This window comes from Schistocerca americana, chromosome X (genome assembly GCF_021461395.2).
Source record: "Schistocerca americana isolate TAMUIC-IGC-003095 chromosome X, iqSchAmer2.1, whole genome shotgun sequence".
Taxonomy (NCBI): domain Eukaryota; kingdom Metazoa; phylum Arthropoda; class Insecta; order Orthoptera; family Acrididae; genus Schistocerca; species Schistocerca americana.
In genome coordinates this window covers 911,472,070-911,760,427 of record NC_060130.1, presented here as the reverse complement: position 1 = coordinate 911,760,427, position 288,358 = coordinate 911,472,070, and the positions used below count along the sequence as shown (strand labels likewise).

The window sequence follows — 288,358 nt, the reverse complement described above, 5'->3', positions numbered from 1 at the left end:
TTCGCGGGCAAGGTAGGAGACGAGGTACTGGCAGAATTGAAGCTGTGAGGACGGGTCGTGAGTCGTGCTTGGGTTGCTCAGTTGGTAGGTCACTTGCCCGCGAAAGGCATAGGTCCCGAGTTCTAGTCTCGGTCCAGCACACAGTTTTAATTTGTCAGAAAGTTTCAAGTGTTGGAAAGTTGTTGGTGCATTTTTCAAACAGAAAGGCATCTGATGATACTGATAAAGGCCAAATGAAACTGAAAACGCTGTTTTAGGTCAACCTTCCAGCGCAACTTACGATCTGTGATATCCACGTCATTAATCAGTGGTGGTAAGATGAGAGCATGGCCCCATAATGGCTCTGAGCACTATGGGACTTAACATCTGTGGTCATCAGTCCCCTAGAACTTAGAACTACTTAAACCTAACTAACCTAAGGACATCACACACATCCATGCCCGATGCTTGGATTCGAACCTGCGACCGTAGCAGTCGCGCTGTTCCGGACTAAGCGCCTAGAACCGCTAGACCACCGCGGCCGGCTTGAGGTCAGGAGAGCGTGGAGGCCGTGGAATTGGTCCGCCTCTACCAATCCATCGGTCACCGAATCTGTTGTTGTGAAGCGTACGAACACTTCGACTGAAATGTGCAGGATCTCCATCGTGCATGAACCACATGTTGTGTCGTACTTGTAAAGGCACATGTTCTAGCAGCACAGGTAGAGTGTCCCGTATGAAATCATGATAACGTGCTCCATTGAGCGTAGGTGGAAGAACATGGGGCCCAATCAAGACATCACCAACAATGCCTGCCCAAACTTTCACAGAAAATCTGTGTTGATGACGTGATTACACAATTGCGTGCGGATTCTCGTCAGCCCACACATGTTGATTGTGAAAATTTACAATTTGATCACGTTGGAATGAAGCCTCATCCATAAAGAGAACATTTGCACTGAAATAAGGATTGACACATTGTTGGATGAACCATTCGCAGAAGTGTACCCGTGGAGGCCAATCAGCTGCTTATAGTGCCTGCACACGCTGTACATGGTACGGAAACAACTGGTTCTCCCGTAGCACTCTCCATACAGTGACGTGGTCAACGTTACCTTGTACAGCAGCAACTTCTCTGACGCTGACATTTGGGTTATCGTCAACTGCACGAAGAATTGCCTCGTCCATTGCAGGTGTCCTCGTCGTTCTAGGTCTTCCCCACTCGCGAGTCATAGGCTGGAATGTTCCGTGCTCCCTAAGACGCCGATCTATTGCTTCGAACGTCTTCCTGTCGGGACACCTTCGTTCTGGAAATCAGTCTCTATACAAACGTACCGCAGCACGGCTATTGCCCCGTGCTAATCCATACATCAAATGGGCATCTGCCAACTCCGCGTTTGTAAACATTGCACTGACTGCAAAACCACGTTCGTGATGAACACTAACCTGTTGATGCTACGTACTGATGTGCTTGATGCTAGTACTGTAGAGCAATGAGTCGCATGTCAACACACGCACCGAAGTCAACATTACCTTCCTTCAATTGGGCCAACTGGCGGTGAATCGAGGAAGTACAGTACATACTGACGAAACTAAAATGAGCCCTAACATGGAAATTAAGCGTTTCCGGACACATGTCCACATAACATCTTTTCTTTATTTGTGTGTGAGGAATGTTACCTGAAAGTTTGGCCGTACCTTTTTGTAACACCCTGTAGAATCAAGTACGAAAAAGATAGGTTAACGCTAGCGAAGTAAAGATAATTAGTAATTATCAGGAACGAGTGAAGACAAGCATCAGAATTCCGCAGTGTGAGCCAACGCGCAGGATAATTATCCTATAATCTGACAGAACACTGACGTGAGCAGCAGCCATCAGTGTAAAAATATGGATCGCGCGCTGGGAGCGGAACGCACCAGCAGCACCCAGCAGAAGACACGACAGAGGATCATAGACGTCTGGCACAAACCGGGCGTCCAGCAATTCTTCCACCGAAGATGAGGGGCAGCCGAGCAGCTAGCAGTCGGAAATCACGGCGCCCGTAAAGCCGGGCAAGCTACGCGTGCCATTTACGCCGATCAACACGCCGTTTCAGCGCATTGCTGTGAGAACTCAATAAAAGAGTGATCGAGCATCGTTTTGTCTTCTGAGAAGTGTTTTAGTAATGAGTAGAACATGGCTGGACAAGCAGACAAGGATAGTTTTCCTCCTCTTGATGAGTCAGGTGAACCCTCCAATAATTTTAGTAATGTTGGGATTAAGGAAGAGAGATGCTTCATAGTAGTGTAGACGACACAGCAAACAATGAAATGGAGAATGTGTATGTAGTTGACTCCGCATACAGTTTAGGAAGGAAGAAACTGAGTTATGGACAATAGATGATTCAGGCCATTATCGCGCCGTAAGTACTAGAATTCTAGAAGAGCCTGAAGAATCTAGTTATCGCAACAAGTTGTTACTGGGGTAGGAAATAACCAGATTATGTCATTTCTAGCCGGGCGTGGTGGCCGAGCGGTTCTAGGCGCTACAGTCTGCAACCGCGCGAATGCTACGGTCGCAGGTTCGAATCCTGCCTCGGGCATGGGTGTGTGTAATGTCCTTAGGTTGGTTAGGTTTAAGTAGTTCTAAGTTCTAGGGGACTGATGACCTCAGAAGTTAAGTCCCATAATGCTCAGAGCCATTTGAAGCATTTTTTGGTCATTTCTAAGTGCGTTAAAGGCTCAAATAAGTACCATAATTCAAATGTAGAGTCAAAAATAGAATTTGTAAATTCGAATGTAGAGTAAAAAAACTGTAAATTTAAAGATAGGAAATGTAGGGTCAAAAGTGGAATCAAATGTCAAATGGCTCTGAGCACTATTCGACTTAACTTCAGAGGTCATCAGTCGCCTATAACTTAGAACTAATTAAACCTAACTAACCTAAGGACATCACACACATCCATGCCCGAGGCAGGATTTGAACCTGCGACCGTAGCGGTCGCTCGGCTCCAGACTGTAGCGCCTAGAACCGCACGGCCACTCCGGCTGGCAAAAGTGGAATCTGTGAAGACAGAGTAGAAAGGGCAGAAAGCACACTATCCGGCGAAATGGTTACTTTAAAAAATGAATTAGATGAACGTCTCGTGGAACAATCTAAACAAGTGGAAAAAATTGGAGTAAAAATTTTCAAATATAGCTGACGAATTACGGGGATAGATAAAAGTGGTTCACGATGAATGCAAACAACTGGTTATGAATTTGTGGAATCTGCAGTGCTGAAAGACTTCGAGTCTCCTAAGAAGGGATGTGATGAATTTCAGCAATTAATTGTTTCTGAACAAGTTGGCTATCAGTAGGCTGTTCAGGATAAAGTAGTAACTTTGCATACTGAAGTGTCAAAAGAAAATACAGAAATGCTTAAAGGAGCGGTGTCGGAAATGAATCGCTTGCTTGGCGTGGAGAGTCAAACCCGGGGATCATTTCAGACCATACAGGCTGCTCATAACGTAATGGTAGATCAGCAAATCTCGGATCTTTCTGGAGGAACTAGTAGACTAGTTATATATAATTCAACTTCCGGATCCGCAGACGTGAAATTAATTAGATGTAGACTATTTGATTCGTTTTTTCCTAAGGGAAGTGTGCATCCAAAAGTATTCATTCAAAGTTTTCATAATTTTTTACCAAAATTTTGGGAAGTAAATGAGCATATAAGTTCATTATCGAGTCATTGAACAGGCTAGAAATGATGGAAATATACACTTCGTCTTAGACGCAAGGAAGTTCAGTGATATGGTAGAAGGACAAAGTGATCGCCCAAAACAAGTAGATCAATTGTTTCAAAAGTTTCATGGTGTTAAATTTCTATCCTCGTGATAGTCACCTGTGGATACTGGAATCCGAGACTGGCTCCTGAGTGTAGGAAATGCACCACTTTTTTGCATGATGGCATATGTTACCAGCTTCGTGTAGGACGATTAGGGCTTGACATTGTTATATGTGCATTTCGTAGGGCCATGAGACGTGTTTGGGCCCTGATCTAATGAAACAGTTGGCTGTCTATGTGGACGATATTCTCCTACCTGCTCCCACTTGGGAAGAGCATTGCCAATTATTAAGGGAAGAACTGACTGCTATGTTGAAAGAGGGAATGAAATTAAAAATGAGCAAGACCGAGTTTATCAAACCTAAAAAAAATTATTAGGGCACATCATCAGTGAACAGGGTATTAGGCCAGAGGAAACTAAATTAGAAGCCATGCAACAGTTTCCCAGCCCCACACATAAGAAGCATTTAAGAGTCATGTTTGGATTATTCGGGTTTTATTACAAATTTGTTTCGAATCAAGCGTTTAATGTCCTATGCTTAAAACATTTACGTAAGAAAGATGTTGTATGAGTATGGGCAGAAGGGCGTAAAAACCCTTCCGGCACCTGAAAACGGAATTAGCCAGTAGTAAATACTGTACCACCCGGATATTAGCATGCAATTTTTAATGTCAAGTGATGCAAGTGGATATTGAAACGGTGTTGAGATTTTTCAGGAGGGAGAAGGGGAAGCTGCAAGTGGTCACCATAACGTGGCTTTTCCCAGAAGAACCCTTAAAGCAGTAGAACATAATTATTTTGTAGCCAAACAGAAGGCCTTGGCAATCGTATTCAGGTTCCAAAAGTTTGAAGGAAACTGTTGGGGAACAAAACTGTAATATTAACTGACCACAAGGCCTTTAGTTTCCCCAAACGATATCTTTTGAAGCAGCCAAGGTTATCCTTTGAGCAATGCAGCTTCACAGGTACGTTAAGAGTGAAGAAATTTCATTGTGGATGCTTTGTCCAGAATGCCTAAATCAGAGCAAAGAGAGGGGCAGGTAACCACGTCAGATGAATTCATGATTTCATGTATGAGGGGAACCAAGAATAAGGCTGCCACGAGGAAAATATGTAGGGAATTGGCTCTGAGCACTATGGGACTTAACATCTGAGGTCATCAGTCCCCTAGAACTTAGAACTACTTAAACCTAACTAACCTAAGGACATCACACATATCCATGTCTGAGGCACGATTCGAACCTGCGACCGTACCAGTCGCGCGGTTCCGGACTGAAGCGCCTAGAACCGCTCGGCCACCGCGGCCGGGTGTAGGGAATTTTGCAGGGAACAAAATAAGCCAAAGTTATGTGAAGCAAACCTTGAAAATTCTAATGAACGTTCCAAATGAAAGGTGCTCTACAAGCTTCATAGTGGTGTGCTGTTTAGGAGGAGAAAGGCCAATGTAGAAGAATGGAAGTTATGCTTCCCAGACCAACACGTGAATAAATTAATAGAGTTGGTACATAATAGCTGTAGGAATTACGGTATATGTAAATGCATCAAAAAGCTGTAGGAAACAGTTGTTTTTGATAACATGTTGAGGCAGGTGAAAAAGTTAGTAGGAGAATGTGATCAATGTCAGAATGAACGAGCTGCTACAGGTCGAATTCAGGGTCTGTGACATAGTATCTGGCAGAAGCCTTTAGAATTTTTGGCTGTAGGTTTATTCAGGCCCTTACCCAAGTTAAGTGGTGGGGTCATGTTTATTTTTGTAGCACTGGACGTGTTCAGAAAATCTATAAACTTTTTCCCCATCAAAAAGGCAACAGGTCGAGTTTTAGTAAAGAAGCTACAACTTTTCTTCGCAAGTTTTCTTTTTGTTGAAGTATGTTAGAACATAAAATTTTCAGATCTTTATTGTGTGTACATGGAGTGATCTTACTATATATTTGAAATTTGGTATAGGAGAAAACGCTTCCAATACACACAAGTAAAATTCAACTAGCAAGCACAGCTTTTTTATTCACTGGTCAATTCCTGGAAGCCAAAGATATTTAAAGGAAACTGCGTTAGTATATTATAGAGGTAACTATTAAATTCAAAGTAAGTGAACAAGGGAAGTAGACGTCAATGAAGGTCTTTATCACCCAGTAACATCAATAACTCAAGAAAAAGCTTGAATGACTATTATGGCCAGCGTATATAAGTGTGATGTTCTTATAAGTAACATTGAAGACACATGTTCCTAAAATATCAAGTTTAGCACCATCATAAGTTGTCACACATCTGTTTGTAGGGAGCAATGGCGGACTATCAAGCAATTTGTGAGTATTTTGATTCAGTAACGTAAGAGATCCCCCTGTGTCCGTTTAAAATTTAACATCGTGCTGACCAGTCTTCAGAGAAATGAAAACTTTATTTGAACTTCTAGTAACTTTTTATTGGCTGTGGACAGGTTTTCCTTTATTAACAACAGCAGAGTCGGGTGTAGATTTACTACGTCTGCGCCGACTTGACATTTTGCTCGGATTAATAACATTTATACTCCTACGTCCTACTTGCTGAGGACGAGCTGAAGGCTATTGCGAATGTTAACTTTTGAGAGAAGACATGCTGTACATGAACAGGATTGTTACAAAAAAAAAAACAAAAAAAAAATATATAGATTATTTATGAGGACAAAGTTTGCGTTCATGGCGGGCAAAGCATGGTGGGCTCGATTTTAATTTATTTCCGGCAGATGCACATAATGACTGTTTGTGCCATGATTCGAGAATTTTCACGACATCTGACCGCGCTGGATTCCGATGCTACAATATTTTACAACGAATTCTTTCATCAGGAACGTTCTGAGTAACTGCGTCACGGAGCATTTCATCAACAAATGACTTTCCTCTGAGTTCAATTTCTAGTAAGAGCACGTAGCTCAGTAAGTCAGTAAGCCATTCCTTGTAGGTTTGCTGTTGGCGTTCGGCACATCGAAAGCATTTGAATCGAGTGACAGCAGCATGAATTTTGCTGTGATACAGTGGTGGCTCGTGAGTATACATTCTCGGTGTTCACAAATTTTTAGACTCTGATAAATCTGAGAGTGTGAAATTAATAGCATCTGCTGTATAATAGTTACGCTGTTTTGTATATAATTAAGTACAGTTTAGGGCAATAACGAAACAATGTGTAAGCTTTCGCAACTCTTCATTTCACATTTTTGTGTAAATGGGAGTTTTCGGGCTTTTCCATCTTTTCGGACAAATGTGCAAGATCGTTAACAGATGCATCAGTTCACGAATTTCCTTCCGAGCTGAAAATGACATATTCTTACACTGCACCTACGCAGTAACTTGTGTTAACTGTACAGTTACTTGTTAAATGTTCGCTCGTAGTCAAGCTTATTTGATTTCGTCATTCTCTCAATTAAAGGATCTGTTCTTGGAGGCCCTAATTCCTTTGCGGCTAACTTTTCCTGGTAATTTACTTTTCTGTCTCCAGAACGAGATTTTTACTGTGCAACGGGGTGTGCGCTGATATGAAACTTCCCGGCAGATTAAAGCTATGTGCCGGACGGAGACTGGAACTCGGGACCTTTGCCTTTCGTGGGCAAGTGCTCTACCGACTGAACTACCCAAGCACAACTCACGTGCCGTCCTCATAGCTTTGCTTTTCTGTTAGCATTTAAACTAGATTCAACATATTTTATGATTACACTGCACACGAGAGCAAATTCCCGCACAGTAAACTACCATTTCAAACACGAAGTGCCATTTGTGGAAATGATTGAACTCAAGTAGTAATGTCTACCAGCATGGTCATTTGACCAGAATACAAATGAGGCGCTGAGATCGATAAGGGCCTAAAGCACACCGCTGTCGATCTCACATTTGAGTGAACATCAAAGAAACCAGTCGTGCAGCTTTTCGTGAATTTTCATATATACCGTGTGGGCCTACAGCAGAAATAAACCTGACTCACTATAAGAGCAACAGATTTCAGAATCATGAATAAATGCTTCAGTCTTACAATCGACAGTGATGGTCTTTAGGCGCTTATTATTCTCAGCACCCCCTCAAATGGATTACCGTATGATAACATTCATAACTCATTCAGAAACTCAAAAAATAGGTTTATTGTCAGTACAACTTAGTCATGCATGTTTTTTTTATCAGATTCTAATGTATATGGCCCATAAGGCAATTACGTCACGCGAGTTGCGCATGCGCAAAAGCTCGTTAAAACGTGCACAACTGAAGGTGTGCTCGCGACACTGATCCCAAGCTTCACGGAGTCTAGAGAGCAGTAGCGCATTAGCTTCAAGTGCCGTACCATCAGGTTGCAGCATCTATGTTACGTTTAACAGCGTTCAAAGAAAAATAACCAATAAATCCACAAGATGTCGAATGTTAAGGGGTTCACGTGTTCTTGTGCTCTTACATAGCAGACGCCACTGCTGTCACATTAATCCATCACAGATGTAATAATCTGCTCATAAGTGCACTTGTCCGAATCAGACTCAGGACAAAGTTTGATAAGGAGACAGAAGGTCTCGTTGACAACCCAGCTTAGAAAAAAATGATCGACGTTCCTCACATTGGATACTGTATGCGGTAAAGTGCTGCTGCAGTTGCTGTAGGTAGATTTTCCAGTCTTCTACCTTCTCATCATAACTACAAAAAGGTGACACAGCGATTTTGTTGTTTTGTGCCTCTTGTATAAGCAGTAATATTTGAAGAGTAGCCACGAGCTGCGTCACCTATTGTGACCGAGACAAAAATAATTCATGTAAGCCACGTTCTCGTTAGGCATCATGGTGAATAATGAATCACACAAATATGTATGATAAATAAGAGACACTGGGGAAGCAAAAGCTGTTGCACTATCGATTCAGAAGAGGACGCACACTTGACGACATGTAAAGATTAGTGGAGATTGGTGCGCCTGTGATAAGATCTATGCGGGAAGCGCACAACAGCTACCACCGTCGTACCTTAGCTAAAGTTCAGGCTGAGAACTCAAAAAAGATCGGGTCCTATGCAAAATCATTAAGCGGATCTAAGGTTTCCGTCCAGTCACTCGCTGACCAGTTTGGTTTGGCAGTAGAGGATAGCAAAAGGAAGGCCAATGTTTTAAATTTCACGTTTAAGAAATCGTTAACGCAGCACAATCGTACAAAGCATCCCTGACGTAGAGAAACAACTGAAAGAGTTGAAAACAAATAAGTCGTCAGGTCCGGTTGGAATCCCACTTCGGTTTTACAAGGTGTACTCTGCGTCATTGGGCCCTTACTCAGTTTGCATTTATCGCGAGCCTCTAGAAAAAAGCGCAGGTGACTCCTGTATATAGGAAGAGTAAAGAACGGCGCCGCAAAATTATAGACCAGTATCCTTAACACTGGTTTGCTACAGGATTCTAGAGCATATTCTGTGTTCTAATGTAATAAATTTCCTTGAGACCGAAAAGCTCATGCCCACATATCAGTCAGCCAGCCAGTGAGGCAGCAGCAGCCGGCAGAGACACACACAGCAATAGGGAAGCAACCGATTTTGTGACTTTTACGAGTTCCTAACCAGGAGCGAATTTTATAATATCATCTGTGTGCTTTAATAGTTTAGTTTCTTGTGTTTCTGTGTGTTGATTTAATATCTAATATCCACAGTTCTCGCGTTTTTGTTTGCGTCAGAAAGTAAACCGATTTTGTGATATATTAAAAGTTCCTAATCAGGGGCGAGTTATTTAGTTTCACGTGAGTTTTTAAATCTCTGTGTGTTAATCTAATTTATTGGACACAGTTGTGCAGCACCTACTGATAGTCCGTTTTCCGCATAGTTTAGTTTTCCACGGTCTTTAGTATGGACAAGGACTGCGACTGTTGTGTGAGGATGCGAGCCGAGTAGGTGACACTTCACTCTCAGCTCCAGACTGTGATGGCTTTGACTACACAGCTTAAGGCTGCAGTGGATGGGCCCCACTGTTGTGGGCCGGCCGTGGGATCCAACGGACGTCCAGCACGTCCGAGTCCTCCGATTGGTCCTCACTGGTGGCCAGCCCAGTTACTGCTCACACTGAGGTTGACCTCCCACCTGTGGTTGAGTGGGAGGTCACCCCGGTGCATAGCAGGCAGCGAAAGACTTCCCAGCGGCCACATGTAAGGCCTCCCGGTTTGTATGACAAACCGGTTCCAGGTGCTGTCTGTGGCTGACACTGTCGCTGAGCCAGATGCCGTCACCTGGCCTATTTCAGAGGAAACCTCTCAGCCTGCAAAACCTGGACAATCACAGAGGGTGCGATTATCGATAGTTGGGAGCTCCAGCGTTGGTTGCGTTATGGTGTCCCTTAGGTACATGGCTGCCAAGAAAGGAAATAAAACCAATGTGCACTCCGTGTGCACACCGGGTAGAGTCATTCCAGACGTGGAACGGGTCCTCCTGGGTGCCGTGAAGAGCACAGGGTACAGCCAGTTGCAGATAGTGGCTCACGTCGGTACCAGTGATGTGTGTCACTTTGGATCAGAACAGATTCTCTCCGGTTTCGAGCGTCTAACAGAAGGTAAAGGCTGCCAGTCTTGCTTGCAAGATTTATGCAGAGCTGACCATTTGCAGCATAGTAGACAGGACCGATTGCGAACCTCTGGTACAGAGCCGAGTGGAGGGTCTGAATCAGAGGCTCAGACGATTCTGCGACCGTGTAGGCTGCAGATTTCTCGACTTGCGCCAAAGGGTAGTTGGGTTTCAGGTTCCGCTGAATAGGTCGGGTGTCCACTATACACAGGAGGCGGCTACACGTGTAGCAGGGGCTGTGTGGCGTGGACCGGGCGATTTTTTAGGTTAGAGGGTCTTGGGAAAACACAAGAAGGGCTTCAGTCACAAAGGGTGCAGGCCGAACACAGGAAGAACGTAGATACGGGAACCATCGATATAACAGTTGTAAATTGTCGTAGCTGTGTTGGGAAAGTACCAGAGCTCCAAGCGCTAATAGAAAGCGCTGATACTAAAATCGTTATAGGCACTGAAAGCTAGCTAAAGCCGGAGATAAGCTCAGCCGAAATTTTTGAGAGAACCTAATGGTGTTCCGAAGTGATAGGCTAAACACGGTTGGCGGTGGCGTGTTTGTTGCTGTTAGAAGTGGTTTATCTTGTCGCGAAATTGAAGTAGATAGTTCCAGTGAGTTAGTAAGGGCAGAGGTCATGTTGGTAACCGGAATAAAATAATAATTGGATCCTTTTAGCCACCTCCCAATTCAGATGATACAGTTGCTGAAAGGTTCAAAGGAAACTTGAGTTTGATTTCAAACACATACCTGACTCATACGATTACAGTATGTAGAGACTTAACATTACCCTCGATATGTTGGCGAAAATACGTGTTTAACGCCGGAGGTACGCATAAACATAACCCGAAATTGTGCTAAACACATTCTCTGAAAGTTATTTCGAGCAGTTAGTTCAATAACAAACGGTTGTGAAAACACACTTGACCTCTTAGCAACAAATAATCCTAAGTTAATAACGAGCGTCAAAACGGATACAGGGATTAGTGAACACAGGGTTGTCGTAGCAAGACTGAATATTGTAACCCCAAATCCTCCAAAAATAAACGAAAAACATACCTATTCAAAAAAGCAGATAAAAATTCACTTGTCGCCTTCCTGAGAGGCAATCTCCACTCCTTCCAAAATAATAATATAAGCGTAGGCCAGATGTAGCTTGAAGTCAAATAAATAGTATCGGCAGCAATTGAGAGATTTGTACCAAATAAATTAACAAACGACGTAGCTGACCCTCCTTGGTACACAAAACGGGTCAGAAGACTGTTGCAGAAACAACGAAAGAAACATGCCAAGTTTAAACAGACCCAAAATCCCCAAGATTGGCGACCTTTTACAGAAGCTCGAAATTTAGCGCGGACTTCAATGCGAAGAAACTTTGTCTCGTAGCCTGGCAGAAAATCCAAAGAGATTCTGGACGTATATAAAGTATGTTAGCTGCAAGAAACAATCAGTGCCTTCTCTGCGTGATAGCAATGGAGATACTATCGAAGACAGAGCTGCCAAACCACAGTTACTAAACACAGCCTTCCGAAATTTCTTCACAAAAGAAAATGAAGTAAATATTCCAGAATTCGAATCGAGAACAGCTGCCAACGTGAGTAACGTAGAAGTAAATATCCTCGGACTAGTGAAGCAACTTAAATCACTTAATAGAAGCAAGTCTTCTGGTCCAGACTGTATACCAGTTAGGTTCCTTTCAGAGTATACTGCTGCATTATCTCCATACTTAACAATCATATACAACCGTTCGCTCGACGAAAGATCCGTACCCAAGGACTGGAAAGTTGTACATGTCAAACCAATATTCAAGAAAGGTAGTAGGAGTAATCCACTAAATTACAGGTCCATATCATTAACGTCGATATGCAGGAGGACTATGGAACATATATTGCGTTCGAACATTTTGGGTTACCACGAAGAAAACGGTCTTTTGACTCACAGTCAACATGGATTTAGAAAACATCGCTCTTGTGAAACACAGCTAGCTCTTTATTCACATGAAGTGCTGAGTGCTACTGACAAGGGATTTCAGATTGATTCCGTATTTCTGGATTTCCAGAAGGTTTTTGACACTGTACCACACAAGCGGCTTGTAGTGAAATAGCGTGGGTAACGCACCAAGCTATTACCAAATGACATTCGTTGCAATAAGGCACGCAGTCGTCTAGTAAGACGGCTGCAAGATGGCTATGTTTTTTTTCGGTTTGCTCACAGGACAGCTGACGCCGTCTGCCGTGAGAACTGCATTGCGTAACATTCAGTTGATACGAAGATTCATACCCTCTACGAATCTAAATAATCCATATTAGTTATTATCCGGTTTTGTTCAAATTTGGTACACAGCCTTTTGTTATTAATCGAATGATGCTGTCAAAATTTTAGATTTTTATTTGTTATAGTTTTGGAGATAAAGAGAATTACCTGAAACTCCTAAAACCTACGCTTGTTTTTTAAAACCAAGTTAGCAACAATAACAGACTGACTTTCATTATCATTTGAAGCCATTCCAAAGTTATCAGTGCATAAAAATCAGTTAATTAGAATTTTCTTTTTAAAACTTTACTCACTGTGCATTACGTAACACAAAAATCGGTCAAAATTATTATTTAATTATATTTTGCCGTGTGAGTGCGTGAGAATGACTGAGAGTATGTATGTGGGGCATACTCTGAAATTTAATATTTCATTTTTCGTAAAACCTTGTACAAACGAACTGTGGGAAAGTTATGTTGCAACCACGATTCAGGTGACGTATGTCGGGGTGTGCTTGCTTCTGTATAAAAGCAGCCAGAATGGAAATTAGAGGCGGAATAAGTTTATTTATCAATTTGAAGAATATTTCGCACTTCGTTTCAAAAAATGGTTCAAATGGCTCTGAGCACTATGGGACTTAACTTCTGTGGTCATCAGTCCCCTAGAACTTAGAACTACTTAAACCTAACTAACCTAAGGACATCACAAACGTCCATGTCCGAGGCAGGATTCGAACCTGCGACCGTAGCGGTCGTGCGGCTCCAGACTGTAGCGCCTAGAACTGCTCGGCCACTCCGGCCGGCCCGCACTTCGTTTATTTTAATTAAACAACATACAAGAAAGTGAAGTTTTGCTGACATTAATTACTATCAAATTAGTGATTGGACAAGGCAAGATTGTCGCGAAAATGGTCTGGAACGAACGTTCTGATTGGTCGTTTAGATCAACAGCCAGTCAGAATTAAGCTGTTCCCGCGCGAAAAGAGAAGTGGTCATATAGGAGAATACCTCAAGAAGAGACGCTTGCTAGCCAGTCTACGGATAACACGATGCCAGATCGTGCCTTGAAAATACTCTGTAAGATGAGGAAATAGTGAGTTAATTTCGGTTCGAACATATCGTGACTGAAGCGACTGGAGTTATGAACATTTTAATGAAAGTTTGGTGTTTCCAAATCAAATAGTTTGAGAGATATGAGCGTGTGAACTTTTTGGTCTTAGTAACAACTCCGCGTGGCGTGTTTCGTGCTCTCAAAAGCGAATACATCTACTGTGACTCATGAGCGCGGCTTCATATGTTCAGTGGAGGGGACACCAACTACGGTGTTGGTGCACTCGAAACATGGGTCGCTAGTGGGACTGCCTGAGAGGCAGATCATTTAGATGAACGCACGGCAAAAATGTTCATTTCTGATGTAATACAGTACTTCTGAAGTACTATCACTTTTCGGACACTGCTCCGAGTGTTTGAAACGGCGTCTGAGAAGCGACAGGCTATTCCGCAAATACACTGCTGGCCATTAAAATTGCTACACCACGAAGATGACGTGCTACAGACGCGAAATTTAACCGACAGGAAGAAGATGCTGTGATGTGCAAATGATTAGCTTTTCAGAGCATTCACACAAGGTTGGTGCCGGTGGCGACACCTACAACGTGCTGACATGAGGAAAGTTTCCAACCGATTTCTCATATACAAACAGCATTTGACCGGCGTTGCCTGGTGAAACGTTGTTGTGATGCCTCGTGTAAGGAGGAGAAATGCGTACCATCACGTTCCCGACTTTGATAAAGATCGGATTGTAGCCTATCGCGATTGCGGTTTATCGTATCGCGACATTGCTGCTCACGTTGGTCGAGAGCCAATGGCTGCTAGCAGAATATGGAATCGGTGGGTTCAGGAGGGTAATACGGAACACCGTGCTGGATCCCAACGGCCTCGTATCACTAGCAGTCTAGCTGACAGGCATCTTATCCGCATGGCTGTAACGGATCGTGCAGCCACGTCTCGATCCTTGAGTCAACAGATGGGGACGTTTGCAAGACAACAACCATCTGCACGAACAGTTCGACGACATATGCAACAGCATGGACTATCAGCTCGGAGACCATGGATGCGATTACCCTCGACGTTGCATCGCAGACAGGAGCGCCTGCGATGATGTACTCAGCGACGGACCTGGGTGCACGAATGGCAAAACGTCATTTCTTCGGATGAAGCCAGGTTCTGTTTACAGCATCATAATGGTCGCATCCGTGTTTGGCGACATCGCTGTGAACGCACAGTGGAAGCGTGTATTCATCATCGCCATACTGGCGTATCACCCGGCGTGATGGTATGGGGTGCCATTGGTTACACGTCTCGGTCACCTCTAGTTCGCATTGACGGCACTTTAAACAGTGGACGTTACATTTCAGATGTGTTACGACTCGTGGCTTTACCCTTCATTCGATCCCTGCGAAACCCTACATTTCAGCAGGGTAATGCACGACCGCATGTTGCAGGTCCTGTACGAGCCTTTCTGGATACAGAAAATGCTCGACTGCTGCCCTGGCCAACACATTCTCCAGATCTCTCACCAATTGAAAACGACTGGTCAATGGTGGCAGAGCAACTGGCTCGTCACAATACGCCAGTAACTACTCTTGATGAACTGTGGTATCGTGTTGAAGCTGCATGGGCAGCTGTACCGGTACACGCCATCCAAGCTCTGTTTGGCTCATTGCCCAGGCGTATCAAGGCCGTTATTACGGCCAGAGGTGGTTGTTCAGGGCACTGATTTCTCAGGATCTATGCACCCAAATCGCTTGAAAATGTAATCACATGTTAGTTCTAGTGTAATATATTTGTTCAATGAATACCCGTTTATCATCTGCATTTCTTCTTGGTGTAGCAATTGTAATGGCCAGTAGTGTATATCACGCGGTAACATTTACGGGTAGGAAGTGACCTTGAATGTGTGTACAAGTATCATTTCATATTGTGACGATTATCAGAACGACGGCAGGACCGCGTTCTCAAGTTATTATGCTCTCTCAGGATAATGGTTAAGTGATTTCCGCGCATGGCTTGGCGCTTGCGAGATTTCTGATGGTTATGTCTTCAACGTTTAACCACGCAGGTGGCCAACTTGTCGCGTGATGTAGGTACGGAATCCCAGTCCTTTATTCCATTCATTATACACAAATGAGCAAGAATATAGTTTACAATCATTGTCGAAAGACCCATGTAGCATTGCAGAATTAATTAATGTAATTGAAAGGTTCTTTACATATTATTTTTCCGTGTTGTAACTATGTTAAATTACCAAGTGCTTGAGGTACGTTTCTGGAGTTCTAGAAACGATTAACATGAGTAAAGATTCTCTTCATAGTGACTACTTGATGTGTGAGGAGAATGTTATTTAACAGGACTGATGAAAGTATAATACAAGGCGCGTAAGAGGCTTCGTTCGCCTCATTCTGCTGTCTTTCGTGTGCTCTAGTTTTAAATAATGGTTGTCAAACACAACTGTAACTATCAATCCCTTGCTAGTAGCTAGTGTTTATTGGAGTAGAAGGCTCCTCTCACTAACATTTGAGGGTTATTTCAGTTCTCTTATTTTTATTTGTGGTTAAACAACCCTACTTCCTAGGCCACCTCAATACAATTACGATTTGGGTAATAACAGTGTGTAATTACAAGACGGATTCTCGGCACTATTCGCGAATGTGCTGTTGTCGAGATGGTGAAATATGGGCGTTTGTGGCGCTTGCAGAATCTCACAAACGGGTATCGGCCAGGAAAACGCTCCAAAATGGCCATGAAACAAGTTGCTAAGTAGTGCATTAAGGAGGAGGAAACAATTTCCAGATAGTGGAGCCCATATTATACAGGGTGTCCCACATAAAACGGATACATCTCTCGCCTGAGATCCGAGTAACAATGAACTAACTAGAAAAGAATAACTAGTAGTAACCTTAAAAAACATATACTTACCTGTTATACGAAACGCAGGAAGTGGTGGGCATAGGCATCCAAGCATCGTTCACTTTGTGTGATGACATTACCAGCAATGCTTCGTAATTCTGATGGCGTGATGTTATCCGTGTCCGCTTGTTCAGGCATTTTTCTACTCATTATTAAAACACTTCTCAGCAAACAAAACAATGCTCGACCACTTTTTGTTGCGTTCTCACTAGAGATGGACAAACTGAAACACGTAACTGTTTCGAAACAAATGAAACAGTACAATGTAATGTTTCGATACGCTGTTTCGAAACAGTGAAACAGTTTGTGTTTTGTAATCTAATAAACCTAGACATTTTATCATCTTGAATGTCTACAGTATAGGTATGTCCATATAAACACAAATGAGGTGCGAGAGCGTTAATCATATCGCAGAAAGTATGAAACTATCACTTAGGCGTCTTGGCAGTTTCGTATTTCATGCAGCAAATGCGCTGCTTTCGTGTAGTGTGACTTTCATACTTTTCAATTGGCTGAGGACAGCCATAGCTGAAGACAGAAGAACCACCACGAACGGAACTGGAGGTGGGAGCGAACTGCAGAAACAACGGATATGGTACTAGGATTCCCACATTCCGCTAGTATGGGAATGTACCCATCCTGCTAATTCCCATGCACACAAAGGGAATCATTGTGGATAATAGGCACAGTGACTATAGACTCACAAATAATGTCAAATAATTCGAATAAATAACAAAATATAACATAAAAATTTTGTCTTTCAGGGTGTTTCGAACCGTTGCTATAAATTCACCATGCTTCCCAGACCTTCCCGTTCACCATTACACTATCAGTGATATGTCAAACAGATTGCTTGCAATTATACCTACATTAAATTTATGTATATGTATAATAACTGTCACTCTAGGCCTTTTTTTTTATTCAAAATGTTCTAGGCTTACTTGCGTTTCTTAATATGATTACTGTACTTGAACAGAGAAACGTATGTTATAAAAAAAAGTGTAATTTAACTGAATGATTTTCACACATTTATTATTTTAAATGTGAATAGTATGCGTTGTTTTACTGTTTGGTTAATGTTTATAAAGCAAATGTCACGCCATTTCGGAATAGGACAGTCATCTAGAAACGAAGCTTTATTTTCGGATATCTTAAGCTTCATGCTATTGCTTGTCAAAACGATTTCGACACTCTTGAAAGTGTTTCACGAAGTGGTATGTTGTGTTTCAGTAGCTGTGCCGAGCCCGAATCTCGTTCGACACAGAGCGGAATGAAACATCACTGTTTCGATACAATCAGTCCGTTCCAAGCACAGGTGGACTGAAACAGCCTTATTTTGAAACAACGATACAGTTTCTGTGTCTGGCTCGAGATCGAATCTGGTCCGGATATCCGAGACAGGGGCGGAATGAAACACCACTGTTTCGAAACAGTGAACCACAACCGTTCCGAAACACTGAAACAGTTCCACGTATCGATACACTGTATCGAAACATAGAAACAGTGGCCAAGTCTAGTTCTCACAACAATGCACTGAAACGGCGTGTTGATCGGCGTAATTCGCACGCATAGCTCTCTCGGCCATACGTGCGTCGTGACAGCTGGTTAGCTACTTGGCTGCCCCTCAACCCGGTGAAGGTAAAGCGAACAATTGCTGGACACCTGGTTTGCACCAAGACTTCCGTGACCCTCTGTTGTGCCTTCTGATACCAGCTGCTGATACGCTCCGCTCCTCGACCGTGATCGATATTTTTACACTGACGGGCTGGTGCTCAGTGTTCTGTCACATTACAGACTAATAATTCCTCACATTGACTTCCACAGCGGAATTCTGATACTTGTCTTCCCTTACTTCTGAAAATTACTAATTATCTTTACTAGGCTAAAGCTGACCTTCCTTTTTCAGACTTGATTCTACAGGGTGTCAAACATAAACCGGTACGCCATTTGCACTGGTTAATCATCTCTGGTCTAATTGCTCATGAAATGACAATACTATCTCGGAAGTTGGCTGCACTGCATTTTATCGGAAAGTTGAGTGCTGCTCTGTGTTCATGCGTCAATTGTTGTGAAAAGCTCGTATTGTTGTGTTGTTACAGAAATGGGGCAGTTTGCATTAGAACAGCGAATTGATATTGTGGAGTGTTAATAAAGACAGGCTCCATCAAAGAATGTAAACAAATCTTTGAAGCGAAGCATCCTGGTAGTAAACTTCTCACGACAAGCACCGTTAGAGATGTGTACAAGAAATGGACGGCTCTAGAATCCATTTAGAATGTGCGGAGGAATATGCGACCAATAGTGAGAACCCCTGAAACTATAGACTATAGAGAGACTTTGCATGGACATTTCAAGAAGTTCCCGCAAGTCAGTAAGAAGGTTGGTGTATCTCATACATTGTGTCATCATGTACTAAAAGCTATGAAATTAAAAGCCTATTGTGTGAGTACGGTGCAAGAGCTGAAATCTGAGGCTCAGGATCAGTTCATTATTGTAACTCGCTGTTAATGTAAATTGCTAAGGGTACTACGAACCTTTGCTTCAATTCATCTCAGATGAGGCCTGGTTCCATTTGTCAGGTTATGTCAACTCCCAGAATTGCAGACACTGGTCTCAGGACAACCAACATACTCTGTAAGAAGGACTTCTCCACTCAGAGAATATAGGTGTTTGGTGTGCATTGTCCTGTACACATATTGTTGGTCCCACATTTTTCAATTACACCTTAAACAGCGCCAGATACGTTGACTCTTTCTAAGCACAATTGACAGACGCAGAGAAGCTGTATGCACTATTCTAGTAAGATGGAGCAATCGCTCGCACATTCAACCAAGTATGGCTTACATCACTAACATGTTCCCTGAAGACAGACTTGTCAGTAGAGGCCTCTGGCCCCCAAGATCCCCGGCCTTAACATTGTGTGATTTTTATTTATGGGACACATTAAAAAGCAAAGTGTATGAGGACAATCCTTGCAAACAGACGATCTTAAACGGAACATTACGAGAGAAATTAACAAAAAAATGGTTCAAATGGCTCTAAGCATTATGGGAGTTAACATCTGAGGTCATCAGTCCCCTAGAACTTAGAACTACTTAAACCTAACTAACGTAAGGACATCACACACATCAATGCCAGAGGCAGGATTCGAACCTGCAACCTTAGCGATCGCGCGGTTGCGGACTGAAGCGCCTAGAACCGCTCGGGCACAGCAGCCGGCAGGACCAGAATCAACTTTATGGGTGGTATGTACATGACAGCAGAAATTTGGGCTACTGTAAAAGACACTACCTTAGTAAAAGACTGGAATAAGCTCCTTCTATCAGATGAGCTTAGCACTGCAGCTGAAAACTCACCACGCAGCCAGTTTGTATCACAACTGACTTGGCTGATTAAAGAATTTTCGGGACCTAAGGATTGTGACCAACATTCGAGACTGGTGAAATGTAATGCTGAAGACTCTGGTTATCACAACGAAATCATTGCTAGTGTTATTGACAACTAAGACCATTGCAATGATGGGGAATAACCTAGTGACAACTGTACTGTAAAAGGACCATTCAACGAGGAAACATTTCACTCCTTTGAGATGGCTATTGAGTGGTTTGAAAAACAAGAAGAGTGTGATGTTGTCCAGTTACTGTGTTTAAGATGTGTGCGAGATCTAGTGGCAAAAAAGAATGTTTCAGTTCGGAAGCAAAAGTCAATATTTTTATTTTTATTTTTATTTTTTATATATTTATGCATTTATTTTACCTGGCAAGATTAGGGCCTTCAGGCCCTCTCTTACACCTAACCAGGCATACTCAGATTCAACAAATTTCAGTGTCTACAGAAAATTAGGACATATAACATGTTATACAGTATTAATGTTAAAGAAAAAAATAGAGATTATAAAAGTAGTACAATGATAATTATAACAATCAAAAAATAATTATAACAATCAAGACTAATAAAAATAATAATAATAATGATAATAATAATAGTAATAATGACTATGTATATGAAAGTAAACATATTTTTCTTTTATGAGTGTCAGTCCTATTGCTAGTTGGGAATTTTCTCGTTATATTCTTGCAGCTTGTGAGTTATTCTCATCAAGCAGAGACATAAGACGATGGAATGGGGTGAAAGAGATATAGAAGAGGTAGATAGGTTAGAGGAAGAGAAATAGAATGGTAAAATTCGAAGCTATGATGGAGAGGAGAAAGAAAAAGATGAGGGGGGGCACAACAATGGTGGCTATACCGTCCCTAATACTGTATGTAAGTCTTAAGTTCCCTCTTGAATGTTGAGTGGTTTTGGATAAGACGCAGATCACAGGGGAGCGCGTTCCATAGTCGTATGGCTGAGATGGAGAATGACACGGAGACAGATTTTGTGTTATGTAAAGGTACAGCCAAGATGCTAGACGTAATCGATCTGGTATTGCGGTTGTGGAATGATGATAGGTGTTTAATGTGAGAAGATAAGTATTGGGGGCACCAGTGGCTAAGAAATCGATGAAGTAAGCACATCGTGTGGAGATCGCGTGCCTTATGTGGGCGTATCCAACCTAGCTGGGAGTATGAAGGACTGATATGATCATACAACCGTATGTTGCATACGTATCTAACACAAGCATTCATCACTAGCTCGAGGCATCTCGAATTTTCATTATTTGTGCCATGTTGAACTACATCACAGTAGTAAAGATTAGGCAAGACTAGTGTTTGGACTAATTTTTGTTTAACATGGGTTGGAAATATTTTTCTAAATTTTTGAATTGCATGTAGGGAGGAGAGCGATTTCCGGCAAGCTGTGACTGTTTGTTCTTCCCAGTTTAGGTGTTCATCCAAGATTATTCCAAGGTCTTTTACTGTTTTTTTGGTATGGTAGTTGGGTACCATTGAGGAGTATTTGAGGGACTGTTTCGCGAAAGTACCGACTGATTAACTTTGGATGAGATATAAGTATGACCTGGGATTTCTTGGGGTTTAGTTTCAGACCTAGGTTCTGTGCCCATCGAGAAACAGAGCAAAGATCTGCGTTCATACTCGCTACTGCGTCAGCAATGTTCTTGGGGCTTGCACTTATGTACAGTTGGATGTCGTCGGCATATAGATGGTGGTTGCAGGAGTGAATCACTGAAGAAATATCATTAATGTGCAGTGAGAAGAGCAATGGACCAAGGACGGAGCCTTGGGGAACTCCAGAGCGCACGTTTTTCCATGATGACTTTTCCGACCCACAAATGACTTGTTGACTTCTGTTTTTGAGGTAGCTGTCGAACCAGTGTATTGCGCTGTTTGAGAAATTCAGCTGCTTCATTTTAATTAGTAATATATCAAAGTCAACTGTATCAAAAGCCTTGCTAAAGTCAAGCACTGTTAGGATGGTAGCTTCACGTCTGTCCATAGCATGTTTAATGTCATCAGTTACTTTGATTAATGCAATTGCTGTACTATGGTGCTTTCGAAAGCCTGACTGATATTTGTCGTGGATGTTATGAGTTTTGAGGTAATCCGTCAGCTGTTCATGGACGATGTATTCTAGGGCTTTAGATATTGCAGGAAGTATGCTGATCGGCCTGTAGTCACCTGGCGACTTAGGGTTGTCAGTCTTGGGTATAGGTTGAATTAAGCTTTGCTTCTACTCAGTAGGATATGTACTACTGACAAGAGACAGGTTGAAGATGTCTGTGATAACTGGAGTAATAGTGTTTACGACGTTCTTAATCATGCCAATGCTCACTCCATCATTTCCTACTGCTTCGGAAGAGATTCTCATAATTGCCTTGTGTACTGTGCCGGTAGTGACATGTTTTAGGAAAAACTTGTCTCTCGAGAGATTGATATCTTGGGGCTGGTAATTTGTCGCTGCGTGGCAGTTTACGGCTGTTGAGAAGAAATCGTTTAATTCTTCTGCAGACGCTTGATAAACAGCGTCAGATCTTCGCTTCCCTATACCGAAACTGCTCAGCTTTTTCCACAGTGCAGCAGGTTTTGATATGCCGCATACGACAGAGCGGGAATGTCTGATTTTGGCATTCCTCACGCTTTGCTTGGTTCTATTTCGGAGTTTCCTATAAGCTTCGTACGCCTCGGGAGTTGGGTTACGCTTGAAGGCCCTATGTGCAGCAATATTGACGTTCTTTTCATAAAATGTAGGGCTACTTTATTAGTAAATGACTTCTTTATGTAAAATATGTACATTGCTTGCAATACATAAAAAATGAATGCAGTTTTGTGTTTAATACACAAATCTGTTTCTTTGTCCCATATTGCAATCTGGCCCGCAGCTGGCTGTAACTTGTGCTCAGAATATCGCACAAAACTAACTTTTCCTATCCTAAACGGTGGTGCCGCTACATTAGATTAACGGGTGAAGCGAAGACATATGTAAGGCGTTCTGAGACCTTGAGGAAGGCAGAACAGTTTAAGCAGTTAAAGTAGGGGCTTTTACAGAGGTACAAGAAACAGAACAGCGCTCGGTACTTTAGAGAGAAGCTATGTACAATGTCAAAGAGATAGGGGGAGACGATGGAGAAATTTGCGGACAGGATAAGGGAAATTAACGAGTACATTTACGAGTTGGGTCAGAGCGATGAAGCGAATGGTGTTCTGTTGCAGGAGGCCAAGCAAAGTGCACTTGATATATTTTTGAGAGGGTTACCGGCGCATATGTCACGGGAAGTGCATGAAGGGACTCTGAAAGATTTGAATTCGGCCATTCAGCTGGCAATTCAATGTGAGGAAATAGAAGTGGCAGCAGGGGTACATGATAGACAAACAGTGTTTACAGTGGGTATAAAATGTTATAAGTGTGGTCGTACGGGACATGTGCAGAGCCAATGTACACAGTCACCGAGGAATAGAGGAAGGGGTGGAAATCAGCAGGATGGAGGATGGAGGAGTGGAGTTAGTAGAGGTGGACAATCGTTAAACGGCAGAGGGGCCCAAGACCCAGCTAAAGGAGCTCCCTTTTAATTTCAATGCTACGAATATGTATGCGGAGGTGGAAGGTTCAGAGGTAGGATCCATAGGAATTAAAATGTTTAAGATTTTGTTGGACACAGGGGCGCAAGTGTCAGTAGCTACTAAGAGTGTAATGGGACGAAGGAAGTTAGACCCACACGTTATAGGTTGCCTGGAGTGGGGGATAAGGAGGTCACACCTTTGGGGTCAGTTACAGTTGACTATTGCATAGGGAAAGTCCAATTTGATGCATCCATGGAGGTAGTACCATGGGTAAGCGAGGACTACGACATGATCCTAGGAGTAGATTTCTTGCATCAGCATCATAACCCTGGACAACGAACTGTGAAACTTGGTGGAATGTTATTTCAGATAGGGGAAACTGTTGTCGACGCAGAGCTGTCGCGAGGGGCGTCCAACGTAGTGAACAAACCAATTGAACCGCGTACATTAGCATTAAGGCTTAATTCGCATGAGTGTTTGTCTTGTGGCACTGGGAAGTCGCTTTGGGTAAGTGTAGAGTCACATCTACCTGTGGGTACAGTGTGTGTTATTGAACCATTGGAGGATAATGAATTTTTGGATACATTAGGTTGCTTTGTGAACGTAGTATTGTAGGTGTACAGGAGGAGAATGACGGGCGAGTAGTTCCCGTGAACGTGGACAATTTTAGCGCTGTAGACGCGAATTTGAGAAAAGGAGTTTTAGTAGCGAATTTGGATGTGCCGAATGACGAAGACTGGTGTTCGAGAGGTAGGCGAAGCGATCAACCACTAACTACCGATATAATTGCATTGCGTGACAAAATAAAGCAATTGAATGGAAGAGAAAGAGAGCATATGGAAGAATTATTGTGGGAATTTAAGGATTTTTTTTTTCTACAAGGGCCGTTACCAGCAACTCCATTAGTTCAACATAGGATACCAAAAGGGAATGAAACACCTGTTTACCGTAAACCATACAGAATACCTAGGTATTTGCAGCCGATTGTGGAGGATTTCATTGATCAACAGCTTGCGGACTCACAGTAATAGTTGCTGGGGAGCGGGCATTGCCGTTGTGCCTAAAAAATCAATGGATGGAACTAAGAAATACAGGTTGTGTTGTGACTACCGATACCTAATTATAAGACGGTAACGGACGCATACCCCATTCCAAACATATCGGAGACTTTGGATCACTTAGGAGAGTGCCAGTACTTTTCTACGATGTATTTGACAAGTGGTTATCATCAGTTAGAGGTGGCTCCAGACGATCGTCCAAATACCGCTTTCTCTACACCTGGAGGCCATTACCAGTACATCAGAATGCCATTTGTTTTGAAAAAGGCTCCGGCAACGTTTCAGAGGTTGCTAGACAGTGTCTTGAGGGGTTTGAAACCATGAAAGCGTCTGGTCTATTTGGATGACATTATAGTGTTTTCAAGTAGTATAGAGCAACATAGACAGCGGTTAAAGGAAGTCTTTATGAGGTTAAGAGCAGCTCGTTTGACGTTGAGCCTGGAAAAGTATCATTTTGCACCAGAAGAAGTAAAATATTTGGGTCATATTATCAGTAAGGACGGAGTGTGAACAGATCCGAGGTTGGTACAGGCTGTAAGGGATTTTCGGGAACCGAAAACAGTTAAGGAAGTGCAGTCATTCATCGGAATTTGCAATTTCTATCGAAAGTTCGTGAAGGGTTTTGCAGATTTGGCACAGCCATTGACGCAGTTGTTACGGAAGGGTGTGAAATTTGAGTGGACAGAAGAGTGTCAGGAAGCGTTTGACAAACTGAAAGAAGTGTTAACATCAAGTCCGGTTCTTGTGTTTCCAGATTTTGAAAAGGAGTTTATACTAGCATGTGATGCATCGAATCAAGCATTAGTCAGGAAATTGATGGGAAAGAACATCCTGTAGCCTATGCGTGTAGGAAGGTGATGCAGCAGAGAGGAATTACTCAACGACAGTGAGGGAGATGTTTAGCGTAATCTATGGGATCACATATTTTAAATGTTATTTATATGGGAGAAGATTTCGGGTAGTGACAGATCATGCTGCGTTGAAGTGGTTGTTGGGGTTGAAAGATCCGTCCACTAGACTCGCTCGATTGGCTGTGAGGCTTAGTGAATTCGACTACGAGGTGGTGATCAAGCCTAGGAAGAAGCACAGTAATGCGTATGCACTAAGTAGGAAGGTGGCAAAAGTAGAAGTCATAGGTTATGATCTAGCAGTATGGCAAGAATTACAGGATGCAGACAACGATTGTAAATTGTGTCGGACACAGGCACAATTTAATATGTACGACGGTCTTCTGTGCAGGGAAACGAAGCTAGGGCCAAGGGTAGTAGTGCCAGCGAAGTTGAGGGATGAGGTTTTAAAGGAAGCACATGATCACGTGTTATGTGGTCATGGAGCGTGTAGAGCGACGAATAGGGAAGTGGCGGAGAACTATTGGAGGAGAGGTAGGAAAGAAGATGTCGATCAGTATGTCAAGAATTGTATACCATGTGCGCAGAGAGCAGATTTGAGTCGGAAACAGATGCAGCTACAACGATTACCGGAAGCAACATGTCCATTCTCTTTGTTGGGGATTGGTCCGCCCCAGTAGCTGAGTGGTCAGCGTGACGGATTGCCGTCCTCTGGGCCCGGGTTCGATTCCCGGCTGGGTCGGAGATTTTCTCCGCTCAGGGACTGGGTGTTGTGTTGTGTTCATCATCATTTCATCCCCATCCGGCGTGCAGGTCGCCCAATGTGGCGCCGAATGTAATAAGACCTGCGATATGGCGGCCGGACCTGCCCCGCGAGGGGCCTCCCGACCAATGACGCCAAACGCTCATTTCCATTTCGTTGGGGATTGATATCTTAGGACCTTTTAGGCGAACACCATCGGGGAACAGATTCGTTCTGACAATAATAGACCATTCTTCAAGGTAAGTGGAGATGGTGGCTATGCCAAATCAACAGGCAGCAATGGTCGCGAAAGTTTTGTGTACCAGAGACAATAATTATTGACCAAGGGACCAACTTCATGTCGGATTTAATGAAGGAACCGTGTAAATTGTTGGAACGTAAAGAAGTTGAGGACGAGTGCGTTGCATCCACAGGCCAACGGAAGGTCCGAACGGGTACACAGAACAATCGAGAAGATGCTGAGTTTTTATGAGGATTCTCATCACTATCTTCGGGTCGAGTATTTGAGGCATATTGTATGCGCATACAATGCAAAAGTCCATACAAATATAGGTTTGTCTCCATATGAGGTAGTGTACGTGCGAAAAATCCCGTCACCGTTTGATTTAGTGAAGCTACAGAAAGGAAGGATTGGTGAATCTGTACGTCAATTTGCGAGAACAATTCGGGATGTTTGGAAACGGGTTTGGAAAGGCAGGAAGACGCAGTAAAGCAGAACGGAAGTTTAGCGCAGTATAGAGTGGAGCAACGGGTAATGCTGTCCAGCCGCTATACGCAAAATGGAAAAACGAAGAAGTTCCTCACGCGGTATCAAGGGCCATACTAAGTTGTTGAAACCACATCCCCCATTAATGTTAAGCTTCAGTGCCAACTAGAACGACGATAGTACGCATTAGTCGATTAGGCCATTTAAGGGTTGCCCGGATGTGATTCCAGGCGTGTCACAGGAAGGAAAGAGGAAGAAATAGAGAGTGAAGAGAGGTGCTAAGCACAGAGAAAACCACGAAGATGAAGTACAGCATGAAGTACTGTATGCTTTACCATCCAGAAAGCAGTAGAGTATTTGTAGCTTTTTTGTTTTGTTTTTTGTTTTCTTGTCATGTATCATTAGGTTTGTATAGAGTAATTAGGCATTTTATTTTCATATGTTATATGTGTTTTCGAGTACTGTGAGCCTGCTAGGGGCAGCAGTCCTTTTAAAGAGGGAGGAAGGGTGATTGTGATCCCTGTGCTCGGGTCACTGAAAAGGGAAGCGTAGCGTCTGACGTATGTGGAGTGTTGTTGTAGGAGAAATTTAACGCAGCTCTGGAGAAATAATTGCGACGGAGTAAATTTTGCGGCAAAGCCATAATAAACATGTGTTGAACGTTGGCAGAGTCGTACGATTTCCTGTTTAAATTTTTAGTTATCGACAGTGTTGGGTCGGGAAAGTCGTATTTATTGCACCAGTTCGTATAATGTAATTTAAATATGAAATTAGTCACACAATCGGTGTTGAGTTTGGATCAAAAACAGTAAATGTTGGAGGAAGCTACACATATAGGACACGTGCACGGTGCAGTTATTTTTAGCTAGGGAGAAAGGAATAGACTGTCCAAGGGACATCGTGGAGCAACAATTGAGCTTGCAACGGGTCTTGATGCTTTGGATCTTCTCCTACGAGAATTTGATAGTAGTAGCAAGTTGTTTTGAGCGGGGAGTATTTGCAGAAGCGAAACGTATACAGCTCGAGGGGAGCGGAATTTTAATCAGTGGAACTAAGTATAACATAATAGGACCAACCTTCCACCTGCCAGCGTCAATTTCAGGAGTCATGCAATTGAATGTTATGCAGCCACAGCTGTACTGAACAGAAGCCACTTTAGAGTTTTTGCCAAGGGAGAATCTGACGTTGTTAACTCAAACTCTGGAGCCAGGTCTGATGGGATCCGCAAACATGTTCATTTTAGAGCAAGAGGGGCGCATATCAGCCGAACAGCTTGTTCAACATGTTGCACAGTATAGGGAAAGACAGCGGCAAATAACTATCATTTTGAGCACCTCTGTGCCAAGTGTCATCGCAGCCTTAACTTTGTTATGTGTTGTTTTCTTTCTGACCAGGCAGAGAGCTAATTCCAAAAGGGAACCAAGGGTAGCCCAAGTCCCAGTGGACTGGATACCGAGGGTGTGAGACAAGCAGGTAAGGGGTTAATCGACCAACGAGGAATTTTTACGTTTTGTTTTATGTAATGTTTTTAAGAGGGCACTAAACCACATTTAAGCTTTCTAGTAGTAAGGAAATATGTCATAGGTGCCGACCCAAACAAGTTAAGAGATAGTTAAGGGTCAACCCGGGGACCAGGTCTTTCCAAAGAAGGGAATAATGTAGAGGCACCACCGTTTAGAATAGGGAAAGTTAGTTTTGTGCGATATTCTGAGCACAAGTTACAGCCAGGTGCGGGCCAGATTGCAGTGAGTTATGCATACCAGCAGTTGCGAAGGCAAATAGATGTCACAGTGGCATAGAACAGCCGGGGAGGGCACACACAGCAGTTTTCATGTCGCAAGTCACAGGCAGAAGGGACCACTGGCCAACCTAGCGTGTTATAATTACGTGACGCGAAGCAGCGCGCTTGGCAAAACAGAGGCCGAGTATAAATAGGTGCCGTTTTCTAACGAGATTCATTCAAGTGTGGCAGCTCTCCTGAATGGCGGGGCGTGTCACACTACCAGCTACACGCAGCAGCAGATGATGAACCAGCGTTCCAGTCCATGGCTGGTCGTAGGTTCGACCCTCTGAGGCCGACGCGGGGTCCGTAGCCAGCCAGCAGCGGACCACTCTTCAGTTCATTACCACGGGCAGTCGTCCTGACTTCCAGCACGCACCGGTGCCATCTGGCGCGAGGGTCGCAGATTCGGTTGCGGATCACGTGAGCTTGTCATCGCCACGTCCTAAGCCACACCGGCGAGGGAACATGGTGCGGACGATCTTGCAGTTGTCAGTGGGCCACTCGGCGGCTCCTCAGAGCGGCGCGGAGGCAATGAGGACGGGGACAGCTGAGTTGGCAGGGACACAGACCGCCGAGTCAACTGCGGCATCCTGACAATGCCACAACTCCGCTGGCGTACAAGTCCGGCTCGACACAGCATTCCAGTGTACAGGCCGCTGGGGTCCTTACTCAACATTGCAGAGCCCTGTGACACAGACCGAGGTGTACGAGAGCACTGCGGTTGGAATTAATAAATCATTTGGAAAGCTCTTGCTGAGTTTTAATATGGCACGTTCTTACTCCTGGCAACAGCCACTACACTAATGTTGGCTACATGTAACAACTGTTCTTCCGACCAACCATTCATCATAGCTTAAGTTCCCAAGTCCTCCACAAATGAACATCCATCCTCAGATGCCTTGCCAGGAAACGGAATAATCAAACCCGCGGCAACTGGATCAATCTCCTGCTGCGGCACCCTAGGCAAAAACGACAGATCCGATGCGGTTTCCCACTCACTTCTGGATGTTAATTCACTCCTCAACTGTGTATTGTCTGCTGTCAACTGTGCTACCTTTTCCAACAAAATCTGTAGCACTTCTGGTTCTGACACACCTCGCATTCCTGATTCTGCCATTGTATTGCTTTCGTTCCCGGTTAATCCTGAAACAAAACAATTAAGTACAAAAATAACCCAACTCCTTACACCTCAGTATCATCATTCTAAGTAACATCATACACCAATACAAAAGGAACTGAATGCTACAAAGAAAAAAATAATAAATCTTACTGCCCCAAATACACTAACACTTACTATGCCCACGCAAAACATCTACAATGGCCTGCCATGAGCCATACTCAAAATCACAAAACAGAAAGAAAACGTCCAACACTCAAAAGAAAACTGGTCAAAACTCACTACATCTTGTGACTGTAATGCAGACGGTGGACTTGAACGTCATACTGTACAGGCAACGTCCGCTATTCTGACACCAAATGTCGTAACAACTTCTGACACGAATGTATTGAGAAGAGGTAGACAGCACCGTATTAAGACTCGTCCGAGCTTTCCAAGTTATTAATTGTTTCCAACTATAGTTCCATGTTCCGCTTGGCCTGCGTCACCGGGTCCCACAACGCTTAGGACACCACTTCACTGTCTGTGAAACAGCTTGGCATGGAGTGGCTGTTCAATGAACCGTGCAACGCCCTATGTGTCGGTCTTGTATGGCCGCGGAGTTGTGGCGACGTCAGGATGTGCCGGCAGCCAACTCAGCAGCCGCCATCCCCACTTGCCTCAGCGCCAAGTGCCGGGAAGCCACAAGGCGCCCACGACATGCTTCCTTGCTGGCGTGGGTAAGATTGCGGCGACAACAAGCGCCCATAATACAGCAGCCGAATCTGCGGCCCTCGCCTCAGGATGTCTCCAGTGCATGTTGGGAGCCACGACGATTGCCTGTGGTAGTGAGCTGTGGAGTGGCCCGCCGCTGGCTGGCTACGGACCCCGTGTCGGCCTCAGAGGGTCAAACCAGCGACCCGCCATTGACTGGATCACTGGTGCCCCATCTGCTGCTGTGTGTAGCTGGTGGTATGACGTACCCCACTGTCCAGGAGAGCTGTCACACTTGAATGCTTTGTTAGTGAACCGACACCTATTTATATGTGGCTGTGCAGCTCTGTTTTGCTAAACATGCCGCTCCACGTCCAAAACTGACTTTTCCTATCACAAACGGTAGTGCTGCTACAATATAATATGGAAGTTAGGGGATTGTTGTACCGAACAAAGAACTTACACACAATTCTTGGGATATGGTTCAGAGTGTAATTTGGTTTAGAAAGAGTATGTTCAACTGTCGAATACAAGATACAGGAAATGTTATTACATACCAATGATGATTATCAATCGAATTTTGTAATACTGAAACCGTACTGAGTGATTACTACAGAATTGTACCTTGTCTCTTACAATGGCACGTCTAGCAAAACAGTGCTTTCAACCTCAGCAATGAGCGATAGGATAAGTAAAGGAGTTGTGGCAAAAAACGTTTCATATCTTATTTTCTTAATCGTTGTTCACTAATACATAATCTCATAAAATTTATAATTCACAGACTAGATCTTTATGTATAGAAATAAAACAGATTTTTGTCACTACAGAGAAATTGTAGAGTATCCTGGGAGAATGTGTTGGCACTTGTAGTTGTTTCTATTACACTGTGATGGTAGGTTTATTTTTTCATAGTGAATGGACTCCTTCATGGACTTACACTGAAGTGATAGAAGTCGTGGGCTAGTGATATGCACATAAACCGATGATTGTAGTATGACATACATGAAGTATAAAAGGGCAGAGCATTGATGGAGCTATCAGGTGAACTCAGTTGATTCATGTGAAGAGATTTCCAATGTGATTATGACCATACGTCAGGACTTAACAGTATTTGAAAGCTGAATGGTAGTTGAAGCCAGACACATGGAACTTTCAATTTCGAAATCGTTACAGAATTCAATATTCTGAGATCAACAGCGTCAAGAGTTTGTCGAGAATACCAGATTTCAGGCATTATCTCTCACCACAAACATCGCAGTGGCCAATGGCTTCACTTAAGGGTACAGGGTACTTTTCTGGCTCAATATTGTGCAAAAATCAACACCTATTTCTTGCAGGCACTGTTTATAATGTATATGTTTTACAGATTTTTTGTTGATATCAGATAATGCAGCACACTTTCTAAACAAATTAGAAGCATTTTGAAACTTTTGAACCTGCTTAGGGTTATTAAAAAAATTACAAAGAAATTGATGCAATTTTTTTCCAAAATGTGTCTTCAAATTTAATCCAATGTTATACTTTTGAAGGAGTCAAAATTTTTACCAGATATGTGTGAAATGATGGCTGATGTACTAGACCTATTTAATTCCACCTAATATGTATCTTGCAAGGATAAAAAGTATCATATGTCACACTTTATAATTAAATGTTTCCCTGAGATCTTACATTTTAATTTTTATAATTTTTTTCCTAATAAAAATGTTATTTTTTCTGTAATTTAGTTGATTCTGCAATAAAGCTTAGGTCTGCTACATAACTGTAGACTATTGCAAGTTACAGAAAAAGAATTAGAGCAATGCTTTATGAACTTTAGTAAATATTTGTACCTGAATTCTGAAAAATACAACTTGTGGGAAATTGGAAATGAATATATGAGTCCAACTTAACTGTGCCTTAGAACATTCCTGAAGCACAGTCTTTATCCTGCAGCATTTCTTCTTCTTCAAGCTTCCTCTTGGCATTCCTTTTAGCACTTCTTGCTTCTTTGGTAACTTGAAAAGCGGATCTTTCAGTTTCATGTGCCTGTTGTCTGTCACGCACAAGCAATTGATCTTCCATATTAGAGACACATTTTATGCCTGCGTTTCTCAGGACTAACCTTCCTATCACTCCATCACTGAAACACAACACTGCCACTGCATCTAGTACGCCAACTTTTAATGTATTTAACCCTACAAAAAATTCTTGGGTAATCCTTCCCATATGCAGTGGTTGAAACTTTCATTTGTATTCTGAGTGCCCCCATGAAGACATTTACTAAGCAAAACAGGGTCACTCAGGCCTCAAAGTTCGTTTTATTTCATTCATAACAGGCTCAGTAAGAGAATGCTTATGATGGTATATTTGACCACTTTCTTTTGATTTTTGGTAATCACACCAAGAATCTGCTCCTTTAGGGCAAAGTCCATGTACAGGCTGGTCATCTGTGGACAACTTATGAAACTATGTGGCCCATACAGCTTTTCTCATTGCTGTAACATCATTCAGAGCTGCAGTTCGTCTAATGGCCAGTCCATAATAACTCTAAAGAAGGTCTATTTCAGTTTTTGTCAATTTGCCTCGGCCAGACACAGATTTTCCATCAGACAGCAACTATCCTTTGATTTCTCTTCATAGCCTCCTCAATCTAGCACCCATCCTCTTTTACACATGTCCACAACACTCTAGTTTTGTTAACAAGGTATCACCATAAACGTTGAACTCATTAATTTTATTGAAAGCTTTAGAGTTCCCATCGCCTAGGTACTTTGTATATCTAACGTTATAGACGGGCACTGACCTCTGAAATATTTTAGTGCTCCATCACACTCCATACCTCCACTGTAACAATCATAATTCCTAGAACACTGATGTTCAATATGTCCTTCAGTGTTACCATGGCAGGTGCGGCAGTACATAGATAAGCCTCAACATCAACAACTTTTCCATTCTCCAGAGAAGTAACACTTACAACACCATTCAAGGAATGATGTCCTCGATGTTTCCATGTCCCATCAAGTGCAACAGCAGTGTCCCTGGTTCCACTAATATTTACAGTTTCTTCTACTGCACATTTGATAGATGCTTCAGACACAACCGTCAAGCCACCTAAAAGTACTTTTATGTACTTGCTGAACCTACTGGGAGGAGGAGGAGGAAGGTCCATCAAACTACGAAATGTTTGAGCAGCCTTTTTTTTTCCTTTTCCTTTTGCATGCATTGCATACACTAACTTCAAATTCACATCGTATGAATTATGCACAATGTTCGAAGTCATTTTTGAGGTAGATTTATTGCAGGATCTACACAGAACAACTAATTTTGACACTAAACCCATCCTGCTACTTTGTTGTTCAGTTATTTCCAGACAGCCTACACCACCACATTGTTTACATTTCGCCACTTCCTTTATGAAAGAAGATAAGATGCCAACATCAACAACTACAAATCCACTACAAACAGCGTCATTGTTAACACAAAAATCCAAATCACCAGGAGGTGTGCCTTGTGAGAATTTCTTCCCTGACGAACTGATACATAGGTTACTTTCAACAGTGTTGTTTGCCTTGTTTGTGAACTGGTTACCACAGAAATTCCTTTTATTGAATTTCTTGATGCATGGCATAGTTCGTATTTATTGTACACTAAAGGATATGTACTTATACAAATATATGTAGCACTTGGGCAACAAACATTCAGTAATGTGGTGTCACTGCCAAACACCACACTTGCTAGGTGGTAGCCTTTAAATCGGCCGCGGTCCGTTAGTATACGTCGGACCCGCGTGTCACCACTATCAGTGATTGCAGACCGAGCGCCGCCACACGGCAGGTCTAGAGAGACTTCCTAGCACTCGCCCCAGTTGTACAACCGACTTTGCTAGCGATGGTTCACTGACAAAATACGCTCTCAATTGCCGAGACGATAGTTAGCATAGCCTTCAGCTACGTCATTTGCTACGACCTCGCAAGGCGCCATTACCAGTTACTATTGATACTGAATCATGTACAGTCAAGAGCGACGTTCACCATTAATGGATTAAAGTTAAGTATTCCACCAGCTACGTCCGTTTTTCTAAATTCTAATTTCCTTGTCCTGTTCCAGACCTCACGCCAGCCTGCGTGAGCTAAAACGCGTGCCTTTCGGCTTCCTCTAGTAACGCGGTGTTGGCTCTCCTGCCAACCCACAACAAGTAACACGTCAACAAACTGCTTCAGCGAAACAAAAGTTAATAATAGCAAAGATAATCATTCACAGACTCTAGAAACCTGCACTGTTACCAACATATACAGTGAATCATACGTATAATCGCTGGAAACAGAAAGTTCACAGTTCTTTTTGGAATAATACTGGTTTTTGTAACAGAAATAAAGGTGACATGGCGGTATGCATGATCATAACTTTAAAATTTGGCATATACAGGTCCATTTTTCATTTGAAACCCTGTTGTTGTTATTGTGGTCTTCAGTCCTAAGACTGGTTTGATGCAGCTCTCCATGCTACTCTATCCTGTGCAAGCTTCTTCATCTCCCAGTACCTACTGCAACCTACATCCTTCTGTATCTGTTTAGTGTATTCATCTCTTGGTCTCCTTCTACGATTTTTACCCTACACGCTGCCCTCCAATACTAAATTGGTGATCCCTTGATGCCTCAGAACATGTCCTACCAACCGATCCCTTCTTCTAGTCAAGTTGTGCCACAAACTTCTCTTCTCCCCAATCCTATTCAATACCCCCTCGAAACCCTATAAAGTATATATAAATGTAATCAGGAAAGACTACAGAATTTAATAAAGTAATAAAAAATCGATTTTTCCACCATTTATAAGTACCCTGTATCCTTAATGACCAAGAGCAGTGGCGTTTATATAGAGTTATCAGTGCTAGCAGACAATAACGGCGGAAATCAGCATGGGACATACCACGAACATAATCTTTAGGACAGTGCGTCGAAATTTGAGTTAATGGGTTATGGCAGCATTCGAGCATCGTGAGTGCCTTTGATAATAGCATGACATCGCCTGCAGCATATCTCCTAGGCTCTTGACCATATCGGTTAGACCCTAGACGACTAGTAAACTGTGACCTGGTCAGCTGAGTCCTGATTTCAGTTGGTAAGAGCTAATTGCAGGGCTCGAGTGTGGCGCAGACCCCATGAAGCCATGGACCCAAATTGTCAACAAGGTACTGTGCTAGCTGGTGCTGGCACCATAATGGTGTGGGCTGTGTTTACGTGGAATCGTCTGAGTCCTCTAATCCAGTTGAACGATCATTGACTGGAAATGGTTATTTTTGGCTGCTTGGAGACCATTTGCAGCCTTTCATGGTTTTCATGTTCACAAACAATGATAGAATTAGAATGGATGACAATGTGCAATACGCTGAGGCCACTATTGTTTGTGATTGGTTTGAAGAACATTCTGGACAATTTGAGTGAATGATTTGCCCATCCAGATCGCCCAGCATGAATCCCATCGAACATTTATGTTGCATAATAGAAACGGCAGTTGGTGCACAAACTCCAGCGCTGGCAACATTTTTTGCAATTGGGGATGGCTATAGACGCCACAGGTTTCAATAATTCTGCAGGAGACTTCCAACGACTTGTTGAGTCCATGCCACATGGAGCTGCACTTCACTGGGCAAAACCAGGTGCGACACGTTTTAGGAGGTATCCCGTGACTTTTGTATTGACACAGTTTCAGCTGTGATAGTCTGATAAAAATTATATTTTATCCAAAGAAATGTCTTGTGGCTAACGCTGATTCTATGATCGTTGACAGTCTACTAGTACTTGGTTCATTAGCTTTACAAATAGAAGAGTGTAATTTGCTTTTTGTAAAATGAAATTGGTGCTTCACATTTATTTTATGGAATTTGTGATCTTCTAGTCTAAATTTCCTATATTGCATTCTAGGGCTATTTTATGCTGATTGATACATATCTATTCAATTACAAGCACATTGTGTCCTTTTGGGTACAGAAATTTCACACTTTTTTATTTAAAAGCTAGAAATCCCTCAACTGAGACCGATACAACTTCAGTATCATCTGTATTGAAAGGATCTGTGTCTAAGAGCCGATTCACGTGGGAAGCCAACAGACTGGAACAGACTGGGAGGTGACATTACTGTCAAAAGGTGATGTGCTCACACTACACGAGATGACAACACAGTCACACTCTATTTAAACCCATATCAAATGGTAAAATTGAGATTAAGAGATACCATCCATAATTTTAAAGGATGTCGCAATATAGAATCAGAATAGAGAACTGTTTATGATATAGATTTTTAAGGGCCAAAGTAAAAATCAGAGGGGAAGTTCTTAACAAAATTTGTATGGTAAACTGCCGAGAACTGAAACAACAAGATAAAAGTCGTCCAAATATTTGATAATGTCAGTATTTACTACTAGAGAAAATATATCAGCATAAAAATCAAAGAAAATTTAGAAGGGAGTATATAAAGCCTTTTTACTTTTTTCATTATTTTTCATTAATAATTAGCAAATAATGTTCAAAAGTACTTTTACAATGTATTATCTGTTGGATTTCGTCTTGGGAACTTCAACAGATGGTTGTTTAATGATTTTCCTGATGTTTAGCTGGAACGAGTGGTTGGGATTGTCAAAGTCACCCTCCACTGAAGTTGAGCTAGTGCCGAGAGATTATATGGGACTAACTGTTTGAGGGCCTTTGCCTTGCAGTGGGGTCTTTGACTGTTTTCCAGAAAACGTTTTAAATGATTAATTATGTCATTTCATGATTCTAACATGCTTTCTTTCCTCTTCAATTTCAGTATTCTTTTATAAAAACAGAAATGAAGTACAAAAAATTTAAACACCAACTAAAACGCTCCATTTGAGTCATGTGATGCCTGTGACATCACTGGCTAGCTCGCAGCTCCTGCTGTCATGATGCTAATTCACAGTGATGTCTTGTTTTCGAATTTCCGTTTCGGAAAATGGGTTACAAATAGTGTGTAATACCATACTGTTCAAATACACTGACAAAAATTCCTGAAAAATTGTTTTTGAGTGTTTACAAAGAATGAGAAGACACGTAAAATGTGGTTGCACTGTACAGGCAAAACGCCAGCGCATCGACGCACAAGTTCACTAACTTAATTAAAAATGTGTTGCTCTGTGAAGTTAACATTAGTTAGCCGGCCAGTGTGGGCCAGCGGTTCTAGGCGCTTCAGTCTGGAACCGCGCGACCGCTACGGCCGCAGGTTCGAGTCCTGCCTCGGGGATGGATGCGTGTGGTGTCCTTAGTTTAGTTAGGTTTAAGTAGTCCTAAGTTCTAGGGGACTGATGACCTCAGATGTTAGGTCCCATTGTGCTCAGAGCCATTTGAACCATTTTGAACATTAGCTAACCTCCGAGATATGCTCTCTCATTGTTACACAGAAGGATAGCGTTAGTCAAATAAATTAAACTGCTAGTGAAAATTGTCGTTTTACCTAATTGCACTTGAATTATTCAGTAGCTCAGTTGTTAGTGCGGCAAACTGTCGAATATTATACAGGGTGACGATATGGAATAAAATCGTCATAACTTCTGAACGGTTTGCGTTAGGACGTTCAAACTGCACAGTTGGCCATGGTGCATGATGGGAATTAGTATAGTGTGGTTTAGCGATGAAGCCGACTTTCATTTGGATGGGTTCGTCAATAAGCAAAATTGGCGTATTTGGGGGACTGAGAATCCGCGTTTCACGATCGAGAAGTCTTTTCATCCTCAACAAATGATCGTGTATTGTGCAATGTCCAATCACGGAATAATTGGTGCGATATTCCTTGATGGCACAGTGATTACCAAACGATACATGAAGGTTTTGGAACATGATTTCATCCGCATTGTCCAAAGTGACCCTGATTTCGACAAGGTGTGGTTCATGCAAGATGGAGCTCCATCGAAGCAGGAGAGTGTTTAATGTCCTGGACGAGCACTTTGGGGACCGCATTTGGCTCTCGGGTACCCAGAGGCCACTGATGTGGACTTCCATTGGCCATCTTGTTCTCTCGACTGCGATTCCTTTTTGTGCGGCTATATGAAAGACAAGGTGTAAAGCAATAAAACAGCCATTCAGGAGGTCACCGACAGCAACCAAGTTCTGACACTTTGGCGGATCATGTAGAATTTCGCTATTCCTCAGAGCAACATCATCGCCAATGATGGCGAACATATCGAACATGTCACAACCTAAATCTGAATACCTGTAGTGACGTTTACATGTTGAATAAAGTATGTGCGCCATAGTTTTAACTAATTTACATTTTTTTCATATAGTTCTATAACTGAATAACTGTTACCCTGTAAAACGATGTCCATAGATCACTGGTTCGAATCTAACCCAAAAGAACGTTTCAACTTATAAGTAAAACGACTGGACAGTCCTCTCATATGGAAACCAAATAACAATCGTAATTATAAAACTCCTCCACATCGATTAGAAACAGAATAATGTTTTTTTTTTTCCTTCCTGTTTGCATGCACTTACTTTTGCAATCGCTGCTCACACACGTCACATTCAGAAAGATATTTTCTTGTCAATGTGATCACACACTTTTTTCTTCATTATAAGCAATATTTTTATCTTCGCACTGTCTAGCTGGGATTCTTATTATTTAAACTTTTGCTATTTCATCATATTACATGAAAATGAAGTAAGTCAGCTAATTATAATTCTTGCAGCACGTTTTCGACCAATGAGTACTTTCCATCTTAAAGATTAGTTACCTACAATATTATTCCATATGACATTACTGAATGAAAATACACAGAATAAGTCAACTTCCTTATTTATTGCTCCCAAAGATTTGCAATGATTCTAAGTGCAAATTTGGCTAAACTAATCTGATTTAGAAGTTCCAAAACGTGTTTCGTTTTTCAGTTTAAATTCTCATCAATTTTGAAGTTTCCACGATAATTCTTTATTTCCTCATCATGCGTTATACTCATAATTGGTGTACTACCTATAGATGTGCAGAGCTGAAAATACTGTCTTTTTGAAATGGAGAGTAGGGACATTCGTAGAAAACCACCCAATAATACTTTTCAGAAAATGTTTACCATTAATTCTGCTGCTATATGTATGTTTGGATTAATTACAATACTAATGTTATCTGCAAAAAGAACTAATTCTGTTTGTTGTATAGTAGAGGGAAGGTGATATATATATATATATATATATATATATATATATATGTATATGTATGTATCCTAGAAAACGCAAACATAGGTGGTGGAACGCAAAGTGTGATGAAGCCATTGAGAGAAGAAAGCAAGCATGGGACAAGTTCAGTAGCTACAGAAATTCAGAAACATGGAAAGAATTTCACGAAGTTCAGAAACTAGCATCGAAGGAAATCAGAAGGGAAAAACGAGCATATGACAATAACAGACTAAAAGAAATTGATGAAGATTTCAAAAGAAATAACACAAGAAATTTTTACAGAACTTTCAAAGAAAATATTAAGTGCTATCAACCCCCTAGCCTCTGCTTCCAAAGAACAGATGGATCCCTGGAAACAAACACAAAAGAAAACTGTAAAATTCTCAAACATTACTTTGATAAACTTCTTAATTGCAAAAAAACCTACAGGGAAATTAACATTCCAAAAGACCACATCTAATGCCGATTCTGATCCACCCACAATAGAAGAGATAGAGGAAATCATAAAACAAATGAAAAATAACAGAGCTGCCGGAGAAGATGGTATTATCGCCGAGATCTGGAAACTCCAAGATGAAAACATCACCAAAAAAATCCATAAGATTATCTCCGAAATTTGGATCACAGAGAAAGTGCCAGAGGAATGGAAATGTGCATTGATCCATCCGTTACATAAAAAGGGTGATAAGTCAGATCCAAACAATTACAGAGGCATTTCGCTAGTACCAGTTACATACAAAATTTTCTCTAAGGTGCTATTAAACAGACTAGAACCACAAGCAGATCTGCAAATTGGGGAATACCAGGCAGGCTTCAGAAAAGGGAGATCATGCATCGAACAGATCTGGAACTTGAGAACACTTTTGAAAGTCAGACAGGCAAGAAACACTGTAGTTACCTTTGTGGACTTTAAAAAAGCATATGATTCCATAGACAGACAGACACTCTTTGACGTACTGGAAGAATATGGTATCGACAGAAAAACCAGGGCACTTATACAACAGACGCTTACAGACACTACCTCCAAGATTAAGTTCATGGGAGAAATTTCGGAACCCTTCCACATACACACAGGTGTCCGACAAGGAGACGGGCTCTCACCAATCCTGTTCAACATGGTGTTAGACAAAATTATCAAGCAGTGGGAGGAACAAGTTAAAGGAACACAGCTGGGAAGAACACGTGAAACCAAAACAATCATAAAATGTCTGGCATTTGCAGATGATATAGCCATACTCAGCAATAATACACAGGAGGCAAAGGAAGCACTGGAATGCTTGCATGAAATAGCTGCCAAAACAGGTCTGCAGGTATCTTACGAGAAGACACAATATATGGAACGACAGACCAACAATGTACACACCATGCATACGGTATATGGATCCGTAGAAAGAGTCGAAAAATTTAAGTATTTAGGGGAGTACATACAAATGGGAGGATCAAACAAGGCGGCTAACATGGAACGAATGAAGAAACTCCAGAAGGCATACAAACTCACATGGTCACATTATAATAAGAAAAGCATATCGAGGCAGGCCAAACTTAGGCACTACAAAACAGTTGTATTACCAGAAGCATTGTACGCGTCAGAAACAACCACAATTGGAGCATCAGGCATCATAGACACAGAAAAAATAGAACGCAAAATTCTCAGAAAAATATTTGGACCAATTCACAGAGATGGCGTATGGATGAAGCGACCTACCAAAGAGCTGTACCAGCACACTGACAGACTAACAGACGCGATCAGAAAACGCACATTAACTTTCTATGGGCACATACAGAGAATGGACAACAACCGACTTACAAAGAAAATTTTTGATGTAGTAAACAGCTCAAGCAAGAAAACAAATTGGTATCATGAAATAGACGAAGACTTAAGGCAGATAGGGATCAACAGGCAAATGATAGGAGACAGGAAATACTTCAGAAACAAAGTTAGGAGTGCAAATTTATTGTAAAGGAAAGAAAGAAGAAAGGAACATTATGGACAGAGCAAAGGAAACAGGAGCACAGCCAAAGGATGAAGAGATTTTGGGAAGAGAAGAGGAAGAAAGGAAAGAAGTGAAAATTGTGTCATCATGTGATTTTCGAGTTCAAACACTGTCCATAAGGGCAACAATGAAATGAATGAATGAATATATGTATGTATATGAAACAACAGTGGACCTAAGATTGAGCCTTGTGGAACCCCAATGAGAGATTTCTCCCCAAGCACAAGACTCTCCCCTGCTTAATTTGGTAGAATTATTAAGTATAACTTTCGGCATTCTTTTAGTTAGATATGGCTTTATTCATTGATTTGCTATACCATCAATTCCAAAATCTCATTTTATCCCAGAGAATTTTCACACAGCCAGATGCATTAGATAGGTTGCAGAAAACAGCAACTGACGTCATTTTGTTATTTAGTGCTTTTAAAATTTGATGAGTGAATGTGTAATTGGCATTCTCAGTTTAGAACTCTTTAAAAATTCAAACTGTGATATACTGAGGATATAATTGTTGCTCAGGTGGGATACTATTCTAGAACACATGACTTTCTCATAAATTTTGTAAAATGAGGTCAGTACTGAAAGGGGTCAGTAGTTATTGACATCTCACCTATCGACTTTCTTATAGAGGGGCTTTCATTGTCCTTGTTCAACATACCCTTTTGATTTATCTTCAACTGTTTGTCACCATATTTTTATTACATTTATGAAGTGATTGTTAAATTTGTATGCTGCCTGTGACTGATCACTTAAATCCCTTGCATTTAAATTAATAGTGATAATATATCTTGTTTTGAGACTTGTTGTCCTATCTCTCATTTTATTACATTCCATATAGCCTTAACTCTGTTTTTACAATTACTGATTTTGACATAATGTGCATGTTCCTTGACAAATTAGTAAATTTTCTCATGAGTTTTGAGCAATTTTTGTAGTGTGCAACTACTAAGGGCTTTTACTTGTTCTTCCTAACACATACGATTTCCTTGCTTTTCACAAGAACCTTTAATCCCTCTAGTGATCAATGGTTTATGCTTGGCTGTTCAATGTGCCTTCAGTTTAGCTTATACAGAAAACTGTTTGCGAATACTGATATTAAATTATCACTTGAGAGAGTAATGTTATGTCGACATTTAGTTTTTATAAATTCTATCCTAGGTCATCTCTTGTAAACTGTTCTTAAGACCATATATTCTTGAGTCATTAATTAGTCTCATCTCCACTGAGGAGTGTCTATATTATAAGGCAGTAGTCCTCAAAAATTTTTCTATGGGCTCCTTTTCACGACAAAAAGTAGTATCTGACACTCTCCAGAGCCACTTTCATTAATAAAAAATAGTCATTTTTATATTTTCTTTGCCTTATTCTCTGTTTTACCAAATTCAGTTTAGAAGGATTTTGTGCAACAGAAACCAAAACTACATGAATTATTATGACGAAAATATGAAATAAATTGTTTAGCTTTGTTAAATTTTTATTTATTCAAACACCATGAAGTGAATGATAATTGCAGTCCAGCAAATGAGGCTTACAAGGACATTGAAAATTTAGATTACAAAGGTCAACATGATAGATTAGCTTGCATTTGAGAAGAAAGTTTATCAAGACGTGGCATGGTGTCACAGCAGAAACTGCCACTCGAAATTCTTTGTTTAGATTCAGCTCTGGACGATAGTCTAACTTCAGAGATGACAAAGATGAAAAGTCAGTCTCACACAACTATGTTGTTGAAAAAGGAAATCAGGATCTGCATTACATTTTGGCTCAGTGTTGGCGATTCCCTGTTAATATGTATCCAAAACTCCAACAATAACATTTCATTAAATTTTCTCTTTGGTGAAGTATCGCAAGTGAGATCAATAAGTTGTTCTTTCTCTTTTATATTTAGAGATTAGGGTCCATGAGCATTTTGAATGGATTTTTAATAAAGTTAAATTTATCATAATCGTCGCTGAACTACTTTTAGAAGTTAATTTTTAGTGTTGCAAGACAATGAAGAACACAGGCTTTCAGAAGCATCGGCTAGTCTGCGTCCTTTAACAGTGTCACTAGAACAGGGAACATATTTAACATGTCGCTATCCATTTGGTTTTCTAGAGCTCTAATTTCTTTATTAATGCCTTCAATTTCCATCTCAAAATAGTATAGTTGCCTGGTCACATTGAAATGAACTGTCAAGAATATTTAGTTCCTCAAAGATGTCTGTCAGGTAAGCCATTTTCAATAGAAAATCTCCATTACTAAAACAGTCTGCCAGAGAGAGACTTTCTTTCTTTCAGAAACAGAACACCTAATTTCAAACATTCTTTTTAGATTTTTACCCTTGAATACCATCGAGTATTGCTAAAAAAGCAGTTGAGCGAGTTCAGCAACCAACTCCTTGCATAGCACTTTTAAAATCCTTGAATTTACAAATTTTGCTTAATGAATGTTAACTATTTCTGTAACCGACTGCAGCACCTCTTGGATCGGTAGACTAAGTTCTTTAACGGCCAGAGCCTCTCAGTGTATTATGTAGTGAGTCCATATGGTATCAGGAGCTACAGTGTTAAATTTCACTTGCAATCCACCATGAATTTCAAAGAATGAGCGAGCTCCAGTGCACAATCTAGTGTAATTATTGCATGACATCCAGATTTGATTAAAAGGTATTGATTGTGTCAGCAAAGGTTTGAACTGCAGCTGTTTCCAGTATTGGCTCACAGCAAAGAAATTCCCCTTGAATATTAAACTCATCAACAAAACAAACATGAGCAATCAAATGAGCATCTTTATGAATATCTCACTTCGTCTATTTGAAGTGCAAAACAGATGTTACTCAATTTATTGATTAACTGCTCGAGTAAATCTTCAGAAAGTTTAAAATTCGACTACTTACTGTGTCATTGGAGACAGGAATACTACTTAAGCAAAGGAATCACCAAACATTGTTGATACTATCTCAATTGCTGCTGGTAAAACCAGAGTTTCTCCAACTGTGTATGAGTGTTGTTTCTTGTATTTAGCAATCCTATGTGAAATTTGGTATGAGGCTAAAAAGGCCTTAGAAGCCACAATCGTCGTTTTAACAAAGTTCTTCTAGGTAGTCAATAAAATATTGATTTTCCTTACAAAAAAAATTTTTTTTTTGTTAATTTAGGATTTTTGGTTTCAGGATGAGTCTAATTTGTTAGACTTCATGATATTAGCAGCTAAAATGGTTAAGCAAATTACACACTGAAAACGCTCTTCACCATTGATTGCAGTTTTAGTGAAACCTAGCAATAAATACTTCTCATCATAACTTCTCGTTTTCGCCATTGGAGTATCTCCCTCCTCTCCGCCAGTTGACAGACTACTGATGTCTTCAAGTCTGTCACCAACCAGGAACCACTTCATACTGCAGTCAAGTCTTCCTCAAAAAGTCTGGAAACTGTAAAAACGCGTGGAGATACAGAAGGCAAAATTTGCACTGTGCGCCATATTTGAGGATACAGTCACAGTGAAGCTGATAATGAGCGATTCCACAAGTGGCTGACGTCGTCCATCTCGCCCAATAATTTCAAACAATGCTAAAAATATGACCACAGGTTTATTGTCTTTGATGGCGTCTAGCACAACAGTGACTTTGGGCGAAATTGAATCCAGATCAGTGCCATCTTCTTTATCCGAAGGAAAAGAGAAATGTAATTGTCACTAAAAATGGTTTTCATATATACCACGCCTACTTCTTGCACGTCATTACCGCCCCCCCTTCCCCCCCCCCCCAATGGGGTCGCACCCCACAGTTTAAGACCACTGCTGTAAGATGCTATTTTATTTATCCTAATCAACTGTACATCATCGTCAGAGAGAGCATTTGTTACTGAATATATAGCTATTTTCTTGTTTTGAGCTTCATCAAAGAGAACATTACCAGTTAGGATCCTACTGTCATTATTCGCCTGAGTTGGAAAACAGAGTAATGGGTTTAAATTTTAGGATCTGAATAAGGGATTCTGATCTTTTTCCATATCAGAATCCTTTAGAAAATATACACTAAAATCAGTACTTACTATTAACTGCTTATTGCTGTCTGGCAGAGAGCACAGTAGGGAATCCATATTTCTCATAAGTGATTCAAAATTTTCCAGTAGGGGGTCTATTTGCAGTTATGATTAAAAGTGAACTATTTTTCAGTATTAATTCACAAGAACATACTTCTATGTGTTGATCACTACAAAATTTACTTGTTTCATTGTTTTTAAACTTGGTTCTGTCTTAATATATGTAACAATTCCTCCTTTTCCCATATTAGTTCAGCAGGTGTAAGATGCTACATCGTAATATCTTATGAGTAACTTCTTGAACCCAATGGTTATGGGTGCTCAGAAAGGTACAGGTTTCCTTTCCTTTCAGAACCTCAGAATTTTCTAAACAGATAAGTAATTCTTCTACCATTCACTCAGTCCTCCAATAGTCTGATGAAATAAGTTTACATTACTTTTCGGTGCATTCTTAAGCGTTTTGTGGGGTTCTATTGCTTAAACTTCTTTCTCTAGAGTGTGCCTCAATCCTCACCCTAACCTAAACACTACATACTTTCAGCATTAATGGTATTTCAACATTTAATATATTAAAATATTAAACCAAATGTATGTACCACTGTCATATGTAAGTACTAATATATTTATTAGAGTGATGTTATTGCTTTAAACTAGTGGTGCAGCTGTTGACTACAGTGGAAAGCTCTTAATGTAACTTATTTGGTGTTTTTAATTGGTCCTGAGGCTGCAAAAGCATGCAGTCCACTCTAGTGGATACTTCCTGCTGGTGTTGTGTCTTGTGTACCTTTAAAGCCTCAAGACTGATTAAAAACGCCAAAGAAGCGACATTAACAACTGTCTGTTGCTGTGGACAACTGCACCACAGATTTAATCTAAGTATGCCGTTTGCAAAAGTCGTCAGTATTATAGCTACATTTAAGGAAATGTAAATCAATAAACAAAAAGCTTTTCCCTCACCTCTATCGCATAACTTTGGGCTGATATTACACGAAATACTATTTCTAGCATTATAGAAGTCGCATTTAACACATGATTATGAGTGATGTATTCAGAACAATGGAACACACGCCATACGTATGGGTATAGCTTGAACAGAATAACAAATGTTAACTCAGTACAGATCTAAAAATAATTTCATCAGGCCTTTATGTGGAATGTTCTATCTATAGGTGTGTGAAATTTGTTTGGGGCAATAGAAGAGAAAGAAGATGCACTAGGCACATGAATATGAAGGACAGTTATGAAAACAAATCATATTGGATTGGCTGGTTAATTGGGGGGAGGGGACCAAACAGTGAAGTCATCGGCCCCATCAAATTGGCGTTAGTAAAATAAATTAATCAGAAAAGGATGTTGATCGATACCAAACAGAAGAATGAAAGACAATTCTTTGAATAATTGGTTAGATAAATTTATTAACAAATAGTTTTCTCAAAGTAAAAATCCTAGAACCAAAATCAAGTGTTGGCTACAAACATCCATATTACAAGTCTGATCACTTAAATGAAGCAGAACAGACACTTATCATGAGCTACACATAATAATGACATCACGTCCAAGGTATTGCCTTTATGGACCTATGATATTCGCATTGGCTTCACACCTATCAAACTAATCTATACTTTTATGCTACTGCATAAAGTAAACTCGTTGTTTAACGCTGTTACCAATAATCTCGAAAAGTTCTTGGCCACTTCACTTTAAATTTTTACATGGTACTCTAATAAGCGTTCAGACTGACGTAGGCTACATATTTTTAACATATGCATTTAAACATTGAGGTAGACATAGGCTATGCATTTTTAATATCTATTATATATAAGAGTATGCAGAATATCTGCACTACTAAATAAAGACAAGTAACTGTTTAATGTTGTTACCAGAGTTATGAAGTAACTTACTTTAAATTTTTAGACGATTCAATACTTTCTCTCTCTCTCTCTCTTTCTCTGTCTTCATATATATATATATATATATATATATATATATATATATATATATATATATATATATATATATCTGTGTGTGTGTGTATTACAGTGTCATGTAAAAATGTGATGTACATTGGTCAAGGAACGTATATAAGTACTCATATTCTAAATAAAGGAGAAAGATTCTCAGCAAAAATCTCGAAAATTTCTTGACCAGTTTACTCTAAATTTTTACATGTTACTCTATTAAACTTACTGACAGACATGAGCTACAATTAGCTATAAATTTCTTTTTAAGCCAGTTAAAAACTTTTCGAAAGGTTTTTGACTGACTTAATTCAAATGTTTACATGATACTCCACAAAACATTGAGATGGACATATGCTACATATTTCTTTTAACAAAAATGTCCAGTTTTTCTGTTAAAACTTACTGTATGAAAGAAAATACTAGGCTATGCGAGGATTTGAAAATGTGCAGTTTGGTTTTCTTTTTCATAGTCAATTTTAACTATTATAGAAAGGCATTTAAACCATTACAAAAATTGTTTCCCCCCATATAGATCCTTTTTCGTTATACATAGTTTTCATCACGAAATGTATACACAAATATGTCTTTTGTTTTCTTCCTTGCAGTCAGTTTTAACGGAAAGGAGGAAAGTTGTCTTTATGGGTTATCAGCTTATGATTAGAATACTACTCCAGAACCCAAATCTTTCAAAACTTTGTAATCCTACCCATTTGCAGACTAAAACTATGCTAAAAATTGTCATTGAAGCTATTATCCTTACAGATACAACAATAGAAGAGGTCTCCCATACCTTTATACCAACGATCACAACTAATTCTTAGCTGTTTAGCCCCCCTTAAACATCCCAACAACCACCACCACCACAACTAATTCACCCATGCATTTTAAGTGACTTCAATTCCCAACAACGGTTTCGTCAGCAATAACAGTAAACAATGTTCAACGTCAGAAAGATGGGGGAAGAAGAGATGGACAGAGAGAGAGGGAAATAGTACACATAGAGAGAGGTAAAAAGGATATGAGCAGTGAGAGGTGGCAGGTGGAGATGAAGAGAAGAAGGAGGAGGAGGCAAAGAGTAGAAAGAGTGGGAGGAGGTGATGAAGAGAGTGAGGGGGAGTGGGAAGAGGAAAGGGACAAAGAGAAGGGGAGGAGGGGGGCAGAGAGGGGGCATAAAAAACATTAGGATCCATATCCAATTTCCACATATATTTAGTAACTGCATACCATTGCTAGATTCATTAATATTACAGTAAACCATCAACTTCTTATTTTGTGACATAGTGCAATGAGCTTATAAGTAACAGCTGTCTTACAAATGTGGCCCCTGTTACTTTTTAAACAATATACACACTGTTCCAAATTTAGATTTCTTAGGTGCGGAGAATCTGGTTAAATGCCATAAGTTCCTAAATTTTCGCTTGTATGTTTAGAATAACACAGAAATCTAAAAATGCCGACAGACTTGTACTTTCCATATGATCTTATTTGTTGTGAATACCTGAATATATATCTCACCTGCTTAACTCAGTGGTGCTCAGATTTATTCATAATTTCCCCCATAACTAGATACTTAGTGCTCCCTTATATAAAAATGGAGATATTTTTGCCTAACCCATCGAAATTATAAGAAAAACGAACTGCTGAGATTTTTTGAGTTTTGCGAGTGAAAAGCTTGATTTGTCAGGTAGACTATTTATATTATTAATGAAATTCCTGGCAGATTAAAACCGTGTGCCAGACTGAGACTCGAACTCGGGACCTTTGCCTTTCGCGGGCAAGTGCTCTACCATCTGAGCAACCCAAGCACAACTCACGACCTCTCCTCACTTACCCACGAAAGGCAAAGGTCCCGAATTCGAGTCTCGGTCTGGCACACAGTTTTAATCTGCCAAGAAGTTTCATACCACTGTACAACGAGGTACTGGCGGAATTAAAGCTGTGAGGATGGGTCGTGAGCGTGCTTGGGTAGCTCAGTTGGTAGAACATTTGCCTGCGAAGGGCAAAGATCCCCTGCAGAATGAAAATTTCGTTCTGGATATATTATTAATGTCTCCTGCATGCTCTACATCATGTGTTATAACATTCATTTCCTACCAAATAGACTGTCAAAATTCTTTACAGTAATTAAGATATACCTCAATATTTATACTAGATGAAACTATGCTTCATACTTTGTTTAATAAAGAATACTTGCTACTTCTCTTACAAACACTCTCAGACTTTATTTATTCATTCATTCAGGGTACTTCTCACAATGGTATAGGATATGTCATCGTAATATAATGAAACTAAATAGCCCCAATATAAACATACACAGAATATATGAATATGTTTTATCATGATAGGACAGGTGACTTTATTGTTTTTAATGCATTGAATTATAAATTCATCTCTTTTAGAAAATCTTTCTATTCAAAGTTTATTGTGTATGAATGCATTTATTTGTATGATAAGACAGTAAAATTCAAATAAATGAGCTACTGTATTTAGGAATCATATAGAAATATGCTTGTATTATCACATTCTATATTTGAATATAACTACATCCATTATAACTCTTCAGTAATTGAGTGGAAGCTCAAAAATCCTAGTTAGTGGCTCCCATAGACAAATCACGTAGTGTAGTTTTTGAATTACTTATTTTAGTGATATGTGATAGATTATAGCAGCATATCTCTCGTAACTATTCTTACAGCTGACGAAAATGTCACTTGTAAATTTCACAAATTACAGTGAAAGCGGTAAAATTCTTATTTTCTATTCCACTGACTGGTAGTCTGAATCACTTTTCTAATATGTCACTGCAAACTTTCCACTACTATATAATGCAGTCATTTCTTATTAATTTTATTTATTCTTTTTATTTTATTCTTAAATTTCAACTGATTTCAATCATATTCCCTTAATTTAAATCACAGACATCCCTATTTACATAATTTCATTCGTAATACTATTATTATTCTGAGAAAGGAATGTGTTACCCCATGAAACGCGTCTTTCAAATGGCAGTGAGAACATCAGTGTATAGTCAGATTTCAGAAACCAATCAAAGTAACACCTTACTCTGGTTTTCCATTACATCTATATTACATACCTAAATATAAATTCATCACAGGAGACAGTATTTATGTAGTATAGGTCATAAGAATGTTTATTTTTTCTGTTCTCTGTTTGCCCATTCTTTCACATACACTAGTGTCTGTCCCTACACCTATTGATGGATATAGAAATCATAGATGAAAAGTGATGAGATCTTTAATACTGATGTTTGCTGGGACGTCTAACATTCTGTTGTTTACCACAAAATTTCTAAAAGTAAATGTAATGCACCTACATGTGAATAGCAACTTCTCTGTGAAGTAATGGCTGGCCAAGAAACGTGGGCTTTATGTCCCTGTTCAACAATCATCGTCAAGTTTTTTCATGATGTTATTTAATCACCTAGGCAAATGCCAGAGTTTTTTCTTTGAAGGGGTCATGCCAGACTTTTCACTTCCACATTTTTGTTGTGTATGCTTTCTCGTCTTACTTTAACGTAACTATATTTTTACTTACTCTTACATTCTTTTATACTTTTTGTAGGATATTTAACTCATGTTTCATAATTTTCTTGAAAAGGTTCATAACAAGTAAATAGATAACATAAATTATTTATCTTCTATATTTGAAAATATATTGTGATGAAAGAGATCAGCATTCGTTTCTCTATTTAATAAAGACTTATCTGAGAGAACTTCTGATTTTGATAACTCTGTTTTCTTTTTGTTTTTGACAGTTTTTTACTTGTTCCGTTCACTTAGTTGTTTTTAGTTGGTAACCAACTGAATATATTAAGGATAAGAATATTAAAACGTTGTGTTAAGAGGCCACACTTTTTGCGTGTTATTGTGTTTTATCTGAAAATGCATATTCAAAACATAAACGCCAGAAATATTCCTGTAAAAATTGTCATTAACGTCGAAATCAATTTAAGGAAATCAGAATGATAAAAAATTGTCATTATTAATTTTTCAAGTTTAAAATTGATTTTGATATGTGCTATAGCATTTTCTGCTGTAACTTTGTTTTCTGTGTTTTCGTAGAAAAGCATATTCCAGCGTTGTAGATATGTTTCGACTTTAGGACCGGTACGTATTCTTTTTGCATACGAGCGAGTCGTTTTAAAATGGCTGATCCACTCAATGTAACAGAAAGCAAAATAATTTTTTATGTAATATTTTAACGGTAATTCTGACGGGAAAGATGTTCCTTGAGTAATTGCAGAGAGGTAACTACTTGCGAACGTCAAGCTGTGAAGGACACTCGTAGTAAATACTAAGAAGCAAAGACATAGTAGAACGCTGAAGGAGTGAACTGTACGTGGAGGATTTTGTATTTTTCTCTGGCTGTCGTTCTGGGGGCGTGTGCTGTGTTGCTACTTCGTCGGCGGTGTTCTTAATTGTTTAAATTTCGTTTGTGGTTCTTCAAGAGTACATATGGCGGGTTTGAAAAAAGAAAGCGAACGCCAAAAATGGAACACACTGCTTGTTATTGATTTTTCCTCATCAAACCGTTAACCAATCACGGAGGAGTTCACTCTTTTTAAAGGGTGAGGTTTCGATGCTCGTTTGGTTAGCCATATTTAAATGGACAGCCATTAGGTTGACTGTGTACTATGTTCCTGTGGATTAAACAGTGTTAAGTTTGTGTTTTATCACGGTGTCGGAAAGGCGGATTCCTAAATGCAGGTTGCTACACTCTTTCGGGAAACAGCTACGCTCTTGGGCGCAAGCATGGAGGCCCAAGATCCACCAGGGGTTGAGACGCAAGGGTTTAAATTGTAAGTATGCAGTGTCAGAAAAATTTGTGTTGTTACAAAAATGATATGGGGATATAGCGACAAGATTTAACAGTTGTTAATGTATAACATGTGAACTTTGGATACATTTTGTGTTAATGTTTACATTGACAGGTCTGTCAAAAATTGTTTGTTTATGTTGTTGGAATGCTGTTTTGGTGTAGTTAGGAAGTACCAGTGCACTGTTGAGAAACTTCAAATTTACAGTTTACTCATTCTGGCCAACATTTTAGTACACTTTTTCTTGTGTTAGGTAATTTTTAATTATTTTGCGTATCTTTGAATTGGCATCCTGCTCATTCAGACTTCGTTATGCTTCATAGTCACGAACTTATTGTTTGCAACTTATCAGTATCATATAATACGTGTAATTTAGACTTCAATATATATAAAATATCTATATTGTCATGGTCGTGTGCGTTTTAATTTAATATTTCCATATTATTTGTTTGGCTGGAATCTAACGATCAGTGCGTTGTTAATGTCATTGTAGTCTCGAGAATAAACTGATCGGAATTATTGTTTAGTGGCAATCCAATAATATATCCGTATACAGTCACACGTACGAAGTGTTTGCGACGCGGTGTTTTCCGAACATAATGTACAGATGTAGATATAGATCAAATAAAGTTGTAACATTGGGATTCCATAACCTTGTTGGAAACCCATTGAGCTTCACATCACGCGTTTACCTGTTTGTTGGTAGTAAACTTTGGTTGTTGAATGAAACATGTTCCTGTGTGTGTAATTTCTTGCTAGTACACCGCAGAAAGTACATAGCTGGGGAGTAATGCTTTTTATGGCCATCCTGCTATCAAAGTTTTTGTTACTTAGTTATCAGTGACAGTATGGACACTCAACATCTTTTGAGCCCATGTCATTGGCCAGGGTTCTGGATTTGTGTTTGTATCATGATACTCCAGTTAAGCATATTTGTTCTGCTGCTGTAATGAGTAATTCTACATTAACCACTAGAGAAAATGACGTTACTGTTATAAAAAGTTTATACCGTGGTAAAAATCTTCTGTCTCGATATATGCCGTAGAAAACGGATTATTGTTGTAGTGTCAGAGGTATTGTCTTTCTTTCATTCACATATTGTTACTAATATGAATACAGTGTGTAACAACAGAGATGTAGATCTGCATATTATGATTATCGTAGATCGCTGTAGTGAAGTTCTCTTAATAAGATACTGAAGTGCTGATCATAAACATACTGTATGATGCATAACTGAATAAAAGATTTGTATATGATGTTACTGTTAGAGCTATTGCATTAGAGTGGAATATAAATATACCTGAAATGCCATATGAAATTGATTACTCATGTGTTTTCTGATGGTTATTAATTTATAGATTTTACTATTTACGGAACTAGAATGACTGAATCTTACTTACGTGACATGAGAGCTCTTAAGACAGTGTCAGCTGTCATTCAGCGTTCAATTTATTACATAGGTTTGTACATTGGTGATATGGTTAATCTAGTTCTACTACCTCCTGTTGTGACTGTTATGTGAAACTGAATCACTGATGTCATAGTTAAGTGTGGCACTTTCAGTTGTGTAGAAATATTTCAGATTTTCTATTTTCTGTCATATCTAGGATATAGTTTGCTCATTAATATATGTTTTGTGTACTCAGAATATGGGAAAGTGATTATCGGTATCATATGTATGGAGCTCCGGGTAGGAGATAAATACAAAATCTACTTTAAATTGTGTCATTGAATAATGGTATTATGTTTTTGTCTCATGGACTGTTAAATACCCACATTTAAATTTGCTTGTTTTTTCCTGTTGTTGCTTACAAACATGTCAGTTTTAAATATCAGATTAGTTGAGAAATAGTGTTACTTAAAACAATAGTAGGGCAGTATATGTGAATGTAGGCTTTCCCAGTTTGTGCCTGGATGAAATCTTCATGGGCTTTCATCTGAGGGCTTGTTTAGATGATTGTCAACGTCATGGAATTTGAACACAACTATCCAGATGGAAACCCAAGAAGATTTAATCAGTAGTGGGTCAAATTATAGTCTTTCCTTTTATTTGTTCTATTCTGTTGACCTCAGTATTCGAATTGGTAAATCATTCAAATTAAATATATCGGGACAAAACTAACTAACTTCTACTGTCAACTGGGCTAATTGCCAAATTCACAGAGAAATAATTTGACTGTGATAACAGCCCATCTGCTTTGGTTATGTAACTTCACCATTATTATTATTATTATTATTATTATTATTATTATTATTGTTTAATATACTTGGTTTAAAAGTAAATTGGGGGTTTTCACTGTGGGTTTATACTCTTCACTATCATACTGAAACAATTTGAAGTTTTTATTTAATTTTTAGTTATTCGTACAGGATCAAAGGTGATTTGCCATTAACCAGCATTTGTATTTGTTGGATTAAAAATATACACCTATTTAGCTTAATAACTCATAGCATCATCTTTCAGGAAGTATGCAAGTGTTTGACTACACACAGCACTCAGAATGCCATTGTTTCAGATTTTCGGAGAATATACAGTTTTGATTAGCTGGTTGCATTTTTCTGTATCATACTTAATGGAATTTGTGCTGCAGTGGGGGAAGATAGTGTTGTGCTGATCACTAGTCTGTCTTTGTAGCAGGAATAATATGTGAAATGAAACATTTTATGTGTATCCTGAATTAATGTGTGATATTGAATTTTTTATTGGTTCCTGTAGGCCTACGAATATTTACAGTGGAAAGTCACATTAAGTACCCAAAAATTTCGAAGGCAATTTGAAGGTCCAGTGCACCTTTGACTACTATAATTTTGAAAAATAATTACTCAGTCACATGTCAAATATTTAGCATTGTTGTTCGCTTAAGATGTAATAAGTCCAGCATTCAGGAAAGCAGATACTAGGCTGTGAGTAAATGTAGGAAATTTTAAAATTTGTAACTCATCAGTGAAGAAGGTGATGCACGTTCTCTTATCCGACAGTTAGTATTAATACTTGAAAAGGATAGTTGCTGCTCACCGCATAGTGGAGATGCTGAGTTGGAGATAGGCACGACGGACACACACACACACACACTCTCTCTCTCTCTCTCTCTCTCTCTCTCTCTCTCTCTCTCTCTCTCTCTCTCTCTCTCTCTCTCTCTCTCTTCAGTCGGCAGAGACTGCAGACGTGTGTGTGTGTGTGTGTGTGTGTGTGTGTGTGTGTCGCCTATTTTTGACAAAGACCTTATTGGCCGAAAGCTTATTTTGTGACAGTCTTTTTGTTGTGTCTATCTGTGACTCAGCATCTCTGCTGTGTAGTTTGTAGCAACTATCCTTTTTAGAATATTGTTACATTCCATTTTGCATTTTCCATTGTTTGATCTTTCTTAGTATTGTTCTTTCTGGAATCCTTACCAAGTGCATTGTGCACTGTACACTCTCTGCGACACACCAGATGGTTACTTGTGTAGTATAGATGTTGATGTGACTAGCCAAACCAGCATGACCCAGCAGTGATGTAGGAGTATAAATATTCGTCAGGCCAGAACTCAAACAGGGACCTCTGTCTTTTATAACCTATCTCCTACTATTGTAATGTCAGCATATTACATGTTATACTATAGTCCACATTACTGCCGTGACAGTTTGAGAAAGATGCTGCATCTAAACAATGAGATATTAGAGAACTGTTTCTCGCAAAGTATCTTAACATTCCCCAACTATGGAGAGTACCAAGTACCTTCATCCATTGCCATTCTACTTTACTCACAGAATGGCTGTTCAAGAACTACTGCACAAGCATCAGTACCATTACTGGTGTTGACAGTAGGGAGGTTGTGGAAAGAGAGCTAAGATTTCTATAATGTTCAGAATAGCTTTTCAGTTTCATCTCAATGTGTTAAATATATACTGCTAATACAGATATTGATGGATGACAATTGAAAGCCCTTTCTTGGCCGTCCAAAAAAATGGTTCAAGTGGCTCTGAGCGCTATGGGACTTAACATCTAAGGTCATCAGTCCCCTAGAACTTAGAACTACTTAAACATAACTAACCTAAGGACATCACACACATCCATGCCTGAGGCAGGATTCGAACTTGCGACCGTAACGGTCACACGGTTCCAGACAAGTGCCTAGAACCGCTCGGCCACGCAGGCAGGCTCTGACCATCCAGTTTTCCATGTTTCCCCAAAGTAGCAATTCAGATCCTGTTATGATGGTATTGGTATGTAACTCGTTTCAGGGACAAAGAGCTCTCTACAGGACTCTTTCAATAATTCATAAACAATTACTTGCATTTTCACACTGTAAATATTCTCATATTGTTGACACAGGCAAATTAGAAGAGCATTAACAGTGATGCTCTACAGCATGGATATTTGTGTGTATGTCATTAGATCATATTCTCCCTATATACATGTTTAGAGCCTATAAGATGTTGAGTCTAATGAATTCTGCCAGAATCCATTGGTATATCAGTGCAAGGGAAGTAATGTGATTCACATTTGTGCTTCTGCAGTCAAGGCAGTTAAAAATGGAAGCAAAGATGGCCCTATAGACTGAACCAGTTACCAGAATTAAAAGGAAAATATTATTGTGATCTGACTGCTTTTTATTAAAATATCAAGTACTATCACTTTTGTTCCATAATGACATCAAAAATTTCTTTTAGTTTTCTTGAATTACATAATGAGTTTTTGTTGATTTGAGTTTTAAGCCATTTGTTGTGAGCCAGTTGTAGGCTTGTTCCACTATCTCCTGGCTGAATCTAATATATATACACTATGTGATCAAAAGTATCCGGACACCCCCAAAAGCATATGTTTTTCATATTAGGTGCATTGTGCTGCCACCTACTACCAGGTACTCCATATCAGCGGCCTCAGTAGTCATTAGACATAGTGAGAGATTAGAATGGGATGCTCCGCGTAGCTCGGGGACTTCGAACGTGGTCAGGTGATTGGGTGTCACTTGTGTCTCGTACATCTGTATGCGAGATTTCCACACTCCTAAACATCCCTAGGTCCACTGTTTCCGATGTTGATAGTGAAGTGGAAACATGAAGGGACATGTACAGCACAAAAGCATACAGGCCGACCTCATCTGTTGACTGACAGAGACCGCTGGCATTTGAAAGGGTCGTAATGTGTAATAGGCAGACATCTATCCAGACCATCACACAGGAATTCCAAACTGCATCAGCATCGACTACAAGTATTATGACAGTTAGGCGGGAGGTGAGAAAACTTGGGTTTCATGGGTGTGACTGCTCGTAAGCCTCACATCACACCAGTAAACACCAAACGATGCCTTGCATGGTGTAGGGAGCATAAACATTGAATGATTGAACAGTGGAAAATTGTGTGGCGTGAGAAATCACAGTACACAATGTGGTGATCCGATAGGGTGTGGGTATGGTGTGTGTACTGCCAACAGTAAAATTCAGAGGTGGTGGTGTTATGGTGTGGTCGTGTTTTTCATTGAGGGGGCTTGCACCTCTTGTTTTTTGGATGGCACTATCACAGCACAGGCCGACATTGATGTTTTAAGCACCTTTTTTCTTCCCACTGTTGAAGAGCAATGTGGTGATGGCGATTGCATCTTTCAACACGATTGGGCACCTGTTCATAATGCATGGCCTGTGGTGGAATTGTTACACAACAACAACATCCCTGTAATGGACTGGCCTACACATAGTCCTGACCTGAATCCTGTAGAACACCTTTGAGCTTTGGGATGTTTTGGAACGCCGACTTCGTGCCAGGTCTCACCGACCAACATCGATACTTCTCCTCAGTGCAGCACTCTGTAAAGAATGGGCTGTCATTTCCCAAAAAAACCTTCCAGCACCTGATTGAACGTATGCCTGCGAGAGCGGAAGCTGTCATCAAGGCAAAGGGTGGGCCAACACCATATGGAATTCCAGAATTACCGATAGAGGGTACCATGAACTTGTAGGTTGTTTTCAGCCATGTGTTCTGATACTTTTGATCACATAGTGTACATGTTTGGAACCTATATCAGTATGCTAGTATCATTTGCAGTCACCACAGATTTAGAGTCCTGTAGATCAAGGAGGAAAAGGACCAAGAGCTGAATCATAGGAGACAACATATTTACTGTTGACCCAGTACGAATTTAACTTCCTTCTTGTGATATTCTTGGTCATTGTTTGCATGTAGTTTTTTTGGCCTTAGTAAATTCATGTTACATGAAATTTATTTGTTAGTGCTTACAAAAATCATCAGTGACTGTGCATGGGTATCAGAGTGGACTTCCTAGAACTCTGCAGAGGCCCCTACTGGTTGTTTAATGACTAACATTGTATTGCACTCTTGCTGCTCATTCATCTGGTATACATCCTCACCATGTCATGCAGTTTGTCACCAGACTAGTATTTCGTAGCATAATTGAAGTAAAATGTGATTATAGCGAAAGTGTAAAAACCGTTCCTTGTGCCCTTCAACGCAGAGAAAGAATAAATCAGATGAAGCATGCTGAACTCATTTCTAGAATAACTGTTCTCTTTTCCCATGTCTCACTATGTTCACCATCTAGAATACCAGGGACATTTATACACGAGATTGAATTAAATTGTCCCTCTGTTAGAGCTGGGATATACTACAGTTTTGTAAGGAAAAGAAAGTACAGTAAAAGACTGCTACTGATTATGTAGAAATGCATTGCAAGCCAAAGTCAGTTAATTACATACAGGGACTTAGGATATTAGACGTGAACTTAGTGTTTGTTTGGGCCAGCTGCAGATTTCTGTGTAGATATGTCACCTGCCTGTCGGAACGCCATTTGAATCCAGGGATAGGGAAATTGCCAATAGCTATAGGTCAGCACCTTCTTCAAATAGCTGTCACATAAAAAAAAGCAAAACGCAAATTCAGAAATGTGAAAGTAAGTGGACTCTAGACAGCAGCTCATAGCAACTAGAGCAGGTGAGATGTCATTGAAAACTGTGAATTACACTTGTGACTTTGTATCTGTTCCAGTTGTGTGGGATGTTTATTAGACATGTTGATTATGTACTGTATGTTCTCTGGTTATCTGATTTCAGTAGGAAAATTTTCCAACACACATTAATACAATGAAGACGGACAATAAATATCTGTTTAATAATAAGTAATTGCAGATATTCTCCTAAAGAACTTCTGCAAAATGTTACAGAGGCGTGACTGATCATGACTTACTGGATCCAAAGTGAAAGTGCTGTCTCTAACATAGGGTGAACTAAGATAAACATCGTAGTACTATGTAGTACGTGAAAATCTGTAAGTGTTAATTAATGATGCCAAGGCCAACTATTTTAAAAATAGCTTTAGGCACAAACTGGAGTGGCCTTTATAAGTAACCATGTTTCATGATAAATTTTTGTAATTACTGGAAAATAACTTCCTAATATACTAATCAGAGAAAAATCTTCTACCACTCATAAGAATAATGTAAAAATGGTATTTTGTATGAGAGCTAGAACAAATAAAAAACATGCTGTAGTTTAATACTGTAAAATTGTTGTTGTTTAGTTGGTTGTCGTCGTCATCTTCGTCTTCCACACTAGTTTATTCTGTGCAAGTCTCTGCATAACTGCTGCAACCTACATCCATTCAAACCCATTCATGGCCGAGTGGTTCTAGGCGCTACAGTCTGGTACCGCGCGACTGCTACGGTCGCAGGTTTGAATCCTGCCTCGGGCATGGATGTGTGTGATGTCCTTAGGTTAGTTAGGTTTAAGTAGTTCTAAGTTCTGGGGGACTGATGGCCTCAGAAGTTAAATCCCACTATGCTCAAATCCATTTTTGTTTTCAGCCCATTCACTGTATTTGAACCGTGATCTTCCTCTACTGTTTTGACCCCCAAACAATTCCCTGTTACCAAGTTGACGATTCCTTGATGCCTCAGTAATAGTTCTATCAACTGATCCCTTCTTTTAGCCAGGTTGTGCAATAGAGTACTTTTTCCCTCATTAGTTATTCAATCTACCAGTCTAATCTTTAGCATTCTTCTGTGAAACAACATTTCAAAAGTTCCTGTTTTCTTATTGTCTAAACTGATTATCATCCACTTTTCACCTTTTTACGAGATTGCCTCCTGAAAATACTTCCTAACACTCAGATTTATATTCAACACTTCCCTTTCTCAGACATGTGCTCCTTGCTATTGCCAGTCAGCATTTTACATCCTTTCTTCTTCGGCCATAATCAGTTATTTTGCAGCCGAAAAGCAAAACTCGTTCACTACCTTTAGTGTACCATTTCCAAATCTAATTCCCTCATCAGTGACTGGTTTAATTCAACAACATTCCATTACCCTTTTTCTTATTTTGTTAATGCTCATCTTATAACATCTTTTCAAGACTATCCGTTCTGTTCAACTGCTCTTCAGTGTCCTTTGCCATCTATGACACAAGTACAATGTCATTAGCAAATCTCGTCGCTTTTATTTCTTCTCCCTGGACTTAAATTCCCTTTCCATATTTCTCCTTGGTTTCCTTCACAGCTTGCTCGGTGTACAGGTTGAATAAGATTAGGGATAGGCTACAAAAACAGTCCAGAGGCATGCTGCTAGATTTGTTGCAGTTTGTTTTGGTCAACACTGGAGTATTACAGAAATGCTCTCTGAACTGAAATGGGAAACCTTGGTGGGAAGAAGACTTTTTTTTTTTAAGTGCTTTTGAGAAAGTTAGAGAACCAGCATTTACAACATACAGCAGAACAGTTCTACTTCCACCAGTAGACAACTTAAGTAAGGACCACAAAGAGAAGAGAAGAAAAATCGGGTCTCATACAGAGGCATACAGACAATTCTTTTTCCCCCACTCCCATTTTATGCAGGGAAATGAGGGCTCATACAGAGGCATACGGACAATTCTTTTTCCCCCACTCCATTTCATCCAGGGAAATGATTAGCAGTGGTACAAAGTGCCATGTCTCTCCCTTCTTAACAACTGCTTCCCTTTCATGTTTTTTGACATAAAAGTCTGTTTTTTTTACAAGTTGTGAATAGCCTTCTGCTCCCTGTATTTTACCTTGCTACTTTCAAACTTTCAAAGAGTGTAGTCCAGTCAACATTGTCAAAAAGATTTTCTTTTTTTTAATCTGCAAATGCTATAAACAGGTATTGGCTCTCTTCAGTTTCTTCTAAGATAAGTTGTAGGGTCAGTATTGCCTTGCAAGTTCGTACATTTCTCAAGAAACCAAACTGATCTTAGACGGTGTTGGGCTCTGCCAGTTTTTCCATTCTTCTGCAAATAATTTGTCATAATTTTGCAACTATCAAATATTAAATTGATGATTCAGTAATATTAACGCCTGTCAGCATCCACCCTTTTTATAATGGGATGGATTATATTATTCTTGAAGTCTGAGGGTAATTCACCTGTCTCTGCAACTAGATACATACTTTACATACCAATGTGAAGTGCATGGCAGATGGTACTTCCCTTTGTACCAGTTATTATGGCTTCTTTCCTTTCCATTCACATGAAAGGGGGGGGGGCGAGAATGACTGTTTAAATGTCTCTGTTCGCACTTTAATTAGTCTAATCTTGTCCTTGTGATCCCTATGATAACATTATGTATATATTGCTCAGCAAGTGAAACAGTTTTGTTATGGCTGGCTCTACTAAGTATCTCAGTTATTTTGAGGTAATGTCTTTTATTCCATGTGCCTTGTTTCCACTTATGTCTTTCAGTGCTTTGTCAAATTCCTCTCACAGTGTCACATCTCCCATCTCATCTCTATACAGGGCCTGCTTCCTCTTCTTCCCTTTCTATATTGTTTCCTTCAGGTCTGTTTCCCTTGTACAGCCCTCTTATAAATCCCTTCAACCTACATCTGTCTTTCACCTTTTCCTTCTTTGCAATCTGAGCTCTTGATATTGATGCAGCCGCTTCTCTTTTCTTAGGTTGTCTCTTTAATTTGTCAGTGTCATCTATCTTTCCCTAGGCCATGTGTGCTTCTACAACCTTTCATTTGTCTAGCCATAACTATAAAATAATAATTTCAAAATTTATGAAGTGAAAAAATTGCATATCACACATAAAATTTACAGTTATAACAACAAATTAACCAGCCGCTGAACATAATGATGTGACTCTTAACAGAACACTGAATGAAACTGTTATTAAGTATTTTTAATAGTAGTGTCTTACATGTTGGAGAAAATGTGCATTATATAATATGGAGGGAGACATTTGGGAGTACAGTACAGCAGTTTCAAATGGATGGGAGTTGCAGTAGTTATGCAGGGAGAAGAGAATTGTGCAGCATGGACTAGTATGTAAAGCTGCTCGAAACAAGATTTCGGACTGAGGTACTAGGCTACAACAACAATCAATGGATAAGACTGCATAATTCCTTAAATTTTACTAGAAAAACTTTTGTGGAATCATTAATGTAGCAAAAGGCTGATTCATTTCATATTTTTAAATTATCGATAACTGTTCTAAAGAATTCAGCTGATGGAAAGAAAAAAATATTGTTTTGGTATAGCGCATAGATGTAGTTCCACAAAGTTCTGTATTGTGCCTGCTACTGTTTTATAAACTGATTTACTTCATTTTCAAATTCTTATTTACTATTACATTGCGAACATGAGTCCTGATGTTATAGTAAATGAATGCTTCTTAAATCATTGATTACTCAGGAATAATAGTATGACTGCACAAAACAAACATTCCTAGCTGCTTTTAATGGTCAAGCAGTGATGGCAATGGCCTATTGTTAGAGACTGTCCTGACTTCTATTTCTTTTCAAATTTCAATTTTTACAAAATAGAGTTAGTTCGTTTTAGCATAACTGTAGTTACAAACCAGTGAGTGTGTCACCTCTTCATAATCGGTACCCAATCTTATATTGTGTTGGTGGTAAAGACATGTTATATCCAAACTCACCAAATATCTGATACTGTTTGTGTGTGTTCCAGATAGACCAGCTTTGTAAATAATAGTGTGTAATACTTTCTTTTGCTTCTGTTAAAGCAGTTAATATTTGAAGAATACTTCTCACAAAGTTCTGCCTCTCTCTCTCTCTCTCTCTCTCTCTCTCTCTCTCTCTCTCTCTCTCTCTCTCTCTCTCTGTGTGTGTGTGTGTGTGTGTGTGTGTGTGTGTGTGTGTGTGTGTGTGTGTTATTAGAGTTTTGCAAATCCACCAGTTATCCTTCTGACCATAATGCACTGGTCCTTGCTTTGTGGGCAAGGCCACTGTTGTGCTGATACAGAGTATGTTATGTTCCAACTGTTGCTATAAGAAAGGAAATGTGTAATTTTCCCAAATATTTTAGTAAGAAAACTTACTCAGTATGTCAGCACCCATATATCTAGTTGAAACCAGCAAAAAAAGATCCACTTTATCAAACCACTGCCACAAAATTGCTTTGACATATTCAGTTAATAGCATGTCCCTCAAAATTACTAAATGCTGCATCATCTACGGTCAACGAAACAAAACTGTTGGCATGGCAGGATAAGTCTCAGTTTGGGCATTCTCAGTGTGGTACGTCATGTCACAAATTGTGGCAACACTTTCACCCCATTAATGTCCATGTTGAACTTTAGCGGCAATTTATCATCATACCAGGTAGACTTACTATGCACAATGTAGGAAATTAATGCTAATTAAACATTATACATGGAAGTACAGGATGTCAACTGCGATCGTGAAATATGTAGTGATTTGACTGGCACTGTTAGATACAGTCTGAAGAAGGTGATGTTTCTGTGCAAGTAGCTCATGGTCAAAGTGCTTAGTCTTTACTCATTGAATCGGAATTCAGTTCCGCTATCTGGCCAATATTTTTTATGTCCTCATCATGGTAGGTGCCAATGGCCTTTCTGTAGTAATTTGTCCTGTCTTGGCGAGTACAACACTTATGCATATTATTTGTAGGCTTTGTAAGTACTATTATTGTATGAGCTAACAAAAACCATGTTACAAAACTCAGAATGTTAAACAAAATTCATCAAAGTTATTGTAAGGGCATTCATTTTATTGGAGTGGGAGAATATTATTTTTTTGAGGATGAAGTGGTTTTAGATGAATCAGATTTCTAGCAAAATTTTATGTTTTACAAAGTTCATATTTCAAATTTAGTAACTAATTAAATAATTATTCAATTCTTTGGCTGAAATGAAGCTGGTAATGGTATAATTTTTATTAAATTACACACTGATGTAAGAACCAAGTGTGACAACAATGGTTTTGCCCCTTTATTCAGGGACAGTAAAAGTCACTATCACACTCAATTTTGAAAACAGTCAGCAGAAACAGTCTTAAAAATGAAATTGAGTAAGAGAGAATAATGGTATAAATTTTGGTGTTGTAGTATAACATAAATATCCTAGGAAAAATAAATTCAACTATTCAGTGTAATGAGTCTGAATAAGTTTAAATTCTGTCAGTCAATGTTTATTAAAATCCGGTTCAGTGTGTGTGAAATTGGATGGCCTTTCAGTTCACAGGTCATGCATAGAGTATGGTTTTTCCAGTGGAAATAATGGTTCATTGCCCTCTAATTTTTAAGGAAAATCGAACTCAATAATGTCGGTAGTCCGGGGTGTGGGCATACCACATCACATTTGTGTGAGAGCCAAAGCAAGGAAAAAATCTGTCCACATCATCGCTTTATCACTCCATTTCACACATAAAATGTAGCCTGTTGTGTGAAATTCCTGAGACCATTTGAAATGCATTATCCTCAGGAAATAGAAACCTGGTGGGCGAATAACCCGTATCCAGTCGTAACCTCATTTTTTATTACAAAGTTACATGGTGTGGTGTACTTGAGAGCAGTAACAATGGAAAATGGTATAAATGGCCTCAAAAGAATGGAGGTCTTCCCATGTAGCAGGCATATACTTATATACAACGACTTTGCAGTGTACGAAGAGTTTGACATAAAAGGTGGTAGTGGAGTAAATGTGAGTCCAGGCGGTATCTGGCCAACTCTGAAAATCAGCAAGCCACATCAAAAGACACAACTCTAGTAAAATCAGCACATTCTGAATGTGTTAAGTAGCTAGCATCGTCTCTATGCTGCCAACATTTGAAACAATTCAAAGAGAAGAAAGCAGTAGCAGAATCAAAGGAGACAAGCAAAAGTTTTGTTCTTGAAAAAGAGAAGATACTGAATGCTTATTCTGCAATGGTTCTTTCTCTGAAGATTAACATAGAGAAATGGGCACAGTGCATTGAATGCTGTTCTTGGGCTCCCAAAGAATATTAACTTGAAAAATAGCTTTTGTATGCCCTGGCTGCACTTCTGCACAGTAAATACAAAATGTGAGAAGGTGGTAGGAAGAGAATATTACTATTTTAGGATTTACCTGTTATATTGGTTGCCATTATTTTCTCTGACTGCCTCTTATTAGGATTCCATTTCTGATTTGATTCAAATTGACTTGTTTGTGCTTTTGTTAAATTTACATGTATTAAGTGTTACATAGCACGAATTCAGTAAGTCAGAATTAAAGTACAATGATTCTACATAGATTCCCAAGCAACAAACGTGAAGTTTTATCAAATGTTGCAATTTGAAGTGGTGTAGTGTGATATGAGGGAAGTTACACCTCAGGGATGAGGCTAGTATGAGGCTCAACTATCATTGGCGTCAATTACCTGAGTTGTGCTGAGGCACAGAGGCGGTCAATTTCTTGAAATATGTCTCATTGTTTGTGAGACTCTCCCATATATCCAACACTAGGTCAGGTGTGCATAGGGCCACTGTTGCCCAGTGTAAGTTCATATGACACTTGATTTTGGCATACAGATATTCAGTGGGATTCAAATTCGGTGCTCACAAAGGCCAGTCGATCAGGTTGACATCATCCTATTGCAAAAACCATTGATGAATGATGTGACTAGTGTGAACCAGTGAATGGTCATGCTCGAACTGGATCATTCTGTTTGGGATTGTGCCTCCTCACACTCAGCACCATCTTATGTTTTGTGATGTGCATGTACTGATCTGTGACGAAATGACCATAAATTCGATGAAGTATCACTGCTCCATCTGATGATATCCACCAGCAGCACAAGACTGTTATGTGATCAACACATGTATGTTTCACAGTATATTGTAACATGCTCTCTGGGGCATATAGACAATCACCAGAGCCTCACTCACTGAGCTAAATATTGACTCACCTGAAAAAGATGACTGGTGCCAGACATGATCTACATTCAGTACAGTGAAGAAAGCCCATAAAGTTTGTGATCATCAGAGAGTGCCTCTTTATCAACAGCCCTATGAGACTTTCATGCCCAGATACCATAAGTGGTTATGAATGTTTTTCAAGCATTCAGGGAAATTGGTCTCATTCTTGAGTTGGACAGTGAGTAAAAATTGAAGTTCCATACGGATGTCAAGTAACACATTGTCTGGCTGACATGTTGACACCTTTCCTAAGACTGACCTTCAAAGCCAATCAGTTGCTTCTATCTCGTGCCACAGCTTTATCCGTTTCTGGGCATAGCAAGGTTGAAAGTCTAACCTGGCTGCCGCTTCATGCACACTTAAACCATTATAGTGGACAAGTGCCAGGACACCATCTCTCATGGCCTGCATATCCTGACCCCAGCAGTAATGACTGTCATATACCCATCCCGCGGTGCAGTGTTTTATCATGTTTGGCATATTGTGGCTATGTTCATGTTAACACTTGCAGTGTGTCAAGAACCAATACAGTGTAAAAGTATGTTATCAAGAGTGCAAGCTGTACACAGCTGAAGATAACCAAGTTTACCAAGACAGTCAGTCAGTCAGTTTTGTTTTGTCACCTGTACTTTGACACATTGTGTCATAAAACCACATTTTTTGGCAAAGGCCAATAACAGTATTGCCTGCGTGACTGTAAACAATGTTGTGGATTCATTCTTTAATTCGAAGAAATTGGGCAGCAGTACTGCCATGAAATTAGCATCTTTTTGACTAGATTTTCTACCACTCACTAATGTGCTTACTTGATATAAAATGTCCTGTGTAATATTTGGCAAGGATGTATTATGGGTTCATACAGCTAGCTTTAGAATTTGGCAGACCTATCAGAGTGCTAGATACATTGAGATTCCAAGTCCTCAAGGATATGGAACATCTTGAAAAAGCAAACATACATAATGCCTTTGTCTAAGAGGACTACTATACTAATTTTAATTTCACAGACCCTAAGTGAAATGGTTCTGAATGAGGAGGAATAAGTGAAAAAATTTTAAACATGTTTTTATGTACAAATTAAAACAAATGAACAGGTTTAATGTGTGATGTTTCTGCTTCACAAGAAATCTCAAACAGGGATCTGGACAAATGCAGCTCTTGTGAAATATCTGTAGCAGAATGTCCAAACTTCTGGAGTCCTGCAATCGTATCCCATTAAACCAGTTTATCATTTCTTTATGTTGTCTCACTCTGCCAGGAAACATGATATTGTATCACTATTATGTTGACACATAGTGGCTGCACCCCTACACTCTTGGGTTCCTAGACAAAAGGCCCAATGAATGTTTGTCATGTGACAGTCACAGAATTTTGGCCATATATTTTATGTTGTTAACAGGAGGTAAAAGCACAGTCAGGAGCTAATTAAACATCTAGTGCAACTTTGTTTTGTTGCCACTCTGAAAAGCCAAATCAGTGCATATACTTATTTTATTTTTATTCATTCATGTATTACATTCTACAAAACTCTAATATTTTTATTAACAAGATCCTGACTTTACGAGTAATAGTGATCTGTTTAAAGTTACAAGATGATGTATTTGAATAAAAACAGCAGCTGAGCATATAGGGAAGTAATGAGTAGTTTTTTTCCAGAGTCACTGTTTTTCTGCTAATATACACAGACAAATTATTTTACATACTTATGTATCTGCCATTGTGTTTAAGGTTTGCTGTCCAATGGCTGTGGCAAACCACATTAACAACTACATAAAAAGTAAAGATGTACTGTAACTTCATAATGCAGTCTCTGTTGTTAAATAAATTGCAACATAATTTATAAAGCAGCATAATATATGAAGTAATCTAGAAGTGATCCTGTAACTGTCGGTGTGAGTAGATAAGCACAAGTGAACATTTTGTAATTAGTATACTTTACAGAAGTAGCCAGCATTAGTGGCTTCTCCTGTTTAATGTATAATTTGACTTGTTCCACATCCCAGAGTCTGCTTCATGATGGGATTTACAGGACGCAGCATATGAATGGAATGAAATTAATGGGTTCATTGATATCATCTAGAACACAGTATTCGTTGGGGAGGGGGGGGAGTCATGCTTTGGAAAACATTCCATTATGTGTTGTTCATCCATGATTGTCTTGTCTCCATGCATCTTTTTTGGATTTATGTATACATTATATGTTCACAGCACACATGTACTCCAATCAACTTTGTTGCAAGTTATCTGTCACAGTCAAAAAGAAGCAATAGTAAACTAATTGCGGTACCAGATTGAAAAAATGACTAATAGAAGCAAATTTGGGCTCAAAAATAGTTTAAGTATGCTGTGACATAAATGTTGGGTCACATGCTTTGAGTTATAAGCTCTTTTTTTTCCAAATTTGTATTGCATATTATTGCTCTAAATTGTATTGAGAAACTTCTTACATATAGACTGTGAAGGAAAAAGATGTATACTGGTTTTATTAAAGTAATTTCACCACTTCATTATTAGAAATAAATACTTATCATTTACATGTATAAAATGAATTACACTGCCTGAGAAAAGTAAATGAAATCTCCAGAAGATATAGCCAGATTTCAGTGTAACCTCATACATGTACATACCGTTGGCAGATATATAAGTGATACAATTGCAATTCTCTGGCAAGTAGAATGGCCACCGGTGTTGTCCCTGTTCGGTGTTGTCCCTGTTCGGTGTTGTCCCTGTTCGGTGTTGTCCCTGTTCGGTGTTGTCCCTGTTCGGTGTTGTCCCTGTTCGGTGTTGTCCCTGTTCGGTGTTGTCCCTGTTCGGTGTTGTCCCTGTTTGGTGTTGTCCCTGTTCGGTGTTGTTACCAAACCTGGTAGGGCATATAAGGGGTATGAATAGCACATTAATGATAAAATATGAAAAATGCCTGGTTAGGTGTAAAAGAGACTCTTTACTAGGATAGATAAATCAACAAATGAATTTTTTAAAGCTAAATTATGTTAACACATTACCCATAGATCCTGAGTTTACTCTTGTTTTGCACACCATATGTTACAGACAGATGTTGAGGTAACTCGTGTTTTCCACTTGCAGTGTGTAGATGCCGACTGTTGTAATATATTTTAACTATTTCATCCATTCAAGTGTTTACGCCAGTATTCAATGTATCAAACTCGATTGCCTTCATGTATGTTTTTGCTTATTGAACATTTTGCTTGTGGTTTGATACTTCAAATAGTTACTATTTTCATCTTGAAGTACTACCTGCTTTTTGAGATGAATCTATTCAGAAAACAGAAGGAACTGAGTGAATGTGAAATATTTTTGGAGGTTTTTGCAATGATTATTGAGATGTTTCTAGTGAGACTGAAGATCCAGATGACTGTTGAATGTTTTTATGGTTGTGACGACGATTCCAGTGACAGTAACAGTATTATACCTGTAAAATAGTGTAACATGTCAGTGTTTTCAAGTGATTATGAATGATTTGTTTCGTGATTTTGTTAACCCTTCAGAGAAGGCACCCGAGTCTCACTCGGGCACTGGCTATACCAACACATTAATGAGACTCTACTGCTCTCTTGAATGTATTAACTTTGTTTTATATTTTCGGATCGAGGACCTTTATTATGGTGTTTCAGATATTACAATTGTGATGTTAACGTTCAATATCATTTGTACTTGCAGATCATTTGTCTAGAGAAAATTAGGTCAGTGGTTCAAAAAGAATGCCCTGAGGATCTCATTTACTCTATTTTGTCTGTGGCGGAGGGTACATAAAGTACCACTATTGTTTGTCCGTCCCTCATGTCGCTTGATGTTTACGAAGAATGCTTCCCAGTAATCTTCTGTATAAGCTTGCCCTTCACTACTTTTACTGTCTTGGTCACTGTGCAACTTGTCCATGGGTCTAAGGAGTATACCCTATTGAAGATTTATTGTCAGAACTTTTAAGTCTAGTCCTTCTTTTGTAACACACAATGTGGTTGGTCTAGAATCCTCTACTGGAATTTATTGGGCACATGTGTAATATTTTCTCTTTGACTAACAAAACTGTGTCAAATTATGCCAGCTTTTCTCTGTATTAACACCATATATATTTCTTTTTCTTCTTCTTTTTTTTTTTTTCCTGGCAGGGGAGCAGTTCTCAAGAATGTGTTGAACAAGTCTTTCGTAAGCAGCCCTTTTTGTAGCTAAATTAAGTTTTCTAGGAATTCTCCAAGTGAACTGGGCTCCATCATTACATTTTTAGCTCTTATGGACAGTACCACCCAAATATTTTATTGTTGTGTTGCTTTGTTATGATTTATCATGCATTGTGCAGTCATTCAATAAAGGATCATTTTTTATTTTCATTCTCTTTACTTGCTCATTTATAGAGTATCAGTGCTTACCTTCTATGCATAACATCCTCAGTAATCAGTTTTGGAGTCTAATCTTTGTCTACCATCTACTCCTTCCCCTGCTATGTTAACTAAACTTCTGTATTTACTGTGGTTGGTTCAACACTTGTCACAATAACAAGCTACTTCTCCTGTAATGTTTCTATGCAGGGTGCCCCAGGAGGAATGATCAATATTCAGTGATGTTACCGGAACTGTCATTCAAGCTACAAGGTGTACAACTTCGCTTCCTCCATTTTTTCCCCAACATTTGAGGCTTTAATGAAACAAATTGGTTACACATGTATCATTCAAAGTATTTTCCATTGCTGGTCACTACTTGCTCCCATCTTTCGGGCAGTGTATGAATCCCGCATCGAAAAAATTGTTCATCTTTTGAAGCGATCCACGAATCGATCCAATTTGTGACTTCATGAGATCGGAACTGTTGGTCAGCCAGGCCATGCGCCATTGATCTAAACAGGCAATAGTCAGAGGGAGCAATGTCTGGAGAATACGGTGGGTGGGGTAGGACTTCCCATTTTAACGTTTCCAGGTACGGTTTGACCTCTTTTGCAGTGTGGGGTCAAGCGTTGAAGTGCTGCAAAATCAATTTATCGTGCCTCTCACTGTATTGTGACCATTTGTCTTTTAGTGCTCTGCTCAAACACATTAACTGCATTTGATAATGAGCACCTGTGATTTGTTTCACTTGGTTTTAACACCTCATAGTACACAATGCCGAGCTGGTCCCACCAAATGCAGAGCATAATCTTGGAGCCGTGAATATTCGGTTTGGCTGTCGATGTGGAAGCATGGCCGGGATATCCCCATGATTTTTTACGTTTAGGGCTATTGTAATGAACCCATTTTTCGTCCCCGGTCACAATGCGATGCAGAAATCCCTTCCGTTTTTGCCTCTGAAGCAACTGTTCACAAACACCGTTCAATGTCTCTTGGTTTCAGCTCACACGGGACCCGAGTTCCTTCGTTCTGAATCATGCCCATAGCTTTGAGACATTTTGAAATGGCTCACTGTGTCACTCCCACTAATCACGCCAATTCTTCACGAGTTTGACGTGAGTCTTCACTTGGCAATGATTCCAATTCTGCATCTTCGAAAACATTCTCTCTTCCACCACTATGCCGGTCTAAGACATTAAAATCACCATTCTTGAAGCATTGAAACCACTAACACCTCCTTCAAATGACAAGAATTAGGCTCATAAACTGACATTTTAAATCAAGAACAACTTTATGGTGCAGAGACAAATCAACTAATGTTTGACTGAGGTTATGTTGACCGAGGTCCAAGCTAACTGCCTGATGTCTGCAATCTGTTTATTTCGACCGCTACTTACTGTTGTCCCACCTATCAGCAAACGGCGGAAGCAAAGTTGTACACCTTGTAAAAAGCCTAGTATACATAGGGTCTAAAATGCATATCTGAAGACCTACAAGCATTTCTGCATCTTCAATACTGTGAAAAAAAAAATCTCTTCTACTGCAAGCTCTTTATTTTCCATATACTTGGAAGAAGGTAATATGGATCAAATAAAGAAAAATTGTGTGGTAAACATGGGCTCTAAAATACATACCTTAAGAGCTATGACCACTTCTTCAGTGGAAGAGATGTGTTTCACAGTAGTGAAGATGAACATGGGCTCACGGCTCTTAAGGTTCTTAAGGTATGCGTTTTAGAGTCTGTGTTTACTATACACTCATACTTCGAATGATCCTTCCTGTCATATCCCTAAATATTGACCATTACTTCCTCGGACATCCTGCATTGAAAGTAGACTTTTTAAGTTGGGTCTACGATGACTGTGTAAAAAGAGTGTGAAAATCAAATTAGCTTCTGTAACCAATCAAGAATGATTTTATTACTAGCTCTGTGGGAACAATGGAAAAATCCAATATCAGTTAGAAAACTATGAATAGAAAGATTTCTACGTAATCACAATGCTTTTAATCAAAACTTACTCACTGCATACTTTTATGGCTAATTTCTACCATGATGCTACAGTGCTATAGTTTTCATTTTTCTTTAAATTTCACAGGACTTTTGATTTTTGCGGTATTGTATTATTGATGTTTCATGTGTTTGTCATACTGAGTTGTGGGTCTTATGCATGTTTTCCTTTAATTGTTGATACAAGATAATACAGATGTTTTTCGTTAGTTCTTTCCTAGCTGCTTCTCATCATGTAGATTGTGTGGAGTCAAAAAACTGTAAAATTTTGGCAATTTCTTTCTTTGTAAGTTTTTCCTCTCCATGCTACGACAAAAAGCGTTTGGAACTTTCCCGTAGAATATAAAAGTTTTCTACAATTTGCACTGGTCAAACGTATTCCCTTTCCTCAGTGAGATGCTCGTTTCTGCTAAGGCTGCGTAAAAATTGCAAGAACTGCAGTTTTTCATAATATGTGCTTCTAATTGTCTAAGTTTAACAACCCCAAGGACACCCTGCTCCTAATGCAATGTCCTGTAATACCAACTAACCATATGTTTAAAAAATGACAATTACTACAAATGGAAAAAATGCAGAACATAATACAAAATAACCAAAAAGTTAATGCTTTGACCTCTTTGGACAATGTGACAGGTCAAATAGAATATTATCTTTGCCCTCCTCAGCAGTTATGTCATAAGTTAGGGTTTCCCCATCATGGTAATCCCTCTCAGGATTTTCCTTATTGAGGTGCTGCTCATGTGAATTCTCACATGCAGGGTCACAACAATGTATGCACATGGCAGAGTACTGGAATCCTACTTTTTGAGGTTACAGGCTCTTGTGCTACACCCTTTTTATATTTGTGGGAAATGATTTTCAGTAAAGAGGCTGGAGCTGCATTTTTCGCTTTTATGGGAATCGCTGCTTCTTTTAATTCTAGTCCCAAATGATGGAATCTTTTAGCTACCAAGTTACGCCACTACTTGTAGGTAGGTAAGAAAAGAATGGTAATGGGTGGTGTCTCCAGTAGACTGCAGCCTCACAAGTCAGAATTTGGGTTTTGCCACAGAGTTGTCAATAGCATAGATCATCCAGTATGAGATCTGTGTGCACATCTCCACCATACCCCATGAGAAACATTTCCCCTGCTTCAGAAATTTGGCGTGTGCTCCGTACAGCTTACACAGAAGGTATCTGCTGTCAATTGGTGCTCATTTGTGTAGCCCAAGGTCCACTTCTTTAGTATCTGAGTGAACACTAAATACCAAACTGACTTTGTGCCCTTGCAGATACTATATACTCAGTGAAGAGATACATCGAAAAGCAGCTCAGGTCTGGACAAACAGCTTGGATTGCCAGCAGATTGCTTGGCAATGTAAATTCATTGGAAGAGAGTAAAGCATTTAGCAGTAACTTTTTTGTGTGCAATTTTCGGGGAATATGCAACTGAGGCTAAGAGTAACAGTCTTATTCTTTCACTTGAATTTCACATCTTCAAAATTTTCTTCATGCAGTTGATGCCAATTTCTTGAGCTAAATAACAGTTCACCATTGTTCCTGTGCCAAGTGACATTATTGCCAAGGAGTGGTGGATATTCAGAGAACCATGGTTAACTTGGAAAGGCCTGTCATATCGACAGGTTGTTCAGATGTCCTGAATGTATCTCGGTGAACAACTCTGTTTACAGAAGTGTTTGAGGTGTATAATACCAAAAGTCTATTGAGGCAAGACACTATCCATTATACAGTGGCTATCAAACAGCCCTCCACAATTCGTCACAGTCATCATGATCTGCTCTACATGATTAGAATTTTCCAGTATGACGAATAGTCAAGTAGTCACCATCTGTGAATTTGCGAAGTGCCAGACGATCTGTTTTGTCTTTTCAGCTGATCATGATCTCATAGTACAGATATACACATTTAGCATAGTTCAGAAGACCTGCTGAATGGAAAGTGGGGAATCATTTCTTTTACACATTTGATGTGCAGGCTCCATTCTCAAACCCACTCAGTTTAAATGAAGTTTTTCATTGGGCTACATATGTGGAAGTCCTGAGTCCATAGCACAACTACAGGATCACGACACTATGTAAATAAATCCAGTTTCTAAGAAGCACTCGGACAGTGATGGAGGGTAGTTATGGGAGTATGGATGGTACCGACTATTTTAGGTATCCCGAGGACACTGATTCAATTGGTTGCTAATTCCTGAACCTAAGTGGAAATGAACTTCTCATTGGCAGGGATGTTCTCAGGGTTAATAAACTTTCACCATTAGAGGTGCATGGTGGTGTTCTGTCTGGCCTTCAGCTCTCCATGCTACTCTACTCTGTGAACTTGCTTACTGTATTCATCTATTGGTCTCCCTTTGCAATTTTTACCCTCCATGCGCCCCCACCAATACTAAACTGACATCTTATCAACCAATCCCTTCTTCCATTGACATTATGCCGCAAACTTCTTTTCTCCCCAATTCTTTTAAGTACCACCCTATTAGTTAATGTGATCTACCCAAATCATTTTCAGCATTCTTCTGTAGCACCACATTTCAAAGCTTCTGTTCTCATCTTGCCTGAACTGCTTGTTGTCAATATTTGGCTTCTGTACAAGGTTACACTTCACAAAAATGCCATTACAAAAGACTTCCTAACACTCGATTTTTATTCAATGCTAACAAATTTCTCTTCTTCAGGATCACTTTTCTTGCCTTATTTTACTGCCCAGATAGCAAAACTCATGTACTACTTTTAGTGTCTCATTTCCTAATGCATCTTCCTCAGCTTTGCTTATTTGACTCTACTACATTCCATTACCCTTATTTTGCTTTTGTTAATGCTTGTTTTATATCCTCCTTTCAAGGCATTGTCCATTCAATTCAGCTGCACTTCAGAGTCCTCCATTGTCTCTGACAGAATTAAAATGCCATTGGCCTATCTAAGTTTCCAGTTCTCGTCCATGAACTTTATAATTCCATTTCCAAATATCTCCAAGCTTTCCTTCACAACTTGCTCAATGTACAGACTGAATAACACTGAGGAGAGGTTACAACCATGTCTCACTCCCTTCTCAACTACTGCTTTTGTTTCATACCTTTACTCTCTTATAACTAGTGTCTGGCATATGTATAAGCTGTAAAGAGCCTTTCATTCCCTGTATTTTACCCCTGCTAGCTTCAGAAATTTAAGAGTGTATTCCAGTCAGCTTTGTCAAAAGCTTTCTCTAAATCTACAAATGCTTTAAATGTAGGTTTGCTTTTCCTTAACCTGTCTTCTAAGATAAGGTGTAGTGTCCATATTGCTCCACGAGTTCCAACATTTCTCTGAAACTCAAACTGATCTTCCCCGAGGTCGGCTTCTATCAGTTTTTACATTCTTCTGTAAATAATTCATGGCAGTATTTTGCAGCCATGACTTAGTATACTGGTAGTTTAGTTTTCACACCTGTCAGCACTTGATTGCTTCAAAATTATTAGATTCTTCTTGAAATTTGAGGGTATTTCCCCTGTATCATATATCTTGCACATCAGGTAGAATAGTTTAATCATGGCTGGTTCTCCCAAGGATATCAGCAGTTCTGAGGGAATGTCTTCTACACCAGGGCCTTGCTTTGGCTTAGGTCTTTAAATGCTCTGTCAAATTCTTCTTGCAGTATTGCATTTCCCACCTCATCTCCATCTACACCCCCTTTCCTTTCTATAATATTGCCTTCAAGTTCATTTCCCATTTAAAGCCCCTCTGTCTATTCCTTCCACCTTTTGGCTTTCCGTTCTTTGCTCAGTTCTAGTTTTCTATCTGAGCCCTTATTATTCACAAAGCTGCTTATATTTTCTCCGAAGGCCTCTTTAATTTTCTTGTAGGCAGTATCTATCTTTCCCCTTGTGATATATGCTTCTAAATCCTTGTATTTGTCCACTAGCCATTCGTGCTTAGCCATTTTACAGTTCCTGTCACTCTCGTTTTTTAGACTTTTGCATTCCCTTTCACCTGCTTCATTTGTTGCATTTTTATATTCTCTCCTTTCACCAATTAAATTCAATATCTCCTGTGTTATTCAAGGATTTTTACTAGGCCTTGTCTTTCTTCCCATTTGATCCCCTGCTGCCTTCACTGTTTCATCATGTAGAGCTACCTGTTCATCATCTGCTGTATTCCTTTCTCCTGTTATAGTCAACTGTTGCTAATGCTTCCTCTGAAATTCTCAACAACTTTTGGTTCTTGCAATGTATGCATGTCCCATATCCTTAATTTCCTACCTTTTTGCAATTTCTTCAGTTTTAATCTACAGTTCATAACCGATAGATTGTGGTCAGAGTCCACATCTGTCCATGGAAATATCTTACAGCTTAAAATCTGGTTATGAAATCTCTGTGTTACCAGTATATAACCAATATGAAACCTTCCAGCGTCTCAAGGTTTGTTCCATGTATACAACCTTATTTTATTATTCTTGAACTAAGTGTTAGCAGTGATAGAATTTTGCACAGAGCATAATTGAATCAGGAGACTTCCTCATTCATTCCTTTCCCTCAGTCTGTATTCTCGTATTAGTTTTCCTTCTTTTCCTCTTCCTGGTACCAAATTCCAGTCATCCATTACAATTTAATTTTCCATTCCCTTAATTATCTGAATAATTCCTTTTATCTCATCGTACATTGTTTCAGTCTCTTCATCTGTGGAGGCAATTTGCATATAAACTTTTACTACTGTGGCAGATGGTGGTTTTGTGTCTATCTTAGCTACAGTAATGTGTTCTTTATGCTCTGCATTGTAGCTTGCCCCCCCTTTCCTGTTTTCTTATTCATTATTAGACCAACTTCTGCATTATCTATTTGATTTTGAGGCACATATCACCAGGATTTCAAAAAAAAAGTGAAATTAAAAGTTATAGTGTTAAAAGGTACATTTTTTTTTTTTTTTTTTGCAATTTCTTAATGATTTGATAAATTTGCCATTCCTTCGAAGGCTTCCGTCTTGGTTATAGAGGACATTTGACCAGTGTAAATTGTAGGAAATTTAATGCTTCAAAAGAAAAGTCCTAGTGCTTCTCGCTGTGGGACACAATAGAGAAATTTTACTCTTGAAAGAAGTGTCAAAATTTTGTAGTTTTTTGGTTCCCCCACAAGTTATCCCAGGGTTCTTGAGGTTGAAAACTTAGAATCTATGCTACAGATCACGTACATACAGTACACTAAATGTTCAGAAAATTTGGACTTTTCGAGTACCTGTCGAATGGATTAGTTGGTCTGCGCATCCCTTTCTTCCTCCTCAATCTTCCTTTGACCTGTTTTTTACCTCTCTGTTGTTGTTTCCCTGTGATTTTTGTTACTTAACTACTGGTAATTTATGTTTAATTGCTCATAACCACTGAATAATTGTTAATAACATGAGCATGAAACAGTGGGTGCTATTAATATAGATTGCACAACTAATTTGTTCCAGATAGTTGGTCTTTGTAAAATATTTGTGTTTCAACCTGTAAATTTTAAAGTTTAAGCATTCTTGCAGTGAGACCACTGCTTTGCCTCTTGCTTATGCCAACTTCACCAACATCACTGGAAGAGAGGTGTGTGACACTTTGAAAAAATCCACTATCTCTTAAACAATTTGAAACTGGATTATTTGTAATTTTTATTTTCATTTAGTAGCAAATTTTAATTAATAAATGAAAAGCACCAGTTTGCTTTTGTTCTACAATATTACTTTTATTGCTAACCGGTTTTCGGCTTACAAGGCCATCTAAATGTCTGAAGATGGCCTTGTAAGCCGAAAACCAGTTGGCAATAAAAGTAATATTGTAGAAGAAAAGCAAACTGGTGCTTTTCATTTATTATTATAATGTTGTTCTACCAAGAACCGACCGAAGATTCTGTTAAGAAAATTTTTATTATTTTAAGATCTGACTAACAGATCAGGAAGAAATTTCAGTAATTCACAATTCTACTGCCACCAACGTACACTGCACGTAAGGACCACGAAGATAAGAGAAGAGAAATTAGGGCTCATATAGAGGCATACAGACACTCATTTTTCTTGTGCTCTATTTGCGAGTGGAAGAGGAATGGAAATGACAAGTAGTGGTACAAGGTACCGTGTGGCACACACTGTACAGTGGCTTCCAGAGTATCTTTGTAGGTATAAATGTAGATGTACTCGACTTTTTTGATTTTGTTGTAGACCTATGTCTGCAAACACTTTTATTGTATTCTCAGTATTTTCCTTCATATATATATATAATATATTATTTTGGTATAATGAAAATATGCATAACAGGGAGCTCTCTAAAGCCACATATGGCAATCACAGTGGCTTTGTTGAATAAAATGTATTTTGAATCAGTTAGGCCATCTACATCTAAATCCACATCTACATGATTACTCTGCTATTCATAATAAAGTGCCTGGCAGAGGGTTCAATGAACCACCTTCAAGCTGTCTCTCTACCATTCCACTTTTGAATGGCCTGCGGGAAAAATGAGCACTTAAATTTTTCTGTGCATGCCCTGATTTCTCTTATTTGATCATGATGATCATTTCTCCCTATGTAGGTGGGTGCCAACAGAATGTTTTCACAATCTGAGGAGAAAACTGGTGATTGAAATTTTATGAGAAGATCCCGTTGCAATGAAAAACACCTTTGGATTAATGATTGCCACTCCAATTCACATATCATGTCTGTGGCACTATCTCCCCTACTTCACGAGAATAAAACGAGCTGCCCTTCTTTGTACTTTTTCGATGCCATCCGTCAGTCCCATCTGATGCGGATCCCACACCGCACAGCAATACTCCAGAATAGGGCGGCCAAGCATGCTGTAAGCAGTCTCTTTAGTAGACCTGTTGCGCCTTCTAAGTGTTATGCCAATGAATCGGTCTTTGGTTTGCTCTACCCACAATATTATCTATGTGATCATTCCAATTTAGGTTATCTGTAATTGTAATCCCCAAGTATTTAGTTGAATTTACAGCCTTCAGATTTGTGTGACTTATCGCATAATCGAAATTTAGCAAATTTCTTTTAGTACTCATGTGAATAACTTCACACTTTTATTAATTCAGTGTCAACTGCCACTTTTCGCACCGTATAGATATATTATGTAAATCATTTTGCAATTCGTTTTGGTCATCTGATGGCTTTACAAGACAGTAAATGGCAGCATCATCAGCTAAAAATCTAAGATGGATACTGAAATTGTCTCCAATGTCGTTAATATAGATCAGGAACAAAAGAGGATCTATAACGCTTCCTAGGGGAATGCTGGATATTGTTTCTGTTTCACTCAATGACTTTCCATCTCTTACTACGAACTGTAACCTTTCTGACAGGAACAAATCCAGTCGCACAAAGTTTGGTTAGAAGATACTTGTGAGGAACAGTGTTGAAAGCCTTCGGGAAATCTAAAAATATGGAATCAATTTCACATCCCCCATCGACAGCACTGATTACCTCATGAGTATTAAGTGATAGTTGTTTTTCGCAAGAACGATATTTTTTGAATCCGTGCTGACTACATGTAAATAAATAGTTTTCCTCGAGGTACTTCATAATGTTCGAATACAGTATATGTTATAAAACCCTACTGCAAATTGACGTCAGTGATATAGACCTGTAATTCAACGGGTTACTCCTACTTCCCTTTTAAGGTATTGGTGAGACTTTAGCGATTTTCCAGTCTTTAGGTACGGATCTTACTGTGAGCGAGCGGTTGTATATAATTGCTAAATAAGGAGCTATTGTATCAGCATACTCTGAGAGATACCTGACTGATATACAGTCTGGCCCAGAAGCCTTGCCTTTATTAAGTGATTTAAGCTGCTTTGCGACACCGAAGATATCTATTTCTATATTTCTCATCTTGGCAGTTGTTCTTGATTGGCATTCAGGAATATTTACTTCGTCTTCTTTGGTGAAGTAGTTTCAGAAAATCATGTTTAACAAGTCTGCTTTAGTGGCACTGTCATCAGTGACTTCACCGTTGTTATCGTGCAGTGAAGGTATTGATTGTGTCTTGCCACTGGTGTGCTTTATGACCAGAATCTTTTTGGATCTTCTGCCATATTTCGAGACAGTTTAGTTGTGGAAATTATTAAAAGCAGAGTTTAGTTGTGGAAATTATTAAAAGCATCTAGTGTTGAAGTACTCTCTATATTTTGACCTTCTGCAAAACTATGTCAGTCTTGGGGATTTTGCGTTCTTTTAAATTTGGCGTGCATTTTTCGCTGCTTCTGCAACAGCTATCTGACCCGCTTTGTGTATCATGGGACACCAGTACCATCACTTATTAATTTATGTGGTATATATCTCTCAATAGCTGTAGATACTATCTCTCTGAAATCATTCCAAAACTTTTCTACGCTTACATGATGAGATCTGAAGGAGTGCAGACTGTCTATATAAAAAAAAAAAAAGGTATTAAGAGCCTTTTTTATCAGCTTTTTTAAATTGATATACTTTGTGTTTCTTTTTGATGGCTGTAGGAATTACGGTATTCAGCCTTGCGGCTACTGCCTTGTGGTTGCTAATCCCTGTATTCGTAACGATACTCACTATTTGTTCAGGATTATTTGTTGCTAAGAGGTCAAGTCAAGTATGTTTTCGCAACCATTTACACATAGAGTGGGCTCAAGAACTAATTGTTCAAAATAATTTTCTGAGAAAGCATTCAGTAGAATTTCGGATGAAGTTTTATGCCGGCTGCTGGCTTTAAACATATAATTTTTCCAGCATATCGAGGGTAGATTACAGTCACCACTAACTATAATTGTATGAGTATGGTACATATTTGATATGAGACTCAAGTTGTCTTTGAACTGTTCAACAATTATATCTTTTGAGTTGGGGGGGGGGGGGGGGGGTGGGGTGTCAGTAAAACTACCCAATTAATAGTTTAGTCCGATTGTCAAGTATAACCTCTAGCCATTCTATTTCGCAGGAACTACCTACTTAAATTTCACTACAAGGCAAACTTTTACTGACAGCAATAAATACTCCACCACCAACTTTATGTAATCTATCCTTTCTGAACACTGTTAGATCATTTGAAAAAGTTTGACTGAACTTATTTCCAGCTTTAGCCAGCTTTCTGTACCTATAACTATTTGAGCTTCAGTGCTTTCTATTAGGGCTTGGAGCTCTGGTTCTTTCCCAACACAGCTATGACATTACAACTACAATACTGATCATTTCTACAACTAACTTACTGTGTTTTACCTGCTCCCTTTTCGAAGGACGCCTTTTCTGTGGTTCTCTGAGACCCTCTAACTTAAAAACCGCCCAGTCCCTTCCACACAGCCCCCACTGCCCGTGTAGCCACTTCCTGTGTGTAGTGGACTCGTGACCTCTTAAGCGGAACCTGGAAACCCACCACCCAATGGCGCAAGTCAAGGTATCTGCAGCCTACATGGTCACAGAATTCCCAGAGCCTCTGATTCAGACCCTCTACTCACCTCTGCACCAAAGCATCACAGTCGGTTCTGTTAACAATGCTGTAGATGGTGAGCTTCACCTTAATCTCGCAAGCATGACTGGCAGCCTTTACCATTTCTGCAAGCTGCCTGAAACCAGAAAGAATCTCCTCCATTGAGCCACCACTGGCAGTTGGTTGCACCCTGTACTCTTCATGGCATCTGGAAGCAGCCTTTCCACATCTGGAATGACTCCTCCTTGTAAGCACACAGAGTGCACACTGGCTTTCTTCCCCTCCTAGGCAGCCATGTTCCTAAGGGGGCTCCATTACGCACCTAATGTTGGAGCTCCCAACTACCAGCAAACTCATCCTCTGAATGCCCAGACCTTGCACACCAAGAAGCCTGCATCTGGCTGAGAGACATCGTCAGCCACAGATAACGCCCGAAACCTGTTTGTCAAACAAACGGTGGAGGCCCTATGATTGGCCCCTCGGCAAGTTTTTTGCTGCCTGCCAGACTTTGGAATGATCTCCCACTCGAACACGGGTGTGGGGTCAATCTCAGTGTAGGCAGTACCCGGGGCGGCCATAGCAGTGGACCAACAGCAAGACATGTGGGTCGAGCTGGGTTGCATCCCCGCGTCCGATCCATCACAGTATTTGTTATAAAACCCTACTGCAAATCGACATTAGTAATATAGGCCTGTAATTCAATGGATGCCCCTTGACAGCAGCCTTAAGCTGTGTGACGGAAGCCAACACAGCCTGGAGCTGTGGGGAAAGGGTCAGCAACTCAGCTCCCATCTGTACACAGCAATCACAGTTCCTATTCATTACTGTAATTGCTTCTGTTTGAAGCTCGTAAAAATATGTAACAAACAAACGGTGTGCTCGGCTTATTAGTAGCAGAAGTTCGAAGTGCTCTCTTGCGGATGGTCTAAACAACACTGAGCTACACTAACCAAAGCAAACGAAAGCCTATATGATAAGAGGGTCGATAACAACGGCGGTACTGTACACTATGGTGTTATTAAAATAAGAGGTTGTGCCTAGTAAGCACTTGAACATGCAAGAAATTAATAATAATAATAATAATAATAATAATAATAATAATAATAATAATCTAGTAACTACACAGGTATCTGTAAGTAAGTCGCTCCTGTTTGAAGCTCGCCTAAAAAAATTACTCAATTTCAACTGAGTCTGTGTGTTTCAAGGTTGAGGTAGGCTGTACAAGAATTTCAAATCCCATTACAGTTAAATGATCAGTATAAGTTCAAGGCTGAAGTACTCTAGCATTGTTATGAAGGAATTAGTTCTCAGGTCTTGACCATAGGCAGTTATTTTAAACATACCTGCACATGAGACAGACTTATATCCAAATACCATTTTACGGCTCTTGGGTTTCAACACTGAAGAAAAGTCCTACTCGGTCTCTTCCTGATACTAGAGCATTTGGACTGCAAGAATTGCACCCATGTCTTCAAACTCAAATACTGTATTTTATGATTTGATAAAAACAGTTTAGTAATGAAGCAGGTTTTTGCTATTGTCAATGTATTACCCACAAACAATAAAGAAGAGTAATGTGAATTGCTTTCATTCTCTCTTGAGGTATGAGGAAACTTTGGTAGTGGCAGTTTTTCCCTAATCAAAGTACTTGCAGTGCATGCTTTTCATGACGATGTGTGAAAAACCCAGTGTGTGCACTATCTCAATGCCAGATTTTCCATTGCATCAGACACACATGATCTGGCCAGTCAAATCTCACATCTAGCTCAATCTGCACTGTGCTGCTGGCTTGTAAAAGACCTGAAGACAACAGAGTTACATTATGTACTGAAATTTTCCATTCCCTTTAGTGATAGAAATCCTCTTTCTCTTGTCAACACAGCAACCATCTTTAAAGTGTTTCTTAGCGTATATTCTAAATTGATATTTCTTAAAACATCATATAATTTAAACATTTCACAATTTCAGTCTTATTTTCTGTCTCAACCATTGTGTATGTTGTGGTTTATTTGACTGACTGAAACATTTGGAGCTGTCCAGCATGTATTAGTTGAAGGAAGGAAAGCAAAAACAAAAATGATAAACCTAGTTTTTAAACATTCTGCAACAAAGGATGATTGAGGCACACTGCTCCAATTTAGTTCTCACACCACAGAAAAGAGGAGTAATACAGATATTTTTCTCAGTGATGCCAAGAAACATCCAAAATTACTGAAATTGAACAAAACTCCTCTTTACAGCATCTTTGAGTTAATGATCCCCCTTTTAACCATAATATACCATAGATCCCTGACCGTAGACTGTCAGTGACAAAGCACTTAGTGTTCTTGCTGCTAAGAAGGCAAGTACACCGTTAGTTTGTTATATATTTTTACGAGCTTCCAGCAGGAGCGACTTATTTATTTACAGGTAAAATGTGTAGTTACTAGATTATTTTTGTAATTTCTTGCATGTTAGAGTGCCTACTAGGCACAAACTTTTTCTTTAATAACAGTGTAGCGTACCGTACCGCTGTTGCTATCGACCCTTACATCGACCCTCGGGTCGTACAGGCTTCTGTTTGTTTTGGTTAGTGTAGCTCAGTGTCGTTTAGACCGTTAGTGAGAGAGCACTTCGAATTCCTGCTGCTAATAAACAGAGTACACCATTCGCATGTTGTATATTTTTATGAGCTTCAAACGGGAGCGACTGCAGTAATGAATAGGAATTGTGGTTGCTGTGTACAGATGCGAGCTGAGTTGGCGACCCTTTGCTCACAGCTCCAGGCTGCATTTGCTTCCGTCACACAGCTTGAGGATGCTGCCAAGGGGCATCACTGTGGGGCTTGGAACACGGGGATGCGAGGGACGTCGAGCACATCCCAGTGTCCCCTGTTGGATCCACAGCTGTGGCTGCCCCAGCTACTGCATGCACTGAGGTTGACCCCTCACCCGTGGTCAAGTGAGAGATCATTTCAAAGTCTGGCAGGCAGCGAAACACTTTCCAAGGGGCCGATCATAGGGCCTCCCCGGTTCATTTGACGAACAGCTTTCAGGCATTATCTGTGGTTGACAATGCCTGTGAGCCGGATGCAGTCGTCCACCCTGTTCCAGAGGAAGCTTCTCGGCCCACAAGGTCTGGGCGTTCACAGGGGATGGGTTTTCTGGTAGTTGGGAGCTCCAACATAAGGTGCGTAATGGGGCCTCCTAAGAACATGGCTGCCAAGGAGGGGAAGGAAGCTAGTGTGCACTCTGTGTGCATACTGGCGGGGTCATTCCGGATGTAGAAAGGCTGCTTCCAGATGCCATGAAGAGTACAGGGTGCAGTCAACTGCAGGTGGTGGCGGCTCATGTTGGTACCAATGACATATGTCGCTTTGGATCGGAGGAGATTCTCTCCAGTTTTTGGCAGTTAGCAGAAATGGTAAAGACTGCCAGTCTTGCTTGCGAGATTAAGGCGGAGCTCACCATCTACAGCATCGTCGATAGAACCAACTGTGGTTCTTTAGTGCAGAGCCGAGTGGAGGGTCTGCATCAGAGGCTCAGGAGGCTCTTGTGACCATGTAGGCTGCAGATACCTTGACTTGCGCCATTGGGTGGTGGGTTTCCAGGTTCCGCTTAAGAGGTCACGAGTCCACTACACACAGGAAGTGGCTACACGGGCAGTGGGGGCTGTGTGGAAGGGACTGGGCGGTTTTTAAGTTAGAGGGTCTCAGAGAACCACAGAAAAGGCGTCCTTCGAAAAGGGAGCAGGTAAAACACAGTAAGTTAGTTGTAGAAATGATCAGTATTGTAGTTGTAATGTCATAGCTGTGTTGGGAAAGAACCAGAGCTCCAAGCCCTAATAGAAAGCACTGAAGCTCAAATAGTTATAGGTACAGAAAGCTGGCTAAAGCTGGAAATAAGTTCAGTCAAACTTTTTCAAATGATCTAACAGTGTTCAGAAAGGATAGATTACATAAAGTTGGTGGTGGAGTATTTATTGCTGTCAGTAAAAGTTTGCCTTGTAGTGAAATTTAAGTAGGTAGTTCCTGCGAAATAGAATGGCTAGAGGTTATACTTGACAATCGGACTAAACTATTAATTGGGTAGTTTTACTGACCCCGGGTAGTTTTACAGCCCCCCCCCCCCTCCCCCCACCCCAACTCAAAAGACAACTTGAGTCCCATTTCAAATATGTGCCATACTCATACAATTATAGTCGGTGGTGACTGTAATCTACCCTCGATATGCTGGAAAAATTATATGTTTAAAGCCAGCAGCAGGCATAAAACTTCATCCGAAATTCTACTGAATGCTTTCTCAGAAAATTATTTTGAACAATTAGTTCTTGAGCCCACTCGAAATGAAAATGGTTGCGCAAACATACTTGACTTGACCTCTTAGCAACAAATAATCCTGGACAAATAGTGAGTATCGTTACGAATACAGGGATTAGAACCACAAGGCAGTAGCCGCAAGGCTGAATACCGTAATTCCTACAACCATCAAAAAGAAACACAAAGTATATCAATTTAAAAAAGCTGATAAAAAAGGCTCTTAATACCTTTGTTTTATAGACAGTCTGCACTCCTTCAGATCTGATCGTGTAAGCGTAGAAAAGTTGTGGAATGATTTCAAAGAGATAGTATCTACAGCTATTGAGAGATATATACCACATAAATTAAGAAGTGATGGTACTGGTGTCCCATGGTACACAAAGCGGGTCAGACCGCTGTTGCAGAAGCAGCAAAAAAAGCACGCCAAATTTAAAAGAACGCAAAATCCCCAAGACTGGCAAAGTTTTGCAGAATTTCAAAATATTGTGAGTACTTCAGCGCAAGATGCTTTTAATAATTTCCACAACGAAAATCTGTCTCGAAATCTGGCAAAATACCCAAAGAGATTCTGGTCATAAAGCACACCAGTGACAAGACACAATCAATACCTTCACTGCACGATAACATCGGTGAAGTCACTGATGACAGTGCCACTAAAGCAGACTTGTTAAACAAGATTTTTCCGAAACTTCTTCACCACAGAAGACGAAGTAAATATTCCTGAATTCCAATCAAGGACAACTGCCAAGATGAGAAATATAGAAATAGATATCCTCGGTGTCACAAAGCAGCTTAATTCACTTAATAAAGGTAAGGCTTCTGGTCCAGATTATATACCAGTCAGGTATCTCTGAGTATGCTGATACAATAGCTCCTTATTTAGCAATTATATACAACCGCTCGCTCACAGTAAGATCCGTACCTAAAGACTGGAAAATCGCTAAAGTCACACCAATACCTTAAAAGGGAAGTAGGAGTAATCCGTTGAATTACAGGCCTGTATCACTAAGATTGATTTGCAGTAGGATTTTATAACATGTACTGTATTCGAACATTATGGAGTACCTCGAAGAAAACTGTTTATTGACACGTAGTCAGCACGGATTCAGAAAATATTGTTCTTGCGAAACACAACTATCACTTAATACTCATGAAGTAATCAGTGCTATTTACGGGAGATGTCAAATTGATTCCATATTTTTAGATTTCCCGAAGGCTTTTGACACTATTCCTCACAAGCATCTTCTAACCAAATTGCATGCCTATGGAATATATCGCCTCAGGTGTGCGACTGGATTTGTAATTTCCGTGTGCTGTTAGAGTGTGGAACGGTAGAGAGGCAGCTTTGAAGGTGGTTCAGTGGACCCTCTACCAGGTACTTTATTGTGAACAGCAGAGTAATCACGTAGATGTAGGTGTAGATGTATCCATTAGTTGAAAGAAAGCACATTTCATACCAGTGTAAAAGAAGGGTAGCAAAAGTGGTCCACAAAACCACTGCCCAATATTGTTGACATCCATCTACTGTAGAATCGTACTGAGATAAAACATAGTCACCATGGATCCTGGAGACATTAGTCACTTGAAACCAACTTGTGCTGTTCCCAAATTGCATACTAGAATCTGTAGAGCTAGGAAGTTGTGTACATGCAGTGTTTCTTAAGATCTGAAAAGAATTTGAGTTAGTGCCACACCAGCACTTATTAATGGAAGTGTAATTATGTAGGATATCAAATTCGTGATTGAATTGAGGAGTTTCTGATTTGGGAGACATAGCATGTTATCTTGGACATTGAGCCATCAGCAGATGTAGAACTGACTTGGCCATGCCCCAGAGAAGTGTATGTCGCATCTCGTACTGTTCATGTTGCCCGTTAATGATCTAGAACCCAACAGAATAGTATCTTTAGTGTCACATGACATGTCACATACAATCATTTCATTGAAACATTGGTGACTCATCAATGAATACAGTTGTATGCCTACATAGGTATATATAAAAACGAACATACACATATGTTAAAGAATGTGCCCCCCTCCAACACACACACACACACACACACACACACACACACACACACACACACACACACACTGCCTACAACATACAAGCTAAATAGGTGTTATATGTCTCTCTCTCTTTCTTATAATGGAAATTCCTGGGTGGAGTAGTGCGTAAACTAACAGAATGGTACAGACCTGTAGCAGACGAGCACAGAAATAAGTAACAGGAAACAGCAGCCACATTAGCTTCTTAGCTCTTGCTCCTTTTCTAGCAAAAGTACACACTTTCACTCACACCAAAATGCACTCTCTCATGGGCACGTGTGTGTGTGTGTGTGTGTGTGTGTGTGTGTGTGTGTGTGTGTACTTTTCCTCTTCTTTAAAATTTTCCACACTATAACAACATTTTTTAAATGCTTGCTTCTGTATTTTATAAATATGGCTATATAAAGATAACACATACATCCATTAAAAGAGTACACAGAGATTATAATGTAAAAGATTAATACATATTACTGATTGACAATTCATACAGTTGACAGTTGTTTAATTACAGTTGTTGAAACTGTTGAATATAAAACAATGAAAAGTTCAATAGTCCGCTGTAGCTGTACTGCACGGCACTTGCTTCGGCAACACATGGGTCATTCGTAGCTTGGGTTGTCAGCTGCTGTGTTGGTGACACACACGGGTATGTCAGCTTCTTGACCCAGTACTTTCCTGGATAACGTCTATGAGGGGCATTGTCTGTTGCTTGACAAAGTTTCAGTTATGTAATATTGGGGTATTTTGAAAGAGTTAAGTCTGTGATGAAGCAACCCGTAGTCTGTCCTATGCCTTGTTTCATAAACATGTGTAAAAGAATTTCCTTTCCTTTGAAACGTGGGCTTTTCATCTCAGAGGAGAGTATTTCATGTATCAGCAGACAAGGAATTGTCATTAAGTTGGGGATTTTGAATAATGATTTGCACGACTGCCTATTGTTTGTACCAGTCATAGCTCTGACAATTTTTTCTGTAGCTTGAACATTCTGAGGTCGTTTATTTTTTCAATACCCCAAAACATTATGCCCTGTCGACAACTGTGTAAAATATGTATGGTAAGCAATTTTCTTAACAGCTAAGTCGGTTAATTTAGTTAATATAACTCCAATTGCATATACGAAACTGTTTAATCATTTCCCTAAGCAGTCCACCTGAACAGTCTGTGACATGTTTTTCCTATTGTAACTCCAATAAATTTAACAGTGTCTGCAGTGATCAGTGCTTTGCCCTCATAATTTGTGATATTCAAAAGTTTGTTTCATCCTGAAGTGTACAATTTGTATTTTTGTAAGGTTCAGTTTCATACCATTATTATTCTTCACATTTCTGTGTGGAGTTCATAACAGTTTCCCCATCAGTTTCCAATTTAGGTGTAAAATGAGTATTTTTTCAGCACCTAATTTTATGATTTATTTATGGTATGTGACATTAATTTACTATTTGCCATTTGTTTTGCCTGTTTAATGACTGTCAAATATTATTTTGTATTTGTTTATGTGTATGAGAAACTCTGCATCATGCTAGTTCCTTGCTTACATGTGTAGTTTCATCAATCTAATGCTAGAGATCTTGGTGCCTTCAGTTATCCATGATCTTGTTTTGCTGTACGTGGCATACACTGTTATGAAGGGGGCACAGTCATTGAAAATAATCATTAATTCTGATACAAAGCTATTGTAGATGATGTTTACTGAATGCTGATTGCTGAATGACCATGAAGCTTGATTCAGTTTCTTTTCACTGTATATGTTTTATCCGAATGTAAATACAGAAAACTGCACCCATTCATTTTTGAATAGTTATTTATTGTTCCATGAACCAGTTTTTGAACCTTTTCAGGTTCACATCTAAATGGTTTTCTGGAAGTTACATCACTATTTCTAGCATAATGCTGGGTGCTGACTTGTGACAGTATGGACAGCTTCTTTTGTTAGTGTCCATTTGTATGCTTCCATTTTGATGGCTAGTTGGTACATCACTTCCCACACTTTTATACAATCTGTATTTATTTACACTGTGACAGATTATGTAAAAGTATGTGAAGTGATGTACCAACTGGCAATCAAAATGGAAGCATACAGATGGATGCCGCCCATTCTGCACAGAGCATTATGCTGGAAATAGTGATGCCACTTTCAGAACACCATTTGAAGGTGAACCTGAAAGGTTTGTAAACCAGTTCATGGATTAATAAATAACTATCCCAAAAAGTGATGGTTGCAGTTTTATGTATATACATTCAATTAACATTCACAGGTTCTAAAATATATGCAGTTGATAAGCTTAATAAAGTTTTATCTTAATTTGACAATGACACAAAAAGCACTGAATGGTCAGATATCTCCCAAGTCTGAAATGAACCGTTCTTTAACACGATAATTGATACTGCTTACAATATTATGTGTATGTGTTGCAGTAGATTTTGTTACTATAGGGTTCTCCCTAAAAGTTAGTACTCGGCCATTTGCAGACGACAGATTTGCCATTTCTCTCAAAAACACTTTATCAGCTCTTACATATATGGTGAAGTCTGTACAAATAACAACCTTTTTCTACAACTTTTCTGCTTGAAACCTACTCAGGAAAGTTTCAGATTTGTATTTAATTGCACATGTCACTAACTACCTTGATATATATGCTAATATACCTTCTTCTCCAGAAGTACTTCCAGTTCATATAACCTGTTCATCATTCCTACATACAGGCCATCTGTGTTTAGGTTCATAATGTAGTTATCTTTATGAACTAAATCGAGCACAGAAACACTACATTGGTCATCATTTCTGGTACCTGTGTGAATTTTTATTACTACATTGAATTCCCATGTTATTTTGTTACTTTTGGAGTCTATTCCATGGGAATTGGTTCAATTCATTAATTTCCTTGTGGAGGACCATCCAGCTCAATAACAGGTTTATTTCTGCTTTTGTCTATAAAAGATCTCCATGATAACTCAGCTTATGTCATAAGCTAGTAGCATTTTGCTACATTTATTGAGATGCATCCTGTGACATGTGCTGAAGTTTCTGTCATAATTGCTAATGTGTAACAGTGTAACATTTACCAGTTTTGCACACAGGTATTTTGGTTTGAAATTATTTAGTCTAATTTCTTTGTTTATGCAAAACCAGTCTGGTAGATCATACCTTAGAGGCACAAAGTCGTTACAGTTAAATCTTGGTGAAATGCAGGAAATGTAACATTGTTAACAATATTTTAATAACGGTACTGGCCTTGTTATTATTGATGTTATTAGGACCTCCTATGAGAGCAACACAGTTATTTCTTTTGAGATCAGGGCAATCCTGCATTATACTAAAAGTAACAGTGTTGAAATTTGCTCCAGGTTTTACAATGCTAGAATCTATTGTTTATGATGTTTATCAATAATTCTTTTATGTTGCATGCATGATGGTTGCCGGGTAGTTTCACTTACTCCTTCTGTAGCCATTTCTCCACTGTCATGAAGTTGTTGGTCGTATAGTTGGCATATGCCTTTGAAAAACTGTTATTATACGAAACTCAAATGTTGTTTGCAGTTTCCTAATGATTACTGTTGTATTCCTTTGATGAGATATAATTTGTAGAGTGAATCAACATGTCCATTTGGTTTACGCTGAAATTTTTATTATGATCATCTAGCAATGGAAGGACAAGTATTTTCTTTTTCAAGAATGTGTACGTAGTATCCTTTAGAGCAGTAAACTTTTTTTGTCTAGATCAAACATATCACTTTGAAGTATGCTGATCATTTCATCTTTTCTCTGATTACATCTCTGAATTAGCTTTGGCTAGTTCCATGAGTAACAGAAGGACATTCAGTGATTGTTTTTGCACTTTAAGCATGGAAAAGGCCAAGAATCGTGATAACAGAAAAAACATTGTATTTTCTACATAAGCAAAGGAACACTATTTTATTTAATAGTTTAAGTTTCATTCATATAATGAGACTTACGGGGGAAAAAACCTTTGCTGTAACAGTGAGACATAATTCAGACATGCATGTTGTTCTCATTTATAATGCAGCAATAATTCAGCTCTCCCATTTCCTATAAAAATTCACGAAAATTGTAGTATGAAGAAGAATAAATGGGAAACAAGACATAGGAGATAAATGTGTTAAACAAATATTTTACTGACAAAACAAACAAACAAAAAAATACTGGTAACGGAATGACACTTTCACTTGAAAATTGTTTCATTCTACACTGCTGTTTGGGTAGGGAAAATGGTACTTATTCCTCTGATCTATAGGGGTGCAGCTAGTTTCTCTACAATTTGGTCTTTTTCTACCCAACATGTATCATTTCCGTTTCCATCATTCTTTCTAAGAAATGAAATTTCATAACAATCTTCAATGTAAATCACCTGAACCACAAAAAAATCTTGATCAGTTTCTACCAGCATAGGAAACCAGAGCAAAATCCTCTTGATGCAATGCCTTAGGATTGATCAGGTCATGTGAATTTTCTGTGGCTGAATATCGCTTTTTGAAATTGTGTGCAAACCTCTGGGGAGATAGCAAGTAATGCTGGTACTCAATAATGTATGGAGCGATAAGTGTAACAGCATGGATGGTTTGGGTCTGCTCTGTTGGAACTATTCTCATCCATATTTGATCTAATTTATCCTTATTCTCTGCAATTTGCAAGGTGGAGAGGTTAAAAAATGTTTATGCCACGACATCTTTCACATGCAGTTTTTGCGAAGTCCTCAGCACCAGATAGTATATGTTTCCCAGCTCTGCAGACATTCCAGACTGCACGCTTTACAGTTCCACCAATCCCATCCATGACACCTTTGCTGTGTGATGTGGCAAAGAAGTCCCATGAAATATTTATCACATAGCATTTTCTGAAAAAAATGTCAAGTTGGTATACAGGAAACACTGCTTAAATTGACTGGCTGCACCATCACTCATGAATGTGACAGATTCTACCTCTCGGCTCATGGCTATAATGTGCTCTACAATCTTACTTAGTAAAGCGTGCACAGAATATTTATTGTGATCAAGTTCAACACTAACAACAGCACAAGAAAATCCATCATTTTGTGAGTCGCATCGCATTCGGGAGGACGACGGTTCAATCCCGTCTCCAGCCATCCTGATTTAGGTTTTCCGTGATTTCCCTAAATCGTTTCAGGCAAATGCCGGGATGGTTCCTTTGAAAGGGCACGGCCGATTTCCTTCCCCATCCTTCCCTAACCCGAGCTTGCGCTCCATCTCTAATGACCTCGTTGTCGACGGGGCGTTAAAAAAAAACACTAACTGTGAGTCCCAAACATATGCTGTAAACAAAGTGATTTGTGGTTTTGACCAATGGGGAGATTCCATGGTGACTCACATTACATTTTGAAATCAGTGTTTTATTATGTTGACTTGTTATCAATCTATAAACCCATATTTTCTTTTGTAGATCATCGTTATAAATTGTGTTATTCAGGCAAAGATCTTGAAGTGTTATTTAAGCAGGGAAGAGTATTGAAATTAAAGAACAAGACTGTAATTTATGTTGTGACTCGTGTTACAAATTTGGGACATCCTATTCCTACTGTGCATTTTAGGTCAAAAGTGTCCTCAAACTATTAGGAGTATGGATCTGGTTTTTGTCACAGGAAATGCATATTAGGTTGGCATTCAGATGACAGAGTTACAGATTTATAAAAATACTTACACCATGCGAAATATTGTAATATATTGAAAAAGGCGCGTAACTCAATGTTACGTGACTCATATTACTTGCTACTTCTTGTTGGAAAAACTTTTTTACCACAAGCAGAGAAGTGAAAATATGACATTATTGGCCAAATAAGATAAACTTGACGTTAACATTTCACTTTTCAAACACTATAAAAAATTATATGAGCATGACATCTGGGAAAATGAATTGTAAATTCAATTAAAAGACAGAGAAATGAAAATATCCTCTTGCATTGACATCATCAAGTGGATTAATTTTCTTTATAATTTCTTCACATTTTACAGACCATTTCCAATAGTGACCAGCACGCTCCATTGCACTGATTAGGTAAGAATTTCCAAAAACTGCACATAGATCTCGAACATTGAATTTACTGTCATGTTCTACTTTGTACCTGTCTCCAATTTTCACATTTTCTATAGTTTCTTCAGTGTGATGATCTGCAGTAGCAAAAGTCTTTGGAGACAGCAGATATGTTTGTAGTATTCCTTTCTTGTAGTGAAAACAGTGAATGCTTTTTATCCAGAATGAGATTTTCACTCTGCAGCGGAGAGTGCGCTGGTATGAAACTTCCTGGCAGATTAAAACTGTGCGCCCGACCGAGACTCGAACTTGGGACCTTTGCCTTTCGCGGGCAAGTGCTCTACCATCTGAGCTACCGAAGCACGACTCACGCCTGGTCCTCACAGCTTGCCCGCGAAAGGCAAAGGTCCCGAGTTCGAGTCTCGGTCGCGTACACAGTTTTAATCTGCCAGGAAGTTTCATATCAGTGCACACTCCGCTGCAGAGTGAAAATCTCATTCTGGAAACATCCCCCAGGCTGTGGCTAAGCCATGTCTCCGCAGCAGTATCCTTTCTTTCAGGAGTGCCATTCCTGCAAGGTTCGCAGGAAAGCGTCTGTAAAGTTTGGAAGGTAGGAGACGAGATACTGGCAGAAGTGAAGGAGTGAGGACCGGGCGTGAGTCGTGCATCGGTAGCTCAGATGGTAGAGCACTTGCCCGCGAAAGGCAAAGGTCCCGAGTTCGATTCTCGGTCGGGCACCCAGTTTTAATCTGCCAGGAAGTTTCAATGCTTTTTATGTTTGGTGCTGATGGTGCTGAAGAAAATATTTGAGCCAGATTAAGTTTCAAATTGATTCCTTGAATTTCATCAATAAACACATGAAAAACCTGCATAGTTGTGGTACTTGCAGCTACCTGAGCAAAAGTTGATGCATCACCTACTATGAATTTTTGCTTTTTTACTGCATTCCCCACTAGCAATTCTGCAACTGCATCAATTCCATCTATTGCTCCTTTACTATGGGATGTAGCAAATAAGTTCAAGTAGATTTCCACATTATGAAATGATTGAAATTGAGGTACAGAAGCAGTAATGTATTTGTTTTTAAATTGTGAGGCAGGTCCATCTGACCAGATTGAAACTACCTTCACATTTTCAGGTATAGTTGATAGTACCTTGCTAACGTAAGCAACTGCAGCACTCGAGCCGTAGCTTTATCCAGAGCACTATGTGACTTATACAGTGACAAAATTGCTTTACTAGGTTGTTGATCTTGCATCTTATGTTGCCTTTGTTTTCTAATTCTCTTCCTTTTTGTAGCTCTTCTTCCTTCTAATAACATTCCTATCTTATGTTGACTTAACTGTAGAAGCTTTTGTTTCTGCTTCTGCGGCTTTTTCGAGTTTCTTCCAGATGCCGCTTCTTAAATTCTTCATATTTTCCTTCACTCTTAAGTTTTCCCATCTCCTACTCTGTCTTTCTGCTGCTGCTAAGGGCATCCTCTTCTTCTAATCTTAAAATAATACAACTGTGACTCACATTACACATTTAATTTTCTGTTTTTACAATAATCATTGAAATTGGGAAATTTTTAGTAGTGATATTAGTTACACATTCACACTAAAAATTAAATTACTGAACAAGATAACTTTTATCTCTTATATCTCTCTTGGTATAAAAATTTAATTACATGAAAGTGACTTATGTTATATGAAAGTTCATGCTGTTGTGTTATATCATTTACCCCAGCCTGTAATTTACCTACTTCAGTTTTATACTTTTTATGCAATACATTAGGGTACGTAAAAGTACTATAAATAATGATATGCCAATTCTTACCTGCCAATTAATTGAAATGAAGGTCCAAAATTTCCAATAATTCACACTCTCATCACATGAAAAACATATGGCGTTATAAAAATGGCTACAAATTATGAAGGGAAACCAATAATGGGTCATAAACCATTGTTGCCATACAGTAAAAAGTCCAACCTTTCCAAAAAGTATGTAAAAAGTACCAAATTTTAGTTTTCGATTATCATAAGTGTGTCCTACTTTACATGGAATATCCCAGTGGACAATCTGGACTTCATTCTGCAGTTGAACGGTATAATTTTCTGCAAAATGTACTTGCAGGCTCAAAGATGTTCTTCTTGTTTGAGGATTTTTTTTTTAAATTGGTTGTTGTCTTTTAATAAATGTATGTTGTAAGACTTGGGGTAGCATGTTTGAACAAGCATCAAGACTCTGACCAACAATACCATGAATCTCTTGCAGAGTGATTCACTGGTTCACTGTTTCCATTCGGTCAGCTTTTTCATTAAGTTTTCATTCAAAGAATACTTATCTTTCGAAGTACATTTGCACACTTTTCACATTTTGACATCATACAAACTTCCTTCTCTTGATTGCAGCCTATTGTACTAATGAAGTCAGAAAATGTGGTTTTCACTTAAAGAACAACCTTGTTTATAACTTTCAAAAGTAACTTAACGTTCTCGTGGTAGCAGCAGACACACACATTGCGCGATGTATTCTGTAAGGTGCACACAAACTTTGGTCTCAATGCACAGAACTTGAACAATTTTATTGGCATGTCAGGGAATTTCTCTTGATATATAGCTTGTTCTTCTTTCAAGGTCATGATCATGTACCTCTTCTGGACTTTGGTTTTTCCACCTTCTTTATCCTTCATTATCACACAATCTTTCATTCCAGAATTTTGCCATGAAATGTCATCTCAAACATAAAAAGCAGCAACAGCTTCTTCTGTGCCTGGATTTAGGTGTTGAATCTGATTTTTCTCCTGTTATTCGTTTACTAAAACTCCATGAGCATCAGCTAATTCCAAGATAACTTTCTTATACTTTCTTGGACTTCTAGGTAAACATGTTTCCATGCGTTTAATTGCTTTCTTTAATTTAGCTGGAGATTTATATGATTTATATGGACTATTAGTGTAGATGACGCAAGCTTCATCACCATTGCCTTCAATGCTACCTCTGATGTTATTTCTGAATTTTCTTTGATTAAGTTTCTCTCTTTCTCTTTGCTTCTTAAGTTGAGCAACAGTTAAACTTGACCATTTTAGTCTTTTCCTTTCCCTGTCCTTTCTCTCTATCTCATCACTTAACCCTTTCTCCTTGAGTCGTTTCCGGTATTCTCTCATTTTCTCAGCTGATGTGAGCGGCATGATAACAAGTGTAAAAATGAAATATATTGTTTGAGAATTAGTGTGGAAGCAGTGTAATTGCTAGAAATAAGCCAGTATCTATTTTAAATAAAAAATTCTATTCAATATAGTGATCTTCTAACAACACAGTACGTAAAAATGTCTCTGTTATTTAGGCATAATACATAGTGACCTTCAAGGACAATCAACATTCTGTTGCAGTATATAGGAAGTCAGTAACTTCTTTTTCTATTGGCAACATTGAGGTTTTCTTATAATTTGGGATTGCCATTGCTTCCCAGGGAAAGCATAGGTTATGGAAGAAGAAATACTGTTTATCAAAATAATTAACTCCATCCTGTATTTAGTATGCAGCCATTTAGTCATTTCAGTGTAATCTTTACTAAAGAACTTTATTAACTTCCCTTTCAGCAGTTACTCTTCAGACTCCCTGAATATAAGTTTCTTCTCTCTGGAAAGTACATTCTTGGTTTGTGGGACTTCCCACTTTCCCTCCAATTTTTATGAACAGTATAGCCAACATATAAATGGATTTGATCTACATCTGAAGGAATGTCAGTCAAATCGTCATTCTGTTAATCCATTTGTCATTCTGTTACCACATGTGTGTCATTCTGTCACCATTACAAAATACTGTTTGTAATGAATAGTTTTTTCTCTGCTGTCAGACTTTTATCTCTCTCTCATAAATCTGTATTTACATGCCAATTTTTAGGATTCTATAAAATTGCATTGCCTCAAAAAAAAAAATTATTTCAGCCTTTTTTCAGTAACACAGTGACAGGAGATAACAAAAAAAAATCAATCAGCCTGGGAACTTTACTAATTAAATAAAATCAATATAAGCTATCGAAATGGGCTGGCTTAAGATACTTGTAAAGTTTTTCAGATATATTCTGTTAATAAATTACTTTACAATGCATCATTGTAGTACTTTTGAAAACTGGTTTCTTAGAGGGTCTAGAAGCTGAAATTTGACAAGCTACAAAGCCATTTGTTCAGTTCCAGCACTTTTTAACATGAAAATGAAGCTTCAAATAAAAATAAAAAAAAGTGTTTCAGCTAACAGAACTGAAAATCAGATTTGTAATAAGTATATTTTTAATTTTTAAGGTTTGTGTCTATGTTCTCATGGAACAGCCCCTTCATTAGCACATGTTAGACAAGACGTTGAATAATTGTCAGTTACAAAGTATTGTTTACTTTGGAACATTTCTCATGGAACCAACAGTGACAGTTGCTACACTGAATATGTTTTATCACTTGTAGTTGTTTGCACATTAACAGACATTTTTCTCAGTGCAGTTTTCACTTGGACTTTCCTGTGCATCACAATCTCGGCAGAAGGCAATATTAATAGTAACTCCACAATTTTGGAAGGTTATGCAGTTACTTTTAATGAAACTCTGTCTGGAGAAGCTGTGTGAAGATTGGAAACTCGTTTGAAATGTTCAGAAAAATAAAATTGTACACTTCACAGAAACATAATATATTACAACAAAAATATCAGTGGGTTGAATTGGAATTAAGCAGCTCGTATAAATACGTGGGTGTATAAATTTGTGGGAATATGAAGTAGAATGAGCATATAGGCCTAGTCATAGCCAAAACACAAACAGACTTTGCATTTTCCCTGTATCCTACCATTGAAACAATAAGTCTACAAAGTAGATAGCTTGCAAAACATTTCCAGGACTCATACTAGAATAATGAGTGGACTCGTATCAAATTGGACTAACAAGGGGATATTGAATGTATTCAAAGGAGAACAGCATGATTGGTCAGTTTTGTTTGACCTATGGGAAAGCATCGCTGAGATGCTGAAAAATCTGAAGTGGAGGATGTGTGAAGATAAATGCCAACTACTCTACAAAAGCCTGTGTTTCAAGCTTCAATATTAAGTGCAGAATATGTGTATTACAGCCTCCTCCCCACTTCTCCCACCTCCATGCACACCTGAATGAAGACAAGATTGAAGTAAAACGTGTGCCGGACCGAGACTCGAACTCAGGACCTTTGCCTACCGTGGGCAAGTGCTCTACCACTCAGCTACCAAAGCACGACTCACGCCCCGTCCTCACAGCTTTACGCCTGCCAGTACCTCACCTCCTACCTTCCAAACTTTACAGAAGCTCTCCTGCGAACCTTGCAGAACTAGCACTCCTGAAAGAAAGGATATTGCGGAGACATGGCTTAGCCACAGCCTGGGGGATGTTTCCAGAATGAGATTTTCACTCTGCAGTAGAGTGTGTGCTGATATGAAACTTCCTGGCAGAGTTCGAGTCTCGGTCCGGCACACAGTTTTAATCTGCCAGGAAGTTTCATATCAGAGCACACTCCGCTGCAGAGTGAAAATCTCATTCTGGAAGATTGAACTAACTACAGCTTACAGAGGGCCATTTAGGTGATCATTCTTCCCGTGCTCCATACATGAATGGATTGTAAATAAATCGTAATTTGTGATACACTATATCTACATCTACATTTATACTTCGCAAGCCACCCAACGGTGTGTGGCGGAGGGCACTTTACGTGCCGCTGTCATTATCTCCCTTTTCTGTTCCAGTCGCGTATGGTTCGCGGGAAGAACGCACCCTCTCGAAACCTGGCGAGCAAGCTACACCACGATGCAGAGCGCCTCTCTTGCAGAGTCTGCCACTTGAGTTTGCTAAACATCTCCATAACGCTATCACGGTTACCAAATAACCCTGTGACGAAATGCGCCGCTCTTCTTTGGATCTTCTCTATCACCTCCGTCAATCTGATCTGGTATGGATCCCACACTGATGAGCAATACTCAAGTATAGGTCGAACGAGTGTTTTGTAAGCCACCTCCTTTGTTGATGGATTACATTTTCTAAGGACTCTCCCAATGAATCTCAACCTGGTACCCGCCTTACCAACAATTAATTTTATATGATCATTCCACTTCAAATCGTTCTGCACGCATACTCCCAGATATTTTACAGAAGTAACGGCTACCAGTGTTTGTTCCGCTATCATATAATCATACAATAAAGGATCTTCCTGCTTTTTGCTACAGTTTTCTAATGCTGCAACTTCTCTGTATACTACAGCATCATCCATGAAAAGCCGCATGGAACTTTCGACACTATCTACTAGGTCATTTATATATATTGTGAAAAGCAATGGTCCCATAACACTCCCCTGTGGCATGCCAGAGGTTACTTTAACGGCTGTAGACGTCTCTCCATTGAGAACAACATGCTGTGTTCTGTTTGCTAAAAACTCTTAAATCCAGCCACACAGCTGGTCTGATATTCCGTAGGCTCTTACTTTATCAGGCGACAGTGCGGAACTGTATCGAACGCCTTCTGGAAGTCAAGGAAAATAGCATCTACCTGGGAGCCTGTATCTTCTGGGTATCATGAACAAATAAAGAGAGTTGGGTCTCACACAATCGCTGTTTCCGGAATCCATGTTGATTCCTACAGAGTAGATTCTGGGTTTCCAAAAACGACATTATACGCGAGCAAAAAACATGTTCTAAAATTCTACAACAGAGCGACATCAGAGATATAGGTCTACAGTTTTGCGCATCTGCTCGACGACCCTTCTTGAAGACTGGGACTACCTGTGCTCTTTTCCAATCATTTGGAACCTTCCGTTCCTGTAGAGACTTGCGGTACACGGCTGTTAGAAGGGGGAAAGTTCTTTCGCGTACTCTGTGTAGAATCGAATTGGTATCCTGCCAGGCCCAGTGGACTTTCCTCTGTTGAATGATTCCAGTTGCTTTTCTATTCCTTGGACACTTATTTCGATGTCAGCCATTTCTTTGTTTGTGCGAGGATTTAGAGAAGGAACTGTAGTGCGGTCTTCCTCTGTGAAATAGCTTTGGAAAAAGGTGTTTAGTATTTCAGCTTTACGCGCGTCATCCTCTGTTTCAATGCCATCATCATCCGGGAGTGTCTGGATATGCTGTTTCGAGCCACTTACTGATTTATCGTAAGACCAGAACTTCCTAGGATTTTCTGTCAAGTCGGTACATAGAATTTTACTTTCGAATTCACTGAACGCTTCACGCGTAGCCCTCCTTACGCTAACTTTGACATTGTTTAGCTTCTGTTTGTCTGAGAGGTTTTGGCCGCGTTTAAATTTGCAGTGAAGCTGTCTTTGCTTTCGCAGTAGTTTCCTAACTTTGTTGTTGAACCACGGTGGGTTTTTCCCGTCCCTCACAGTTTTACTCGGCACGTACCTGTCTAAAATGCATTTTACAATTGCCTTGAACTTTTTCCATAAACACTCAACATTGTCAGTGTCAGAACAGAAATTTTCGTTTTGATCTGTTAGGTAGTCTGAAATCTGCCTTCTATTACTCTTGCTAAACAGATAAACCTTCCTCCCTTTTTTATATTCCTATGAACTTCCATATTCAGGGATGCTGCAACGGACTTATGATCACTGATTCCCTGTTCTGCACTTACAGAGTTAAAAAGTTCGGGTCTGTTTGTTATCAGTAGGTCCAAGATGTTATCTCCACGAGTCGGTTCTCTGTTTAATTGCTCGAGGTAATTTTCGGATAGTGCACTCAGTATAATGTCACTCAATGCTCTGTCCCTACCACCTGTCCTAAACATCTGAGTGTCCCAGTCTATATCTGGTAAATTGAAATCTCCACCTAAGACTATAACATGCTGAGAAAATTTATGTGAAATGTATTCCAAATTTTCTCTCAGTTGTTCTGCCACTAATGCTGCTGAGTCGGGAGGTCGGTAAAAGGAGCCAACTATTAACCTAGCTCGGTTGTTGAGTGTAACCTCCACCCATAATAATTCACAGGAACTATCCACTTCTACTTCACTACGGGATAAACTACTACTAACAGCGACAAACACGACACCACCGGTTGCATGCAATCTATCCTTTCTAAACACCGCCTGTGCCTTTGTAAAAATTTCGGCAGAATTTATCTCTGGCTTCAGCCAGCTTTCTGTACCTATAACGATTTCAGCTTTGGTGCTTTCTATCAGCGCTTGAAGTTCCGGTACTTTACCAATGCAGCTTCGACAGTTTACAATTACAATACCGATTGCTGCTTGGCCCCCGCATGTCCTGACTTTGCCCCGCACCCTTTGAGGCTGCTGCCCTTTCTGTACTTGCCCGAGGCCATCTAACCTAAAAAACCGCCCAGTCCACGCCACACAACCCCTGCTACCCGTGTAGCCGCTTGCTGCGTGTAGTGGACTCCTGACCTATCCAGCGGAACCCGAAACCCCACCACCCTATGGCGCAAGTCGAGGAACCTGCAGCCAACAGTGGGAAGAACCATCTGCCATGTGCTTCAGTGGTTTTTGGAATATAGAACTGTATGTAGACCAGTGCTATAATGAGCTGTGTTAAACGTAAGTGGTCCTCAGTGACAAAATATGTTTAACTTGCATAACTCTCTGTTCATTCTTGACAAGTTATTTTCCTGTTTGCCTACACCTTGTCTTCTTTTCAAAATTGGAACGCCATTTTTTTTATTATTTTGTTAACTGTGTGCAGGTACTCCTGTCCTTTTATTTATTTTATTGACAGATAAGTCTGTTCTTTTTTTTCTTTCTGCTCAGTCCCTGATTTATCCATCCTCAGTTTATTTTGGCCGTGTGAACTATGAAAATGAAAAGTATTTCTTTCTTCTTATCCACTGTATTTATTTAACTTTCTTTTACATGCTATCTCGCATGTTATTAACATCACTGTTTATAATATGCATTCTTCTTGTCACCCTTTCTGTGCTGTGCCAGAGCAGTGAACTACAGACAATACATGGTACAGGTTCCCCACTTATTCAGAATCCAATCCAAGCATTTACTCTGTTGATTGTAGTTGAGGCGAAAAGTCGGAAAATAAACATAAAGGACTTGAGCTTTCATCTTTGGTAGGTCCTAGAATTTTCTACTGCTTGCCATTTCTTTCACATGTGGCAGTGATTTGTGAGAGTTAAAAATTTACAGCTGCTCCACATTTGGAGTTCGTGTTAAACTGTAAGTCTTCTAGTAAATGTCTGGGTAAGTCAGTTCACTGGTTAGAGAAATCCAGGATTTTAGAACAGCTTTGCTTTACTTGTGGAAACTCAAAAAACTAAAAACAGTATTCAGACCACTTTGCATATGTTGAAGTGATTTTTACATGACTGCTTTACACACATACATCCCCCTTAAATGTTTTTGTTCATATTACTGGCATTTTCACTGTTTGGTATTTGCCTTTTAAAACAACTTTCACACATTTTGTTTTCATTCTTTTTGATTTTGTTGTCACATGCTACAAGTTTGTAGTTCATTGGTCAGTGCTGGATATTTCCGGCAATACTTAACTTTTTTATTTCTCCTCCTCCTCCTCTTGCTCTTCTTCCTCTTCTTCCTCTTCTTCTTCTTCTTCTTCACTGAATCTGTTGAGCATTGTAATTTCAGTTGTTGTTTGATTTTTGTAGTAGGGTGTAAAATTATACAATGGTACTGATTTTCTTGTATAAATGCAATTTATTTCCTGTCATAGTGGCTGCCATGAGTGGAAGTGCTTAGAGCCTTTACGATAACATGTTCTACTATGTGTCACAGATTAGGGCCTTTGTCAGTTGTTTGGTTACTGTACTGCCTAACAGAAGTATACACCAGTCCATGCATTTGTGCCTGTTTGCAACAGTTCATAATAATATAACTTGTTTTTCGTGTCTGTTTCTGGCATTTAAGGACAACCAAGAGTTCTAGAACCATGTTAGTGCTTCTTACGTTCCTTCTCCCTCCAGTGGTATTCTGGGTCCATTAAGATGCTAGTTGTCATTAACTTGGACTGAGTGTAAGTTCATGGCCCCATCCATTCCCTGAACTACAACAACCACCCCCCACCTCATCCAGCCTTAATGAGGGGATAACAGCCCTTTCCAAAGTATGTGATAGGTGAATGCAGTTCATCGAGCTCTTGCTGTACTACTTCCCTTTCAGTGCTGCAAATCTAACTTTTAACTGTCCTATTCCTCCCTACAGGTGTCCACCACATAATGGCTGTGTATGGACCTGGTGATCCTGGGTTCCCAAGCTGTTGGCTTATCAGCATTACTAATTGTCCCTGACTGTAACCTGTAGGCCCACTTCAATTACCACTGTTGGCTGTGAAGATGGAATGCCATGTGCCATGATTAATAGGGATCTTGCCGTAACTGCCCAAATTATGAGGAAGGTACAAACATTTTTAGAAAACTTCTGTCTCAAGGTGTGTTATATGCTAAAGGTGTGGTTGGCTGTTGAGGCAAAACAGTCATTAGCTGGCAGCATCTGAGGAACCTGCCGCACCTCACCTGTATAAGATCCAGGCAGTTTAGACTCCGCCTGGTTGGACTTCATAGATACCTAGCTGGTGTTGGGTAAAAACATGGTCCTGACTCTTCAAACTGAAGGGGAAGAATTGTACCATCAGGGGGTAAAAACAGCTAAAGAAAGAAGAGATCTTGGTATGTCATACCTTCCAATCAACCTTTTCTGGTTCTTATTCTTTCTGCAGTTTTCTTATATCCATATCAATTATGTCACACCACTTAGTTTGTGTTAAATTCGCTTGAGTTTGATTTTATATGAATGCATGATGTCTGTTCTTTCGGGCATGTTGAAATGAACAGACACCACACCAAATCTGTAGCAGTGATGCATATTGTGTAATTGGAGGTGGAGGGGGAGAAGGAAGGAAAGGAACTATTTTTATCAACTGCATCAGGACTGTGCGGAATGAGCAAGTGAAAATGTGTACCAGACTGGGTTAAAGTGCTGCTGATTCCACACAAAGTCCCAATGCAGCTAATATCAATAGTTCCTTTCCTTCCCTTCCCTTCCCTTCCCTTCCCATCTCTTCACTCTTCTTTTCTTTCTCCCCTAGCTACATTCAGTTACATAATGACTTTGATTTGTTGCAAATGACTCTCGGGAACTGTCAGGTCTCGTCTCTTGCAGTTTTAAAAGAAATTTCTTTGGTTTGAACTTGAATGAGCTTGACTATCTGTGGTTGTACAAGACAGACATATCTAAGGATGTAAGATGCTGTCCACAGTGAGGACATTAGACTAGCACCTGGTGCTTACTAAACCAGTCCAATACCAACGTGGTTCACTAAGGCTGGCAACCCACCAATCTGAGTAAGTTAGCTTCTTCTTATGGTGATATGTGATCTTAAGATCCTGTTATCATCACAATCGTTAATATGCATCAAGGTCAGTAATTCACCTCTTGAGTGACTGTTTAGAAACGGGCAGCATACGATGAAATTATTCAAGATCCAAGCACAAAAATGCTCCAAGAGATTAAAAGTGGCAGAAGCTAAGATTAAAAGTCAGATTCGGAGCAGTACACCATTGTGGCTAAGTAAAAGGTCCAGTGTAATTTTAGAAATGACAAAATACAAGAGACATTTTTAACCATATTTTTAACTGTCTGTTAAATGAATATCTTGATTTTAAAGTCTGATACACTGATGGATCCTAGCAGGACAATGTTCTCAACTTTTCAGTTATTCTTCCACACAACCCAGCTGGAAGTTTCACCAACTCATTGTCTCTGTTCACTTCTGTTAATAGTGGAAAAGTAAACAAAAGAGAGACAGAGTCAAAACATCAAAGACACTTCTGAACATTGGAACAAAGAAAAGTAGTATCCTGATGTTTGGTGCCAGGGTATGCAGGAATTAGGCAAAACAATATAACAGAAGTGGCAACTATAGGTAAATGTGGGGACAGTGCAATTCAACATACAAATACACCTGTCAGTTTTGCCTCTGGGTAACATTGTGCAACTCTCTCAATATTCCATCAAAACAACTGTTCAGCATATTCAGATGATGGCTGTTGCTGTGTTCACTACTGCAAGACATGACTGGTGATACAAACAGGTGACATCAAAATTTATCTGGGTTAGGTGCAGGAATTATGCACTCACAGTTGGATGAAAGTAGCACTCAGTGTCCCAGCATGCTCAGTCGGCTTTGACTCTGCTGGTGGACACTGCTGTGATTAAAAGCTGACTTAACAGTCTGCAGTGTGATATATTGGGTAAGAAATTGGAGGTTCTTACTTCATTTTAATTTAATGGCAGTCAGTGCTGGATTCCAGGCAGCACTTTGTTGACATCCTGCAGCTCTGTTAAGACTGTCTGTCGTACAGATATGTACAGCATCATTAAAAACACAATCCCTGAATGATGATACCGAGTATAAAACTTCAGTCTTTTCATAGAACATACAGTGCTCCATATTGTCAGTGCTCCACTGCAGCTGATTTGTCAGGCTGGCCCTGTGTGTATGTTGATGGTGTTCAGCACAGTTTTCTTGCAGTGCAACGTATCTGCCCAACACAAGATTTTCCGTACTGAAGAAGGCTGTTGCAGTGGTTGCCTCTGCATCTTCATGTACATACCTGCCCTGAACTTGCTTTAATCAAAATGAATTACGTATCAATTTATCAGAATAACTGTTCTGTTAGAACACCATTCTTAGGTGTTGCAGCTCACCTGCCAGGCTGCCGGGATCTGAGATGACATGCTCTATGTCCCAGTGAGCAAAAGATATTCCTTGTTGTTCAGGGTGGTGATAGTTTTTGGCCTGCAAATATAACTCTGCGCGAGTTGGTTTGTGGTAAACACATAGTTAGAAGAAAAACTGATAGAACACTGGGACAATAATGCTCAAAAATGGTAAGATACCATTTTTTTACACTTCCGTGGCGAACTGAAGAGTGAACTGAATATTCAAATGGAATGAATTCAAATTCTGGAGAAAGATAGGTAGTGTCTCTATACTGTGTGGCCACTCAACAAATATGTAGTCAACATGAGGCCAGAAGCAGGAAGGTTGGAGAGTTGCAGATGTCCGTGCTTTTTCTTCACTCTTACATAAAATAGTTGACCACCGTGAGAGATGGGAGACTTGCCATGGCATCACCATCCACTTTCTCAAAATACTGATTATTAAATAAGAAATAGGTTTAGATAAGCACATGTTTAAACAGTGCCTCTATGTATTTCCTAAACCTGCTGCTAATAAGCTCAGAGTCCTCTGGAGGCACTTTCGTACTTAATGATATGACATCAGAGCTCACCTAAAGAGCCAACTGTTGAATAGTTCAACAATAATCAGGTGTTTGTATCACCAGTTGCATCCTGTAGCAGTGAACACAGCAACAACCACCATTTGAAGACGTCAAACAGTTGTTTTGATGAAATAGTATGTGGTTTGCCCAGTGTTATCTGGCTTTGAACCCAAGAAGTGAATTTGAAACAGATCTACCAAGAAGCCCTGAAAAATCACACAATGCAAGATGTTTGTATCACCCTATCAGTTATTATCTTGCATCCTGGATGAAAAATTGAGTCAGTGGGTAGACAAGTAGTTGGAAGTAATAAACAAGCTGCCACAAATGAAGCCTAGTATTCAAACGGAATGTGCATCATCACAGCAACGGAAACAGAATGAAATAGGGCTTACCAGATGCAGAATAGGCCATTGCTCACAACCCACAGCTGCCTTTTAGAGAAAGGGGAGGGGGGAGCACCAGTATGCATTGTGTTTAATGCTATCCTGTCTGTATATCACATGTTAACTAGGTGCATTTCATTTGATAGCAAGAAGGCAGTCCTCGGACATGAGGATTTGCCTTAAATTTTATCTGACAACATCCCAAATTTTAAATATTTATATTGAGTTGGATCTGGAGCTGTGGGGAGGGGTTAAATGTGTAACTGATTGACTGACTCATTCATTGCTGTCATGTGATCAGCCACTCACTTCAAACTATAGTGCTGTTTTGTCTTTAATCACTTCTTAACTTTACCTTCTTTTACCAACAATTTTATTTCCTGCTTTTTAGTACACAATTTGTATTCATTCTACTGATCATGGTATGAAAGTACGTGTATTTGTGAGATTTCAGATGGCAGGAATTTGCATTGATAACGCAAATTTCAAATATTAAATATTCTGCTGTTGTGAGCAATGAATTACACATTACTTTTATAATTTTAACCAATTTTGTAAAGGACTTTGTGTATTTGGGACAGGTGAATTAACAATTGTTCTCTGTTACACTAGGCCTTGTTAGTTTTCCTTCTCATAGTTCTGTACTATATTTAATTGTACTTCATCATATATATCATCACTCATTTGCCATTGTTGAAAAGGCAAACCTCTGGAATAATGACATCCTTTGAGAGCACTGTGATGCACAGTGTCTGGCACTGGTGGGGTCTAGAGGTCTGACCCTGAGTTGTGTCCTTCCTTGGTCTAAGCATCAGCACCCCAGACATTCATTAAATCGACCTGAAATGTGCACATAGAAAATTGCTGCCTTAAGATTGCTTGTGAAGTGTGACTTCATTCATTTTGCTAAATCCATACATTCATATTGATAATCCTGCCATTGATTGATCCAACATGAAGATGGCGAGCATATATTATTTAAAGTATTATTTTATCATGGTTGATTTCTAATTTTGAATGTCACAGGTAAGAACACGAAGTTATATGAAATATTGGGAAAAAGTTGTTTATGTTAGTAAATTTCATAAGTTGGTTACTCTCATTTCATTTGAAATGTGCAGAAGTTTTTCTTTGTTTATTAAACTAACTCTTTTTCCCTGTTTTTAACTCAGTAGGCCAACATTCCTGGATGGACCTGTGAAACTAGAAACTCAAGATGATGGCTATGAAACAAGTGGTGACCTTGAACTGAGGACACAAGTAGAAAATCAGAAATTCATGAGTCATCTTCAAGGTCCTCATCCAGCCAACATCAAATGTGAGCCTACTGAAGATCCATATAGTTTTGTGGATGATGATCCTACACCCACTGCTCAACATAGGCAACAATCTGTTGTTTTACAGCCCATCCCAAAGAAAAGAGGGCGAAAAAAGAAGAATTGTTTGGAGGGAGGGTAATAAATTTTTACTGTCATAATTTTTTCTTAAGTTGTCATTCAGTTTTGCACTTCTGGTATGCCTAACTATATTATTCCATAATTTTTATTGTTGAATGGTTGTGAAATGTTCTGTAAGCATGTTTTTCTGTTTTAATGGATCATATTTTGTTATATTGTTATCAAATAAATTAATGTTTACTGAAATTTTTCATGCTTAGTAATTGTTTGATGAATCATAGATCCATATTTTCTCTGTGTGTGTCTCCATTCCCCTTCCTCATACACCTATGTTGCTGCATATCTCTCTCTCTCTCTCTCTCTCTCTCTCTCTGTGTGTGTGTGTGTGTGTGTGTGTGTGTGTGTGTGTGTGTGTGTGTGTGTGTGTGTGTGTGTCCACTGCATGTTTCAGTTCCATGTCCATTTTAGTCTTTTATACCACCTCCTGTTTTATGTTGAATTTGCCACAGCGGAATGTTAAAATATGTTTGCAGTTCCTTCATCTGCTTATTTACTACTATAGTTTTGTCCAAAGCAAGAATATGTAAACTGAAATTTTAATAAAAAAATCTTCAATTACACAAAGAACAGATATGAGCACAATTGTACAGCTAAACTTGATAAAAGAAAGTATAAATTACAGTTGACATTGTTTAATTTCATGTAGCAACTGTTGGTTTTTCTTGTAACACAGAAGCCTGTATACCTGAAAAAGAAACTGATATCCAAGATGACATTTCTCAGTATTTGCTGACAGTATGTTGTGTAAGCTCCTAAAATTTGCCCTTAATTTTAGCTAGAGACTGTCTCCTTGCATACATTTAACTCCAAGCTGAACAAAGTTTCAAAAAAAGAGTTTTTAATTTTCATAAGCATTGCATTCACTCTACAACATACTCTGATGAACATTGTTAAAATTGATAAAAGTTTGTGTCTTTCTGAAAATATTGTATGTGGTGGTTCCATGTTGTTGTAATTTTAGAATGGCTGTTTTCTTTGAAATTTTTATTTATTTATTTATTGTATCTATTGATTCTGTATGATTGAAGTAAGAAACATGCAAAACGAGAGGTGGGGTTAGAGTTTGTTGTGACTTTTAGAAGAAAAACTTCAATCTTCAAAGCTTGAAAGTAAGAATGGTGAAAAGGAAAAGGTTCACAGCTATAGCTGATAAATAAGTCACACAGGACACTGACAGGTAATGTTATTGGGTACATGATGTCACTGATAGGGAGGACTCAAACACAGGTAGTAGATTGCAGTGCTGGAAAGCCAAATGTCACTGGTATTCATTAAAGAATTGTATCATCAAGGATTAGATAGAATATAAAAAATGATGGTAACTGATAAAAATCTTGGTAGTACAAAGATACTGATCAATGTAAACTATGATTAAAGGCAGAAGTATAAAAAAGAAGGGAACTATGCTCTGCCTGTGAGATTTATGATATTACTTGTGGAAGGTTTAGATGTTTATTATGGAATGGATATTAGTTTCTGTAGATAGCATGATATTTTTATTAATATTTTACTAAACACTATGTAGACTAGGATAGTTAAAGTTGTCATTATTTCCATAGTGAGACAGCGACAAAATCATTTATTTCCACTCAGCGATATATTGACCATTTGTCTTTCTTTAAAATTCATACAAATCTACAGTTTTATTCCGATCTTGATGAAATTTTGCACATGTTACTGTCAAGACAAGAGGAAGCTCACTGTCTACATAAGATTTCATAGTCTGACTTGAAACATATATGTATGTAATATAGAAAAGAGAAAGGATATTACCAAAAATCTCTGAAAGTTCTAGGCTGATTTACTTCAAATTTCTACATAATCCTGTAATGAACATTTGGGCAGACATAGGCTTTATATAATGTACACAATATATAAATTTACACTGCCAAGGAAAAAAGTCGCAACAAAACAATAATGTAGAGTAATCAAAATTTGGGAATACATTTATCTAGGCAACATATTTAAGTGATTAACATTGCAAGATTACAGTTTAATGTAAGCAAGAGATAAGTCATTGCAAATGTGAAATGCTGGTACATTAATAACCAGTGTAACTGCTAAAATGTTGAACACAAGCATACAAACATGCATGCATTGTGTTGTACAGGTGCCTGATGTCAGATTGTGTGATGGAGTTCCATGCCTGTTGCTCACGGTTGGTCAATACATGGATGACGTTGGAGTTGTTGTCTGATGATGTCCTGTATGTGCTCGATTTGAGACAGATTTGATGGTCGAGCAGGCTAAGGCAACATGTTGACTCACTGTAGAGCATGTTTGGGTTTCAGCAGTGCTATGTGGGTGAGTGTTATGTTGGAAAACACCCCCGGGAATGGTGTTCATGAATGGCAGCACAACAGGTCAAATCACCAGATTGACATACAGAGTTGCAGTCAGTGTGTGTGGGATAACCACAAGTGTGCTCCTGGTGTCTTATGAAATCAGCCCCAGATCATAACTCCAGGTATAGGTCCATTGTGTCTAGCACACGAACAGGTTTGTTGCAGGCCCTCAGCTGGCTTCCTCATAACATCAGTGGCACCGAGGCAGAACCAACTTTATTAGAAAACACAATAGATCTCCATCTTGCCTTCCAATGAGCTCTCACTTGACACCACTGAAATTGCACATGGTGGGGATTTGAAGTCAGTGGAATGTATGCTTCAGAGCATCTGGCTTGGAGCTGTCCTGGAAGTAACTGATCTGTAACAGTTCGTTGTGTCACTGTGGTTGCAACTACTGTTCAAATTACTGCTGCAGATGCAGTACATTGTGCCAGAGCAATATGCCAAACCTGATGGTCTTACGATTTACATCAGATTTCTACATTCAGATGAAACAGCGAAGAAAATTAATGAAAAAGTAAATGCCTAACAAATGAAATATATTATCGTAATTTTTGTCACGAGAATGAATTACAGGACGATACCTGTCTTGGAGATAGTACCATCAGACGTCACTAGATCACAGGACAAACAAAAGCACGAGAATTTGACATAAAATTATTGCAAACTCTCATTTAATGATTAGTTGCCATTGTTACATATGCAACGGAACAAGGATGACCATGAAGAAACTAGTGCTGAACATAATAGAGGCCACGACCATCACGGGGTATTCTGCAGTTGAAGACATATTCATTCCTCGCATTCCATCAATATTCGGTGATTCGAATATGCCCTTCGATTTAAAGTGGTTGCAGCCTGCATTCCCTAGGAGTGTCAACAAGGCACAGGGCCAATGAGTTTTTGTGGCAGATATTAAACACCACAGACAATGTGGGGGGACTGCAACTAGTGTGATATATATTGCAAGGTTCACCGGATATGGTGCACAGGCAGTTGTCAGTGGGATTGTGAAATATTTCGGTTGAGCATATTCGTTGATGTAGTCCATGGGCTGCCACCCTTGTATACAGGTGGTACAGCTGGAAGTTGGCTTCCTTCCATTTGTTGTTTGTCGTTGCTGGGTGTTGAGGAGTCTTTTATCTATTGCTTTTTACTTCCTGTCTTCCAGGAGTCTAGTGCTTTCTGGGGTTGTCAGCTTATGAGCTGCAATCTCGTTGTCAGCAAAGAAAGTTGTCTGCCAAGATGTAGGCTAACTCATTTTGAGTGTATTTTGGGACAAACAGCATTCTTTTCAGGTATGCTGACTTGACTCCCTCCAGTCATCTGAGGTTTGAATATGTGAGGTGTGTCCATATTAGGTGCGTGTTTTATGATGCCATCGGCACAACCTTTATGTTCAATAGTGCCAGAGCTGTTCTTGCAGCTAGTAGTTGTCTTTTTTGTTCTTACTACACTACCTTCAATGTGCTTGGAAAAGGTGTGGCCTGTCATCTGCAGTGTAATTCCTATGTATTTGTGACTTTTAAGTGTTTCCAGATATTGTTCCCTGCAGGTGAATTTGTCTTGGTTTTCATGGTTCCAACTTTCTTGAATTTCATTGCTTTTGTGTTGTACTTATGAGTAGGTTGTTGTCCTGGGACCATTCTTCCACTTTATTAATAGCTTCTTGCAGGGACACTCTTCTTTCTCATACTAGGAGCATATCATTAGCAAACAGCAACCCCATTCTCACTTCTTCTGATTGTATCCTTTGAATCACATCATGGGAAAATATATTGAATATTGAAACTTCCTGGCAGAGTAAAACTGTGTGCCAGACCGAGACTCGAACTCGGGATCTTTGCTTTTTGCGGGCAAGCGCTCTACCAACTGAGTCTCGGTTCGGCACACAGTTTTAATCTGCCAGGAAGTTTCATATCAGCGCACACTCTGTTGCAGAGTGAAAATATCATTCTGAATATTGAATATTGTAGAACTTTCAGGCTCTCCCAGCAGTACTCCATTTGTTAACTGTATTCCTTGGAACTGCATTAATCGTTCATGAATTCCAATTGTGTTTGCTCGCGAATTCTTGCTATGAACTGGAAGATGTGACTTTCTGTGCCTAGTATTGGATATAGTTTTTCGAATCCTCTACTCCTGTTTGCCATGTCAAAACCTTGTTTGTAGTCAACAAAGACTGTGTATGCATAGCCTGTAACTTTGTATGGGGTTTCACTGGAGAATGTATCAAACTGCTTGAGTGGTTGGGCTTCTAGGAATGAAGCCGTGCTGCTCCAGGGATGTTAAAGTCATTATGTTGTCATGGATCTTTCTAAGTGTGGTGGTGGTGGTGGTGGTGGTGGTGGTGGTGATTATCTTGCATGGTGCACATTTGAAGGTGATGCCTCAATAAGAATCCAGTGAATTCTGCTATCCTTTTCCTTTGTAGACCACTTTAAGTTTAGATTTTCTGCATATTTTGTGGATGTCCATGATATCTAGGTACTTGCTGAACAGTGCTGCCCACAATTTTGCAGTGTGCAGAATTTTTCTTTCACTAGCTCACAGGGTGTGCTTATTTCAGTTGCTTGCCAGACAACAACTTCTGTTATTTTGTTTTCAGTCAAGGGGGTGCTTCCCTCAATGCTATAATACAAGCTCTTCTTCTAGAATAGGTTTACGTAGTGGTTTCCCCGTACTATTGTGTAGATGCTTGGGGTCATCTTTGTTCTCCGTGGGTCCAGGGCTTTGTAGGGCTTTGCTTGTGCTTCATGTAGTAATTCTTCTTCTTTTATCAGAGTGTACTATTGTTTCCTTTCTGTCACGAGTGAGTTTTATCTTGTTCTAACAATGGAAAATCCAGGATGGAATGTAACAATACCAGAGCAGGAAAGTTGCTACTCACCATATATAGGAGATGCTGAGTCACGGTAGGCACAACAAAAAGATTCACATAATTATAGCTTTCGGCCATTGAGACCTTTGTCAGCACCACACACACACACACACACACACACACACACACACACACACACACACACACACGCACACACACACACCTTGCACACATGTCTGCAGTCTCAGAGAACTGAAAAAGTGTGGTTTCAGTTCTCTGAGACTGCAGACATGTGTGCAAGTTGTGTGTGTGTGTGTGTGTGTGTGTGTGTGTGTGTGTGTGTGTGTGTTAGTGCTGACAAATGCCTCAATAGCTGAAAGCTATAATTATGTGAATCTTTTTGTTGTGCGTATCGCGACTCAGCATCTCTGCTATATGGTGAGTAGCAACTTTCCTTCTCTGGTATTTTTATATTTTGCTCTTGTATGCATATAGCTGTGTCTGAGATTTTCATCTTTTTCAGCTCCCCCCCCCCCCCCCAACAAGAATTAGCTTTTCCTCGTTGTTGGTTAGGGAGATGCTGACTGGATCCTGGATCAGGAGTGATTCAGTTAGGCCCCACCGTGCATCATCTGTGTTGCCTTTTTCTATTGTGGTTAGTATTTTTCACCATTTACATTCAGCACTAGTAGGTTGAGGATGATTTTTCTCGGAGTCCATTGCTGTTAATTTTGTATTTTTCTCGTTGTTGTCATGATCTGGATTTTTACTCATACTGGAAGGTGTTTCCTTATAGGAGTGCTTGGAGACTTTGTAGTGGATGTTAAGCTTTGGAGCTTTATCTTTTTTCCTCCGTAAAAAATGTCTGCTACTGGAGTCATTGTATGAGATGTAGGTTTTATCCTGAACCTCACTGACGAGGATAAAGTGTTCCTCTTCCATGAGCTTTATGAAGTCCTGTGTTTTGCTGTTCAGCCTCTCTATTTGGCAGTTTAAATCTCCTACCAGCAGGGTTGGGATTTCCTGGTCAGTCTGGTCCACTGCAGTCATGATGCTGTCTACCACTTCATCTGCTGAACATTGAGGACTTTACATAGATTCCTATGATTGCAGCTTGTTTATCTGTACTATCACAGTGTTTTCTCTTGTTGTGCATTTTTAAGTTCTTGTGGCATAATGAATAATCCATCAAGTTTTGGGCATGCAGCTGTGCAAATACTACTATTTAAACTGATATGTTGGCCACTTATTGTCTGGCCATCTTCAGAGTGAGTCACAGGACTGATGACAAGGTGCCAAATGTGGCCTTATGTATTCCATTGCAGTGATACTGGACTTATTGCTTACAGATGCTGGCCGGCGGCAAAGAGTTACACTTACACACGCACCACCTGTTGTGGAAGCTTTCAGACATTAGATTCGCTTATCGATACATTTTCTGCAGCGGTAACACCTGGACAATTTATTTACACCAAGAGCCAGATTCCATTTCTTATCCAAATTAAAACCATTATCTCTATTCATTAAGTTATTGGTTAATGACTTCTTTGAAAATAGAATCCCAAGAGGAAAAGGTAGTTGTTAAATTCTTCATGTCATTGTAAAGAATCGGATGACCCATATCTAAACAGTGTTGTGCCACAGCTGACTTGTCTGGCTGTAGTAAGTGCATGTATCTTCGGTGTTCCATGCACCTCTCATAAACGGTGCATATTGTCTGACTTATATATGACTTATCACAATTTCCCCAAGGACTGTTCATGTGAGGTGTGTGGAATACCAAAGATACATATGCTTACTAGAGCCAGACAAGTCGGCTGTGGGAGTATATTGTATAGATACGGGTCATTTGATGAACTACAGTGACATGAAGATTTTAACATCCACCTCTCCCTTTTGGGATTCTTTTTTCAAGGAAGCCATAGAACTTAGATTAATTGGTAACTTAATAAATAGAGATAATGGTTCTAATTTGGATAAGGTATGGGCTCCAGCTCTTAGTATAATTAAATTGCAGAGAAGTCGTGAAGTTGTTACTGCCGCCAAACATAAGTGGATAAGTGAATCAAATGTCTGAACAGTTTCACCATAGGTTGCGCATGTGTAAGTGTACCTCTTTGCCACCGACCGGCACCTGTGACCCGCATGCGCAGTAATGCTGAGGTGGAGTAATTAAGGAAGTGCTTGGCTCCTTGTCATCAATCTTCCGGCTCACTCCGAGGATGGCCGGATGGTAAATGGCCAAAACATCAGTTGAAGTAGTAATATTTACGTGGCTGCATGCCTGAAAGTTAATGAGTTAGTGTCCTCCCTTGTCTGCATGCTTAGCTTGACTTAAGGCTGAGTTACAGTAACATGTCACTTCCCTGATGGTCTTGTTTTTGTCCCAGCATTAGCCAATGCGTGCATGCATTGCATAGAAACCGTTTATATTCCATGGTGGTTAGAGAGAGATTTCGCAGGAAATAAGGATATCACTGCCAAATGTTGTTTTGTCTGGTACATCTACATCTACATCTACATCCATACTCTGCAAGCCACCTGACGGTGTGTGGCGGAGGGTACCTTGAGTACCTCTATCGGTTCTCCCTTCTATTCCAGTCTCGTATTGTTCGTGGAAAGAAGGATTATCGGTATGCCTCCGTGTGGGCTCTAATCTCTCTGATCTTATCCTCATGGTCTCTTCGTGAGATATACGTAGGAGGGAGCAATATACTGCTTGACTCCTCAGTGAAGGTATGTTCTCGAAACTTCAACAAAAGCCCGTACCGAGCTACTGAGCGTCTCTCCTGCAGAGTCTTCCACTGGAGTTTATCTATCATCTCCGTAACGCTTTCGCGATTACTAAATGATCCTGTAACGTAGCGCGCTGCTCTCTATTGGATCTTCTCTGTCTCTTCTATCAACCCTATCTGCTACGGATCCCACACTGGTGAGCAGCATTCAAGCAACTGGCGAACAAGCGTACTGTAACCTACTTCCTGTGTTTTCGGATTGCATTTCCTTAGGATTCTTCCAATGAATCTCAGTCTGGCATCTGCTTTACCGACGATCAACTTTGTATGATCGTTCCATTTTGAATCACTCCTAATGTGTACTCCCAGATAATTTATGGAATTAACTGCTTCCGGTTGCTGACCTGCTATATTGTAGCTAAATGATAAGGGATCTTTCTTTCTATGTATTCGCAGCACATTATACTTGTCTACATTGAGATTCAATTGCCCTTCCCTGCACCATGGATCAATTCGCTGCAGATCCTCCTGCATTTCAGTACAATTTTCCATTGTTACAACCTCTCGATATACCACAGCATCATCCACAAAAAGCCTCAGTGAACTTCCGATGCCATCTACAAGGTCATTTATGTATACTGTGAATAGCAACGGTCCTACGACACTCCCCTGTGGCACACCTGAAATCACTCTTACTTCTGAAGACTTCTTTCCATTGAGAATGACATGCTGCGTTCTGTTATCTAGGAACTCTTCAATCCAATCACACAATTGGTCTGATAGTCCATATGCTCTTACTTTGTTCATTAAACGACTGTGGGGAACTGTATCGAATGCCTCGTGGAAGTCAAGAAACACGGCATCTACCTGAGAACCTGTGTCTATGGCCCTCTGAGTCTCGTGGACGAATAGCACGAGCTGGGTTTCAGACGACCGTCTTTTTTGAAAACCATGCTGATTCCTACAGAGTAGATTTCTAGTCTCCAGGAAAGTCATTATACTCTAACATAATACGTGTTCCAAAATTCTAAAACTGATCGACGTTAGAGATATAGGTCTATAGTTCTGCACAACTGTTCGACATCCTTTCTTGAAAACGGGGATGACCTGTGCCCTTTTCCAATCCTTTGGAATGCTACACTCTTCTAGAGACCTATGGTACACCGCTGCAAGAAGGGGGGCAAGTTCCTTCGCGTACTCGGTGTAAAATCGAACTGGTATCCCATCAGGTCCAGCGGCCTTTCCTCTTTTGAGCGATTTTAATTGTTTCTCTATCCCTCTGTCGTCTATTTTGATATCTACCATTTTGTCATATGTACGACAATCTAGAGAAGGAACTACAGTGCAGTCTTCCTCTGTGAAACAGCTTTGGAAAAAGACATTTAGTATTTCGGCCTTTGGTCTGTCATCCTCTGTTTCAGTACCATTTTGGTCACAGAGTGTCTGGATATTTTGTTTTGATCCACCTACCGCTTTGACATAAGACCAAAATTTCTTAGGATCTTCAGCAGGAATTTTAAGCCTTCTTCACTCCATAGTGTGATTTCGATATCACACTCTCTTTGACACATTGGTTACAGTCCATTGTAACTTTTGAGAGCTTACGTGCTATTGTTATTTATAACCCATCAATCCGAATTTTTTAACTGCTGTATATTATTGATGAATATTGATGGTGCTGAGAATGGAGTGGAAATATTTTCAGGAGTGCTGTGTTGTGTTCCTTTTCTAATTAAAATAAATGTGTGTTTTCTTGTTCCATGCCTTTTTTTCCCAGTAGTTTGCTATAAGTCAAATGTTTTATTAATAGCAAATGTTCTTGCCGTGGACCCACGTTGTTGTTCTCACATAAGTAGCTGCCTTCCCATGAACACTGATCATTACAGTCTTGTTGTAGTTACAAGAACACTGATACCCACGTGGTTTCTTTATTATTTTTTGGAACTTTTTATATAAATTAATGTTGGTTGATCTTCCTTTCACTTTTTTAGTATATTCACTTTCTCCCTGACATTTCCACAAAAATGTTTAGAGTTTACGTAATGCAAAGTTCAAGGTGTATCCCAGTAGCTCAGTTCCTAAAGCTTGAATTTTTTTCATTTTTATAAGTAAATTTTTAAATCTTTAACTCAAATTTCTTCTTTTCATATTACATGTTCTCCAGTTCCTCATGCTTAAATTCTTGTTTTTTGTTTCAGCATTTGACTCCAAGACGTCTCTTATTGTTCATTGCTCATCAAATGCAGATTTAGCTGTTTGTTTTATTGTTTCTACAAATAATCATTTTTAGCCCAAGTTGCTGTTTCTTTAACACCTCTTATTTCATACTTTTTTCTCTTCTTACGCATATGCCACCTTAATAATGTCTGATAATATTATCCATTTTTTGGCGCGAGATTGATGTCTTTGTTCTGCTAACAATTGTATATTGCCATTTCTTTTCTTTTTTTTCCAAGGCTACAGAGGCTCTTAATCAAAACTTTTTTGAAACTTACTTATTTTATGGCTGGTTTCAAGTGATGTCCTCTGCTTTGTTAGTCAAGCAGAACTTTTGCAGAAATTCCATAAACTTTCAAACATATGTACAAATACTTCTCGAATCTGTGATTAAGTAGATGTCAGACTGCAAATCCTCGTTAGTGCAGTATTCATTCTGTGTGGAAGTAAGTGGATAGGCAGATGCTGCCATATCTGCTGAGTAGGGTGAATGCTCCAGCAGTTTCTGTTTCCCAGCATCTTTGTGAACATATGAATTGTCCTGGTGAGCAATTTCTTTTCTTCTCAGTCCAGGACTCTTCCCACTATTTTTTCACTACTTCTAATGGGTTCAAGAGACTTGCATACAATTTATCGGCTATTGTTCTGCCTTTTAGAAGATCACCAGTTACAATATTCTCCTTTGCACCCCATAAAGACAGTTGCAAGGGATGGAAGTGACTTTTGTCTGCTTTGGTGCAGCACCACAAATGTCACCACTCCAGCAGCAAAACAGCAGTTTGGGCAGTGGATGGAAGTGGTCAACATAAGTCACATCCACAGGAACAAATGTCAATACACAATCAGGTGGATTCTTTCTAGAATGGTCCAAACATTACTGAGAAATTAGTTCACACATTTGACTCTTGTCGACACCCAACAACTAGGGCATCAGTTACTTTGTAAGCCTGCAATCACAGATTTTCCAATTCAATATGTTGTGCATTCTTGATATTTTCACATGTAATTGTAGTTGAACTTTCTTTGTGTTGCTAATTTTTGAGACAAGTATGGCCGTATTTGAATTTAACCAGTTGTTCTTTGCACTTTGAAACTTGTAGAGGAAATAACTTACTTTTGACGACATTTGGTCAGTTTGCTATGGTCACAAATTGTCCTGATTAAAGAATTTTATCATGACTCTGTATTCCAGTTTATCCAATATAACAAAATGCACAAGATGATTTCTTTGGCAAGCTGTATAAATATTTTTTTAATAGATAAAGTTGACACTTGATCTTTGCTTTGCGCAACTTGAACTAACATAACAAAAACAAAATTTCATTGACATTTGCTTCAACTCTAGGCCAGGCCAAGAACTTTTAATTGGTCTTGTGTATTGTGGTGTCCTGTGGCCATCATACAATTGTGCCAACACCTTTATACAGTCAAGCTCTAGTGCTTGGTCTCTGGCGATGTGTGGTATCACATTCTGAACTTAATCCTACCGATTTACATGGAATACGCTTTCTCCACATTCAGGAGGCTGACAGTTCAAACCTGCATCCAGGCATCCTAATTTATATTTTCCGTGACACCAATTTTCTTGCCAATCCTTCCCTAATCTGAGCTTGTGCTCCGTGTCTAATGACTTCGTTGTTGACGGAATGTTAAACACTAATCTGCTCCTCCTCCTCCTCTTTCTCCAGGAAAGGGCTGTTAGAAGTATGTGCAGTGTAAATTTGTGAACTTCATGTTGCTGCTGTTTAAATGTTTAGGAATTGTAACATTACTGTTTCACTATGTATAAACATTCATAGAATTTATAATTAATAGAATATTCCCATTCATTGTGTTAATACAAAAGGGAAGACAGTGCACACTTCCATAACAGTTCATATACCATTAGATAATAATACACATCATTCTTCAGATTTCATTTTCAGAAGGTTTCCAATAGGAATTAAAAAGCACGTGTAATAAACTTCAAATTTCTAATTAAGCTGATATATTTCCTCTTGACACAGTCTTATTGATTACAAGCATTCTTAGCAGCAGTTATGTTTGTACTTTGCAGTAAGTTTGTACAGGGGCTGCCACTCTTAATTGGCATTGTTGAAGTACTGTGGAGTCAATAACTGGTTATTGCAAATAGTGAAGGATCTTTCATACAGTGAAACCTCACTTTTACACTTTCCAAGGGACTTCAAAAATATCATCAAAAGACTTGTCAGGGATGTTTTTATTATCTAATAAAGGTTTGTTATCTAATAAAACCCACTGATGCAACTGGAAGTGATAACTGTCTGGGAAGTAAAAACGTTTGACTTAATTTTAAACATCATAATCGATGTTTCTGGGAAGCCTATAGCTCTCATTCATTATTTAAATAATGAAATCCTGCACTATTTTCACATTTTTTCTTGCTTAATGATACCTTTCAAGAATTTATAATTTCAAAAATCATAATCGATGTTTTTGAAAAGCTTGCAGCTGTAATTCATTATTTAAATAATGAAATACTGCAGCAGTTACATATTTTTTCATGCTTAATGACACATTTCAAGAATTTTTTCTCATTGTCAAGTGCAAATATGTAAAAAGTATTTTGTGTGGTTTGAATGTGTGTTATTCTGCCTCTCATGCACTGTAGTCATCTTTTTGAGGTTATCAGGTAATGTGCCTCCCCAGTTCTGTAGAAAACTACACAAATACAAACTATAACTCACACTGTTTGTGTAACGTCACAAAAAATAATATGAAAATACTGCACTTGACAACAAAAATAAATTCTCATAACACGTTTTGCTCAGCATGATAAAATACGTATCGGTTGTTGTGTTTAAAATAAAAACATTTGAGCAACGCAAAGTGAATGACGATGTCAACTAGCGCTACAAGAGGCCAAACTCTGAAACACGCTAAATATGATTCGATAAAGGTGTCACAATGATCACAACACTCACGAAACTGCATTTGCGCAGTAGAGAGTTAGGAAATGATTGTGAATGGTCATGATATCCTTATTCGAATGAACCTAGTTACCCCCATCATCCATCAGGCCAAGTAGTGCTTGGCAGCGGCAGGAGATACGGCACGAATTGTTCCAACTTTTACATGTTTACTGATTCAAATCTGCTAATTAGAGTGCTCTGGTGTCAAGAAACTTAACCACATATTTGTAAACACTACTGGATGGCCAACATGCCAGCATCATTTTTGTTTCCTCAACAAATATTTTTTTGCAATGCGTAAATTGCATGAAAATTATAAACATGTTGATGCAAAATGGGGTGCAAACTAACATTGTGGAAATTGTAAATTTGACAGGAATGATAAAAAATGTCGTGAACGGCGGAAAATGTTAGTTCTGGGAACGTAAAAGTGGGGTTATACTGTATATTAAAAGAGTATCCATATTTGAAGGGTGCACCACAGGCTGTAGTTTCTGTACTCGAAATCAGCTTTAAATGGAGGCAATTGGTGCACATTAATATTTTATGTGCTCTGAGAAAAATAAATACAACTTTAAAACTAAATATTAATTAGACACTTTCGGATTTTCTTTTTCATTAGCAAATTCTACTATATCTGACACATTTATCATGGTAGTAAGATTTGCCACTCTGTTATCTAGTTTGTTGTTTCACAAGTTGAAAATCATGCGACTAGAATGCTTCCAGAATCATCAGAGCAGAAAATCGTAACCATAAGTGTGCAAAAGTTATTGGTCAAGACTTCAGAACAACTCTTGAAACTGCTACAAGAAATTTTTAATGAACAGCTCCAAAATTGTCATGTCTCCATTTCATTTCTTCGACTTCCAGAGGGTGTACTGGAAACAAATTATGAAGAAAATTGTTGACTTCTGGAAGGCTATTCTCAGTACTTACTAAATTATGGAAATTCCAATAAACAATCTTCCTTTGAGAAACCCACCCTATATCCATAGTTAGCACCTACCTCAGTGATAGATGGTAAGCAAATAATTAATAATACAGTGGGCTTAGATTACAACTTTTGTTTAAAAAATGTATTATCTTTTAACAAATATAATCTTACTGTGGAACTAAATATACATAAACTGATCAAATAATCTGCAACTTGAAAAACAATAGTGCACCAGGAAAAGCTGGATTTGTAACTGAAATGTTGGAAATAGGTGGCACAAATCTTTGAATCAATGTTGCAGACCATCTGGCATACTGAGAAGATCCATAAAACAGAAGCTTATATTAAGTAACTCACTATGTAAGAAACTGGATGAATGGCTGGATAGCTGGATAGATAGAGATAGATACATGCATACATAGAGAAAGATATATGGTAGTATAGTGCTAGTTTTATAGCAATGTACATACTCCAATCAAAAGTATCCAGACACCTGTTAGTGGACACTAATGGAGAGTGTGTCCACAATCTGCCTTCTGATTGCTTGAACTGTGCTGGGGATGCTTTCAGAGAGGTGTATGAATGTCTGTGGACCAGTGCCAGCCCATTCTTCCTAAAGAGCTGAAATCACAGAAGGAAGGAAGATTTGAGTTTAACGCCCCATTCAACATTGAGGTCATTAGAGATGGAGCACAAGCTCGGCATGTTTCAGGAATGGGGAAAGAAGTCGCTTATGACCTGTCAAAGGAGCCATCCCCTTATTTGGCTGAAATGATTTATAGTAATCATGGAAAACATAAATCTGGTTGGCTGGACATGCATTTGAAGAGTTATCCTTTTGAATGCCAATTCATTGCGTTATTAACTGCTCCACCCCGCTCAGTGAAACCAGAAAAGGTTGTGATGTTACACGCTTGGGTCTGGACCGAAGTCAACATTCCAACTCATCCCAGAAGTGTTCTATAGGGTTCAGGTCGGGACTTTGGACAGACCAGTCTGTTTCAGCAACGTTATTCTCCACAAACCATTGCCTCACAGATGATCCTGTAATGACGGGGTGCGTTTTTGTGCTGATACAATCATTCATCATCTGTGAACTGTTCCTCTATTGGTCACAGTACAAAATGTTGTAAAACATGTTAACATCCTTCCATATTTAGTGTTTTCTTAAGTGCAACAAGGGGACCACACCATAACCACCCTCATACTGTAACACTGTCTCCTCTGTACTTCACTGTTGGTACTACATGTGATGATGTGTAACGTCCTCCAGGCATTCAAAAGATTCAAACACTAGCATTAGATTGTCACAGAATATAGCATAATTGATCAGACTATATTGTCTGCAGAAATGAGTGAGTGATGTAGAGCTGCTTGACCATTGTACCCCATTTGTTTAAGTTCCTATGCAAAGTCATTGTGCTAACTGGACTGCTGGCAGTGCTTTGGAATTCACGAGTGTTTCCTTTTGCTGATTGCATGTAAAAGACGTCTGCAGTGCTCATGGTTCCGGTCCAGCAGTACATGAGGTCTTCCTGTTTGTGGTTTAGCTGTGGTTGTTACTTTGTGTTTCCGCTTTTCAGTCGCATCACCAACATTTGACTTGAGTAATTTTATAATGGTCGAAATGTCGCTGCTGTGTTCGTTACTCAGATGATATCCAATAACTAATCCACATTTGAAGTCACTGAGCTCTGCTGACCAATCCAGTTCGCTGTTACAGCTTCTCTACTGACAACTGTATACTCCCCACCTCCTTTTATACTGGTGGGTGCGCCTCTTGTGACATGTGGTCAATTACACATTATATATGGATGTCCAGAACTCTGTACCAGACTTGCTGGACCATAATCCGAACCAGATTCGAGTCCCCATCTAGCACGCAGTTTAAATGTACTGTTTAAATGTTATCTTACTTTAGAATTTATTCATCTGGAAAATTGTGTACCAAAATTTAAAGTTTCTCATGTTACATGAAACTGATGTCTACTTTTCATACAGTACATATTAAAGGTAAAACAAGAATATTAATTTTTGAATACAACTACACATTTATGTGCCTTACCTGTACGTGTGGAATAGCTTCTGTGACTTTACAGTTTAAAACAAGACAAGAAAGCATGGCACAGCACAGTGGTTAAGACACATAACTCACTTTCAGGAGGGCCATAGTTCAAATCCTTGTTTGACAATCTGCATGTAGGTCTTGCGTGAGTTCCATAATTAAGTTAATGCAAATGCTGGAATGGCTCATGTAAGGCTGCCTCCCTATATTTGAATTAAATGTTGATTCTGTCTTTAATTTGCTGTGATATTAATTTGACATCGGACTCTGGATTTTGACAGCATTTGTGAGCAGTTTAACTTCCGAGGTACACACATCATAGTAATGAAGTTCTTATCCATGTGCCCGAGTGACACGGGCTCTATCAAATTCCTAATATTACTGCTCCTTATATTATAAAACCTTGATGAAAAAGATATCTTGAAATTGGAAACAGTTCATTACTAACACATTACATTCACACAACTTCACAACTTTATTCAATTTTGCCAGTGCTTAAGGATTCAGTCTGGTCACCATAAAAAAAAAAGTTTTCCCCTTTTCACACAAAACTAACTTGAAGAGACAGTTATTATTTTTTTGCAACTATTTTTCTCTGTCCGGTGTGCATTTTGCACATTAAGCTCACCTGTGACCCACTCTGCTGCACTACTGTGCACCAAATTGGTAGGCATCAAAATACCACTATTCACAGATAATGAGACATACCCACCCCACCTATGGGCTCTTCACCACCATAGATGAGTAAGGGTGAAATGCAGTGTGTAGGAACTGCTGTCGATATTTGTACCCTTCCTCTTTTTGAGGGGGGAGGGGGGGATGCTCACACAGTCCATCCTTCCCCTTCAAGCTTGTGCACCATGACATCGCCATCAATGGAAAGTTAAACCCTAATCTTTCTTCTATCCTTATGCTGTAAAGAATATTTTCAGGATACTTTGTTGGTTTCCTGGAGAGGGTATTTTAAGGTGAGTATTGTGTACTTAATGTACAGGAACACCCGAACACTGCTGAAACATTTAACTCGTCTGTGACAGAAGTTGTAACAGTACTGAGAAAGTGTTGTATCCACAGACGCCATTGGGATTTTGTGCTACAGGGTTCATCTCCATGCTGTTGTAAAATTGGCTAGTCTGAGGTCCTCGGGCATAGATTCAGAATCTACTTAACAAACCATGACTATGCACTGGAAAGCCAGTTACAGTGGCTAGTGTAGGACACGTGCTTACAACCGCAGTTTGAAGATTACTTCTGTGATCACTCCTGTTTAGATTTTCTGTGATTTTTCTTGACCACTTCAGACAGATAGCAATATGGAGTCTTTTAGACAAGCAAAGACTTATCTTCAGCCAAATCTTATTCCACCATAAAGTTGTAATTTTATCTGTAATGATCTCACCCTTGACAGGATATCAAAACAAACCACAACCACAGAAAAGAGAAGAAATTAAGTATACTTTGCTATTGTGTGCTGTATCTTCACCCAGTTCACTATTTAGTAATTTGAAGGAAATTGAGTTTTGGTGGTGTTTTCTGTGTCTTGAGTCAGAAAGAGAACATTCAGTTGATGGCACATATGATCCAATCCTTAGGCTCTGACAACAGTTACCGATTACCGTAGGTTGATAGGAAATGCCTGCGACAAAATTAAGTGAGTTTGTCAAGATTGATACTAAAATAAGGCTTTTTACATACCTATTATTGCACCCATTCCACATTAGTCGGAAACCAGTTTCAAGAAAGAAGTGTAAAAGTTGGAGCATGTTTGCAATACTAATGTCATCTGCAAATGATGTGGTTGTGGGCAGTGAAATACGTGAAGAGACTACATGAACAGCACTGATAACCTTCGTGTTGAGCACCTGTAAGCTCCTCCTCCTCCTCCTCCTCCTCCTACATGAATAGTGTATAACTATTTTTTATGTTATCTAACTCACTTGTTCCGAGTATGTAAAACCGTGATAAACTGTACATTGGGCATAACTACATGATGTAGTGCAGTACTGGTCAACCTGGTCCCAACCACCCACTAGTGGGTGTTTCAGCTTTTGTGGTGGGTGGTAGGTGATAGGGTTTTGAAAATTATTTCCATTAGGTTTTCATAAAATTTTAATGTAGTGTTTGGTAAGTAATTATTATTATATTCTGTAATTTGTTATAACTTTGCATTATAAATTTCATTAAATAAAGATACTTCCCTATTTTATAATTCACCATTATTGAGCAACCCGTGGGTGATTAGAAAATTTTACTATTAACAGACAGAAAAATGGGCAGTAGGTAAAAATGTTGAATACCTCTGATGTAGTGTATTGCATAAGGCACTGGCCCCAGATTCAATAGGAAAGAGGCTCATGCTCTGTTTGGCCATCCTGATTTAGGTTTTCTTTGATTGTACTAAATCACTTCAGGCAAAGGCCAGGATGGTCGCTTCATAAGGCCATGGCGGACCACCTGGCCTCTCCTCTCCTTTCCTCCTCCCCACATGGTTAAATCCATGTGTTAAACAAGTTTGTATATATTATTTATGTTTCCTTTGCATTAAGATGACAAACAATGTATCATTGTAAAATGATCTTTGGATGAACAAATTACTAATACTAAAATTGAAAGAGGAAATAAAACTGATTTGGAGTACAAGGAAGGGATCTGAATCTGGGTCTTATGCTCAGTAAGCTGATGCACTAACCACTATGCCACCCTGACACAGTGTCTTTCACAGCTGTACGACTACCTTAGCACACATCCCTCTTCAATCCAAATTCCTATCTGTACCACAGCACACTTTGTATTCCCCCAAACTCGAACAGCTTTGCAGGGGCTCTTCAGCTTTATTGGAATAGCACCTCAGCATCAAATGAAACAGGGATCATGCCTGAAACCCAGGCATAGGTGCTTTGATGAAATGACACTACATGGTTCCAGAGACATTTTCATGCCACATAACTCTATGATGTACGTATATATGCAGACTGAAGTGACGAATGAAAATTTGTACCAAGGCCAGAATTCAAACCCTGGTGTCCTGCCCGTTAAGCAGATGTGCTAACCACTATGCCACCCAGAGTTTGAATCCTGTCCTTGGTACAAATTTTCATTTGTCACTTCAGTCTGCATATATAGTTTGATTTTTATTTTGTCTCGTGAGGCCTGGAGAACCACATTCCAGACTTTACCTACAGCATAGAAAGTCTGAGGTGATCACCTGGATGTCAGACCCAGGACTTACGTGTCAGTTGACAGCTATGCTAGCGTACAGAAGCATTCATTGTAGCTGACACAGATATTTCCTATTCGTGACACTAAAATTATCAAGGATGATTAAATGATAATTTTTTTTTCTCATTCTTTGTAGAATACTGCGTACTTTATACCCACTTGTGCACGCACACTATTCACTGTGCATAGAAGGCCAGATTTCTCTCCATTATCAAACATATCACCTCACTGGTTAGATCCTCTTGTTGTTCTGTATATACCATACATTTGTCTGTAAGAAGGATGCTCATTTTCCAGAAAGTCTCACAAGACCTGCTTCATGAAAAGTATTGAAAATTTCTCGCATTGAAACCAAGCACGGTGGCACAGCGGGTAGCACTCTGGTTTCACATTCGGGAGCATAACAGAGCAAATTCGTGGCCGGCCATCAAGATTTAGGTTGTCAGTGATTTACATAAATCACTCCACGCAGGTGCCAGGATGGTTCCATTGAAAGGGCACAGCTGATTTCCTTCCCCATCCTTGAAACATTCCAAGCTTGTACTCCTCTCTAATGATCTCAATGTTGATGGGGTGTTAAACCCTGATCTTTCTCACTTTCTTACTTTGAGCAACTGAAATTGTGCCCCTGTGTTTCCCTGTCTCTGGAGATGATTCATCAAGCATAAATTCCATAAAATATCATTAGAGTTAATTGTGACTCCTCAGAAACTGCTTTCCTTATGTAAAATGCATTGAATGTGCACATATCTCCTGTGACACAGTCTTCCAGGTGTGACTACACATCACTATATTTGAAGACTGTGTCCAGGGCTCTCTATAAAAGTGACATGCTTAACAGGATTGAGCTTGTGTAACCAGAAAGTTAGGCATATGTAGTTCTCACTAAGCACAATTTTGCTGAATGTACAGCTCTCCAGCATTTTCATAGATGAAAAATTATAATCCTGATTTGTATCCTGCTGGTCAAGAAAGATTCAGTCTTTGTTGTTATATGCTATCAGCTTCTTTCTAGTAACATATGTCATGATCCATCAAACCAGGTAATATTTGTTCACCTTTCTAAGTTACATTGGTAGTCTTCATACACCCAATCTTTTAGTGTGACACGACTAACAGAGGTAACTGTGTGTGGCAGTAGCTTCTGTAAACAATAATGAAGAAATTGTTTCAAATGGTATGCCTGCTTGTATTTTTTGTTATTGACGCTAAATTGGTAAGTATCTGTCACAATGTGAAATCTAGAAATGGTACCACAGGAATTCCAATGCCTACTTGATTTCACTGATGGGGTAGCTCAGATGCCTAGCCTAGATTAAATACAATTAAAATGTTGTAACTCGTTCATTCTGTGTATGGCTGTTTCTTAAACAGCCAGTGGAAGCTCTAATGATACTATGGGCATGTGCTATGTATCACCATTCCATTGAACAATCTGTCAGGGCTACTCTGCCCAACATGACAGCTATTTAAAATTCAGGTTTTCACCAAAATGCCACTGATTCTATGCTGAACAGTGTTCCCATCGAACTTTATTAAGGTTACATTACTGTCAGATTTGATTTTAAGGTTACAATATCTCATTTATTTTAATTGAAAGTGCATTGCTTGTTATGTGTTCAAAGACAGTGTAAGGTAGTATGTATATATTTTGTGGAACCACAAAAAGTAGTTGTCTGGAAATAAGTATTCATTTCAACTACTTCTTGTCAGATGACCGTCTTCAAGTCATGGCTGGTTAAACACTACAGCAACTGTAAGGAAGATAGCTTGGTGTTGAGTGCATCATTGTTTTTAATTTGTATCATCTGTCACATACCTGAGTATCTATTACATGATACATTTTCCAACAATGTGATGAATGATGCAACTAAACAGTTATTTATTTGACACCAAGATACCTTCCTTAAACTTGATGTTGTGTTTATTCATGACTTGAAGCTGGCCCATTGAATAGAACTAGTTGTTTGGCAGCAATTATCCATTACAACAGCTTTTAGTGGTCCTGCAGTGTCATTCTTTAAATAAATTGAAGCTGTGTAGCAAGCTATGTCCAGCAAATTTACAGTTAAAAGTCTTTTGTGAATAATATTGGATACTGGATGATTTGTATTGCTACTACACTCAGTGTCAAACACATCTACTATTTTAAACACAGTCACAGCATTCATGAAATGAATTTAATGTACCCGTACATTTTTTGAAGTGTATCATAATAAACTAATTTGACAGCTAAACACACTTTTTGTCTGACAAAATGTGCACTACAGTTAATTGGAATGTCATTAGGTTTCGTCTGCTTTGATTCATGCTTTAGATCTTGTTGCATGAGAATAGTTAGTGTAGTGTTGCATGAGAAACATATTTCTCACAAGCAATGGTTCTAAACCATACTCTGTACAATAAAGTAAGACTTTTGTCATTAAACCAGTTGTTATTATCTTTAAACTAATAAAGTTAAAATATTTTATTTTCCCTTATTGTCACATTTGTAAACACTTGCATGTTGTGAACACTTGCATGATGTAGATCACAGTATAATAATTTTAGTAATCTTTGACTTTTATTATTAAATGTGGAAATTTTTGTAGGATAACTGTAAAATCTATTCTTTGCATGAATTGACTGTGTAGTTATTGTTACTGAATCTCTTCTTAATCAAACGCTGTTGTAATGAAGACAACAAATAATATTTGTAGTACAAAATAATGATCAATATGTGTGTTGTCATACACTCCACCTTCTTCCTATTCACCAGCCTCCCCCCTCCACCTGCATTTGTGCTCTCTCACACACACACACACACACACACACACACACACACACGGTTGTAACACTGTTTTTGTTTGTTTTTTTTACAGAGCATTTGTGGTTAAATAACTTATTAGATGTTGTGTATTTCTGTTGGCATATGATTTTTAATCATTTTAAGATTATATATTCTGCATGAACTTTCATATTTGGCAATACGGTTAATCATTTCACATACTTTCAGAATCGCACAGCGGAGAAAGGTGCTGTATGTAATGTATGGTGTAATCGAGAACCAATTTTGTAGGTACTGATTCATTGTGTCATGTTGTTTTTGCATTCCACTGGTTTTTTTGAGAGCTGCATTAAATGTGTGTGTCCATACTCTGGGAAAGATTAGCTTTATAAACCTTGTAACGTGATTAATAATACTTTTTCATAGATTTTAGAACACTTACAAGTATTTGAAAATGATTTTCTGTTTAATTTCAGAACTGTTGAATGTGGCATAAATTATTTTTTCCATGCCTGATATTGCCATTTCTAATATCTCGATCAATTAGGCTCATGTTAATGATTTCTAAACACAAGTGGGACTTAAACTGAAATAATGTGAGTGGTGCTTACTAGAGTTGTTTTAACTGGGTGAACTTTATCTAGGTTAGAGAATGCAGAAAATTTAATGAATGGGGATCCATTGATGAAGAAGAAATTAAAAGAAGGAAAATTTATACCAATTTTCAAGGAACGGAAAAAACATGACCGTTTTAATGGCATGTCGGAGGAGGAAGTTTCGAAAAGAACGTTGCCAGATCATTTAGCACTTAACTTGGACATAGTTATTGTAAGTAGTTAAACTTATTACTTCTTCTATTACTGACATCTGTCAATGTAGTTTTCACTGTTTTAAAGTGTTTCTCATGTACCTTTGCTCTTTCTAGGTTGCACGGAATCAGTTTGCATTGTAAATTGTGAACTATAGAATCATACTTGTTATGGGGGAATAATGTGTTTGTGCTTCCAGTACTGGGTACTTTAGAATGTTTCTTATAAGTCTTGTTTGTATTCTATTTGAACATTCATTATTATTTTATTTGTAGAATATGTTGGAAAAATGCATTATGATTGCCATGCATTCTTTATAAAGCCCTGTTATCTTTTTATTGGTTATCGTATTAGTGGGCAAAGTTATGATATTACATTCATAGACTAATGCATTGAGTGAAGCAAATTTTAACTGTCATTTACTTATGTGCTTTAAACTTGAGCATGAGCATGAAATAGAAGTTGCTTCATTCTAACACTTACAAATGCTCAAAATATTGCTAATTTTTAGACCTTGCTACAGTGGGCCTATTTGGTAAATCTTTCTTCTACCTTTCTATTGATTTACAGCTACACTGTTGTTCATATTATTTTGCCCCAACAGCATATAATGGACACCATGAGTTTATTAAGTTACAGCTTTGTAGTGGGAGGATCTCTGTCTACAACCAATTTAAGAAAATTTAATGTAATGCTAAATGTATCCCAGTTGTTAGTTGACCTAGGATCTGCCCTGATCAAGGAATGTCAGCGACCGCTACAGTCGCAGGTTCGAATCCTGCCTCGGGCATGGATGTGTGTGATGTCCTTAGGTTAGTTAGGTTTAAGTAGTTCTAAGTTCTAGGGGACTGATGACCTCAGCAGTGAAGTCCCATAGTGCTCAGAGCCATTTGAACCATTTTGTACTGTTAGGTAGTTTCTAGTGGGTATAAGATTTAATTACTGATCAGTATGTAGTAAGTTAATAGAATTTTCCGTAGTTACAACAGAATTATTATGAGGCAGTATTGTAGTTGTGCTGTGATCGGTTCATCAGAAAATATTCTTGAACTCAGAAATGTATCAGTAAAATTCCTTTAGGTACCAAGTGTATCTTCCATGCTAACAGAATTCTTATTATTTACTTTATCACTTCATCAACTGTCTGTTTAAAGATTCAGAAGACACGGGGATCCTTTGATTTGCATAAATGAGGGTTACTAATGCTTTCTGTTAATAACTCATTCATTCTGGAAGAAATATACGTGTATCAAGTAAGTTTTTGTAACAGAATGGGCCACTTATAATATCTTTGTATTGGCACATAATTATTTCATTGTTGATTATAATCAAATTGTGTAGCCCATTGTATTATGTGAGCCTTTTTGGAAACTGCCTCAAGTTAGTTTACACACTCTTTTCTAGAAATATACATTTTCAAATTGCTAGTAGGTATTCTAAATGTGCAGGAGTGTTCATATTGCTACTGTGGATAACTGAAATCCATGTTCATTATCATGACTTCCTCACCCTACATCCCTTCCTCACCTGGTTTTAGAGCTCTCCTTCCTCTAAGATTCACTCTTTTCCATCCCACAGTTGAAGATGATCTTCCTCTACGTCAACTACCTACGTAATTCTCTACTGTCAGCTTTGTAGCCATTATCCGTATATTGCCTATGCAGTTGCAAATTTAGTTTATTTCTCTTCTGTGTCCCTATTATGTTGCATATCAAGGGTAAACACTTAACTCAGGACAATATTACCTTGTACAATTTATAAAATACAGAAGTCGGAGGCTGTCATAGGAAATCGCAAATATAATCCTTGTCAGTTAATATATAAGAACAGTAGTATACAAGTTTGGAGCTCAGGAACTATCTTAACATTTCTTTTAATAAATTAACAAACATTCTGTATTAAAAGTATGCCTCTTTCTATGCACTTTTCCTCAGTAAATATAGGCAATTTTTGTACACTTTTTGAATCTGTGTAAGTTCTTTTCTTAGTTTTGCATGAAAATGTTGAGGATTTCTAATTACACAAGTGGGTTCGAATCATCCTATATGTTTTACATTAGGTTTTATTCTGTTTGAAAGAAGAACTGTGAAATCATTCAGCAGTTTATTGGTTAACTTCAGCACTGCGTATACAAGATTGTTTAATAGTGTTGCACCATGGCTGTTTTAGGTAAGAATTTTAAGTTGGCTGAAATATTTTCATTTTAAAAGAATCAGGTTCTGTTATTGAGCAATCACCACCACCACCACAACCACCACCACCACCACCACCACCCTATTTTCGGGATTGCATAAGAAAACATTGCATTAGAATTTAGAACCATAAATAAAGCTTTTCACTTTTTGCACCATCAGCAACTGGTTAAAATTTATGTAATCTCGTTCTTAAAGTTAACTCTTGTGTGCATATGAATGCAAAACACTTCTTTCACTATATACATTACAAGTCTATAGATTTTGAAACATCTTCAATAGCAAAGATTAACACCCTTGCACAATGTGCGTGATGACTTGTAGCAGTTAACTGGTCGTCACTGTTTGCAGTCTACCACTATAAGCTCACCGAGCAAAATACACTGAAGTGCCAAAGAAACTGGTACAGACATGCTTATTCAAATACAGAGATATGTAAACAGGCAAAATACGTCGCTGCAGTCAGCAATGCCTATATAAGACAACAAGTGTCTGGTGCGGGTTGTTAGATCAGTCACTGCTGCAACAATGGCAAGTTATCAAGATTTAAGTGGGTTTGAATGTTGTGTTATAGTCGATGCACAAGCGATGGGACGCAGCATCTCTGAGGTAGCTGTGAAGTGGGTATTTTACCATATGAAGCATTTCATAAGTGAATATCAGGAATCTGGTAAAACATCAAATCTCAGGCATTGCTGCGACCGGAAAAAGATCCTGCAGAATGGGAGCGACGATGACTGAAGAGAATCATTCAACGTGACAGAAGTGCAACCCTTCCGCAAATTGCTGCAGATTTCAATGCTGGGCCATCAACAAATGTCAGCGTGTGAACCATTCAACAAAAAATCATCGATATGGGCTTTTGGAGCTGAAGGCCCATTCGTGTACCCTTGATGACGGCACGACACAAAGCTTTATGCCTCACCTGGGCCTGTCAGTTCTGACATTGGACTCTTGATGACTGGGAATGGGTTGCCAGGTCAGAAGAGCCTCGTTTCAAATTGTATTGAGCATACGGATGTGTATGGATATGGAGACAACATCAGGAACACGTTGACCCTGCATGTCAGCAGGGGACTGTTCAAGCTGTTGGAGGCTCTGTAATGGTGTGGAGTGTGTACTGTTGGAGTGATATGGTACCCCTGCTCCGTCTAGATATGATGCTGACAGGTGACATGTATGTAAGCATCCTGTCTGATCGCCTGCATCCATTCATGTCCGTTGTGCATTCTGATGGACTTGGGCAATTTCAGCAGGACAGTGCGATACCCCACATGTCCAGAATTGCTAGAGAGTGGCTCCAGGAACGCTCTTCGGAATTTAAACACTTCCGCTGGCCACAAAACTCCCCAGACATGAACATTAATGAGCATATCTGGGAAGCCTCGCAACGTGCTGTTCAGAAGAGCTCGCCATCCCTTCGTACTCTTACGGATTTATGGTGTGCCCTTCAGGATTCATGGTGTCAGTTCCCTTCAGCACTATTTCAGACATTTGTTGAGCCCATGCCACGTCATGTTGCGGCACTTCTGCGTGCTTGCCGGGGCCCTACACGATATTAGGCAGGTGTACCAGTTTCTTTGGCTCTTCAGTATGTAAGTCAGTGCCTAAAAAAGCACACAATCACTTTGGAGTCTGTTGGTGGTGTACAGGCAGTTATGTGACCCTCCAACACTAACCCGTTGTGCATGTGCCAGTTGGTTGTATGGAATTTTGCTCAGTAAATTGGGTTGATATGGAGGTTTTGTAAAATGACACAAATGAGCTATCATGTTTGAATGCGCCAGTAATCAAATTGTAAATAAAGTTGCTTGACTTTTTGGGATATCAATGTGGGCTGTCCAACATGTTTTCAAGGAGTGGTACACCACTTGCAGTTACATAAAATGGTATAAGAACAATGATTGTAAAAAAGGTCATAATTGACAAGGATCAGATGAGTATCTTATGGTTTCAAACCCAACAGGAATTAATGCTGTCCATGAATCCAGTTCCATCTGGACTAGTTTCGGAGTGAACTAGATGAAAGGAACTGTATGGTATGGACATTTGGTATCTGGTGTCTGACAAAATGCTGTTTCTCACAATGTCATATAAAGCCTGAGGTATCCAGCAGACTAAACAACACAGAAATTGGACAAATAGCTGACTTGAGGCATGTAGTGTGGTCCAGCGAATCACAATTTTGCCTTGTTTCAAATTATGCAAAGCATCTAGTGCACTGACAGTCCGATTAGACATTTAACCCCCTTCGCGGGGAACCACAGTTGTGTAGAACTTTTATGTGAAATAAATGAATTGTAATTTATAGTCAAACGGCAGACATTTCTTACAGTAAGCTGTTGGTGGCTCCGTGAAGTTTTGGGGGTGTTTTTGTACCACATCTTGGACACATACATTCAGGTTACAGTGAATGTGAACCAGAATGTTTATTTCAATATTCTCTTTGACCAAGTGTTCACCTTTCTTCTAAAACTTTGTGACGAGTATGCACCTTGTCCTCAAAGATGAGTTAGCTGTGTTCACAGGACTGCACACATATCTTCCCAGTCTGATGAACCCCAGGCCACCCTTCGTACCCCAACTGGCTAGCTAAATTGCCTAATCTTAACATTCAAGTGGGTACGCCTATGTATAAAGTGTGCCATGCACAAATAACAGTATCTTGTACAGTTCCATTGTTGTGTTGCAATTTCGAATCATTATTGCTTCAGCTAACACTGTGATAAGTTGTGCTGTCAAACAGGCAAGTGAGCAACAGTCATATAAAATAAATGGTGAGCTAGGTGAGAGAAAACGATTAACTGTTCGTGCAAGAAAATGACCCAGATTTTGAGCTGTAAGCACAATCCCACAAAGAGGCAGATGTCTAAATGATAATTAGCAATTGAATAAGTGGTTGACTGGGATGTGATGCAACTGCGCTGTTTACTGATCCAAGTGGGTCATTACTGTGGGGGTAACACTTGTATGAGGTAACAGTGTGATATAACTAATAATTATTTTAATACTGTTTAATGAAACAGTGATTTAGCTCATATAATGTTGGTTTATTTAAGTGTGATTTTGCTCATACATCTTTACCTTGGTAACATGAAGACATCTATTATTTACATGTATACAAAGTACGCTACGAATTTGCTCGTGTTATAAAAAACGGCCTGCCCGTTCGAGGGTTAATTGCATAAAATAGTCAGCGCTGTTTGGATTGGCAATTGAACCTGAAGAAACTGTGGACTATCCTCCTCAGCCAATTGAGGTCACTGTCAGTGCTAGAGGCAGTGTTACACAGTATTATTATAACGTCTACTGGGGATGATTCATTTTTTGTTCTGAACGCTTACATTAATTTTCACCTGAAGTTTCATCTTCCACTGACATAAATCTAAAAGACATGTCGTATCAGGCCCTGTTGCACTACCTATTAGATTTTCATTTAATATCCTTTGGAATTTCCTCTTTTCCTACCTTATGTTTACTAAAAATCTCTCATGTTTGACTAAAAGAAATTCAGGGTGCTCCTGTTCAAAAAAAAGTGTAACAGAGCAGATACACAGAATTACTGACCATTGTCCTTAATGTCCATCTGTTACAGGATCCTAAAGCGTGTTCTAATTTTAAACAGTGTGGAATTCCTGGATGTTCTCTCAAAGAATTAACTTGGATAGAGGAACAACAACTCATGTGAAAGACAGCCTCATTTTTCATACCTGATATCTTGCAAATAGTAATACAAGTGTGGAGGTAGAGCCCGTCTGCGTAGATTTCCAAAAATACGAAAATGTCAACTGGTTGTGGAGATACAATCTTATGGAGTACTATTGCAAATGTACATAATTTGCTCAAAGAATTTTGTACTGGGAATACTCAACATATACAAATGATTGATGAAATATGGACCAGTATCACTCAGCTTGTTTGCTACTAATGCTGTTCTCTACACAAAGGCATCATTTTCCTGTGGCCACCGAGGGAGGTCTCGCACTAGCTAGGACGCTGGACTGGCATTTGGGCGGACAACGGTTCAAACGATCATCTGGCCATTCTGACTTAGGTTTTCCGCGATTGCCCTCAATCACTTCAGTCAAATTCCGGGATGGTTCCCTTGAAAGGGCATGGTCGCCTTCCTTCCCCAGCCTTCTGTAATCCAATAGGACTGATGACCTCACTGTTTGGTCGCCTTCTCCAAATCAACCGAACCGAGCGAGGTGGCGCAGTGGTTAGCACACTGGACTCGCATTCGGGAGGACGACGGTTCAATCCCGTCTCCGGCCATCCTGATTTAGGTTTTCCGTGATTTCCCTAAATCGTTTCAGGCAAATGCCGGGATGGTTCCTTTGAAAGGGCATGGCCGATTTCCTTCCTAATCCTTCCCTCACCTGAGCTTGCGCGCTGTCTCTAATGACCTCGTTGTCAACGGGACGTTAAACACTAACCACCACCACCACCACCACCACCACCACCACCAGATCAACCAACCATCTCCACAATCTCTCTGGCCAACAGGAAATGCAGAATGAGTTTGGCAGAATCCCACATGGTGTACTTAATGATAACTCTGTTTACATCTAAATAATAACAGCCTTATGATGAGAGAGAACCCCATAGTATACAACTATGAAATTACTGGTAAACTCTTAGAGTTTATCACTTTATTTACATATGTAGAAGTATTACTACAGAGGAGATACGGAATGGAGTAAACAAAGAAAAATAGCACTAGGGAATGTGACTGAAAAAGTGTAAAGTTCTGCCACAGCCCAGCACATCTAGAAAGAGTTTAATGTGACCAATTCATTGTATTGCTCCAGAATTTTGACTGTTTATACACTCCTGGAAATGGAAAAAAGAACACATTGACACTGGTGTGTCAGACCCACCATACTTGCTCCGGACACTGCGAGAGGGCTGTACAAGCAATGATCACACGCACGGCACAGCGGACACACCAGGAACCGCGGTGTTGGCCGTCGAATGGCGCTAGCTGCACAGCATTTGTGCACCGCCGCCGTCAGTGTCAGCCAGTTTGCCGTGGCATACGGAGCTCCATCGCAGTCTTTAACACTGGTAGCATGCCGCGACAGCGTGGACGTGAACCGTATGTGCAGTTGACGGACTTTGAGCGAGGGCGTATAGTGGGCATGCGGGAGGCCGGGTGGACGTACCGCCAAATTGCTCAACACGTGGGGCGTGAGGTCTCCACAGTACATCGATGTTGTCGTCAGTGGTCGGCGGAAGGTGCACGTGCCCGTCGACCTGGGACCGGACCGCAGCGACGCACGGATGCACGCCAAGACCGTAGGATCCTACGCAGTGCCGTAGGGGACCGCACCGCCACTTCCCAGCAAATTAGGGACACTGTTGCTCCTGGGGTATCGGCGAGGACCATTCGCAACCGTCTCCATGAAGCTGGGCTACGGTCCCGCACACCGTTAGGCCGTCTTCCGCTCACGCCCCAACATCGTGCAGCCCGCCTCCAGTGGTGTCGCAACAGGCGTGAATGGAGGGACGAATGGAGACGTGTCGTCTTCAGCGATGAGAGTCGCTTCTGCCTTGGTGCCAATGATGGTCGTATGCGTGTTTGGTGCCGTGCAGGTGAGCGCCACAATCAGGACTGCATACGACCGAGGCACACAGGGCCAACACCCGGCATCATGGTGTGGGGAGCGATCTCCTACACTGGCCGTACACCACTGGTGATCGTCGAGGGGACACTGAATAGTGCACGGTACATCCAAACCGTCATCGAACCCATCGTTCTACCATTCCTAGACCGGCAAGGGAACTTGCTGTTCCAACAGGACAATGCACGTCCGCATGTATCCCGTGCCACCCAACGTGCTCTAGAAGGTGTAAGTCAACTACCCTGGCCAGCAAGATCTCCGGATCTGTCCCCCATTGAGCATGTTTGGGACTGGATGAAGCGTCGTCTCACGCGGTCTGCACGTCCAGCACGAACGCTGGTCCAACTGAGGCGCCAGGTGGAAATGGCATGGCAAGCCGTTCCACAGGACTACATCCAGCATCTCTACGATCGTCTCCATGGGAGAATAGCAGCCTGCATTGCTGCGAAAGGTGGATATACACTGTACTAGTGCCGACATTGTGCATGCTCTGTTGCCTGTGTCTATGTGCCTGTGGTTCTGTCAGTGTGATCATGTGATGTATCTGACCCCAGGAATGTGTCAATAAAGTTTCCCCTTCCTGGGACAATGAATTCACGGTGTTCTTATTTCAATTTCCAGGAGTGTAAATTATGCATGGCGCAGACATGAAATGAATCCAGATTGTAAAAGGTCAATGCAGCTCATATGAAAGTTTACGAGGTATGATCTGGGAACTTAAATGCGAATATCATGAAGAAAGATGAGCAACATTTTTGAAAAACACAGTTGGGTAAATTTAGTGGCAGACTGTACAACTTTTCAACACCATCCACTGTATGTGGTGGTTAGGGGCCATAAGAATTATAGAGGAGATTAGTGCACATAGAGAAACTTAAGACCCATTTTTTTATTTAATTTTTGCTTGGTTCATATTGAACTTACTAGACAGCATACTATTTACACATCAGTTAGAACAACAAATTGCAGCTGCTAATGTAATTGTTAAGATTTCTTTTTGTCATGTGCAAATTTTTGTGTAATATGCAAAAAATAATCTGCAGCTAATAGCGAAAGTGAGCAGAAAATCATTAAGACCTATGAGCTAGCAAGGCAAACACAGTACTGCAGCTTACCGGAAATTGTACAAAGGAATTCAGTACTGAATTGGACAGCTGTTGCTGCCACAGTGGGGAATGGCACACTAAAAAAATCACCCCTTCGAGTGTCTGTCAGTCACATTGTTGTTCTGATCCAGGTGTAAAAAATTGTTTATATATTGTCATAAAATTTCACCATCAGAGTATGCAGAATTCTTGCTTAGGGAAGAGCCAGGACATTTCTTTTACAGGTGATACTACAAAAATTCCCAGAAGCTGATGTATGTGAACCAGAGAAGTGTTTTCCATTAAATGCACACAAGATGGACATTAAAGAATCACATTTAAATGCAAGCAGCTGTGAGGGAAATGAGTTATATAGAGGAAAAATTAGTGAAGGTTACATGCCATTACAGCACCATGTTGTGTTCTGTCATGAACATCATGGTCATAAAAACATCCACAATCAGCTGCTACAGATTGGAGTGCAGTACATTCAATGTTAATTTAGCTAAATTACTGCAGCGGATCATAACAACATTTATAAAAATCACGTGATCAACATATTTTTTAATATATGATGATGACATTGCATTTAAACTACATGATTTGCTTTTATTTGGTTTCTTTTTATTGTAACTAAAACCTTCAGGTAGGTGAATGAAATAAATAAATGAACACTCCTAACCCCACAAGAATATACTTTTTGTGTTCAGACAGCTGAGTTAAACTGAGGAGAAAAGTAAAAGATACGAAGTTCTGTGCTGCTTTTGCAAGATTCAGGCAGCCCTAATCACCACCAGAGGAAAAATGCTCCTATTGGCGCTCAAAAAAGGCTAATATGCTCATCTTTTACAAGACTCTGACTGAAAAGTGGGGTGCCGGCTGCTTCATTCTACCTTCCTCACTACCTTCTCACTTCCTCATTCAGCCCAGCTCATTGCCATTATCTCTTTGTGTTTCTCAGTTGCTGTCTCCTGTCTCACAGCCGCAGTCTCCTTTGTTCTATCCTACTACTACTGTCTCCTTTCACTGTAACTGTCCCCCTCTTGCTCTGTCTTACTGCTACTATCTCATTTATTCCTTCCCGCTGCTGCAGTCTCTTCTCACTTTTCTCTCTTCCTCGTTGTCATTGTCGTAGACTGAGCCATTATCACTGGCTCTCACTCACTTCTACTTTCTCCTTATCTTAATTCCTCTCTCACTGGCACTATCTCCTTCACTCTTTTCCTAGCACTGTTCTGTCACTGTCATCTATGTTCCCCTGCCACTGTGCCCCTCTCTTTCTCTCTCTCTGCCACTGCCTCCTTCACTCTTTCTATACCACAAGTACTGTCTACTATTTTTCCAGTGTATACTACTTTTCCATCTCTTTCCCACTGCCACTGTCTCCTTCTCTTTCAGCATAAAAAAGCACAGATATGTTCACTTGCCAAAATTTTTAAAGGTCTGAGGAAGGTAGAATGAGGTAATTGGTACCCCATTTTTCAATCAGTATTTTAAAACATGAGCATTTTACTCTCTTTTTTGTGGTCTGATATGAGTATTTTTCCACTGGTTCGCTTCTCTTCCCTGCTACAGCAGGACATGTCACTCATATGAAAAGAACTTTATGGGTCAGTACCGTTTTGATAGTTTACTTGTGTGAAATTGAAATAACGCAAAACTAATTGTACATCTTGGACCAGATTTTATGTGCACAAAATTTGCATTAGCTTCAGTATTACAATATGGATTTCCCAGAACCCTTTTGATGATAACTGAGACACTTTACGCCATATTTCTCCATGTTACACCACTTAATAAACTATGCTTTTGCCTTATATCAGATATTATGTGCAGATTTTACACCTAAAAGTAGGGTAAATTTGAACCTCTGCACCTTGGACTTGGATAAAGAGACCAAGAAAATTTTCAAGGTTTTTAGATGTTGGAATCTTAGGAATATATCATAATAATATCATCCATTTGCTATGCATAGCTGTCTCGGAATCTGCAGCTCAGTTCTGGTACCCAAAAAACCATGTTTTTCAGGTTTTCTCAGGAACCACATGTGAACTAAATAGTGCGTCCATGAGCCTCTTAAGGCACACCATAGACCACATATAATGCAAAAAGAACCAAAGGACTTCCTCCATTTGTCTAAGCTGGAGGAAGTGTGTAATATTTGAATTTTGACCCTGTACTGTAGGACAGTTACATTAAGAAGAATCTTCTGTTGAGTATACAATAGAACGTGAGGCATGAGCCCCGGAACATCCCACCCTTATGCACTGTGTTTTGGAATGTATTATATAGCACATGCTCTTGCATGTGTACAGTCAGGTGTCCTGCTTTTAATTCTTTTTATTTTTACTTTTTTAAAACAATGTTAATATCATTAGTATCCAACTTTAATGTCAAATTGCACAGTGGACATTATAATAACTCTTTCAATCAAAGCAATTTTATTTTAGACTTTCTTTTGTGTACTGAAAGTATACACATTTTGTGCATTAATGTGAACAGTTTGCAATTCTTTGTTGCCATGTTTGATGATTCCTGCCTTAGTACACCTGAATGGTTCATAATGTACAGGCTTTCTAACATTACTAGCCTGCATCTGTCACAGCAGATCTGTGTTGTGCATGAGAACATTTCCATTACTCTCCTCAGAACTATATCAACTAAAGCTTTAACGTTACTTGAATGAGTGAGCATCACACTGAATACAGAAAACTGAAGGCATCAGATGAAATAAATTATCACCTGTGATTATATCTGTGAACTGTTTACAGATCATATTTGCTGTTAGTATATTATTAGAGAAGTACTGCCATAAATGAAGCTGTGAAGATGGGTCATGAGTTGTGCTTGAATAGCTCAGCTTATAGGCGTGTTGGGTCTGAAAGGCCAAGCTTAGCTAATGAGAGTCTTGACTATGAAAGGCCAAGGGTTTTGGTTTGGGTCCTGGTTCAGCATATTTTTAATTTGTCGGCAAGTTTTATGTTGTTAAACCTAATCCCATTTCAGTCCATTTCATTTTGTAATTTCATGTAAGTTAACAGTGTTTTAATCATAATGTGAAAGTTCCCATGCAGAATTTAATTTTCATGGTTTTTTGGCCATGACAAAGACGTTAGAATGAATCACATTAGAATATCAGAGATGATGATGTTATTTCACAAAATATCTAATTGGTGTTGTGCCTACCCACAACAGATGTAGCATCAGAAGACAGAACTTTAAATTTTGAAGAGAAATATTTTCTATTGCATACACAAATCAAATAGATAATTGATTCTATGACTGAGCATTGTAGTACTCATATAAAGTCAGTGATAATGGACTTGTTTTAACAAACACAGGCTGTTCCTTACTATACGGACAGTATCCTATTAAGCCGTAACTTATTCCAGCAATCCCCGAGTTTGATATTTTCTCTTAACAGTATGCTAGCGCTGGTACATCTGTATGTTTTATTTAATAAAAACTACCACCACCCATTCCAGATTTGTAATTGTAATAATGCTGTAATTGTTTAACTACATCATTTTTATGTGCATTCTCTCTTTTTTCCAAATCATGAGAGTGTATTTGTAACAGTTCTGTACCACGATTGAAATTAAAAAAAAAAAAAAAAATAGATCTGATTCAATGCAAGTAACGTGTGCTCTATTTGTTGTTACAGTATCAAGGTATGTTTTGGTGTTAATTATCTCTCTGTTTTGCTCATTTATCAGGGGAGTTAAATTAAACTCATTTAATATAATTTTCCTTTTATTATTTTTTATTAGAATATTTTGACAGTTCAGCAATTTTTCTGTGTCCAGTTGCTAAGGTAATTACTCAACCATTTTTTCACGTTGTTTTATGACAACTTCTGTGACTAGAAATTTAAGTAAAAAAGAAAAGAAATGGACAAATATCTCTAAACAAGATGGTCTGTATATACCTGTTAAAGATCAAAATTTATTCTACTCTGGCATAATAATAATCTCATAACAATAGTTCCTTCTCACAGCAGAGATTGATACACAATTCCCTGGTTTATCTTTAAGATGCTGAATGCAGGTTTGTAATGAGTGGATAACAAATACTAATGAAACTGATAGGGTACTGGTGCTCATTTATGGCTCCTTGTGTATTAGATGTCATTGCCATTGTTACTTATTTGCAGTTACAATTTCAGCTGCCACTACCTTCTTTACAGTGCACACCCATATGTACTGCAGTTCATTTACAAGCTTACTTGCAACTAGTGTAACCTCATTAATAGTTTTGCTCAATAGACTGTCTGATACAGACCTCTTCCATTTGATTTCTCTAAAAGAAACACCACTTTTGTGGAACAAAACCTTCAGTGATTATGGTGACTTGTTGCTGCTGAATTTTGAATTAATAGTCCATCTGCTTACTACTTATTATATAAGACTTGGTAAAGTACTGGCTTACTTTCTGTTGCTTTTTATAAAGAGATCTTGATGTATTATACAATGTATATGAGGGTTATTTCTTGAAGTTTACCTCTTATAAAATGATCCACTACTGATCTTCCTGATGGATTGTCCTTCATTTGCAAATTGATTAGAGATACACCATGTACTTGTTTGTAAATGTTTTTACCTTTTTACAACCTGCAGAATTTTTATTCAATCATTTGCTTTTAAACATTATTGTAGAGCTCTAAAAAATTTGTGTTTGTGTTCTTTAGTATGAATCATCCTATTTTCCTGGCAATCTGGAATGCAGATAAATAATATTCAAAGTTACTTTTGTTTTTTGTAAAAACTAAAAGGGGAAAAATTAATTTTGCAACAGACATTTTTGTCAGTGTTAGCTTCCATTTGTGTAATAATGTCCAAGAAGATTGAAGGTAAAAGACAGTGTATTCGATGAGACTGGACTGTACTTTAACACCAGAGAGCGACTTTAGCTTCATATTACACTAAGCAAATAAATAAATAATGCTTAAAACTTCATATAATAAAAATGCTGCTGTAGATATTTTTTTAGGGTTTGCTATCAAATTCTGAAACCAAATGATATCATAGTTAAGGAGTCTACATGACCATTTTCTTGAGATACATAATCTGCTTTCATCCAAAGTGAGGAGGGGATCCTGGTTTTGATTAATTCCATGTCTTATAATGTATTGCAGAGTCCAGCCAGGCAATAGTTTTCAAATGGTTTACCCACACAAGTTTATACGAATGTTCAAATGATTCCCAAGTTCCAGTATTGGACATGTAATATGCAGGCATTATAAATATAAATTCACTGGATGTATCTAAACAGTACACTGATAAGTAATGTAGATGACATTTAACTCGCACTCTTCATACAGATGTGCTTGCTGCTGTGGCGAGAAAAAGTACCAACCTAAAGAAATCCTTTCCATTACTCAACACAAATAGCAGTGTTATAGCAACCTCGGAGAAGTTACAGAAAGAATTTTAATTGATATTTCAACAGAGTGACATTACATGGTTGTTAAGGAAAACTTTTTCTCCAATCTGTTGTGGGTCCCAGAGCTCCGCACTTCAGAACTGTGCTACACATTGAATTTGACTTGCTCTGAAATTTCCACTAAGTGCAGGTCTTTTGTATGATATACCAAATCACGTATACACCATTAGTCCAAAAAGCTCACAGACCGATTTTATTCCTGCCATACAAGTGATGTCAGCATACTAATTATGGGGTAGCTTGAACTAACAACTGTAAACAACAGATGTGCAGTCGACCAGTCGGTATTCAATAGGCAGAGTAGATTAATGTATGTGTGGCTGCAGTGTGTCATTGTTCTTCTGCAAATCACAGTGGAGCAATAAACTGAACTGTACATCTCTAAATCAATTGTTCAAGACATTCTACGGAATATTCTGAAGAAGAGAAAATTGTGTGCAGAGTTTGACGTGCACAACTTGACTCCCAGGCAACAACCGAATAAAGTGTGGGTGCCATCTGTGACTTCACTGAAATGAAAAAGTGAACAGTTCTTTTCTGGAAAAAAATCATCACGGGTAAACTGTAGATGTAGATGTAAACTGACTTTGTGTTATCTACACGAACTACCACAAATTTTAAAAATGCAGCATGGGTCTCTGATAGTTTGCCAAGCCAAAGAAGTTGCGAATGTAATATTTAAATTGAACAACATCCCAAGGAGAACTTTTCTGACAGCTTCACATGATTGTACGAACATTCTGTGTGTTGTACTCAAGTTGGGGAGACTATGTAAAACAATTGAAACATTAAAATCAATGTCTTAACTTCTCTCTCTCTCTCTCTCTCTCTCTCTCTCTCTCTCTCTCTTTTCAAGTCTTGAAACTTTTTGGACAGCAAGGAAATTGTACAAATTACAAATGTGCAAATACACATGTATTTTCTGTGTCAGTGTGTCGAGTCATCCAAGATATTAAACTTTAATGAACTAGAAAAGCAGTTCTCCAAGTGAGATTGATGTGAAACTTTCAGGATTCTTATAAAAAATACTTTGCTTCTTTGACTTTGTCAGCAGTATGTTACAGAGTATCAGATAAGCCTGAGAAACCCTGTCCAATAAAACTTCTTACAGATTCTGTCATAACTATTAAGAAATACAAGAAATAGTAATGGATCTCTAAAAAACTAGCACCAGACCATCTTGGTGAGTGTCCTGGAAATGCTGTAGAAATTCATGATGTGTGTTTAAGAGTAACTAACACCTATTATTTTCCCCCAAAGTGTCTCAGTTATTCTGAATTTTCCTTTTGTTTCTTTTGATTCGTGATATTTATAGGATGTGCCAACTTAGTTTCTCCTCCTGTCCTTCTGAATCCACTTGGGAGGACACTGTTTCAAATCCCTATCTAGCCATCCAGTTTTTGGTTTCCTGTGATTTCCCCAAATTACTAAGAAGGGGAAGGCACGAGTTGGGAAATTCAGATTGGAGTACTAGTTTAATGAATGCCTGAATTTGTGTAAAAGTAGCTCATTGGCAGCATGCTTGATTTTTAATCTGCTGATATGGGCTCAATCCCAGCTTCTACCTTTTTACCTTTTTTTGTAATAATAAGAAGATTTTTTAAATAAAATTAATAACCAAAACTATGAAATCATTAATGCTTTTATTTTATATGTAACTTTGTTGGACCTAATGAAATGAGTTAAAATTAACAGTCTATTTTAAAATAGTTAAGTAATAGTACATCCGTTTTTTAGAGAAGAGGTAATTATTAATTCACTGCTATTGGCATTAAAAAGTCGTCAGTTTTTTTTTTTTATTATTTTTTTTATTTTTACCATTATTATATGTAGATAGGTGCAAGTTGTTCATTAGAACTTTTTTTAACATGTTAATTCCATGGAATAGTATAACTGTTGATCTGTTATTGATAGGCAGATGTTTCAGAATATCCAAGACACTACAGGAACTATTCAAATAACAGTACCTACAGGCTACAGTATGTTGCCATATTATAAATTTTAACAGATTGGGCTACATAAACTCTAATACATGTGCCAGCTCCTTCTGGAGTATTCTAGAATTTGGAGTGTTTATGTTGTTAAAGATTGTTGGAGTGAATATGTCTGTTAATAAGGAAACCATGAGTGTGTATCAGAAGTTGGAAATAAAATTACTCAAGACTCATTATATAGTGAAAAGTTGAACTTACTGCTCAGAGATGCAGTTGTTCATTACGCAGGTTTGCTTACTGATAATTTATTTGCACCAAAATCATCAACTTCAATTTCTCATGAAGCAATGAGGACATTTCATACTGGCTCAAAAATTTTTGTAACTGAAGAACAACTCGTACACGAAAATTAAAACTGTGTTGAGGAACCTCTCAAAGAAATTAGACATAATAGCCCAGCGGATGAATATGAATCAGAAGGGAGGGAAAAAGGAAGAGAAGCAGAATATCTCAGTGTTGACTATAGAACAAAAGTTGTCAATATTTCAAAAGCTCATCCTATGTGGAGTCTGTAAAAAAGAGAGAGAGAGAGAGAGAGAGAGAGAGAGAGAGAGAAGAAAATGGGGGGAGGGGGGTTGCCAATTGAAAAAGAAGGGATATATTCGTATATCCAAAAGGTGAGAATCAGTTTGATAAGTATCCAATTAGCGATTTCTTGACATATGATCATTTTGTGGAAGTTAGAGAAAGCTATCAACAAGTCACTAAGTACAATTTGCAACAGTGGGCCTTGATGGCAGCAGATGGGCAGTTGAATTTAAAGCCTCTGAAAGATGGGTCAAGAAGTTCAAATGTAAGCATGGGAGTCATCAGTGAAGAGTGGTGAAATTTATTTAAAAAAAAGAAACCACAACTACAGAACAAACTTTGGCATCTGCAGAGATTTTTACCTACTTTCAATAGAGAGTTCATTATTAACACTGACCAGATAGGTAAATTACCACAAATTACTTTAAAAATTTTTGCTTTATTTTTTTCACTCTCTATACAATACATTTGAATGTATCTTGTTTTCCCCTTCCAGGATGTCTGTACCACTCTGTCTATAATAGAACTTTTGTGCAAAAAGGAACAAAAACTAACTTTATACAAAGGCACAACGTGAATAAAGCTACACATACATACAGCACACAGTATTTTCTAACTCTGTCTGGGAGATTACTACCCAAAGTATTTGTGTGTTCGCAAGAAGCCACTGGCAAATTTAGCCCTTCAGTTCAGCAAACAGTAAATGAATATTCTCAAAAATATAGAAGTGTTGTGATGATGTTGTCAGAATCTGGAAAGGCAACAACAGGATTGTACGTTGACTTCCTTAACAGCTGTCTGATGCCTTATGTGGGGAAAGAAAAGTTTCAGTTGATTATTGACTCTGGGAGTGGGCGGACAATGCCTGGATTATATGATGAAGTCTTTCAAGATGAGGAAAAGTCACCAACTTGCACAATTAAAGTGATTCCGCCAAAATGTTCTCCTCTTGTTCAGCCTCATGATGTTTGCTTTTATTGGCAAGTAAAAAATTTAATAAAGTATATACAAAATTGTACTTATCTCATAGAAAATAACAGAGAAATAAATTCCTGCAAAGACCATATAAAAATACAAGCAATAATGCATCATCGTCAATTTTTAATGAAATGTTCTTGTGTGCCTGGTATGCTTCCAAACTTTCTGATGAAAGAGGAATTTTTATGAATGTCAGTGAAGTATGTTTTCCCACAGACCTTTTACTGAACCATTATTTGTATTAAAATTCATCTTTTGTAAATTGTTCCAGATGTCAGTACAGCTTGTGTTTTTAGTGTTTTTATGATAATTATCATTCAAGTTATTGTATGACAGTTGTCATATAAATGAGATATTTTTATTTTATCAGATGATTTGTTATGATTGCAATAAAAGTTTTATTTAACTGTTTTAAAACACAATATTCATTTTAACTTTTTATGTCAGGTCTAACAAACAGTTGCAGCATGTATAAAATAAAATCATTAATGATTTCATTTCGATAGTTTTGGTTATTCATAGTATTTAAAAATACTTCTGATTATTACTTGAAAAAAAATTGGTGGAAGCTGGGATTAAACACAAATCAGCAGATCAAAAATAAAGCATGTTGCAATTGAGCTATTTTTACACAAGGTCAGGCATTCATTAAACTACTATACAAAGTGTGGGTCAAACTTTGAAAACTATATTCAGGCCACCCAAGCCTCATTCCAATCTGAATTTCCCAAGTCATGCCGTCGCCTTGCAAGGCAAATGCTGGGGTGGTTCCTTTTAAAGAACACAATTGATATAATTCCCTTAGTCTAAGTTTGTGCTCCTTCTTTAATGATCTCGTTGTCCGGGGGACGTTAAAACTAACCGTCATTCTTTCTTCGTCTGATTCATTACTGAAGACAGTTAGGCAGATAATGACATCACATTTTTTTAACATCTCATCTATCAAATTTTCATAAAATGGTTGCCATCTTTGCTTTTACTACTGCTTTGTTACTGTGGAATCACAGTGTAAAAAATGTAGTACGCACTCAAGGTTGCCCAGATAAGTACTGAAGTACAGTTAGCCAGCAGTGTTAATTGTAATATGCTCTTTGTTCGCTGTTTGAGATAAATTTGACTTAAACTTCTTTAATGGATGAATTAGTTGCAGAACTTTTATTAAATCTTTTTCCAATAGAGAAATCACCCAAGTAAGCCCCTTATGTCCCCTCTCTCTCTCTCTCTCTCTCTCTCTCTCTCTCTCTCTCTCTCTCTCTCTCTCTCTCTCTTCAAAAGTAGAATGACATGACGAAAATCCAACAGAGAGAAGCTATTTGTTCCCATAAAACAAAAAAGAAAGCTACACACACAAGATGTAATAATTTTCTTTACACATTTTCAAGATGTTGACATTTCCACCATAAAATTATTACCACAAAACAATAACTTTTGAACAAATGGTCTTAAGTTGCCACTTTATTCTTTAAGACAGACATATAATGCAGGTTACACTAAATCATTCAGACTGATAAGGGGCATTATTGTACATGAATATAGAAGTGCAGTTGTGGAATTTACCTTTAAATGACAACAAATATTAATAGCACACTTTTTTTTTTTTTTTTTTTTTCAAAATAAATTCATATGTCTTATATGTTCAAGATTCAGACCAGAGAACTTATTCTTGGCGTTTGTAACAAAAGGTTTGATCACTTCAGTTCATATCACTTTTCTTCCAAAGATTTTTTTGCAGTAGTAAAACTGTGAGGAGTAAGTAAAGTTTAGAAACGGGTAAGTATTGAGCTGTGTTTGGTCATTACCTTAACCAGTGTGTGCTGTCCTGTCTTGACTAACCACATCTTGCATAGGAAACAAAAACTGAAGATTATACCCATCCTCTATGCTCTCTCTGCTGCCTCTCCCACTGCCTGTAGGAAGTGGTGTACAGTCCGATACCGAGGACAGGTATCACAGAATTTAGCAGAAACATTGAAATCGTGCAACTATATGATGACCTACTATCTGAGGAACACCACAGCTAAGTATATTTTCGGTAGAAAAGATAAGACCCCTTAACTAGCCAACACTGGGATGTACGAAATTGTCTCTCCTGATTGTGATAAGTTTTACAGTGGTCAATCAGGCAGACACATAGGAAGTAGGCAAGTGGAAGTTGCAGAATGACGACTCCACATTTGCTGAACATATAGCAAGTGAGGGCTGCTGCTACCAGCCACAGTGCTATGTCGTCCACTTAGCAAAGGCCAAAATCTTCACCTGTTGGAAGCCCTGGAAATCAACAAATATCTGCCCCACAGGACTGATAATATTAAATGACCAAGCAGCTCAATACTTCCCCTTTTCTAAACTTCTGTTAATCCTCTCAGATTTCTAATGCTATCCATACTGTCTCCTCCTTTCTATTCCTATATTTTATTATGATGGCCTATGTACTCCATACATTCTTTTGTTACAGTTGTCAGTTCTATACTTAACTCTATTTCTGTATCGCTTTCCATGTGTATTCTCTCTTCAAGCTATTCTTTAGCACTCTTGTCAGGTGGTAGTAATTTTATTTTATTGTGGTTGTAAATGTAATTTAATTTATTATACAGGCACTATTTTTCGTGTTTGATGTTAAGGATTTCCTGATTTTCTCCCATTTTGTTTATTTACAGTTCAAGTTTTTCCGTTTTAATTATATTGGCACTGCACTGTCAAAAATGACATTTACTGTACATTAGTGCCTCAGTCAAGATGAGTAACATCCACTGCAATTTTTGAAAATATTGTGGCTTGCCAGAATGAAATTTTCACTCTGCAGCTGAATGTGCACTGACATGAAACTTCCTAGCAGATTAAAACTGTGCGCTGGACGGAAACTTGAACTCGGGACCTTAGCCTTTTGCAGGCAAGTGCTCTACCGGCTGAGGTACCCAATCAAGACTCACGACCTGGCCTCACAGCTTTACTTCCGTCAGTAGAGCACTTGCCTGAGAAAAGCAAAGGTCCCTAGTTTGTGTCTCGTTCTGGCACAGAGTTTTAGTCTGCCAGGAAGTTTCATATTGTGATATACTTGACAACAATAGTCAGTTAAATTCTGATGACCTTGCAAGCCGAAAACTAGTTAACTAAATAAATTAATCCTATAGAACATAACACAATGCTGTGCTCTTTCACTTATAATTATGTTGTTCTGCTAGAAAGTAACAGAAGTGATTAACATAATATCCAACGACAGCTAAAATTTGGCATGTTGATTTTATATGATATGACAACAAAGATATTGCAGCAGATTTCAACATGACAGGCCAGATGATTCCCTTGTAAAGCTCTTGCTGTCAAGTGGTCCATATTGGTGCAAATATATCGAAAAGTTCTGAGTAGAAAGAAGAAGATAGAAGAGACAGGAAGATGTCAAACACAACCTAAAAATATTGTAGTAGACAGAAAGTTAAAGGGGGTACTGTGATTTGTATTTTTGTGGTTGCTCTCATGACAAGCCCATTATAGACTTCCTGTAGTGTTGTCAGTGATGAGCGTAAGGAATTGCAGAATAACTTTCATTGTTTTTCCACGTGGTGTAATGAATGCAAGATAATGTCCTGTCAAAGAGAATGAACATGATATAATTAGGTTACAAGACCAGAGGTAAAATTTCAGAACCTGTCATGTCCTTTTAATATTCATTATAATATTAAAAATTGATATTATACTGGCTTAACACATGAAATCATTACTATACAAGATGCTAGTGCAACATAATACAGCTAACTTCTCCAGCATTTGGAGACCATACCAAGTAAGCATGACAGTAGACATCACATTAAATTAAACTTGGTGCTATAGTGGTAACAAGTAAAATGTGTGAGAGAAATGATAACAAAAACAAAAGTGCATCTCTAGAAGAAAGTTGATGTTCTTGCAAACCCCATTGGGTAAATTTTAACAAACTGATAATCAAAGAGAACGGGAGCTCTACTGCCTCAGTCATATATCTCACATAGTGATCTACATCTACATAGATACTTCGTAAGCCACCGTATGGTGCATGGTGGAGGGTACCCTGTACCACTAATTGTCATTCCCTTTCCTGTTCCACTCCCAAATAGAGCGAGGGGTGAAACGTCAGTCTGTATGCCCCTGTATTAGCCCCAATTTCTTGTATCTTACTTTCATGGTCCTTCCATGCATTGTGTGTTGGTGTCAGTAGAATTGTTCGGCAGTCAGCTTCAAATGCCGGTTCTCTAAATTTTCTCACTAATGTTTCTCGATAATGTTTCTCGTATTCCCTCCAGGGATTCCCATTTGAGTTCCCAAAGCATATCCGTAACACGTGTTGTTCGAACCTACCTGTAACAAATCTAGCAGCTTGCCTCAGAATTGCTTCGATGTCTTCCTTCAGTCCAACCTGGTGTGGACCCCAAACACTCTAGCAGTACTCAATAGTAGGTCGCACCAGCATACTATATACAGTCTCCTTTACTGGCAAACCACTCGTTCCTAAAATTCTCCCAATAAACCGAGGTCGACCATTTGCCTTCCCCACCACAGTTTCACGGGCTCATTCCACCTCATATCACTTTGCAACATTAAGCCCAGATATCTAAACGACTTGACTGTGTCAAGTTAGACACTAGTAATACTGTATCCAAACATTACAGGTTTGATCTTCTTACTCATCTGCATTAACTTACATTTTTCCACATTTAGTGCTAACTGCTATTTATCACGCTAACTGGATATTTTGTCTAAGTTGTCTTGTATCTTCCTACAGTCTCTGAACTTCGACACCTTACTGTACACCATAGAATCATCTGCAAACAACTGCAGATTGCTACCCACCCTGTCCACCAAATCATTTATGAATATAGAGAACCACAGCGGTCTGATCACACGTCCCTGTGGCACCCCTTACGATACCCTTGCCTCTGATGAACACTCGCAGTCGAGAACAACATACTGTGTTATATTAGTTATGAAGTCTTTGAGCTACTCGTATATCTGTGAACCTATTCCATGTGATCATACCTTCATTAAGGCAGCAATGGGCCACCGTGTAAAATGCTTTCTGCAAATCTAGAAATATCATGTGAGGAAAGAGTAAGGTGAGTTTTACTAGAGCGATGTTTTCTAAAACCATGCTGATTTGTGAATATAAGCTTCTGAGTCTCGAAGTTTATTGGATTCAAGCTGAGAATATGTTCAAGGATTCTGCAGCAAACAGAATTGGTCTGTAGTTTTGCAGGTCTTTCCTTTTACCTTCTTATATACTAGAGTCACCTGTGTCTTTTCTAGTCGCTTGGGACTTTGTGCTGGGCAGAGATTTGTGATAAATAAGGTAAGGGGCCAATGCCATAGAGCACTTTTTGTGAAATCGAACTGGGATTCCATCCACACATGATGATTTATTTGCTTTGAAATCTTTCAGTTGTTTCTCTGTCAGGTATGCTTCTTACTGTGTCATCCATACAGGAATCAGTCCGATGGTCAAATGACAATATATTTGTACGATTTTCCTGTGTGAATGATTTCTTGAATGTGAAATTTAAAACTTTCATTTTTCAATCTTCAACTGCCACACCAGACTGGTCAACAAGGAACTTAATGGAAGCCTTAGTCTCACTTAGTTATTTTACATAACACCAGAATTTCCTCAGGTTCTCTGCCAGATCTTTTGCTAAGGTGTGATAGTGGTATTGTTGTATACTTGGCGCATAGATCTTTTCACAGATGCACAAATGTCTACTAACCTGTGCATGTCGTTATTTATGCATTCCCCTTGGAGCAGAGAGTGCAACAGCCTAGCTCGTGGTCGTGCGGTAGCGTTCTCACTTCCCACACCCGGGTTCCCGGGTTCGATTCCCGGCGGGGTCAGGGATTTTCTCTGCCTCGTGATGACTGTGTGTTGTGTGATGTCCTTAGGTTAGTTAGGTTTAAGTAGTTCTAAGTTCTAGGGGACTGCTGACCATAGATGTTAAGTCCCATAGTGCTCAGAGCCATTTGAACCATTTTTTTTTGCAACAGCCTTTGCTTCCTCAGCATCTGCAGAATTTCATTATTAAACCATGGTGGGTCTTTTCCATCCTTTATCCACTTACTAGGTACATAACTCTCTAGGCCACGATTTACAATCTGCTTAAACTTTGCCCGTAATTCCTCTACGTCCATCTTACTAGAACTAAGTGATCATAAGAGTAAGATAAGAGAGATAAGTACCAAGGTATTTAGACATCATTTTCCCTTCACTGCGGGCACAAATGGAATAAATAAGGAAGTCAGTAATATCAGTTTGATGTATTCTCCACCATGCACTGTTCAGAGACATACGAAGTGTATATGTAGATACGAATGTTATTTAGTGTCTTTTGCTCTTCTGTATTATGTATTTTCTGATACTTTACATCTGCGTAATAGTTGATGTATACCAATACTTTTGAATTCTGGGTGGAATTGTGATGTAGATAAAGATAAAGCCATCTTTCAGGAATTTACTGTACAGCTTGTGTCTTGAAATCTGTGAATGAAGGAACATAGGTTATAGTTCAATCATTTGTCAATGATGTCATTAGAAGTAGATCACTATATTAGTTCGGTAAGGCTAGTGAAGAAAATCAGTTGTGGGCCTATTTAATGAATTGTCCTAGCATTCACCTGAAATGTTTTTGGGAAAACCACAGAGATCCTACTGGCCATATGAGGATCTGATCTGTGCTTATAGCAAAAAAAAAACAGTTTTCTTAACCATTGCCACCTCACGTGGAAAAATTCCTTAGAAGTTACAAAACTCAAAGTGCCCACTTTGAATAGCAAACTTCCTGGAAAAATATTAATTATTGAATCCATATTTTCATGTTATTGTCTTTTATGTTGCGTATCCCCTCCCCCCTCCCCTGCCCTCTTCTGAATGTAACATCTGATTAATAGCATGTTTCTTGATACAATATGTCCCACTCAAAAGAGGCCCACAAACATACATCTGTGTAAATTACACGTAAAGGCTTTGCATAAAAATCAAGAAATTAAATGAACAAGTCGTACCTTGTTCGTGGGAAAATAAAGGTGAATCACAAAAGGGGCTAGAAGTGATGGCCCTCGACATGTAAACACAGTTGAACATGACACTGCAGATTCTCAAATGTTGCTGCCAGAACCTCTGGTGTCACTGCCTGGATTTCACAGATGATGCTCTCTCATAAGCCTACCAAGTTGTGTGGGTTTGCTGCTGTAGACCTTGACGTTTAGGCCACCCCAGAGGAAAAAGTTGGGTAGTGTTGAATCAGGTGACCTCTGGGGTCATAGTCCTTTCAAAATCTCTCTACTGGGTAAAAATGATTCGACTTCAGCCATGGTTACTAGCAACGTGTGGCATGTGGCACCATCCTGTTAGTACCAGCTGAGCGTAAGTTCTTCATCGTCCAACTGGTTCACAAATTCCCGAAACATTTCAATGTAAACTGCGCTTGTCATAGTAGACTTGAAAAAAATTGGCCTGATGATGCGACGCTGTGATATTTCACAGAACATGACAATCTTTTGTGAATGCAGGGGTTGCTCGACCAATGCATACGGACTTTCATTACACCACAAATCTGTATTCTGAGAGTTTACATAGCCAGAGAGAGGGAACCGTGCCTCATCACTGAACCATATGTACTGCAATATTCCTGGCCTCTGAGCAATAGATTGCTGAAATCTAAGGCAAACTGTAATATGTTGGTCTTTGTCACTGACATTAAGTTCCTGAATGTCTGCACACCTGTGTGGAGACATTCCAGCTTTCTTTGCAGCTATGTGACATGCTCCATGACATTCGATATTCCTTAAATAAACATATAACAGACTTTGCAGGAGAAGCCAACAACTGTTGTTTCACGCCAGTCACTTTTTCTTCCGATAATTGCGGCTGTCCCCCACCGTGAAGATCCAGCACTGTTTCACTGCTCTCTATCTTGTTCATTAATTTTTGTATCCAGCAGTTAGATGGTAAATGCTGAGGCTGCTGACACTGCTGCCAAGGCTGCAGTCCTCAGACTTCAGCCCACTCGTCCACAGCTAGTGGTCTAGTGGCTAGCATCGCTGCCTCTGGATCACAGGATCCCATGTTTGATTCCCAGCCGGGTTGGGGATTTTCTCTGCCTGGAGTTTGAGTTTTTGTGTTGTCCTCATCATTTCATCATCATCATCCTTGAGAGTGGCTCAATTGGATTGTGTAGAAATTGGGACTTTGTATGGGCGCTGATGACAGCGCAGTTGAGTGCCCCACAAACCAATCATCATCAGCCCACTCAATCCTATATTCCCTCTGATGATCTCTGTGTTGTTGTCTGTCAGGAGGTGACATTGCCACTGGTCCCTCCTTCATGGGAATAAGCTCCAGCTTATTAAGCCTCTCCCAGTGGCTTGGACTACCTCCTCTTGGCCCTTCAGCCGGGAGGAGGTCATTTTAACTAGGTTGCTTATTGGGCACTGCCTTTTTAGCCATTGTCATTTGATAAGTGGTGCTACCCCACCACTTTGTACACATTGCACCCATTTAACTGTCCTCTACTTCCTGACGGAATACCCATTTTTTAACTGTTTACATTCCCACTTGGGTTTGCCGTCTGAGTTTCAGCTGTTTTAGCAAATATTGTGTGGGCTGTCGTCCGCATTTTACTTTTTATCCGCCAAAGCAATATGGCAAAGGCCATTTAATTGTCCGTTTTGGACCTCCATTTCTGTGTGATGTCTTTTTCAGCCCTTTATCCATGTCTCTGCTTTTCGCTGTCTTTTCTTATGTCCATTGGGACTGATGTATAGCCGGTTTTTAGACTCCTTTCTGTCTTTGTGTTCTATAGTTCTGACTTGGGTGTGTATGACCCCAGTTCTTTTTGCACCCTAAAGCAAAATAAATAAACAAACAAACAAACGGTAAATGCTGCTCACCAAGCTGTTCAACAAACATTCGTTGACATGTCTTAATGGTTCAAGTAATCCAATATTGTTTCACAAGAAACATGTGCTCTTCGACAGAACAGCACTACATTGTCACTAAACACTGAACACTGAGCTCCAACCACAGCAGTGCACAGAAACACACTGTTGTGTCAAACGATGTTGCAGAGTGCAATGTTGCCATGTCAAACGTCACAAATTTAAGTGAATTGCTACACGTTTATAGGGCTTCTTTTGAGTGGGACACCCTGTAGCTGCTGATTGTGTTAACTGTACTAGCTGCTGCCCAACAAATGATTATCAAATTAATCAATTTAGTACCAGATGTCACCTGATGAACACTCAACGCTTGTGTGATTATTCAATCTTATTCAATTGTACGAGGTTTTTGTTCTGTTCCTCAAGGAATTAAGAAATGTAAAGTGGCTTAAACCAGACATGTAAAACAGTAGTTATTGCATATGCACTGAAAGGGGAAAAATAATAGTACTAATACAGAATTTTGAATCTGTTGCCACCTTCATTACAAAGAAGAGAGAAGACTACTTCATTTGAAGAACAGATGACTAATAGGGTAGGTAATATTTGACCAATGGATCAAAGGTGAGGAAAGCATGTGTCCCAATGATTGTTAATGTCTTTCTATAAGGTCATCTAATAACATCCTTAATATATGCATGCCATTCCATTGATTCTGAATTAGTACATGAATACTAATACTTCAAAAAATGCTTTCATTGCATATTATTTCCCTTCTCCATCTTTGCTTAGTTTCAAAATCTGAATTAAAATATCTGTTTCCTGTCGTGCTTGTGTTCTTTGTGTATTAGTTATGATAATTTTTGTTTTCCCTTAACTGTGTTAAGGCTGAAAAAAGGTACAAAATAATGTACAGGGATGTGGCAACGTTACACATTCTTTATTTCTTTAATGCATTGGAAGAAACAATAACATACAGACTGATCCCTCATCTCCACAAGTATTTCTCAACACATTCTGCCATTGAAACAGGAGTTTATGAAATACTCTGTTGGTAGAACTATTTTAGCAGAGTGTATAGCCACCTTTATGTAAGGTATGCAGTCTGTGTCAGACTGAAAGTATTTCTTCAATGGCCCATATGGTTTGATATCCATTGGCACACAGTTAGCAATCATGATACGTGTTGGAGCATCTACAAGACTAATTATCCAATCTTTGAATGAATGGAGGCTTCACAATTACTTCACATGTTCATGGAGCAGTCAAATATTTGCAGCTTCTGTGTTAGGTATTTACTCAATTTCCATGTTCCATAAATAACACTGCTTGACAGTTGCTAAGGAACAGATACATTGTTGGACAGAAATAATCACAGGTAATGATGGACATGAAACATAGTAGCATATGTAATAGAGGTGGAGTAGTATATTTATAATGAAAAACGGTACAGATTTCACCACTTCGGAAAGTATAACAACAAATATTTATAATGTTCATGTTTGACACAGGTCAGGCCAACATAAAGTTCAATATTGGACTTTCAATAAGGAATATGCCCTCTTGGGCATTAATGCACATTTAACACCTGTTATTTATGCTGGCTACCAAGCTGTTAAGCAAGCTTTGGGGGACATTGTTCCAGTCCTCTCTCAGTGTGGTTTTCAGTTCTTACACTGTTTGGGAAAGGGGTATTCATTGAGAAACAAATCTACCAAGAACATCCTGGGCATTCTTTATAGGGTTTAGGTTCATGGAGTGTGAAGGCCATTCTATACGTTCAATGTCTTCTTTTTCCAATGTGTCCAACACCTCAGCGGTCCTGGGTGGGCGGGCATTGTCATCCATAGACAGAAAGTTGGGGATTGCTGCAACCCTAAAGAGATGGACATGATCCAGATTAAACTCCCTGAAATGATATTGTGTTGTAATGGTACCTTGCACAAAGATGTATAGCAGTGTTCGGTCATTGTACATAATGCCTGCCCATACCATAATGCCTAGGTCATACCAGTGACGTTCATCAACATTCTGTAGTGTATAACATGTTCCCCTCACTCCCCACACTAACTGGTGGCCACAATCACTTGCTACATTGAAGCGGGATTCATTGGAGAATGTCACTTTGCATCACTGTTGTTGACCCCAACCAACATGCTTCCTACACCAACAAACTTGTTCTCGGCGATGGCTTGGCTGAAGTGGGAGTCATTTAACAGGCTTCTGAGCAGACAAACCAGCATGATTTAACTGCCACACAATGTTTCTGACGGAGACGTGTACTGGAAGCAGTTGCAAGGTCTGCAGCACACTGCTGAGAGTGAGATATCTGTTCTTTATCACCACTAGGGCTAGGTATCAATCCTCTTGTGGTGTGGTTGTCTATCTGCAACCACCTGCATGCTTTTGCATAGCATTTCCACCTTCATCAGTCATTTTTAATCACGAGATGACACTTCTGGACACACTCATTACTGTGGCCACAATAGTGACACTTAGACTGCCTTCGAACCATCCAACTGCTCATCTGTCATCACTGTGCTTCATTGGCGAGCATTCCTTGTTCAGCATGTTGAGCAGTGTAAGCATAAAAATGCTGTTCCTGTTGGCAAGAAAAATAAAACCTTATCTATAAGAATTGGCCTTGGGTGATCAACTGTTCACCCACAATAGTAAGCACTCAAATTACGTCTTGCATACGCATTACCATACTACATGGAATGCTGCACAAATTGGTTCTACAACAACCTTCATCAGAGACAGTACTGCATGAGCTGTTGAATGCATACAGAGCATCTGTGCACAGGCAATGCTTCAGTTTTCATGTCCCACTCTCTACATTTCCTTGTACTATCATTGGTCAGATGTTCTATAGCGAGTGTCTGTTGTTTCTTAGAAATTGTTGATGGGTGTATCCCCATGTTATGTATTACTGTTTGACAGTATTGTTATTATTGTTATATGAAACATACATCTGCTCAGATATCCACATATGAGGCATTAACACATCAAAATAAAATACATTCATCATCATCATCAGTAGTTTTCTGCTATATTAACAGGTCCTTTGCCTCTCCATTTTTTGCAATCCATTACTTCCTTCTTAAGGCTGCTGTATGTTGTACCATCCATCATGTCATCCAGTATCTGAAATCTCTTCCTTCCTCACTTCCTTTTCCCATCTACATAACCTTCTAAAACTGTTTTTATTAGTCCATCATTCTTTCTTAATATATGCCCAATCCAATTTCTTTTGCTTATTTTTATTAATCTAGTAATTGTCTTTTCTCTCCCATTCTTCTCAGTACCTCTTCATTTTTACTCTGTCCAACCAACTTATTCTTTCCATCCTCCACCATGTCCACATCTCAGAAGCCTCCAGCCTTTCTCTGTTTTTCTTCCTCAAAGTCAATGTTTCAGCACCATACAGAACAACACTCCATACAAAACATTTTATGAGTCTTTTCCTCAGTTCTCTGTCAAGACTGCTGCATAAAATTCTCCTTTTCTTATAAAATGCCTCTTTTGTCATTGCTATCCTTGTTTTAATTTCTGTGCTGCACTTCCAGTTGGTGACTGTCCTGCTTCCAAGATACTTAAAATTTTGCACCTGTCCTAATATTTCTCCATTCAGCATAATTTTTATTTCTTTATTTCCTCCTAATGCCAATACTTTTGTTTTCTTTGTGTTAATTTTCATTCCATAATTTTTTCAGTTAGCTTCAATGGTGTCCACTAAATCCTGTAATTCTTTTTCCCCTGTGGCTAGAAGGACCGTGTCATCAGCAAACCTCAAAAACCCTACACTTCTTCCTCCAATTTCTACTCCTTTGTCATGTAATGAGCATTGGTCAATCATATTTTCCAAGTAGAGGTTGAAAAGGGTAGGTGATAGACAGCATCCTTGTCTCACTCCTTTTCCTAGTCCGATCCAGTTTGTGCTTTCTCCTCTCACTTTAACTGAGGCTTTTTGATTCAGATATAATGAGTGTACAAGTCTTCTGGTTTTCCAGTCCACTCTCTTCTCTCTCATTATAGTCGCCAGCTTGTCCCAAGCCACATTGTCGAATGTGTTTTCTAGATTGATGAAGCACATATAGAGGTCTCTTCCTTCTTCTATAAACCTTTCTCCAAAGATTCATAGGATCCCTATTGCATCTCTGGTGCCCATATTCCATCTAAAGCCAAACTGCTCCTCGCCAAGGTTCTCCTCGATTACTTTTTCAAGTCTCATATTAATTATTCTTAGCATTGCTTTGGCTGCATGTGAAATGAGGCTGATTGTCCTGCACTCACTGCATTTCTTGGCTTATTGTTTTTTTTGGTAATGGAATCATTACTGTTGTCAGAAAGTCCTCGGGCCATTCACCACTGTCATATATTTTATTACATAACCTCAATATTTCTCTTATTCCATCTTGGTTCAAGTATTTTAATATTTCTCCCAGTATTGTATCTGTACCTACTGCTTTGCCATTTTTCATTGCAGCTATGGCAGACTTTACTTCTTCCATTATGATGATGGTTAGTCCTTTCTCGTCATCACTTACACTGTTGAGTGATTCAAGTTCCAGAGTTTCTGGTTTGCAATCTGTGTAATATAGCTCATTTAGATATTCTTCCCATCTCTGGAGGACATCGTCATGATCATTGTACACTACCTCTTCGTCTTTACTCAAAATTTCCATAGTAGCACTTCCTGCTCTGTTTTTATCCCATGTCATAATCTTCACTTTGTTGTATAGTAAGTCGTATCTTCCCTTCCTGTCCAGTTCTTCAGTTGCATAACATTCCTCTTTTAGCCATTTTTTCCAAGCCTGCTGTTTCTCTTCGCAGTTCATTATTTAACTTTCAGTACATCTTTCTTGCATCTTCAGTGTTCTTGTTTTTAAATTTTCTTCTCTCCATCTTGGAAATCATTTCTTCTGTGACCCATGTTTTTTTCCCATTTACATATCCTATATTTTGCTGTCCTGCTTTAATGATTCCTTCTTTCAGCATATCCAGTACTCAGTGACATTATCAGGTGGTTCTTTGTCTCGTAATATGTTTAGAAACTCAAGTGATAGCATTTCTTTAATTTGTTCTTTGTTGGATCTTATCTTCTTTAGATCTCACTTCTTCCCCATGGTCAACTGCTTCAGTTTTTTCATTCTTATTTCTATTTCTGCCATAAGTAAGTTGTGGTCGCTATTAATATCTACACCTGGTAATGTGTGCACCTTCTTGATTCCATTCCTGTATCTTTCTTGTACCAGTATAAAATCGATTTGGTTTCTGCATGCATTCCTTGAGCATTAAAGTCAGTTTCAGATTTATGATAACTGGTGTTGTATGAATTTTAACATAGTACAGTAACCGTGCTGTTATTTTACATTAGTTGTCATTCTTTAGTCCCTTGTAGACATTTATAAATGAGGTATTATTCCAGCTGATTTTGAAGACATTTATGTGTTTCATATAAACCAAATACAAAACAATTCCTTATGAAACAAATCAGGTCTTAAGTTTACAAAAGGCTATCTTCATACTCAAGTTTCATAATTATGAATTAAAGTTTTACTAAAGATTAAGAGTAAATATCTTTATGTTGGACAATAAGTTAAGTATGCAGGAAGTATAGAATTACTGCGCTAAATTTTACCGAACATAAGTGACAGGGCTAAAAAATCTTTCTGTAATGTAATGTAATACTAAAGTGGTCAAGGCATGTCGTCATTCTCTGGCTGTGTGGTTGATTACTTCAGAAACACACTGAAAACTTGCATGGGTTGAGTAAGATATACATTTCTTAAATTTGAACCATTACCTTATGTAGAATTTTCAAGCTAATTCTTCAACTGTCTTCTGGCATAGATCATCAGTGTCCAAATCCACAGTTGTTAGATAGACTGTTATTTCTCTCTTGCATGTGTCATCAAGTTGTTTCCTCATCTGCCTTATTTTCTGTATAACACTGCTAGAGCTATATGTAGAGTCTGACTAATTAGAACACACGGTCCAATGGTAGTGTCTAGTGCTTATTACAAAGAATATGACACATTTTGAAGAAAGTCGACATTTGTCCTCCTTGTATGAAGCACCACTAAGAGGTCACTCTGTAAGTGCATGGGTTTGTGTGGTGAGAGACAGGTACCATAAGCTTTCTGGGTACAATACCATATCATATAGTAAGAAGAAACTGTCATTGATGAAACTGATCTTTCAGTCATTGTTATAGTGGCCTCCTCCTGGCTCTACTTTCCAGCACAGCAGACTCAGGAGGAGGCTACTGTATGTATTGTGTGTGTATTAAACTGGTGATCTAGAAATGATGGAGAGGCTTCATCACATTGTAGCCCTCAGTGGTTCACAACCCCATAACAGGCCACAGCAGTATACCCACCCCATTGCCACCCCACACCGAACCCAGGGTTATTGTGCAGTTTGGCCTCCCATGGACCCCCCTGGGAATGTCTCATACCAGACAAGTGTAACCTCAGATGTTTGCTTGGTAGAGTAATTATGATGTACCCATATGTGGAGACAGTGTTTGCGCAGCAATTGCCGACACAGTGTAACTGAGGCAGAATAAGTGGAACCAGCCTGCATTCGATGAGGTAGATGGAAAACCGCTGTAAAAACCATCCACAGGTTGGTCGGCACACCGGACCTAAACACCAATCCACTGGGCAGATTCGTGCTAGGGACCAGCATGCCTTCCCGTTCGGGAAGCAGCGCATTAGACCCTGCAGTTAGCCAGGTGGGCTAGGATCCTGTAACTGTGCTTTAAATGTTGGTTTCATCAGTTTTTTCCCCACTTTTCCACACTTGAAAACATGTTAACGATGTGATCCCTTCCAGAAAATCATGGGCACTTGTAACGTGATGTGTAAGTGGTTATGGTGTGCCACCATTGTTTAGCTATTGTGCTTAATTTTCCTCTTCACATCACTCACATTTTTACACTTCAGATCTCCATGTACAGTTTTGTACATTGTTCCATAAGAAATATGGAATCTCTCACAGATGAGTAGATTATTCTTGTAATATTTGAAATTCCCTACCTAATGTCTTGGATATTCTACAGTGTTGTCACACAGACTGGTTGCATAGAAGTATTACATCAGAAAGGATGACACACCCTCTAATGAATGATGTGCATTACATGGAGGTGTTTCTCTGGTCCATGCAGTCTTCCCTGAAAATTATAGTGTGAATTCCACTTATATGGGCATCCTTATCTCTCTCTCTCTCTCTCTCTCTAAATTTTTTGCGTGTCTCGGAATATTTGGTTTCTGCTTATTATTTTTGCTTTGTGTGTCATTGCATTGCCATTTGAAAGTGCATTAATGTGAGACGCTGATTATTAAAGCTGTTTCCTGCACATTGTAGCATCAGTTATAAGGTAAGTGAAAATTTATTATTCTATCACCATGCCCCCCTCCACACTTGATGTACGGCAGGTTGTTATAAGGTAATAAAAATTTGATCATTTTGAAGATCAGCATTGCTCACAAAAAGATTGTTAAAGCTTGTTACTCTTTTTATGTAATGGGCATTGATAATCAGAAAATTCTCAATTTTTTATGATTTTTCTCCTATATTATACAAAACAAATAAATAGCATTTTTTGAAAAAGTAAAAAATTAAAGGCTACGGTTTTCACAGCTCTGGCATGCAGACAGTTTACTGATTTAAATTATATACAGTTTTTTTCAACTTCTCTTGTCTACCATGGTGTATGATGGCTTGTTTTAAAGTTTAACTTCTATAAAACATTAAGATAAAAAAATTGGCAGTGCTGAAACAATGTAAAAGATTATCACGTGTATAAAATATTGTGTAGCACATGGACAGTCAGCAGTTACACTATTTCTTTGTACAAATGATTTACACATTTTTTCTTAAAAAACCACATTTGATATATTTAAGTACACCACTGATATTTAGTTATTGTTCCATTCATATATTGAATAACTACCCACCTCTAGCTTCAGCTTGCACCAAAACAAATGTTTTTGGTAATAACAGTAGTCACATTTTAATGTGCGTTAGATGTCTTGAGGCAGCTATGAGAATATGACAGCATAGTTTCTGTGGTAACATTAAAGATTTTTTTGTGTGTTTCTGTTACATACTAAATATGTGTTGCAGTGCATGATATCTATTGCTGGACATTTTTAATTGTGTTTGTTAGTAAATGGCTTACCACTGTTCTGTTTTTTAAGGTGATTGAAAGATTAATTTAATTCAGCTCTTTATGAAACTTGGGAAGTAACAGAGTTCAGTCTGAACTCTGATATAAGTTATTATTTTGTTTCACATAATATGTGTGTCAATATGAATTCATGTGTAAATATGTTTGTTAAATGTCTTTTTTTTCCTGACATACAAGCTTCCTTTTTGTTCTGTAGTTTACGAATGAAGATGTTCTGCTGAGTAATCTTCCTGCAGTGTATATCAGTAGGACTTTCTTCTTTATTTACACATTCAGCACATTATATCAACTCTTTTCCATTGGTACAGATTGGAATCAATCCTGGGCTGTTTGCAGCCTATAAGGGACATCACTATGCAGGACCTGGAAACCATTTCTGTAAGAACCTTTTCTGTTCATAAAACTCATAACTATACTTGGTGGCCATTATTTAAAGCCTTTCTTGCCTATTGTGTAAAAGTAAAAATAACAATTTTAATTACAATGCTGCATATCACTATTTTGCATAACAAGAGGGACACCGTGTGGAGAAAAAAATTGAAGAAATGCAATGAATGGTATTTACTTCCCCTGTTGAGAAATAAAAGTTGTGTGGTGTGTGCAATGTAATATAATATTCTTCAGTAGTCTTCAGTGTAATGCCATTAATAGTCATTGTAATTTTGTAACTGTAAATATAGGACATGCATGCTCACTGTTGAATGGACACACACAAAATACACTTTTTTTTTCAAGCTGATAAATACTAGGTGTTTCAAATGATTCATTTTATTTCACAAGACTATTTGAGTGAAGGTGGTAACTTGGTATAGATTTTAACTTGAACATAGGGCAACAAAATTCCCCCCCCCCCCCCCTCTCCCCTCTCCAGAAGAACCAACAGAGTTTACAAAGGTAAACCTTTTACATACAATGTTGGGATACTTTTTATAATTATGTTTAGGATCAAAGTTTTCATTTAACTTTCACAAATGTTCAATATCCAGACCATAGTTAGATTTGCCCCATATGTTTGTGATCACTGCTGGAGTTGGTGCAGTCAGTGCTATTGCTTTGGGATGTAACAGTTCACTCAAAGTTATTGTAGGGAGAGGCACATAGACACAGTCTCTGAAACCCCCTTCCTAATTCCCCCCCCCCCCCCACCCCCCCCCCCCACACACACACACACACACACACACACTCAAAACCACACACAGGGAGATCAAGTGACCTTGGTGGCCAAAGGTGCCAATGCGGAGTCCATCCCCAATATGGCTGATCCATCATTGAGACAGGTCATTGTTAATAAATGGTCCTACAGTGCAGATACCAATGTGGTGGTGCTCCATTCTGTTCAGAAATGAAATTTCTGGGATGTTCTCTCAGTTGTGGAAAAATCCAGATTTCCAACACGTCCGGGTATGAGTATGGATAATGAGAGGTCAAGCTAGTTGCACCAGGATGTCTTCTAATGACAACCACATGAACTAGCAACTAGCAACTTACTAATCCCGCTACTGCTACTGCTGCTGCTGCTACTGCTACTACTACTACTACTACTACTACTGCCACCACCACCACCACCACCACCAAGTATATTAATAATTTTATGCACAAGTGGAAGTATTTTGATCTTTGTTCATGTAGAAGATATAGTCAAGTTAATCTGTCTGAAACACTGCGTACATTAATATTTCTTGTTGATCTTCCCCACTGATGCATTGCAAGCACTAATTAGACAAAGTAGGGCTTTTGGATATTTTCTCAGATCTATTTGCTAGAATCCTTTTCCCTGTCTCAAACCATAATGGTGCTTTCATGTCAGTGGTAAGTAGAGAAGATTAATCCAAATGCACTGCAAGCTGGTGACTGGTCTCCAAACACAGTAACTGCAAAAAATGCAATGTAAACTAGTTTAATGTGACTGATGTAAATTACACTTTGAGAAATGTGTGACTGAGACATTGATCACTTTGAAACTTTGCATGTATTGTAATTTTCAGACTGTGTTGTTGCGACCTTACCTCTGATAAAAATAGTGTGTGAAAAAAGCTAGAATTAGCATCCGTTAGCTTCCCAAAACTCTATCCCATGTGGTAAGCCACAGCCTGGAAGACCTGCCAGTTTGGATGTGGAGGTGAGAGCTGTGTCATAGTTGATGGACTGCTTATGGCTGATAGGATCTCTTCTGAAACATGTGTTAACCGTATAACTGTTCTAAAAAGGATGAGGGACCAGTATGAAACAGACAAAATTTCAACACACTGGGCTAATCTCAGTCCCACATAGGTTGAAAATTGCCGGCATTATTAAGCTGTTAGGAATGGTATGAATGCAAAAATGATTCGTTCCTAAAAAGAAACATCACTTCGATTAGAACTAGCGTGTGTTTGCAAATTACAATGTGTCGTGTCTGATGAGAATGCATTTTGTCAAGATTCCTTACATTATGTAGGCAATAAAACCATGCTGTACATCTGCAGCTCAAATTTTATTATGAAGCTAGTAGTAGAGGACATAGGCCTTAGAATTTAGGGGATTATTTTTATGGTCAGTGGAAGATATTCTGTTTTATCTTTCCTGTGCCAACTTTTACCTTCACCATTTAAGAGATCTATGGACAGGACACATCCTCAGGCATCAAGGATTCATCAATTTGGTATTTGGGGGTGGGGGGGGGGGGGGGGGGTTGGGGGATGATAAAAATTGTGGAGGGAGACCAAGGCTTGAATACATTAAACAGGATAAAATTGGTGTAGGTTTCAGTAGCTATGCAGAGATGAGACTTGCACAGGGTAGAGCAGTGTGGAGGGCCGAATCAAAGCAGTCTTCAGACTGAAGACTACAGTGATGACAACAGAAGCAACAGCTAATGAGCTACTTAATCATAAGAAACTCTGATTTGTTACATAGGGCTAACATTAGAATCTTACTTAAGGTTCTTAAGTCTCCATCAGGTTTGCTGGCTGTTTTGTCTTGGGTGAAAGCTCTAACAAAAGTTTGCACCATATCTCTCACCCCTACAAATCATATGACTTGCAGGGCTTTTTCTCCTACCTATACTCCACCTTTCAAGAAGGGATCTGTTTGAGAGAGACGTTTATATTTATTGAGTATGTACTTGGAGTCTTTGTCAAGGTTAGTATATAGTTTAAAAACAAAGATGATGTGACTTACCATACGAAAGCGCTGGCAGGTCGATAGAAACACAGACAGACACATACATACACACAAAATTCAAGCTTTCGCAACAAACTGTTGCCTCATCAGGAAAGAGGGAAGGAGAGGGAAAGACGAAAGGAAGTGGGTTTTAAGGGAGAGGGTAAGGAGTCATTCCAATCCCGGGAGCGGAAAGACTTACCTTAGGGGGGGGAAAAAAGGATGGGTATACACTCGCGCACACACACACATCCATGTGTGTGTGTGCGCGAGTGTATACCCGTCCTATTTTCCCCCTAAGGTAAGTCTTTCCGCTCCCGGGATTGGAATGACTCCTTACCCTCTCCCTTAAAACCCACTTCCTTTCGTCTTTCCCTCTCCTTCCCTCTTTCCTGATGAGGCAACAGTTTGTTGCGACAGCTTGAATTTTGTGTGTATGTATGTGTCTGTCTGTGTTTCTATCGACCTGCCAGCGCTTTCGTATGGTAAGTCACATCATCTTTGTTTTTAAATATATTTTTCCCATGTGGAATGTTTCCCTCTATTATATTAGTATATAGTTTGCTGCGCAACTGCTTTGGATATGTCTGCATTGAATTACCTTTCCCATTTCAACAAAGTCTTCAGATTTTTCCCAAGGTAAACTGAAGTTTCCTATTTTCTTGTCAAAATCCTCTACATAATTGTCCCACTGTACTTACTTGAAGTTGATCCATGTTTTGAAAAGGACAGTTTAAAGTTTAATGATTGCTTCTGTGATGCAGTTGATGGTTCTGTGTTGGGTTTGTGGCAGTGGATCTGGAATGTTCTTTTTTGCTTGTAATATGTGGTCATTGACAGAAAACATGGTGTGGGTTTTAACCTTGTCTGTAAATAGTGCTATTTCAGAATGGAGATCATTTTTGGTTGTGAAGTAGTTTAAGACCTGGCAGTGCAGTAAAGCATTTTAGGTTCTCTCAATTTCTCTGTCTCCATATAGCCCCAAGAAAAGCTGTGCTGATTGAAGTCACCAAAGATCAGTTTTGTGGAATGTGAATATAAATTAAATGTATCTTGAACTTCGTCATGAGTAGCTGGTTTGTGAACAGATATTTTTGTACAGGAGGGAATTGCTCTCACTAAGAATTCTTGTGACATCTGCAGATAAAACTTGATTCTCAGTGTTGGTAAAATCTATATTGTCATATTTCATACACAGTCTTTCTAGGGCTAGTTTCATTCCTTTATCTGTGGTCCGAGATCAACTGGAAATCTGTCATGCCTTGAATAAGTACATCTCACAGTGTTAAACTTCTCGCAAATGATAGATAGGCTTCCTTTCCCCAATAAAATTATCTCAGTATTAATAAAAATTATGGTGATATGTTGAATAATTGGGATCTCTGCTGAATGTTCGTGTTGTTCTCGCATAATATTTCGATAGTGTAACTTGCTGTCTTCTTCAAGTGGGAATTGTCCTTGGATGGGTCGAGTCCAGTATTTATGCCTAAATGGTGCTGGGTGCTCCAAAATCGGTCTGCACTGCATCGAGTGTTCCGTCCACGGTCCGCACCCGCCAGTCCTCTCTGGTCACCGGTGTTCCAACTGCCATCCACGCAGGGCTCAGCCAGGTTGTCCTCTGGGGGTCATGTTCATTATCTGAGATCTGACAAAGCCGATGTGTAATGTCTGGTGCTCTGTCACATGCTTGTTTCCTCAGACTCCACTTCTGTTTCTTGATGGGCGTTCCATAACCGATCCACACCACATCAGGTGTTCCGTCCGCAACGAGAAACATCCAGCAGAGTTCCCGATTATTCAGCATGTCAACAGATTACCAGGGAAGCCTGAAGAATTACAGAAATTATGGTTATTGCCAGCACTGAGGAATGCCATTGTGTGTTTCTCATTCTAATCAGCCTTACATCAGTGCTTCAGTAATGGAAACTGCAGACCGTGGGAACTCCCCATTATTTCCCTGGGTATGTCTGAAGTACTTTCCATGTACCCCTTAGATAATTATTGAAACACATCAGATTTTTTTATTTATTTTTCTGTGTTTCTCTTGTTATTGCTTGAATGCATAAAATTTGGTCTTTTGTTCTTAGTACTTGGCAGTGTCTAGGCTGTTCTCTGGCATTTCTTGCAGTCATGGTCCTCAAACATTGGGTAATGATTTTCAGGAGAATTTTACACACACTATGGAATTGTTTCAACAGTCCTTCAAATCTCTTTGCTCTGGAATGAGAATAAAGATAAATTATTTATGTTACCTTGGCCATTTGTAGCTGCTAACTTTTTCTAATTCATTGTCATAATAATGTTTCTGTTGCCAACAACATGGCCTTTAACAGTACTGCTGCAATACTACAATTACTGGGGTTCATGAGTTACTAGTTGTTTCATTATCCTTATGACATCATTCACCAGGGTACTGGTTTCTGTTTAAAGTTTCTAATCTACCTCAGGTTACTGATGTGAGATTTCCATTCTGTCATCTGCAAATTTCTTCCTTTTGTATTTATTATTTGCAGGCTGTGGTGCTCTTTATGATTTCAGACTGTGATATTTGCTTTCCAGTGCCATATGAAGTATGGCTCCAAATATCTATTTCACAATTTTTCTTAAAAATTACAAGGAGACAGAATGACTGGCCAACTCTTATTTTCAGGAGGCAAAATTCCTAGTATTTGTAATAGAAAAATGTTAAGTACAAGATAAGAATACTAACTTTCAAGGGGAAATGAAACAGAGCTTGGTAGGAGAAGGGTTGAAAGGGGAAGCAGGTCACTCAGACAAATACAGGAGGAGTCAGAGGTGGAGACAGACGCATCAAAAAGATCAGGTGTTACATACGTTGGTAAGGATTGTTTAGGTCAGACAGGGTAGCATGAACAGAGTGAGTAGTAGAGGTAGATTAAAAGAGGAAGAAAAAGAAACATTGAAAGAATTATTCAATTAAAATAATAGGAAGAAAGGGGAAAAAGACAAGAAAAGAAAAAATGGGGGGATAAAACTATAGATAATAAGCAATGGTGAAAAAGAGGGTGCTGTTAATGGAGGTTAGGTCCAGTGGAGTGACAGGCTGAGAGTATCTACCTACCTTTGTAGTTAAAAGAAACTAGTGCTGGGTGGGAGGATGCAAATCGTCCTTGATGTATAGCAGGCACTCAGCTCTTTTACATTATGCTGTTGAACACGCTTAACAGCTGGCCACTGGATTTCGTCAAGGGGGATAGTTCATCTTTGTTCATTCATGTGTTCAGCTAGTTTAGTAGTGGTCATTCGCGTGCACTCTAGTTCAATGGAGTTTGTAAACATGACATCTGTGGAGCATAGATGTTACCTTAATGGTTTCACTTTATACGTGAAGTAAAGTGAATTGGGAATAAGATCTGACAGTGTTGTCCATCCCCTTCTCCCTCGGCCTCTGGACTCTTTTTTTGGACTTTCCAGTTTCGTAATATCTTTTCTGTACAATGGTGGAATTGATTTAATGGGAAGCTGGAGGCCGTTGCCTTTTGCACTTCTCATATATCAGAAGATTTCACTGATGATGGGATATCAGATAGTAACTAATTTTCCCTGTCAGTTCATCGGTTGATTTTGACTGAGTCCCGTGTCACAGTGTCACATTTTTTTTCCGTGTGAAGCCTACATGTGTTGCTATTTCTTCCATAGAAATGAACCAAAGTGACAACAGTCGGAGGGTTCCTCCTAATATTGTGTCAGACATCCTTTTGCCCAGTGTACTGCAGCAATTTGACATGACATGACTCAACAAGTCGTTGAAAGTCCGCTGCAGAAATATTTAGCCATACTGTCTCTATAGCCGTCCATAATTGTGAAAATATCTAGGATTTTGTGCATGTACTGCCCTCTTGATTATGTCCCATAAATGTTTGATGGGATTCATGTCAGGTGATCTGGGTGGCCAAATCGTTGCTTAAATTGTCCAGAATGTTCTTCAAACCTATGAAAAATTATGGCCTGATGATGGTGCATTTTTGCCCATAAAAATTTCATTTTTGTTTGTGACTGAAGTACACGAATGGCTGCAAATGATCTCCAAGCATCTGAACATAACTATTTCCAGTCAATGATCAGTTCAGTTGGACCAAAGGACCCAGTCCATTCCATGTAAACACAACCCACAGCACTGTGGAGCCACCACCAGCTTGCACAGTGCTTTGTTGACAACTTGGGTCCATGGCTTCATGAGCTCTGTGCCACACTCGAACCACACCGTTACCTGTTACCAACTGAAACTGGGACTTATCTGACCAGGTCATGGTTTTCCAGTCTTCCAGGGGCCAGCCAATATGGTCACAAGCCCAGGAAAGGTGTCGCTATTAGCAAAGACACTTGAATCAATCTCTGCTGCCCTGACCAATTAATGCCAAATTTTGCCACATTGTCATAACAGATACATTTGTCATACGTCCAACATTGATTTCTGTGGCTATTTCATGCAGTGTTGCTTCTCTTTTAGCACTGACAACTATTTGCAAATTCTGCTGCCACTGCTTTGTCCATGATGAGAGGTAATGCCTGAAATTTGGTATTCTTGGCAAACTCTTTTTCGCTGTGGATCTCGGAATAGTGGATTACCTAACGATTTTCTAAATGGATTGTCCCATGTGTCTAGCCCCAACTACCATTCCGCGTTTAAAGTCTGTTAATTCCTGTCGTGTGGCTATGATCATGTAAGGAAAACCTTTTCATATGAATCACCTAACTACAAATGACAGCTCTGCCAATGCACTGCCCTTTTATACCTTGTGTACACCATCTGTATATGTTGATATCACTATCCCATGACTTTTGTCACCTCAGTGTGTGTAATCTTGCTTGTTTATTTCACAATTTTGCCTATCACCATGTCTTTTGCACTTGTGACACATTACTTGAATTTCTTCTTCTTCCTTTAATACTTAACACAGACATAATTTCATTATTGTAAATAAACAAATGACCTAGAACAAGTCACCAGTGCCTGCAATAATTTATAATTTTACTGTACTGAAAACAATGTGTGTTTGTTTCAAATAAAGTTATTTTCATAAGTAAGTTACATATTGATTGATTACTGGGTTGGTACAGTGCTGCACCCATACAAAAAATCGAATACACATCAGATCCCTAGGTGGAACATCATATTCTGAGTTAGGAAGAGTATGCTGTTGAGAGAGTACTGTGGCAAGGTGGACACATTTACTTTACTTTACTTTACTTTACTTCAGTTATTGGGTATTGAAAGCAGCATACATCTGTTTACATCTGTTCATCTCTGTAATCTCGTGTACATTTTCTCTGTGCCAGTTTAACACAGTATGTATGTATGAGATTCTACTCTTTACTGTTCCTCAGAACTTTTATTTATCCATTTTCTTTGATGCGACTTTGCTTACGAAGTCATATTTGGAGATGTAGCATTATCTTGGATTTTGACAAAGATGGTACAAAGAATTTTCACAGTATCTGCCACCTCTTAGAGCAACAGAGGGAGAGTATGGAAAATTTATATTGGATAGCTATAGCAATTCAAGTGAAACTTCTTGTGGATATGTAATTTTTACAACTATGCCACTTTTTGTTTGAAATTTTTGTTGTTGTTGTTGTTGTTGTTGTTGTTTGCAGCAGTACTTGTAGCAGCAACACAGCATGTAACACTTGGTTAACGTGAATTGCTTTTTAGTTCAAGATATGTTATTAAAGGTCATGTTGCTAAGGACTGATAGTTGTTAGTTTCCTGCAATACACAGCCAGAAACCTCCTATGTAACCGTCATCTCTCCACACATCTACATTCATACTCTGCATCCCAGCTGTATGGTGTACCATACTTTTCCTTTCCTTTCCTGTTTCACTTACAAATGGAGTGAGGGTAAAACAACAGTCTATGTCCCTCTGTATAAGCACTGATTTCTCTTACCGTGTCTTTGTGGTCCTTAAGTGAAATGTACATTGGTGGCAGTAGGATTATTCTGCAGTCGTCTGCAAATGCCAGTTTTCAAAATTTTCTCAACAGTGTTTCATGAAAAGACAGTCATATTCCCACCAGGGATTCCCATGTAACTTAATGAAGCTTTTCCATAATCCTCATGTGATGATCAAACGTACCAGTAACAAATCTAGCAACAGGCATCTGAATTCTTTAGATGTCTTCCTTTAATCTGACCTGGTGGGATCCCAAACACTCAAGCAGTACTCAAGAATGTGTCGCACTAGTGTGGTCTCCTTTATAGATGAGTTAAACTTTCCCAAAATTGTTCCAGTAAACCAAAGTTGACCATTCACATTCCCTCTACTGTCCTTATGTTCTCATTACATTTCATATTGGTTTGTAACTTTGTGCCTAGATATTTAATTGACATGAATACTGTATTTGAACATTACAAGATTTTTGTTTGTACTGATCTGTGTTAACTTATATTTTTCCCACATTTTTGAGCAAGCTGCTATTCATCACACAAAATAGAAATTCTGTATCCTTCTACAATGACTCATTGGTGTGTATCCTTCTACAATGACCCATTGGTGATAGTTTCCCATATCATCAGATTATCTATGTATATGCAGAACAAGAGCAGTTCTATCAATCTTCTTTGGGCCACTCCTAATGATACCCCTGTCTCTGATGAACACTTGCCATCAAGAGCAACATTTGATGACTTAAGAAGTCTTCAAGCCACTCGCATATTTGGGAACCTATTCCGTGTGCTCGGATCTTGTTAACAGTCTGCAGGTATGCAGGAGTCACCTGTGCTTTTTGCAGATGCTTCAGACTTTGTAATGGGTGAGAATTTTGGGATAAATGCCAGCTAAGTAAGGGACCAGTGCTTTTGAGTACTCACTGTGAAACTGAACTAGGATTCCATCTGGACTCGGCAACTTATTTGCTTTCAACTCTTACAGTTGCTTCTCTACACCTGGGATGCCTATTACTATGTTCTTCATAGAGGAGCCCATGTGACGGTCAAGCGACGGTATGTTTGTATGATCCTTCTGTGTGAATGATTTCGTAAATGCAAAATTTAAAACTTCAGCTTTCTTTTTGCTGTTTTCTATTGCCCCACCAGACTGTTTAACAAGGGCCTAGATAGAAGCCTTCACCCTGCTTAATAATTTTAAGTAACACCAGAATTTTCTTCAGTTTTTGGCAAGATTTTTTACTAGGAAATGATAGTGGAAATTGATTTATGTTTCAGCATTTTTTTTTTTTTTTTTTTTTTTTTTTTTTTTTTTTTTTTTTTTTTTTTTTTTTTTAATGCTCGAATTTCTACTAACTGTTCCCTGTTGACATTCCGCAGTCTTTTTTGAACTGATAGTGCAACATTCTCTACTTCCTCACGGTTTTCCAGAATTTCGTTATTAAATCACGGAGGATCTTTCCTGTGTTTAACTCACCTACTCAGCATATACTTCTCCAGAGTGGAATTCACAATCAGTTTAAAGTTAGCTCGTAATTTGTATATGCCCATCAAAATGGAACTAAATTATCTCCATTTGAGTTCTTCTAGGAATAGGAGGAAGAACTTTTTCAGTTTGTTTTCAAATTTTGGTTTGGTGTCTGTCGGGCATTTTATATCACTGGGTAAGTTAACAGAAATTTCAGTTGCAGCATTGTGCACCTTTCTTTGTGCTAAAAACAATCTTAATGTGGGGTAATGAATTTCATTTCCTTCTGGTATTGCTCAGTGTGTATGTGCCCCAGGAAATCTGGAAAAAACTCAGAAATTTTTTTAGAATTGCAGAAATTTTTCATTATTTTTCATGGAACTAAATTTGTAATTTTGACTGCCTCTTTTCTATGAGCATGAGTTCACAACCATTTACATTTCTAACAGACTGCAGGAAAATAGTGTGAATGGCAGTTTCAGAAGCATTACTTTCAAAATAATCTTCCGTACCCACAAGATGAATTATGTTATGAGTGAGAATGCGCTATGAATTTCTTGAAACATGGGTTGTTAGTCTCTCATTCAAAACTTAACACTGAGGACCAACCACTTAGAAAAATTTTGGCCTCTGAAGACCAGCCTTTATGCCCTTACATAAAATTTTACTGGCACATTTGTGTTTGATGTATCTTAAAAAGGTAGCACATGCTAAAAAAGACAAAGGTTCAAGGTTAGCTTTTCATATTCATTTTAGTTTTTTCACAGATTACGAATTGTGCAATAATGATGGCAAAAAGTATAATTATCTTTCAAAAAAAAAAAATGTGTGAAGTGAATTCTTGATTAATTTCACACATAATTGGCTTTGTTATGTAAAATTCGAAATGCTCGATGTAATGTATTCAGCCAAGTAACCCACGAAATGTTCAGTGAACAGCAGTGAAATTTATAATTGTGCTTGTCAGAAATATTCAGCTGCTGCAATTTAAGCTGGTACTCTCAGGATCCTCCCTAACCACAATCTTGGAAAAAAATCAGCAAAACTTTTTTGACAATATGATGTGTGAAAGCTTAGCTTTTCTTGTTGTTATACTGTGTGTGTATTAATTTAAACCATAAACTATTTCTGTTTGTGTGTTCACACCACTTAACACTGATGTTGCTGTTGGCTGCCTGTATACATGTCATATGCTCTAAATATCTGCTGTTATTGGCTGGCGAAATCACGTGACATGAGCTATGATTGGGTGACAAAAGTTTGCCTCAATCTTTATTTCAGTGCTTCAGAAGCTGAGTATTTTCACCCGGGGTAAAGTGTATTTTTAACCAGGAAATCCAAAAAAGTCTGGGCTCTTTTTTCTTGTCTGCACATACACTGTGTAATTTTTTTGTCTTGAACTGCTGTGGATTATTTACTAGAAATTTCATTGTGGAATAAATACACTGTGAAGCAGTAGTCAGAATGAAACTTCCTGGCAGATTAAAACTGTGTGCCTCGAACTCACGACCTTTGCCTTTCACAGGCAAGTCCTCTACCATCTGAGCTACCCAAGCACGACTCGCGACCCACCGTCACAGCTCCAATTCTATCAGTACCTCGTCTCCTACCTTCCAAACTTCACAGAAGCTCTTCTGCGAACCTTGCAGAACTAGCACTCCTGGATGAAAGGATATTGCGGAGACATGGCTTAGCCACGGCCTGGGAGATGTTTCCGGAATGAGATTTTCACTCTGCAGTGGAGTGTGCGCCGACATGAAACTTCCTGGCAGATTAAAACTGTGTGCCGGACCGAGACTTTAACTCGGGACCTTTGCCTTTCACGAGCAAGTGCTCCACCATATGAGCTACCCAAGCACGACCCACTCTGGAGTAGTCAGAATGCTAAACTCCTTAAACAGATGTCTACAAGATGATCGACAGTAAGCACCACATATTATTCATACAGCATGTTTTTGAGCAATGAGGACTTCCTGTCTTAAGATTTGTTACCCCAGAACATTATTCCATATGATATTATTGACTGAAAATATGCACAATATTGTCGCCTTAGGATTAGCCTTTGCCCAAGATTTGCAGTGATTCTAAATGAAAATGTTGTTGGACTAAATTGTTTCCAGAATTTCTAAATGTGCTTTTTCCCGTTTAAATTGTAAACATATGGACACCTAAAATTTTGAAGTTTCCGTGCTGTATATTATTTCTTCACTATGTGTTACGCTTATCATAGGTGTGGTATCCCTAGCTGTGAGGAACTGAATATGTTGTGTCTTTTTAAAATTGAGGGTTGAGACCATTTGCAGAAAACCAGTCAACAGTACTTTAAAAACCTTGTGTACCTTTTCTTCTCTTTCTGTGTGTGTGCGCTTGGGTTGGTTGTAATACTAGTATCATCTGGGAAAAAAAAAGAGCTACTCCTTGTTGTATATTGATGGAAGATCGTTTACATATATGAGGGACAGTAGCAGACCAAAGATTGATCCTTGGGAACTTCATACATGATTTCTCCCCAGTCAGGGTAATGTTCCTGGACTACATAGGTCGAATTACTAAGACAACTTTCTGCATTCTTTTGTTTAGAAATATGACATCCATTGGTTGACTATACCATCAGTCTCGTAGAACTTAAATTTATCTTGGAGGATATTGTGATTCACACAGTCAAATGCCTTACATAGGTCACAGAAAATATCAGCCTGTGATATTTCTTTATTTAATGCTTGTAAAATTTGGTGAGCGAACATGTAAATGCACTCTCAGTGGAACAACTCTTCTGGAATCCAAATTGTGAATTGCTGAGGATATTATTGTTGTTGAAGTGATATACTACACATACATTGACACTCCACAATCCACAATACAGCAAGTGGCAGAGGGTACTTCATGGTCCTTACATGCCCTAATTTCTTTTATATTCGTGGTCCTTATGTGCAGTGTATGTTGGAGGCAGCAAAATCATTCTGCAGTCAGCTTCAGATGCGGGTTCTCTAAATTTTCTCAATAGTGTTCTTCAAAAAGAACATCGCCCTCCCTCCAGGGATTCTCATTTGAGTTCACGAAGCATCGCTTTAACGCTTGCTTATTGTTCGAACTTACCGGTAACAAATCTAGCAGCCCGCCTCTGAATTGCTTTGATGTCTTCATTTAATCTCACCTGGTACAGATCCCAAACACTTGAGCAGTACTCAAAAACAGATTGCACTATTTTCCTATATGTGTTCTCTTTTCCGTATAATTCTACGAGTAAACTGAAGTCAGCCATTCACCTCTCCTACCACAATCCTCGCATGCTTATTGCATTTCATATCGCTTTGTATTCTCCGACGGTTGCCCAACTTTGACGCCTTACTGTACACCACAGCATCATCAGCAATCAAATCACAGTGTGCTGCCTACCCTGTCTGCCGAATCATTTATGTATATAGAGAATAATAGCAGTCCTATCACACTCCCCTGGGGCACTCCTGATGGTACCCTTTGCTCTGATGAACATTCCCTGTCCAGGACAACATACTGGGTTCTATAATTTAAAAAGTTTTCAAGCCACTCACATATTTATGAACCAATTCTATACGCTCATAACTTCTTTAACAGCCTGCAATGGGGCACCATGTCAGACACTTTGCGGAAATCTAGAAATAGGGAATCCGCCTATTGTCCTTCATCTGTAGTCCACATTATATCACAAGAGAAAAGGGCAAACTGAGTTTTGCATCTGCGAAGCTTTCTAAAACCATGCTTACAAATGGACATAAGCTTCTTGATCTCAAGAAAATTTATTATATTTGAACTGAGAATATGTTCAAGGATTCTGCAGCAAACTGATGTTAGTGATATTGGTGTGTAAATTTGAGGGTCTGTTCTTTTGCCTGTCTTATACCCAGGAGTCATCTGTGCTTTCTTCCAGTCACTTGGGAGTATTCCAGAATATATCAACTTCTCAAAAATTTTGGAAAACAATGCCAGTAGTGAAACAGGTCAGTAGTTATTGAAATCTCTTTTATAACCTTTCTTAAATAGTGGTGTGACAATGACATATTTCAGACTCTCTTGAAAAATGCCTTGAGTTAGTGATGCTTTACATATCTCAGGTAAGACCACACATATTATATGGGAACAGATCTTAAGTATTCTGTTGGAAACACCATCAAAACCAGATGAGCTTTTATTTTTGAGAGAATATATAATTTTCTTAATTTCAGAAAAAGTTCTTGATACATTCATATGATTGAATTTTGTGAGAGTTACTTTTTCAACATACTGCTGTGATTCTTCTGTTGAACTGTTTGTCCCAATACTTTCTACTATATATAAGAAATCATTGGCAATAGGTTTGCTACTTGTGATTTATTAACCTTCCATTTAGTTCACTAGTGTGATATCCTGTTCTGTGGCTGGTTTTCCTGTCTCTCATTTCACTGCATTACCTTTAGCCTTAAGTGTGTCATCAGAATTACTAATTTGTGGCATGATTTGCATATCCCTTGATTTTCTAATGACCTTTTGAATAGTTTTTGTTGTGTGGAACTACTACAGAGTCCCTACTTGTTCTTACCAGGAGGTACATTTCCATTTTCATTTTGCAAGATAATCTAATCCCTTTAGTGATCAACAGTTTTTTTTTTTTTTTTTTTTTTTTTACATTGTTGTTTAATGTTCTTTCTGATTAGCTTATGTGGAAAGCTATTTTCAAATAATGATATGAATTTGTCATGGAATAGATTAAATTTTAGGTTAGCATTTGGTTCATTATGAATTTCATCCCATGTAAACTATTCTTAAAAAAATTTGTCCTAGAGTCATTAATTATTCTGATTTCCACAGAGGCACTATCTCATTTATCGTAACTAACTGTACATCATGATCAGAGAGAATGTTTGTTACTGGGTGAACAGTTATTTTCTTGCTTTGAACTTTACCAAAGAAAACATTAGCAATTACGGCCCTACTGTCTTTATCCACCCATGTTGGAAAGTTAATTACTGAAATCACAATGTAGGATCCAAATAAGATTTTCCATATTATTTTTCCTACCAGAATCATTTAGAAAATCTACATTGAAATCAGCACAGACTATTAATTGCCTGCTGCTATCTGACAAATAGCATAGTAGGGAATCCAGATTCTTCATAAACAGTTCAAAATTTCCTAGTGGGGATCTGTTTACAGTTGCAATTCAGAGTGAACTATTTTTTAATTTTAATTTACAAGCATGCACTTTTATGTTGTGATCACTACAAAATCCTCTTGTCTCAATGGTTTTGAACTTGTGTTCTCTCTTGATATATGTTACAACTCCTGTTTCTATATTAGTTCTGTGTGAGTAACTTGCTAGAGTGTAATGTTTTATATGTAACTCATCTAACCCTGTTATGTGGTGCTCAAATAGGCATAGGATGTCTATCTTCCCAGAGCTCTCTAAATTGTCCAAACATGTAAGAAGCTTTTCTTCCTTGTTACTCAGTCCTCTAATATTTTGATAAAATAAGCTAATCTTACTTTTCTGTGCATTCTTAAGCATTGTGTGGGGCTCTTCTGTTATTTTGACTTCTTTCAAAACATGGTGCTTGAGTGCTGATTTTAACGTAAAGAGGTACCTCTCTGACACTAGTTGCTAGAGGGATCTTGCTGTTTTAATGGTGGCTCTCGTATATTATCTGCAAGAACCTCAGCCAGCCTATCTTTCATTGTACATGCTGCTGAAGACAGTTTTCAGAAAATCTATCCAGAATTACTTCACAGGACACACTGCTCATATCACCTGCAGTGACTCCATATAGACATCCCTGTGTATACTTGTTAGGGTAAAGTCACCTCCAACTAATATTGCACGATCAGGCTATTTTTTTGCTATTGTGTATAGACTTTCTTTGAATGATTCCACAACTATTATTGTTAAAATGTTGTGTGCCAAGGGGCTCCCGGTGAATAGACTCGGTGGCCTGGTGCAAGTCTTTTGAGGTGACGCCACTTCGATGACTTGCACGTCGATGAGGATGAAATGATGATGGTGATGATGATGATGATGATGATGATGATGATGAAGACAACACAAGCACCCAGTCCCTGAACAGAGAAAATCTCCAACCCAGCCAGGAATTGAAACCAGGCACCACTGGCATGACAAGCTGGTGCACTGTCTTCTCAGCCACAGTGGCAGATATCTTCTTGTTAGTGGATCCCTACTCCATATACCTGTGTGAGTTTAGAAAAGCATAACAATCTCTAACTAAAACACACTCTCACATCCTATTCCTGAAATACTGCCTAACCCATTGAAACTCCTCCACCTCCTCAACATCCTGATCACAAAAGTTCTTGTCTTCAGAAGCCATTCGTCATTTCATGATGACTACAAAGTCCAATTCCAGTTACCTACACCCAGCCTCCCAAATTGAAGACCATGCTCCTTAAAAATTGTAACCTGCAGTCCCTAGTCAAAATGCTAGACCTGTCTCAGAACCTCTTTTCCAGATTCATTTCTCTCCTCTTCTTGATTATCCCCGACACACTGTTTCTAAATATTTCATAAAACCCATAAACCTAACCACCTTAGAGACCTGCAAAATTACAGGCCAGCATCCTTAACATCGGTTTGCTGCAGAACTGTTGAACACACATTCTGTGTTCAAACATAATAAATTTCCTTGAGACCAAAAAGCTTCTGTCCATGAATCAGCACAGTTTTAGAAAGCATCACTCATGTGAAACTCAACTTGCCCTTTTCCCCCACAATAATACTGCGAACTATGGATGAAGGCCAACAGGCAGATTCCACATTTCTCGATATCCGGAAAGCATTTGACATGGTGTCCCACTGTAGATGGTTGCTGAAGGTACTAGCCTATGAAATAGGTTCCCAGATGTGTCAGTGGCTTGAAGACTTCTTTAGTAATCAAATCTAGAATGTTAACCCCGACAGAGAGTGTTCATCAGAGACAAGAATATCGCCAGGAGCACCGCAGGGAAGTGTGGTAGGACCTCTGTTATTTTCTGTATACATAAATGGTCCAGTGGACGGAGTGAGCAGCAATCTGTAGTTGTTGTTTGCTGCTGACATATTTACAGGAAAGAGTTTAAGATGAGTGACTCTAAGAGGATGCAAAATGACTTGCACAAAATTTCTGGTTGGTATGATGAATAGCAGCTAGCTCTAAACATAGCAAAATGTAAGTTAAAGCAAGTGAGTAAGAAAAACAAACCCTTAACTTTCAAATACAGCATCAGGAGTATCCTGCTTGACACAGGCACATCATTTAAATACCTGGGCATAATGTTGCATAGCAATATGAAATGCAATGAGCATGTGAGGAGTGTGGTGGGGAGATGAGTGGTCGACTTTGGTTTGTTGGGTGAATTTTGGGAAAGTATGGCTCAACTGTAAAGGAGCCCGCATATAGGACTCTAATGTGACTGATTCTTGAGTTTGCTCGAGTGTTTGGAATCAACACCAGGTCAGATTAAAGAAAGACATAAAACCAATTCAGAGGCGGGCTACTAGATTTGTTACCAGTAGGTTCAAACAACACACAAGTACAGGGCTATTACAAATGATTGAAGCGATTTCATAAATTCACTGTAGCTCCATTTATTGACATATGGTCACGACACACTACAGATGCGTAGAAAAACTCATAAAGCTTTGTTCGGCTGAAGCCGCACTTCAGGTTTCTGCCGCCAGAGCGCTTGAGAGCGCAGTGAGACAAAATGGCGACAGGAGCCGAGAAAGCGTATGTCGTGCTTGAAATGCACTCACATCAGTCAGTCATAACAGTGCAACGACACTTCAGGACGAAGTTCAACAAAGATCCACCAACTGCTAACTCCATTCGGCGATGGTATGCGCAGTTTAAAGCTTCTGGATGCCTCTGTAAGGGGAAATCAACGGGCCGGCCTGCAGTGAGCGAAGAAACGGTTGAACGCGTGCGGGCCAGTTTCACACATAGCCCGCGGAAGTCGACGAATAAAGCAAGCAGGGAGCTAAACGTACCACAGCCGACGGTTTGAAAAATCTTACGGAAAAGGCTAAAGCAGAAGCCCTACCGTTTACAATTCCTACAAGCCCTGACACCCGATGACAAAGTCAAACGCTTTGAATTTTCGGTGCGGTTGTAACAGCTCATGGAAGAGGATGCGTTCAGTGCGAAACTTGTTTTCAGTGATGAAGCAACATTTTTTCTTAATGGTGAAGTGAACAGACACAATGTGTGAATCTGGGTGGTAGAGAATCCTCACGCATTCGTGCAGCAAATTCGCAATTCACCAAAAGTTAATGTGTTTTGTGCAATCTCACGGTTTAAAGTTTACGGTCCCTTTTTCTTCTGCGAAAAAAACGTTACAGGACACGTGTATCTGGACATGCTGGAAAATTGGCTCATGCCACAACTGGAGACCGACAGCGCTGACTTCATCTTTCAACAGGATGGTGCTCCACCGCACTTCCATCATGATGTTCGGCATTTCTTAAACAGGAGATTGGAAAACCGAAGGATCGGTCATGGTGGAGATCATGATCAGCAATTCATGTCGTGGCCTCCACGCTCTCCCGACTTAACCCCGTGCGATTTCTTTCTGTGGGGTTATGTGAAAGATTCAGTGTTTAATCCTCCTATACCAAGAAACGTGCCAGAACTGCGAGCTCGCATCAACGATGCTTTTGAACTCGTTGATGGGGACATGCTGTGCCGAGTGTGGGAGGAACTTGATTATCGGCTTGATGTCTGCCAAATCACTAAAGGGGCACATATCGAACATTTGTGAATGCCTAAAAAAACTTTTTGAGTTTTTGTATGTGTGTGCAAAGCATTGTGAAAATATCTCAAATAATAAAGTTATTGTAGAGCTGTGAAATCGCTTCAATCATTTGTAATAACCCTGTATTATGGAGATGCTTCAGGAACTCAAACGGAATCCCAGGAGGGAAGGAAACGTTCTTTTCAGGAAACATTATTGAGAAAATTTAGAGAACCAGTATTCGAAGCTGACTGCAGAATGATAATACTACTGCCAACATAATTTCACCTCAGGGCCACGAAGGATAAATTAGGGCTCATTCAGAGGCATATACAAAGTCGTTTTTTCCTTGCTCTATTTGCGAGTGGAACAGGAAAGGAAATGACTAGCAGTGGTACAGGGTACCCCCCACCATACACCATACAATCGTTTTGCAGAGTATGTACGTTGATGATCTAGATGTACATGCATCTGTGCTCCAACAAAAATAATTTTGGCTCTGATTGGCGAACACCTCCAACCCATTAACTGTAACCATATCAGGGACACCAGTCGCTTCCATAATTGTGTCTCTTACATCTACAACTCATTTTCATCCGTATCCCTGCTTGTAATTGTTGACACCACATTGCCCATCCTTCGTGCCTGTGGTCTTGCTACCGTTGAACATTCTCTCTCCCACCATACTCCCAATTCCAACACCTCCATCTTATTCCTTTTATGACTAACCAACTATATCCTTACCAACAACTACTACTCTTTCAAGGGAAAGATACATAAGCAAATCATGTGTGGAAAGGGCATTGGCACCAACATTGCACCACCATATGCAATCTTATCTGTGGTCGATTCAGAGAAAACCTTCCTAGCCATCCAAGACCCTGTCTTTATTGCTACACAGTCACACCACCTCGTCTCCTATCCGTTTCAGATGGTCCTCTTTGGTTCAGCATGCTGCCTTCCATGATGTTGACCTTCACTTCTCTATGATACCATGAAAACTTTCATTCATATAAGGACTGCCAGCCATCAACAGCGCCTCCACTTAAACAGCAGCTATCGTTTGCCCACTAAAGAAATCCCTTCTATACAGTCTAACCGCCTGTTCGTTTGCAGTGCTGAGGAATTCCTTGCCTGTTATGTTAAAGGATTTTCACGCAAAAGCCCGCACAAGCTGGAACTGGCAGTGAATGAATGCTTGTGTAAGATACATTTGTGATGTATCCTTTTTTGACCATATCACACCAGTCTACGAATAGTGAACATGGCTACTTGCCAATAAGCATTGAGCTATCATACTCTTTGTGTTTCGCCTCTTTCCATTATTAATGTTCATTCGCATAACAATAAACGTTTTTTACGTAAAAGCATATACTAAAAATAGGATGTATATCCTTCCTTGATAATGCTTGTGTCACCTTTTATGATGTTAGGCACATTAACAGTGTATTTTATTAAATCACTAACTTTGTCATAAATAAAACCAACAACACTGGGAGAAAGTGCAACCTCTTCTGATCTTCATTTAAGTTGCCATAGACCCAAAAATGGATGAACTATGCTGTGCTGAGGAATTCCTTGCCTGTTATGTTAAAGGATTTTCACGCAAAAGCCCGCACAAGCTGGAACTGGCAGTGAATGCTTGTGTAAGATACATTTGTGATGTATCCTTTTTTGACCATATCACACCAGTCTACGAATAGTGAACATGGCTACTTGCCAATAAGCATTGAGCTATCATACTCTTTGTGTTTCGCCTCTTTCCATTATTAATGTTCACTCACATAACAATAAACGTTTTTTACGTAAAAGCATATACTAAAAATAGGATGTATATCCTTCCTTGATAATGCTTGTGTCACTTTTTATGATGTTAGGCACATTAACAGTGTATTTTATTAAATCACTAACTTTGTCATAAATAAAACCAACAACACTGGGAGAAAGTGCAACCTCTTCTGATCTTCATTTAAGTTGCCATAGACCCAAAAATGGATGAACTATGCTGTTAAAGAGTTATTAGGCTGTTTACCTAAATATCTGGTAATTAACAAATGCAGGCTTGAAAGCAAATCAAAATTGATTTTTCTTCTCAACTTGATCCATCTCAGAGACATTTTGTCTAACACGTAATACAATTAATAATATATCTAGTCCAAAAGAATGATATGCTAATGAAAAGACCCTGGAAGAATATAAAAAAATATAAGCAGTAAAGATAGCAACTTACCTTATATGATGTTGTGCTGAAAACTAATATGTATGAATTTTTTATGTGAAAACTCTTACAGCTCTATAAATTTAAAACACCATTGTTAACATTCTACATTTTTGTTCCCAATTTGTATATATTTATACCTCAACATCGTCACCCTGGCAACAAACACATTTCTCCTAAAAAGACCAGTCTGTTGATACCGTCACAGTAGGATGTTTGACTTTGTTGAAGGAGCCACCACCACACATCTGCTTCACTGTCAAAGTAAAGTCCTCGAAGGTGTTCTCCAATTTTTGGAAACAGATGAAAATCTGATGTGGGCCAAGTTGGGACAGTACAGAAGATGATCGATGACAGTGAATACAAGGTGTCGGGTTGTTGCAGATGTTGCAGCACTTGTATGTGATCTGGCCTTGTCATGCCAAAGGAGAGGAGGAGAGGGTGCTCCTTGTGTGAACAGACTTTTCTAATTCAAAACTCGATTAGCACGCTGTTTCTCACACACCAACATAGTTATGTTACACACAACCATATTATGTGCTACAATTCAGAGCCCTCTTGCAGCAGAGAACTGGAAATACACTCCTGGAAATGGAAAAAAGAACACATTGACACTGGTGTGTCAGACCCACCATACTTGCTCCGGACACTGCGAGAGGGCTGTACAAGCAATGATCACACGCACGGCACAGCGGACACACCAGGAACCGCGGTGTTGGCCGTCGAATGGCGCTAGCTGCGCAGCATTTGTGCACCGCCGCCGTCAGTGTCAGCCAGTTTGCCGTGGCATACGGAGCTCCATCGCAGTCTTTAACACTGGTAGCATGCCGCGACAGCGTGGACGTGAACCGTATGTGCAGTTGACGGACTTTGAGCGAGGGCGTATAGTGGGCATGCGGGAGGCCGGGTGGACGTACCGCCGAATTGCTCAACACGTGGGGCGTGAGGTCTCTACAGTACATCGATGTTGTCGCCAGTGGTCGGCGGAAGGTGCACGTGCCCGTCGACCTGGGACCGGACCGCAGCGACGCACGGGTGCACGCCAAGACCGTAGGATCCTACGCAGTGCCGTAGGGGACCGCACCGCCACTTCCCAGCAAATTAGGGAGACTGTTGCTCCTGGGGTATCGGCGAGGACCATTCGCAACCGTCTCCATGAAGCTGGGCTACGGTCCCGCACACCGTTAGGCCGTCTTCCGCTCACGCCCCAACATCGTGCAGCCCACCTCCAGGCGTGAATGGAGGGACGAATGGAGACGTGTCGTCTTCAGCGATGAGAGTCGCTTCTGCCTTGGTGCCAATGATGGTCGTATGCGTGTTTGGCGCCGTGCAGGTGAGCGCCACAGTCAGGACTGCATACGACCGAGGCACACAGGGCCAACACCCGGCATCATGGCGTGGGGAGCGATCTCCTACACTGGCCGTACACCACTGGTGATCGTCGAGGGGACACTGAATAGTGCACGGTACATCCAAACCGTCATCGAACCCATCATTCTACCATTCCTAGACCGGCAAGGAAACTTGCTGTTCCAACAGGACAATGCATGTCCGCATGTATCCCGTGCTACCCAACGTGCTCTAGAAGGTGTAAGTCAACTACCCTGGCCAGCAAGATCTCCGGATCCGTCCCCCATTGAGCATGTTTGGGACTGGATGAAGCGTCGTCTCACGCGGTCTGCACGTCCAGCACGAACGCTGGTCCAACTGAGGCGCCAGGTGGAAATGGCATGGCAAGCCGTTCCACAGGACTACATCCAGCATCTCTACGATCGTCTCCATGGGAGAATAGCAGCCTGCATTGCTGCGAAAGGTGGATATACACTGTACTAGTGCCGACATTGTGCATGCTCTGTTGCCTGTGTCTATGTGCCTGTGGTTCTGTCAGCGTGATCATGTGATGTATCTGACCCCAGGAATGTGTCAATAAAGTTTCCCCTTCCAGGGACAATGAATTCACGGTGTTCTTATTTCAATTTCCAGGAGTGTATGTAGATATGAAGAATAAAGGTGTAGAATATTAATAAATGTTAGATTTATTTAAAAAGCTTAAAGAGTATTCACAAAAAAGAAGAATAAAATCATCAGAGGCATTACTTTCCAGCATGCCCTCGAAGTTGAGGCAATGTCCTTCATAGCTATCCAGTACAGAATACACATACAGACATGTTTGTGTTTGTTGACCACACAGTGCCTCAATTATAATGTGAGCTGTTAACTTTACTCCTTCCATTATTTATATTCTGCAAAATAATAGTATATTTATATTATTAAAGTCATTATTTTTTGTGTGTTCTTTATTTTTTGTGTATTATTTATGTTAAAACATCCACTCTGAATAACGTTTAAATAGCTTTTGCAAGTTGACACTTTCCACTACATTGTGATTTGTACATCAACAAAAATTAATAACCCCAGAGATGTTGTGCCAATGTCATGTAACACCACCACTTGCCTTTATAATTACCTCAATTTTCCGAGAAAGTGTGTCCATGACTAACTTTCAGTATGCTGTATCTGGCTGAAGTCAGTCTTTGATGTCACTCATTGTTCCAAATAGTCCTAGATATTTTCCATGGGATTAGGATCATACAGTTTAGCAGTGTTCATAAAACTGGTAATGTATGTATACAACCTTGTGCACAGCACTGTTATCAACTTGGAAGACAGAGTGTGCACAGCATACTCATCATGAAGATATAGAAGGAAGGGCAACACTCGGTCACTGAGAATGTTGAAATAACTGTCATGGCTCACGTTAATGGTAATGTGAATGAGTGGATCCAAGTCTTGGTTCAAAAATCTCTTCCAAAACCTAACAGAACCATATCTAGTTTGAACTACACCCTCCATACATTGCAGGTTAAATGTGTTATTGGCCTGTCAGTATGGTCAGTGCCTCTTATCACTTGAAAACTGTGACTCAACGGACCATACTGCACACCTCTGCTCAGCTGCTGTCCTGTGTGTTTTTCTTGGCTCTTTGAAGACCTGCAACTTCATGTTAGCAGTCGCCTTTTGCCAGGTATCTTACTACAGGTGTCAGTTGCATGCAGTTCCCATCCATCACTCCCCCCACTCCCCCCAAGCTGATTGAAATTCACTGACTGCAGCAATTCCTGACAGGCTTAAAACTGATTGTCATTGCCATGATGTAACAACCCCCTCTGTTCCCTGTTGGTTGGGAACTTCTTACGAACATTGTTCTTTCAGTGGTGCCTGGCTGTGAGTGAAATTCCATTTTTTGTAGGCGCATTGGACAGTCCTCATTGATACACCTGCATATTGAGCAGCTTAATTCACGGCAGGGTCAGGGGCAGTCCAAACATAACAGTTCTTTTCTGCCATCATCTTGTATACATGTCGACCCATCATACTATGCTGATTCCATACAACCAACTGACACCCGTGCACCACTTTATTGCCATGACTTATGTCACCTGGTACCATTTATCCATCTACGTGCTCCAACATAACCAGTGTGCTCTTCTAATGGGGTGACTAATATGTTGTCCAGTGAGCTAATGAAGTCACTTGCAAAAGAAGCTGAATATACTTGAACTACTTCCAGAAGTAGTTTGAAAACTGGGCAATGTATTGATATCAGGCAGCTATGATACTGTTTATAGTTTAGTAACAATTGTTTGGCTTGCTGGAAAGTCAGGTGTGCTCAGGCTTTCAAAACAAGTGACATAAAAAACAGGGAAAGACAGGATAAATTACTTGGATATGCTATTATTTTAAGTTAAAAGTAAAGAAGCAAAGAGCATTGAAAAGATGTGCTTAACAACATTTTGAAGAAGTAAGAGAGTTTGGAAGATATAGTATCATCAGGCACAGAGAATAAGGTTGCTCTGTTTGGTAAAGCATGCTAGTGTATTTGGCAAAGTAGGCCCTTTCAACTTGCGTGTTTCCACCCTCAAGAACTGTAAAAGTGTGATGTAATGTGGGGCACAGGGAAGGCTCTGGAAATCATGGAAAACTAGCAGAGGAACAAATAATTCGCGTATGCTACTTCAAGCATGTTACTATACACCACCCAAAGATATGCCATATCTCAGTGTAGGGTCATGGCAGTCTGCAGAACAGAGGTTATCTTCTCAACATCTTTCATGTTACATCCCATTAGCACCTCAGTAATAACAGTGACACATTTCATGTGAGCTGTTGACATGGCCATCTGAAAAAAGAAAAAAATAGTAGTGTTAACAGCATACCTAGTTTATCTGGATGACATTGATCCTGGAACATAATACAGTCCTTCTTTCATTGAGCAGCTCAAAAATCCGTTATTGTTACAGGACTCCCACTCATGCAGCATAAGCCTTTTTCATCTACCTGTGGATATATTGTAGTTGCAGATGGAATCTGAGTATTGCCAATTAGAAGTGTTTATAATCAGATTAGAGGGCATGCCTTTTTTGCTGATTATTATTATGTCATCCTGCAGGTGGCTGCTCTGACAGATGTTTTGTGTTCTGTATTAAGTAGGTTATAAAAATTTTAGGCAAGAATGTTTACTTTGCATTTCTGTTACAGATAAGAAATAACAGAGAACCTGCAGCATATTTATGGTTGCATATTGTTTTTTATGTTGTCATTTGAATTTTTTTCTGAAATTTGTGAACGGAGTTGATATTATTGTCTTCTCTTGTCTGCATGAAGTGTCAGAAAATAACAAAAGGTTTCAGAAAGAGAATTTTTTTTATCTCAGCTGGATAATAACTGATGCTTTCAAGAACAAAATAGTGTTTTTGTTGTCATACTTTAGAGTTAAACTCTTCATTGAGGGTTGTGTCAATTAGAATTATGTTGTGCTACTAAGCAAGTTAAGTAAAGCAAATTAAATTCATCACATTTTTTCAGTGATGTTTTATTACATCAAATGTTTCCAGATTATGTGCATGAGTGTGCACACAAATACGAAGGACAGTTCTATTAAGCATAATAAAATGCTGTTTTGTTATAATTGTTTTTCATAGGTTAATTGCATCGTAATTTTTTCCCCAGAAGTCATATTTCCAAGTCTCCAGCTGCATCAGTAATTTAAGTTTTATGTTCAGTAGTTCACCAACTGGTTTAGTCATCTTTGTACAGAGGTGCAAGTAAAGTAATGACGTTAGATGTTTTCTCTATGTGCTAGCCTAAACTGTGGAACGTTATTGACTGTGCACAACTATTTATACTCGGAGTAAAATGCTATGCTTGAGGGCTGTAGTACATGGAATCTGTGTGCTGCAGACAATGGGAGCCTCAACTGCAAATACCTAAATCTACACTTTGTGAATCACTTTGGACTGCTTGGCAGAGTTTCTAACCATTCCAGTCAGAGATGGAATACAGGAAGGATGACTGCTTGTAGGTCTCTGTGCAAGCTGATACTTGTATAATTTTATACATACTATATTTATGGTATACATAAAGAAAGGGCTGAAGAATTTCACAGTTTCTGCCCTGAAATACTATTGATGAAGTTTGTAAGAAATAGTCGAAGATGTTAATCATGTTTGAATGTCTTCAAGGCAGCATTTTTCAACACTTCTGTTATTGTAAGCATGGTATTTACCACTTACAACTGTCCAAACTTGTTATTTTGTGCAATTGTAATTTTAAGTGTACCTCATTTTCAAGCAAAATCCATGTATAAAAATATGCACAATGTTGTAGTGCAGTTGCTTGAAGTTTGGCATGAATATTCCTTCCTGCCCCCCCCCCCCCCCCCCCAAGGCTGCAAGCAGTAACTGCCACATTCCACATTTAATAATTACAACCCTCTCTCTCTCTCTCTCTCTCTCTCTCTCTCTCTCTCTCTCTCTCTCTCTCTCTCTCACACACACACACACACACACACACACACACACACACCACCCTTCTTTGTACACATGAGCAGTATTCATATGTGGACTGTAAAAGTATTTGTATACTATCTTGTTTGTCGACGAACAGCAGTGAACCAGTATCCTACTGATGAATCAGAAACTGCCATTTGCTGTACGACCAACTGACCCTATGTTATCATTTCGTTCGTATTTCTAGTTTCTTAAACGTGTGGATGCTCTCAACCAGGCCAGTTAGGGAGGTGTCTAGGCGAGAAAGAGGCTCACACTCGCTTGCCACCTGGGCAGTGAGCGCTCATCATAAAATGGGGTGGTCAGATGTCATTATGTAGCACAGGAAAAGTGCAAGCAATCCACTGGCTTCCGGCCAATGACCATAGTTACGTTTGGCGTAGGCATAAGAAAGAGTGGATATATTTACGGTCCAGGCGTAAAGTGGAGACTAGCACTATTTAAATTGATGAAAAGTAATGAAGGTCAGACATGCCAACATCAATTTACAATCCTTTTGTGCAGGATGCCTATATGTTCATTGTATGTGACAATGTCTTGATATGCTTAGTGTTCTTCAAAGCTCTGAATAAAATCAAAAATTCAGTTTACAGTGACATTACAACATTACAATACCTACCATGCAAACAGTTATGGATAATTGAAAAGCAGAGGTGCAAAATTAAAGAAAAGTGCTGTTAAGTGATCTGACAGAAGTAAGTATTCATCATATGGTAGCAAAGAAATAAACATCTGAACAAATTTACCCATCATTTTCACTCTCAAATCACCCCCCCCCCCTCCCTCTCCCTCTCCCTCTCCCTCTCCCTCTCCCTCTCCCTCTCCCTCTCCCTCTCCCTCTCCCTCTCCCTCTCCCTCTCCCTCTCCCTCTCCCTCTCCCTCTCCCTCTCCCCCTCCCCCTCCCCCCCCCTCCCTTGAGAAACACTCAATAAATGAATCTGCAGTTCGAGCAAGTTACCATATTGTTTTTCAGTTTGCAAATTGTTGCACAGTTTCAGATATTTTTGGTTTATGTTGACAGTTAGAACTAACAGAATTACAGTGTGACAGTTGCATGCTAAATTTTATAACAAAACCAGTCTTGCAGATTTTTATTTCCTCAATATAAATTTCCATGATTTTACAAGTCTGCAGCACTGATTATGTCTATGTTTTAATCTACGTATTTGGGTGAACAACTTCTTCTCCACAGTGAAGAGAATAAAATCTACCCACAGAAACTCACCGACTGAATTCAACTTAAGAACTTGTCGTCAAATTAGGAGTGCTCAGAAAGTTGTACCAAGACAAAAAAGAGTGGTAAGGGTTGAATGTCTGATGTACATCAGGATTTTCTCTGAATAAGTGAAATATAGCATCCAGCATGTGTTATCCCCATCAACAGGAATAAAATGTGTGCTCTGTAATGCTGGAGATGAACTAGACCAATGAAATCGGAGTGTGAACTCGTATATTGTGTCAATGTGATGTCTCCATTTGAGGCTTACTGTTAGTCCAGTCAAACAGTAGTGTTAAGTGCACAACTAACATTATGTCCAACTGAAGCATATAATCAAGTCAACTGTTGCCAGGCACTTTTTGGAGTATAATCATAAAATGTGCTATCGCAGTTCCATTGTAGTGGTGCAAGCTAAAAATATTTGCAGAAAGCAATGAAGTGCTATGCAGTTTAATAAACAAAAATAGATGATAAAATTTATTAGAGTGTAATTCGTTAAGATCTCCCAGCCCATGTGATTTTTTGGTTGGGAAATATTTTATTACAGCTTACATGCATGTATTAAAGAACAGACACTGTTGATGATCCACAGCTGTACATTCAAAAATTAATTCGCCAACTGGGAATTCCTTGACATCAGCTGTGGTAGGTATAGGTCTCCTACTCAGTAGTGACATTTGAAAATTGTGCTGCACAGAGACTGAAACCTGGATTTTCTGCTTATTGTGAGTGGTTGCCTTAACCACATCGGCAATCCCTGCATGCTCCTGGATCGACCCAAACTTCTTTATGTCACACTGTCTACCTTCTGTCTCTATCATACTCCATGAAGTTCATCACGTAATGCTCATGACAATACTTTGATTGCTACAACAGGGCGTGAATTTAGTGTCCTACGATGAAAATATGTTGACAGTATGACATGTGGAAGTTCGGATCAGTCTGGGGTGTGCGCATGGTTAGCAGCAGCGGTTAAGGTGACCGTCCGTGATAAGTGGGAAATCTGGGTTTGTGTCCCAATCCAGCACAAGTTTTCACGCATGTCTGTTGAGTAGCAGATTATGGCTATCTTTATGTTACCAATGTAAATATGTATGAGCAAAATCACAATTTAATCTTAGTGGAATTAAACAACAATAAAACAAACTTGCATGATACAAGCTAAAACACTGTTTTATTAAACAATAATGTAATAAACTTTTATTATATGACTTTGTTGTCCAGACAGGTGTTACCCCACAGGAGTGGCCCACTTGAAGCATTAAGCAGCACATTCACATCAGATCCCAGTCAAACACTTACTCAATTACTAATTACCTCATAGACAGTAGCCTCATTATGGAATTGTGCTGCTAACTCATAATCTGGGCCTCTCCTCTTTTTTTTCTTTTTTTTTCCACTTATTGTAAATTTTTTCCCATGTAACTCGCTGTTTATTTTATATTACTGCTCCGACGTCTGACAACACAGTTTATAGCTGTGTTAGCTGAGGAAATAATGAGGGAATAGATATGGGCCTGCAATTGTGAAACAACTATGGAACAGTGCAAAACAATTTTTTCTGTGGACGGCGCACTTTATTCATAGGCTCGCCGCCCGAGGATTCAGTGATTAACATTGAGTCCAGGATAAGCATTTGCAAATGTGAAACGCTAGTACATTAAGAACTGGTGTAAGTGGCAGAATTTTTAATGCAAACATTCATGCATTGTATTGTACGTGTACTAGATGTCAGTTTGTGGGATGGAGTTCCATGCCTGTTGCACTTGGTCGTTCAATACAGGGACAGTTAATCCTGTTTGTGGATGACGCTGGAGTTGTCATCCAATTATGTGTAATAGGTGCTTGATTGGAGACAGATCTGCCGATCGGGTAGGCCAAGCAACATGTCAACTCTCTGTAGAGGATGTTGGCTTACAACCGAAATATGTTAATGAGCAGTATCCTGTTGGAAAACACCCCCTGTAATATTGTTCATGAACAACAGCACAACAGATCAAATCACCAGATGGACATACAAATCTGCATTCTGGGCGCTTGGAATAACCATGAGAGTTCTCCTACTGTCGTATGAAATTGCACCCCAGACCATAACTCCAGTTGTAGGTCTAATGTGTATAGCACATTGGCAGGTTGGTTGCAGGCCCTCAACTGGCCTCCTCCTAACCAGTACATGGCATCACTGGCACCATCAGAAAATACAACAGACCAATGGGCTCTCACTTGACACCACTGAAGTGTCAAATGACAGTGGCTAGGGTCAGTGGAATGCAGGCTACAGGGCATCTGGCTTGGAGCTGTCCTTGAAGTAACCAATTTGCAACAGTTTGTTGTGTCACCTTGGTGCCAGCTGCTGCTGCAAATGCAGTACGGTGCACCCGAGCCATATACCAAACACGATTGTCTTCCCTCGGTAGTGTCACATGGCCATTTGGAGTGCAGTCTTCTTGCAGCTGTACATTCGTATGACCATTGTTGCCAGCAGTCATGTACAATACCTACATTCCTGCCAAGTATTTCAGCAATATCACAGAAGGAACATCCACTTTCTTGTAGCCGTGTTACACAACCTCATTCAAACTTAGTGAGGTGTTGATAATAGCATCTTTATCACTTTAAAGACATTCTTGAATAACATCAACTCACCACGTCCAATCTCAAAGATAACTAACATTCACGACCGTTACATCTTGGATTTAAAGCAAACCTGATTTGCATCCTCATAACAGCGCTAGTAGTGACGTTTTCATGCAACTGTCATGAAATTAGAATAGACATCATCTTTCAGATGTAGAAACATGCCTACCAGCTTTTGTTTATGCCACACAACTCCTTGGTGTTAAGATTTCCCCCCCCCCCCCTCATTGTATAAAAGAAAGGCAGGAACATGACTGGAACTTGTTGTTTTTTTACTGTGAATAGCTGAAAGCAATGAGCAAACTACAGCTATTACTTCTACCAAGGGCATACAACTCAGCTTTATAGTTAAATGATGATGGCATCCTCTTGGGTAGAATATTCCAGAGTTATAAGTCACTAGTTGGAGACTACACAGGATGATGGCATCTGTGGGTCATAGCATAGAATGTTAGATCACTTTAGAAAATTTAAAAAGTTAATGGGATAGTTTGAAATCAGATATAGTAGGAATTCATGAAGTTAAGTGGTAGGATGAACAGGATTTCTGCTTAGGTAACTTAACTTACATATAATAATGAATAATGAAAGAGGAATGCAGGTGAGCTGGTATGAACAGCTTTAGTGAACGCTTTGTCATAGCTGAGATGGAAGCCAGCACCCACAACAGTAGTACAAATTTATATGCCAACTAGCTCTGCAGATTCTAAAGAGATTGAAAGAATTAATGATGAGATAAATTAAATTATTCAATTAAGGGAGAGCAAAATTAAATTGTGTTGGGGGACTGGAATTCAATAGCAGGAAAGGGAAGAGAAGAAAAAGTGGTTGGAGAATACTGAATGGGGGAAGGGAGTGAAAGAGGAGGTTGCCTGATATAGCATAATTTAATCATCACTTGCACTTAGCATCATATGAAAGAAGGTTGTCACGGTAAGATTTCAGATTGCTTATATGAGGGGGGAACCAAAAGTAAAAAGAATTTTTCTCTTGCAGTTAGTAGAACAGTAGTTCCAAATTCTCCTGTTGGAGCCTTCACGGTATCAGGTGCCCTAGTGTCAGTGATGTGGATACATTTTTATGGTCAGTGTTACTGTTTTTGTAAGTGTTGTTTCTCATTTTTGCAAATTTTTTTGATGGCAGACAGTAAATACCAAAGTGCTAACTTCAGGTTTTGCTTCATGTTAGTGAAATCAGCAGCAGAAAACTAACAGTTCTTTGGATGGCTCATGGAGAGGTAGTTTGAAACAGGAAGGGCTTACGAGTGGTTTTCTCATTGTAAAAGTGGTCAAATGTCCCTTTACCTCCAGAACAGATAAAAACATTAAGAAAAAAAATCCTTGTTGCAATCATGTTTGATCATCATGGAACAGTGTGGATGAATTGGTGGAAATGACTGGAATATTCTGGAGTTCATGCCAACTAATTTTGACCGAAGATGTGATGATGAAATGTGTTGCAGCAAAATTTGTTCCATGTATGCGTTCTGATGACGAGAGAGCCAATCGTTTGCATGTGTGCTGGAAATTGAAAGAACAGTCAGAAGCTGATCTGGGTTTTGACGCAAATGTCATCATAGGCTATGAGTCGTAGAGTCATTGATATGACGCAGAAACCAAGCAACAGTCCAGCTAGTAGAAGTCTCCTCCATCACCAAGACCAAAGACAAAGAAAGCAAGGCAGGTGAAAAGCAAGGCAGGTGAGAGCCCATGTGAAGACAATGTCCTTTTTTTTCCCCCAGCTAGGGGATCATCCACCTTGATTTTTTCCGCCCAAGGTACCACAATTAACTAACATTACTACCTTAAATTACTGAAATGATTACATGAAGCAGTGAGGAAAAAAGACCCACATTGTGGCAGTCAAGAGATTAGCCTTTACAACACATCACCACTGCTCACGCAGCATTGGGTGTTGAGTAGTTTTTGACCAAATGCCAAATGACAGTGGTTTCTCACCCACCTTACTCACCACACCTGCCACCCTCTTGACTTTTTTTCATTCCCAAGAATGAAAAGAAACCTGAAAGGGAAGCATTTTCAAAACAGAGAAGTAAAAAGAAAATAAAAACACCTCTGGGCGCACTAAGCAGCAGAACTTCAGATCAGTTTAAAAACTGTTTGCACTATTGGGAAAAATGTTGGTACAGATGTATTATGTCTGATGGACATTATTTTGAAGGTGTTTAAGCTTTGAAAATGTTTCATCAAGTGTATGATTTTTTCGTAAAACAATTCTTGTTATTTTTGGATCCTCCCTCCCTGCCTTGTATAGAGCTAAAACAGAGAGTTTGGAATCGGATTTTAAACTGTAATCCTTTCCAGGAGCAGATGTGGACTCTTACCATAATTTATTAGTTATGAACTGTAGAGTAAAACTGAATAAATTGCAAAAAGGAAGGAAAGTAAGGAGATGAGACCTGGAGAAATTGATAGAACCAGAGGCTGTTGAGAGTTTCAAAGGGAGCATTAGGCAAAGATTCACTGACAGCATACGTGCCCATAAGAAAATGAGATAAGCTGTTGGGGAAATGAGAAGCAGCTATATGAATGTCAACAGCTCAGGTTGAAAACCAGGACCAAGCAAGGAAGGGAAAGCTGAAAGGTTGAAGGAGTATATAGAGGAGCTGTACAAATGAGGTGAACATGGAGGCAGTATTGTAGAAAGGGAAGAGGAGGTAGATGAAGATGAGATAAGATATTGCAATAAGAATTCGACAGAGTACTGAAAGACCTAAATCAAAACAATACTCCTAAAGTAGATAACATACACTTGGAATTAGTGATATCTTTTGGAGAGTTAGCCATGAATAAACTATTTCACCTGGTGTGCAAGATGTGTGAGACAGTCGAAGCACCTTCAGACTTGATAAAGAATGTAATAATTCCAATTCCAAAGAAAGCCAGTGCTGATAGGTGTGAATATTACTAAATTATCAGTTCAATAAGTCATGGTTTAAAATAGTGACCCAAATTATTTACAGAAGAATGGAAAACTGGTACAAGCTGACCTCAGTCAAGATCATTTTGACTTAACAGAGAAATGAAGTAACATGCAAGGCAATGCTGACTGTATGACTTATCTTAGAAGACAGATTAAGAAAGGGCAAACTTACATTTGTGGCATTTGTAGGTGTGGACAAAATTTTTGACACTGCTGCTGGAATACATTCTTTGAAATTCTGAGTGTAGCTGGCATAAAATACAGGAAGGGAAAGATTACATATAACTAGTGCAAAAACCAGATGGCAGTTATGAGAGTCAAAGGGCATGAAAAGAAAGCAGTGGTTGACAGAGAAGTGAGACAGAATTGTAGCCTATGGCCGATGTTATTTAATCTGTACATTGAGCATTCAGTAAAGGAAACTGAAAAAAAAATTGGAAGTGCAATTAAAATTCTGGGAGAAGAAATAAAAACTTTGATATTTGCCAGTGACATTGTAATACTGTCAGAGACAGCAAAGAAATTGTAAGAGACGTTACACATAGTGGACATTGTCTTGACGACCTGTCGTCAGAAAAATACAAGATTAACATCAACAAAAGCAAAACGGAGTAATGGAATATAGGCAAGTTAAATCAGTTGATGCTGAAGGAATTAGTTCATGAAGTGAAGTGAGACACTGAGATCAGATTGGTCCAGCTATTTGGGCAGTAAATTAACTGCTGATGACCATAGTAGAGAGGATATAAAATGTAGACTGGCAATAACAGCAAGAAAAACATTCATGACAGAGGAATTTGTTTATAACTGATGTAAATTTAAGTGTTAGAAAGTTTTTTTTTTTTTTTTTTTTTTTGAAGTTACTTGTCTGGAGTGTAGCCTTGTATGGAAGTGATATGTGGATGATCAACAGTTCAGACAAGAAGATAATAGCTTTTGAAAAGTGATGCTATAGAAAAATGCTGGAGGTTAGATAGGTAGGTCACATAACTAATGAGGAGTGCTGGACAGAATTGGAGAAAAAAGACATTTGTTGCACAACTTGGCTAAAAGAAGGGGTTGGTTGAGTGAACACATTCTGAAACATCAAGGAATAATCACATTTGTATTGGAAGGAAAGGGGGGCGGGCCTGTGAGAGGAGATCAGTGGGCGATTACACTAAGCAAGTGCAAATGGAATTGGAGTGCAGTAGTTATTTGGAAAGGAAGATGCTTTCACAGTATAAACTAACTGAGAGACCTGCATCAAACCAGTCTTCAGGTAGAAGAAGACCACCACTACCACCACCACCCATATAAGCTTTGGTACTCAGCTGTAGCACTGTTTTCACTTCCGTACAAGGCTACACTTCAGAAAAATACAAATGATTTCCTTGCTATTTCCAGTCAGCATTTTAGCTCCTCTCTACTTCTATCATCATCAGTTATTTTGCTGCCCAATCAGCAAAACTACTTTTAGTGTCTTATTTTCTAATCAAATTCCCTTAGCATTGCCTGATCTCATTTGACTACAGTCCATTATGCATATTTTACTTTTCTTTATATTCTTCTTGTATCCACTCTTTAAGATGTACATTCTGTTCAGCTGTTCTTCAAAGTGCTTTACAGTCTCTGAGAGAATTACAGTCATTGGAAAATCTCAAAGTTTTATTTCCTCTCCTTGAACCTTAATTCCCTTTCCAAATTTCTCCTTACATTCCTGTACTGCTTGCTCAGTGTACAGTTTTAATAACATTATGTGTAGCATACTACTCTGTCTCACTTCCCTTTCATGTCCTTCGACTCTTAAAACTTTAGTTGGATTTCGGTACTAGTTAAACTTTTTCTCCCTGTATTTTTACCCTGCTGTCGTCAGAATTTCAAAGATTGTTGTCCATTCAACATTTTCAAAAGCTTTCTCTAAATCTACAAATTCTATAAATGTAGGATTACCCTTCTTTAACCTATCTTCTAAGGAAAGTCACAGAGTCAGTATTGCCTCGTGTGTTCCTGCATTTCTCGAGAACCCAAACTGATGATCTCTGAGGTCAACTTCTACTAAGTTTCCCATTCTTCTGTAAATAATTTGTATCGGTATTTTGCAATCAAGACTTATTAAACTGATGGTTTCATAAAATTGACATACGTCGCCACCTGCCTTCTTCAGAACTACAATTTTTTTTAATTCTGAGGGTATTTTGTCAGTCTCGCATATCTTCCACACCAAGTTTTGTTATGAGTTTCTCTCCAAGAATCTCAATAATTCTGAGGAAATGTTGTGCACTTCAAGGGCCTTGTTTGGACTTAGGTCTTTCAGTGCTCTGTCAAATTTTTCACACAGTTTATCTTCAATCTCAGATTCATTTACTTCCTCTTATTTTTGTATAATTTTTGCCTTAAAGTTTGTTTCTCTTATACAGTTCTTCTATGTATTCCTTCCATGTATAAGCTTTCATTTCTTTGCTTAGTACTGCCTTGTCATCTTAGCTCTTGATATTGATGCTGCTGCTTATTTTCTCTCCATAGGTCTCTTCCATTTGCCTGTAGTCGGCACCTACATTCCCCATAGTCATGCAAGCTTCTAAAACCATTTATTTGCCCTCTAGCTATTTCTGCATTGCCGCTTTGCACGTTGTCAATGTTATTTTTCAGGCATCTGTGTTCTATTTTGCCTACTTCATTTACAGCATTTCTGTGTTTCTTCCTTTCATCAGTTAAATTCAGTATCTCATGTGCCATCCAAAGACTTCTATTGAGCCTTGTCTTTTTGTCAATTTTATTCTATACTCCTTTCACTATTCGCCTCTCAAAGCTATCCATTTGTCTTTGATTGTATTCCTTGCCTCTGTTAACAGCGAATCATTGCTTAATGCTGCCTCTGAAACTCTTAGAAAACTGTAGTTCCATTTCCTTAATTGACTACCTTGCTCAACTTCTTCGATTTTAATGTGCAGTTAATAACTGATGAAAATACTAAAATGTTAGCAATTATGAAAGCCTACATCAGATTGGTACTTATTTATTATTACTGTTCTTGTTGTCGAATACAAGACTTAAAGCATACTGGTGGCTACAAGTTAGATATTGAGGCAGTGGTATTGCTAGCTTGAAACTTTGCATTCAATAAGTTCTTAGGTGGTGCCAAATGATGAAAACCTCAGGGAACTCGTCCATTTTGGGTGGATATGAGTTTTTCAAACCCAAAATTCTTGAGATAGAGTCTGGTGAGTGCTTCCAGACCTCTTTAATCATAATTGCTGTACCTGACTTAGCGACCATGGTGGGACATTGTATTTCTTAAGTTAGCTGGCAAGATTGCAAAGATGCTGCAAAAAACCTTCAACCTCAGGATGTGCTGATGGGGTGGATTGCTGTTGAAGCAAAACAGTCATTAGCAGAAAGTCTCTGGGACAGTTCCCTCATCTTAGTTGTATAAGACTTGCTCAGATATGTGGAGCTCTGCCCAAGTCAGCAGGTAAATTGTTTTTACGTAACAAACTAACGACCCTCCGTTTGGGATGTGTGTTCCATTTCGTAGCAGTAACACACAGTCAACAAATTATCTTTGGAAGATAGTCTACCAAACACAATAGAGCTGAAGAAATTGTTGAATTGTAACAAAGCATATACAGTATTAAGCTTTGTAGTGTATATAAGGAAGAAAGAAAAAAAAGAAAGAAAACCTTTAGTCATTAAAAATAGCTTAAAAATGAAACCTCTTGCAGTACTTGCTACAGCCCTGCAAGCCACACAGTTTTTTAATTTGTTTGGTGAATAGACAATACCCATAGAGTATAACACCCTGAACTTCAACAAGTGTATTGTGTAATGCAGAAACATAATGGAAATGCATAGCCAAAAGTTAAAGGATGAATATTTGCAAGGGTAAGGTGGTGGTGGTGGGGGTGGTAGTAAATGATATTGAGGAATTTTAATATCATCTTCTGTAAGCTAACAAATGTGTTATCACTCTGGGCACTCTTGTCTATGGCACTCTGGATTCCCTAGATGAGCAGAATGAGCTAAGTCTCATTATACCTGTGTTCACAGAATCCATGTTAACTTTTGTAGAAAATGATTTTGTGCTCCAAAAGGGTTGTAATGTTTGAGCATAAAATGTGTCCTATAATTCTACTACAGATGATCATGCATGATATAGACCTGTGATTATGTGCATCTGTAGAACAACCCTTCTTGGAAATGAGAATAACCTGTGCTTTTTTTTTCCAGTTACTTGGTACCCTTCATTACTCCATTTACCTATGATAAATTGGTGCTACAAAAGGACCAAGTTCTTTGCCATAACCTGAGTAGAATATTACAGGTGTCCCATAACATGAGATGACTTTCCACAATCGCTTACTTCAGTATCTATCAATATTACAATCCTCCACAGTGAAACATCAGAACCCAAAGTTCAGTATTTTGACCTCCTCTCTGCCATCTCGTATCTTGCTGCCATTGTGGTCACTGACAGACTGAATAGATGATTTTGATCCTCTTACTAATTTCAGATTAAAGAGAAGCCCTGTTACATTATCAAAGTGCTGTATTTGCAACATCATATGCTGCTGTGGCTAAAATGTTAGCAAATGCACTAAAATCATTAATGAAGATAAAACAAACACCTACACATTCAGGTTTATCTCATATCATCCTGTAAACACCAACTTACAAGTAATTAGTGCACATGCTGAATAAAGCGACTATACATAGCCTTTACCTGCACGCGCAAGCACTTATGTGTGCATGTGTGCTCCTCCCCCCCCCCCCCCCCCCCCCCCCCACACACACACACAACCTAAGAAAAAAGAAATAGGAGGCTCTGCAAAACCTTATCGCTTAACTCTCGCATCCATTCCTTTTCGAAGGGATTTTAAACACACATCATGTGCTATGTGTCTGCACTAACACCTGCATACAAGATTGAGCTGTTGGGAACTGCTGCTTGTTAGAATCATTATGCACTCTACACATGGGGCAGAGCATGCATTCCAACACTCCTGCTAGGTCTTTCTCCAACATTCATCTATCCTTATGTTCTCTAGCCTTTAGAGACGCTGTTCAATAGGAAGTACTCAATAATATGCACTCTGGTGACCACTTCCCGATCTGGATACATCTACCATACGAACAAGGCAAACTGGACACTACACAATCAGCTTGTTGTACATGAACGCCGAAACAGCATCAAAAAATAAGCTGATCATTTCACCAGCAAGATCTATCATGCCCCTGAGTCACTCATGCCAAAGTCTTCAGGACTACTTTAAAAACTCCCTCTTCCTTGATGGAATAATAAGTGCTCTTTTGGTAACCAGGGACACACGTAAAGCTCTTCATAGGTTAAGGTGTAGGCCATCTGGTGAGACAGTACCAGTGGTTGGTCAAGGAAGTGAACATGACCAATCTATAAGAGCAAAAAGAAAAAAGAAAAGAAAAAAAAGAAACCATGGTTTCTATAGAACTCCATACTTCAATCGATTATTATGCTATAAATGCCCACTCTCTCTCTAGTGAGAGCTGCATAACACTAGTTCACAACAAAATCCATTGCAGCATGTTTTCATCTCTCTTTGGAAATGCTAAGAAAATTGTTCTTGATCTTTTAACTTAATGTAGTAAATAAGACAACTTTGTGACTCATGTGAGCTAGCTACTTTAATTCTCCCCCATAGACATGGAGAGCACTGGACATACCCAAATTCTATCATAGTGTGTCCCTTACCAGCTGAGTGGGAAAGACCTTTGAGTGGATACGTAGCCACTGCTTTGTCAGGATCTAAGACTTCAGGCAGCTCCTTAATTGCTTTCAATGTAGGTTGTAGCGATGTATTAACTTAACCTTCTGAAATCGACTAGACAACATGCCTTCCTACACAAGCAGCATCTAATAGTTATTTTGTTATTATTATTTAGAATATTTACAATACTACTGTGAGACATAATATTCTTGGACAGCTCCACTTATGAGGCTGTTTTCTTATGGCCCTTCCTCCTCCTCCTCCTCCTCCTCCCCCCCCCCCCCTCCCCCCCTCACCAAAATGTGTAAATAAAACCAAGTCGATAGATACAAGAGAATGGTCTCTCATGCTAGTGTTTAAGTGTACCCTTTTTCTAATAACCAGATGTAGTATTACATCCACATAAAAAGTCCCAGTTCAGTGTTTTTTATTGGTGGATGACTTTCTCCTTTATAGCTCGTCTTGCAGTAATAACATGCCAGCTACAGATGACTGTTAGGAAGCTAGATGAATGATCACTAATAACTAGTTTGTAACAATATCATGAAAAGGATAGTTGCTTCACATTTTTGACAGAATTGTTTTTAACCATTCCCATTGAGCTTTAAATCTTCTCGAACTCAGATTAAAGGACATAATTATAAAAAGATGATGAGGTTTCTCATATATGTCAGAAACTTACATTGTTGCTACATCTAAATGACATCAGAAATCAACCAAAAAATGTGTTTAATATTTAAAAGTTTATTGCTCATAGGGATATATCAAGCCTGCCTGCTCCAGTATTGTAGAGGCTTTGTTTGGGTCTCACTTGATTATAGATCCATGGTGTACAAATGTCCCATGCCATTATATCTGAACATGCTGGGTACAGTCCAGCATAAGGGAATTATTTCACACACAGTAGCATTTAGAACGAGAGAGATTCTCAATCACTGTGTTGAAGCTGGCGAGCTGCCAATTCACACAGATGGCAATCATGATGCATTAAGCAAACAGCCTTAGGTGCCTGAATACTACACTGTTACTTGCTCTCCAGTGGAGTGAGGTGAATATTACACCAAGGTTGGAGTAAATCATTGCTGTGCGTTCTTAAGAAGCCCATAAATGTTTAAAATTTGACCAATTTTAGAAAAGAACGCCCTGAAAATGCTATCTTTAGATATTTGTTTTGTAATGTTTTAAATGAGCAAAAAAATTTTAACATTGTATATATAGATTGAGCAAAACAAAGGGAATAGTTTTCCCTACTCATATCTTCAGGATCTGCCAAATACATTCACAGTGTATCATGCTCGGTTATATGTGGCTCGGGAACAGATGGGAAAAGCCAAGGGAATAAGTTTCTCATATGCTCTTATTCCCTGGTATTTTTCCAGAATATACAGGACACTTCTTCTACTGCTACAACAGGAGGTGGTTATGTTCTGCTGGAGTACTCCAGTACATGGGACTAAGGGGAACTGATCAAGCTGATACAGCAGCCAAGGAAAATAACATCTTGTTGAATAGTGTGCCATATGCCTCAAGGGTGGTGTAATCTCACTGTTGAACCAGATTATCATGCTTTAATGGGATGAGGTGTGGCTATGAGTGAGGGACATATTGCCGACAATAAATTCACCTATCAAAATGTTGTGATATTCTCAATACAGGGGGGGGGGGGGGGGGGGGGGTAAAGGCTCATCACTTGCGTTTATGTAGCACATTGCTCATTTACAAGAGCTTTTTCCTTCAGCTTGAGGTTCCACCTGTTTGTTGTGCCTATAAAGTACAAATTTCAGTATACTACATTTTAGTAAAATGCATCATATTCTGATAAAAGGGAGGAAGTAATTTTATCTGGGGATCTAATCTCAGTTTTAAGTAGCAGTGAGGTGAGTGTGAAAGATGGTTTCTAATTTTATTTTTTGTCTGGGCCCCAGCCTACACTTTTACATTGGAGATATTAATGTGTTGCAGCAGAGTGACTGGCTTTTACATTGGAGATATTGGTGTGTTGCAGCAGAGTGACTGGCTTACATATTTTCCAATTAATGATCAAGCAGCCAAATTCTGACTGAAAGATTTTTAACATACCTGTATTGAGCATTTTAATAAATAAATAAAACATGAGACAGTACACTGTAGCACCATTATAAGTGTATGTATATATGAGTATGATCATGTATGTGTTTCATGATCTGCAGTGAAAATTTTAATTTTTTATCTCATTTAATCGCACTCACCTCAATGTATTTTGGTAACGCTGCTAAATATCTAGGTGTTGAGTGTCAGAAATCCAGTCTACCGAAGAACATCAGGTTTGAAAGCTTCATCAGGTGTGTGACACGTGAACATGTCATAGGAATGTAAACCAAGAAGTGGGGATGGGATTCACAAGTGAGTGAGATGTAAATGCAGAAGTAAAAGAACCATTAAGAAAGTTTTGAGACACATTATTCTGTGTGAATTGAGAAAAAATCAGTAACTATGTTGGAATAGCGATATACTGAAGAGTTATGAAAAGAAATAAGACATTAGTTAAATGACTCTACCACTGCAAACAGATTTATAAACCGAAAACATACACCACCAAGTGGAATACTAGTAAAAATATAAGGCTTTTGTGTGTGTGTGTGTGTGTGTGTGTGTGTGTGTGTGTGTGTGTGTGTGTGTGGTGTTACTAAAGTGCAGAAAACAGTGTAAATTGTTGACGGAAAATAAGCCTCTGTATGTCTACAAAAAACATCATTGTATAAAAGCAAATTTATATGATGTTATTGAACACACACATCAGGAAACATGATAACATAACAGAAATCAGCATTACACTAGTTAATCATATTTTGATGCAAATGATTTACAGCATATTGAAAATTTACGTTCAGAATAACCTTAGAAAAAACACTGCTTTTCATGTATTTTCATAGAAATGTTAATTTACAGGAAAAAGTAATATAACAAAGACTTAGACTTTTACTAAAGACATAAAGTAGATATCGTCATTGTCAAAATAGTCTGTAGATTGGCTAAATGGAAGTACAGTTCTTATCCAAACAATATACATTATTGTGAATTACAGCCCTAATTTCACATTTAATAAATAAAACATTAAAAAAGTGAAATAAAATGAGCTGGCTCTAAAAAGTATAATTTGCCCTGATTTTTCTTCTTCTTCTTCCTCCTCCTCTCCTCTTCTCTCTCTCTCTCTCTTTTTTTTTTAAGTGAAGAAATATACTATCTAACTACCTAATAAACAGTATGATCATTTAAATTTTGCATTGGCTTAGCTTGAATAAGATACTCAATGGGTGGCAGTTGTCACTGGATGGATGTGATCTTTCTAGCTAGTAATCATCATGCCACCTTCACATACACTGCCTTGCTTGGATAAGCTCTTCATGTACCTACAAAATAAATGATATGGTGGACAAGGTGGGCAGCAATCTGTGGTTGTTTGCTGATGATGCTGTGGTGTATGGTAAGGTGTCAGAGTTGAGTGACTTTAGGAAGATATAAGACAACTTGGACAAAATTTCTAGTTGGTGTGATTTATGGCAGCTAGCCCTAAATGTAGAAAAATATAAGTTAATACAGATAGGTAGGAAGAACAAACCTGTAATGTTTGGATACAGTATTACTAGTGCCGTTCTCGACAGTATCAAGTCATTTAAATATCTGGGCGTAACGATGCAAAGCGATATGAGGTGGAATGAGCATGTGAGAACTGTGGTGGGAAAGGCGAATGGCTGACTTCAGTTTATTGGGAGAATTTTACGAAAGAGTGAATCGCTTGTACAGGAGACCACATATAGGATGCTGGTGTGGCCTATTCTTGAGTACAGCTCAAGTATTTGGAATCCGTACCAGGTCAGATTGAAGGAAGACGTCAAAGCAATTCAGAGGAGGGCTGCTAGATCTGTTAGTGGTAGGTTTGAGCAACACGTAAGTGTTCCAGAGGTGCTTTGGGAACTTGAATGGGAATCCGTGGAGGAAGGTGACATTCTTTTGAAGAAACACTGTTGAGAAAATTTAGAGGACCTGCATTTGAAGCTGATTGCTGAACGTTTCTACTGTCACTAATATGAATTGTGGGTAAGGACCGCAAAGATAAGATACAAGAAATTAGACCTCATACATAGGCAAAGAGGCAGTCATTTTTCCCTCGCTCTATTTGCGAGTGGAACAGGAAAGGAAATGATAAGTAGTGGTACAGGGTACCCTACATCACGAACCGTATGGTGTTCTGTGAAGTGTCCGTGTTGATGTACAAAACACGTAACTCAGTAGGCACTTTTAAAAAGTGAGTGTTATACACCACTGAAAATGTGTCTTTGGTTTCATCCATTGTGTTTTTAATTGTTTAATTAACAGTTCACTGTCATTTTCTGTTGGAGACGGAACTGATTGCTTCCTAAGATTGTAGAGTTATGACTGTAGGGCTTCATGGCATGTTTAGTCCTACCACAAACAAGAACTCGTTTTTTTACTATCTTCAGATCCAGTGTAGTGCATGCCCCTTCATTGCATGTTGTCTGCAAACTCCCTATGACACAGTATGGATCTTAAGGAATGTGAGCACAATTCAGTCACAAAATAAATAATTTAACTATGTGAAATGTTGTACACATGGTGGTAGAATTAAATATTAAAATGTAGGGACAGAATCTCTCGGTTAATTAATCATAACTGTGGAGGTCACTAGCTGTCCATTGTCCTTTGCGCAGAACTTGGTAAGCCAAGAACTACAGTAATATATTACTAGCCATTCATAAATTTTAAAAACTTTGAATGGCCATTCTTGTGGAGAAGTAGGGTAATATTTTTTAACCCAGAAAAACTGACATGCAGTCAGCTTAATGATATATTGTGTATGTGATGGAACCTGTCAAACTGACTGCCCACTATCTCAAGCAAGATTTTGCAAATGTTCTTAAGGAAGTAATACAGCCTGGTTCATGAGGTAACATTAGGACTGAGGCAGGAAATAACTTGTGTAATGACTTAATCAAGATGTTTTTTACTCATCTGATACAGTGTGTAATATGTCTCATTATAATTTGAACAATTGCAGCTGCTACCTCAAATCCTATGAAAGTCCTTCGGCTAGATTTTCAACTAAAATAAATAATGGGGTTTACAGCATTGACAAATTCAGAAGTATTAGTTGTGGCTCTTGAGACATAGTTATGTGACTGAACGAGTGAGACACATTCTTCAGGGAAGTGAAAATTTGATTTTTCAACTCCTTCATTTCCTGCTAAATATTTTCAGTTATTTTACACTTTGTGAATAAACAAGTAGACCTGAGAGCATCAGACACGATAAGACACTCTGAGGTTATCTTGGGCCGTAATTCTGCTTTATGGGTACTTCAAATGTTCGCCAGAACCTATGGTGGGAAAGAAAGATATATTTAGAACTAGAATGAGATTTTCACTCTGCAGCGGAGTGTGCGCTGATATGAAACTTCCTGGCAGATTAAAACTGTGTGCCCGACCGAGAAGGTAGGAGACGAGGTATTGGCAGAAGTAAAGCTGTGAGTACCGGGCGTGAGTCGTGCTTCGGTAGCTCAGTTGGTAGAGCACTTGCCCGCGAAAGGCAAAGGTCCCGAGTTCGAGTCTCGGTCGGGCACACAGTTTTAATCTGCCAGGAAGTTTCATATTTAGAACTTTTTAAACAGCAACCATATTTATGTTAATTTCTGTTTATTGCAAATCTTCTTTACCTGAATTAGTGTTCCTAACAAGTGGCTGCCCGGCAGTGGACAGTTCCTGCTGACATGCAGTGGTTGAAGCTATTGCACTGACTGACCTGACCACATATTGTGTATTACCAAACACAATAATTTCATATACCTGAAGATGGGTAAAATCCCAAAATGGGCCATCGTTTGATAAATATTTCTATAGCTGAAGCAGATCTCTCTAAATTAATAAACAAATTTACCTTCAGGCATAAAAATATTATTTGTTCACATATGAGTCCATAAACCTGTAAGAACTCAAAGATCGGTTTCGGCATTCAAAGGCCATCTTCAGATGTTATGGACAACATTTGGTGAACAAATGTTAACGCATTGACAATACATGAACACTTGGTCATCTAATGCCGCCAACAGCGGCATACTTTGCCTACTTTCATTCCATAATGTCATATGGTATAATATTTTGGGGTAACTCTTCAAGTCAAACAAAAGTTTTCAGAGTCCAAAAGCGTGTAATACATATTATTTGTGGAGTAAATTCATGGACGTCCTGTAGAAACCTCTTCAAAGAACTGGGTATACTAACTACTGCCTCTCAGTATATTTACTCCTTAATGAAATTTGTCCTAAATAATGTATCTCTTTCTTCCAACAAACAGCTCAGTTCATACATACAATACCAGGAACAAAAATGATCTGCACAAGGACATAAAAGCACTTACTTTAGTTCAAAAAGGGGTCCACTACTCAGGAACACTCATCTTCAATAATTTGCCAGCAAACAAAAAAAAATTTAGTTGCAAATAAAGCTCAGTTTAAAAGGAACGTGAAAGACTTACTAGTGGCCAACTACTCCTACTCCATTGATGAATTTTTTAATAGAAACAAATGATGTATATATTCATACTATTAGTATTGTTAGCTTATATACAGGGTTATTACAAATGATTGAAGCGATTTCACAGCTCTACAATAACTTTATTATTTGAGATATTTTCACAATGCTTTGCACACACATACAAAAACTCAAAAAGTTTTTTTAGGCATTCACGAATGTTCGATATGTGCTCCTTTAGTGATTCGGCAGACATCAAGCCGATAATCAAGTTCCTCCCACACTCGGCACAGCGTGTCCCCATCAATGAGTTCGAAAGCATCGTTGATGCGAGCTCGCAGTTCTGGCACGTTTCTTGGTAGAGGAGGTTTAAACACTGAATCTTTCACATAACCCCACAGAAAGAAATCATATGGGGCTAAGTCGGGAGAGCGTGGAGGCCATGACATGAATTGCTGATCATGATCTCCACCACGACCGATCCATTGGTTTTCCAATCTCCTGTTTAAGAAATGCCGAACATCATGATGGAAGTGCGGTGGAGCACCATCCTGTTGAAAGATGAAGTCAGCGCTGTCGGTCTCCAGTTGTGGCATGAGCCAATTTTCCAGCATGTCCAGATACACGTGTCCTGTTAACGTTTTTTTCGCAGAAGAAAAAGGGGCCGTAAACTTTAAACCATTAACTTTTGGTGAATTGCAAATTTGCTGCACGAATGCGTGAGGATTCTCTACCGCCCAGATTCGCGCATTGTGTCTGTTCACTTCACCATTAAGAAAAAATGTTGCTTCATCACTGAAAACAAGTTTCGCACTGAACGCATCCTCTTCCATGAGCGTTTGACTTCGTTATCGGGTGTCAGGGCTTGTAGCAGCTGTAAACGGTAAGGCTTCTGCTTTAGCCTTTTCCGTAAGATTTTCCAAACCGTCGGCTGTGGTACGTTTAGCTCCCTGCTTGCTTTATTCGTCGACTTCCGCAGGCTACGCGTGAAACTTGCCCGCACGCGTTCAACCGTTTCTTCGCTCACTGCAAGCCGACCCGTTGATTTCCCCTTACAGAGGCATCCAGAAGCTTTAAACTACGCATACCATCGCCGAATGGAGTTAGCAGTTGGTGGATCTTTGTTGAACTTCGTCCTGAAGTGTCGTTGCACTGTTATGACTGACTGATGTGAGTGCATTTCAAGCACGACATACACTTTCTCGGCTCCTGTCGCCATTTTGTCTCACTGCGCTCTCAAGCGCTCTGGCGGCAGAAACCTGAAGTGCGGCTTCAGCTGAACAAAACTTTCAGTTTTTCTACGTATCTGTAGTGTGTCGTGACCATATGTCAATGAATGGAGCTACAGTGAATTTATGAAATCGCTTCAATTATTTGTAATAGCCCTGTATATATCCACGAGGATCTCATCAGCACAGATTATCATAAGAAAGTGATTGGATCAGAAACATACCACTCAATAACTCATCTCTGCAAACTGAATGTCATTTTTTCCCAACATCTTCACGATATCAGTGAATTTTGTTGATCTTACAGCTCCCTATGATACAATATGTAAACATGGACTCCTCTACAAACTTGCAAGTGTTATACACTGCCAAACCATAATTAGGATCATGAGAATCTGAGAGAGACTTCCAAGTTGTCCTCGGCAATCAATTAAGCAGACAGAAGAAACCTAATAATGGTCTTCCCTAGGAAATTAAAAACACACACGCGCGCACACACACACATTCTCTCTCTCTCTCTCTCTCTCTCTCTCTCTCTCTCTCTCTCTCTCTTTCTGAGGAACTTCATTTGTGTGGACGATCTGGGAAACCAAAGTTAGCTGCTTTAACCTTTACAATATAAAGGCCAATACAAAGTTAAATGGCACCTTTCATGGTAAAGTCCTCTGCCACTAAGACTTCCCAAAGTATTTAAGAATAACTCTTGTTACAACCTTGTCTTGAAAGGAAGACATAGAAAACACCACAGTATAGCAGAGATTGTACAGCAACATCATACGGAATCTGAGTGGTGAATGCCCTTCTGAAAGAATATGAAAAATTAATTAAAGTTCCCCAGCTTTCTACACACTGTGATGTGCCTGCTGTACTGAGCAAATGAAGATGCAGGCAGTTACATATATTGGCAGAATCACTGCAAGCAGTGGATTGCAACATGAGAAGGAAATGGTGAGAAACGTGGAATAATGTTGCCCATGAGGAATATAAGACCCGGTTCATGAACAGCCAGCATGGAGTTACCATGCTGTGCTTGGAAGACAATTAACAAGATTTTTAGAGGCTATGGCATCTGTTTAGAAAGCCTACACTGATGGGGAAAGGTTTCTTATTCTTAGTGTGACTGTGGCAGTAAACATCAGGCCTTCAGATAGATTGTAACAAGTTGTATCAGGCGAGCTTACCATGGAAATCTAGAAGATTTCTTCAAAGTGAAAGAGGCAGCCCTTGGATGAATGAAAAACATAGATAATAATTTGTAGATTTAATGTTTTAATTCTATTTATTTTATAAAATTATAAAATTCGTGTACGTTAGTTGCACTTAAGTTTATATGCTGTATTCTAAATAAATAAATTCACAGTAATAATAAAAATTATAATAATGACCAGTACAAACAGAACTTTTTTTTCTTCTTCCCAAGTCCTTTTTAAATGTACACTCAACATCACCAATTGGCTGCCACGTTATTTAGGTCCCATTGTTTCCTCTTGTGAAAGTAACTTTTTGTTTCAATATGATCAGTATTCATCAAGATGACTTGTCCATCTTATAGTTTAGTAGACTTGATTGTAGGTGCAAAAGATACATGCATCATCATCATTATTTTGGTTGACCAGATAATGTATGTTCTTTTTACAGGGTTTAAATTCAGTCATGTTAATTTGTTTGTCATTTATCAGTCATTACCAGCACATTTTCCCTATATGTTTTCTTAGTAACTGCTTTTAAATTCTTATGCTTCATCACTTTCCATGTGAGAACAAAAATGTTTCGACGTCTAGAGATACGGTGTTGTTCCAAATTATTTGCTTAATGTGAATTTCATTATGTCGGCTGCAATGAGCATAGATGTATTTCTTAATTGTGACATATGAACATTTGAGCTTTACCAGGACTCAAACCCTGATTTCCCACCTGTTGCGAGCAATCGCATTAACCCTTTAGGCTCTCCATGTGTGCTCCCCGGCCTAATCCAAACCACCATATCTTATTGTCCACTTTCTTATATCATAGTCTTATGTACATCTTCCTTTAAGCTCTTTACATTAATTGATTCCTGCTCAGAGAGAATGACACTATCATCAGGAATCAAGACCATTTTTATTGTTCTATGCATCATCTCAGCTTATAATTACTTGTAGTAGTGTCATTCTCCCTGAATGGGAATGAATTAATGTTGCAAGCTTAAAGGAAGACAAACATAAGACCACAATATATAAAGAAGAGGACAATGACATGGAGGTTTGGATTGGGTCAGAAACCATGCACGGATAGTCAAAATGGTTCAGCTGACTGTTCAAGAAAAACGGGAAATCTCGGTTTGAGTCCTAGTCCAACTCGGATTTTCATACAACACAGCTGGGTAGTACATCTATACCCATTGCAGCTGATGACATGAAATTCGCATTCAGTGAATGATTTGGAATTATATTTCATACAGCTGCTGATTGACAAATCATATGTAAGATGTGTTGTTGTTCAGACTGCCATTAAATTTGCAATTTATCTTTTTTATTCTATTTTATTGATTGGTCTTTGAATCATAAATTATCATGGAGAAAAGCACATTGTGTCATGGGACAAATCAGAAAAGACAATGTGTTGATAAATAATGATAAAATGTTGTGATGGGGCTACGTACCATTCAACATACTAAAAATTTGCCTAAGGAGAAAAGAAATTATTTAGAAATTTGAGTACAACCTTGCAAGGTTGTTAACAAAGGCCTCCCCACTATTATTCCAATGTCTTTCATCACTTGTAAGTATTTCGTTACATGTAGTGACAGGAGTAAAGGTAACCCCTCACAGTATAGTTGAGGCATTGAGTGTTCAATAGGCACTTAAACAACAAGAGTGAAAACATCACTAAACGCTTGGGCAGTGTCCTTCCCTTGGAGCTAAATAATACAAAACACACACACACACACACACACACACACACACACACACACACACACACACAAAGAAAAAAAAAAAACCTACATTGTCCTGATGCTGCAGCCCAAGCGTATTTTCTCTCTCTCTCTCTCTCTCTCTCTCTCTCTCTCTCTCTCTCTCTCTCTCTGTGTGTGTGTGTGTGTGTGTGTGTGTGTGTGTGTGTGTGTGTGTACCATTATATTAATGTACATTTAAACTGCCACAGATTAAGTATTATTACATTTATTTGAGCACGTTTCCTCACCAGATGCTTGTATGACCTAAGTAGGTCATTGTTTGAAAGATCAGAAAAATTTTCAATCCTGTTGATGTGCCTTTTGACTGGTCGACACCTAAACTATATGATGAGTGGTTACTTTTACTTGTTCCATTATGAGAGTATTATGATAAGTCTGGTGAGAAGAAAAAGAAAGAAAGAAAGAAACAATGTTTGTTTTGTAAACAACTCACCTTACTTCTTGACATAGTCTCGTTTGAGGGAAGTACACTCATCCAGTGATCCTCCAGCTTTTTCATCCCTTCGGAAATCTAGGTTGTGTTAAACTCTGCAAAATACTTTTGCCAGCAACTCTCACTTCCGCCTTTGTTTCCAACAAGCCAAAGTTTCAAGTTAGGAAACAAGAAGCCATTGAGGCTAGGCCTCGTGAATAGGATGGATGAAGAACCAATTCAAAGCCTAATTCATTCATGCACTTTCGCCATTGTTATCACTGATGTGTGAGACGGTGCATTATCCTGGTGAAAGAGCACTTTTTTTCATGCCAACCTTGGACTTTTTTTGAGCCAGCACAAGTTTGTAACAATTCTACAGTGAAGCATAATAGAACACGGTTATGCCTGTTTCCAAGTAATGCCTGTTTCGAAGTATTATGTGAGGATTAGTCCTTAAGAATTAAAAAAATGGTCATCACCTTACCAGCTTCTTCAGTGCATTTTCACCAGCCTTTATCCATTATCTTGACTGCTATTTTGACTGTTGTGTAATGATGAATCCAGGTTTCCTCAACAGTCACAAATTGTTGCAAAAAGTCTTGCAGATTGTGATTAAACATCGCCAGACATTGTGTTAAAAGGTTGTGCCTGATTCGCTTTTGGTCAACTGTGAGCAATTGCAGCACCCATCTCGCACACAGCTTCTTCATAGTCTATTCTCCGTGCAGAATATTATGCTCTCATTCAACTGAGATGTATACAGTCGCGGCAATCTCGTGAATTTTTATTTGACGGTCTTGCCTTACCATGTCATGGATTTTGTCTGATTTCCTTTGTTTTGACCTCAAGCAGCAGCATGCTATATCTTCGGTGCTTGTCCGACTGTGTTAAAAGTTCACCAGTCCAAAAAGTAACTGGTCTTCAATGACAGTGCAGAGTCTGCTTGAACTTCAACCAGTACAGTTTTGATTTGTGCGGCAGGCCAACCCTTCAAATGATAATGTTCAGTAACAGCACAAACCTCAGTTTCCTCCATTTTCTGTCGCAGTCAACACGCTGACCAATTCAGAGGGCTGTCAACAATGAACTGTACACTGTACATATGGTCCTTGGACTCCTAAAGCTTGCCAAACATGAAGATGTACAAAAATGTTCCATTCTTTCATGGAAATTTATCAGACTTGTCAAATCACCCTCGTATATGTATTTCATCTAGGATTTTCCAGTACCATATTCATAAAGTTCATTATTATGAGATGGGTACTTCAGTTACCTTCTGATTCTGTGGTTTAGATTCTTTCTATGCTTGTGTAATTACGATTCTTTGTTAACATTAATATAAACAATACTGTAATACTATTTCCCTAGGAGCAATAAATACTCATTGTACTTCAATGTACCTTTCATGTCAAAATTTTGAATAAAAAATAGTGGATAAATTGCTGTGACAATTCACAGGGGGGTAGTATCGGTGGACTCTGTCCAGTGGTCATAATGCAGAAAATAGCTGTGTAACAGCATTTGAGTGGTCATTCAGTTGTTTTACATTCTTGCAGACTGTTTTTTTCAGCTAATTTATGAGAGTAATACCAACTAAAGTAAGTAGCATAACGGGTTTCAAAAGGAAACGTGTCTCGACTGCTTAAGCTATATTCAGCTTATCTATCAGTTCGACTAGAACTGCCTTTGTTTATAAAACTGTCATGCTTTGATGTTCCATCATTAAAGTGTTAATTCTCAATGTTCAGATAACCGACTGTATGTTTATTTGACTAGTTTTGCACATCAGATGAAGATGCAAGCATCTGGTGAGGAAACATGCTCAAATAAATCTGATAATACTTAACCTGTGGCAGTTTAAATGTACATTAAATGTAATGGTTACTGTGTCCACTGCAGGCATGCATGTGTTAGCTACGCTGTGTTTTTTATTTCCTTAAGTTGTATAGCTTATCACTACTTGAGTTTGACTGAGCCGAGACATTTCATTATTTTGTCACACACATTCCCAGAGCCCTAGAATGCCTTGTTAGGATTTTGTTGTGAGTTTTATATTATGCCATACTAACATTATATGATGTCCCATGTGCTTAAGATATAATAATAGTTTCGTAGTGCATTGATATTGTTTGTATCTGATAAACATTTTATTTGCTTCTAACACACAGGAGGGCTCTCATTTCCCATCTGTACAGTCTTGTGTACACCCCTTATGTGACATTTGTGTTTTACTGGTGGGATGGATGTCACCTAACACTCATTGTGCGTCATTTGTATTTTACAGATGGGACTGATGTTATCTAATGTGTTACCCAAATGACAGAATTTCTTAAAATCATTAGGTGCCTACTTAGTTTAATAGTATGATAAACAGTGCACTTATGTTCCAGATAGCTAGGTACACCTGAAGTGGACTGCACTTTACCATTGAATTAACAACAGATTTCTATTATTATATCCAACATGTGCTAATGTTTGGGTCTACACAGTTTGCGTGTAAAACATTGAGGCATATGCAATAACATTAACCAGTTAACAGATAGTCAAATACATGATACCTCCTCTGTAGAGACTGTTGGGATGTAATAATTAAAACTTGTAAGGCAAAGAAATGTGCCTCATTTTTATGCTCAGCTGGTAAATTGAACTGATTTAATTCCATAATTATGTTTACCGATTTAGAGCTGAGTTTATTCAGACTCAGAACAATCATGTTCTCCCAGATGCTACATGTACACAAATTGACATAATTATATACTGTTTATTTCATATAATCTTTCGGTTAACTGCTGACAACAGAGCCCCCGCCCCTTCCCTCTACCTTTCTGTTCTGGGTGTGTCATGTGGCCGGCCGTTGTGGCCGAGCGGTTCTAGGCGCTTCAGTCTGGAACTGCGCGACTGCTGCGGTCGCAGGTTCGAATCCTGCCTCGAGCATGGATGTGTGTGATGTCCTTAGGGTTTAAGTAGTTCTAAGTTCTAGGGGACTGGTGACCTCAGATGTTAAGTCCCATAGTGCTCAGAGCCTTTTTTTTTTCATGTGGTTGAGGACTATCAGCATAGTATTCTCATTATTTTTGGAAAGTGAACACTTCTTTGCTTGAAACTGACATGATTTCTGCAAGCTTTGATTGTTCCAAACTCACATTGTCATGTTCATTAATAGGCTTCAGAAAATTCGGGATAGTGACACTCATTTGATGCAGTACGTAATGATTTCTATTAATACACTTAACCGGTTTCACATTGTCATTTAGTAAACAAAATCATGTTCTTATGAAATATGCAACCAGATGCGTAACTCGATAAAGGATTTCCCAACTGATAGAATCCAATGTGTTGTTTTCATTGGAAAGATGTATATAGAAACAAAAGAAGCAGCACACATGCATGCCCTGAGCAGTTGTGGCGGGAACTTCGTTGTTCACAACATAGATACACTGAGGTGACAAAAGTCATGGGATGCCTCCTAATATCTTGTTGGCCCTTATTTTTTTGGTGTGCTGCAGCAACTCTACATGTTATGGACTCAACGAGCTGTTGGAAGTCCCCTGTAGGAATATTGAGCTATGCTGCCCCTATAGCCATCCATAATTACGAAAATTTAGAAGGGGCAGGATTTTGTGCGTGAACTGACTTCTCGATTATGTCCCACAAATGTTTGATGGGATTCGTGTCGGGCAATCTGAGTGACCAATTCATTCGCTCACATTGTCCAGAACGTTCTGCAAAACGATCGCGAACAATTCTGACATGATGCATTGTTGTCCGTAAAAATTCCTTCATAATTTGGGAACATGAATTCCATGAATGGCTGCAAATGGTGTCCAAGAAGTCGATCATAACAATTTCTAGTCAATTATCTGTTCAGTGCACAGTGCACAGTGCCTTGTTGACAACTTGGGTTCATGGTTTTGTGTTGCCTGTGCCACACGCAGACCCTACCATCAGCTCTTACCAACTGAAATTGGGACTTACCTGACCAGGCTGCAGTTTTCCAGTGGTCTAGGGTCCAACCAATATGGTCACAAACCATTAAGAGGCACTGCAGGCAATGATGTGCTGTTAATAAAGGAATTCACTTGGTAATCTGCTGCCCTAGCCCATTAATGCCAAATTTTTTTCATTGCCCTAATGGACACATTTTTCATATGTCCCACTTTGATTACTATGGTTATTTCATGCAGTGTTGCTTGTCTGTTGGCACTGACAACTCTACATAAACACTGCTGCTTCAGTCGTTAAGTGGAGGCTGTTGACTACTGTGTTCTGTGGTGAGAGTTAATGCCTGTGACAGTGCGGATCTCGGAATATTGAATTCCCTAACGATTTCCAAAATGGAATGTCCCGTGTGTCTAGCTCCAACTACCATTCCGCATTCAGAGTCTGTTAATTCTCCTTATGCAGCCGTATTTTGTCACCACAATGTATAATAGTTCAAATGGCTCTAAGCACTATGGGACTTAACATTGGTGGTCATCAGTTCCCCCACAATGTATAGTGATATGGAAACGTATACAGGAACTTCCCAGTGAAACATATGGTCTATTTGCAAACAATAATTCCTCTGTTGCTTAGGTCATGGTTTAGTGAATAATTCTTGCTGCCAAAATATTTTCTTTATAAGAATGAATTGCAAAAATAGTCTGTGGTTTAAACAGACCATAACAAATGGTTGTTAACCCTGTGAGTCCCAACGATGTAGAAAAATATATAATTTTGAAATATTTCACAAAATTAAACTTTATTATCATGGTACAAAATGGATACAAAAAGAAACTTGCAACCAATGAACAGTCAGTTGGTTTAAGGAGGTGATTTCACTTCTGAACCACAAGAACATGCTGTTTTCAGCTAGCCATTATTTCATGTGGTATATTTGAAAGGCAAATTCACATTTTTCCTAGATAAAATATCACATCAATTCATAACACCTAAAACAAATTATAGTCATAAACATCAAGCAGAAATGGGCCTAAAATTTAATAAATTTTATATTGAAACTATGTACTGCCCCAGTGATTTCATTTCAAAACCATTCATAAAAGCAGTAGTTCAAACACACATGTATGTTACAGTGACTTTAGATATACTTACTTTCACTGTCAAGACTCTCCTCAATATGGCCACTATATAAAAACAAAAGAAAAAGAAAAGAAAACAGCATGTCACACTCTCCTACAGTCATGTAGCACAATCTCCGTGCTGACTTGCTTTGAACGCAATAAGTAACTGCTGCAAAGCACTGCATTCGTAGAAGTACTTCATTGCACCATTAGATGTCTCTGTCTTGCAACAGTATCTGTGGTTTCATGCTGAAAGCACTGGTATTTAAAAAAAATTAATAAAATGGTGGTTTCAAGCAGAAACCACTAGTACACGAAGAATTAATCTTCTTGGTTTCTGTTGGTGATATACAGCAGTTGATATGATATTCGGAGAGGGTATAAAATGTAGCATTATGCACTCAGATGTTAATTGCAGTTTAGCACCTTTGGGGGAAAGTTAAAAGGTGGAAAGACAGATACTGCTGTCTAATGTAACGAACAGTGCCATTTTGTATGCCTTAATTTAACAACCTTTACATGTACTGCAGCTTGAGCCCATTGTGTTTTCTATGTGAAATATAATTGCCATTTCATTCAGCTAGAACCAGAATTATATAGATATCAAATTGATACTCTCACAGAAAAAGAAACCTTTTGTAAGAAATATTTGCTGCCAGCCAGAAGAGTGGTCTCCATTTGTCTCATGAAGGAAGATAAAATATGATGATGTCACCATGGAAGATGATATCAATCAAAGAATGATTTCAGTTGACAATGATCATGTTCAGATCTCTGTATTCTAATATGCTCACATAAAGACATGGCAAAGAATTCTACTGAAATTTCGGTGTCAATCAGCACTACACTTTAATGACAATTAGTGTAGTATAGAAGATGTCTTGAAGGTAAATATAAGAATGTCACAGTATACTAGTACTTGTCCTGCAGAACAACTGACATACCTACTACAGTGGCATTACTGTTTAGGCATAACTTTTTAAAGAGCTTTCGTGTGAGCACATTTGAGTGCAGAGGTGTGAATAAGATCATTAATGACTGAAACCATTTACAGTTACTGTAATTTGAAATCAAACACTAGAATGAAGAACCTTTTCACCAGGAAAAAAGTATTACACTTGTGTGATCATCTACATATGTTTCAATATTTGTGGTATAGTTAGTGTATGATTCACTGCATTTCAGTGAATCTTGCTGTTACTATCTTGGCCGGCCGGTGTGGCCGTGCGGTTCTAAGCGCGTCAGTTTGGAACCACGTGACCGCTACGGTCGCAGGTTCGAATCCTGCCTCGGGCATGGATGTGTGTGATGTCCTTAGGGTAGTTAGGTTTAAGTAGTTCTAAGTTCTAGGGGACTGATGACCTCAGTAGTTAAGTCCCATAGTGCTCAGAGCCATTTTGTTACTATCTTGTACACCACACTTTTCAAGTGGTACCATTGAAAGTAATCCACTTGGTTAAGCTCTGGTATCTCGGAGGCTACAAGCCACCTGCCGTTTTGCAAAAATCATGTATTAATGATTGTAATCAAGTGTATGTGTCTTCCAATAATTGTGATAACTTCTACTGTAAGAGCATTAGGCATTGTCACGTGTGAGCCAAGGTCATAGGACATGAGTAACAATTAATTTGTTACCAATAATATAGCACCACATATTTACAGAAAATTGTGCTACGTTATTCAGTTGTAGAAGGTTTTCTTTTAATCAAGCACAACTGTTGTGTATTCTCGTCTGCAGGCAATGAAAAACTATAGTAAGTGAGGTCTGGTAAGCTGCCATTAACTCGACACCACAAACAGCTGTGCTTGGAGTTGTGCCATCATTGTGAAGCAACGACTGCTTGGTCGCATTGTGTTCGTTGATGAATGGCGGTGCTGCACTACCCCAGATGACCATCATCAGAAATTTTCTGTTTCAGGCACACCAGAAACTTGATGTTGAAGACTCTATTTAGGTTATCAAGTACTGTAGACTATATATACTGTTCTGTTTATTTCTTTTCCTGTTCAGTCAGTTGTTGTTTTCACCTGCCCTAAATACAGAAATTTATCAACTGAATTGTTAATTGGTATAATTAATGATTTTCAGGTCAACTTTCAAACTTGCTGTGTTATATTCTTCCATTTTCTGTTGTAGTGTAGCTACACTAGATACAAACAATAAAATGCTATCAGTAAAACAAAGGTGGTTCAGATATGATTATTGACAGATATTTCTGCTTCATTTAGGGATCTGAATATTTCTTCTAGAGCTGCTGACAATAGTTTTAGTGATATAGAATCTCTCTGCCCAATTCCACTGGGCTGCTTTGGGGTCTAGTCATGGGAGCTGTAGTATTGACACATACCAGGTGATTTTCTTAAGAGTTGTCAGGTGCATTTTCTCTAGCGTTGCCAGAGATTTACAGTTTCATTTTTTCATTGCGTAGTTGGAGTCAGCCCTGACAAATACTACTTTCAGGCAACACCCAGTGTCAGTGGAAAGTGCAGGTTTGTTTCCTGTTACAAACAAAAAAAATTTTGGAGCAGAATTTTATGTGCCTATTCAATTTTCTGTCCCAAATTGGTCTAGTGCGGTATTAGTTTTATTGATTTGTACAAACAGGGACAATGAAGCACTAAGAATAACCATTACTCCAGCAGCGACTCGTGTGCTGCTCTCCCCTGCGCTGTCCACTTCTGCCACAGAGCAGCACTACTCAGTCGCTGCTGGAGTACTTGCTATTCTTCCTGTTTTACTGTATATGTCAATACATATTGATAAAAACAAATATTGCACTGGACTGATGCTCTATTGAATAGCCACTCGAAACTGCGCTTTAAAAATCAGTTTGCTTGTAACAGAAAACTTACTGATGCTTTCCGTTGGCACAGAATGATGAACAGTATTCATGTAAACTGACTCCATCTACTCAATGAAAAAAATAAATTGCCAATATATGCTGAAACACCCGAGAAAATGCACCTGATAACTCTTAGGAGAGAGCCAGTTGCTGTATTCTTTACATTACTAACATAGGTTGAATTAATACCTTGTTTCTCAAGACTGTCAGTACCAGATTGTGTAGAAACTGAATAAAAATCTTGTTCAAAATCTATTAATCCCAAGTAAAGTGATACTGTACATTCTCATTGCTCCATTCCATAATTTCACCTGAGACTTGCAAATTACCATTTGTGCTGTACTCACTTCATATTCTTGCTGTTTACTATTATTTCTTTTGCCAAATTTTCATTTTATTCTCTGACATCCTTTCAATGATATTTCAGAATATTTTTAATTTTGAATATTGTCATATTCCGATTAACATTTACTTGAAACTCGTACCTTTTCTTTTAGCTCCATCCTTGCATTTGAGACTGTCTTTTCTTATGCATTCTTCATAACAGTTACACCTGTATGCTGTTTTCATAAGTACCTTTGTTAAATAGTTGACCATTTTGTCTGTCTGAGTAATCTACATTGTCTGAGATGCTGAACTTCTTCCATTTGATCGCTATACCTCCATATTCTGATTTCGGTCTGATGAATTTCGTTGGTGGCTAAGTGGATAACTATCAGGCTAAAAATTCAAATTTTTGGAGTTCAATCATCAGTTGGTCGAATAATTTTTTCTGTCACATATCATTTCTTTCATTGCTCATAAAGATTTACATTTATGGGAAGTGACAAGTTGGATCATTGTTGAGTCCACAAATTGTGAGTTCAACTATAACTGGCTTATCTAGCTAGTTCAGAGGTCCGAGGAAGGTGAGAGCATACCACCTCTAACAGGATTATGCCTCATAAAACACTGGCATTCAGACCTGCATTTGAATAAAGGACTAGTCTGTGATTGCTTGAAATTTTAGAGTGGCTTAAAATCATTAAATTCTGAACAATTTTTTTTCTCTGGTAAAATATAGTTTCATTTCAGTTCCATTTAGTCTCTCTCTCTCTCTCTCTCTCTCTCTCTCTCTCTCTCTCTCTCTCTCTCTCTCACACACACACACACACATACTTCTGGAACAATATGTATGACAAACTTTTTGTACTTGACAAATTCTCTTCATGTATAGCTTTTGTAATCTCTGATTACATGCACAAATTTTCCAAATCAAGAATCGTTCTTTAGTTTTTACCCTACATTTGTATTAAAGTCTACGATCATTATGTGGTAGTGGGTAGGTTGTCATTTTTAAGCTTCTATGACTATTGATAGAAGTCTCCTGCCTTGTCATTAGAACACAAGAATGTTGCTATCTAGGTTTGTATGATTTCCATGAAATATTTTTAACATTGATCGTACTCTTCCTTCAGTCTCTCTAATACTATTTTTTTTTATCTTCTAGTTTACAGTTAAGGCAACACCTCAATTTCCTCCTTGCTGTATATTCGGATTTTAATTCCATTTAGTCTTTGTTAATTTTGCTTTGTTTCTGATCACATTACTGTGTCCTGAATGATGTTGTTTAATTTATGTTGTTCCTAAATAATAAGTGGTAGAAAGAGTGTGTTGTCTATGTTCATATCCTTGTCTGTTTAAGCACTCTTTGCATATTATGGTGCAGGTACGTAAATATCAGTCAGTCCAGTGCTCCCAATGTACTACTCCCAACTTTCTTTCACTCAGTCCAGAAGACCAGTATCACAGGAACTCCATGTGGTAATACAGCCTCTAAAAACCATAGCCATAGAACACTAGCATGCTAGGACCCAGAGACTTTGACCAGACGAGTGAACAGTGCTAAATCCCAATGGATCTATAGTCACAGCAGTTACAACTCATGTGTAATGGCTTCTGAGTCATAGAGTATGGTGTCAACACATACCAGGAGTCTGTAGTCAGTACTGCAAATTTATTATTGTTACGGATATAGGTTCTTATTTTTAATACCTTTCCTTTTCAAAAAGATTGTGAATCCTTATTAGTTCCCGTGTTTATTTTTAGTTGTTGTCGTCAGATATTTCACTAGCTGACTGAGGTTGGACTCTAGAATTGATTGATGTGTTAGAAGTTGTTAACAAGTTTAACTGTATTGTTGCATAATTCATATCAGTACTGGCTTTTCAGACAGATTACTCCCCCCCCCCCTCCCCCCCCCCCCCCCTCCCTTTTGTTTCTTTGTTCCACGGAGGAAAGTTTAGTGTTCCTTATTTAAAATGAAACTCGGAAGCATATTTTCATAATTTAGTTTTGTGTCATTGTGTTTGAAATGTACTGTAAAAACAAAACAACATTACCTGCCTGTTAAACCTTCTTCATTATGTGAAAATAAAACTGCCCGAATCTTAATAATTTTAGCAACAGTAACATGGCGTACCAACGGGGCAGTACTTTATGTCTGCCATTAAAAAATAAATAAAAAACACAAATTTCATTAATTGTTGTTGACTTTTACCTGCAACATACTTTTTAAAGAGAGATTGATGAGTAAATTAGGTCCTGAACCCAAAAATATTGCATAAAACACCTACTGTTAAAACTTAAATTTTGGGTTAAGTTAAACTAACAACTTAAATTATTTATGGAATCTGATGGAATAATTCATTAAAACAACAATAAACACATACTTCAAAATTTTAAAATATGAAATATCTGACTAGATTACAATATTTTCAAAAGATGAAAAGGCGGACATAAAGTACCCCCCTCCCTTTGGTATTGCAAGGGGTAATGATGTTACATTGACACCAAATTTCATCACAATTCTGCCCAATACCCTTTGTGGACGTGTCACATGAGGAGGAAATCATCACACTCCCACTTACCCCTTCTTTTGACACCTCTGCAATGGAGGGTCAGAACCGTGACATCCAACATTGAAATCACATATCAGTACTGGCTTTTCAGACAGATGTACCCCCCCCCCCCCCCCCCCCTCTTTGTTTCTTTGTTCCACGGAGGGAAGTTTAGAGTTCCTTATTTAAAATTAATCTCGGAAGCCTATTTTCATAATTTAGTTTTGTGTCATTGTGTTTGAAACGTACTGTAATAGCAAAACAACATTACCTGCCTGTTAAACCTTCTTCATTATGTGAAAATAAAACTGCCCGAATCTTAATCTTTATTAGCAACAGAAAAAAATGAAATCAAATGCAAACCTCAGTGGCATTTGCAACAACACTACTGAATACTGGGTAGTGTTATTTGGTGTGTGGTTGAAATGCTGAAATATAATTTTTTGTTATCAGTTGATGCCATACAGTCACCTACAATTTTTACTTACTGAGAACTAGAAATTTATTGCATATGGATGCTTCTCATCCACTGCTGGTGTTATATTAGGTACCTATTGATTTAATTCGGATTGGAAATGTGCAGGTATTGCCACTATTTCTGTAACCAGTTGACTTATTATTGCTGCCACTAAAGTTCTGGGCACGTTAACACAGCAAAGTGATGTAGTGATTAAGATACTAGAACACTACTTGGGAGTCATGGAGTTCAAATCCTTGACTGACTGTCTTGAGTGTGCCGTAGTTTGCCTAACTCACAACATTTGAGCTGAGGGGTGGTTCTTCAAACAGATCCTGGGTGTTTCTTCTCATCATCCTTGTTCAACTGAGGTAGTGTTCCATGTATAATAAGGTTTAAATGTACTATATGAAGGCCTTACTTTTGATTGCTGACCACACTCTTGTACAACCCAAACCCATGACCATATTGTCCTTCATTTTTCTGTCTTTGGGTCACTCTTTTCTTTTTTATTACAATGTTATCCACTGGTTAACAATACCTGGCTGGTAAGACATACCAGTATTAACCTGCTGATGCTGTAGATGTTACACAAGTGCTTCAGTGTATATATGAGATATATGTGCGTTAATACCTTTTGTTTTCCAAGGGCCATAAGTTTTGAGGAATCATTTCTCGTTTTCTACTACTGACCAGTACATGTGGAAATGATGTAATTCTCTATTATTCATAATCTTAAGGCATTACTAATGCACTTTGTCCCAGGGTGACCTGGGTAAACATTACCAGAAGAAGACAGCATTGTTATCATATTGAACAGCAGCAGTGGGAATTAGCTGCAGAAATATTCTGAGTGAATATAAACATCAATCTGTAGTTTATTAAGTTTTACATATCTTCTCATCAAATAGCTGAAGATGCTGTTCATGCTTAGGTGGCAAAATTGTTGATTCCTGATCCTCTCCAAGCAGTACTGAACTAAGTCATGTTACTCGTCTTTGCATCTACTGCAGTGATGTATCTTGTATGACTTAATAGCCCCACTGCAGTTCTGAATGTGACTTAAACATAAACAAATAAAAGGACTACACTATATTTTAACACAGAAGAATATTTTTTTGATCTATGCTTGTTTATTCTTAGGTATTCTTTCTTTAGTTTTACACGGAGGTATTCTTTCTTTAGTTGTACCATGTGGAATATCGTAGTTTTCCTCATGTACCGGACAGTGCAGTAATGGATATTTTCAGAAATCAGAAGTAAATTAAATATTTATTTGGCAAGAAGGGCACACATTTACGTTGATTTACTGTTTTAACTTCATTAAGCATGGATCTAATAAGTGATGATAATGGCCACCATATCAAATGCAACTTGCATGCAGTAATTTTTGATGATGTTTCTGTGTTCTAAATTTAAAATGCATTTCATTTCTGAAATCTCTTAGATAAATTCCCTATTCTGTTCTTACAGGGAAGTGCTTGTACCTTTCTGGATTAACACCAGAACCAATGACAGCTGATGATGATTACAAGCTCCTTCAGGTTGGCATAGGATTTACAAATATGGTTGCAAGAGCCACCAAGGGAAGTGCAGATTTGACTCGAAAAGAAATAAAAGAAGGTGAATGACATTATTTATTTAATTTGGTCAAACTAAAATGCTTTTACTGACATATTGACACACTGTGCATGTTGTATCACACTAGAAAACTTGCACTGTCAATGTTTTAAGGATATTAGAATGCAGAAAATATAATGTTGCTAATAAACAAATCAGACAAAAACTTCATATAAATGTCAATCCTTGGACTAATCAATAAGTCTGATAAAACCACAAGTTCTGTAGCATAGCACCTGTGTGTCAAAAATGAAAGAAAAAGAAAAAATGGAAAATTTTCTTCTAATGCATTTCCCTGGATCCCAAGGAGAGGAGGGGGTACCTTTGATGTGGCAAGAAGACAAGGATGTAAATTTTATTTAAGTGCAATACAATGAAAAAACTTAAAATTCTGAATTATTATTGTATTACAGTGCTATTATTAATTCCAAAAATCCAGAAACGCAGATTTTTAAAGTTTCTGAGAAGGTACTCTTCAATAGAGATGACTGGGTTTGCCAAGAGAATGTTCTTTATTTCATCTTAAATCCAACACATTACCCACAAGACACTTAATATGCTCTGGCAGGTTGTTGAATACATGTGTACCCATTTATCTGACTTCTTTCTACACTGATGTTAAGCTCCTGAGGTTGCTTTTTGTTCTAGTATTGTATTCATTTTTTCCACTTTTTTAAGGAGAAATAGTGCTAGTGACAAATGATATTAATGAATATACACTGCACAACAAAGTTAAAGTATAACTTTTTCAAAATCTCTTGTTTCCCATTGTGACCTACAACATTCTGTAACGGTCCAAAATCGTGGGTCCCTGCAGCATCATCCTTGGGCTCAGCAGCACTTCAAACAGCATAGTGTCAACACATGTGAAAAAAAGGCCACAGCTCAGAAGTTCATGTGAGGTGCAAGGTAGGTTAGCAATACCAGCTTATTTTTCGTAACACGCATCACCAGGAGGGGAGGGAGTACTTTGTACACACCCAAAAAAAAGTTTAAAAAATGATTTGTTAATGTTTTTGACTTATGTTAATGACATACTTTTTAAAGCTATGCTGATGTGTAAGTAGGGCACAGAACCCAAAAATATCTTTTAACACACTCCTAGCAATATCAACACACTTTCAGTAACATGGCGTACCAACGGGGCAGTACTTAATGTCCACCATTAAAAAATAAATAAAAAACACAAATTTCATTAATTGTTGTTGACTTTTACTTGCAACATACTTTTTAAAGAGAGATTGATGAGTAAATTAGGTCCTGAACCCAAAAATATTGCATAAAACACCTACTGTTAAAACTTAAATTTTGGGTTAAGTTAAACTAGCAACTTAAATTATTTATGGAATCTGATGGAATAATTCATTAAAACAACAATAAACACATACTTCAAAATTTTAAAATATGAAATATCTGACTAGATTACAATATTTTCAAAAGATGAAAAGGCGGACATAAAGTACCCCCCTCCCTTTAGTATTGCAAGGGGTAATGATGTCACATTGACACCAAATTTCATCACAATTCTGCCCAATATACCGAGCGAGGTGGCGCAGTGGTTAGCACACTGGACTCGCATTCGGGAGGACGACGGTTCAATCCCGTCTCCGGCCATCCTGATTTAGGTTTTCCGTGATTTCCCTAAATCGCTTCTGGCAAATGCCGGGATGGTTCCTTTGAAAGGGCACGGCCGATTTCCTTCCCCATCCTTCCCTCACCCAAGGTTGCGCTCCGTCTCTAATGACCTCGTTGTCGACGGGACGTTAAACACTAATCTCCTCCTCCTCCTCCTCTGCCCAATACCCTTTGTGGAAGTGTCACATGAGGAGGAAATCATCACACCCCCACTTACCCCTTCTTTTGACACCTCTGCAATGGAGGTCAGAACCGTGACATCCAGCATTGAAATCACAGTTTTCTTATGTGTGGCCAAGGAAAAAATTTCAGACATATGATGTCACATTGGCACCAAATTTCACCACAGTTCTGCCCAATATAATCATAGACATGTCACATGAGGAGAAGGTTGTGACACCCTCACTTACCCCCATTTCACCCTTCTTTTAACGTCTCTGCAATTGAGGTCAGAACCATGGCACCCAGCATTGAAATCATGCAGTTTTCTTATGGGTGGCCAAGGAAAACATTTCAGATAAACTGCCTCTCAGAATCGACACAAAAAGTCCTCAGGACGTGACGTAAAGGGTTTCAATGAAACGCTACGGCAGCCACAAGACACCTCTCAGCTGAATTGATATCGAGGTCTCTGGCGTACATTTTTAAAGTGCCCAACAAAAATGTCCAAACTGGGGGCTCTGAAGGAACCCTTTGCTGTTTTATACACACACGTCAATGTTGCAATCTCTCTCTCCCCTGTGATCAAACGAAACAGAAGGGCCGAAAAAGCATAAACACCCTTTGCTGCTTCAGATCACATTTAAATTTCGTCAAATGATTTTGAATGGACCTGCCCTGGTGGCTCCAACCCGTATACCTAAATGGAAATTGTGCTCGCACTATACTCCAAGGGGGTCAGATCACAGTCAATGTGGTTGCAGCCCCACAGTGTCCTATGTACTTTCAATAGGCTTGAATTGCCCAGGGGAGTAAACAGTGTCAAAATCTGTCAAGAATGCCATCGTGTTGCTCATCGCATAGTAAACTGTTGTTTTTGCCTGAGAAATATGTAGGAATCAACACTCCAAGGGAAGAAGTGTTTCCACTGACAACCTTTATGCCATCTCCTGAGGCCTTTTTATATAAATTCTGAGCAATGGTGTGTCTGGAATGTTTTCCTTTGCCACCCATAAGAAAACAGTGTTATTTCAACGCTGGGCATCGCATTTCTGATCTCCATCGCAGAGGTTTCAAAAGAAGGGGTGAAATGGGGGTGCTTGGGTATGCGACAACCTTCCCATTACTTGACATGTCCACAATAGTGCTGGGCAGAATTGTGTTGAAATATGGTGCTAATGTGACATCATTAACCCACCTTACACCTCACATGGGCTTCTGAGCTGTGGCCTCTTTTTCGCATGTGTGGACACCTTGTTGTTTGAAGAACTGCCAAGCCTGAGAGTGACATTACAGGGATCTACAATTCCGCACCATTACAGAGGAAAGTTGTCATCATTTTGAGCCAAATTTCACATTTATGTATCACAATGGGAGACAATTATGGGGCTATGAAAAAGTGATCCTTTCATTTTGTTTCACGGTGTACCTATTGCAAAATAGCTACAAAAATGCCAAGTTTTATGAAGAGGTCTCTGCAGGATGTTCTAGAACTGACTGCAGTTGCCATTCTTGTTTCACACTTTTTTTTTTATATATATATATATATATATATATATATATATTGTGCTCGCACTATACTCCAAGGGGGTCAGATCACAGTCAATGTGGTTGCAGCCCCACAGTGTCCTATGTACTTTCAATAGGCTTGAATTGCCCAGGGGAGTAAACAGTGTCAAAATCTGTCAAGAATGCGGTTCAGAAAGTAACCTCCGATTGGTCACAGTGCGGGTTGTGGGGGGAGTAGCGACGCCATCTGTGCGTTCACGCACTCAACAGGTCAGTCGGCATCAAGCCGTGGTCGAGTGAACGTCGTACCTGCGCTAGTTTAGTTTTTGTGGCAGTTTGAAATGTGTGCTGCAATAGAAAACCCCGCCAAATGTGAAGTGCGTGCTGTCATAAGGTTTTTTACAGCCAAAGGATATTCTGCAGCAGCTATTCATCGTGAGCTTTGTGCCGTGTACGGACCAAGAGTTATGAGTGAAGGAGTTGTCCGTGAATGGGTACGTTTATTTAAAAGTGGACGAGAAAACGTTCATGATGAAGAGAGGAGTGGTAGACCATCATTGGTGACTGACGAACTCGTTCAGACAGTTGATGCAAAAGTTCGTGAAAATCGACGTTTCTCAATGTCGGAGTTGTCTACTGGTTTTCCACAGATTTCTAAGACTCTCTTGTACGAGATAGTGACAGCAAGATTGGGTTACCGTAAGTTCTGTGCACGATGGGTGCCCAAAATTGTTACCAACCACCACAAAACTCAAAGAATGGCCTCTGTATTAGACTTTCTGTCACGTTATGAGGACGAAGGAGAACCATTGTTAAACAGAATCGTGACCGGTGACGAAACCTGGATTAAGTACGTGAACCCTGAGACAAAAGAACAATCAAAGATGTGGGCACATTCAAATTCGCCTACCAAACCAAGAAAAGCCTCGCAAGATTTTTCTGCCAGAAAACTGATGGCAACGGTGTTTTGGGATGCCAAAGGGGTGTTGTTGGTTGAATTCATGGAGCGTGGTACGACCATTAATCAAGACGTGTACTGTGAAACAATAAAAAAGTTACGACGGGCTATACAGAACAAACGCCGTGGTATGCTGACTTCCGGTATCGTTTTTTTGCACGATAACGCCCGTCCTCACTCTGCTCGCAGAACAACGGCCCTTCTTGAGTCCTTCAAGTGGGACGTTATCAACCATCCACCTTACAGCCCAGACCTGGCGGCAAGTGATTATCACCTCTTCATGCATTTGAAGAAATGGCTCGGGTCACAGCGGTTTGATGACGACGAAGAGCTCAAAGATGCGGTCACAGGCTGGCTCCAGGCACAAGCGGGTGATTTTTATGCAGAAGGAATTTCAAAGCTTGTGAAGAGATACGATAAGTGCCTCAATCGCTATGGAGACTATGTAGAAAAATAGTGCAAAGATGTAGTTGTAAGATGTATATATTAAAATATTTTTATTTAACTTGGTGTATTTTTTTAAATCAACCGGAGGTTACTTTCTGAACGGCCCTCGTATATATATAAACTGATCACGGTTAAGATAGATTTCATAAAAATATTTCTTTAGCTCATTAATGATTGTAAATAGCCATAATTAATTTTTTAAATCACCTATCACAGAAATCAAGTGTGGTTGAGCTAAGACACTACATTGTAGTGTGTGTAGAATATCATCCTATGTGCTGCTGGACTAACATGTGTGATCCTTAACTGAATAGCAATGGCTCATTGCTGATGTCCTATGGCCATATCAAACATACTGAAGTTTATCACTTTTCTTACCAATAGAACTGTGTAGTCCGAAAATTAAGGTGTATTCTACAAGTAGTATCCCATAACTTGCATGTGCGGACAAGACAAGATGAATAGCTTGACTATGTAATTCATTAATTAAGCAGTTGTAAATGATGCTGGCCAAGTAAACATTATGAATTGCACCTGGCTGCGAGTCTTCAAGTAGTAGTTTGGTCAGATTATGTCAAGTTCTGATATCACAAACTGATTCTAAAATACTGAGTGAGTGTCGTATAGATTGTCTGGAGAGAGAGGGGGGGGGGAGGGGAGAGGCAGAGAGAGAGAGAGAGACTGACTCTGAGCATTGATTGATGTGCCTCCTGCCCATAACATTGGCAGGTTGTATATTTAGTTGGTACTGCTTACGTGCATGGCAATTTGTGATATGCTAAATTACAATGTTATCACCTCAGTGTCTGAATATAGTACTCTTTGCACTTTAAACTACGATGAATCTGCTGTTCCATAAAGTTTCACAAATCGTGCCTTCATGTTCCTCTGCATATCAATTCTATATGCACCTATCATGTATAAAACAAAAGGACCACAAAAATAAAAACTCACTCACCAAAACTGTACTGCTGAACTGCATGTCCCGGATACAGTCCCGGATAAAATTGCAGACATCCGAGACCACTTCTGATAACAGTTGTTGAGGCTGGGGTGCGAGGCCTGTGTATGGTGGGTGGTGGAACTAATGTGCCAGAGGTCAGAAGGCTAGTAGTCCATCACCCTGTGTGGGGTAGCAGTGGAACAGTGAGTAGATACCTGGTAGCCAACCGAAATGTCACGGAAACATCATTGTTAAGAGATTTATTTATTGTTCATTAACTACAAAAGTCATCATGATTGTGGTCTCAAAGAAGTCGACACCCCCGGGACATACATTATAGGTGACCTGCGAAAAGGTGCGGACATCAGCAGTGTTGCGTAGCTGGTGCAGCAGTGATGGCAGCGATTTGGCAACTAATCTGGAAACTAATCTCACATCCACAGAAAGAACTGCATTCCACTACCTAAAAACTGAGTCTCACCGTGTGATCCTACCTGCTGACAAAGTCTCCACCATTGTGGAGTTCAGGTAACAATGATTGAGGAGGATAGTGATCATGCACAAAGCAGTTCATCCTTATGCTCATAAAACCAGTCCTGGGCAATGTGAGCTGTGTGAACTGGGGCCCTATTGTCTTGGAAGACAGAACACCAGTAGGGAACAAACATTTTAATGTGGGGTGGACCTGATCAGCCATAAGGGTCATATAGTCTTTAACAGTAATGCGACCCATGGAATACCGTGACATGGCTGCCCAGATCATCACCAGACCTCCCCCCTCCCCTCCCCCAGTGTCAAATACATAATTTCAGTTGTGTTGTCTGTCTCACATGCATCTGTAAGAAGCAGTCAGATGAAAACAAAGACAGCTCCAAAAATATGTAAATCACACAAGGAGAGATCGGGACTGTATGGAGGATGTGTAAAGGCGTCCCCAGTGAAGCTTCTGCAGAGTAGCCAAAACAACAAGCACGTCAGCTCCAGGAAGGTTAGGGACACCTTTTTCTTTGACTTCAAGGACATGGAATATGTATCACAATTAATGCGTGTTGGTATGTGGACACTGCAGTAATGGAGCACACCTTCAGGTCCAGATGCCCAGGAATGTATCTGTATCTCTATTCTGTATCTGGATAATGCCCACAATGTTGGTGTGAATATGCAACAGAAGGTTCGCTGGGAAGCCCTTGCATATCCTCCATATGGTTCTGATCTCTCCCCATGTGATTTCCATATTTTTGAAGCTTTGAAGCAAGACATTCATGGTCTTTGATCTGCTTTGGACAAAGAATTGCATGCCTGGGTGCAGTCATGGTTCTGTAGGCAACCTCAAACATTTTTCCATGAAAGCATTGACTGTCCTGTCTCTCAGTGGGACAAATGTATTAAAAATAGTGCAATTACTTTTGAAATAATAAACAGTTTACTTACTTTTTTCCATCTGTCTTGTTTTCATTTGAGTGCCCCCTACATACATTTTGCTACAGACACCAAGTGGCGAAACTGAAAATTCATTGCAGTGTTCAGCACATTGTCTGGCCAAAGTCTTCCCATAAATGTAGTTTATAGGTTGCCATAGTTGCAATATAAACTTAGTTTATGATACAACTTTGGCCAGTCACTACGCTAGACACTGCATGGCACCACATTCAGTCACATATGTTTGATCATATCCAGGTGTGGCAAGTTGGGGGGTCAGCACATCAATTAGAACTCAGCACAGTGTTCCTCAAACCACTCCATCACACTCCTGGCCTAGTGACATGGTGCATTACTTGTTGAAAAATGCTACTGCCATTGGGAAATATGATCGCCATGAAGTGGTGTACGTGATCTTCAACCAGTGTACGACAGTCCTTGGCCATCATGGTGCCTTGCACGAGCTCCACTGGATCCATGGATGCCCATGTGAATGTTCCCCACAGCACAACGGAACCACCACCAGCTTGACTCCATCCCACCATACAGATGTGAAGAACCTGTTTCCCTGGAAGATGACGGATTCACGCCCACCCATCGGCATGATGGAGAGGGTATTGAGATTCGTCAGATCATGCAATGCTCTGCCACTGCGCCAATGTCCAGAGCCAGTGGTCACATGCCCATTTCAGTAGTAGTTGTTGATGTCATGGTGTTAACATTGGCAAATGCACGGGTCATTGGCTGCATAGGCCCATCATTAAGAGTGTTCAGTGCACTCTGTATTCAGACCCACTTGTACTCTGTCCAGCATTAATGTTGGTTCCACTACAATTCACCACCTATCCTGTTTTACCAGTCTGCCCACCCTATGACGTCCGACATCTGTAATGAGGGGTGGCCGCCCAACCCCACAACATTTGGACATAGTTTCATTTTGGTTTCGCCACGTGTTGAAGACACTCAGCACAGCACTCCTCAAATACCTTCAGTTTTCAAAATGCTTGTGGCGGGCCACCTGGCCATCACAATCTGCCCTCGGTCAAACTCGGATAGATCGCACACCTTTCCCACTCTACAGACAGACAGCACCCTCACTGATACTAAAATGCACCAAGCATGTTTCTGACTAGCAGTCATTCCTCGCCAGGTGATGCTGCTATCGCCTGGATGGTTACATATCGATAGTAGGTTGGTGGTCATAATGTTCTGGCTGATCAGTGTATAAGATGCCTGTCACCTACACACACAACTAGAAACAATTGTGTAACTGAGATGTACGCCATGATTCATAAAATCACACTTATCAGTAGAATCAACAAAAACCAAACCTATGTCAGACCAACTTAGCTGAACAACTCCCTGAGCTGAACATAACACCTCAAATTGGGGAAGAACTCAGTATTTGTATGGTTTATTATCAAAGCTATCCTTACCAGCTCACTCTTGCTATTGTAGTTCTGATGTTGCAAATCTCCACACTGATAACCTCGCCATTGAGTGCCCTTAAGCTCCTGTACCTTTCAAATATTAACTAAACTATGGACTATAAGCCAGTTAGAAAAATATTAACTATGGTATTTTGACTGCTATGATAAATCAGTATTAAATGCAATTTTATAATTTTAAATAGTAATAAAAGATTAAGTATCTAAGTCATACAAAGCTGTCAGTGACTTCAGAGATGTGAATCGTTTTGAAGCTTTCATCAGTTCCAAAATGTCAGCACTGAGGATGATTGCATCAAGATTGGTAACTGGTAACTGTTACCAGCAATGCTAGATGATGACCAAAGACAAAAACTGGTGGAAAAACAGTTGATAACATACACGTAGGCCAAATAGGCATATCATGGAGAAACTTGTTTTTCTTAAAGTTGGGAGTGATTCATTTCAGTTATTGTTACTCAGGAATGATGTCCCTGACCATGACCATAAATGTCCTAGGAAGGATTCCTACATATCTAACTTAACAGTTGTAAATTTCAAAATATCTTAAAGAATTTTATTTCCACATGTTATAGAAATTTCCATGTGTGTATGGAAGAATGTTCATCATGCCCATAAATACATGTACATTTCATGTAAATACCATGAACATAAGATAGGAGAAATTATGTCTCATATGGAGGCATATAGGTAATCATTTTTCGCTTGCAGTATTTGTGAATGGAACGGGAAGGGCAATGATTAGTAGTGGTACAATGTACCCTCTGTGATGCACCATACAGTGGCTTGCAGAGTATGTAGATGTAGATGTACTCTAGTTGAAGAGGTGGGAGCAGCAGGTGGGGATGCGCGAGCGCACACACACACACACACACACACACACACACACACACGCACACACACACACACAGAATGAAAGAAAGAGGTAAGGAAATTAAGATAAATGTTATATACAAGATTTGAATGTCTTGTACATGCTGCTCTGCAACTTGCACATATTAAAATTGTCGTGTTACCCATTAGAGTGTACTTTTTGTATATTTATTGCTGAACTAGTATAGAGTGCATGTGGCCATTAGTAGAAGCATCTACATTACAGAAGACAAATTACTTTCCACAATATGTTTTATGTTTATGATTTGTATCATAATTTATCTTGACTTATGTATACTTATTTCTTGGTACACGCCATTTGCGATGAAATATTTCCAATAAGTCAAAAGCACATATCTTGCTATTTAATGATGTAAATACTTTGTAAATGGTTGTATGAATAGTATTCTCAGTGGAAACATCAATCTGAAAAACCAGCCTGTGACTGATTCTGCAGGTCATTATTGTGAAGATGGATAACAACTACTCCCTTTTAAGAAAGTTATGAAAAGAACATCAGTAATAATGCGGATTAGTAATTAACCTGTGCAGAACCTGCATTTTCAGATTGGTGCTTAACAGTAGCATACTCCAACCTATTTTACAAATTATTCTGAATTAATAATGTATTCTATTAATAGGTGGCCCATTGTATATCATAGAGCTCCAACTTTCAATACCATGCCTTTCATTTAATTTTGAGGAACTTAGTGATTATCCTTTTTCAGAAATGAATGTTGGAAAAAACTTCAGTTTTATAAAATTTTCTGGGTGTTGAGTTTGTGTGTGGTGTTTGACTTTTTTGTGATTCATTTGAACTACTTTTCTTGCTCACATTTTAATAGTTGTTAAAATGCTCTGCTGCATGTGTACTTTCATTTTATGATGATTTTGCATTCTTATGAGTAAAAATAATTTTATCTTATTATGTGGCTGTTTCTGCTGCAATTTTGGAGATCATATGCGTACTATTAAAAACGTTGTAACTTCATAATATGTTACAATATTCTGTATAATATGAAACTGCTCTCTGTTTATTGTCTGATCTTAATTTCTTTTTAATTTTTTGTTTGTAAAGGTAGTCTTACGTGAATAATAGGAAAATACTCTCCATTTATCAGACAGTTTTAGACTCATAATACATTAATACTACTGGATCCATGAAGTCAGATTATATTTTTATTTCAGATTCAGAAAATGACCTTGTGTATTACAGAAGGAATTATTGTTAAAAGGAGATTTTCCACTAGTGGGTTGGGTGTCATTTAGAGTTTCTGTGTTATTATCTTATACTGTGCAGCGAATCCTTGAAATCCCTGTGATATGAAATAGCATGCAAATTACCAATGAGGTTGCCCCCATGGGTGCCAAAATGTAGTGAACTCAAAAATCCATCTCCGGCATGAAATGACATGCAGATTTCTAATGAGATCGCCCATCCTTGGAGCCAATATTTAAGTGACTATTACGATTATGAAATCAAACAGCAAAAGGTTATGAGACCAAGGGATTGATTAGTGGTGGTGAGTCAGCCATCCTTGCCAGTGTCCTGTGGCTTTATGGCGAGGCCCAGGAATGGTCTCTGCATTGACTACTTGTCATGGGTTTCATAACCAAAGCAGCAGCATCATGGTCTCAGAAGGCACATATTAGGCAAGGAAATTGCAATTCTGAGTGCCCAAGCACTGGACTATAAGGGTACGTCTATTTAACATGGAACAGGAAAAGAGTAAGTGACAAAGCAACAATGAAAATTAGGATGGGAATAAGGATGAGATTCAGAGTCAGCAGGCTAAATAGGCAATGGGTGGAAGAACATCCCTGTCCTTTTGCTTTTGTACTGTCTCTTCTCTTCTCATCACTCTGCTTAGCTCATCGACTCCTCAAATTTTTCCTCCTCTCAGCATTGACATTGGTGGACTAAATTTGCAGCGCCACCCAATGATTGATCACCATTTTGTCATAGTGCCTCCCAATGCAGGGTGGAGACTTTTTATCTTGCGTAAGCTAGCATGTGACTCTAGAACTGGTGTCTTTCTCATGTGTTCACTGTTGAGGCTGTTGCCATCATTTCTTGCACATTATTCCAATGTTTCTCCTCAGTCTTAGTTGCTGTGAAAGCAACTACACAACATTTCTTTATAACAGCTGTGAGACATGGAAAGTCTTATGTTAGTGCTCTCTCGTCGAAGAATCATATGGCGTTCATGATTTGTATGCAATCTTCCTGTTGCCCAGCAAACATTTTTTTAAGCAGCTAACTTTTTCTGCAGTTCCAGTTTCACACACCTCCCTGTATGAATTCTTGGTGCTTTGTATCTGTGCTCCGTCCCATTGCTTGAGGGATCCATCAACTAACAGCACGTCTCTCACTTTTGAAGGCAGGCGAAAACAGCTGCTGCCAGCCAGGAGTTTCCTATGCCTCTATGTGTGTGTTCTTGACACTTTTGTGTCTATACTTTATCTTAGTGCCTGCAGGGGTCCACAATTATCTGCACATTTCTCATTATGCACCAGGATCTTTGCAAAATGTCCATTCTTATACTAGCCAAGGACATCTACCAACTTACCCCCTGTGTAGTTGAAAAATGTCCGCATCTCCGGCGCTCAGTGTATGGGGTTCAACTTTCCCGTCCTGGGCTGCTAGTGCTGGGACACGGCAAAAGTGGTCACTGGTGGAGTTACCAGAACTGATTAAATAAATTCATTGGTCAATATGCTGTATATCTCCATACCAGGTTTATATTAATGTTGGTTCTTGAATTCTGGATTCATGTGGTTGCTTTTGTATTGTCTTGACATTGGACTCTTCATCTTGACAGCATTGGCAGGCAACTTTATTCCTGAGGTACCCACATTGCGGTATTGGAAGTTCCTAAATGTGTACCTAAGTGACATGTGCCCTATAAAACTTCTACGTAATTAAGGCAGCAAACTAAAAATTCATGAGGAAGGTCTCTTGAAATTAGAACAGTTTTTACTAGCCACTGTATTTAGCATCCCTATGATGTCTAAAGTTCATTCACAGTACATTAGTATTCACATGATTCAATAACTCCTCTCAAGTTAGCCATTTGTTTTCTGATTCAGTCTAGTCATCATAATGTATTATATGTTTTCTCTACATATCATGCATGCATGCCTTCCAGTGTTCATTGTTCCCAACAGTGGTCAGTCATGGTGACTGTATGACCGTTGTGGTGCACAATGATATGACCATCGAGCCTTCTGCAGCTCCACGATGCAGCTTCCATGAATTCATCTATCCAGACAACCCACTCTTGAAAGTGTCACGTGGGTGTAGTTCACATTCAGGCTAATGACACTGCCCACTGTCGTAGTTGCCAGCATGGGAGTTTGGGGCATTATTCTGTTGTAACCACGACAGGAACGATCGCATGGTTGCCGCTAACAAAAATGCAGTGGGACCAAATGGAAGTGGCCCACGAACAAACAAGATGGATGAATGGGAATGGAAGGAAAAGCACGATGACAGACAGCCAAGCAAGACACCAAGATCGACAACAAAGTATTAAGCGTTGGGGTCACAAGAGATAACCTCATGAAATCAAAACAACGTCCACTCGTAAACGAGAAGTAAGCACAGGCAACGTAAAGACGATGTCTGTAAGCGTGATATCAACCAACTCAACGCAAATACCAGACTGCCTCACTGAGTGAGAGGTAACCGCCTAAATACACGACAGGGTGTGTCACTATTGGCCGCTGGGACCACATGCTCCAAAGTGGCGCCCTCACATTAGACTTGGGGCCAGGAGCACGTGCAGCCACAGCTTACGGCATTACTGCTGCAGAGACCTCTAGTGATCATCAAAGTCCATGCCATCTGGCACTGATTCAAAACCCGCGGTGGTTGATACCAGATCCGTCCCCCTGGAACTTGTGCGTAGGGGTGAAAACGCCCCGGACGGTGCTGCGGTGGTTGGTAGATGGGAGAAGACCTGGGTTCATCAACTGCTGTTGTCGGGGAGAAAGGGATGTCTGAGGTGTCCATGATGGTGAACCCAGAGGCCAGGGCATCGGAGGGAGCCTCCAATCCATCTGGGGGCGGGGAGGGCCGGCGGCAGCCTCCCGGGGAGGCAGCAACCAGGCACAGTGGAGGCGAATTGAGGACCAAGTCTGTACCCGAACGAGGTAGTGTAGGAGGAGATGGCGGCGGGAGTCCCATGGGGGTACGCAGGTGGAGCTGGTTATGATGGCGGCACTCCAACCCTTTCGACGTCTGCACTGATGTCGCACGCTGCCCATGGGCCACAACAATTGTGGCGGGCGTCCAACCCACCTTGTTCCTGTACACGCAGGCCAACACGACTGTGCTGGGGGCGTAATGGCCAGGAGTGGGGATGGGAGGGTGACGGCATCAGCAAATGGAGCAGGGTTCGTGGCTGTCGCCCATGTAGGAGCTCTGCCGGACTATGTCCGTCAATCAGTGTGGTGCGATATGTGCTCAAAAACAGGGTGAGGGCCGGCGTGGTTGGAGAGGTTTCGGCCACCTTTGTCAACTGTTGTTTAAATGTGTGGAGAAGCCTCTCCGCTGCGCCATTGGAGGAAGGGTGGAAAGGTGGGCTACAGATATGTTTGATACCATTGGCCTGACAGAAGTTGTGGAAGGAGGATGCCATGAATTGGGGACCATTATCGGAGACCAATGTGTGAGGCAGGCCCTCAATGGCAAGAACCTGGGCCAGGGCCGTGAGTGTGTCCTCTGTGGTGGTGGATGCCATGCGGACTGCATATGCATATTTGGAGTAGGCATCAACAATAAGTAACCACATGGACCCAATAAATGGGCCTGCAAAATCAAGATGGATGCGATTCAAGGGCCGGCAAGGCACAGGCCAGGTTGCGAATGACTGAGGGCGGCTTGCCTGGCGATGTGCACACACTGTGCACCTGCGGACCAGGAGGTCAATATTGCCATGGATGCCGGGGCAATACAAGTACCAGCGAGCCAAAACTTTCATGCAGGACATACCCCGGTGCCTGTGGTGTAACAAACTGAGCATGTGATGAAGAAAATCCGGAGGGATGACCACCCAATGGGCATCCAGCTCTGTGACCAATAGGAGGACATCATTGACTACAGAGAGTCAGGGGCTGAAGTCGGTCCGCATCTGACGAGTAATATAGGAGGACCAACCGTGGACCACGTAACGGAAAACCTGCCACAAGATAGGGCCTCGGCGTGTAGCCGTGGCATTGTGAGCACCCATAAAAGTAAAATTCTATGTACCGACTTGACAGAAAATCTTAGGAAGTTCTGGTCTTACGTTAAATCAGTAAGTGGCTCGAAACAGCATATCCAGACACTCCGGGATGATGATGGCATTGAAACAGAGGATGACAGGCGTAAAGCTGAAATACTAAACACCTTTTTCTAAAGCTGTTTCACAGAGGAAGACCGCACTACAGTTCCTTCTCTAAATCCTCGCACAAACGAAAAAATGGCTGACATCGAAATAAGTGTCCAAGGAATAGAAAAGCAACTGAAATCACTCAACAGAGGAAAGTTCACTGGACCTGACTGGATACCAATTCGATTCTACACAGAGTATGCGAAAGAACTTGCCCCCTTCTAACAGCCATGTACCGCAAGTCTCTAGAGGAACGGAAGGTTCCAAATGATTGGAAAAGAGCACAGGTAGTCCCAGTCTTCAAGAAGGGTCGTCGAGCAGATGCGCAAAACTATAGACCTATATCTGTGACATCGATCTGTTGTAGAATTTTAGAACATGTTTTTTGCTCGCACATCATGTCGTTTCTGGAAACCCAGAATCTACTCTGTAGGAATCAACATGGATTCTGGAAACAGCGATCGTGTGAGACCCAACTCGCTTTATTTGTTCATGAGACCCAGAAAATATTAGATACAGGCTCCCAGGTAGATGCCATTTTCTTTGACTTCCAGAAGGCATTCGATACAGTTCCACACTGTCGCCTGATAAACAAAGTAAGAGCCTACGGAATATCAGAACAGCTGTGTGGCTGGATGAAGAGTTTTTAGCAAACAGAACACAGCATGTTGTTCTCAATGGAGAGACGTCTACAGACATTAAAGTAACCTCTGGCGTGCCACAGGGGAGTGTCATGGGAACATTGCTTTTCACAATATATATAAATGACCTAGTAGATGGTGTCGGAAGTTCCATGCAGCTTTTCGCAAATGATGCTGTAGTATACAGAGAAGTTGCAGCATTAAAAAATTGCAGCGAAATGCAAAAAGATCTGAAGCGGATAGGCACTTGGTGCAGGGAGTGGCAACTGACCCTTAACATAGACAAATGTAATGTATTGCGAATACATAGAAAGAAGGATCCTTTATTGTATGATTATATGATAGCGGAACAAACACTGGTAGCAGTTACTTCTGTAAAATATCTGGGAGTATGCATATGGAACAATTTGAAGTGGAATGATCATATAAAATTAATTGTTGGTAAGGTGGGTACCAGGTTGAGATTCATTGGGAGAGTCCTCAGGAAATGTAGTCCATCAACAAAGGAGGTGGCTTACAAAACACTTGTTTGACCTATACTTGAGTATTGCTCATCAGTGTGGGATCCGTACCAGGTCGGGTTGACGGAGGAGATAGAGAAGATCCAAAGAAGAGCGGTGCGTTTAGTCACAAGGTTATTTGGTAAGCGTGATAGTGTTACGGAGATGTTTAGCAAACTCAAGTGGCAGACTCTGCAAGAGAGGCGCTCTGCATCGCGGTGTAGCTTGCTGTCCAGGTTTCGAGATGGTGTGTTCCTGGATGAGGTATTGAATATATTGCTTTCCCCTACTTATACCTCCTGAGGAAATCACGAATGTAAAATTAGAGAGTTTCGAGCGCGCACGGAGGCTTTCCGGCAGTCGTTCTTCCCGCGAACATCTGCACAACCTCAGTGCCTTATTTCACGCTCTGCAATCTGCAGGTTTACGCTGTCGGCTGGACAAGCATTGTTTTTTTCAACTGGAAGTGGAATACTACTGGAACAGAAAAGGGAGGTAATGACAGTGGCATGTAAAGTGCCCTCCGCCACGCACTGTTGGGTGGCTTGCGGCGTATAAATGTAGATGTAGATGTATAAAAGGCAGACCGTCCAGTGCATCCTGGCAGGCGGAATCAGTGTGAAAGCAGAGGACCTCCTGTTGGTCAAACGTAGGATCGGGGCCTGCTAGGAGACATCACAAAGCGTCCGCGTTAGCATGGTGGACAGTGGTCTTATAACCAGATGGTGTAAGTGTAATTCCGTAAAAATAACGCCCAGTGCTGGAGGCATTGAGCCGTCCTCTGTGGAAGGTAAGAGTGGGAGCTGAAAACATAACTAAGGATTTATGGTCCGTCAGGAGGGTGAAATTTGCCCCAAAGTGACAGGTGTGAAATTTTTGGATGGCTAACACTATCGCCGGGGCCTCCTTTTTAATCTGGGAGTAGTTCCTTTGTGCTGGGTTTAACATTTTGGATGCATAAGCGATGGGCTGTTTGAGCCATCGGTATTCCGATGTTCGAGGACTGCCCCAATGCTGTATGCCGATGCATCAGCTGTCACAACCAAGGGGTGGTCCGGAGAGAAGGGAGTAAGGCGAGGGGCGGACTTCAGCATCATCTTTAAATGGAGTAAAGCCTGGTCACAGGCAGGAGTCCAATCAAAAGTCACCCCCTCACGATGCAAGTGATTGAGGGGTTGAGCAACGGAGGCAGCTTGGTGTAAGAACTTTAAGTAATAAATAGCCTTGCCCAAAAACACCTTGAGTTCAGATAAGTCCTTGGGATGAGTAAGGGCCTCAATGGCCGCGACATTGTGATCCGAAGGGTGAATGCCATCTTTGCCAAGCCAGTGGCCCAAGTATTCCACTTCCAGTTGAAAAAACAATGCTTGTCCAGCCGACAGCGTAAACCTGCAGATTGCAGAACGTGAAATAAGGCACTAAGGTTGTGCAGATGTTCCTGGCAGGAACACCCGGTGACCAAGATGTCATCCAGATAATTCACGCAGGCCGGGATAGGCCACGTAAGCTGCTCCATAACAGCTGGAAAATTGCCGGTGCCAAACAGACACCAAATGGAAGGCACTTGAACTTGCATAATCCGAAAGGTGTGCTGATAACCATGATGTTCTGTGAATCGGCATCCAAGGGTAACTGGGGGTATGTCCCAGCCAGGTCGATCTTTGAAAAGTACTCGCCCCCCGCAAGCTTGGCAAGAAGGTCGTCCTGTCTGGGAGTGGGGTAAGTGTCTACTAAGCACTGAGCATTGACAGTAGTGCCAAAGTCCCCACACAGCCGAAGGGACCCATTGGATTTCCGTACGACCACCAGTGGTGTCGCCCAAGCACCGTATGTCACAGGCTCAAGGACACCAGCAGCCTGGAGCCGATCAAGTTCCTGCTTGACTGCTGGCCGTAAGGCCACCGGAACGGGTCTGCCGCAGATAAAGCGAGGCTGCGTATCCAGCCGCAGTGGGATGTGCGTCTGAAAATGTGAAGCACACTTGAGATCCATTGCAAACAGTGATGCAAAAGCAAGCACAGATCATCCAAGTATTGAAAAGGAACAGCCGTGGAAATGACCTTAACTTCATCAGAAATTGGATTGCCAAACAGTTGAAATGCATCCAGGCCAAAAATATTCAAAGCTGATGGATGGTTGACAACAAAGGAGCCAGGTAACGTGAAGACGAACTGCCCATGATGGAAATGGAACCGTCACCATAGGCAACCAAACGCCAAGAGGGAGATGACAACACAGGGAAGCCCAGGTGGGTGTATGTCACAATATTAATCAGGGAGACTGTGTCCCCAGTTTCGACCTGAAAACTGACATCCTCAGTAAAAATGCGGAGCATGAGGAATAGCTTCTGTGCCGATGGGTCCTCCAGAAGGATGACCGATCGCCTCCAGAAGGATGACCGATCGCAGAGCATGTACTGTATCTTGAGGCCCAGGAGGGGCAGGATGGGAGCGAGTCGAGAGACTATGACAAACAGATCGGATGTGGCCCTCTTTCTCACACAGTGTGCATATTTTCCAGCAGTGGGGGCAATCAGCTTGAGAGTGTGTGGTAAAGCACTGTGGGCAAGATGAAAGTGGGCCACGCGACCGGCGACGAGGGGCGACCAGAGGCTCTGATGCCGTAGAGACGTCAGACAAAGAGGAATCCCAATGGCGCTAGCCTCTGTTGGCCGGGCCATGTCTACGTCGAGAGGGCGGAACCCATAGAGACGCATCAATCGCCGCCACTTGCGGCTGTGCCCTGAGACGCTCACCAGCTGCCTGAGCACTTTCAAATGAGTGGGCAGTGCAGAGAATCTCTTCCAATGAGGAATTTTCAAGTTTCAGCGCCGCAGTGTGGACCTCAGGATCGGGAGCCAGCTGAACCACCACATCCCGGATCAGGGAGTCCACATACGAAGCCTTACACTGCTGATTGGTGCATGTAAAATTGCATCAACAACTGGGACCTTGCAAGTCCGTGACCCAGGAACAATATGATTGACTGGGCTGTTTATGGCACTGATGGAACTCCAGTTGAGAGGCAACCACATGGTAGCGCTGTGAAGAATAGTTTGTCAGCAAAAGGCATATCTCCTGGAAAGAGAGAGCCACCAGACCGGACAAGGATGCCAACTTGCGGAGAAGAAAGAATGTGTCTGGGGAGTTCCAAGACAAAAACAATGATCGATGCAAGGGGTCATCCGTGACTTGAAAAGCCGTGAAATGTTGTTTCAGCCGATGTAAGTATGTTTCTCCCAGTCTTCTTTAGCGTTATTTAATGGCGGGAACAATGGCGGACGTGGGAAAGCATCGAACACCCAAGGACTCGGAAGCTGTTGTGGTAATGCATCCGGGGCATCGACTTTGTCCATTAGCATCCGCATTGACTTTTGTAAGATGTCTAACTGGAGCTGCTGCTGCTGCATGAGCTGCTGCTGTTGTTCCAGAAGACAGACCAACTTAGCCTCCATGCTAACAACTACCACCATTTACCTCATTGCCAAAATGTTGTAACCACGACAGGCATGGTCGCGGCGTTGCCATTACTGAAAACGTAGAGGGACCGAACGGAATCAGCCGCGAACAAACAAGATGGATGAACAGGAGTGGAAGGACAAGCACAACGACAGACAACCAAGCAAGACACCGAGATCAACAACAAAGTATTAAGCAACAGGGTCACAAGAGGTAACCTCACAAAATCATAGCAACGTCCACTCGTAAACAGGAAGCAAGCACACGCAACATAAACACGATGTCTGTAAGCGAGATATCAACTGACTCAACGTGAATACCAGACTGCCCGCTGAGTGAGAGGCAGCTGCCTAAATACACGACAGGGTATGTCACTGTTGGCCACTGGGACCACGTGCTCCACAGTGGCACCCTCAGGGTAGACTTGGGGCAAGGAGCGCTCGCAGCCACGGTTTACAGTGTTACTGCTGCAGAGACCTCTAGTGGTCATCGAGGTCCATGCCGTCTGTTGCAGATCCAAAACCCGCGGCACTCGGTACCAGAATTCTATCAACCAATGGACCCAAGGTCATGGCCCCAACCATGTTCCTCAAGTGCATGGCCGGGCCTACCATGAAAACTTAATCGTTGGTGTAGCTAATGGTGTGCAACATGCACATCCAGTCAACAGTTGATTGGCTGGGTCCTCCTTCGTGCAGCATCCTCCTTCGTGCAGCTCTTTTTATGATGATCGGCGTATTTTAACTAGGGATCCACCCTGGCTTCAGTAGGTGTAGGCAGAAAATTCGCTACTGGACAGTTGATGTGGTGAGCAAAAGAGGGCCCATTTTGAGATAATGAAAGTAATACAAGTGCTAAGGACAGCTAAAACAAATCACTGAAAATGCCCCATGTTGTACATGTTGCGATCCAATAGGCCTCAAATCCAAATGATGCTGATGATGATGATAACAACAACATTATTAATAGCTGGTTAGTGTCCCTGAGGTAAAATCAATTTGTGTGTCTGAGGTGTCACAAGTTAGTCCTTAGTGCACTGTGATTAGGATTTCCTTTCCCCTCCCAATCACCACCACCACCACCACCATTCAGTTGAGGGAGGGATAATCATGTTGGTGGCCAAAGTGTGAAACATCTGGGTGTAAGAAGTGTTACATTAGCAGACAGTAGCAGCTTCTGTTTCATTTTGACATTAGCATTGTCATTGTGTGGTGACAAAACAGGTGTGATCATTTTCTTTAGTATACGATGCAAAGGGACTTGTTCATCCCTGACTTTGAAAAACTTTTATGTTTACACATGTGACAGCTATGATCATTTTCCTGTAAGAGTTCAGTAAGCACAATTAGATTTTCCAGGCAATGACTGTTTCATGAGTTGTTGGAAAATAGCATATGTAATGTTTACTGATATCGTCCTATGGGAGTATTGAAATGAGACAGTATCTGTACCACTTAATTATGTCCTGAATTTAGAGGCTGCACAGTCTGTGATCTGACAGTGTAAAAACCTAAACCCAATATACTGTCAAACACTGTGAAGTGAGAATCAATGGGTCATCCATAGAATCTGAATTTTCTTAGGGCAGATATGTGCACTTTCAGAGATATAAAGATTGACAGTGAAACCCAAGTCTGCCTAGTTCTGAAGCAACTGAGACTTTCCAGTGGCGACTTTGTTTCAGCTCATAGCAGCCAGGTAGACCAAGCTGTCAATCAGCAGCATCTCAGCCTGCTAACATTTTTATGGAAGCTGTTGTTTACATCAGTATGGCAGTACTGGTTTGTGTTCACGCACGAACCTCCAATACGTATTGTGCCCCCTATGTTGAGGCTACACTGACTGCTGCTACCCCAACATTGCTTCACTTGTTGTTCAGCCACTTTTCACTGATGATGATGATGATGATGATGATGATGATAAATATTGTCTTTAATAACCTCAACCTTGGTGGGACATTAGGCTCTAATCCACTGTGATATTTGATCTTACCACTGTGTTAAAGAAGGATGGTTGAAATTTTTACACTAACTTTAGATGTACCCATACTGAGTCCCATGTATAATGCCACAAATGTTTACTTACACGGGAACATCCCCATCGCACCCCCCTCAGATTTAGTTATAAGTTGGCACAGTGGATAAGCCTTGAAAAACTGAACACAGATCGATCGAGAAAACAGGAAGAAGTTGTGTGGAACTATGAAAAAATGAGCAAAATATACAAACTGGGTCGTCCATGCGTAAGATAGGCAACATTAAGGGCATTGTGAGGCGAGGAGCGTCGTGGTCCCGTGGTTAGCATGAACAGCTGCAGAACGAGAGGTCTTCAGTTCAAATCTTCCCTCGACCGAAAATTTTAACTTTTTATTTTCAGTTTATGTGAAAAACTCTTATGTTTTCATCACTTTTTTTGGAGTGATTATTACATCCACAAGAAAACCTAAATCGGGCAAGGTAGAAGAATCTTTTCACCCATTCGCCAAGTGTACTAGTTAGGTGGGTCGACAACATATTCCTGTCATGTGACGCACATGCTGTCACCAGTGTCGTATACAAAATATCAGACGTGTTTTCCTGTGGAGGAATCGGTTGACCTATGACCTTGCGATCAAATGTTTTCGGTTCGCATTGGAGAGGCACGTCCTTTCCTCAACTAATCACACGGTTTTGCAGTGCGGTCGCAAAACACAGACACTAAACTTATTACAGTGAACAGAGACGTCAGTGAACGAATGGACAGATCATAACTTTGCGAAAATAAAGAAAGCAAAATTTTCAGTCGAGGGCAGATTTGAACCAAGGACCTCTCCTTCCGCAGCTGTTCACGCTAACCACGGGACCACGGCGCTCCTCGCCTCACATTCCCCTAAATGTTGCCTATCTTACGCATGGACGACCCAGTTTGTATATTTTGCTTATTTTTTCATAGTTCCACACAACTTCTTCCTGTTTTCTTGATTGATCTGTGTTCAGTTTTTCAAGGCCTATCCACTGTGCCAACTTATAACTAAATCTGAGGGGGGTGCGATGGGGATGTTCCCTTGTTAGTATTCTCATTTTTATCAAGCAGGTTGATGGCTGTGGTAACATGCTTTCTGAGTCTAAACAATGTGACAAAAGTTGTTAGTATGTAAGTTTGAAATGGGACTCATATTACTCTCTTAAATTTTCACGGTAACTATACATGTTTTATTGCAAACCTTTTGAGTATTTGTAAGGTGAATCATTTGAAAAATGTATGTGTGACCATTCCATAGAGCTCTTTCTGGTGCTTCAGTGATTGTGAAACAGCATTTTTCAGTATTCTTAATTTTCAGGAAGCCAGATACTGCTTGAAAAACTTCAAAAATTCAAGCCCAAAATTGCTGTATTCAATGGGAAGCTGATATTTGAAGTATTTTCTGGGAAAAAAGATTTTAGTTTCGGGAGACAACCGGAATTTGTTGATGGGACGAATACAGTAAGTAAATTGAGTTAATTACTCTCTCTGTGCAACAACCAGGGACGTTTGTGTTGAGGTTCTTTTTTTCTTATTTTATGTAGTATACTGTGTCGCATGCATGCTGTTTGTGTATCTGTACAACCGCAGGCAATGCACTCTTTATGGTATTGTCTTGTATACTATGTAAAATATGTCTAAAAATGTAGTATTGTACTGTATAATATCAGCGTGAATTTCAAGTGAGATCATTTGGATTTTATATGTGCATAATTTAAGATTGTAACTGAGTGGTCATTTTAATTCTACAAGCTAATACATTAGTGAGCCAGTTGATGTAAGTCAGTCAGTTGATATTCGAGGTGATCCTTTAGCTGCCTAATGAAAATGTAACTTGGCAGTGCTCACTGGAGAAAGAATGTTAAAGCATGTGTTCATTTGAGAGAACTAGCAAAAGCAACTCTGTAGTGCTACTCACAAGCACCTGTCCATCTGAGAATCAGTCTCGGTGAGATTCACAATTGAGAGTGACTAGTGAGCTGTTCCCAGGAAGCAGTTCATGAGTGCTCTCCACAACACCAGTATGTGGCTTCCGTAGTTACAATGGAGAATTCTCAACGTGTTTTCACAAAAGTGGAAACTTGCCAATACTGTAGTGATTCAAATTCAAACTATTTATAGGCCTAGAAGGAGGAAAGAGTCAACATTATTGATTAAATCGTGGATAATTTGAATAACTTTAAATGGAGTGAGCGATTCTAAGGATTCCATAAACTGGGACCTTGTGCTTATTTTATTGGGAATGGAGGAGGAAGAGTAAAGTATGCAGTTTCACAGAAAAATATGAAAGACAAGTTTGAAACTTATTTTATGAATACTGAAAGTGAATTGACATGGCACTGTAGACTCATTGTGGTCTGAATGTAGAAACGCAAGAATGAAACTAAAAAACTTACCACATTGCTTTATGTTGTACCTGCAGATACACCAGGAACAATGAATTTTAATGCATTGAAATGTGAGCAATTACTAAGGACAAGAAAATTTTGTGTAAATGACAAAGTGAAAAGTAATACGAAAACTGTGGTGTGTGTGTGTGTGTGTGTGTGTGTGTGTGTGTGTGTTTTTTATGACATAATGCAAAATTGGCAGTTTTTACGAAATTTCGCATTTTCCCATTGCCTTGGAAGAATGTTGTAAATCTGAGGGCAACAATTTACTAATATTGGAAAATAATAGTTACTCATTGCTTGAATTGGATTTTGACTTTTTTTCCTCAGTTCTGAGAAGTGAGTATAGTTTTAAAATAACAGATGATATCGTGTTAAAAAAAAAAGTGTAGCTGAAGATGTGATGTCAAAGCAACTAGATTCCAGTTTCCATGACTGACAAATTTATGTATAAAATGCATATTTGAACCAGCAGCTGTTTTTATTTTACACCCAAACATCTACCTTTTTGGTCTTGGATGAAGGGTACTAAATGTATACAGTGTATACATTTAGTATTCGTATGTTTGCGTTTAAAGTCCTGTGTCATATGTTTACTGTCATGGCATGCACTACACATTTTTAGCAATGACTAATGCAGTATGGTGGCTTAAACCACTTTAACCCTTCATACGTGAAGATGGTCCAAGACCAAAACTGGTAGATGTTTAGGTGTAAAATAAAAACAGCTGATGGTTCAAATGTGCATGGTTTTTTTTATTATTATTATTATTTTGCGAAAAAATCACAAACAAGCATTTAGGTGTGAGCAGGAGCATTATTGTGGTGCCACAACTGACGTATTCTCTGTGTCACTTGTTTATCTCACTATGATAGGCGCAATATTGTTCTGTCTGATGCTTCTTTGGATTGATGGCAAAGTGGAGTATGTCATAGTGCTGGAAGTACTGCCAGTAGCTGTCAAGAGTTCAGCATTGGCTGCTTTGTCCTTAAAGTTTGATTATATGGAAGTAGTTAACTAAAGTAGGCAAGGACAATCACAAGAAACTAGCATACATCTAACTAGTGGGACTATGTGAATTTAAAGTGTTGTCAGTTATTTAGACAAGCTACCTATTCCCAATTTTCCAGGATATCTTCTTAGACAGAAAATGTACTTCAGTTATTGAGATAATATATGCAATCACAGGAACTATCCATAAAAATTTATTGAGTTTTCAAACGGTTTTAATAGTTGCAGCAAGAAGTGTTACACCTTAAAGAGGAAAAGTGTCTTTTCAAGGCTAAACAGATCAAGATGCACTACCACTGTGTGTAAAGAAAATAGTCTGTATATTGATCTAGAAATAGGTCAAGCCATAATTGATTTTATAGCTGTCCAAAACTCCAATGTTTTTCAGGAACTTTTGCTCAAAATAGATGATTTATTACAGACTTTTTGTGGGAACTGTATGACTCCAGGAATTGCTGTAGCGTGATGCTTAATTTCTTTAGGAACATGCATGTCAAATGAAAACAATAATATTCGTAGAATTTGAACCACTTGTTTCATTCTGTGTTTACAAAATAAATTGGTTTCTTGTAACTGTGACTAATGCAAATCACACAGATATGTTTTATCTACAGTGTGTCATTTTTCTGTGGGTCTTGCTTTATTTCATTATGCCTGTAACTTACTTCACAATTTTTATATGGTAGCATAATTAGATAGACTTATGAACATCCAGCGTGCAATATTTCCTCCTGATATTATCCCTCTTTGTTGTGTTGTGTTGTGACTAATATTTCTTGTGAAACACATTAGCAAAACAGCTCATTTCAGCTGTCACCATTGGGACCAAGGAATTGCCAGAGTATTGAAAGATATGAAATAAAGAATGTTTCATTAAAAAAACTGTGGGAGATATGGGAAGAGGCTCACTCATGACACATCAAGAAGGGATAAAATGATGGGAAAATATATATATGCCACCCACCTACTTATGATTAACTAACAAGTAATAACAAATAAATGGAAACCTACAAAGATACTGAAATTTGTGTGGGGAACCAGAAGAGAGGAAAACATTATGTACTTAGCTGAAGGCAGAGTTATTTGCAAGTGACCTTGTATTTGAGTAGTAAAATAATAATACCCCAATGATGACTAAACACAGTCCCTGAGGATACAGAGATTCAGGTGTCCTTATAAAAATATTTACAGGCTCAAGAAATTCAATAAGACATGCCCCCAAAACTCTCACTAAACCTGAAAGAAGCCATTTGACAATGTAGAATGTCCTACCATTAATTTGGTCATGTTTTATTCTGTTTATATCTTTCTAAAATGTTATTCACAATTGCCTCAGATCATCACTTGCTTTATTGGTTAATATCTCTTCAGGATCTATTCAGGTGACGTGCTAGGTGAACATATACATATGTGTGTGGGCATCACATTGCTATAGTGCACAAGTACAAAAGGAAACATGAGAACACTAACTGAGATAAGTTCAGAAATTGGCATCTTGCATGGAGCTGCTCCATGTGATGATTCTGAAATAAAAGTAAAGAGGGGTCAGGAGAAATAAGATTATCCCAATGAGGTACATTTTTTACATTGCTCGAGTTGGAGGAACTAAATGAGAATTACAGTGGTTGCTTAGATGCTATGTAAGACATATTGTAATCCAGTGGGACAGTAACCAATGTAAAACTCGAGTCACAACTTATTCTTCTCGAGTTACAAAGCACTGGCAGAAGATTGTAATGGGTACATCTCTTAGTACGTAAAGGTAACCAAAGGAGTTGGTACAAATAAGAGGCAACTGAATAATAATTTTGTATTTTAGACAAACACTCATTTATTTGAAACAAACAAATAAATACTTTATAATTGTGAAGTTATTGAAATCTACTTATTTGGCCTTTTATGTAAGGGATCATAGCAGAGACCTCCATAGTGGACTGTGTCCAGTTAGTAATTAGTAGAACGGTTATTGAAAAGAGTGCTTGCAGCTCTGTGGTTCTAAAGGGGAGAGTTCTTACACTTCCATTGTGAGTTCGCCTAGTGACAAAATTCAGAACCCTTTGACCTAGCCACTCAGCTATCAGTCTACTGCAGAAAGCATGATCTGTAAATAACACGAGGACAAAAGCAGATTCTCGCCTGTTAGCAATGATGTCAGTAACTGTAAGTAGCTTCAACTGTTGCTCCTGTGTAAGATAGAGCCCAAGCTTCAGCTGTTACTCCATTGGAAGATAGAGCCCTGGAGTGGAGACAGTGGAGCGTAGCATAAATTGTCAACTTAGTTTTCCTTTGTGGTGCATAGATGGAGGACTTGTATAGCCTCCTTGGACCTTTGTTGGGTTGAATTTCTTTCTCCCCTGAATTCCCTTACATATAATAATATGTTCAAAATTTAATCGTTATGGAAGTGATCTTTTACAGCCCAAACAGTACTTTGTTTTCCTAGCTGATCTTGCAGTGATAAGAAGAAATAGGTAACACTTTTTCTGGCCTCAGTAATGCCTATGTTTCATAGGGAGTATTCTGGCAGTGAAGCTACACAGTATCTTTCTCTCCAACTTGTATCCCTCCATCTGGGGGTCTCCAGGAGGTAGTGATTGGACGACCAACAGACTATAACAATCGATTGGCCAGTAGACTGTTTTTCATTCTGTTGGTTTTTGCGGCCAAATGAAACTAGTCTCTGCTGCCAACTATACGAATGTTTTTCACTCACTCTCTTGGTCGGATTGCTTTCATTTAATATGAGACAACAGACTGAAACTTGTCTCTGATGGTCACCTCAGTCATATGAATTTTTCACTCAGTCTACAGCCAGGAGTGTTTTCACTTACTTGTGTGTTCAGCCTTTACAGGTGTACATGAGCCATGACTAGGGTTTCAAACATTTTTGAAGACAATTATATCTCATTTCAAGCTGAGGTCAATAAAAAGCATATCTCTGAAAATGAAGTAAACAGAACATAAACACCACTCAGGGATTAAGCCTTAGGCCTGTTCCAGCTAGCCAACTGCTGTTTATAAGGCAGTACAAGGAATGATCTAATCTATGATCATGGGATATGTGATCAGCATGTTGCCAATCTTTCCAGCCATTATTGCCAATAGATCAATCCTGATGATGATGCTGCTGCTGCTGCTTCATTCAAGCAGCCCCTCATTTGGCCTCACTAGGCTGAGTGGACCCTGTTCCAGACCTGCCTACCAACCTTGAAAAAATTCTGAGAAGGTACCGGGAATTTACTCCAGGTCTTTCTGCACCGAAGGCAGCGACACTAATCATTTGGATATGGAGGTGGTCCTAAAAATGAAGTATTTTCACAATTTATGTATTTATTTAAACACATATTATTTTTTCATATGAAATTAAATGTCAATTTTTGGTTGTTTTAAAAGTTTGATAACTATTGCTACATTGTAAATTTATGTTTTAATAAATTGACCAATTACTTTTTAATATAATTTATTGAAGATCTCCCAACCATCTCTCTCCTCAGCCCCAACCCCTACACCCCCATACCTCCACTCAATCACTCCCCCCCCCCCCCCCCCCCCCCAATGGTTGGAGTCTGGCTAATCACAGCTATGAGCTCACTGACAACATATTCAGCCTTTCAGCTACTCCAAAACCATGTGTTTTGAACTGAGAGTCCAAAATATTTGTTTTGGCACAGATGATGGTGCTGTCTTTTTCCTGTAGCAGTCTTGTAAACAATGACTGCTCTGGATGGTTGGGAAGCCACTCTTCCAGTTGTGAGGATGACCTTCTGCTCTCCCACTTGGGCATTGTGGAGTCATTGGGTTGATGAGGGATCACAGGAAGCTGTTGGAGATGACAGAAGGCATTCAAGAAAACTCTTTCTTGTTTCAACAAGCTAGAGCAGTTGCAGGTGTTCCCTTATCCAGTGGGTGCCACCTGGCTCGATCCACGACATCCTTGTTCCGTGAGCTCGGTCAGGTGTCGATCTCTGGCTCACGCAAAGTGATGCTGCGTTGTGACATATTTTCTGAGTGTTAGCGTGGATGCTTGGCAGTGCTGAGACAGCAGCTAGCACTGATAGCCCCCGCAGCACAGCTGGTACTGGCTGCGCAGTCGTCTGCAGTGCTGGGCGGAAGTGTGGAGGCTGGGTATCACAGTGCTCAAAATCTGGGCTTTGATGTATGAGTGTTAAGCTGTTGGTGACAGTGGCCATCCAGTATATGCTGGCATGTCCATCTGGTTATGGTAGCTGGCTCAAACCTGTGCAGTGGCTGAATCACAACGTATTAATAAGGGTTCAGTGACTTTTTGTCTGCCGAAGGCATGCACTGTCAGTTGGCACAATGCTGCATTGACAAGTTGTTAAGGCATTTGCCTCTCTCAGACATAACGTGTGTGGCACTTTGCAGATCAGCTGTGTCAGCAGCTGCATCCCTTTGGGACAGTAACTGGAACACTTGTGTCCTCAATTTCCATAGCATCACAGTGCTCCATCCATACCACACACCACAATGTACCTCCCTTCTTTTGAGAAACTCTGTCTCTGAATTTAGTTTGGTGTTGCTCAGATGTAGGCAAGCTAGAACAGATACTCAGATACTGGTTCTGAAAACAGTGCACAAGCCCTGTGAACAAAAAGTAGAATAGCAGATATATGTTGCTACACTTTGACTCCAATGGTTGCTTTTGTTTACACCATTTGCACTTGGGTCCACTTTTATGTAATCCACTCACTGTTTCATGCAATATTTTTTATGCTGCTCCACTGAGTCTCTCAGTGAAGCTACTACAACACTTGCAATCTACACGCTCACTAGTCCATTCAGTATATGTGTTAAACTTCCTTATAGGGATAGAGTTTTGGGGTTCTGGGAGGTTTCCTACAATTATGCGATCACCATGCTATAGTACTCCTGCTTGACCTATGTAAAATCACAGTTAAATATACAGAATTTGCACAAGAATTCAGTCAGAAGGACTTGAACATAAACTATTTACAAAAAGAATCCATGATAAAGTCACTTCAGTTGCATTTCTGATCATAATGTCTGGAGAAAGACATTATCATCAGACTTAAGTGATGAAACTTCACTCCTTGTCACAGAGAGATGTGTTTATTTACCATGCTCCATATACTCTGTGATGTCACTGGTATGTTCATTTAACTACAGGCACACTACCAGCTATAACTTGTGCCCCTTAATTCAACTGCTATCACTGAGTAACATGTTCCCCATTTGATATTTCTTTGGAACTTGATATGTTCTCCCTTCTATGACTCTCATTATTCCTTTCACTGATCCTAATGGTTATCTGAAGTAGATTCTCTGCTGTACTTTGGACCAAACTTTGAGAGACCAGGAATAGTATAACAGTGACATCTCAGCCAAGTGACTCATATCACATCCGTGCTAGCGCAGCACCTTGCTATGCTGTTTTGAGCCAGTGTAGCACAATAAGAAGACAAAAAAACCCAAACTGTAAGATGATGATTTTTTTTTTTACTCTGTCAGTGCTTTCTGCTTTCACAGATGCAATCAGGAGGAGTGTGTGGCAGAAACGGAAAGGAAGAGAAAAGCTCTGCACATAAATCAGTCACTCTGGACATCAAACCACACATCAACTGGTGTAGATCCCTTGAGAATTTACAACTTACATGACAGCACTACTTTTGATAAATTATGTCTACACATATCTACTATTCATGCTCGCCTGAACTTCCCCAACATATACTCGCCTTCATTCCTAACATATTCTATGCAGAAAATGAAAAAGGGAATGGATACTTATCCGGGAGTAATATACAAGAAACCCACAAGTGATTACAGAGGTTCAGGAAAGCTCTTTAGAGTTTGAACAAGCTATAGCATTTGCAGGAGCACACTCTCCAGTGGACGCCACACGGCAGCTACCCACAGATCCTCATTCCACAGGCTTGGTCACGTGCCGATCTCTGATCACGTAAAGCGACACTACACTGCAGAGTGTGGTCTGTGTGGCAGCGTGGTTGCTTGGTGGTGCTGTCACACTGGGTACTGAGAAAGCAACTAGCAGTCATGGTCCCTGCAGCATGGCTGGTGCTGGCCGGCATCATTCACAGTGCTGGGAAGCAGTGTGGAGATGGGGCAATATGGTACTCTGAACTCTGGACCTTGGAATACAATGGTGGGCTGACGATGAAGATAGTAATGTTGGTGATGACAGCTGTGCAATGAATGTTGGGGACTCTGGCAGCGCAGCAGTCATGTTGTTGCAGTAGCTTGGTCAAACCTGCCTGGTGGCTTGGTTGGCCCTTATTAATAACCTTCCAGTGGCTGACAGTTTGTTTGGCTGTATGGCAATGGAAATATGCACTGACAGTTGACATAATGATGTCTTGACAAGGTGTTATGAGTATCTTGCCACACATTGGCATAATGTGTGGGACACTTTGCAGTTTGGCTGTATCATTACCAGCATGCCTTTGGGATGGTAATTGGAATGCTGTGTCCCGAATTTCCTTGGCTTTACGGTACTCATCTACATTACGTCTATACTCTGCGAACCACTGTGAAGTGTGTGGCAGAGGGTACACCCCGCTGCACCAGTTATTAGGGGTGTTTCCCATTCCATTCATGTATGGAGTGCAAGATAAATAATTGTTTAAATGCCTTTGCATGTGCTATAATTAATCTAATCTTATCCTCACAACCCCTTTGGGAGTGGTATGCAGGGAGTTGTTGTATATTCCTAGAGTCTTCATTTAAAGCCTGTTGTTGGAACTTTGTTAGTAGACTTTCTCAGAATAGTTTCTGTCTACCTTCAAGAGTGTACCAGTTCAGTTCTTTCAACATCTCAGTGACACTCTCCCATGGGCCAAACAAATCTGTTACTATTCGTGCTGCCTTTCTCTTTATATGTTCAATATCCTCTGCTAGTCCTATTTGGTACTTGATCAGTATTCTAGGATAGGTTGCACAAGTGACTTTTAAGCAATCTGCTTTGTTGACTGAGTGCATTTCTGTAGTATTCTACCAATAAGTTGAAGCCTACTGCCTGCTTTACCCATGACTGAGCCTATGTGATCATTCAACTTCATGTCCCTACTGAGTTTTATACCCAAGTATTTGTACGCGTTTACAGACTCCAACTGTAACTCAATAATATTATACTCATAGGATACTATTTTGTGTGAACTCACAATTTTACATTTTTGAACATTTAAAGCTACCCACCAAGCATTGTACCACTCTGAAATCTTATCAAGGCCTGATTGAATATATTGAACATTTGTACTGCTTCATTCAGACTGTACTTTGTGGTAGGTAAGTGCATCATCTGCAAAATGTTTGAGGTTACTGTTGATATTGTCCACAAGGTCATTAATATAAAATATAAGAGCAAGGGACCTAACACACTTCCCTGGGCACAGTAGGTCATAATGATGTGGAACGAGTCACTTTACATTCACATCGCAAATTAATTTGTACATACGGTGACATTCTGAACACTTGTAAGGGTGTTTATTTATTTTTTTTATTTACAGAAAGAAAAAAGAGATACAGATCTGAATTATTAATTCCTATTGTTGTCAAGAATAAACTTTCTCAGTTTGTTTTCAAATTTTATTTCTCTGTCTGTCAGACATTTTATATTGCTGACTAAATGATCAAAAATTTTCATTGCAGCATTGTGCACTCCTTTTCTTGCCAAAGACAATCTTAATGTGGCGTAATAAATGTCATTTTTCCTTCTGCTACTGTAGTTGTGTGTTTCGTTGCTCCTGTTGAACTGCACGGGATTATTACAACAAACTTCATGAGGAATAAATATACTGTGAAGCAGTATACGGAATGCCCAATTCCGAAACAGATGTGTCAGTGTAAGATCCAAAGAAATACCTCCTGCAGATGATAGTATCAAGATCCTAATGGTTAACTGCCAGAGCATTTGCAGCAAAGTGCCAAAGATCAAAGCACTCCAAAAAAGCACTGAAGCTCACATAACATCAGGCACAGAAAGCTGGTTAAGACTGAAGTTAATAGTAGTGAGATCTTTGGAGAAAATTTAAGTGTATATTGAAAGGACAGGGAAGTGGGAAATTGAGGTAGTGTATTTGTCGCATTAGACAAGAAACTTGAATCGTCCCAGATAGAAGTTGAAACTGCATGTGAGATTGTTTGGGCGAGGGTGGCAAAATGTTATAATAGTGTCCTTCTATTACCAGATTCTCCTCCTGATGTAATAAAAAACTTTATAGAAAACCTCAGTTCGCTTGTAAGTAAGTTCTTTATTGATACTGTAATCATTGGAGGAGACTTTAATCGTCCAACAATCAATTGGGATAGTTACAGTTTTGTTAGTGGTGGATGTGACATGACATTCTGAGAAACATTACTAAATGCCTTCTCCGAAAACCATCTAGAATAGATAGTGCAGAACCCAACTCATGATGGAAATACATTAAGTGTAGTGGCAACAGACAGACATCGCCTCCGTGAGGAAGTCCACATTGAAACTGGTATCAGTGACCATAATGCAGTTATAGCAATAATAAATACCAAAACACAAAGAGCAACTAAAAAAAGAAGAAAGATTCATATTTCAGCTAACTAGACAGAGAAACAACAGTGTCATACCTCAGCGAGGAAACTGAAACTCTTAGCTCAGGACAGAAGCATGTGGAAGAACTATGGCTCAAATTTAAAAGAATAGTTGACCTTGCACTGGACAGATATGTACCAAGAGGGGCAGTTCGTAATGGGAGACATCTTCCATGGTATATAGTCACTGTAAAGAATCTTCTAAAGAAAGAGAGACTACGGCATGATAGGTATAAAACAAAGCTTAGAGCTATAGATGGAGAGATACTGAATGAAATGAATTTTGAAGTCAAGAGAGCAATGCAGGAAGCCTTCAGTGACTACTGTAGCAGAATATTGTCAAATGATCTTTCACAAAACCCAAAGAAATTCTGGTCATACATAAAGGCTATTATTGGCACCAAAGTTTGTGTCCAGTCCTTGGTGACTAAGACTGGAACTAAAGCTGATAGTAGCAAAGCTAAAGCAGAAATGCTCAACTCTGTTTTCAAATGTTCCTTTACAAAGGAAAAACCAGGAATATTGCCCCAAATTAATTCTCATACCACTGAAAAGATAAGTGACATTGATATTAGTCTCAGTGGTGTTGAGAAACAGCTGAAATTGTTAAAACTGAACAAAGCCCCAGGGTCCAATGGAATCCATATCAGATTTTCGTATCCAGCTAGCCCCTCTGTTAATTATAATCTATTGTAGATCCCTCAGATAAAAAACCATGCCAAGTAGCTGGAAGAAAGCACAGGCCACACTTGTCTATGAGAAGGGTAGCAGAGAAGTAATCCACCAAACTACCATCAAATATCTCTGACATTCAATTGTTGTAGAATCTCAGAACACATTCTGAGCTCAAACATAATGTGGTATCTCAAACAAGATTTCAAAAACATGGATGATGTGAAACAAAACTCGCGCACACAAATTTGAGTTTTGTGGAGGTCCTGCAGCACTATGACCAGCCCTGGGTAAACATTGCTGTGAGCTTTGTGAATACAGAGTTGAGCAGGCTGCTGCTGACTGAAACAAAACCTCATATGAGTGCAGTGCCAGTTGCTACAATTGCGAGATGGGAATATACTCATACTAAACATGGCCTACAGCTGAGTAGGAGAGGGAAAAACAGATTGGCTAAGCTTCTTGCAGATAACATATGGGGGGAGGGGGCCACCATCACACATCGTAAGATCCCCATCGTTACTGTTGTCAGAGGAGCATCTTTTTCAGGTTATAATCAGGATTCAGGCAACCTCCTTTGAAAGAAGTGAAAATAGTAGAACAACTCAACACGATTCTTAATGATGCACGGAAAAGTAAAGTTAGCTTATTTCATCAAAATATTAGAGAACTGAGTAATAAGGTAAAAGAGCTTCCTGTATGTTTGCTAAACAATTAAAACAAAAACTTTGAAAATCTGCAATATTAGGAACATAGTTTGCTTGTCCATTTGAAAGTGTTAACAAATAACTTTAAGATATTTTAGCATACTAGATACTGAATAGTTCCTTGCAGTTTTTTGAGTTGATATGTATGTTAGAACCAGCAAATTGATGTATGCAGATACAACCTGTGTGTTGTCACATATTTTACTTTTGCCACCAAGTCACATGAGCTGTAGAGACTGTCATGCCTTACACCACATCTGGCAAAATTGCCCCTTGACCACCTAAACTGTCAATACCAATCATTTGTATCACAAACTATACTCTTACTGTTGGGGTCTGCCAAGTGGGATATGTTCTTTTGGGCTTTCTGCATTTTCATCTGTATTATGCTAGGCACCATACATGACTGTACCAGAATTATACCCCTCTCCCCCTTTTCTGTTCCATTTGTGGATGGTATGTTTCCATTTGCAGTTGGTATGTGAGTAGGAAGACTGTTAGTAGCCCTCCACATACACTCAAATCCTTCTAATTTTCTCCCGTGGTCAGGAAGTTCTTGAAACGTTTTTAGGGGTAGAGTCTCTGCAGTGCACACTGTTATTTATTTCAGAAATTTTCATTGGAAAGTGTTGAGAATTTCTGTGACAGTATCATGAACATTAAACAAACTCACAACAGTCATGTAGATCTTCTTTGAATCTTTTCTAGCTCTTCCTTTGACACTAAGGTGTCTCATGCCAATGAACAGTACATAAGAATTGCTCAAACGAGGGTTTAATGAATTGCACCTCTGCAAAATTCTGCCACGAAATTTCAGTGTGTGATCTGTCTGCCTCATGGTTAGATTTGTATGGTTGTTTCACCTTAAATTGCCCAGACGGATACTCCCATATACTTGATAGTTGTGACTGATTCCTGTGATGATTGTCAGTGATATAGTTTTTCATATATTTACACACATTACATTATAAATGTTTGAATGTTGAGGCACAGAAAGAGGAGCCAGACCTTGCAACCTACCCTTCCCCCCCCCCCCCCCCCCCCCCACCCCACCCCCCACCCCCCCTATGAACTTTAACATATTAATCAATGGGGAACTTGAACAGCAGCTTCTGTGAATAGGTGTAGACCACTACACTTCCATTAAAAAATTGTGGTCAGATTTCATGATGCGGGATCCATTTTGGACCAGGTGGAATCATTAGACTAATAAAAAATGAGGAAATTTTATTCATACATTTCAGGCTGCACTGTACTAGACTTTGATGACACATTTGATCATTGGCACAGACTGTATACTGTGTTGTATGTATTTATTAATTTACTTTTTTCTGTGTTTTCTCACAAAAATATCATCTCTACTCCCTCTCTGCCACTTGTTTCTTGAAGACTCCTCATGTTCTTCCTGTCATGGTAAACCTTCAAGGGTGTCTAATGGCATTCACCATATAAGCAGTTATGTTCTCTGATGTAATTTTTGTTAGGTAATATTTCATATGTACAGACACTTAGTTTAGTAAAATTGTATTAATATTTATGGTACCTTAATTTGTTATGCTCTCTAATTGACATCTGATAATAATTGTGTATTCATCTGAAAATTTCAGTAATCACATAGAAAGAAATGGCCCTGTCTCATTGCTAGAGAGAGGGAAAGAGAGAGATACGCCAGCAATAATGATTTAACACTTGTGATTGTTTTTTCATCTTCATATTCCCCTAAAAAAGGGTAATATATGAGGGGTAAAAACCACAAGAAAACCTTTAGTCTCCACCAAAGGCACATATGCTACTAACTTTTTTCTTTGTTCACAATAAAAAATATTTCATTTAAAGTAACAGTGTGTAAATTTCGAATTGGCTGTCATATCTCACCACAAAGTGAAATGTATCCTAAGAAGTGCACTGTTGACTATGATATGAATGCAGGTCATTTACCATATGGCCACCGCCAATATCAGCAGGGGATCTTCCCCCAGAGTATATCTACAATGGATGAAAATCACTAAGTCTTTGATTTTTTGGTAACTATTTGGTTGCAACTTGATATATGTAAATAAAATTTCCTTATTTTTGAGGAGCCTGATGGCTCCACTTGGTCCAAAATGGAAGCATTGAGACCTCAATCCTTCCACAGGGGCTATTTTCAGCATTCTCAAATTAGTATAGCAGAGTGTATCAAAATCAGTTTGTTGTAGGGTCTGGCCTCTACTTGTCATATTCAAGTTTTCGCCAAGCGTTGCATGTCGTAACAATTTTTTATGTGACCTCCCTGTAATACAATTCATTTTTCTGTCTGTCAGACATTTTATATCACTGGCTAAGTGATCAAAAATCTTTGTTGGAGCATTGTGTATTCCTTTTTTTGCTAAAGACAACATAAATGTGGAGTAATGAATGTCATTTTTTCCTTCTGGTATTGTAATTATGTACCTCATTGTTCATTTTGAACTGTAGTGGATTATGTACTACAAACTTCATGAGGGAATAAATATACTGTGAAGCAGTATTCAGAATACCCAACTCCTTAAACAGATGTCTACAAGATGATTGTGGGTGACCACATGTTATTACGGCACATTTTTGCATAATGAAGTCTTTTGTTATTAAAGATAAGTTATCCCAGAACATTTTTCCATATGACATTATTGAATGAAAATATTCAAAATATGCCAACTTACTGATTTGTCCCCTTCCAAGATTTGCAATGATTCTAAGTGTGGATGTGGCTGAACTGAGTTGTTTTAGGAGTTCCAAAATGCGCTTTTTTTCCAATTTAAATTCGCATCAATATGGACTCCTAAGAATTTTGAATTTTCCACCCTATTTATTATTTCCTCACCATATGTTACACTTACCATTGGTGTAGTACCCCTAGATCTGCAGAACTGAATCCGCAAAAAGAACTAATTCTGTTTGTTGTATATTAGACAGAAGATTATTTATATATATGAAGAACAATAGTGGACCTAAACGTGAGCCTTGGGGAACCTCATACATGATTTCTCCGAGTCAGAATTATGTCCCGTGACTAGATTGGTTGAATTTCTAAGTATACGTTTCTGCATTCTGTTGATTTGATATGACACTATCTGTTGGTTGTCTATACTAACAATCTCATAAAACTTCCATTTATTTAAAATAATGTTTTGAACACCTCGGAGGCTTTGAACTGTTTTCCATGAGGTTTTTTATAGATGTTGTAAAAAGCAGCAGCCCCATCACACTTCTTGTGCTACACAGGATACTTAGCTTCATGTGTGGAAATAGCTCCCCATAAGAACAATATGCTAGGCTTTATTAGTCAGGAAGACTTCAGTCCACTTTTCCACTATCCCATAGGCATATATTTTATTTATCAGGTGACAGTGCGGAAGTATGAGCTGTGGCAACATCCTGGGCTCCACTGTGTACAGCCTTCTGGATCTTGTGGACAGACAGACCAATCCAGATTCCATATTACTTGAGCTTGTAGAATCCATGTTAAGCTTACAGAGAAGTTTTATTTTGGGTGAATAAAAAATCATGATACATAACCAGAAAGTATATCCGCTGATTCTACAGCAAATTTTCAGCAGTTAGATAAATCTATAGGTCTGTGCATACACTATTTATTCAAAAGACACTGCTGTGTAATGCCGTATTGACCATTAGTTATCACGAGGGGCAGACCTGTCAGTGTGAAAGGAGGTAAGGAGTATTGTCGTCAGTGGAGTAACAGTAACAGCAGAATGGGTGAGTCAGGAGAGCTCAGTGACTTTGAACGTAAAACTAATCATTGGACATCATCTGAGTAACAGATCCATTAGGAACATTTCAGCCCTTCCAAAAAGCTACCCACACCAGCTGTTGATGATGTGACTGTGAAGTGGAAACACGAAGGAATAACCACAGCTAAACTGAGATCAGGCAGGCTTCATGTACTGACAGACAGGGACCATCAAGCACTGGAGAGCTTGGTTTAAAAATTCACACACAATCAGCAGAAAGAATCACTTGTGAATTCCAAATTGCTACCATCAGTCCAGCTGGCACAATGACTGTCTGTAGGGAGTTAAAAACAATGAGTACAATGGTTGAGCAGCTCCTCATAAACCACATGTCTGTAGTCAGTGCTAAGCAATGCTAGAGGTGATGTAAAACGTGATGCCACTGGGCAGTGGATGACTTGAAGCAAGTGATTTGGAGTGATGAATCACGCTATTCCCTTTGGCAGTCCGATGGTAGCATTTGGGTTTGGCAAATGCCTGGAGAACATTACCTGCTGTCATATGTTGTGCCTACAGTGAAGTATGGAGGACATGATGGTATGGTATAGGGGTGTTTGTCATGGTTAGGGTGCAGCTCCCTCATCACACTTAAAAAAACTACTTGTGAGGAAACAGTCATGATTGCAAAATACCATTTATTTAAAATAATTGCTTTCGGCCATCTTGAGAGTGATTGCACCATCTGCTGGAACTGGTGATGTGTTGAGCAGCTGCCTGTTGTCAAGAGCAGAGCACTTATTGTGCAGATGCTCAACATGTCACCAGTTTCAGCAAATGGTGCAGTCAATCTGGAAGTGGCCTACTGTATGTGCCGATACCGGTCATTTTAAATGATATTTTGTGATCGTGACTGTTTCTTCATAAGTAATTATCACAAGTAAGATCACTGATGTTCCCAACCATGTTGGTTAAAAACTTTTAAAAAACGCTAAATGGAGGGGAATTTTACAGCATTGTATACTGTGTACAGTAGAGGAACAGTCTGGAGATAATGATTGTTTGTATCAGCATGTCAATGCACCCTATCATAAAGCAGCATTTGCATGGTAATGGTTTGTGAACAATAACATACCTAAAAATGAACTGGCCTGCCCAGAGTCCTGACCTTAATCCTTTTTAACACCTTTGGGATGAAGTAGAACATCAACTTCGCTCTAGGTCCCAGCGTCCAGTGCCACTACCTTTTCTGGTTTCAGCTCTTCAGAAAGAATGGGCTGCCATTCCTCTACCAAAATTCAGACACCTCATTGAAAGTGTCCCCAGTAGCATACAGGCTGTCATCAAGACAAAGAGAGGACACACTCCAAATTAGCCCTTAACTCATGACGTGTGGTCTCTCAGACTGCGGAAAAATTTTCTAACTCACTTTCCATGGTCAGTTCTGGCAGAATGCCCTTCTGTAATCACGAATTCTACAAGATTTTCTTGTTCATTGCACTGTCACTTTCTAGTTTGTTTGGACATACGTTGTAGTCTCCTAGACCATGCCTTGTCAATCTACATACCATTTTTCTTTAGTATAGTACAAAATGTGTTCACAGGAACCTGTCAGTTTTAACAGTCCTAGCTTTGATGAAATTGCTAGTCAATGGATGTAAGAAGATGTCAATGATATAGTTCAATGGATAGACAAAAAAGACCATGCTTTTACAGTAACTTGTGATCACAGTTCTGCTAGCAGTGGATCATTCAGTGCCAAAGGATGTTTGTATTTGGGTGAAAGAACATCTGTGAGAAGCAGACATGAAAGAAATACTAAGGAAGAAAAATTAGGGTTTAAAGCCCCATTGACGCTGAGGTCATTTGACCTGGGACACCAGTTCGAATTGGGGAAGGAAATCTGTGTCCTTTTCAAAGGAACATCTCGGCATTTGCTGTAAGTCTTAGGGAACTAATGCAAAACCTGAAACTAGGTGGTTGAATGGGGACTTGAACCACCATCCTGCTGAATGTGCTTTGTCACAGCCCTACCACACGCAGTACATGAAATAGAAGTGAGTGTGATGAAAAGTAAGTGTATTGGTAATGATGTCAAATCATGGAAATTGTTGGTCCATTTTTCTTAGATGCCAGGGTAACCAGTGAATGGTACTTTAGCCATGCTGTGAAACCAGTTTAGTATGGGACATGTCCACACTCTGACAGTATTATTGTGTGCTTAATTGTCTGTGCTGTAGATGCATTCATGTAACACTGAACATCTTTCCATAACATCATGAAGGTAGCCCAAGCCAGACATGACCAAATTGTTTCTTTCTCTGTGGTTTCTACAAATAACGGATGTGCCACAGGAATCCCAAAAGTGCACTACAACACAACACTATCTTTGTGAAGTTACACATTCTCTAAAGATTTCTCTTGAACTATGGTAATGATGGAAGCTACTTTATCTCTAGTAATGATGATACTTAAATGTCTTGGGGAAAATTTAATTATAAGATCTATAAGATTACCTATGGTACAGGGCTTCCCCATTACATCCAACACTGGGATGCTATTCCAATACTAGAGAGCCCTGGCAGTAGTGACAATGTAGGGGGAAAATAAGCTGAAGATATGAATTGAAGTTTGTGTTGGGGAGGGCATTTGACTTGGGTAGTTCATGCAGCAATGTTGACCATACTGCTGTGGTGGTGTAATGGTTAGCATTTGTGCCTAGTAAGCAAGAAGACCAATGTTTGAGGCCTGACTGTGGCACAAATTTTAATTCATTTCTTCAGATTCCGTCAACATCATAGAGAATGATTGTAAATAATTATCGTTATTGTAGATAATGATGAGACCTAAATGTCTTGAGGAAAATTTAATTATAGTATCTGTTTGTCGTGGAGTGTTATCATAAGTGTATTGGTACAACTTCAAAAACTTTGATGTAAAAGAATGTGTGGAAAATGTTATGCATTACGGATACTTGCTTGTTGCAGTTATTACTTTTATATGGATTCTGTAAAGATGTTGTTTCAAACAGATGTGTGATAAAATACATAGAATGACATTATATGTTCCCTGTGTACGTGAAACACCAAATAACAGAAAGACAGATGATCAAAAGGTGGATGTGGTTTTACAAAAATTTTGTACATATATATTTGACCCAGTAAAGTTACTGAAAAGTGAAAAATATAGAATGTCATTTTAAAAAATGGCAACCAAGTATTTATTTGGTCAGTACTCAACCCATCATTTTGAATAAAACTAAACCCCTCTGAGCAAGAAATCTGATGAGCATGCCACAAGGCGAAATGTGCACAGAGATGTGCAGAAGAGCACTGGATGAACCAGAAACAAGGGAGCCACCTGATAAATGGAAAGGTCCTATTTGTAAAGAGAATGTAAAGAGGGAGTTGACAAAAAAAGAATGAGTGATGGTAGTCAGTGACAGAAAAATGTGGAAAAGACATATTGAATAAGCATAAGGTCAAGTGGTTCAAAGTGGACAATGATAGAGAATGGTTTTTAAATATACCTTATTAGTTTTAACTACATATATCTTACAACATTTTACTACAAGTACTGACAGCTGCACTGTCCAAACGGACACCAGATGGCTAAATACCCAAGAACATTTTAAGATTTCTTCTTGTCATCCAAAAATTCATAAGGCACACTTCTTGTGAGCATGAATATGTGAATTTTATAATTATTTTTGCAAATACTTATCATGTCTTCTGTATTTTTCATATACAAATTTATGGGAAACCACCTGAAACCAACAAAGCTGTTACCAGCATGCCAAATGTGATCATTTCTAAGTAATTTTTTGAGCCATGTCCAAGTACTTAGTAAGTTGTTTAGTTGGCTATTCAAATAACTTATAAGTGTGCAGCTGAGTAATGCCATCAACAACTACTAGTATTTTGACAGTTGAACAGTTTGTCATTTTCAAGGTACAAATCTAAACCCTTGATGCATAGAGTTGTAGTGACACTGAAACCAAAAAAGTGGCTGAAGAACAACAGAGTACACACAGTCAACAATTAACATCACTACACAGCCAAAGATGACCAACATCAGACATTAATGATAGTGAAACATTAACTGACAACAGGTAAGCAAGTACCACTAATTCTGTCCATGTTCTGCTAAACTGAGGAGAGAGCAGATTTCCAAGCATAATTAGGCATAAGCTTCCACTCTGTTTATACAGTCACAGTGATCTGTTGGTGCATTTGTACCTGGAAAATGAGAGGGTGTTCACCTATCTAAATATCTGCAGTTCTCAGGGATGTTACCTGTCTGCATTAACGTAAGATATACAAACATCTAATATGCTGGGAGAAGCTCAAGTCTCATGTATTATTATCGAAGAAATCTGTGTAGCATACTTTGTGTTGATTTTCCGCATAAATGCATAAGCATACACAGCCGCAGCACACTGATATCACATGGTATATATCATTCTGTATTAGAAAGCAGTTCTTGAGTCAAGGCTTTAGAAAGAAATTGTTGCTCATTTCAGAATTGCATATGAAAGTGGAGTTTGTTTTTGAGAGTGATTGACATCTGCCAGTCACTGTACCAACCTTGATCCTCTGCAGATATTCCTGCATTTCACTACTGTATTCTGACATTGTCACCTCCCTATAGAAAATTGCATGGTGCATGATTTCTGTTTGACAAAGATGGTGTATCCACAGCTTTTGTCACATGCTGGTGACAAATAGACATGAATTTTTCATCTCGGTTGGTGTAGAACAGGGAATTGGCGATAATAAAACTGTTAGAACACCTCTGAATATGGTTGCAAATAAGAATACAAAGACAGGTAGGAAGATATTTCTCTTTTGCAAGAGTGACAAGAAACAGATTTTAGATCACCGTATAGGTCAACATGAAAATTTCATCTCCAGCACTGTCAGTGTTGAATGCCAGTGGACAAAGTTCAATATGCTTTAGATTGGTATGTGCCACCCAAAGTTGTGAGGCATGGAAAAGACCCTCCGTGATTCGACCATCATGTTAAGAAACCTGCTATGAAAGTTAAGACAGCTGCGCTGCAAATCAAAAGTAGCTGAAGCCTCACAGATGAACAAAAACTAAACAAAGCCAAAATTAGCATGAAGAGGGCCATATGTGAAACATTCAACAAACTCAAAAGTAAATTCTGTTCACTGACTTTATAGAAAATCCTTATAAGTTTTGGTCATATGCTAAATCATTAAACAGATCAAAGCCATATGTGCAGACATTCTGTGACTGTAGTGCCACTGAAATGGAGGATGACACAGAAAATACCAAAATATTAAATGCATTTTTCTAAAACTGTATCCACCTCTAAATTGTCACACGAATGACAAAAGGCAGACGTCAAAATAAGTGACCATCAGATATAAAAGCAACTGAAATCGCACACAGAGGAAAGGTCGCTGGACTGGGTTGCCAATTTAATTCTGCATAGAGTATGCAGGAGAACTTTCCCGTCTTCTAGCCAGTGTGTGTTGTAGGTCTCTGGGGGAGTGAATCATTTTTAATGACTGGAGAAAAGGACAGATTATTTCGGTTTTCAAAAAAGGGTCATTGAACAGATGCACAAAACTATAAGCTTATATCTCTGATGTTGATCTGTTGTAGAATTTTGGAACATGTTTTATGCTCGTGTATTATGTTATTTCTGGAGACCGAAAATCACCTACAGGAGAATAAATACTAGTACTGAAAACAGTGGATATGTGAAATCCAGTCCACATCAAAACCAGAAAGCATTAAATACAGGCAGCTAGTTAGATGCTGTGTTCCTTGACTTCTGAAGGACATTCAGCGCAGTTCCCCACTGCCGCATAAATGAACAAAATATGAGTGTACAGAGTATCAGATCAGCTGTGTGACTGCATTGAAGAGTTTCTAGTGAACAGAACACTGCATGTCATTCTCAGTAGAGAGAAGTCATGAGACATGAAAATAACTTTTGGTGTGCCCCAAAGGAATGTTTCAAAATATAATTATATAAATTACATAGTAGCTAACATTGAAAGTTCCATGAGACTTTTCGTGGATGATGCTGTTGTATACAAAGAAGTCACAATGCTAGAAAATTGTAGCAAGATGCAGGAAGCCCTGTAGAGGATCAATATTTGGTGCAGGGATTGACACTTAGCCATCAGTATAAACAAATGTAACATACTAAGCATAAATAGCCAGAAAGACTCATTATTGTTTGGATAAATAGCCAGAAAGACTCATTATTGTTTGGATAAATAGCCAGAAAGACTCATTGTTTGGTTACATGATAGTAGAATAATCACTGGAAGCAGTTGCATTCATAAAGTATGTAGGAGTGTGCGTATGGAGTGATTTAAAGTAGAATAACTACATAAAACTAATCACAGGTGAGGCAGATGCCAGATTGAGATTCATCTGAAGAACCCACAGGAAATGTAATCCGCCCACAGAGCGTATGAAACTTTCATTTGACCAATACCTGAATAGTGCTCATCAGTCTGGGATCTGTACTGAATAGGATTGACAGAGTTAATAGTGAGGATCCAAAGAAGAGCAGCATATTTAATTATGGGTTCATTTAGTAAGCACAAAAATATCACAAAGATACTCAATGCAGAGATGCTGAGTGCAGTGGCAGATGCGGGAAGAGAAGCATTCTGTATCACAGTATTGTTTACTGTTGAAATGTTTAGAGCATATGTTCCTAAAAGAGTCAGGCTCCTCATATGTATCACTCATGAAAAGACCATGAAGGTAAAATTAGAGAGATCTGAGCCCACTCAGAGGTTTACTAGCAGTCATTGTTTCGGTAAACCAGACATGACTGGAACAGGAAAAGGGGAAATGACATTGATACACAATGTGCAGTCCACCACACACCATAAGGGAACTAGTGGGATATAGATGTAGATGAAATAAACTTGAGAATGAGTCATGCTGAAAACTAGTAGTGTTTAATAAAGTACAGTTTTAAAATACATCCTGGTGGAACTTACTTCAAATTCTTTCAGCGTCATTTTCATTGTAAAGAAGAGAAAGTGTGCCATTCTTGCAGTAAAAGCAGCTGTGCTGATTTAAGTACACCAGCTGACCAAAGTCTGGAAAAATCAGTTGCACAATATTGTTTCTGCACTGACAATATGAACTTGGTAGTTGTAAATGGTTTGAAGCTTTAAAAGTTTATTTTTGATTTTAATGCTTTGATTGCCTTCAACTGTAATTAGTAACTAAAGATTTTGGGTGAATCTGCTACAGCACTGATAACAATTATGGTAGTCCGAACACAGTATTTCTGGGCTTATGGATAGTTCTCACATTAATATACTTTGTTTTTTACTTGTTTCAGTATATGTGGGTGATGCCATCATCAAGTGCCAGATGTGCACAGCTTCCTCGTGCTGCTGATAAGGTTCCTTTTTATGCTGCTCTCAAGAAATTCAGAGATTATCTCAATGGAATAATTACAGACCTTGATGAAACAGAGGTAGTTTTCACAGACTCTAAGCTGAAGAACTACTTTGAACCGGAACTGAAAGATGAGCCTAAGGATGAGCACAGTTTCTATGGTTATGGACGAATTCCTGCCAATGATGAGCTGACTGATCTGAGTAATGCAGTCATGAAAAAAGAAGATCAGCCACCAGCTAAGAAGAAGAGAGGAAGGCCAAAGAAGATTAAATCAGATTGTGTTGAAGTAAAAAAACCTAGTGCCGAAGCACCGAAGAAAGAGCCTAACAATGTTTGTGAAGTGCCAAAGAAGAAAAGGGGCAGGCCAAAAAAAATTAAAACAGAGGATGTAATTCCAAATACTAATGGCCTTATTGACCATACAAATTCATCAACAACAGTTTCTAATAATTGTTTCTCTCCCCCTATTCAGTCACCATCTAGCTATGGACAACAGAATTTCTCACCTTCATATGGAGGACACTCTCATTCGTACTCCCAACACCCTTCGCAATCACCATCAGAAATTCCTAATTATCATCACTCACCTGTTCCATCACAGCAGCATTATACACAGTCCCCTCAGCCACCGTCACAGTCCTTCACTCACTCTGATCTTTCATCTGAAATCAGTGCAGCAATTTCGTCTGAACATAATCTAGGATCTCCATCACCAACTTCTCCAAGTCTGGCACCTCCTGACTTTGAACCTCCAAGTAGCATGCCAGAGGAAACAAATGATGGGCAGCAAAGTGCGGCTAGAACATCAAAGGAAGAGGTAATGGGAGAAAATAACCAAAATCCCACTGAGTGTCGGTTTTCAAGTCCTGCACCTCCCAATGATTCCAATAATCTAGGTTACCCAAATTATGGAAATTTCCAGACAAGTCCAGATAACCATTCTGTTTTAGGTTATACAGGGACAGAATACAATTCAAAGAGAAATTTAAACCAGGATGTATCATCCAAAAGTTTATCAGGGCTTGAATCTTTGGTAGATCAAATTCCAAGTATTGCAGATGGTGAGGCCCCTCATAGTACAATTGGAAACGGTAATGTTGAAGAGCAGTTCAGCAATGGCCATATTCCTACCACTCAGTTTAATGACAACTCAGGGTACCTTGGAGGCTATTCAAGTGGTCAACAGTACAGTGCAGCGAACGGTCACAATTCTAATAATTATAGTCCACATTATACAAGCTCTGGTTCAAACTACTCTGTCAGCACATCAAACAGTTATAGTTTGCATCATAGTAATGGAAGCATGAACTTTTCTGTAACATCACTTGCAAACAGCAGTACAGCAGTGAATCATGAAGCAGGAGGACAAGTTTCTAGTTCATTCTCTGTCAGCAGCTTAGCTTCCAACTATGCACCAATGAACTCTAATGTTAATACGTACCCCAATCTAATTGGTGCACCACACCCAATGGCCAGTCATGTAGTGAGTAGTGCAAATGGAATGTTTGGCAATGGAATGAGTGGTGGAATAATGGAACGAGCATGTGGTATGGGCAGTTCGATGGGAACTCTGGGATCACCTGTGGGACTTCACAACCCCATGAGCATGGGAACACATTCTTTGCCATATCCATATGGTCAGTACTCTCATAGTGCTCCACCGTATGCTGGAGCATCTGGGGGTAGCTTTCAGTATCCTCCAGCTCACAGCTTGCATGTGCCAAGTCCAAATTATCCATACCCGTCCCCGTACTCAAACAGTACCTATCCTCAACCGAGCTACCTCCCAAATCACATGCTTGATCGATTAAAACAGGACAGAATGGATATTGGGTTTGGTAGTTTTTGATAGTTATGTTAATAATGAACAGTAAGAAGAGGACTTTTCAAGAAACAGTTGCAATCTAACAACAGTTATATGTGCATTTTGTATGTAGTGACAAAGAAGAGAATGATAAATTCAGTGATGTGTGCATGTAATCCAGTGTTTGTTGTATTCTAAAATTTATATTTAACTTTATGAAGATCTACTAATACATTGCAGTATGGATGCATAGCTTTTTTAATGTGATACTGTTAAAAATTACTATAACTTGTACAAAAATAACAGGTGTGTTGTTATTTGACTGCCTGTTTGTTTTTTGTTTTTGTTTAATCTTATGTTGTGTTTGAAAATAATCACAGGGTATATAATGCCAAAACTCGTCAATGTGCTAGAGACATGGTTTTGTATCTTATGGGAGCTTCTAAAGTCTCCACTGTAAATTTCATGACAGGCTTCAGTACTGTGATTTTTAAGATCTGCCACAAGGCTTTGTTCAGAAATATATGTTGATGGATCTCTATGTGCAGAATTTTTTGAGTTTTCATGGCAGCTGGCCTATAGTTGTATTACTGTTTCAATTTTTTCCTCTGTAATTCATGTGTGTGACTGAAATGTCTGTACACAACTTTGTACATTGAGTCTCTCTCTCTCTCTCTCTCTCTCTCTCTCTCTCTCTCTCTCTCTCTCTCTCTCTCTCTCTCTCTCTGTGTGTGTGTGTGTGTGTGTGTGTGTGTGTGTGTGTGTTTTGAATGCACATATGTGTGCTTGGAGGTGTGTGAGCATGCACATTCATGTGCACACATGCAAGTATGTCTGTCTGCCTGTTTTATGACTGTCCGTCTGTCTGTCTTCTCTCCAAATGTTAGATGTGATGCATGTATGACTGAATATTTTTCTAAGAATGAAAATACATGGGAGTGGTTAAACAAAAGCTTTTAGTAGAGTAGGTGAAGTTACCAGAATTGTACAAATACAGAAACTTGATTGTACTGTTTTATGTCAATGGTATGTAGTAAATTGAATGGATTACTGTTTTAAGACTGCAGCTGCAAATCAGCATTGACCATGATTTTATTAAGTTGGATGGTGTTCAGTCACTGAGGTCAACAGAATATGACATTTTCAGTTAGAATGTCTGGGATTCCTGCCTGTCATTAATAAAAGTTTTGAATTGTTGCTGTGACTATTTCTGTACAATAACCTTGTTTCATTGTTATGTAATTATTACCCTTTGTAGTTCCATATTGTGCTTTGGTTGTTGAGAGAAAATTATTGTAAAATTTATCCAAAATATATTGTAGGTAACTGAAAATAATACAGAAATCTCTTTGGGAATCAGAATAAGAAAACTTATTAATACCTACCTCTGCCGGTCCCATGTGATTGGAATAGCAGTTCATTCTATAGATGACAAGGATGAACTTCAGATGACAAGGATGAACTGAATAATTTCAATAAACTAATCAAATTCTATGATTTGTAACCTTGTGAACAGTTTTAAGAAAAACTGTATTGTACCTTGAAATTATGAAGTCTGTGGTTTCACCTGTATCTCAACTACGTACCATTTTAAAATTTTATAACTAACATTTTAAATGTGGAAGAAATAGAGTGACTTTCTGTTGTTTCAAATGCCTTTGATCACTTCCAATCTTGATGGCAGATAGTACTGAGCAAAGCAGTGAATCATTAACTTGTTTGCACAATGGATTCAGTTTCTGTTATACAGTCCTAAATAAAACATATTTATTCTTACGAACAAAATAGTTATTTGAAGTTTGGTTTGTGTAAGAGGAGCATTTGTCTTTATGAAGTGTGTGCGCTTAAGTAATAAGAAGAGAGATCTGTCAATGAATATGCTGAGACAGCAAGGACTTTTACACTTTTCATTGAAGAATATAACTTACACTGTACCAGGTTTTCATCCCCTGGAAATTCTTAGCTCATGAGAATATGTGTTGTACAAGAATAAAAGCGAATTGTTACTATTAACATAAATAATTCTTCCTATTTCTTTTAATGTCTTCCTCCTGTTGTTAGTTTTTAGTATCACTAGGTGCTAATGCGCACTCTTTTACGATTTTCTGATATTTGTTCCTATGGCTATATCAGTTATAGCTGTCACCATAACTGGAAAGATGTAAAGTGTTAGTATAACAGTGTAAATGGAAAAGTTTGTTAAACCTAAACATAACAATATAGCAATCAATGTTGTTATGATAATTGTGAGAAAAAAGTAACTTCCGAAATAATACAAACTTTTCAACAGAGGTGTAGTAAATTTATATTCTGTTCTGTATGTTATACATGTTTATCAGAAAGCCACCATATAAATGAAGAGGAGACTTAAGAGAGGAAGTTGCCTAGCATATAATACATGTCTGAAAATTTGTTTTCTGAAATATCTCATTTATTTCTCTTGACAGTTTATTTATTTATCTGTAATACTGCTTTAACAAGAGCAAGTATGTGTAACTCTGTGTTAAGTTTGTGTGTATATAGAGATTATACTGTAGACATACATCTGTGATACATATGTCAGATCTATGACACAAATATGTCAAGATTTTGTTATATGATAAACAGGATCACAAAGTTAATATGTGCCCCATGGGCTATTTCTGGTCACAAATTGAATGGCTGTGGTTATTATGTCTGTAGTAGCAATAGCTATTTCCCATAACTGACCACTGAAAATTGCCCCTTCTGCCCAACAGTCCTGCTTAGCATAAGCTGAATGTGAGAATGCCTCTGCTTATTGCTGCATTTTACTTCTTCACATATGTTTAGTTCTGTGATGGGAGTTTCTGCTCCAAATAGTGAAGGCAGTATTGTTCACTGTATAATGCAGCAATGATAGGTAGGCCATCTTTATTCATCACCAAGCTAGGAAATCAAGGAAAAAGATTAATCAAAATAAAAAAGTCAGAAACAAATATATGTATCAAAGCAAAGTGTAGGCAGGAATTGATGATTCAGTGTTGTAGTGATGCTCTAACAAATTAAACATTCCTTTTGTTACAGAGTGAAGGTGTGTGTGGGACTGTTGTGAAAAATGAGATTAAAGGATAAATCAGTGCAGAACTGAAGCAGTGAGAGAAATTGTCCCATGAGCCTGTATAATACAAATAATAATGTTGAATATGGTTTCTTGCTTTGCACATAACTGAACTTGCTTTTCTTTTTAATTTCAGCTTTTATTGCTAACCAGCTTCCCTGCACTCTGGACAAGTTGTAATGATACAGTTTTCTAATGTCTCCTGCCTCCATAACTTTTGTGAACAGTTTCATTTATAGGCAGCAGGCTTTAACTATAATCTATATTAACAGTCTTGTGAAATAATACCAGATTCTAACTGTTCCATCAGTATTGAATTCACCAGTGATTCAGTCCAAGTTCAGTGTTTTCAATGCTGAGGAATGTTATCAGCTATTGTCTTATTATAACAAAAAGTCTTGGCAATAATGTCTAATGATTTGGTGAATCCATAAAAACCCGTAATCTGGAAGCAGATTTGAACCCAGTTCTAAATGATTACCAAACAATTATTTTTCACTGTATTGCCCCATGTGCTTCCTTGGCAAGAAAACATTCAAGTGGATATGCCTGACAGTTAATAACTGTATCATATTTGCAGCTTTCTTGCTTTTTCTGCAGCTAGGAAGCAGTGCCTATTTTCTTGGCTTTTGCATTGTCAGGTGTGAATCTAACAAGAAGGTTCACAAATCTCATTACTTTCATTCTGGTTAAATTTGTTGAAAAGTATTGAATTAAACAATAAAAGTAACATCTTTGTACACCATGAGTTACAAGTTTAATATATCTTATTCTCTCTTAATCTGTACCACTATCACAAGCTACTCCTCCTCCTCCTCCTCCTCCTCCTCCTCCTCCTCCTCCTCCTTTAGGAGCATATTCTTGCTTTACATCAAGGTCTAACTCTGTTTGTAAGCTACTTCTATTCTTGTGGAGCCCACCTAAAGTAAACTTTATTTCTAAAATCATAGTATGAACAATGGAAGAATTCTTTGCCCTCTCTCCCCAATTGTGAATCATATAATGTGCACATCTGTGGCTGAAATTAAAATAGAATCTGAAAACATATGAAGCATTTCATATACAGACTGGAAAACTACTTAAAACCAACATCCATGTTGGTTGGCTTGCAGCTGCAGTTATTTGCCTGTACACACTGGACCCAATTCACTTTTGTAGGTGCCAAGTACTTATTTCAAATGATCAGCCTTCTGTTCCTTAAAGCAGTGGTTTTAGAAAAATTCATTTACTTCAGTAGTTAGTGTTTCTCTGCACTTTCAGAAATCTGTAAACTCCATATGCTGTTAACATTGTGTAGTGTAGAATCATGGATCCATTTTTCTGTGATTTGTTGATCAAATGGTGTTTGTTATATGCCCACACAAATAAGGAAATCAATAACAGACCACCTTGCACAAATATCTCCATATAGTAGCATATAAATTAACTTGATAGAGAGAATACATGTGAGCTCATCTCATAGTCATTGTGGGGTGTGTTACACAATTACAAAAGAAACTTTAATTACAAAGGTGCTTTATTATCCAGAGCATTTGTTTCCTGAAGGCTGAAGGTATAAATTTGATTGTTATACAAATTTTCTGTTTACTGAACGATTTCTATCCTACCTGCTTGATTTTACTGTTCATTTTTAGTCTGATACTTACTCTCAGTACCCTGTGTTGTAAATGTTTTGTTTGTTTATTTTTAACTATAATTTCAAGATTAAATATTATCAAGAAAAACAAAAGTTATGAACAATAGGAAAACAATTGTTTCAACCATATTTGTTGAAGGGAGGGCTAAAAATGCCACAAAAGTCTTTTCTTGTGTCGATCAAGAACAAAGGACACAAGCTTTGCAATTTTGCAGAAAATAGTTAGGAAGATATAGGTACATTACAGAGGGGAATAAATTACAGGACCCTAAGAGATGAGATACAAATTCCAGAGACAGCTCTGAACTTCTTTAACAATGTGCTTCTCCCAACTTGAACTTTTAAATCACTTAATCTTGTGGGATTTGTGTAACTATAAAAGAAAGAACATTTAGTTCAGATGACTCTGGCTCATAAATAAGTTTAAGAAAAATCAGCTCATTCTGTACATGTCATTGCTTGACTTTTAATGTGCTTCTCTCAACTCGAACCTGTAAATTACTTCATCTTGTGGGTTTTGTATAACTACAAAAGAAGAAACATTTAGTGCATATACCACCAGCTCTTTAATAATTATCAAAAATATAAGAACAGCCAACTAATTCTTTACATTTCAGAAATGGCATTTAATTTTAATATTTGTGTTAATACTCGCTCTAACAGATCAGTTCTCTCCCCTCTACTCTTATAAATTCCCAAAAAATCTAACAAAATATGGTTGTCAGCTGTTTTCTTGAAGTGTTGAATAATATATTGTGCAGAACACCTAAGAAACTATCAACAACTGTTAATTGCGCATCATGAGACTGAAAACTTCCATTGTTTTATACTCCCACATATTTCAGTTGTTCTTTTTTGTGTATTTGTTTGGCAGCACTGCACATCTGGTTTTACATTTATACAATTTATGTGTGTAGGAATGTGCTACTGTTGTTGGCTGGTAGTAAACTGAAATAAATGTGAAGGTTATTTGTCAAATATTTTTACTGTGCTCTTCAAATGTGTATTTATTTCTAATTATTTTACTTTCCTTAATGTGCAGCTATGTTTGACAAATTTATTCAGATTTAAATTTTCAGAGACAGAGGTCTCAATGATTTTTCAGTTTATGTAATAGTGCAGTGCCTAGCTCTTCTAATTGAAAATAAATTATTAATTGCTTCTTATATGTAACTGTATATGTTCAGTAAAAGGAACTTATTTTCAGCATTAAATAATGAGATGTGAGTATATTATAGATACTTATATGTCTGTTGTTTTATTGTTATATTGCACAAGATATTTCGGAGGTGTATATAGTATAATAGTCTCACTCATTGAGGCCTTTTTATTTCAATGATTCTGATGAAAACAATCTTCATCCTCTGTAAAAAAAAAAAAAAAAAGAAAAAAAAAGAAAAAAGTTTTTATATCATATTAATGAAAGAGCTTATTCAAGGTCCATAAGAAAGGAACAAAGGAATGTGTAGTTTGACAGTAAAATTTTAACACACAGCCCAGAAAAGTTTGAATGATACATGTGACTGCATTTTGCTTGTGTTTGTAGGTGATTGAATACATACTTTTGAGTTCATGCACAGTATTCCTTTCCATCTAGAGAAAAATTTGTGTTAACACCACTGGCCAAAACTGTAGTTCATTGATCTTTCATGGAACAAATTTGAATGTGTCTGAACTGAATCATTGAATTTTCCTAGACTTGAAAACTTCAGGAAAACAACTTACTGATGTGTTGGTGCATAAATTCTTCAGAGCTACTGTGATGTATTATGTCCATACCAGTCAACATTCTGGCCTCAAATGTGAAGAGTGTGTTGTATATCATATGCAACAACAGTGAAATTCAAGTGCATTATTATTCTTGTTCAGAGTGGTGTGTTGTAAGAGAGCTGTTTTACAGACCACAGAACTCTGCCAAATTTCATTAAGCTACCAGTGGTTGGCTTAATGTACAATATAGCAAAACACTTGGGCTGTGCACAAACTTAACAGAACTATGCCCCTGATGTAATACTGGTATGTGATCTTTTCACTGTCCAATGTGTAAGGGACAGTCTATAATATGCTATGTTTTCAAAAATAAAGAAGTAGTTTATATCACTCCTGCAGTTTTGGTGTTTCTCATTTGTGTCTTTCCAAACTTTTTAACGGTGCCTCAGTTTATTATGTCAATAACACATCCATTTCTTCAAGTGTATAAAGTTAAATTGTGTAAACTGATGATATGAGACTTGCGTCAAGAGTAATAGATGCTTGTATGGCACATAAAGAACACAAAACCAGTTACCTTCACTTGACAAAACTTACAGATCATTTCATTACACAGAGAATGCTTGTTTGTTGTGTTGCTCTTAGTAACAGTGAATTAATCAAAGGGGGCCAGAATAGATTTTGATCAAATGCATTGATAATTTCTACATAAATAATAAGAATTTCTTGGCCTCATCATAAATGCGGGAAAAATATTTGTGACCTGGCTTGAAGGAACTCTGAACAGAGTGTGGTAATGAAATTCACACGTATCATGGTTTAGTTTTGGAATGTATGTTCTCCTACTTGACAAAAGTCAGACACTGGCACGGTAGCACCTACAGGCATGGTTCAAACTCAGAAATTTAGTCTGTCATTTGCATTGTTGAAAGACATGGAAATGATTTTATAGAACTAAAACACTTGTTAATTGTCAGTTAAATAACAAATATTCTCTAATGGGTATCAATTATTACCCTGAAAGCTGTAGCAAGTGTTTTAGAAACCAAGGTGAGACCAAATGTCTTCAGGCATTCTCTACATTGATATCCCATCTCATTTACCAAACAAAAGACTGTATGATACATTTCCACCAAATTGCCAGCCTTCAACTAAGTAGCTATTACCTCCAGCCTTTCACCAACATGAAACTTTACCATGAAGATAACTTATAACTTTTCTGAATTGACTAATAGCATAATCTTGTGACGAATGAATCTGAATGGTTATTTTACTTATTGTGTTCTATGACCATGGCAAAAGTGCTGAGTGCAGCACTAAAAAGCAGCTTAATGTACTTCTGTATGATTTGTATTCTGACGACAATAAATTTCTTCATGACTCATCAATTACATGATGAGTAATGCATTGCACATGACCTTTATTCTCACTGTAGCAATCATTGACATTTCCTGATTGGTCCGTGTCAGCAGTATGTTTTCCAAAGAGGTAAACTGTAAGAAGTTTGAAAAAGCACAAGTACAATTCCTTCATTGATGTGAATGCCATGTTGCAAGCTGGTAAATGGCTTTGTGGCCTTCCTGCCAGGCCTCCGTGCATTTTAGTAAAAGTGATTATATTTTTACTTATATCAATTTCCATGGTTATCAGCTTACTTTCAGGGAATGAGGTAGTCTGAAAACTAAATGACTCAGAAATGGCAAGAAATCCCAAAATTACAATCTGTGTTTAATACAGGAAACCTTTTCCATTGCTCAGATGAGGGTCTGCCCACAGGGATGGGCTTGTGACGTTATTGCCCATAGAGAACATTTCAACCAGGAAAAGGACACATTCACAAGCTGACTGTGCCTGCTGTTCAACAATGTTTGAGTGTCCAAAGGTAGAAGTGGTAAACCACAAGAAGCCTAGTAGGGCAAGCCGAAAATGAAAAGACCCTCCACTAGAAAAAAAAGTAACAAATATTGACTTCTCGAGTGTACGCAGAAAAGGCATTCCTACCATTTACACACACACATAACAATACTCTGCAGGGTTTTGTTCACAGTCTTAGTCTGGTGAGTGCTCACTTTGATTTTATATTGTCTAAATGATGCTGTTGTCAAAGTTGAGAGAGTCTGTTGTTATTCTAGTTCTTAAATCAGTACCATGACATCTGAAATTTTCAGAGCAAATGCTGCATTTTTCATTATTTCAATTTCTTGAAAGTTACGCTAAAGCAAAATAGTAAGCATCGATGTAAACAAATTATAATAGTAATAATTAATAATAATAATAATAATAAACAAAGAAAAATAATAATAATAATTATTATTATTATTATATTTCAAACAGTTTATGTATTTTACTGTTATTCTGCACCTACACCTGCCAGAATTCTTGTGAGGACAAATGTTTCTGATACATTGTCTTTTGAAGTGATAGCATTGTGCCCTACTTAGTGATTCATTGGGCAGAAAGAATATGACAACAAGAAAGAAAGTTTGTTAGCATGTTTATTTAGTAACCTGTGTGATTTCAGTATTTAAGGCCCATTGATCTTATGTGTATGAATTATTTTTAACTTTTGGTTATGAGAAACTCATTCTTTTGGAAAAATCCTAACATAGACTCTGTTAGTATGTGCCAGACTACAAATCTAAAGGTCAGAAGTTCTATCCACATTCAGTCATTGAGGTTTTTTCTGTCACTGATCACTTCTTTCATATCTGGCAATGATGTGTCAAAGTGAAACATAACTAGTTGCTCCATGTCTCAGAGTCCACATTAAAACTGTAGGCATCCCTATAATTCTCTGGGTAAGAAAGGTTCAGAGGTTAGAGGAAAACAAGGATATACCTCTCGCAACAGGTCCACATGCAGTAAAGGATTGTGGCGTGTGAATGGACCTTCAGGTTGAGGACAGCTTTGCTTTACTTAATGAAGTAAGAA

General features: G+C 39.2%; 1 protein-coding gene across 2 annotated transcripts; it reads left to right on the top strand.

The window, feature by feature from the left end:
• The first annotated feature begins 51,813 nt into the window (after window positions 1-51,813).
• Window positions 51,814-285,817, top strand: LOC124554678. 2 transcript variants are annotated; one of them, XM_047128296.1, is made up of 7 exons: window positions 51,814-52,417; window positions 109,477-109,755; window positions 132,445-132,628; window positions 167,856-167,925; window positions 231,229-231,378; window positions 254,060-254,202; window positions 277,137-285,817. In XM_047128296.1, the coding sequence occupies exons 1-7, from the start codon at window positions 52,320-52,322 to the stop codon at window positions 279,045-279,047; spliced, it is 2,835 nt and encodes a 944-aa protein (XP_046984252.1). In that variant the 5' UTR covers window positions 51,814-52,319; the 3' UTR covers window positions 279,048-285,817. The 2 variants fall into 2 exon arrangements, with proteins under 2 accessions (XP_046984252.1, XP_046984251.1); XM_047128295.1 differs by having other exon boundaries at window positions 51,817-52,417; window positions 109,474-109,755.
• The last annotated feature ends 2,541 nt before the right edge of the window (window positions 285,818-288,358 follow it).

Excerpts from the sequence above, each read along its gene's own strand:
- LOC124554678 (XM_047128295.1), top strand. The coding sequence starts at position 52,320 with ATGCAGGTTGCTACACTCTTTCGGGAAACAGCTACGCTCTTGGGCGCA. Across the intron at positions 109,756-132,444 it reads AAGAATTGTTTGGAGGGAGG|GTTAGAGAATGCAGAAAATT; the intron begins GTAATAAATTTT and ends AACTTTATCTAG. Across the intron at positions 167,926-231,228 it reads AGGACCTGGAAACCATTTCT|GGAAGTGCTTGTACCTTTCT; the intron begins GTAAGAACCTTT and ends CTGTTCTTACAG.